The 288,358-nt window shown below is 40.7% G+C and overlaps 3 protein-coding genes and 1 long non-coding RNA gene across 4 annotated transcripts; 2 read left to right on the top strand and 2 right to left on the bottom strand.

The window, feature by feature from the left end:
• Positions 1 to 41,222: 41,222 nt before the first annotated feature.
• Positions 41,223 to 66,083, top strand: DLD (dihydrolipoamide dehydrogenase). Its single transcript, XM_058523180.1, has 14 exons — positions 41,223 to 41,331; positions 42,815 to 42,893; positions 51,000 to 51,079; positions 51,606 to 51,674; positions 52,270 to 52,339; positions 53,775 to 53,875; positions 54,189 to 54,332; positions 54,775 to 54,876; positions 62,317 to 62,507; positions 63,162 to 63,332; positions 63,645 to 63,834; positions 64,266 to 64,403; positions 65,329 to 65,418; positions 65,515 to 66,083. The coding sequence occupies exons 1-14, from the start codon at positions 41,293 to 41,295 to the stop codon at positions 65,578 to 65,580; spliced, it is 1,530 nt and encodes a 509-aa protein (XP_058379163.1). The 5' UTR covers positions 41,223 to 41,292; the 3' UTR covers positions 65,581 to 66,083.
• A 3,221-nt stretch (positions 66,084 to 69,304) lies between these two features.
• On the bottom strand, positions 69,305 to 139,552 carry LAMB1 (laminin subunit beta 1). Its single transcript, XM_058523166.1, has 34 exons — positions 139,317 to 139,552; positions 139,058 to 139,180; positions 137,801 to 137,976; positions 135,069 to 135,204; positions 132,012 to 132,085; positions 126,089 to 126,277; positions 125,939 to 126,002; positions 122,045 to 122,247; positions 119,922 to 120,042; positions 118,035 to 118,223; positions 117,607 to 117,786; positions 117,358 to 117,470; positions 115,507 to 115,586; positions 106,433 to 106,568; positions 105,024 to 105,182; positions 104,000 to 104,127; positions 103,672 to 103,795; positions 103,042 to 103,246; positions 102,274 to 102,417; positions 101,830 to 102,061; positions 98,600 to 98,763; positions 97,337 to 97,561; positions 96,120 to 96,334; positions 95,264 to 95,360; positions 84,730 to 85,099; positions 81,825 to 82,009; positions 80,659 to 80,900; positions 77,753 to 77,956; positions 76,647 to 76,791; positions 74,640 to 74,847; positions 74,286 to 74,427; positions 71,702 to 71,878; positions 69,807 to 69,966; positions 69,305 to 69,606 (listed from the first exon to the last, which is right to left on the bottom strand). The coding sequence occupies exons 2-34, from the start codon at positions 139,092 to 139,094 to the stop codon at positions 69,470 to 69,472; spliced, it is 5,361 nt and encodes a 1,786-aa protein (XP_058379149.1). The 5' UTR covers positions 139,095 to 139,180; positions 139,317 to 139,552; the 3' UTR covers positions 69,305 to 69,469.
• A 20,045-nt stretch (positions 139,553 to 159,597) lies between these two features.
• On the bottom strand, positions 159,598 to 267,037 carry LAMB4 (laminin subunit beta 4). Its single transcript, XM_058523144.1, is given in 36 exon segments — positions 159,598 to 159,868; positions 164,109 to 164,259; positions 165,568 to 165,741; positions 168,399 to 168,537; positions 170,916 to 171,123; positions 174,211 to 174,355; positions 177,551 to 177,712; positions 178,335 to 178,540; positions 184,775 to 184,935; positions 188,293 to 188,668; positions 191,443 to 191,539; positions 195,874 to 196,094; positions 196,905 to 197,129; positions 198,591 to 198,748; positions 199,413 to 199,644; positions 200,971 to 201,021; positions 201,024 to 201,113; positions 202,250 to 202,427; positions 216,137 to 216,257; positions 217,023 to 217,138; positions 218,535 to 218,720; positions 238,240 to 238,390; positions 238,968 to 238,998; positions 239,001 to 239,046; positions 241,207 to 241,316; positions 243,745 to 243,924; positions 248,792 to 248,938; positions 248,941 to 248,979; positions 250,175 to 250,295; positions 251,420 to 251,634; positions 251,813 to 251,876; positions 252,728 to 252,916; positions 254,008 to 254,081; positions 257,037 to 257,172; positions 260,632 to 260,789; positions 266,978 to 267,037. Coding segments are annotated over 36 exon segments (5,232 nt in total). The 5' UTR covers positions 267,012 to 267,037; the 3' UTR covers positions 159,598 to 159,728.
• On the top strand, positions 160,925 to 177,901 carry LOC131392899 (uncharacterized). The gene is made up of 3 exons (XR_009215806.1): positions 160,925 to 161,818; positions 176,574 to 176,725; positions 177,531 to 177,901. It is a non-coding gene; the product is annotated as an uncharacterized LOC131392899 (long non-coding RNA).
• Positions 267,038 to 288,358: the final 21,321 nt, after the last annotated feature.

Here is a 288,358-nt window from a genome sequence, read left to right as displayed (position 1 = left end):
GACTTGTGAATGTTGAACCATCCTTGCATCCCTGGAATAAATCCCACTTGATCATGGTGTATGATCTTTTTAATGTATTGTTGTATGCGATTTGCTAGTATTTTGTTGAGGATTTTTGCATCGATGTTCATCAGTGATATTGGCCTGTAATTTTCTTTTTTTGTGTTGTCCTTGCCTGGTTTTGGCATCAGGGTAATGTTGACTTCGTAGAATGAGTCAGGAAGCTTCCTCTCCTCTTCAATTTTTTGGAAGAGTTTGAGAAGGATAGGTATTAAGTCTTCTTTGAATGTTTGGTAGAATTCACCAGGGAAGCTGTCTGGTCCTGGACTTTTATTTTGGGGGAGGTTTTTGTTACTGTTTCAATCTCCTTACTGGTGGTTGGTCTATTCAAATTCTCTATTTCTTCTTGACCCAGTTTTGGAAGGTTATATGATTCTAAGAATTTATCCATTTCTTCTAGATTATCCCATTTGTTGGCATAGAGCGTTTCATAGTATTCTCTTATAATCTTTTGTATTTCTGAGGTGTCCATTGTAATTTCTCCTCTTTCATCTCTGATTTTACTTATTTGAGCCTTCTCTCTTTTTTTCTTGGTGAGTCTAGCCAAAGGTTTGTCAATTTTGTTTAACTTTTCAAAGAGCCAGCTCTTGGTTTCATGATTTTTTCCTATGTTTTTTCAGTCTCTATTTCATTTATTTCTGCTCTGATTTTTATTATTTCCTTCCTTCTACTCATTTTGGGCTTTGTTTATTCTTCTTTTTCCAGTTCCTTTAGGTGCACTGTTAGATTGTTTATTTGAAATTTTTCTTGTTTGTTGAGATAGGCCTGTATTACTATAAACTTCCCTCTTAGAACAACTTTTGCCGTATCCCATAAATTCTGGCATGTTGTATTTTCATTTTCATTTGTCTCCAGGTATTTTTTGATTTCTCCTTTGATTTCTTCATTGACCCAATCATTTTTCAGTAGCATTTTGTTTAGTATCCACATGTTTGTGGCTTTTCTGATTTTCTTCCCATAGTTGATTTCTAGCTTCATAGTGTTATGGTCAGAAAAGATGCTTGGTATTATTTCAATCTTCTTAAATTTATGACTTGTTTTGTGGCCTAATATGTGATTAATACTGGAGAATCAACTTAATATAGATTGCTATATATGTAGGTCACTATATTTGAACCTCAAACCAAAAACCTATAATAAATACACAAAAAAACTAAGAGAGAGGAACCCAAACATAATACTAAAGAAAGCCATTAAACCCCAAGGGGAGAGAACAAGAGAAGAAGAAAGGAACAGAGAAGAACTACTAAAACACTGAGAAAAACAAAGTAACAAAATGACAGTAAGTACATTCTTATCAATAGCTACTTTAAACGTCAATGGATTAAATCCTCCAATTAAGAGGCATAGAGTGGCTGATTGGCTAAGAAAACAAGACTCATATATATGCTGCATACCAGAGACACACTTCAGACCTAAAGACACTCACAAACTGAAAGTGAAGGGATGGAAAAAGATACTCCATGCAAATGGCAATGAAAAGAAAGCTGGGGTAGTAATACTCATATCAGACAAAATAGACTTTGAAATAAAAATTGTAACAAGAGACAAAGAAGGGCACTACACAATGATCAAGGGAACAATCCAACAAGAGGATATAACACTTGTAAATATCTGTGCACCCAACAAAGGAGCACCTAAATATATAAAGCAATTATTAACAGACATAAAAGGAGAAATAGACAGTAACACAATAACAGTAGGGGACTTTAACACTCCACTTACATCAATGGATAGATCTTCCAAACAGAAAATCAATAAGGAAACATTGGCCTTAAACGACACACTAGACCAGATGGACTTAGTAGATATATACAGAATATTCCATCCAAAAACCAAAGAGTACACATTGTTTTCAAATGTACACCGATGCTTTAAATGCCAGAGTCATTGGTTCAGTCTTTCAGTCAAACAAATATTTATGTAGTACTGATTTAGGGTCAGACTCTGTTCTAAGTACTAGGGAACAAAACAGATGGAATTTTCTTGGACGCTTACATTCTAGTGAGGGGAGACAGACAGATAATAAGTAAGTAAACAAACAACAGGGTAAAGTGATACAGATTGGAGAAGGAGAAACTTGAGTGACATCTCAATGTCAAGAAGGAAGCGGTTATGTGAAGTGCTGGTAAAGAGCATTCCAGGAAGAGAGAAGAGTGACTACAAAGACGCTGGACTAAGAAAAAGCCAGGTGGTCTTGAGCAACAGAAAAAGGGCCAGTGGGCTGGGAATCTCTTCTCCTGAGATTGGTTTTTTTCGATTAATTGTGGTAAAATATACATAACAAGATTTACCATTTTAACCATTTTTAAAGTGTACAATTCAATGGCACCAAGTACATTCACATCGTTGTGTGGCCATCACTATCCATCTCAAGAACTCTTTCATCATCCTGAACAGAAACTACCCATTAAACAATAACTCTCGGTTCCCCTATCTCCCCAGCCCTAGGCAACCACCATTCTACCCTCTATCTCTGTGGATTTGACTTCTCTAAGTACCTTGTATAATGGAATCCTACAAATTTTTCCTTTTGTGTCTGGCTTATTTCACTTAGCATAAAGTTTTCAAAGTTCATCCAACCGTGTTGCAGCATGTGTCAGAATTTCCTTTTTCAAGCTGAATAATATTCCATTGTATGGATATACGACATATTGTTTGTCCATTCATCTGTTGATAGACATTTGAGATGCTTCCACCTTTTGACTATTGTGAGTAATGCTGCTATGGACATTGGTGTTGAGACTCAGTTTTAAGTTGTTGGCATCGGTGGTCTAATTTAACTCTTGTAATGGATGTATATGTGATTGAAACGTGAATCATGTTAAAAAAAAAACAAAAAACACCATGGTGGCAAAGTGACTTAACTGATAGGGTATGTTTCCCATCCCTAAGATTTATAGTTTACATAGTTATTTTACTTATTTTTATTCATTAATTGACTTAGTATTTATATAAATTTCTAGATAGTGATTGGCTGTAATTATAAAGGATATCAATTGAGTCCAGGGATTGCTTTTGGAAATCACAATAATTATTTTCTTTCTTGAAGTGCTCAATGTAAAGTATATAATAAACAAGAAACATATTTTTAAAAAATTGCATAATGTGAAAAATCACTCAGAGAGGACTCGGTCTCTAAATTGCCCCAAGGCTCAGCCAGAATATCTGGAGGAGAGGATGCCTCTTACTGTGATGGAACAAAAAAAAGGAACAGTCCATGTGGCTGTGCCTGGGTCTACAAAACTGTGACTGAGTAAATATGCCATCCGCCCTGTTTCCCTCAAGGTCATTGTAATGTGTTTTGACAGTGGGACTGAAATTTCCATAAGTCCCACTCTCCTCACGATGATGAGGAGCTACCAATATGACCCCCATTTTCACCATACGTGTGTGGTCGTTTTCCAGGGGATCCTTAACAAACAAATGTAAGTGAACATCTGACATTTATCTAGTGAATTTGGTTTAATAAAGAACCAAGTGATTCATTCCCTACCTCCCCAAAAATACACTTGAAATCTTAGCTGGATTCGTTAGTTAAGCAGATAGTTCAGTCAGAGCTGAAGACATTCATCCAGGGAAGACTCTCCTTGCTATTCTAAAATCCTGATTTAAGTTTTAAAATTTCCTTTAAAACTCATAAACTCTAAATCACACAGAAAGATGGAGCCATGTAGCTATCCAAAATGTTTTCACTGTAAGCTTTGGTGAGACCACACAATTGAATCACAGGGTTTTCTAGGTTTAAAATCACTATACCCGTGGCATCCTTTGCTGTCAAGGACTGTGTAAGAGTCACTTATTGTGATCCTATTATCTACACTACCAAAGAATTCTAGACACTAACAAATGTGGTGTCATCAGGTGCTCATCAACCACATACCCCAGGACAGCACTTCCTCCTGAGCCAAGGGCTCGTGATGATTTTGCAGACTGCTGCCATGGTTCGTTCTGCAGGCAGGTGTGAGACCTGGAGAGAGGTGGTGAACTAGAAGGGCAAGTCGAACTGTGTCAATTACTGTTTCTTTCTTTTTTCCCCCTGTAAGGACAGAAATGAGTTTTCCCCTTTGCCTTTTCCCACTAGTGTCACAGACAGCAATATGTGTGGCTGCAGAAATTCCTGGTGTCTCAGCCAGAGCATCACCTCCCCTGGACATTATTCATTCTCATTGTTTCTCCTGGGCGGAGAGCCAGAGAGCTGTGACACTCCAGGTGCCTGGAAATTCCTTTCTTACTCCTAAATTTCACACCAGCCTACAAATTCCATCAGAGCATCAGCCTCAAATTAACCAGATTGTCACCACACCTCCATTTTTAACTCCAATTTACTCTGTGGAATCTGTAGACAACATCTCCTATGGGTTAGGAGACCAAAAGGATGTCTGTTTTTAGCAATTTATCTCTGTGGTCTAGCACAGTGTCTATACCATTGGGAAAATGAGCTGTAGTTGAGAGTTTGTGCTGGATCTAAACAAAAACAATTCTTGCAATTCTGGCCAGTTTCTAGTTGCCTGTGTCCACATTTCCCCCAAATGTAAGAAGAATTTACAGCCCAGGAATGACCTCTGTGATAGTTGCGATGTAGGAAAGGTGGATCTAACTTATGACACAGAAAGGCAGAATGGAAAGCTGTGGTTGGCAAGATAATACCCACAAAAGCTAAATAAACATCTCTGATCTAACACTATAAAGAAGATATCCTCTGATAAGACTCTTGAGTACAGAGTTCAAACTTCAAAAATCTGATCTTCCCTGCCAGTCCCTGTCCCACCTCTATCATCCTGTCCCCCACCCCCAAACTTAAAACCTGATCATACCTCCATTCTCAAAATAAAGACCAAACTCCTTAGCAGGCATAAAACATAGGCTCTCCCTTGATCTAGACTCTGTCTACCTTTCCAGCTCCGTCTTTAGATATCTCCCTCCCCACTCCATGCTCCAGTCAAACTGAGCTACCACAGTCCTCCAAGTGCACTGTGCTTTCCTCACCCTCAGGTCAGGCCTTTGCCTGTGCTGGCTGCTCTGCCTCAATGCCCTTTCTCCCCTCCTCTACTTGGTGTAGAAAACATTTAGCACATTTTGATTCACAGCCTCTGAACCCTCTTCTCACTTGTGAGGATATTCCTCACCTTATGAATCCTGTTGGGAAAGAGCACCTGTCTTCCTTGACAAAGGTTGAAAAGACCCAATACTCAACCTGCCAGCTACTGTAGCATCTAAGACGTCATGGGCAGGTAGCACAGTCTTGGCCCATCAGCTGCACCTGTCTGGAATGTGGAATCTGGAAGTAATGCTACCAAGAAGCAGGGCGCTGAAGACTCTCTCCTGGCCATGGCAGTGGTGGGGGCAGCAGCTTGCAGTTTCTTGGGACCATCTGCGATGCCACACCACCAACAGCATCCACATCACATTGGCACCACTTTTTCGGATTGTTCTGTAGCCCTTCCAGAAACTGTGTGGCCACCTCACGTCCTCTCCATAGATGCTGGCCAGAGTCTGTTTCTATTACTTGCAGTGAAGGCCCTGACTGTTCTACCTGACTAACCTCTATTTGTCCTTCACCACCGCTCTCAGTTACAACTTTCTCCAGAAGCAGCACCCACCCCTGCCCCACCCCTAGCCAGTGCTTCTCCCATGGACTCCCAGAGAAATCTGGTCCATGCTGGCTCAGCACTGGTGACACTGTGACATGGCCTGCCTCTGCCGCCTCTTCTAGACTGTACGTTCCCTGAGGATAGAGACTAGGTTTTGCTCCTCTCTGTCCCCAGAACCCAACACAGTGTCTAACATGGCAGGTAGTCATAGTGGCAGCAGTACCGATACTAGTAGTAATAGTAATAGTAACACTTATAACTGACATTTATTGAACACCTACTATGTGCCAAGGGCTACATTATCTAGTCAGGTGCTAAAAAGATGTCTATGTAATGAATGAGTGAATGAATGAATGAAAAGAATTGCTAACAAGATATTTTTTGAACAGTGTGGCTCAGGCAACTCTGATGAAACATTGATACTGTCTCACTTCATCCAGTGATACCCCTCTTCTCTCCTTTTTCCTCCTCTGGATATATCCCTTGTGTTCCACTCTTGTCTTCAACTAAATGTTATTTAATACCTAGAGTGGTGATTAGCAGTGGTTAACGGTGTTAGTTGCAAGTGCTTCTGCCTTTCAAAAGGAGCTTCTTAACGTGTGAAAAGGTTTCAGAAGGAATGAAGTCTTCACTGTGGAATGGCTCACCATAGACCATGCTTGTTTCTGTGCTATGGGCACAGGGGCTGGGAAAATGGAGAGAATATCTGTGTACAGGCATGTGAGGGAATGGGGAAAGCTGCTCCCATTCTCCCTCCGTTTGCTCTCTTCTCAGAGAATTCCTCTTCTTGGGTCTTCCTAAGCCCCACAGAGATTTTTCCAAGGCCTCGGCCAAGCCACCTCCCCTGGAGCAGGCTCCTGGTGAGGAGGAGAGGAACTTGTAGACAATCCTGTCTACTTTTCTCTTCCCATCTGCTACCTTCCTGCCTCCTGGCTGAGTGAACACAGAATTGACACACATCTCTGAAAGACTGCTGATATTGTTCAGGATCGCTTCTCCCTCCAACACTTGCAGTATATTTGACTCTAACCCAAAGTCTGAGGGTGAACAGAGGGCCCTCAGGTCGGGTATAAGCTTGTCTTAAAAACAAAACCAAACAAGCAAACAGAAAGCTGGGCAAGGATGGGGCAGGACAACAACAAAGAGTCATCCAGGTCACCCACTGTTCTCTAGGTTTGACTTCTCACAGGCTGTCCTGGGAGGTTAGGAATACATGGTTGGAAGAAGCTGGCTACTTGTTTCAAAACAAACAAGGCCCTCAGATCCTTTGAACAGCTAAAGGAACAGAACACTCCATTAAGATGTATTCCTTCATTTCCTCTGAAGATCTTTGTTTATAAGGAAGGCTGGTCTTGGCTGGAAAAATGGCAGTCAGATGTAGATCACAATAACCACAAAATGATAGTTTCAGAACACAGCACCAAGTATATCTTTTGCATGAGCCTTGATGTCCTGATAGAATGGAGGATATAGAGAAGAAAAAACTGAAGGCCATATGAAAACATGAATTGTTAAAATAGTTTACTGTAGTTAGAAGCTCATCATGTTTCTGATTCAACTTTATAATGTTTCCCATCTCTAAGCCAGAAGGCTCAGCAGCGTGGCTGTGGTGGGACTTTGACCAGCTGCAGCCTCAGCAATGAGTCTCTTCCTGCTCTTTTTACTTTGGAATCCAACCCACATACACAGCTCTTTGAATCTGAGGGTCATGTGAATGCTTACAGACTGTGGCACTTGTGAGTTCAATGCCTGCTGTTCTTGCAACACAAAACACAGTGGAGTGAGGTGAGCTACTGGCTTAAATGGGCAGTACATACAGGGAATATAAATGAATCTCCTCAAATTAGGATGTATTAACCTCTATTATCAAGATTGGCTTACCTGCACCGTGCAGATTAGTCACTAAACTATTTTTTGTTATATAGAGTGTTTTACAGATCTTTTATGAGGTATAATTACCATACAACATTATATTAGTTTCAAGTATATAACATAACAATTCACTGTTTGTAAATATTGTGAAATGTTCACCACCACAAGTCTAGTTAACATTCGTCACAATACATAGTTACAGAATTTTTTTTTCTTGTGATGAAAACTAAGATTTACTCTCTTAGCAGCTTTCAAATATGCAGTATTATTAACTATAGTCACCATGCTATACATTACATACCAATGATTTATTTATTCTATTACTGAAAGTTTGTTCCTTTTGATTTCTTTCACCCATTTTGCCCACCCTCCACCCCACCCTCCACCTCTGGCAACCACCAGTCTATTCCCTGTATCTATGAGCTCTGTTGTTGTATTTTTCATTTTTTGTTTTTAGATTCCACGTATAAGTGAGATCATATGGTATTTGTCTTTCTCTGCTTGACTTATTTCACTTAGTATAATGCCCTCAAGTTCATCGATGTTGTTGCAAATGGCAAGATTTCATTCTTTCTAATGACTGCATAATATTCCTTTGTGTATATACACCATATTTTCTTTATCCATTCATCCATTGATGGACACTTAGATTGTCTTGGCTATTATAAATAATGCTGCAATGAACATGAGGGTGCATATATCTTTCTGAGTTAGTGTTATCGTTTTCTTTGGATGAATACCCAGAAGCGTAATTGCTGGATCATATGATAGTTCTATTTTTAGTTTTTTGAGGAACCTCCATACTATTTTCCACAGTGGTTGCACCAATTTACATTCCCACCAACAGGGCACAAGGGTTCCCTTTTCTCCACATCCTCGCCAACACTTATTATTTCTTGTCTTTTTGATAACAGCCATTCTAACAGGTGTGAGGTGATATCTCATTGTGGTTTTGATTTGCATTCTCCTGATGATTAGTGATATTGAGCATCTTTTTCACGTACCTGTTGGCCATCTGTATGTCTTCCTTGGAAAAATGTCTATTCATATCCTCTGCCCATTTTTTAATTGGATTGTTTGTTTTTCTGCTATTGAGTTGTATGAGTTCTTTATATATTTTGGATATTAACCTCCTATCAGATACATAATGCAAATATTTTCTCCCATTCTGTAGGTTGACTTTTAATTTTGTTGATGGTTTCCTTTTCTGTGCAAAAGCTTTTTAGTTTGGTATAGTCCCACTTGTTTATTTTTGCTTCAGTTGCCTTTGCTTTTGGCGTCAAATCCAAAAAGTCATCACCAAGACCAGTGTTAAGGAGCTTACCACCTACGTTTTCTTCTAGGAGTTTTATGGTTTCAGGTCTTACATTCAAGTCTTTAATCCATTTTGAGCTAATTTTTGTGTATGGTGTAAGTTAGTGGTCCAGTTTCATTATTTTGCATGTGGCTGTCCAGTTTTCTGAACACTATTTATGAAAGATTCTGTCACTTCCCCATTGTATATTCTTGGCTCCTTTTCATGAATTAGTTGACCATATATGTGTGGGTTTATTTCTGGGCTCTCTATTCTGTTCCGTTGATCTGTGTGTCTGTTTTTATGCCAATATCATACTATTTTGATTACTATAGCTTTGTAATATAGTTTAAAATCAGGGAGCATGATGCCTCCAGCTTTGTTCTTCTTTCTCAAGGTTGCTTTGGCTATTTGGGGTCTTTTGTGGTTTCATACAAATTTTAGAATTTTTTGTTCTATTTCTGTGAAAAACTGCCATTGGAATTTTGATAGGGATTGCACTGAATCTGTAGATTGCTTTGGGTAGTACGGATATTTTAACAACATTAATTCTTCCAATCCCATGAGCATGGAATATCTTTCCATTTATTTAACATCTTCAATTTCTTTCATCAGTGTCTTATAGTTTTCAATGTACAGATGTTTCACCTCCTTGGTTAAGTTGATCCCTAGATATTTTATTCTTTTTTATGCAATTGTAAATGGGGTTATTTTCTTAATTTCTCTTTCTGATAGTTTGTTATTAGTGTGTAGATATGCAATAAATTTCTGAATATTGATTTTGTATCCTGCAACTTTACTGGATTCACTTATTATTTCTAATAGTTTTTGGTGGAGTCTTTAGGGTTTCCTATATGTAGTATCATGTCATCTGCAAATAGTGACAGTTTTACTTCTTCTTTTCCAATTTGGATGCCTTTTTTTTTTTTTCCTTGCCTAATTGCGCTGGCTAGGACTTCCAATACTGTGTTGAATAAAAGTGGTGAGAGTGGGCATCCATTTCTTGTTTCTGATCTTAGGGGAAAGACTTTCAGCTTTTCGCCATTGAGTATGATATTAGCTGTCGGTTTGTCATATATGGCCTTTATTATGTTGAGGTACGTTCCCTATATACCCACTTTGTTGAGAGTTTTTACCGTAAGTGGATGTTGAATTTTGTCGAATGCTTTTTCTGCATCTATTTATATAGAGTGTTTTAAACTTTTGTATATTTCTCCAGATTTGCACTAATGAGATTTTTAAAGCTAAAGCTTTTAAAATAAATATTAAAATTTAACAACTTTGAGGATTATTTTTCTTTCTTTCTTCCTGCCATCCACAAAAGTAGAAAACTCCAATACTTCTCACCATTTGCACTGTTCCAATCCTGGTTCAAGTCACTGCCACCTGTTTTTCAAACACTGAGAAAGTTTCCAGACACATCGCCCTGCCTCTACTCTTACCCTGTACTCCATCCAGCACAGTCCATCCACCACACAGCTGTGAGGGATATCTTTATAAAGTGTAAATCAAGTCACGTCACTCTCTGGTTTAAAACTCTCCCAAGGCTTCCCCTTACAACTAGAACAAAACCCATACTCCAGCCTGGGCCTTCCAAACCTACCTGATGGGGCTCCTGCCTGGCTCTCCCAACTAACCTATGCTCCACAATCCATACTCGTTCCCTGGTCCTCAACATGCCAGTTCATTCAGCCTTCTTTCTGCCCTTGAACCAACCAAGCTTGGTTCCTCTCTCGACCTTAGTACTTAATGTTCTCTCTGCTATTTGCCGTTTCCCCAAATCCTTGCATGGCTGCTCCCATCTCATCATGTGGGTTTCAATTCACATCTCTTAGAGAGATCTGAAAAGACCACCCTATATAAATCAGCACCCCCTGCCCACCTCTGCCACTCTATCCCATATCCTATAGTAGCACTTACAAGTACTTGAAATTAAATTATTTAAAAGTTCTATTTATGTGTTTATTGCTGGTCTGCCTCCCTACCCAATACTAGACTATCAGCTCATTAAAGGGAGGGACTCAGATTCTTTCAGTCTCTGCTGTACCCAGTATCCGGAACAGTGCCTAACCAAACAAACATTTATTGACTCTCTGGTAACTTAAATTTAACATTCAGTAAAATTTATCTGATAAACATAATCATGGAACAGCATGGATGATTCTCAAATGCATTATGCTGAGTGAAAGAAGCCAGACTCAAAAGGCTATATACTATAAAATTCCACTTACATGGCATTCTGGAAAAGGGAAAACTATAAGGACCACAAAAGAAAAAAATATCAGTTGTTACCAGGGGTTGGGGTGGTATATAAAGACGAGTTGACTAGAAAGAGGCACAAGGTTACACGACTGTATGTGTTTGTTAAAATCATAGACCTGTTTACCAAACAGGACGAATTTTTTGTATGTAAATTATACCTCAATAAACTTGATTTTATTTAATTGCCTGACAAAATTCTTCACTCATCCTGGAATAAGCATCTAATGGTTTGTAGAAAGGCTCTCATATTGAAACTTTGGTGAACACCCACCATGTATATGTATCCTGCTTTCAGCGACCTTGGGAACAGCAGGGTGTGGTGGAAAAGTATGGCCTGGGCATTAGATGGACCAGGGTTTGAATTTTGGCTTTACCTCTTACTGTGTGTTTCAGTTGGAATTTCTTAGTTGCAAGCAGCCAAAACTAGCTCTGGCCAGCCCTTGACTATACCAACAGCCAGTAAAAGGAATGACACAGCTCCTCAACTCTTGCTGAGAGACAAGTACCTGGAATTACGCTCCTACCAAGGTTACATGCAATGGGAGGGATGTGATTCCCCCCAAAAAACCCGCCATGCTCTTAGGATTCCAGAAAGCCCAAACCAACAAATGTCCAATACTTTGTGTGACCTTACTTGACCTCTCTGTACTTCAGTTTCCTCATATTTAATACCTACCTTGTAGAGTTATAAGAATTAAACTTGATAACTAGCCCAATGAATATTTAGAGTGCCTAGAACATAAATGTTGTTTTATAAATGTTATTTCCCTTTTCCTCTTCCTTTTGGCCTATATATCTGAAATTTGTACCCCTAGCATTCCTAAACTCAGTTAAAAGCTTAATAATTTACCTAGTGCTCCAAGATAGAAATGAGGGTGTGAGCTTCAGTGCTAAATCCAGAATATCCTCTTCCTCTCGACTATTACATCAGCCTTGTAACTGGTCCACCTGTCTTGCCTGCCCTCTCTGTCTCTGTCCCTGAGGCCGTGTAGCGTAATGGTAAAGTGTGTGGACTCTGGAGCCAAATCATCTGGGTCTTAAACTTGGTTTTGCTCCTTAATAGCCATACAACCTCAATCAAATTGCATAATCTCCGTTTCCTCATGTGTAAATTGGGGATAATAATAGCTCTTTCCTCAAAGAATTGTTATGGGGATTAAATGAGTTACTCTGTGTAAGCTAAATGAGTTATTCTACACAAGCACTTGAACAGTGCTTGAGTCATGGTGAGTGCTATACAATATTTCTTTGTTAAATAAATCTACCTCCTTGTGGCTTCCCGAATTATCTTTCTAAAATTTAAATGCAGTGAGAACCTGCTGCTTGGAGAAACTGTGCCCCCCCTGCCTAACTCCTTTCACTTCTTCAGGCTTCCTCCTCTGACTTCCCAGACAATCTGGGACTGGGTCTCCTCTGTGCACCTTGTACTAACTCCTTTTATTGCACCTGGCTCATCTCGTTGTAATTATTTGTTTATGTTTGTTTTCTACACCAGTGTGTGAATTCTTGGAAATGTAGACGCTTATCTAATTTACCTATGTGTGGCCAGTCCCTATCTGTCCAATGGAGGTGCTTAATAAATGTTTTCTGATTGAATAAAATGAGCAAAAGAGTTCCTATTTTGTCCACTGAGCAAAATAGAGGCTATTGTCTTCAAACGTAGTTTTGCTTAAAATAGGAGGGCTGGTATTCCCGTGGCTATTCCTTTTATTAACTCACCATGAAAATCCCAGGCCATAATATTAAATGTTACCATTGTAGCAACATTTGCGTAGAAATCTAAAGTAATGGAGAGCAGGAGTGACACTATCTGGTTAGCTCCATGCAGGGATGGAACATATAGAATCTAGATGAGAGGGCAATTTGCATGGACCTTGAAATTTAAGATTTCAGTCTGACTTTTACTGGGGCACTGGAGAGCAGACCGTTCCAGGCTGTATTCCGTAGCAGCTACTGAAGTGGAGAAATTCTGTTATTGATTGAAAATAGACACATCTGGCTTAAATTCCAGGCCTGCCAGTGGGTAAAGTTTACACCTTGTGAAAAATAAAAAGACCTGAATTCTTGCCTGGATCTGCAGCCTTCTCTCATCCTACAGAGGCACAACAGGAAGACACAGGCAGGGCTAGTGTTTCATTAAGAGGCTGTCTGAAATCTGCTCAAATACCTGAGCAAGTTCTCAGCTGGAGGCCCAGAGTTCAGCATCATTGAGTGTGGGAGAGATGGTGCTGGCCGGGACAACTGAGGGACATTAAAGGACCTTGATAAGGCTGGGGGGAGTGTTTGTTTCGGGGAAAAGCTGCATCTCAATAGACCCAGGAGAAGTCAGTTGCTAAATGCAGCCCCAGACAATTTGAACTTATTAATATTGCATCATCTGCAGAGATTTAAAAAATGTCAATGTCCGAGTACCAGCTCGGACTGATTGACTCATAAATCTCTGGGATTTGGACTCAGGCACCAGCATTTTTTCTTAAAGCTCTCCAGATGATTCCAATGTGCAAACAGGATTGAGAATCCCTGATGAAGAGAGAAGGGAGAGGCTCCTTTCCTGTTTATTTTTGCAGAGGGCTATCTAGCTGGTTCATCAAAAAGCTCTAAGTTACTTAGGATCCTGGGCGCCCCCTCTCCTATTTTATATCATTAGGATTGGAATTCTATCTGTCAAGTGTCCATTCTTACTACTGCTAACCTACAAAAACAGAAACCAGTTTAAGAAACAAAGCATTTATTTGGGATCAAAGAATTGCAATTTGGGGAGCACAGATTCAGGTAGAAACCCAAATAGTGTCCCATTTATAGGACAGGGGCTCACGGTTTTTATGGGAAAAAGGGAGGAAGATGAGGTAAGTTGTGTAAGAGTTCATTGGTGCTCGATGAGGCAAGGCTGGGATTGTACTTCATAGATTAGCTTGAGATCTGATCATCAGGCAGAAGGCTACACTTGTACTTTATTGATGGGTTAGAAATTTGGTCATCAGCAAAGTCCAATATTATCACTCCTTACAAACAGGATATTCTTGTCCTTACTGACTTCTTGGAATGTTGGTGGTTTGGTTTGGGTGGTTTGGAAGATAAAGAAAACCAGGCGTGCAAGGCAATTCCTCTGAGATGGCTGCTCTGGCTCTATTTTAATATGGCTCCACTCATGTCATCTTTCACACTGCTCTGATCCTGGCAGGGCTACGACAAAGGCTCATAAGAAGTAGCAATTGTCTGGGATCAACATCAGGAGCATGCACCGTAGCCCTTAGTTCCTGCCTGGGAAATAAAATGTTGATAATAGATCGATACGTAACAGAGGGGGCAAAAGTCTTAAATTACTCCTGTATTTTCTCCCGTAAGACAGAGAATAATATCAATCAACAATAGAATAATTCTTATTCAGGCTGTGCAATGGATAACAAGAAACCTGAAATTTATTAATAGAGTTTTAAAGAGATATCCAACATCCTGAAGTTAAGGTAGAAATGTCCTTTTGGAAATGATTTGGCGAATAGAGGAGGAGGTGGGTTTAGAGGAAAGATCACAGCATTGGATATTCAGAGATCTCACTCAAGCCCTGAATCCATAACCTATTGCTTATCTTGAATGTGTTTTTTCATTTATAAAATGTGGTTAATACAACTACTGCTAATGTATTCTTCAGTAGGTTGTTACGAGATAATGTATGTGAGTGCTTTGGAAACTGAAAGGTACTACACTAACATTATCATTGTTTTAATCCTGAGAGAATAATACCTGATGACTTAATTACTCTAGCTTCATAAGAATTAAAATCTACAATTCATAAGAGAATATTTATTAGTTTAAAAAATTAACTAGGGCCTGCCCCGTGGCATAGCGGTTAAGTGCACGGGCTCTGCTGCTGGCGGCCCGGGTTCGGATCCCAGGTGCGCACAGACGCACCGCTTGTCAGGCCATGCTGAGGCGGCATCCCACATAAAGTGGAGGAAGATGGGCACAGATGTTAGCTCATGGCCAGTCTTCCTCAGCAAAAAGAGGAGGATTGGCATGGATTTTAGCTCAGGGCTGATCTTCCTCACACACACACACAAAAAATTAACTAGTATTTTTTGTTGAAAAAAAGTAATACATGGCAGATGGCAGAAAACACTTTAAATAATATGAGAGTGTCTATTAAAATGTAGGTCTCTCTTCCACCCTCCAAACCCTGTCTTCTTCCCTAGAGGCAATCATTAACAGTGTCTGGAGTATCTTGAAATTTTCTATACATATATATATAAAGACATATATTTTAAATTATAGAAATAGGAATAAGCTCTATTTCTGTAGAAATACAAACAAATCCTGTTCTTCATCTTGTTTTTTTCACTTACTAGCATGTCTTGGCTGTCTTCAAATCAGCAGATGTCTTTTCAACGATGATTTACTACATCAGTTTAGCATTGCATGGTACGAATGCACCTGCCCCCACTGGACATTTAGAGGGTTGCTATTATGTGCAACACTACAGAGAAAATCTTTGAACATATATCTTTGTGTACTTGTGCAAATATATTGAACTGGATACTTAAACAGTTCAAGCAGCTAAGGATATCCAGGGACCTTTCCCAACCTAAAGTGATTAATTGCATGGGCGTGAGGAGGGTTGGGGGTGCGGAGGGTAGGAGCTGGAGGGAGTGGGAGGTTGTAAATTGTTCCTGCCTAGGCCGAGTTCCCAGGTCTACAAAATGTAAGGCAAATATCACAGGGCCATAAAAGTGAAAGAAATAATTGTCCCAGTTACTGAGAGAAATTTGTGCTTCCATCATTATTCTATTTGATATGGTGCTGTAGGCATCCATGTTCTAGAATCAGCACTAGTTTCAGCTCTACAGGATAATCCTTCCACTGAAATCTGTTGTAAAAGAATTATTCTAAAATAAGTTATCTGCAATAAATGACCATATAGCCTCCCCTGAGTTCTGTTACTCTGCTAGTTTTATGTGGATCTGCGAGTACTTGTAAGGTAGTACCTAATAGTGCCTAGGAAAGGCAAAACCCATACAAGGGGAGTCTTCCCAGTAATAAGCAATGGCCTGTGCCCTCCCCTTCCCACTCCGCCTTCCACCTTTCTAATTCATTCCCCATTGCCTCCAGTGCAGATTCTTCCCAAGTCTCCTAACTGATCTCCTAAGTTTTATTTTAATTCGGCAAATATCTATTGGGTATTCACTGTGTGCCAGACATTGTACTAGGCTCTGGGGATAGAAACGTTGATAACAAGATACAGTTGCCACCCTCATAGAGTAAACAATCTCCTGGGAAGGGAGGGGATGCAGAGAAGTAAATGGGCTTTCATTCTTTCATCCATTCTATAAATACTTAATGAGTGTTGGCTATGGGTCAGGCCCTGTGCTGGCAGTTAGAGATAAGAAGATGAGCAAGATGGTCAAGGTCTCAGACTTCTTGGAGTTTACAGTTTAGTGAGTAAGACAGAGAAAACAAGGAAACCCACAAATAGAATAATTACAAATTGTCACAAATTCTACAAAGAAAACAGGGTGCTGAGATAGAGTGTGATAGCTGATCATACTTTACAAAGGGTGGTCAGGGAAAGCTCCTTGAGAAAGTGTCATTCAAGCCAAGGCCTGAAGACGGGAATAGTGGAGGGAAAGACAGTTCCAGGCAGAGGCCACAGCCTGTGCAAAGGTCTTGAGCCCAAATGAGCTTGTCATGTTGAGGAAATAAAGGAAACCAAAGAGTTGGGGAATGGTGAGTGAATGGAAGAGAGGCTTGAATTAAGTTTGGGGAGTTAGTGGTAATGTCATTCAGGGCCACAGGAAATAGTTTGACATTGACTTTTTCTAAGTACAATGGGAAGCCAGGTAAAGATTTTTATATAGTGGAATAACCTAATCTAATTTGTATTTGAAGCAAGTCACTTGGTGCTAGTTTGTGAATGAATTGGAGAGGGGTCAAGAATGGAAGCAGAGAGAACATGTAGGAGGCTTTTATAGTAGTACTCCAGGTAAAGGGTGAGGTGGAATGCCTTAAGGTGGGGTTGGCTGATGGCTGAATTTCAATTAGAGTTGGAGCTAGATTTATCAAGCCTTTCTGAAGGACTGAAGGTTGAGGGGAAATACAGCATCAAGACTATCTCCTAGGTTTGGGGCTCAAGCAATTGGAGGGCTGGCGTTGCCATTCACTGAGACGGATGAGATTTGCAGGAGGAAATGCAGGGCCAAGGTGGAGGTGAGGGTGGGCAGGGATAGGAGTGTGAGTTCTGTATGACATGTTGTGGGGATGGTAGATGTCATTTGAGAACTGCCGAGCACTTTGGATTTTTAATATGATTGTGCAAGTAGAAATGTCCAGCAGGTGATAAAGGATCTGAGCCTAGAGCTTGGGAGAGAGGCCAGAGCAAGAACTCTAGATAACAGATGAAGCAAGACACATGAAGAATTCAAAGAGGGGAACGAGGGGTTCCATGTGTCAGCTGCCCCTCTGTATAGATCATGCTCACCACAGCCAACCACCAATCCTCTATTTTCCTCCTCGTATCGCACTATGTATATCAGACTATACATATGTTGAAATTTCTTCTAAATCTCTCCAAAGCTCTTGACTCTCAAAGTTAAAGCTGAGCACAGTATGAACGAGAATCCTATAATAAAAAAGTGTCTTCGAGTTACTTAGCAAGACAGTGACATATGAAATCTTAGAGCGAGATACAGAGCTTTTTTGAAATGTGGTATATTTACCATTGTAAAATTTCCTTGCACTGATTTCACAATTCAAGATAGCAGTGCTACCAATATGATCGTCAGAAATGATAGGGATAAGTTCTTAAACTGACTCTGTAATCCACTGGCTGTAAGACCTCTTAAGCAAGTCACTTCATGTTTCTGAGCCTCTGTTTCCTCAATCGTAAGCAGATTGAGGAGCAGATTAAATAAATTACAAAGGCTCCTTCTGTCTACAACCATCCATCAATGATTGCACCCATTTATAAATGCGCCCAAACTCCCACCCTGAATTGTTTACACCCTTTGACAAGACAAAACAGGAAAAGGAAAGTGATCAGATTTCTGTTGTGGACCAGAGAGTAAACAGGCAGAGGCCTAAGACACCAGTGGTCACTAAGACCATTTCCAGGGCCACTGGTCACCAGTTCCCCTGCTAAAAATGCAGACACCCAAAGACTTAGGGCAGTTGCGGCTCCCAAAGAAGTGGGATAAAATGGAAGGGAATCACTTGAAGTTCTCTTGCGTTGTTTTATTAAAATCTCTTGTACTGTGGTCCACTCTGAAACCTGCTCTGTGATTATGATGACTCCCAGTCACAGTGCTGAGAATATTTGTGTCTGTAAAATCAAATAATTCAGCAAAGACATGGGGCATAACTCATTCACCAACTCATTTAGCAAAGATGTGGGACAAAGGCACAAGTTTATGGATTATGAAGAGTTTTGTCACAATAATGAAACCCAACCAAGTAGGTAAATTATTGTGTATCATTGCAAATATTTTGAGATTATGAAATTTAATTTTAAGATTGAATTATCAGTTACACCCTAAACTAATATTTTTCTATCTTGATAAGTGTGAACAGGATTAATCTAGAGAATTATATAAGTTTATTATCAGATTTTTTTCCATTTAATAAGTGTTTTTTGCTCATCCACAGTTTGATTTTTTTTTAGGCCAAATCTAACAGTGTTTAAACTCTTTGCCTATAAGTCTAATTTCTTTGCCTCCATTATATAATAAAGTGTTTCATTTACTTAAATATCCATAATACCAACTCAAACAATGTCAACTTAAAAAATATGTGTTACCAGCTTGAGAATGTTTTTTCCAGGGGCCAGCCCTGTGGCATAGTAGTTAAGTTCGTGCACTCTGCTTCGGTGGCCAGGGGTTTGCAGGTTCAGATCCAGAGCGTGGACCTACACACTGCTTATCAAGCCATGCTGTGGCAGGTGTCCCACATATAAAGTAGAGGAAGATGGGCACAGATGTTAGCCCAGGGCCAATCTTCCTCAGCAAAAAGAGGAGGATTGGTAACAGATGTTAGCTCAGGGCTGATCTTCCTGACACACACACAAAAAAATGTTTTTTCCAGAAGAATTATAGGCAAGAATTATATTCAAAATATTTAACAACCACTATGGTGTGCACACTGACCAATCAGAATGATCATTGGGTGTAAACAATAGACACAACCACACCACTGTGTCCTGGCTGAATACTGGCTTGCCTTAATATGTTATTAAACTATGACGTTTTGATTTCTATTTTAAGACAGAGATTTCAAACTTGAAAACTCACAAGAACCAAGCAAATGATGGAAATAAGGGAATGGGGCTGAGGGTAAGACAAACACCAACTAGGGAGATCCGGTCAGAGTCTAAAGCTCAGCCATCACCCACCGACGATGGTAACTACTTAGTGTCAGCTGATTGTTGCCACTGGAAACGTAGATTGAAAAGAATCTCCAAAGTTGGATTTTTTTGAAAAACAACTGTATGGGCTGGGTGTGGCTCAAGGGCTGCCGGTTTGCTCGTCTGTATTCTAAGCCCATTAGTGAGATTTCACTGGGAAAAGTACAGTAATTCTCATATGTTTTGAATACTCTTTAGCCAAGATTGACTCAGAAGAAAAAAAGTTCAGGACTTCTGCTTATTTTAAAAACATCACTGTGTTTTATAGCCTTTGTATATGTAGGAAAATAATAGGAGAAGAGTCAGACTTTTGGATGAATGTGTATTGATCTTATTTTAAGAAAATATGAACTCTACGGTAAGCATAAAACTACATCGTGCTGTACTTTAGATAACTTCTAATCGTTGATTTCTTCCTGACACTTGACTTTTGTTCTCTTTCTGCAGAAGCGGAAAATTGTTTTCTAATTAAATCAAGTCCAGCATAGATGTAAAGGGGTACAAGGGAGCCTGAATGTCACTTCCATTTCCTCCTGCTTCCCAGTTGGAACCACTCCAAATTAATCCAATTTAAATTTTTTTCTTGAAAGCAGAAGAGGAAGGAATGGGAGAAAGGAGGAAAGTGAGTGGAAGCAGTGAGGATGGGGGGCGTCTACCACCTAAAGAAAGCTAAGAAGGTATTTCTGAAAAGCTAAAGGTGCAAGATATGCATCTTTACTTATTCAATAAATATTGATTGTCTATTATATGCCAGGCGCTGTTCTAGGCTCTGGGGAGAACAGACAAGGTCCTACCCTTCCACCCTAGTGGCGTGGATAACGAGAAAGTAAAAACAAATAAGCAAGATAATTACAGAGTGATAAGTGACTTGAAAAAACAGGAGTGATGTCACAAAGAGAAAGTGGGGAGTCCCTTGTCTTAGACATTTTGGGCTGCCATAACAAACTACCATAGACTGGGTGGCTTAAACAACAAAAATTTATTTCTTCACAGTTTTGGAAGCTGGAAGTCCAAAATCAGAGTGCCAGCACGGTCAGGTTCTGGTGAGAGCTCTCTTCCCTGCCACCTTCTCACTGTGCCCTCATATGATGGGGGAACAGAGAGAGAGAGAGAAAGAGAGAGAGAGCTCTGGTATCTTTTCTTATAAGAGTACTATTCCCATCCTGAGGGCCCCACCCTCATGACCTCATCTAAACTTAATTACCTCCCAAAGGCCCCATCTTTGAACACCATCATATTGGGGTTTAAGCTTTAACATATGATTTTGGGGGAACACAATTCAATACATAGTATTCTGCCCCTGGTCCCCTCAAATTCATGTCCTTCTAACATGTAAAATACATTCATTCCATATAAATAGCCCCCAAGGTCTTGTTCCAACATTAACTCTAAAGTCTAAAGTTCAAAGTCTCATCTTAATATCATCTAAATCAGATATGAGTGAGACTCCAGGTACAATTCATTCTGAGGCAAAATTCCTCTCCAGCTGTGAACGTATGAAGCCAAACAAGTTACGTGCTTCCAAAATACAATAGTGGGACAGATATAGGATAAACATTCCCATTCCAAAAGGAAGAAACAGGAAAGAAAAAAGGGATGACAGCTCCCAAGCAAGTCCATAACCTAGCTAGGCAAATTCCATTAGATCTTAAGTCTCAAGAGCCATGCTCTTTGGTTCAATACTCTGCCCTCTAGGCCCACTGGGGTGGCCCCATCACTCCTACGGCTCTGTAGAGCAGCCCCACCCCTTCAGCCCAGCAGGGCCCCTCCTACCTCCCACACTGGGCCCTCTGCCAGGCTCACCCTCTGGAAGGAGGAAGCAGCCTTGCCCCCTGGGCCTGTGGTGGGAGTGGCTGCTAGGATGATCTCTGAATCACCCTTGGTTTCATTCTTCCCTCTTCTTGAAGAATAACACAAGTTCACAGCCCTTCTTCACTCTGATCATTTTCTCTGTTTCCTTTAGTCTCAGCTGGCAGAGTTTCTGCTGGTACAATCCCATCTCTAGTCCTAGCTTCTGCTGAGATGGAGGATTATATCCATGGTTCTCATTTATGCTAATCTTGTTATCAAATTGTTGTTCAGCCATACCCTTTGCATTTTCTTAAAAACAATCTTTCTTATTTTTTGCAATACGGATAGGCTGAGAATTTTCCAAATCTTCAAGTTCTGGTTCCTTTTTGCTTAATAATTTCATTGTTTGGAGTTTAGCTAAACTACTCCATAATATCGCTGGCTCAGTATCCACTTTGTGTGGCCAAGTGGCCTGCAGGTGAACTGCTAGTGAACTGACACTAGCCTCTTCCTTGAGCACACACCCTAGCTAACAGCCTGCAGAGTCGCAAGTAAATGTAAGTTCCTGATACGACTCCTGCAAGCAATCTCCCTGGCCACCTAGGGCCTTCTCCTTGTGCACCCCTTAGATAAGACCCTCTCAAAGCTTACCAAAACCCCACTCTTGGTTTGAATTGGCCAACCCGGCCTTAGCCTAGGAACCTAAGCACTCCACCTGAGGACCCTAATAAAGGCATGCGCCCTAGGTCCTGCTGCAGGCTCTCTACCTGCACCCTGCCTTGACCTCCCTGCACGGCCCCTTGAGGGGTGCCAAGTACATCCTCCAGGACCTGTGAGTAATAAACTTCTCTATTTCATTTTCCCTTGTGGTCTTGTGTTGAACCATGGCTCGTCATCTGACATGCCGGGCTCCACTTAACAAATGTTAATTTAACAAAGTCACATCCTTCATCAATTCTTTTCTCTCCTTCACATTTTACTGTAAGCAGTCAGGAGGCACCAAGCTGCTCCTTCAACACTTTGCTTAGAAATCTCCTCAGCTAAATATCCAACTTTATCACTCACAAATTCCACCTTCCACAAAACACTGGAACACATTTCAGCTGAGTTCTTTGCCACTCTATAACAAGGATCACCTTTACTCCAATTTCCAATAACATGTTCCTCATTTGCCTCTGAGACCTCACCAGAATTGCCCTTGATGTCCATATTTCTAGCATGCATCTGAAAATTCTTTCAGCCTCTACTCATTGCCCAATTCCAAAGATGTTTCCATATATTTAGGTATTTGTTACAGTAGCATCCCACTCTTGGTACCAAAATCTGTCTTAGTAGGCTCAGGCTGCCATAATAAAATACCATAGACTGGGTGGCTTGAACAACAGAAATTTATTTTCTCATGATTCTAAAAGCTAGAAGTCCAAGATCAAGGTTCCAGCATGATTGGGTTCTGGTGAGAGCTCTCTTCCTGACTTGTAGATGACCACCTTCTCTCTGTGTCCTCACATGGTGCAGAGAGAGAGAAAGAGAAAGAGAGAGAGAGAGAGGGCAAGCTCTCTGATGTCTCTTCTTATAAGGGGGCTAATCCCATCATGAAGGCCCCATTTTGTGACCTCATCCATAGCACCTCTTTAGGGTCGTGATCAAGGAAGGCTCTCTAAAAGATAACATTTGGACTAAGAGCTAAAGGGTGAGAAGAAAATCCTGATTTATTTACTGTTGTATCCCTAGCCCCTAGGACAGTGCCAGTTACAAAGTTTAAATGTATTATAATGAATGCAAGAGTGAATGAATGAATGAAGCAAGCAACCTCAGGCAGAAGGACCAACAACGCAAGGATCCCTCCCACAGTAGGAAAGGTCTTAGCATGTTTGTGGATCAGAAAGGAAGCCAGAGTGTCTGGAGAACATGAAACTGGGGCATAGTGAAGTGAGATGAGCATGGAGAGGTAGGCAGTGTTATTAAATGCTGCTTGGTGATTTGTACTTAAATATAATGTGATGGTAAGAGATGAACTCTAGAACCAGACTATCTGTATTCAAATCCCTGCTCCATCACTTACTACCTGTGTGACCTCTAGCAAGTTAGTCAACCTCTCTCTGCCTCAACTTCCTTGTCTATAAAATGGGAAAAATAACAATTAATATGAATAATCATAAATATAATAAATATAAATAGTTATAAATGATAACAGGAAATGATAGGCTCGTTTTGAGGATTAAATCAGTTAACTTTAAAATGAGCTTAAAAAGTCCCAATCAATAACTTTGAGTAGGTGGTGTGTTTCATAGGGTTTATAGTTGGTAGGATGTTCATGTGTTTTCTGACCATTTGTATTCTGTCCTTTGTGAATTGCCTTTTTTGTTATTGCTGTTATTGAATTTTTCTATTGGAATGTCCTGTTTTTTAATTGTTTTCTTAGTGCCCTTTGAATATTATGAATATTAACACTTTGTCATGTGCATTGCAAATATCTTTCCTAGCTTTTCAATGGTGTTTATGGCATTTATCCCATATACAAATTTCAACAGTTTATGTATTCAATCTATTCTTTCATGATTTTAGTTTTATAATCATACAAGGCATAAGAATATTTTCACATATTGCACCCATATTTCCTCTAATACTTTTTACATTATTATATCCAAACCTTTGTTCTAATGGAATTTTTTTTAGAAGAGTGATGTACGGGTATTATCACTGTTAGCATTTTGGTAAATAACCTTTCAGGTATCTTTCAATGCATAAATATATACTTACAGATATATGTATGTAATTTTATATAAGCGTGATAAGAGGCAGTCTAAACAGTCCTATTGCCATCGACCACCACTCCTACCTACCCACCCTCTAAGTAAGGAAAGGCCTGGGGAACGGGTGATGATTTGGTGGGGAGTAGGAGTCAAGAGTTCTTAGTCTTGTGGTGGTGAGTTTGTCTTTCTCTCTATTGGGAAGCTTCTCCCCAACCAATGTGGCTGTGGGTCTCCAAGAGAATCACTCACAGAGAATGGAGGTCCCATGAGAAGGGGAGACCTGCTTCTTGACCCCTGGCTGGATACTAGCGGGGTAGCCAAACATGCAGTCCACTCTAGCGCTGCTGTGGGCAGAGTTAGCTGAGCATTCTTAGGAGAGCTTGATGAGTGTCCCCCAAGGGTGAGGGATTTCCTGTGTCATGGAGACTGGTGTCTAATACTTGTCTGGAGATCTCCAGAAGCAGAGGGCTTTTTGGTGTAGCCCTTTGGGCAGGGTAAAAAGGGACTGTGGTATAGTGTGACTAGGAGAAAAAGGTTAGGGATCATCTTCACCCATTTCCTGTGGTTCTTGGAAAGCACAGAAATGAACTAGCATGTCTAAAACCACCCACTCCCCCATTGTATCTGCTCCCTCCCCTATGCTTCCTTGTAGGTGAAAGGTGTCACCATAAACCACCACGTGTTTCAAATCAGGAGACCAAAGGTCATTGTCACCTTTCTCTTTTTTATCCCTTACCTCTAGTCAACCACTAGCGCTTTAGTTGTGCATTCTTACTATTTCCTCCATCTCTTTTCTTCTCTCTACCTCAAGCATTCATCACTCGTTGTTTGGGTTACTTCAAAAGATCTCTCTTTCAGGGTGAGGGAAGCCCAGACTTAAGGCTACACTCCTGGGAGAGTGATGGGAGAGGCCTCCCTGTTCTTCTTGACCCCAAACCAGGGAAATGAGGCAGTGAGGACATTCCGGTTCTCCCCAAAGCAAAACAAATAAAATACACTCAAATGAACAGAAAACCCACTCCCCTTCCCCCATTCCTCCTTTGAGTAGACCTCGACCTTTCTTTTTACCACAAAATGTCATGTTTACACTTTCTGCCTACATTTCCTTCCTACACAGTTTTTAATCTTTAAATTATGGTTTTCACCATTTTTTGACTGAAATTTGCTCTTAAAGATCATTAATGTCAAATAGAAAGGTGCAACAATTAGGAATCTTTCTGTTGCAAGTGATAAAAATTCCAACCCAAACTGGCTTAAGCCAAGAAGAGAAGGTAAACTGAGGAGTCCAGGGATAGAACTAAGTACAGGCGTGGCTTCATCCAGGACTCAGAAGATACCACTGAGAGGTCATTTCTCTCTCTTTATTGGCTCTAAGTCCTTGGTGTTTGCTCCACCTTAGGTTTACGAATGGAAGCAAGACAGTTGCGATATCTCCAGTTCCTACATCCACTTAGATGGACATTTAGAGGGAACAAGAGTGCATTTCACTTTCTAATTGTGCTAAGTCCCTGAACCAATCACTGTGGCCACGGGAATGTGCCACTCTGATTAGCCAGGCTTGAGTCACACACTCTATTTTTAGCCTTTGGGGCAGAGATGTCCAACAAAAATATAATGGGAGTCACAAACGTGAGACACAGATGTAAGCCATATATGTAATTTTAAACGTTCTAGTAGCCACATTTTAAAAAGTAAAAAGAGGGGCGGCCTGGTGGCACAAGCAGTTAAGTGTGCACGCTCCACTGCGGCGGCCTGGGGTTTGCCAGTTGGGATCCTGGGCGCCCACCTGCACACTGCTTGGCAAGCCACGCGGTGGCGGCGTCCCACGTAAAGTGGAGGAAGATGGGCACGGATGTTAGCCCAGGGCCGGTCATCCTCAGCAAAAAGAAAAAAGAGGAGGATTGGCAGGTGTTAGCACAGGGCTGATCTCCTCACAAAAAATAAATAAATAAAAAAAGAAAAAAGAAACAAGAGAAATTAAATTTAATGACATTTTATTTAACCCAGTATATCCAAACTATTATCATGTCAACATTAATCACTATAAAATATTACTAATGAAATATTTTACACACTTTTCTTGTACTAAGTGTTCAAATCAGCGTTTTAACAAGGCTTCCAAGTGATGATAATGTAAGGGGGTGGGAGGGTGTCTATGAAACATACTTTGAGCAGCCCTGTCCTACAGTCTCTTTTATTTCTTCTGTGTTCACCAACACATTTATAGCAGTGGGAGTACTGAGAGATCTGCTGAAATATACTTGAGCAATCAAGGTAGGGTTGTTACTGGTTAGATAAAGGATAGAATTAGTAACATTTAATATTGCTTGCATGTTGCTGCCACCTGTTGGTTGTAACACACATTGCAGCCACGTAAACAACGGAACAGGTTTTGATAGTTTGTGAGCCCTTGACATTTCTGGCAACACACCTCAACTGTATCTTGAGATGACTTTCCTTTGGAATTCCCATTCGTACCAGTGCACAGAAAGTCTTAATAATTTGTTTTATGGATTCTCAGACCTACGTTCACCAGGATGATGTTTTTTTCTGTCTGCTGCAGCACACACAGATTTCTCCCTCCTTTTAGCCCTCATCATGCATATAAGTCAGCAGTGGATTGTAATTGTTCCTGCTTTCTGTTTCTGCGGGTTGTTTCTCTCGCTATTCTTTTTTTTTTTTTTAAAGATTTTATTTATTTATTTTTTCCCCCCAAAGCCTCAGTAGATAGTTGTATGTCATAGCTGCACATCCTTCTAGTTGCTGTATGTGGGACGTGGCCTCAGCATGGCCGGAGAAGCGGTGCGTCGGTGCGCGCCTGGGATCCGAACCCCGGGCCACCAGCAGCAGAGCGCGCGCACTTAACTGCTAAGCCGCGGGGCCGGCCCTCTCTCGCTATTCTTACACAGCTTCTGAAGGCAGTGGCCAGGGAAAATTTCTTAACACCTTAAGCCTTAGTTCCTTCAGCTGGAAAATGTAGCAGAATAATGTCAGCTTCCTCCCAGTTGCACTGTGCAAGTTAAATTGCATACAATTTGTAAAATGTTTGGCACAGTGATTGACATATATGAAGAACTCTGTAAATATTATTGTTCATAATGACAAATCTTAAGTGGAAATGTGAACAGCAACTGGATATTAGATGATATTAAGGAGTTAATTTTTATGTTCTATTTTTAAAACTTTTATGTTTTAAAAATCCTTATCTTTTAGAGATACATACTGAAATAGTTATGGATAAAATGAGATGACTACTGGGGTTTTGCTTTAAAATAAAAGAGGAGGAGGGAAATGGGTGGTGATACAGGTGAAAAAATATTGGCCATGAGTTGATAATTGTTGAAGCTGGGTGATGGATATACGGATTTCATTATACTGTTTTGTCTATTTTGTGTGTTTGAAAATTTCCATAAAAATTAAATTAAAAAAGAATAGTAAGTTCTTCTATTTCTCACAGCATTGTATACAGTGCTAGACATACTGTGGGTACTACTTGATTTGTTGATTAATTGCTACCATGGGACAGAATTTTGGCACTTTTAGAGAGAGTTGTTATTGTCTTTTTTAAAGATGAACTTAAAAATTTGGCTGCATACACTTCCAAAAAAAATGTTAGATGGGATCATGTTTTAGCCGACAACTAAGGCTAATTTTGTCAGAAAAATAACGATAAGGTGTAACACTGTTGGCACAGGGAAAATTTGCAATTCTTTAAGAGATGCAAAAGGAATGAATTGCAGAGATTACCTCTTTGCCCATCTTTCTTCTTGATTCTAGTAAATAAATGAAGAAAATACCTACTTGGCCTGTGGACAGGGATCAAAGAAATGCCCAGTTGGTGCAGACGATGATCATGGTCTTTAGCGCAGCATGTCAGAGAACCTGCTTAACCATGGGGACAGCTATATGACTACAGTAGTAGCATCTCTCACATACACTCTTCTAATCCCATGACATCAAGTTCATTCATAAACCTGCCTCTGTGTTCTTCACACCCTGTCATGTTAAGAACAAGGTCCAGTTCCTCCCTGCTTGATGGATTTTCTAGTAGCCTACCGCAATTTTCTCTTACATTATCTCTTTCTCTATTAATCCTTGGATGTAGCAACACCCCCCTCACCTCACATATTCACGTATCCTAAGTGTTTTGGTCATTTCACTTCTTTTTCTTTCCATTTCTAGGACGAATTCCTTCTTAACTGGAAACATTAAATGAAATATGTTGAGTGAGATAAAGTAAAGGTATTTCCAACTCATTTCCCCTCAACGACCATTTCCACCTTAAGAGGTTTAAATTCTGTGAGAACAAAAACTATGAAGAGGAAATCTTTCATAAGCTGGTGGCAAGTGGCTTTGAGAGATACACTCCAATTCTCCAGTTCCTCTTATCTCAGTCTCAATGTGTGTGTAGGGGGGGAGAGAGAGAGAGAGAGAGAGAGAGAGAGAGCAAATGAAGTCTAGGCAGCTACGGATTTGAGAAACATCAGGAATTTTCCAACTGATTGAACAGATTAACCTTATAATTGCATGGTTCAAATCCATAAAAATGGTTAGAAGTAGAGAATAATTTCATGAAAAGAGTAATGGACCTGGAAGCAGAAGTCCTGGATAGGAGTCCTGCCTTTATCACTTAATAGATTTGTGAGCTTAGACAAGTCACTTCAGCTCACTGAAGCAGGAATTTCTTCTCTATGATCAGAAACGATGATACTAATACTATCGATATTAGAGTCACTATGTAGACCAGTGCTACAGCGTGTGGGTCAGAATTTTATAAGCTGTAAAATGCCAGGCATGTACTCATTGTGAGAGATCCTTAAAGATTCACACTTCATGACCACCACCCTAATGCATTTTATGAAGATTTACTAGAACAACTGCAGAGACTCAAGTCAAGTGACTCGAAATCTATTTTGAACATGAATTCAACTAACCTGCTTGATAAGTGTCAGAGCGTGTTACAGTGGTGTAATAATAATTTCCCTTTTTAAGGATCTACTATGTACCAGGTGCATTATTTAAGTTTTTAAAAATCCTTTTAACAATCTTCAATGTAAGTATTGTTTTCTCTATTTTACAGATGAGGAAACAATTTACAGAGATTAGCAAATTTGTCCAAGAGCATGAGCAAATGAATCACAAAAGGAGGATTCATGACCCTAAAGCCTCTGCCCTTTTCCCTCTACTGCACTGTAAATTATTACACTTTTGTGGCCCTTATTCCTATGTGTGCAGATGCCTCCATGCCTCAGAAACCACATTCTCCTTGGTCTTTCCTCTCCTCTCTATTAAAATCCTACCCACTTTTCTAAGACCAGTTTAAGTAATTGTATCTTGCCTGAAAACTTCCCTCAGGTTCCCAGTCCATTATGATCTCTCTACCTCCAAATTCCCGCAACACTTAATATCTTTTTTCTTACTTTCATGCGTTCAACAATATTTTTGAGTCTTTATTCTGTGCAAGGCACTTTATTCTGTTCTAGGCTTTGGGGAGCTAGCAATGAACAAAACAGACAGAAATCTTAGGTTTCGTGGAGCTTAGATCCTTGTGGCAGCAGAAAACTTTATAAAATGCACACAACAAAGTAATTATACAGTTTGTTAGAAGATGATAAGTTCTGTGAAAAAATAAAGTCGGGTCAGGGAGAACGAGAGTGAAGGGCAGAGATGGTGTTTATTAGGGTGGTCAGGACAGGCCTCCTTGAGAAAGTGGCTTTTGAGCAAGGAGGCAAGGGAGTGAGTCATTGGCTGACGGTGGTTGGGGGTGGAAACGTGTGAATAGAAGGTCCAGCCTGAGCTGGCCTGTTGTCTCATATTTCTTTCTTTCTTTTTTTCTTTTTTGAGGAAGATCAGCCCTGAGCTAACATCCATGCCAATCCTCCTCTTTTTGCTGAGGAAGACTGGCCCTGGGCTAACATCTGTGCCCATCTTCCTCCACTTTATATGGGACGCCGCCACAGCACGGCCTGACAAGCGGTGCATCGGTGCGTGCCCGGGATCTGAACCCGGGCCACCAGCAGCAGAGTGCGCACACTTAACTGCTACGCTACGGGGCCAGCCCCAGACATGGTGCTTGAAAATATGTTGCTAAGACCAATGTCGAAGAGCGTACTGCCTATGTTTTCTTCTAGAAGTTTCATGGTTTCAGGTCTTACATTCAAGTCTTTAATCCATTTTGAGTTAATCTTTGTGCATGGTGTAAGATAATGGTCTACTTTCATTTTTTTTGCATGTGGCTGTCCGGTTTTCCCAGCAGTTTTCTCAACACCATTTGTTGAAGAGACTTTCCTTTCTCCATTGTATGTTTTTGGCTCCTTTGTTGAAAATTAGCTGTCCAGAGATGTGTGGGTTTATTTCTGGGCTTTCAATTCTATTCCATTGACCCGTGTGTCTGTTTTTGTGCCAGTACCATGCTGTTTTGGTTACTATAGCTTTGTAGTATATTTTGAAATCAGGGAGTGTGATACCTCCAGCTTTGTTCTTTTTTCTCAGGATTCCTTTGGCTATTCGGGGGCTGTTGTTGTTCCATATAAATTTTAGGATTCTTTGTCCTATTTCTGTGAAAAATGTTGTTAGAACTTTGATAGGGATTGCACTGAATCTATAGATTGCCTTAGGAAGTATGGACATCTTAACTATGTTAATTCTTCCAATCCAAGTGCATGGAATGTCTTTCCATTTCTTTATGTCTTCTTCAATTTTTTTCAGCAATGCTTTATAGTTTTCAGTGTACAGATCTTTCACCTCTTTGGTTTAGTTTATTCCTAGGTATTTTATTCTTTTTGTTGCAATTGTAAATGGGATTGTATTCTTAATTTCTCTTTCTGCTGCTTTGTTGTTAGTGTATAGAAATGCAACTGATTTTTGTATGCTGATTTTGTATCCTGCAACTTTACCAAATTCAGTTATTATTTCTAAAAGGTTTTTGGTGGATTCTTCAGGGTTTTCTATATATAAAATCATGTCATCTGCAAACAGTGACAGTCTCACTTCTTCCTTTCGAATTTGGATCCCTTTTATTTCTTTTTCTTCCCTGATTGCTCTGGCTAGGACTTCCAATATTATGTTAAATAAGAGTGGTAAAAGTGGGCATCCTTGTCTGGTTCCTGTTTTTAGAGAGATAGCTTTCAGTTTTTCACCATTGAGGATGATATTAGGTGTGGGTTTGTCATATATGGCCTTTATTATGTTGAGGTACTTTCCTTCTATACCCATTTTCTTCAGAGTTTTTATCATAAATGGATGCTGTATCTTGTCAAATGCTTTCTCTGCACCTATTGAGATGATCATGTGATTTTTATTCTTTATTTTGTTAATGTGGTGTATCACGTTGATTGATTTGTGAATGTTGAACCATCCCTGCATCCCTGGAATAAATCCCACCTGATCATGGTGTATAATCTTTTGAATGTATTGTTGTATGCGAATTGCTAGTATTTTGTTGAGGATTTTTGCATCAATGTTCATCAGTGATATTGGCCGGTAATTTTCTTTTTTTGTGTTGTCCTTGTCTGGTTTTGGTATCAGGGTAATGTTGGCTTCGTGGAATGAGTTAGGAAACTTCCCCTCCTCTTCAATTTTTTGGAAGAGTTTCAGAAGGATAGATATTAAGGCTTCTTCGAATGTTTGGTAGAATTCACCAGGGAAGCCGTCTGGTCCTTGACTTTCAGTTTTGGGGAAGTTTCTGATTACTGTTTTGATCTCCTTACTGGTGATTGGTCTATTCAAATTCTCTATTTCTTCTTGATTCAGTTTTGGAAGATGGTATGACTCTAAGAATTTATCCATTCTTCTAGATTGTCTAATTTGTTGGCATATAGCTTTTCATAGTATTCTCTTATAATCTTTTGTATTTCTGAGGTGTCCGTTGTAATTTCTCCTCTTTCATCTCTGATTTTACTTATTTGAGCCTTCTCTCTTTTTTTCTTGGTGAGCCTAGCTAAAGGTTTGTCGATTTTGTTTATCTTTTCAAAGAACCAGCTCTTAGTTTTATTAATTTTTTCTATTGTTTTTTCAGTCTCTATTTCATTTATTTCTGCTCTGATTTTTATTATTTCCCTTCTTCTACTGATTTTGGGCTTTGTTTGTTCTTTTTCCAGTTCCTTTAGGTGCACTGTTAGACTGTTTATTTGAGCTTTTTCTTGTTTGTTGAGACAGGCCTGTATTGCTATAAACTTCCCTCTTAGAACAGCTTTTGCTGTATCCCATAAATTCTGGCATGTCGTATTTTCATTTTCATTTGTCTCCAGGTATTTTTTGATTTCTCCTTTGATATCTTTGTTGACCCAATCGTTATTCAGTCGCATTTTGTTTAATCTGCACATGTTTGTGGCTTTTCCGATTTTCTTCCTATAGTTGATTTCTAGTTTCATACCATTGTGGTCAGACAAGATGGTTGGTACTATTTCAATCTTCTTAATTTATGGAGACTTGTTTTGTGGCCTAATATGTGATCAATCCTGGAGAATGTTCCATGTGCATTTGAAAAGAATGTGTATTCTTTGGTTTTTGAATGGAATGTTCTGTATATATCTACTAGGTCCATCTGTTCTAGTGTGTCATTTAAGGCCAATGTTTCCTTATTGATCTTCTGTTTGGATGATCTATCCATTGGTGTAAATGGAGTGTTCAAGTCCCCTACTATTATTGTATTACTGTCTATTTCTCCTTTTATGTCTGTTAATAATTGCTTTATATATTTATGTGCTCCTACCTTGGGTACATAGAAATTTACAAGGGGTATATCCTCTTGTTGAATTGTTCCCTTGATCATTATGTAGTGCCCTTCTTTGTCTCTTGTTACAGTTTTTGTTTTAAAGTCTGTTTTGTCTGATATGAGTACTGCTACCCCAGCTTTCTTTTCATTGCCATTTGCGTGGAGTATCTTTTTCCATCCCTTCACTTTCAGTTTGTGAGTGTCTTTAGGTCTGAAGTGTGTCTCTGGTATGCAGCATATATATGGGTCATGTTTTTTAATCCAATCAGCCACCCTATGCCTTTTAACTGGAGCACTTAGTCCACTGACATTTAAAGTAGCTATTGATGAGTATGTACTTACTGCCATTTTTAAATTTTTTTTCCTCAGTGTTTTAGTAGTTCTTCTCTGTTCTTTTCTTCTTCTCTTGTTCTCTTCCCTTGTGGTTTGATGGCTTTCTTTAGTATTTTGTTTGGCTTCCTTTCTCTTAGTTTTTTGTTTATTTCTTATAGGCTTCTAGTTTGTGATTACCATGGGGTTCATATACAGTAACCTCCGTATATAACAATCTAAATTAAGTTGATGGTCTCTTTAGTTTGACTTCTATCTGAAAGCTCTACTCTTTAACTCCCCTCCTCCCACATTTTATGTTTTGATATCATATCTAACTGCTTTTTTGTGTGTTTGTATCCATTATCCTCTTATCATAGAAATAGATAATCTTCCCTATTTGTGGTCTTCTCTTCCCCCCTTAAATAAGTCCCTTTAGCATTTCTTGTAGTACTGGCTTCTTGGTGACAAACTCCTTTAATTTTTGCTTGTCTGGGAAACTTTTGATCTCTCCTTCCATTTTGAATGATAACCTTGCCGGGTAGAGTATTCTTTGCTGTAGGTTTTTTCCCTTTAGCACTTTAAATATATTGTGCCACTCTCTTCTAGCCTGTAAGATTTCTGCTGAGAAGTCAGCGGATACCCTTATGGAGTTTCCTTTGTATGTAACTTGTCTTTCTCTTGTAGTTTTTAGGGTTCTCTCTTGATCTTTAATTCTGGACATTTTAATTATGATGTGTCTTGGTGTGGGGCTCTTTGGATTTATCTTGTTTGGTGCTTTCTGTGCTTCCTGTACCCGGATGTCTGTTTTCCTCCTTAGGTTAGGGACGTTTTCAGCTATTATTTCTTCAAACAGATTCTCTGCCCCCTTTGTCTCTCTCTTCTCCTTCTGTGACACCTATAACACAGATGTTAGTGCGCTTGATGTTGTCCCAGAGGTCCCTTAGACTGTCTTTACTCTTTTTAATTCTTTTTTCTTTTATCTGTTCAGCTTGGATGATTTCTTCTCCTCTTGCATCTAGCTCACTGATCCGTTCTTCTGTATCCTCTACTCTGCTCTTGAGTCCCTCTAGTGAATTTTTCATTTCCAGTATTGTATTCTTCATTTCTGATTGGTTCTTTTTTATATCTTCCATTTCTTTGTTGACGTTCTCTCTGAGTTCATCCATTCTTCTCCCAAGATCAGTGAGCACCCTTAACACTCTTTGTTTGAACTCTCTGTCGGGTAGGTTGCTCATTTCTGTTTCATTTAGTTCCTTTTCTGGGGTTTTGTCCTGTGCCCTTACTTGGAACATATTCTTTTGCCTCCTCATTTTGCCTCTTTCCCTGTGCTTGTGTCTAAGTATTAGGTAGGTCAGCCACATCTCCTGCTCTTGGAGAGGTGACCTTATATAAGTGATGCCTAATGAGGCCTGGCAGTGTGCTTCCCTCTCATCACCAGTTCTGAATGTTCCACCCCTGTGTGGGCTACGTGTGTCCTTCTGTTGTGGTGGGGTTGCTCTTCCCCTAGGCGCCCAGGAAGGCTGAGCTGTTCCTACGGCTGGCTGGTTGTAATACTCAGCTGTGTGTAGTTGTTGTCGGTCCTTCAGTCTCTTTATCGGGTGTGGGGAGCCCCAGCACAGTTGGCTGCAAGGTCTAATAGCACATTCCTGTTGCAGTATTTCTATTAAGTGACTAGGCCCCCAGCATGGCTGGTTGTTAGGCTCAGGGGCTCATAATTGCTATAAGGCTCCAGCCTTTAAGTCTCTTGTCAGCTCTCTGAGGATTGCAGCTGGGTGGAGCTGGCCTCAGGCATGGGAGCACCCAATTGTTTCAGGCTTTGGAAGGTAGGGCCAATCCCCTATGTGGCTCTTTGAGAAGCAGAAGTCTTCTGCAGCTAACAAGCCCCACCACCCACAGGTTCACACACACAGTCAACACAGTCCTGCCCTGTGTGTGCACCCCAACCTCCTGAAGTGGACCCAGTCTCTCCAAGGCAGGAGCCCCATACTCTCTATCCACTCCTTGTGCATGCCCTGCCCCACAGAGGTGGATCCACTTGCCCAGCTGCAGAGAATCCAAGCAGTTCACTTGGCAGGTCCACAAGTTGCCCAAGGGTTTGTTGTTGGGTGAGGGCAGTCCCTAGGGTAGGCTGCCTGCCCTGGCTGAACTGAATTAAATTGGTGCTCTAATGGGTGGGGCAGACCCTGGGCTGGCAGACCCTGGGCTAGCAGGCCAGGGGAAGAACTCCAATGATGCCTGCCAGCGTCTGTGTCAGCACACCCACACCAGGTCACAATGATGGCCACCGCCAATGTCCCAGACCCTGGAGAGGTCTCACCTCTCACCGAGATGCACTCAGAGCCTATCAGGTGAGTCTCTTTTCACCAAAGGACTGTGCACCTTTCTTTCTGGTGATTTTAGGTTGTTTTCTGAAATGGGCGAATTTGTGTGAGGGCCCTTTAAGAGCCAGCTTTAATTTCTTTGAGAACCAGCTTTTCTGGGGGTATTCCCCAATGTTGTTAGTAGCAAGCAAAGTCAGATATTATGCCACCCATTTCGGTTGTGCTGGGTCCAAAAAATGCCTATAGTGGGAATGCTCCCCGGTTCAGGTCCCTTACTCCTTCAGGGAAGGCTGTGTACCTTTGGGTTGTTCCCGGGTGGCCATGAAGCATTGTGGTTTGTGAAGGTGGCATTTTTTCTCTCCAGAAGGGAATTTCTGCCTCTTCCACCTCAATTAGGATTGTTGTTTGTTGCAAGGGTTCCCCTTATCCATTTTTCAGCTCTCTCTCAGGGGTAATTTTTCCAAGAGTAGTTGTAAATTGGCTGTGTCCCTGGGAGGAGGTGACTTCAGAGTCTGCCTATGCTGCCATCTTGACTTCTCTCCAGCTCAGTTTACTTTTACACTCTTAACTACGCTGTAACTCATTATTACCTAGTCAATCCACCACAAATTCTTAGATGAGTTTTTTTTTGGCGAGGAAGATTAGCCCTCTGCTAACATCCATTGCCAATTCTCCTCCTTTTGCTGAGGAAGATTGGCCCTGGGTCAACATCCATGCCCATCTTCCTCTACTTTTATACGGAACGCCACCACAGCATGGCTTAACAAGTGGTGCGTTGGTCTGCGCCTGGGATCCAAACCTGTGAACCCCAGGCCACTGAAGCAGAGCGGGCAAAGTTAACTGCTACACCACGGGGCCAGTCCCTTAGATTAGCATTTTGATACAATTTTTTTTGTTGTTGTTTAAGCATCATTGAAGAAAACGAAATTTCTCAGGAACAAAGGAAACAATTAGGAAATGAAGTACAGTTATTCCCTCAATAAACAACAAACTATCCAAGGGAGAGGGCTGTACAGCAGTAACTCTGAAACCATTTGGGCTAGTTTGTCTCGTAATAGATGGAGAAGTTCAACCCCAGTAAACCTGGGTTAAACAATCATGGCAGGCCAATGCCAGAGAGGAAGTCTTCTACCACAAGAGTATGAGGTAGTAGAAGAAAAAACCAAGGAACTCTATTCCTTACCAGTTAGTGCTGTGTCTGGCGTGAACAGATGTAGCATGGAATTGTGGAAAGAGCAGGGGCACACTGGAGTTTGCCGCTTATTGACTGCATGATCTTAGGTGTGTTATTTAAACTCTCTGAGCTTCTATTACCTTCCCTAAAAAATGAGGATAATAATACCTGTCTTGCAGTGTTAAGAGATTTTAAAAAATAGTTCATTTAAAGAGTCTGATATGCAGAAGCTTTTCAATAAATAGTAGTGGACCAGTTATGATTCTGGATTGTAAGTAATCTCTGAGGAACAATCGCTAGTTCACCTTTGGAAAAAGAAATTTATTGGCAGGCTATCTGATAGCCACAGATCCAATGTGAAGTTTTGAGGAGCTAGATGGCCCCAGCTGAGATTTTCCACAGGAAGAGTCTGAACAGGATGCTATCATTGCCACCACTGGCCATTGACACTGGAGTCACTGCAGCTGCCAGTGGGGTGAATTCTTTTTTGTGTGTGTGAGGAAGATTAGCCATAGCTAACATCCATGCCAATCCTCCTCTTTTTGCTGAGGAAGACTGGCTCTGAGCTAACATCTATTGCCAATCCTCCTCCTTTTTTTTTTTCCCCCTTTTTCTTCCCAAAGCCCCAGTAGATAGTTGTATGTCATAGTTGCACATCCTTCTTAGTTGCTATATGTAGGATGCCGCCTCAGCATGGCCGGACAAGCGATGCGTCGGTGCGCGCCTGGGATCTGAGCCCGGGCCGCCAGTAGCCGAGTGCGTGCACTTAACCACTAAGCCATGGGGCCGGCCCTGTGAATTCTAAATTGTCAGTTTCTTTGTGCCACCCCTTTTGACTCACGTCCTGGTGGGAGCATCTGATTGGTTTAGGTTCTGTGCCTACTCTATGTGCTGGGGGCCAGAAGAGGCAGGGACGGCCACTTGGGCTTCCTAGTGGAGTCTGGTCTCATGCTGTAGTGGATCCTTCAAACATGGAAAGGGGGTTCCAATAGACAGCAGTCCCCAAAGTAACAACCATTTACTACAGATAGCTACTGTGACTATTATGTCGTTTTCTGGAAGCCAACTCTTTGCAACTCAGTAGAACAGCTTTACAGCTAGAAGGGACCTTGTAGCCCCTCATTTTAAAGTCATCCCAAGAGATGACTTATCCTCAAATAAACAGAAAGGGAAGAGCGGTCAGGTCTAGAACTTAGGTCTCCTAACTGTCAGTTCAGTTCTCCTCACAACCTTCTTTCCCATCTGTAAAATGAGGGTAATGATAACGCTTACCGCCTGGAACACTCCTCGTTGTTTGGGTCTTAGCTGAAGCATCACTTTCTTAGGGGAGCCTTCTGTCCCCAACTTATCCAACTGGTCCACATGCCCTCTTAGGTCACCATGGCCTCATCATAATTATACTTTCTACTTCATTATGGAAGTGTTTGGTTGATGCCTTGTTCCCATTAGGATGTAAACTCCATGAGGGCAGGTACTGCTTCTGGTTTTGCTCCCTGTTGCTTCACCAGCTTTTAACACAGTGCCCAGCACATAGTGGGCCCACAGTGATGATTGGACCAGTGAATAAGTGAATGGATAAAGACAGCTTACAGACTATAAAGGAAATTCAGGTTAGTATTAGAGTTGTTACTACTATTATTGCAGTGGTTACTATTCATACTCAAGGATAGCATCAGGCAGAAGTCTTTGACTTCTCATATATTTTGGATCCTCTTTTCTTTGTGCCTATGCCCTTCACCTGATGTCCATTTGTCATCCACTCTGCACCATTACCCTCATCCCAGGTCTGCCCAACAGGGGAAGGTTCTTACCCTCCAGAATAATCCCTCCAGCCACCTGACGATCCTATTTTTTTGGCCAACCATCCAGAAGAAGATCCACTGATAAACCATTTCACAGGGCTGGGGTGAGAATTAAATGGAAAAATGATGTAAACCCTTTAGCACAGGGTTTAGAACATCTGCTCAACAGATGTTAACACCCTTACCCTCTTTTCCCTCAGGGGAGAATTGCAGCCAGCAACTGATAGCTTATTATTATTATTATCTTTTTTTTTGGTGAGGAAGATTAGCCCTGAGCTAACATCCATTGCCAATCCTCCTCTTTTTGCTGAGGAAGACTGGCCCTGGGCTAACATTCGCACCTATCTTCCTCTACTTTTTATGTGGGATGCCGCCACTGCATGGCTTGGTAAGTGGTGTGTAGGTCCACGCCCGGCATCCAAACCTGCAAACCCCAGGCCACCGAAGCGGAATGCACAAACTTAACCACTATGCCATGGGGCCGGCCCCTGATAGCTTATTTTAATAGAGACTGTTTGGAAAAAGAATGATAGGAATGAATCTCTTAATGGGAAACTTTCACGCCAGGAGTTAGAGCAGTGGTTGGGTGGAGTAGAAATAATTTGGGGCACAGGGCCCTTTAAAGGGCCCCTAAAGCCCACTGTGTGGGTATTACCAATTCTGCCTTTGTTTGAGGCAGTTTGGAGGACAGTGGCAGTATATGGGGGATTCTACTTGTGCAACAGCCTCTCCCAGGGGGCCACATAGCTCAAGGGAAAAGTAATTTAACAAACAGTAATTGGGACCTGCTCTGTGCCAGACACTATGTTAAGTGTACAACGTCTCTGACAGCTCCTTCTCACTCTCCCTCATAAGCTCCTTTTAAAGTGTTATACTTAGTGAATTCATCTATTCCTAAAAGTGTCAACCACTATTCATCTCCCACAAACTTTCAGGTCCATGTCTAGAGTTTCTGAGCTCTAGATTTGTGTTTTCAGTAACTATTGAAATCTCAACTGGGTTGTCTAGCTGCATCTCAAATTCAAAGAACTTAACTAGTCACCTTCTCCCCAAAGCTGTTCTTCCTCCTATGTTGCCTATTTCTGTACTGGTTTCACTACCCACCCAGCCATCTAAGCTAGAAATCTTGGAGCCATCTTCAGTGTTTCCTGCACTCTCATTCAGAATTGATAGAACTTGGTGACTGTAGCAGGTCTTATTGGTGTCTCACCTGTATCCTTTTAGCACTCATTTTTCCTCTGCATGCTCACCCAAGGCCTTCTTACTGCAAGGACCAGGGACTCTTTGCCTGAGAGATTTCTCTGACCGCTGGTGCTCACTCAGCCCACTTATGGGGCAGGCTGGAAGTGCCAGGGAGTTAAAATCCCTGGGAGCAGTCCTCAACCAATGACTGATGGAAGTTGATGGATATATTTTGGGTAGGATAACTCAAAGCATGCTCTGTTCTGTCTCCCAGAGGTGTCCAGTGAGTCTGAGCCTTAACTGCCCACAGTGATAATCTATTCATTAATGTATCTGAAATAGTTTCCATCCCCTGTTGATGCTTCTTTGGATTGTCTCTCAGACAAACTTGTTGCACTCAAATGCTTGTCTCTGGTTCTGCTTCTAGGAGTAGTTGACTAAAACAGTGATCATGATAGATATTGAGGTAAAGGGAAGAGTTGCGAATGGCTACAAAATTTTTTACTGTGGATGATTGGCTATTTGGAGGTATCATTAATCATAAATATAAGGGAGAAAATATGTATTTTATGTAAGATATTAGGTAATTGAAACTGAGGTGCCAGCAGGACCACCCAGTTGGACGTGTTCAGTAGACAGTTGAAAACATGGAATTGAGGTCAAGAGAGAAGTAGAGACCAAAGATAAGGATCTAGGAGTTATCATTGTACGTAGGCAGGTACCAAAGCCATAAAAATGGCTGAGATGGCCAAAATGCTTATGTACTGAAGGAAGAACAGGGAGGATGGATATTGGATGACAACCAGCAATCTCTATAACCAACACTAAATATTAGTCATATCTTCTCCCCTAAAACTGAGCATATTTAGGTAAGAAGTAATTTCTAACTAGTGTTTAAATCCACAGAGCCCAGCACAGTGCCTGGGCAGTAAACTTTCAAGAAATGTAGAATTAAGTTTTATCCACACTATATACAGTTACTACAAAGCAAGAATCAGACCTTAAACCTCTGTGCTCAATCTTGAAGACAATGTTTTTCACTGTCTCTTATGAAAACCTAAAATCTCATCCACGCATTCTAATTTGCCCCGCCAGGGAGGTGTGTTTCCCAACTAAGGAGGTAGAAGATAGTGTGTTTTCTATATTGCCAGTTACTCAGAGCAGGACGATGCTGATGCCAAAGGCTGTGGTCCCATCCCTTATGATTTGAGGGAAGAGATTATAAAGCCCTAGTTAAGACAAAGGCTTTGACCTCAGGACTGCAGTCATCTTTCTCTCGTGAAGCTTCTGGGTTTTGTTCAACCTCGCAAGGCCTCATCCAAGAAGGAAATAGTACTCCTAGTCCTTCACCCGGTTGTCCTAAGGATGAAGAGAGATAATGCCTGGAAAGTGCTGGGATTCCTCAAACAAACACAATCAAGAACTTATCAAGCTTTACTTTCTGTAGCGTGCATTAAGCAAACGATAGTTCTGTTTATATTGCCTTCTGAGTATGATATCACATTACAATTCCAGACATTTTTACACCTCCCCTAAGATGGTCCCTCCATCCCTGGCTGCCACAAAGCACTACGCTTCTTACGGCAGTGTACGACGCCGAGCCTGACAGGACCGCTTCGTCGGGGGATCCCGGACTGCGCGAGCCAATCGCGATGCTCCCGACCAATGACGTCACTGCGCCTGTGCATGCGCAGGGCGGGGAGACCTTGGCGAGGCGGTGGAGGCGCTTGGCGGAGGTGGAGGCATTGGGGGAAAAGAAAGTACACCGGAGAAATGCAGAGCTGGAGTCGTGTGTACTGCTCCTTGGCCAAGGTGAAGGCCGGTTGGGTGGGGTCGCGCCGCGCCAGAGGCCGGCCAACGGGATCTGGGACTCTGCCTGACCGGTGAGGGTGGGAGAGGCCGGCGGCCTGGCCGGGAACCACCCGCGGCCCCGCCCTTGAGCCGGCTCTGCCTAGGCCGCGGCTCGGATGAAAGTGTCGGGTTGTGGAGAGGTCCTGCTGGGGTGTGACGGCCAGCGGTCACACGCACTCCACTCCCAAGCCTAGGCCTTGGGGCGTCCGGGTCGCAGAGAGGTCTGTCCACCTTGGCGGAGGGAGTATAGGTCGCCCTTGCCTCGTATGGTCTGGCTCTTCATATCTTCTGCCTTTTCCTAATTCCGGCCCTTGAGTAGTCTAACTTTCTGCAGTGGGCGTGTAACCTTGGGGCCACTGTTTGAATCCACAGAGGTAACCCCAACAGGTAGCCCTAGGAATTTCTCAAAGGTCGGTGTTTGCACCTTTAAGCTAGTGTCCATTGTCTTCCCTCCTGGAGGTTTGTATTTTTAATGGCAGCAAGTTGTCGTTAAGACAGCTTTCCCTTTTCATCTTCGTACCAAATACAGCCGGGTTGTATATAGGTGGGATCGTGACTGAGTATGGGAGACCTTCAAGATAATACTATAGCGATCAGTCTCCTTTGTTTCAAAGATGAGTAGCCTGCGTTCCCAAAAGTTAAGGTAACGTACTAGAAGTCAGACTATTAGTGAGAGGCAGAGCTGGGACAGAAACTCAGGACTCAGAAACTCAGCAGACATTTAGTCTGCTGCTCTTTGGTCTGCTGTCCTGACCTCAGGTGCAAGAATTGCCTTGGAATGGAGAACACTACTAGATCAGTGTAGGTTTTGTCACTGCCTCTCATTTGCCTGCGGTGATAGGAGCTGTTTGCTTTGTTTTTTTTGTGTCTCACTTGTGGAGATTATGATGTGGTTTGTAAAACTGTAGTAGCTCTTGAATATGAGTACATAGTGCGTTTTCCTAAGTTAACGTGTCTAACTTTCTGTTCCTAGTTGACGATTCAGGAACATAGATTATACATTTGAGTAGATTTGAGTTAGGAAACAATAATTACGAATAAAAGGATTGTCATAATGTAGATTGTTAAAGTACTTAAATTACAACTTTAAGAGCTTTAATTATGACGTTAAAATGATTTGTGGTGCTAAAAATTAGTCATGCTTTCTGCAAATTTAGTAAAATTTAACGCCATTGAAAAACTTGTTTGTTAGGTTAAGTATGAGATGGTTTGTTGAATAGTCATAATAAAAGAATAGTGTGGCAAACTGAGTTTGAAAAGTTTGAATAATTGTTGTTTCCAAAAAGGAGAAGTGGATATGTAATCTCTGTGTGGCAATGCAAGATACGTTAATAATCAGTGCTTGATACATTTGCCCCAAAACATTGTTTTCGTCAACCTTTAGTAGTGCTGTGTTTTGAGTTCGTATTTTACATAATAAGAACGTTTTCTTTCTTTCCTCCAGAGAGGCCATTTCAATCGAATATCTCATGGCTTACAGGGAGTTTCTGCAGTGCCTCTGAGAACTTATGCAGACCAACCAAGTAAGTACTTAGTAAAACAGTTTTTCGTCAAATTACCTTATAGTTCCTTTGTGTTTAAATGTAAAAACAAGTGAGTATTAGAGTAACTAATGATAATCTGTCGTAGAATTCATTTGTTCCTGTATTTATTCACTTAAAAGTTTATTGCACACCTACCGTGTTCCAGGCAGTGAACAAGGCAACGCCCTGCTCTTATGGTGCTTATAGTCTGATGGTAAAAGACAAACAATACACAAGTGACAGGTAAATATTTTGGGAAGTGATTGAAAATTAAAGCAGGTAATTGGGAGGAAAAGAGACTATTTTAGATAGGGTGTTAGGGCTTTTCTGAGGAGATGATGTCTGAGGTAGGGCCTGAGTGAAGTGAGGCAGTGAGGAGGTTATTTCAGGCAGAGGGAAACAGCAGTGAGAAGGGTCTGAGGTGAGAGTTAGCTTGTGAGGTTTAAGAAATTGCAAGAAGGCTGGTGTGGCTGGAGCAGAGACCCATAGAATGTAAAATCAGAAAGATGGGCAGGGATTCGATCTTGGAGGGTTTTGTGAGCCACACTGAGGAGTTTGGATTTTACTCCAAGTGTGCTGGAAAACCACTGAGGGATTTCGATCCGGGGAGCAGTTTTATATGCTGACATTTGGAAAGCTAATTCTGTCCACTGGATACGATTGAGTGTGTTGTTTGCTTAACACTGTTTAGAATGGTGAGATGACTTTTTTGATATCCTGCATGAAAATCTTGGTGAGCTTATCAAAAGCACATTTTAAAGACTAGAAGGATATACTCTGAAAGGAAGCTATGGATTATGGATATTTTCTTTATACTTTTTTATATTTTTGAAGTTTATGTAAAGGATACGTATTTTATTTTTTAAGTATTTAAAACAGGAAGTTAATTGACTTGTGGTAGGTATTTTGGCCTCCCAGTACCAAGGATATTGATTATTTGAAATTATCTGTTTTGACATTTACTGGAATCACCTATATGATTATAATTTGCATGTGATGTCTTAAAGCTTTATTGTGGAAACCTTTACCTGGGGGGAGCTGTGACCATCTGTCTCCCTGCATTCTGTGAAATAATTTTATCCTGTATCCTTAGCTGTTGTCAAACTATTATTTTGGATATTTTGTTCATAGAAGAAACAGTAGAGGGAGGATTCTAGTAGCCAGTGACCAACAGAGAGTGATTTATGCTAACTTTGAACAGGTCAAGAAATCCTTTAGATATACTAATTTGATGGTAGGGAGAAAAGTTGAACCCATTATATCCTTTGTCCTTCTTTTTTTCCTTTCAGTTGTATTGAGATGTAATTGGCATATACCCTTTGTTTTGTTAAATGGGAATATTACTTAGATCTTCTTATCTCACACAAGAGGAGAAATGTTAGATTTTCATTTCCAAAGCATGCAATTAAAGACCTCTCATGGCTAATTCTGCACCTTTGGAATCATTCAGCAAAGATCTGTTCAGTGCCTTCTATTTGACAGGCAGTCCCTGGGCAGGAACTTAGATTGTAGTGGAACAACGGTAACCGAGCACTCATGAATCAAACAGTTTAGTGATCCCTAGACGTTGAGTAAATTATAAATCCCTTAGTAGCCCCATAGATACAGTGTGTAAAATCTTGGTTGGATGAAGTAACAAGCATTTTATGAACGTGTTTATATTCATCTGAGGTATTTATTTAATGGCTATCTTTTCCTCAAGAATGCACACATCATTAGGGCAAGGTCTGTGACTGTTTAGTACATATTTATTGAATAAATGAACCCTGAGACTGTGTCTCTTTTAGTTACACTCTGTCACAACCCTCCAGTTTGGTGCTGGTACAAAGTAAGTACCCAGCAACAACAACAATAGTATTAACTGATGCGTTGAGGATTTACTCTGTCTCAGGCACAGTCTTTAATCCTTGTGACCATCCTACAAAATATGTGCTGTTTTCCTGATTTTATAAACTGAAGAACTGAATCAAGAGAGGTTCCCAGCTAGGAAATGACAGAGCTCAGAAAATTCTTCTGATTCTAGACCCTACATTCTTAATCACTGTTCTATTTGGTCTGGTGCTTTAGATGAGTATTCGTTGACCAGCTTGATGCGTTCAAAGCTTATTGTGATACAGTCCCTGTTACAACATCTGGGAGATGTTTGTATGAACCAAGTTCATCAAGATTTGAAAAGTATTGTGTGTTATGGTTGATATGACCTGCCATGTCATGACAGGAACAGACTTAAAGTACTTACATTTGCTACATCCATTCATTCATTTATTCTTTTATTTATTCAGTCATTATTTCAACAAATATGGAATACCTACTATGTGCTATTCTTGGGGTAGTTGCTGGGATGCAACAGTGAACAAGATAGATAAGACCTAGCTTTTATAGAGTTTAAAGTCCATTTGGGGAAGACAAACATCCAACAAATAATTAATTATAATTGTGCTAAAAACTCCACAGGCTAAGCATAGGGAGCTATGAAATCTGTATATAGATTGGGAATGGTCACAGAATCCTTGTCTAAGGAAATGATGTTGATATCTGAAAAGGGTTGGGGTGGGAGTGGGTATGGGAGGAGGTGTTCCAGGTAGAAGGAACAGCATGTGGAACATTTTGATGTGAGAAGGAGCATAATGCATTTAAGGAGCTTGAAAAGGGCCAGTGTGGCTGAAATATGTTGAAAATTGAGATTTGACTTCTCCAGATTATGAAGATCCTTTATTTTGTTTTATTTTATTTTGTTTTATTATTTATTTTTTTTTTTTGAGGAAGATCAGCCCTGAGCTAACATCCATGCTAATCCTCCTCTTTTTGCTGAGGAAGACCGGCTCTGAGCTAACATCTATTGCCAATCCTCCTCCTTTTTTTTCTACAAAGCCCCAGTAGATAGTTGTATGTCATAGTTGCACATCCTTCTAGTTACTGTATGTGGGACGTGGCTTCAGCATGGCCGGAGAGGCGGTGCGGCGGTGCGCGCCCAGGACCCGAACCCGGGCCGCCAGTAGCGGAGTGCGCCCACTTAACCGCTAAGCCACGAGACTGGCCCAGATCCTTTATTTTAAAGACAGTTGGAAGTCATTGAAATGTTTTAAGCAGGGGCTTGATACTATCAGATTTGTTTTTAAAGATCATTCTGGTTTCAGATTGGAGTTTTTATTGTAGTTCTTTTTCTTTCTCTCTTTTTAGACTATAAGACCCAGGGCTATGTCATTTATAGGTAGCCCCAGAGCTTAGAGTAGTGTCTGTAATGTGATATGCATGCTGTTAACATTTATTTCTAGGTAGATGGAACAGAATGTACATACCAGCATAATTCTGTGGGTGTAAGCTAAAAGTAATTCACTATTGCTGAAGCTTAAACTGCATGGTATTGATGGATAAGCAGAATGTGGTGGGAGGTGGATGAGTCTGGAGAGATAGTTATTGATGAGATTTGGATGCTGTATTTAGGAACTTGGATTTTATCCAACAAGAGACAGGGAAACCCATGAAGAGCAAGAGAATAAGGTCTGAGCTGGATTTTTAGCAGGGAGTAACACTGGGGTAGCAGTGTGCAGGGTGTTATGGAGGGTGGGAATGAGACTGGAGGCTGCAAGACTCAAGTTGGGAGGTGGATCTGAGAAGGGAAGAAACGTTTATTGAGTGCCTAGTATGCAACTGGCATCCTCCCAGGGTCTTGACATACATTATCTCTGACCTCACAACCCTGGGACGTAGGTATTACAGTCAGTGTTATCCCGAAGTTATGTCAAAGCCCAGAGAGATTAAATAATTTGCCCAAGAATTTAGAGGCGGTAGAGCTCATATTTGAACTCAGGTTTGTTTTACTTTAAATCCTTTCTTCTTTTACTATGTTTCTCCTTCCTTATGGACTAGGAGGTTGTAGGGTTAATATCAGAAAGTAAAGTAATAGAATTCAAGATTTTAGAGGCTGAGCGGTTTTGGGTGATGACAAGTATAGGGTGTGTCTATGGAGTAAGGTCATGGAAATATACTGGAGATTAAGGCCATAGATAATTTGAAAACAGCCCCCGCCCCAAGAAAACAACAATAGATAAACCTTACCAAGTAGCTCTTATACTCATTTGGTGGATTTGGTAATTAGTGATTACTGCCTTATAATACCTCTTTTCCAATTCCTTTTTTTCTTTTCAAAAATAATATTGATTTGGGGCCAGCCCGGTGGCTTAGTGGTCAAGTTTGGGCACTCTGCTTCGGCGGCCTGGGCTTTGCAGATTTGGATCCTGAGTGTGGACCTACGCACTGCTCATCAAGCCATACTGGGGCAGCATCCCACATGCAAAATAGAGGAAAATGGGCACAGACGTTAGCTCAGGGCCAGTCTTCCTCAGCAAAAAGAAGAGCATTGGCAATGTATGTTAGCTCAGAGCCAGTCTTCCTCTCACACACACACACACACACACACACACACAAAATAATAATAATAATGATAATAATAATAAAAAATAGTAATAATAATAATATTGATTTAACTACATTTTGCTATGTGCCTGTTTTCTCTAACTATAATGTAAAGTTATTGAAGGTAGTGATGATTTCCTCATAGGGTAGGCATTCATAAATATTTGTTGATTTCATTTTGATAATGAAGGAGCTTCTTGTCATTTTAGTTGGACTTCCTGATTGCCCTGGAGATTATGGGGTCATCCAAATGTTTTGGAAGGCATTAGAATATAATGATATAGGAACATAGGCTTCAGAATCTAAAACTGGTTTGAACCTGGCTAGATCACTTACTAGTTGTACAATGGAGGTAATAGTAATAGTAATAATATATGTCATAGAGATGTAACGAGGCTTAAATAAGACAACATGAAGCATTAGGTCACTGCCTGGCACATAGTAAATTACCCAAATGGAAGATATTATTGCAGACTGACTTCTTTTTGTTTTGTTGAGGAAGATTCACCCTGAGCTAACATCTGTGCCAGTCTTCCTCTATTTTGTATGTGGCTTGCTGCCAAAATATGGCCACCGATGAGTGGTGTAGGTCTGCGCCCAGGAACCAAACCTGGGCTGCTGAAGCGGAGCTTGCTGAACTTCACCACTAGGCCACGGGGCTGGCCCCCAGACTGACTTCTTAATATACATTTTGTGATTTGTTGATGATTTCAATTGGTTTGTAATCTGATACCTTTATTTCAGTGGTGGCCTTGATAATGTGGTGTCCTTATTTTCCTCATAATGATATAATTTATAAGTAACATTTGTAGAGTAACTTGTAGAGTACTTTTTCTTGCTTTTTCTGTTTCAGTTCATTTCATGGCATTAACTGCCATGTTTAAGTCAGTCACCTCTCGTTGTACCCCAATATTTTTTAAAGTATCAACCTGATAGCCTTCTCCTGGTATTTCACTGCCACCTGAAATGCAGATTGCTATCCAGCTGTGTTTTGCCGTTTTTGCTAACTTAGTCATCTTTCTCTCATGCTATCAATTTGTATATCCTTTTCACTTGTTCTTTTTCACTCTTAAAGGCTGATGCTAATTTTGTGAAATTTCCCATCAAGTATTCCTTAAATTAATGTATTTCATTTGATTACTTTTCTATATCCTGATTTTTTAAACTATATATGGGAACCAAACTGAGAAATGCTTCTTGACAAGGAGATGGTGAGTCAGAATCATGCGTTGTTAACTTTCACTTGGTTGCAGCCTTTGGTACAGGTGAGAGCTAGTTGGTTTGTTTTTAAAACATTTTATTATGAAAAATCGCAAACATTGAGAAAAGTTATAAGAATTTTACAGTGAACACCCATGGATTCTTTCATTAAGCTTTTACTATACTTACATTATCACATATCTGTCCATCCAATTATCCATCAATCCATCTTACTTTTTTGATACATTTCAAAGTAAATTGCAGACGTTGGTATATTTCCCCTAAATACTGGCTTATTTTTGAAGATTTGTCACTGGATCATACCCTCCTATATTCTTAGCTGACAAATCTTTAGATAAAGACTTTTCTTTTTTCCCTTCATTTTTGTGCTTCTGAGCACTATAGTGGTATTCTGATGGAATGGTACATCTAGTATCTTCAGTGAGAGGTGAACTGTTTTGAGTTTTTGATATTTTCTATAGTTTAAAAAAAAATCTAAAATCACATAGTAAATTGGGAAACAAAACCCAAATTTTTTGGCTTTTCTGTATTTAAATTTATTCAATAAACCCATATATTTTCTTCAGAAAAGATGTTAAAAATTTAACAAAGAAATCTGTTCTTGTAGCTTTTATTTATATCACTGTAAAATTAAAAATTAGAACCCAAATTAAGGGATATTGTTTAGCTCATCATTTAGTTCAAGATTTGAAAATAGAAATACATTTTATTATATACTTAATTTTGAATGCGAATCAGTGAACCAAGCAGTGTGGCCAGAAAGCACAAATGGATCGGTAAAAATTGAAACTGCTTTTTTCATGTATTGGACTAGGTATATTTTTTTCACATATTGAGTAATCCTAATTATATAACCAAGGAGAATTAGTGCTTTCGTTTATTCAGTAGGAAAGATTCTTAGATTTTGTGGATAATGGAGTTGGATAACTTCATAGTTATCTTCTAGCACAGAGGTTTTATGATTCTGTTCAGGCCAGCAAAAATTTTTTCAATGATACTAGCACTCCCATCCCCTAAGGGGTAGGTGTTTTGTGGGGGAGGGGATGATAAGAAATTAAAATTGCCGTCTTTGTAGGTCAGAATCTAGCTACCATATAGCAAGTACTTACCATGTATGTTCCAGGTACTATGCTAAACTATTACATACATTATTTTATTCTGTATTACAACCTTATGAGGTAGATTTTTTGTGGTCTTTATTTTGCAGATGAGGAAACTGAAGATGAAGCAGGTTAAATTACTCACCTAAGGTCAGATAGCTAGTAATTATAAAGCTTGATGATTGCTCTCGGGGATTTTAGTTTATGATAGTTGAAACTGAGGAATGGAATAGTATTGAATAATGGAAAGACCACTGGAAGTAGAGACAAAAAGCTTAATTTTGTCTCTGGCACTCACTTGCTAAATGACCTTAGCAAGTTAATTGACCTCTTGGAACCTAGTGTTTCTTATCTGTGAAATGTCAAATATATGCCATCCTTGCCTTCCTCATAGGAAATTCTGAGAATCAAACATGATGCTATATCTGAAAGTGTGTTATAAGTTACTAAATGCTGGAGTAATTGGGGTTCTAAGGACAGTGGATGGGGAGGAGAAGGGAGACTGTCTCCTAACTCTTGCAAGTCGTTGCTTTATTTGAAGTTGGGTTGAGGAGAATGGAAATAATTGGACTTACTTTTACATTTGTATTACAATTATTATTTTCCTAAGTGTGCTGATCAAAGATAATTTTCAATTTTTTATCTTTATATGATAAGTGTCCAGAATAGTGGTCATTGATATATTCAAAGATAGTGTCATTGAATATTCTGGTTAGCCTGTTATCTTAAACTATACAGATTTTATCAGTATTCAAATAAAGTTCAAAACATAGTTGCTGTGTATTACAGGAAGCTGATTTTTTCCCCTGATATCTCAGAAGTTAAGTACCTGAAAAGGGTATAATCAGTCTTAAATTTATTGACAGTACTAAGGTATTATACAAAATTATCTCATTTAATCCTAACATCAGTCATTTAAGGCAGTGTTATCATTCGTATATGACAGAAAAAGTCACTTGGTCACGCAGCTAGTAAGTGGAGAGCTGAGATTTGAAGCCAAGTATGTCCGATTCCAAAGCTCAGGCTCTTTCCTTCATACAGATGTGTCTTCCAGTGTCTCTAAATACCTATCTGTTATCATTAAGTAAAACTGTATGGAATGCAGCAAGGTCAGTGGATACAGAACTCAGTTGTATTTCCTTATGCCATAATGAACAAATAGAAAATGAAATTTAAAAATCTATGCCATTTTCAGTTACATCACAGAATATCAAATACCTAGAAATAAAATAATACTGTGTAGAAAATGGTTGTTATTTGCACTTTCTTTGAGGTTTAAAATATCAGATTTTTTGGTTGTTTTTTAATGTACTGTTTTTGGTCAGTATTAAGCAATTTATTGTTTTATATCAATTTGCTTTTATTATAGTTGATGCTGATGTAACAGTGATAGGTTCTGGTCCTGGAGGCTATGTTGCTGCTATTAAAGCTGCCCAGTTGGGCTTCAAGGTAAGGTTTAGACTCAAACTAGGTGTTGATTCATTTTTATTTGGGATGAATTGATCGTATTCACAAAATACTTTGCAGGTAAATAATAATGGTAAATAATTTCTTAATTCTGTAAATTATATTTAAGCCTGAGAGTAGTGAAGACAGGGTTTATTATAATGGTTGTATTATTCTCATGAAATGGAAAGTGAAGTCCATTATTTTTCCCTTCCCCCCAGCACTTTTCATTTTGTTTCTAATGACACTTTTTCCAAAGTGTTTCTTCCACATTTTGGAAGATACAGTAATGGAACTGAAAGCATGTATTCAGTGATGTCAAACAAAGATATCTTTTAAACAATTCACTTTTGGGTTAGACTGAGTTTAGTATTATTCAAATGATAAATTATAAAGGACTCTATATTTCATTCTCACAAACACAGCTTGAGTAGCTTGTTTTGTAGAAGAATTAAGACAGATACATTTGAAATTTTAGTGAACTGAAACATTGCAGGTTATGTGCAGTTAATGTTTTCTTTGGTTGTAGACAGTCTGCGTCGAGAAAAATGAAACACTTGGTGGAACATGCTTGAATGTTGGTTGTATTCCATCTAAGGTGAGCATATGTTTTATACAGTGCAGAGATTTTTCATTAGCCACCAAACTAGAAGGATGCATTGATACTAGACTATTAGACTAATACACTTAGTAAAAAATAAACAACCCATGGATGATAAAAAACATGTTTTTTCTTAGTAAAACTTAGAGTGCTGTCACCAGTCTGCCATACATTCCTGAAATAGCTTCCTTGTCTCACAATGCCTAGCCTTTTCATTCAAACAGACTCTGATGTTCCATTTTTCTCTTTAGCTTTCTTTTACCAATAGATAAGAAGTAGTAAACTCTTCTTTTAGCTCCTTTATGTATGTAAACATGACTGCCTTTTTCACCTGCCGCACTGAAGTGTGTACTTATTCTTTTGCTTTTAAAGAAAATAAAGATGTTTTGTTTTTCATTCTTGTTCGTTGAACATTTTTTATGTCATTTTTGTTTGTCTTAGATTAATTACATAAGAACAGAGACTGAATTGAGGTAGTCTTATGTAGACTTAGGTAGTCTTCCATGTAGAGAATGTCATTTCATAAGTGTTTTTTGATTGTATATAGTCTGTTTATGAACATTTGATAATTTCATCTGTTTATTTCCTTTAGGCTTTATTAAATAACTCTCATTATTACCATTTGGCCCAGGGAAAAGATTTTGCATCTAGGGGAATTGAAAGTAAGTATACCTTTCATATTTAGCAATATTAACAGCCTTACTTGACTTGACACTTCTGGCTAAAGACTTGTGTGTATTTAATGAGTGTGTAATATGTTTTGTGAGGAAGGAGTAAGAAAAAGATCCTAAAAGTATAGAGAGATTTACTTAAGAAAGAAGGTTTAAATCCAGACATTTACTATGACATCTTCTGTTCCTTTGCCAACTTTTGCGTGAAGTCTACTTTTTGTATGTAGAGTCAGTTTTTGTTTCCCTGAAACCTAGAGATCCCAGGGTGGGATCCCAGGGCTAGGGTCTGGATTCCTGAGTGCTATGGGCAGATAATGATAAAGGAAGGAAGGTTGGTCTGCCTAAGTTGTTGATAGTGGAAAGAGCAGAAGTGAGAGGGAGGGATGTGGCATAGTGGAAAAGAAAGACGTTTCATAACATTCTAATTTGGTGTGTCTTGTCTCCTGCCATTCTGTTTGGGCTGTTTTCATTTCATCCTTTCTCTCTAATTATTGTTGTTGACAGATACATCCAAAAGGATAGTCTGTTCTAGGAAGGGCCTAAACATATTTTGGGTGGGCGTGTTAATTTTCCTTCCTTTTTTTTTCTTTGTAGCAGTAGGTTTCTGAAAGAATGGGCTGTGGTGTAGGCAGTTCAGTGGGTATAGAGGTGATGTATATACACTAAAGTAAATACCATATTAAACTAGATGAAAAGTAGAATCAAACCCAGTTTCCTTACCCAGTAAGGAAAGAAGAGACAGGGTTAGTCAAGAGACCTGCATTGTAGGTAAAGCTTCATGTTCTAGCTTTATGACCTTCAGTTAATCAGATCTCTCAGGGTCTCTGTTTCCTCATCTCTAAGATAGGTGTTGGTTGCATGAGCCAATTTCTAAGATATCCTTACTTCTAAAGTTCTATTGAGTTGAACTTCTTTATCTTATATTGTTGCTTCTGAGTTCTCTTCTGAGTTAAATGAGTGATTAAAATCAGGTTGATTAAACTTTTATATTAAGCTTCTGTATTTGAAGTTTTTTTCAGATGTTTATTTTTATTAGTTTTTGTTTCATGAAATTTAGCATTCCCTTTTATTTAAAATTTCAGGTGATGTTTTACTTGGTCATTTCTACTTAAATCTCTTCCAGACTTATAATCGTTATAAGGTGTTTGGAGAATATGTTGTCACAGTGAGATATAATGTTTTACTTTGGACTGCATTTTTCCCATAGGTGGACAGTGTTTGGTAGGTTCTGTTATGATATGATGCTCTTGGCCTTTTGCCGGCTACAATTATTATCGCAGTTATTAAATTAAAAAATTTTAGTACTGCCTTTTATACAGTTCTGTAAGCATTAGGCTGAAATTTTCCAGACCTTGATTACTGAAAAATATCACACATTGCTTCAAGAATTTAGCTAAGGACTAAAGATTTATTTAACCAATTATAGTGTCTGAAGTTCGCTTGAATTTAGAGAAGATGATGGAGCAGAAGAGTACTGCAGTAAAAGCTTTGACTGGTGGAATTGCTCACTTATTCAAACAGAATAAGGTCAGTGTGTTTAATGTTCAGATTTTTGCTTATTGTATGTACACATTCAATATTGCTTTATGCTTATAGAGTGATGCTATTAGATTGTGGCTACTGGGGGATATTTATTTAATTAAAAACAGTATGCTAACCTGAAATAGATTTCCCTGACATTATTAACAAATTTTTTGCTGCGCTATGTGTAGCATCACTAAGTAAGGAAGCATTTTGTATTGGATAAATTATTTAATAGAGTATTTTTTCCTATTAATTATTTTTGTTCATCAGAAAATCATTTTAAACTTTGTGAATTTATAAACATTATTTTATAAAGGTTGTTCATGTAAATGGATATGGAAAGATAACTGGCAAAAATCAGGTCACCACTACAAAAGCTGATGGCAGCACTCAAGTTATCGATACAAAGAACATTCTTATAGCTACAGGTTCAGAAGTTACTCCTTTTCCTGGAATCACGGTATTTATGTTTTTTACAACTGTCACAGCCTTCCTTCAGAAATACATTTTATAAACTATTTTATTCGTGTTATTCATGCACTTTGAATGAGAGGTCTCTGACTGAAATACTATATGTTTACAGTCATTCAGCTTTGGGAAGTTGCCTGTCTTTATTCTGCAGTGATTTTGACCAGAAATAGAACATTTTATATTAAGATATATTTGAATTCAATATGAAGTTGAAATTGATGATTTTGTTTTGAAATGCTGAATGATAAAATTTTAAGTGAGCATTTTTAAGGAGATTTGCTAAAATTGACTATAAGGATAGAACTCATAGATACCTCAAAACAAATAAATGACTTTAGTATGTTTAGTGATTATACTTAGTAAGATCACAGTTTAGAAATCAGTAGGTTTTCCAAATAATTTTGATTCTCTCTTTTGGTTTTTTTTAATAGATTGATGAAGATACAATAGTGTCATCTACAGGTGCTTTATCTTTAAAAAAAGTTCCAGAAAAGATGGTTGTCATTGGTGCAGGAGTAATAGGTGTAGAATTGGTAAGTGATGTCTTTTCTGTCTCTTATTACCTCCATGGAGTTGAAAGTGACTTAACTGTTTGATTCTTTGTATAACATTGCAGACAGATCAGCATTGAGTTTTGCTTAAACACGTCTAGTAATAAAGAGTTTTCAAGACAACCTATTTATGTAATCATTAGTCATTAGAACACTCTCTTTTATTTTAAAATCTGCTTCCCAGCATCTTCCACCCTTCCTGTTCCCTAAAACTGGACTAATTTTTTAAAAAAATCTAACAGCCTTTCACATATTTGAATTTGATGGCTCTTCAGCCCTTCAGAAGATAGCTCTGGTTCTGAGCAAATTGCATTTCAGATAAAGGCCATGACTTACATGATCTGGCTCTTCCCTTCCTATCTGTCCTCATCTTGATTCTTCTTAAGTTTTAGAAATGTCAAACTACTTGCAATTCTCTGAATACCATGGTATTGCATACTTTCTGCCTGCCTTGTTCTCCCTTCTTGTCCATCTGGCAACTTGCCTGTATTTCCAGTGACCTCTTTCCTCCATTTTAGGTATCCTTTCCCAGGGCTCTTGTATTTTGTAATCACTAAGAATTGCTCTACTTGTGAAATCACAAATTCAGACTCTAACCATAACCTCCTTTCCTCTCTTTACTCAGTTATTCTAGTGTACAGGCTCTTTAACTTTATCAGGTTTTCTAGTCCATAGATCCCTCTATGTTTTTGCTGTCTTCCCTTTCCTGTCTTGACTGCTTTCCTGATCAGCTTAGATTCGATAGTCCATTGCTTTAACCACTCTCTTACAGGTGTTCTTGAGTCCTTTGCCTTGCTTTTCTGTCACACCTGCCTGGCAAAACTCTGGTCCTTGTTGAATTCAGCTGTTTGCCTTTTTTATGCTATACCCAGGCTATTGACTACATCAGGAGAAAAACACACACCCTACAGATTAGCCTGTATAAATTCTTGGTCACAAATCTCAACAGGAACCTCACCCTTGCTGACAGTCCCATTATTTCCCTAGCTGGCATCTGCAGTGGCTGTTTCATTTCCCACTTGTCTCAGACCTCTGTGGGTACACTGTCTTCTCCTGCCTGCCGATGACCTTGTCTCCTAAATATCCCATGAAAGACAAACCATCAGATGAGAACTCCTTCAACTTGATGCCCTAGATTTGAAAATGTTTTTACCTGTTGTTACACATGTCCTCTTGATCTTCTGTCCTGTAACTGTGGAAATGCTATTTTCCCTGAGACTCAGCCCTTCACCTGTGCTTGGTAGTGCATCATCTCCTGCCTTCTCAGGGACTTGGTTTTGTGAGTTTTATTTTTGTGTTTTTTTAGTCTTCAAACTCTTCCCTACTTTTGCTTTTTTCTCATTTACATTTAAACATGCCTCTCTGTGGGCACCTATATGCCATACACACATGCTCAGATGCATTTGCACTCATAGACATAGGCTGTGTACACATAAGTAAGCCTTCTCTTGATCCCATGTCCTCCTTCAGTTACTAATTTCCCTCTCGCTTCTTCACAACCAGACTTCTTTTTTTTTTTTTTTGAGGAAGATTGGCCCTGAGCTAACATCTGTTGCCAATCTTCCTCCTTTTTTCCTTTTTTCCTTTTTTTTTTTTGCCCCAGAGCCCCAGTAGATAGTTGTATGTCATAGTTATACATCCTTCTAGTTGCTCTGTGTGGGACGCTGCCTCAGCATGGCTTGATGAGCAGTGCGTAGGTCCACACCCAGGATCTGAACCGGCAAACCCTGGGCCGCTGAAGCGGAGTGCACGAACTTAACCACTATGCCACTGGGCCGACCCCAACAACCAGACTTCTTGAAAGAGTTGTCCACGCCCTATTTCATCAGCTCCCACTCCTCAGTCCATGGCTTCTTGTGCCATCAAGTTGCTCTTGACAGCACGTGAATGAATTTATTGCTCAGTCCAGGGGATTATTTTCTTCACCTCTTTAATTGGTAGCAGTCAGCATTGCTGAGTTTCTTGCCTTTGAAACTCTTTTCCTAGCTTCTCTGATTCCATATTCTGTGGTTTTCCATCTACCCTTTGAGCTGACTTCTCTATCTTCTATGCAGGTTCCCCTTTCTCAGCTTTCCCTTTAATTTTTAGTATTGTAAGTCTCGCAGACATTCAATTCACTAAACGTAATAACTTAAGCTTTTGCTCCCCCTCCTCCCTCTTCCACCCCCAAACAAACAAAGCAGAACCTGTTTCTTTTCTAACATTTCCCATCTCAGTGAGAGGTACTGCCATCCATCTAGAGGCCTAAGCAAGAGTTTGGGAATTATACATGATTTCTCCCATGCTTTCCTGCCCCATATTGAGCCAGTTACTGGGTCCTAATGTGATACCACCTGATAGACATCTCATGAATATATCCTCCTTTTTTCATGCATCTACTTAGATCCCAGTTCAAGCCAGCATCATGTCTTACCCTAGGCGTCTCTGGCTTCTTTCATCTTTTTTCTAGTTTGTTCTCCCCAGAGTGTCTGGAGTGATCTTTCTATAACACAAATGTAATCATGTCCCTTTCCTGCTAAAAACGCCTCAATGACTCACTATGGCTGTTAGGATAAATCCTAACTCTTTAATTTTGTTTAAAGGCCAGCATGATGTGGTGCTGGCTCAAATCTCCAGCCTCATTTCTAGCCCCTCTCCCTCTCAAACAAACTGTGTTCCAGGTATATTGAAATATCAGTTCTTGAACAAGCCGTGCTCTTTGTTTTATCTGAAGGCCTTCCTTCTGTTCGGAACATTCCTTCCCTCTGCCAGTTTCTGCACTCTTATGAGCCCTTCCCTGACTACCCCAGATGTCCTTGGGTACTCTTGCTGAGTGTTCCACTGCGCCCTGTACTTCTTGTTATAATATTTCTCTCACTTTCTTGATAATACTTGTTCATTTGTCTCTCTTTCATTAAATCATAAACTCCATGAGGGCAGAGATCATGGCTGTTTTCATTTACTGTGTGTCTTTAGCATCTAGCATAGTGGCTGGTATATAATAAGTACTCACATATTAGCTTTTATTATTATTATTGCTCAATAAACATTTGTTGATATAATAAATATCTTTCAAAAGTTAGCTTAGAAGTTACCTTTTTGGTGAAGATTTCTTTTTTCTAAGAAAGCTCGTCTTTCCTTCTTTGAGTCTTTAGTATAATGTGGCTACATCTTTGTACCATCTACTAATAAGAGTATCTTGCATTTATTTGTTTATGTCTGTCTTTCCTACAGAACCTTATGCTCCTTGAAGGCAGGGACTGAGTTTTATTCATATTTGAATCTCTATTGCTTTTCTTAATGCTTCTTACTTAGGTTTCCTATATCCACATCCATTATTTTGTTGTCATCCTTTTGATCCAGTCTAGTCTGTAGGATCACTTGTAAATGGTGTTCAAAACTAAAGTTTTGGAGAGAACTTCTTTTGATAGGCGTAATATACTTCTTTTAATGTAATCCTTTAAGATCAGTTTAGTGGTTTTTTTTTAAAGCAAATATCGAGCTTGTTGTTAGATGAAAACCTCACATCTTTTGCTTGAGGAATTCTTATTTTTTCAACCTAAATAAAGGACTCTGAACCTTTAACTTTGCTTTAATTTAATCTTGTTCACTTGCACCCATTATTCCAATCTATGTCTTTGTCTTGATTCTGTCATTCTTACACTTAACTGCTTTTTCTTGTTTTGTGTAATTTGTAAATTTGGGAAGCATGTTAGCTAAGGCATGTGCTCCATCATCTAATCTTATCTCAACTGGTTAATCAAACCTTCTCTGGTGTCATTCAAGTTGTCAGTACAAAATATTGAAAGCTATCCGACACTACAGTCTTTAAGCAGTTACAAACATATTTGATTCTCTGTTGATCCATCACATCTACAAGGATATCATGAAATTTTCTTTTTTTTGAACACCTTGCTGATAGCAAAATATACTATATTAACCAGTCTAGAAAAACTTTCAGAAAATAAAATAAGGGTGGTTTACATGACCTGTTTGGAACGCTTGTGGTGGTGTCTAATGACTATCAAACTTGCTGTTTACTAATCTCTTCTAGTATTTAGCAGGGATTGACCTCTGCTCCAGATTTTAGAATCTATTCTTTTCTAGAATCTATTTTTTTCCATTTTTGTAAATGTAGGCAATATTTGCCTGTCTGCCACCTTTTGACAGTTCTCTCATGCTAATTAAGTTCTCACTGTTCACTGGCTGACAGTGTCTGTTATCAACCTTAATGATCTAATTTATTTGATTGGGAAGTTAGTTAACTCATCAAAAATGACTGCTTGTTCTTATTTTGGGCTTCACTTCTTGCTTAATGATATTTCTTCTATTTACTCCACTTTGAAAATTATTCTCATAGGTGGATAAAACAAGCAAGAAAAAGGAATAACATAGATTTACTTTCTTTTGTTGGTCAATGTAACAATATCCCCAAGCAATAATTCCTTTTTTTCCATCTCAGCACTTTTGCTTTAGGTTTTTTTTTTCTGTGTGTGAGGAAGATCAGCCCTGAGCTAACATCTGTTGTCAATCCTCCTCTTTGCTGAGGAAGATTGGCCCTGGGCTAACATTTGTGCCCATCTTCCTCTACCTTTTACATGGGATACCACTACAGCATGGCTTGACAAGTGGTGCGTCGGTCCGCGCCTGGGATCCGAAAATGCAAACCCTGGGCTGCTGAAGCCGAGTGTGTGAACTTAACCGCTATGCCACTGGGCCGGCCCTGCTTTAGGTTTTTTTATAAGCCGTGGGTCATTTCAAATATCTTGACACAATGTGTTAGGTGTCTGTTACTGTATTGAATTAGTTTTTACATGTCTTTTTAAAAATTTAAACTGAGAGAACTTACTGTGTAGTCATACATATCTCTTTCCTTTCTCATAAAGATTATTCATATGACTATTTTTATTTTTTATAGTTTAACTTCCTTCTTCCTTTCCAGGTTAATGTAGTGCTTTAAAGAACATAGGTTTTGGAATCAGGTTAAATTTGAATTTCAGCTCTGCCTCTTAATGACTTCATGCCTGTGTTAAATTAATGAGCCTGTCTGAGCTAGTTGATTCAGGATAAAATGGGGATAAGAATAACTGCCTTATAGGGTTATTGTTGTGATTTCATAAGGTAATAGATTTAAAACACTTGACACAGTGCGTGGTGTCTAATAAGCTCTAGATAAATGGTAGATATTAAGGATTTTGAGATAAGTGTTCCTAAAGAGTAGGGCACTTGTCTAGCTGTGCTCATCATTCCCCACTTTGAATTATAGACTTCAAGATGATGCTTCTTATCATTTTCACACTCTTAAACTGTTTCTTACCATTCTGATTTAGGTTCAGGGGAGTGTTTGCTTTTTTTAATACCTTTTTTAAGATGTAATTCACATATCATATAGTTCACCCATTTAAAGTATACATTTTAGTGATTTTTAGTATATTCACAAAGCTGTGCAACTGTCACCACTATCTAATTCCAGAACATTTTTGTTATCTCAAAAAGAAAACTCTATGCCCACTGGCAGTCACTGTACATTCCTCCCTTTCCCCAGCCCCTGGAAACCACTAATCTACTTTCTGTGTCTATGGATTTGCCAGTTCTGGACATTTCATGTAAAGAATTCATACGATATGTGGCATTTTCTGTTTGGCTTCTTTCACTTAGCATAATGTTCTCAAGGTTCATGCATACTTCATTTCTCTTTATGGCCAAGTAGTATTCCATTCTATGGATATAGTATGTTTTGTTTATCCATTTGTTAGTTGATGGACACTTGGGTTGTTTCCACTTTGGACTATTATGACTAATGCTGCTATGAACATTTGTGTACAAGTTTTTGTGTGGACGTCTGTTATCATTTCTCTTGAGTATATACCTAGGAGTGTAATTGTTGGGTCAAATGGTAATTCTGTATTTAACCCTTCAAAGAACTAGGTTTTCCAAAGTGGCTGCACCATTTTACAGTGTCACTAGCAATGTAAGTTTCAGTTGCTCCACTTCCTCACCTTTAGTTGGTATTGTTGGATATTTTGATTTGAGCCATTCTAATGGTAGTATGTCATTGTGGTTTTAATTTGCATTTCTCTAGTGGCTTGTAATGTTGAATGTCTTTTTATGTATTTATTTGCCATCTCTACATCTTCTTTGGTGCAGTGCCTGCTTAAATATTTTGTCTGGTTTTTATTGGGTTTGTTTGTTAATGAGTTTTGAGAGTTCTTTATGAGAGTTCTTTATGTAATCTGGATATAAATCCTTTATCATATAGATGTTTTGCAAATAATTTTTCCTTGTCTGTGGCTTCTCTTTTTGTGTTCTTAATATATTTTGAAGAAGAGAATTCTCGTTTTTAATTCTGATGAAGTCTGATTTGTCTTTTTTTTTTTCTTTTATGGATTGTGCTTTTGGTGTTGTAGCTAAGAAATCTTTGCCTAACTCAGGGTCACAAAGATCCTCTCCTGTGTTTTCTTCTAGAAGTTTTATAGTTTTGGGTTTTACATTTAGGCCATGATCCATTTTGAGCTAATTTTATATGTGCTTGTTACTGGATTTTTAGTGTCATTGGTGTTGCCTTACTAGTTAACTCAGCTCTCACGACAAAAATTCATTTTTGTAAATGAATGCACAAACCTAATTTAATTGGAAAGGTAAAGTCTTATGGTATATTGTAAATTACTAGATGATCTTAATATAAATTCTTGCAAAGGATGTGTTCATAGTTTTTCATATTTTATTTAATGCTGTAAAATTATGTTCATCTTGCCTGTTTCACATGTAAGTATTCAGAAGTTACAATTGTTAAAATGTTGTTAAAATAAAAAACCAGCCTTCAGTAAGTTGAATGAAAAAGTAAACATTTCTCTGTTGAGAAAATAAAATATGTAGCCAGTTTAATACTTTGCAAACATCAGTAGTTAGTAGTAATAAATAAGAGGCTACTTCCTCCCCCTCAGGACCTTCCTTCCCACTTGTCTCTTCTTCCTGGCCCAGTTGCCTGTAGAGTTCATTCCCTCTCTTCTTCAAGGCTCTGTGCAAATGTCACTCCCAGTGAGGACTGTCCCCAACCACACTATTTAAAATTGCAGCTCTTCTCCTTTCGGTAGTCCTGGTTCTACTTCCTGCTTTTTTTTCTCATAGCACTTTACTGTCATCTGCATGAATTTTACTTATTTGTCTGTCTCCCTACCAGAATGTAAGGTCCCCGAAGGCAGTGTTTTGTTCACTGATGTATGCCTAACACCCAAAATGATGCCTAGCTTATAGTAGGTGCTCAGTAAATGAATGAATGAGTGAATAAAAACATGAAGTTATACATATTTGCCACTGTTAATTTTAAACCTCAGAGCTTCTAATCGGAACATATTAACAAAAAGTATCTTACAATAAATTATTTAAGATGATTCAGTAAACATTTGCTATAGAAACCTTTATTTTTATGGTTTTTATTTGCAGGGTTCAGTTTGGCAAAGACTTGGTGCAGATGTGACAGCAGTTGAGTTTTTGGGTCATGTTGGTGGAGTTGGAATTGATATGGAGATATCTAAAAACTTTCAACGCATCCTTCAAAAACAAGGATTTAAATTTAAATTGAATACGAAAGTTACTGGTGCTACCAAGAAGTCAGATGGAAAAATTGATGTCTCGTAAGTGTACTACATTTGTTTTTGATATGATATCCTTGTCTGTGTGTTTAAGAAAAACACTCAATTTTCAAAATTAGATTTTTTATAATTTAAGACCATTTTATTGCTTAGTATATCTCAATATTGATTCATGATTAAGTTGATGCTAGAAAAATTAATCCAGTGTTCTCATTGTAATGTACTTTTTTAGAGTATATATTCAGAAAAATTTAAACTCCCAACATTCAGTAAAATTAATTCAATATTTTTAGACAGATATATGGGGAAATCATAATAATACTGATTAGATTGCTTCCTATGTGCCTGGCACTCTATTTATTAAGTACTTATGTAACTAATGAAATAACGTGCCTAAAGTCACACAGCTAATGAGTGGCAGAGACACTACTTGAACTTGGATCTTTCTGACTATAAGACCTGTGTTCTTAACCCGTGTTACACTGCCTGTTTTTGTGAGGTTTTAATGATAGACCTCCAGAGGATATGTACATTTCTTCATTGCCTGACCCTTATGTTTATGTTATATTTATAATAAAATAAACTTACACTGTTAGAAGTGTCATCAATACTTGAGAAATGTCTGGTCTTAAATTCCCAAATCTGCCAGCTGTTTATGTAGATGTGTGTTTAACAGTTATACTGTTCATTTTCTAGTATTGAAGCTGCTTCTGGTGGTAAAGCTGAGGTTATCACTTGTGATTTACTCTTGGTTTGCATTGGCCGACGACCCTTCACTCAGAATTTGGGACTAGAAGAGCTTGGAATTGAACTAGATCCTAGAGGTAGAATTCCAATCAATACCAGATTCCAAACTAAAATTCCTAAGTAAGTCAGCTAATTATCTGCATTTTCAATATTTAAAAATTTCAAACACTATTTTGAAAATAAGACTTTTGTCATGCTTAAAAAATACTTTGGCTTTGGAGAAGAATAGTAGACTTACAGTATGTAAAAGCAAAAATAAAGTTTTCATTACCCAAAGATTAGAACCCGATTCACAGATACTTGAAGAACTATATTTGATATATTTTTTGGTGACTTAATAACTAGAAACTTATATTTTTGTTACCATAGCATAACTGAAAATGAGTATCTGATTTCAGAAGTTCACTATGTTTCTTTTGATCTCTATGGTAGTATCTATGCTATTGGTGACGTGGTTGCTGGTCCAATGCTGGCTCACAAAGCAGAGGATGAAGGCATTATCTGTGTTGAAGGAATGGCTGGTGGCGCCGTGCACATTGACTACAATTGTGTACCATCCGTGATTTACACACACCCTGAAGTTGCTTGGGTTGGCAAATCAGAAGAGCAGTTGAAAGAAGAGGTAATTCTGAATGAGAGTAGTTTTACTCCAATATGTGAATTGAGTTAATGACACTGGTGGCTGAGAATTATTTTATTATTGTATTAATGCGTTCTAATAACTATGTAGAACATTATAGTTTAGTTTATATATTTTTTCCTTTGTTACTATTATAAAGGAGATCATTCACTTGTCTGTATTCAAAAACTAGTAATTCTAGAGCTTTTATATTTGGCTTTGAAATATACCCACACGAACCAACATTTGCATTTATTTCCTTGTGTTTGTATCCAAAATATATTTCATTAACAAGCATTTTGGTCTTTCCTTCAATATGCTCTGTGAAGAATTACCTTCTTGGGATTTATTTTCTGAACAAATGTAGATCATTTCACCAATGGGAATGAACTTTTTCAGAGTTTATGTAGGTTCTCATTTTCTGTCTCTCACAGGGTATTGAGTACAAAGTTGGGAAATTCCCATTTGCTGCTAACAGCAGAGCTAAGACAAATGCTGACACAGATGGCATGGTGAAGATTCTTGGGCAGAAATCAACGGACAGAGTATTGGGAGCACATATTCTAGGACCAGTGAGTATTGTAAAACCAGAAATACCATTAGGATTTCTGGAAAGCATTGCTGTTTAGTAGATTAATTTAAAACCACCTGGTATTTACATTCTGAGGTTATTTTTTACCAGCTAAAGTTTGAATATGACCTTTTTGTGCATCGTTTCTAGCAAGGTACCAACAGCACTCTCACAGTCTTGCCCACCATATCATCTCCTTTCCATACTGCAACTATTATCCCTTTAAAAAATGCACAGGCCACTTGCCTGCTTAAAACTCTCCAGGGGTCCTTTTCAACTTCAAACTGTTACATACAAGGCCCCACTCAATCTGGTCCTTCCTGTCTTTCAGACCTCATCTTTTCCATTCTTCCCTTTTGCTCATTAATTTTCTGCCTCATGGGCCTTCTCTCAATTTCATAACAGGCCAGACTTGTTCCTTGTTTAGAACATTTGTGCTTGTAGTACCCTTTGCCCAGAATGCTCAGATCTTTGCATGACTGGCTTCTTATTATTCAGGTCTCAGCTCAAATGTTACTTTCTACAAGAAGCCTTTCCTACCACTGAATCTGACATTTGCCCACCCCCAGGTATCTTATGTATCTGGTGTAACATTTGAGTGCTTACTCTGTAATTTTTCATTAACTTTATTTTACATGCATTAACTTTAATTTTTACAACTCTGTGAGGTGGGTGTTGCTATTCCCATTTTTGAGGTGAATAAATGGAATGAAGCATACAGAGTCAGTGAGTGGTTGAGGTAAGTAGTGGTAGGATTTGAATCCAGGCCATCTGGCTCCAAATCCTAAGCTCTTCTGTGCCACCTTTTCTGTTAAGCTTTTCCTGACTGGAGGCAGTTATTTAACTGCTCTAACAACTAATCTATGCTGTTAGCATGTAGTTTTTGCTGTGGAAACAAAATTACTTTTTGGTTTATTATTTTAAAGGGTGCTGGTGAAATGGTCAATGAAGCTGCTCTTGCATTAGAATATGGAGCATCCTGTGAAGATATAGCTAGAGTCTGTCATGCGCATCCGGTAAGTATTAACAACCTACAGAATTAATGCCTACTTAAATTTTCTTCTGAGCCACAAATACTTGCTTTTTAATTTTAAAAATTTCTTCCCTTGCAGACCTTATCAGAAGCTTTTAGAGAAGCAAACCTGGCTGCATCATTTGGCAAATCAATCAACTTTTAAATTAGAAGATTATATATTTTTTTTCTGAAATTTCCTAGGAGCTTCTGTAGAGGTCATATTTCTGAACAGGAAGTGCTCCCAGCTCCAAGAATTTCTAGGACTGACTGAATTATGAAACTTTTGGAAAGTATTTAATAGGTTTGGACAAAATGGAATAATCTCATATCTGTATTTTAAATAAATTTAATATTTTGTTTCAGTGCATTAATATTGCAGAAAAAAGCTACTTATAGTAGCATCTCAGAAAATTTTCTTCAGCCCTTATTTTCATGTTCTTTATGAACAGTCAGCTTCACTGAATTTATGTTAAGTAGCCTTTATTTCTGATATAGTAAAGTTGGATTTATTTACATGGATGGAACTGGAGTATGGTATGTGAATAGCTGTGTATGAAGCAAAATGATCAAGTTATTTTAAACTTGGTGTTCATGTTGGAAACAGAGTCATTAGAGTAAGATTAAAATGCGTATAAACTGATGTAAATAAAAAGTGATGGTTTCTCACACTTGTTTTATTTAATCCCTAAATTCTTGCAGTTTAGAGGTAGAATTTACATGTTTAGGTTTTTAGGGTTCCATTGAGGTCTGCAGTCTGAAGTATAGTTATACAGTTAACTAAATTAAGGAAGTATATCTACAAAATTCAGATATTAAATGGAGACTCAAATGTATTACAGTGGGGAATGAAGATATGGAAATAAATGTCTTAAATATTCATTTACTGGTTATTCTGAGTGGATGTCAAGATGTTCCTAGTTCTTTTATGACTATCTCTAGTGTATATTCTTATTTATTACTCTTTATTATTATTCTTATAACCCTGCATGTATCTTTTTTCCACATGGTAGGACAGTATTAAGGTATTTAAAAGGTTATTACCCTTTCATCTGTTTTAGTGGTACTTAACTGATTGTTTAGCATATGCTTTTGGAGAAACAATGTAAGGGAGTCTTTAATCTGCTGTCTTGTCCTATGGGGATTTCTCGTGTATCCTTGGTTGGGTGTAAATGACTGTTTTTTTAAAGAGTGCTATAAAATTGTATTTATTGATAAATATTTAAAAGGGCAATTTTTTGAAACAAATAACCAAGTATTAAATGCTAAATAGACTTTTGCATACTGTAAATTTAAGAATCATTTCAGATTCATTCACTAGTTCTCAAATTTGGGATAGCATAAATTTCTAAAGAGGAAAGTAAACTATCTTAAAGTACTAGAAATATGCAGATTAGATATTCACTTGATTGCAATTTAAAGGTTGTAGTCTTAAGGAAAGTTTGGAGAATACAACCTATCATTCATAATGACCATAATACAATCCAAGACGACTAGACACATGAAGAAAAAGGAAAATGTGACCCGTGTGTAATGCAGTTAAAACCTGAAGACTATTAAACATTTTCCTTTTAGCTATAATGAACTGATGGTACCTTACTCCATACAGCTTTCTGCTGATAAATTATAAAGACTCTGGATTCTGTTACATACCTCTGAAAAATATTGAAGGTTTGTTTTAGTAGGCAGTTTACTTGGCTGAACTCCAGACTCTTAGCATCTTTGTAGGGAACAGCAGCTGAAATCTCTACTTGGTTGGTTTAGCTTTACCTGGGCTGCCTGAAGTCTGTCCCATGCATGTGTAGTTCATGGGTCAACCAGAGATTTGGCAAAGTATATGCAGAATTTGGGGGCCCTCTCCTCTGTGCCTTTCTCTTTTCAGGGGTTCCCCCCTCATATTTCAGTTGCTGTGGTTGCCCCAAACTGTCATCTGATTGCTTAACCAGTAAAACTTGGGTTCGGCCCAGGTTGCCACTTACTGGGATCTCCCCGCAAGTGAAAAGCTGTTAAAAAATGGGAATTTCACCAAGTGCTTTTCTTTCTTGAGTGTCAGCTCCCCTCTACCTTCTACCTGCTTTTTCTCCAGTACCTTTACTTTTTTAAAAAATATATATTTTGTTCAGAGTTTGCAATTGTTATCAGCAGGAGGGTTGGTCTGATACACGCTACTTTGCCGTTATTGGAAACGACCTCTGCATCTTTTTGAAAGCTGAAATCCCAATGTTTTGTGAAATGCTAGTTTAGTTAAACCTCAAACATGTGCCCGACTCCAGGCAAAAAGTTTCTAATTAGGGAATAGTGAAATATAATTTAAAATGAAGTCCTAGCTATAGAGAGATAAAATAATAGTTAAAATCTAACTTTAAGGGTTCCCATTCAATATGAGAATGCAGATATATCTGGGTGGGAATGAAGTCCTAGGTATAAAACAAATTTTATTTTTATTTTTATTTTATTTTTTTGAGGAAGATCAGCCCTGAGCTAACATCCATGCTAATCCTCCTCTTTTTGCTGAGGAAGACTGGCTCTGAGCTAACATCTATTGCCAATCTTCCTCCTTTTTTTTTTTCCCCCAAAGCCCCAGCAGATAGTTGTATCTCATAGTTGCACGTCCTTCTAGTTGCTGTATGTGGGACGCAGCCTCAGCATGGCTGGAGAAGCGGTGTGTTGGTGCGCGCCCGGATCCGAACCCGGGCCGCCAGTAGCAGAGCACGCGCACTTAACTGCTAAGCCACGGGGCCTGCCCTAAAACAAATTTTAAATGTTCACTTTCTTACTATTGTTTACTAAGTTCTCAGTATCTTCTTGGCTTGTGAAGGGTAGGGCTTAGTTGTCCAGTTCATTGAGCTAATTAAAATTAGTTTCAAAGTGAGATCTTGAGCTGATTAGCTGAAAAGGAATGGGGAGTAGTGAAGATTTTCTACTATTTTAAGTAAAATATTTATAATTAAGGAAAAAAGACTTAGTTGGTCTAGTAGATGATGAGGTATGACCACTTTGCTAGTTATTAGGATTCCTACCTAAATAAAAGTGACAAATAATTGCCTGGAACCAGAGGGAAGTTGCCTTATTGTTTAAATTACAGCTGCTGACATAACTTTTGTTCAGGCCCAGCTTCAAATGCAGCTGTGTTGGATGTGTGGGTGGTTGTTAAGTGGTACACAGAACCGTCTTGCCCTAAGAAGAATGTGTGAAAAACCCACTTAGGGCCTGGCCTGTTATGAGCTAGCTTAGCTATAGTTGACATAGGTTTGGCAGTTGTATTCCAGATATCCTCTTAATCCTGTGGAATAAGTGATTGTTATATGATTGTTTTGGCCTTACCTACAGATTGTATCCGAGAATCTTTACTTTGTGAAATCAAATAAAATACAATATAAAAGCTGAGAAATTTTAGCATCATTCTGTACTTTGAGAAGCACTGCTTAGTTGGCAGGAGCAATGTCTGTAAACTCAGGCCCAAATCTGCTCCCCTCAGCAACCCTGGCCCTATTCTAGGTGGTAACACTTAAAAGCCATAATTCACTCTCCTGATTTTTCTAAAAACGGCTGATTTTTGTTCTCTTTCCTAGAGCAAGGAATACTTACGGGAGTTTTGGAGATTGGAGCAACTAAGCAGCCACTGAAATGGTGAAGGGAGCTCAGGCTGTGTCCTTCCCCCTTAACCTCCACCTGGGAATCCCACTGGGAGGTGAATTTGTGGAAGATACTGACCTAGCAAACAGATGAGTAACCGCTTGTTTATAGACATAACAGAAATTAGGGTCTCCATGGAGGCAATCAACGTGTTTATAAAGCCATCTTCACAGTGAAAATCACCTTCTTCATTAAAGGGTTTCATGAACACTGAATCAGTAAAAGTAACACTGAATTAAGAATTATACTAAATATATATTTATACAAAAGCACTGTACTTTATTTAACTCCATACAAAATGTGGCGATTAAAAACATTAAATAGGTAATGAGTTTTACTTTGAAGATCATTACATCAGTTTTTAGAATGTAGCTGACTTTGGTCACTTCAGCCGTCTTACACTTGTAGCCTGTCCTCTGTTACAAGCAGGTGCTATAAACAGCAACTTTCTGGCTTATATCTTTTAGGAGTGAACGGACTTCTCCTTCCAGTCTTACTAATTCTTGAGCTTTATCTTCTAAATATTTTTGATTGTCCTCATATTTTCTTTCTAAATCTGTGCGAGATGAAAAGAAAAAGTCTGAGCAATTTATACTATGATCATCTCAAAATCTAATACTGATCCTCTTTGCCTGTAAGGCTTTCAGTGCCTAAGACAAAGTGAATAGATTTGCACCTTTTAAATAAAATAAAGTCTACGGATGTCTTCATTTGCAAATACGTCTTGAAATCATGAGCCTAAGTGAAAAGACCTACCTTTCAGCAGTTGCAGCTTGCTGTTTGCTTGAGCCAAAAGTGTTTTTGCTTCATTTTGTAGCATTTCAGCTTTCCTTCTGGCATCAGCTGACTCTTCGGTTTTTTTGGCAATTAAGTTTTCTACTTTCTTATACTTTTCATCAAGTTCACCATCCAGAGTCTGCAGTTCCACATTTAGACACAAAGAAGTGATAGTGTTAGTGTCAGTAATTACATTTAAAAGCAGAAGTATAATCAGGGCAGGCTGGGATCACAGATATTAACTTGCATGGCAAGTATTGTGGATTAAGGGCCACCATGAAGCATACTCAGGCTTCCAGCTATTCAGTGGTAAATAACTGAAAACATTATGTTGAAACAGTGGAATTAAATATAATATTGCCATGATTTTTAAAAACGAAAGATTTCTGAGACATTTTGGAGCTATAGCAGGTCTCGAGGGCTAAGCCCTCTCTCTCTTCTGCTGATTAGCACTTTTCTGTGGAGATGCTGTAAGAGAATTATATGGAGAGTCAGAGAAATAGATTTGCTCAAAAGTAGATGTGCTGAGATCCAAACATTTAGACATCAAAAATGGCTCGTTTTGAAGAAGTGGAAGGATGACCATCTGCATTTTGACTAATTTAGGGTTTGTAGAGACTTGATATAAGGAAATCAGAGGGAAAAGGCAGATTTAACCAAAGGCAGGGCGAGATTGTAGCATATGTGGGGTGGGTGAAGAAAGGAGAAATTGGTGTGGGTTTGGAAAGATGGTTGTAAGTGATTTTTTTGAGAAACACTGTTCAAACAATAGCCATTGATACAGAAATTTCATGTCGAGGGGTTTTGTCCGTCTTCATGTAATCAGATGTCATATTGATGCAAAATGCTCTGTAAGAAGACTACTTGGGAAATTTATGCTCTCAGAACCACAGGAAGCTATAACCCACAATGGAAAAGACAGATGTGGCAGTGAACTTTTCTTTCTGTTTTGTTCTCTCCCCTAACCCAGAGGTGTAGGGAAGTCACCCTTATGTAATGCTTAAAAGCCACAGTAACTTCAGAAAAATCTTGATTTAATTTCAGTTTATAACTCCTTACTATTCATTTAACAGGTTCAACACTCCCCTCAAAAGTTCAAAAAGGGGGGCTAGCCCGGTGGCATAGTGGTTAAGTTCACACACTCTGCTTTGGCAGCCTGGCGTTCACAGGTACGAATCCCGGGCACAGACCTACGCACCTCTCATCAAGCTATGCTGTGACGGCATCCCACATGCAAAATGGAGGAGGATGGGCATGGATCTTAGCTCATGGCCAATCTTCCTCACCAAAAAAAAAAAAAAAAAGTTCAAAAAGGTTTCTTTAGAGGTAAACATTTGCCCATACAAATTTAGAAACTGAACAGGTGTTTCAGTGATCACTTGGCTTCTGATGAAAAATTTGGGTTGTGTGAGATTTTCTCTGCAAAATATAGTACCCTCCAATGAGAAAAACGAGGTGGTTAATTCAAAATGAGTGTGGAAGAGGTGAGATTTGCTTCCCTACTAGCTGTCTCTGTTAAGAACTCTAAGCTTTTTCTACCCTGCTTTTAACGATTTCTCAAATAGCCAGGTAATTAATGTATTCCATAAAGATCTTCCTAATTGAAATACAGAATGCTTGCTTTAAGACTTCCACCCCTAAGTTAAATTAATTTCATTTTTCTAAACCCTTATCCAAGTTTGGATACTTTCATATCCACTCCCATTCTTTTCCAGCTGTGTCTCTGAAGACTGCTATTTCAAAATAGGTCACTTGGGATGTTTGTGATGAATAACGATGTTAGGTCCACGTCCCTTATTAATTCCAAGGAAGGCAACGAGGAGACTGGTTGCTCCTTTATCAACATAGCTGTGAAGTTACAAAGATTTACTTACCTTCTTAACATCATCTGCACTTTGTTTCACAGTATATACAACTTTTTCAATATACTCTGCCTCCCCAGAGTTCTGGGCAGCCTTGCGCTTAAGTTCTTCCACATTCCTCTCTAGCTCACTGATGCGCTGGGAGGCGTTGACCAAGGTTTCCTCAGAAGCTGCTGTTTCAGACTCAATCTAAAAGTATAATGTCAATCATCTAGCAAACCATTAATTTAAGAAGTGGTAGGAAGTTCTATGAATATAAGTTTAGAGGAAGATTTAAAAGGCTGCCATGCTATTTTGCTCTAGAACAAAAGTAGTCAACTAAAAATAAAATTTCAGGAAAGCCTATGTGATGTGCCCAACTTTAAATAGTCTTTGCTATATCTCCTATATTAACTTTATTCTTTTGGTACTTTTGATGATCTAGGCTGAAATTCATGTAAAATTTTTCCTTACTGAACCACCCCCAGGCAGCCTGATGTGTTGAGAAAGCATTTTAAGAACACCTGCAAACTTTGGCTAAACAATATTCACAAATAAGCAGATGTGAGAAAAGGGATTTCCACATAGATTTCCAAATTAATGTGGGTGGGAAAATTATAACTCCCAGCCACCTTTAGTTTTTCTATCAACTCTAAATGTTAAACTCTAGTAGTGGAGGTTATGGCATTTCAGAAACTACCTAGAAAGTTAATTTGAGTGTTTTTAGCTAATTACTGAAGACATGGGGACCAGGAATGTTCTTTAAAACTCTGAGAAGTTACTATAGGATTGTGAGATGGCATATGGTCTGGGAGAGTTACTGCTGGAAGCTATAAATACTCTGAGTTATTTAGGGAAAAAATCTGGGCAACTGGTGAGGATCCACATTTGACCTCTTTTCAAATTATAATCAATAAACATTGATTTTTAAAAGCTAGCCAAGGTAAGCGTTCTGACCCATGTCAGAAGAACCAGTTCACTGAGCATCTAATTTTTCTTAAAAATGATCTTCAAGGATTGGTCTATTCCATAGAATTAACTCTGAATAACAATAATTAAACTAATGGGTCAGTATAGACATGCTCAAATTTGTAACTATTTCAAACCAAATGATTCTTGACCTAAAAGTTCACCCATTAATTAACTTAAGAAAAAAATCCTTATCCTTAGAGAGTAGTTATAATTCTTAGAAGATAAGCTTTATAGTTTTATTCTTAAAAGAGTGGACAGTTTCTGACAAGTTTTCATTAGCATAGTTTAGTTAGAGGTTCTCTTGGTTTCCTATTTGTTATCCTAAAACACTTCCTCCCCCCAGGGTCCCTGAAAAACAAAACCACCATTATTAACTTCCATCATCAAGCCAAATAGCTCACTTCTATAACTTAATATTTTCCATTTCAAAACAGTAATTTTTAAAAAGTCACCTAAATAGATAAAGTTCATTAAAATGCTACCAGCACACTAAGAAAGTTGAAAAACTTAGAGATAGAAAAATCAGAATAATGAAAAGGTTAGAACACTGGTGGGAAAACAAAATTTTTTTAAACTTGAACAAGTAGCCTGAAGAAGGGGCCTTATATATATGCTCAAACTTTAAGAAGGAGCTGTAGCTGAGGAACTGGCAGGCTTCAGTTTACAGAGAACAGTAAAACAGGGGAAGACAGGTTTCTATCAACTAATCATAGGAAAAGCAGGTTGAGAAAAACCATCTCCCAGGTTTTAAACATTAGGGATTGTTGGCCTGAGGAGGGTGACAGTGCCGAGTAATGGGAGCATCTAATTTCAGAGTATATTCTAGAAGATGGGTAGAGATTGAATGACTCATCAATTTTCTTCACCCATCTTTATAAAACAAATGAACTTTCCTAAAATTGGGAGGAAAAATTTGCTTATAGAACTGGTTTTTGAAAAATGAACGACTAAAGTAGAATTATGTTTACATTACTTTTAAGAAATAAGAGGATTTTTAGAATAAAGCATTAAATCCATGTGAAAAGTTCTCTTTGAGACTACCAGATATTAAAGGCACCAACCACTAAGAGTATTTTGCTTATAAAAATCATTAAGTTTTCCATGCATTCTGAACAAAACAAATTGTTGAGCTATAACATCTCTACTAGGTTCCCCTAGAATTGGGCAGTGGAAGTAGATATTTTGACTTTGGTTGCTTTCCAGTGGTTTTCAAAACTGTAGTACAATTTTTGTGACCAACCACCTCATAAATCTTGAGACAGTAGTCTTAACCATGCTTGTAGGTTGCTTTGGGGCTGCTTTATAACGAGTTTTCTAAAACTGGATTTTGAAATTAACACTATTTTTCATACTCCTAAGTAGAGTCTATGCAGTTCCTTGAAAGAACAGGAGATAGAAACACACAGTCTTTCTTAGGCTTTTTGTGGGGGTTAAAATGAAAGGGGGGCTTAATGTTTTAGTGTCTTCAGAGTGCTTTTTCCCTTGAAAATGTGCTAAGGAGTAGTTCAGATTTATTTAAATTAGAGGAATCCTTTAATGTTCAGTTGTAAGAATATTCATAAATAACTATCAAATGCACTTAAACCTTCCTGATAAAAGTATATGTGAGTGTGTTCTCCCACATGTAGATTGTAATATATCTTACGGAAGTCAGCAGGTTCTGGGTCCCTTGGATGTCTTCATCTGCCTGTTTAATTGCCTTCTCTGCTGCAATCTGCGCCTTCTCCGCTTCTTCCAGAGCTTCCTTTACCATGTCTGCAGTGACTTTAACGTCTGTTGCACTTTTGCTGAGTAAAAGAGGTAATATACATGAACATGAGAAAAGTACTTTCCCTCAGAAAAGAAGAAAGAACAGCCTTCCTGGAATGACCAAGAGAGAGACGCCCAGGTCACTCTTAGAAATTTCACTGGTGCAAGAAATACTTTTTTACTCCATACTAGGTACAGAAAATAAGCTCCCACAAAAGAAGCTCCCAGATGCCACAATGTCTTCAGATACCTGGCTCTTTTAGCTTCTTCCAACAACAGCTCAGCTCTGGTGATGTCAGCAGCACTTTGCTGTAAAATAACCTCTACTTGAGAAAGGCTTTCAACTCGTTCACGAATATCTTCTGTCAGGTTCTGTAACTGCTGTGGGGTGCTAGGCATTTCCATTTTCAATACTTCATTAGCAACTGCTTCAATGCTGTCCAAGTCAGCACTATCCTCTGTTAAAAGCAAAGATGTCCCCGTAAAGAGGTGAAAATCATAGATGGTTCACTCAGCCACTTACTGGTGACCCAGTAGGTGAACAGCACGATGGGGTTACACCAAGACATAATGCATTTCCTGTTTACGAGTTTGTAGTCTGAGTGGGGAGATGAAACCTACACACATGAAAGAGGAGCTACAGACAATGAGTACTACAGGAATGAGCTGTAGGCTGGGACAGTCAGGGAAGACTTGGTGGAGGATGAGGAACTGATCAGGTTTTGAAGGATAATAGGATTTGAAAGAAAAAAGAAGGACATCTCTGGATGGAGAGATAGTATGGGCAGAGCATGTCATGTGAAAGTCAGGCAGAGTGAATGGTTCAGAGTGTAGAAAACAGTAGAGGCAGGGTATAAAGATGGCACTTGATTCTAAAAGGCAATGAAAATTGAGTTGGAAGAATAGCTAGGAAACTATTGTAAATGCAGATGTAAAGAGCTGATATTCCTCATAAATTATCTGGATTCAGGAAATTACAGAGGGAGAAAATCCAGTCAGAGAAGCAAGAGAATCAGGATAGTGTATTTTCAAAGAAGCCAAGGAATTTCAAATGTTAAATGTGAAAGGTGGTCAAAAAGATGCCAAAGAAGTTAAGCTTCAAATATGTCATTAATTTAAAGCTTTTTTTTTTTTTTAACTGTCTAAGAAAATAAAAATGGACCCCTAAGGATTTAAGCACAGGAAAATGTGATTGAGTGATGACTTCCTTACTTATTAGCCATTCCTCCCTTCTCCTTGCAAACAGAATTCTGATTTTGTTCAGGACCTCCCTCTAAGGTAAGGTAAACTTATCAACTCAGAGTTAAATCTTGATTAGTCTGCCAATTACAGTAATCCCATTCCACTTGCCAGTGACATGCATGGTTATGGGATTCATTTCTGGCCAATGAGATTTATGGAGATGACTGCCCAAAGGCTTCTGGGGAAGATTTCCTCCCTTAAGAAAAGATACAACAAAGGAACAGGTGGTCTCTTCTTCCGTTAGGTAGTATTGAATCATTATGTGAAGTCTAGAACTTTGGCAGCCACCTTCTAACCAGGAGGAGCTAGCCTGAGAACAAAGCTGATATGCTTAAAATGGGGCAGAGCAGAAAGATGAAAAGTATGTGGGTCCCAGAAACACGGAGCTGTCCCACTACTGAACTTTTTGGTATGTGATATAATACACATATTTTTTGATTAAGTTCATTTCAGTTGAAAGTCTTCTGTAACTTGAAGCCAAAACCATCCTTACTGATGACACTCAAACTGTGACTAGCAACACTTAGGAGCTGGACCACAAATTCTAGAGATTTTCTTTTTCTCTACAAAACATTAAGGTATAGAGCTGTCTAACCAAAGGTATAATATCATGTAAATAATAGGATTACAGAGCTTTGCGGGCAATGTCAAAATAAACTCTGAGTTAAGGTTCTAATGACATTATACGTCATCTCTACTATAGATTCCAAATTCAGTTCTCACAGTGTATGTTTGACTTCTTGATTTCCTACTTGGGTATCCCATCAGATGGGTCTGTATCTGCATAACATCAGAGAAGGTTATTTACATACACATACATAAGCTTCTTAAATGGAAACATTTCTTAACATGGACTTTTTTTTTTATTTGGAAATATTACTTTATTCTCTGTCAGACATTCATTTTATCTAAAATGCAGATTTGAATTATAGCCTAACAAAAAGACTCTTATAAAACGGTTTTATATTCCAAGATAGGAAGAAATGTCTAAAAGTAAAATGAAAAAATTCCTTACGAGTCAGAAAGTTTCTGATCTGCTTGATGAGATTTCTCAGGTCCTCATTGCTCTTATCCACTTTTTCTTTGGTAGCGTTGGTTTTCAACAGAACATCTTGAGCATTCTGTTTTGCCTCATCTGCCCTCAGTTTTGCTTCAGAGACCTACAGATGAGGAATAAATTACTCATGGAACAACTTCACTGTTTTTAAAGCAGACCAGAATATTATAAATGGCCCAGAAAATGATGTTGAAACATGAAGCATTTGGAATCACGGCTTTTAGAAACAAATGTCTCCCAGTCAATAATCTAGTATTATATTCCTATACAGTCTGAAAGTATTCAGTATACAGATTCCTATACAGTAGTCTTATATAGATAGGGCTAGCATATAAAATTTTTTCTAGTTGTTTTTAACTCCTCCAAAACATTTGGTGGCCTATAAAATGTTTCTGAGTCTTTTTCTCAGGTGCCAACAGAAGTACTTCAGTTAACCTAAAGTTAATAATCCATGTGTCGTGGCTGGCCCCGTGGCTTAGCGGTTAAGTGTGCACGCTCTGCTACTGGCGGCCCAGGTTCGGATCCTGGGTGCGCACCAATGCACCGCTTCTCCGGCCATGCTGAGGCGGCGTCCCACATACAGCAACTACAAGGATGTGCAACTATGACATACAACTATCTACTGGGGCTTTGGGGAGAAAAAGGGAAAAAAAAAAGGAGGAGGATTGGCAATGGATGTTAGCTCAGGGCCAGTCTTCCTCAGCAAAAAACAGAGGAGGATTGGCATGGATGTTAGCTCAGGGCTGATCTTCCTCACAAAAAAAAAACAAAAAACTTCATGTGTCACTTTAGAAGACTAAATGCTCAATTGTTTACTATAGAATCTTTGTAGTACAGCTGGATGCATTCACAACCCTGGACCCATGGTAAGTAACGGTGATCTCAAATTATCGTCATGAGAAGAAAGCAAATTCTTAAATTATCTATAAATAAAACCTCATCTCTTTCCCTGACCTCGTAAAAACTTGAACTTGCATACTTGATTGTAAAATGCCCTTTCAGATCCTCCAATCCACAACTGAAAGCAAACAAACAACAAAAACTAAGGCCGTCCACTGAATTACCATCTTGGAGAGCTGCTCCACCTCAGCCAGGGCACTCAGGACATCTCGGTCAAAGTCCATGGCTTTCTGCCAGGCACTGTGTGCAACAGTGACCAGACCGCCACAGCCAGGCCCCCCACACTTCTTCTCTCCTTCGTCAGTTCTGCAATTTGGGCCGCCACATTCAGTCTCAGAACAGGAGGCCCCTGGAGGCGTTCCACAGGTCTGCAACAAGCCAAGGAGCAGACACGAGAGTTCAGAGAGTGAGTCTGCTGCAGTGTAACAGCCGTGCAGGGCCTGGCTGGCCCCAGAGAGCATGTAGGTGGTCCTCAGCAAGGGTGCTTGAAAACAGTGTTCAAGATGGAGAGAGGAGCACAGAGCCCAGGAATAAGCTAACCTGCTTTTATTTCCAAGGAAACAATGAAATTCACACCCCTTCATTAATACCTTCTGCCCTAGTGAATTGGAATACCACATGGGCTCTGCTCAGGGTGCAAACATTATCTCCTGTATCAAGTTGAAGTCTGCCAATATGAGAGCCAAAGAATGCTTCCCTTTATTCTAACTAGTTGGATTAAAAAAAAAAAAAGTATTGAGAAACTTCTTTAGACCTAGCACCATGTTAACTGTTCTGGTGAATAGGGTGAGATAAAAGGGCCATTATCTAGCCTTTTAGTAACTTCCCATCCAGTTAGAAAGACAAGATCATTCTACATAGAACAGCCAAGAATAGGTCAGATGCAGTTAAGTATAAAGGAAAGCAGACAAAGGATAGACTACTGAGGATTGAGTTAGTTGTAGTGGGAGAAGAATGTGTTGGCTGGTGGGATTTGAGCAGGGGAAGTGGGGGGACATTCCAGATGTGAGAGGAAGAGAGAAAACAGCACAAAGGTTTGTATTTCCAAATGAGCAAACCCCCGCCCCCCGCAACTCCCCCACCGCCCCACTCCTCCTCTTTCTTATCCACTAGAAACTTCCAACGATCAGGGCTTGGTCCTGGCATACACATGCATACTGATAAATTATAAGTTCCCTCTATGATGGAGAAGGCTGAGTAGGGAGAAGATTGTTTTAGAGCTATCCTTTGTGGAAAATGCTCATATTGAAAAGAGGCAAAAGATTTACTGCACTGAAAAGTAGTTAACAGAATACTCCCAAACAAGCAAAGTATTCTTTTTAAGAAGTAAAAAAGTAGTTTTTGAATAAATACAATCAACTCTTTAGCCTAATAATTTTATGGTAATTATAATTCCATTATATCTCTAGTAAATAAAATAGTCTTTCGTCTATCGGGTTTACAGTACATAAAAAGCTTCAGAAAATAAAGTTTATCCTACGTGCTATAGAAGAATATGAGCCGTAATCAAGAAGAGACGCGTAAGACCTCAGGGATGCTTTCTAAAAACAATCTGACAATGCTAGAAGATCTGTTTTATTTCAACAGATGGGCAGGCATGATAAAAACAGCACGGGTCTAGCTAAATATACACAAAGACAGAGAACTGAAGGTACCTGAAAAACACAAAGGGACAAAAGTCTATTTCTATATAAGAAGCATAAGTATAGAACCTATGAAGGGAATTCTCATAGGATAATTAACAAAGACAAACACATACAATGAGAGAACAGAAGAAGCTGGCTAATCCCTAGGAGCTCACCAGATGTAAAAGGAAGCAAGGGAAGGGTATCCATTCACATGGCCAGGGGAACCCACCCATCACCACCCACTCCGAGATACCTTCTGTTGCAAAGCAAACATCCTTTAGCAAGCTTAGCTGCTTTCATTTTAGTTTGTAGAGATATTATTTGTGATTACTGGTTTTTATTAGACGTAAGGACGGAATCAACACTGAAAGAAGATTGAGACAATTGGCATTTCATGCCTATGTATAATGACGTTGTCTCCCAGTAGGTGCAGTTTACACACTGCTCTCAGCCTCCACTTTTCTGTTAAATGGTGACACCAGATCTACTTACTTACTACTTCATAAGATAATGAATATATAACCTTGTAGGCATCAATTAAATTTGTCACAATACAGTACAGACAGTGTGTTTTGTCTATTTCAGAAGAAGCGAGAGGGGGCAAGGGAAGGAGACAGAGAGGGAGGGGGGAAATGTCACTAAGACAAAATCGTGATGAAGTTCAAACTCTTCACAGTCTTCCATGCACCCACCTTCCCCCTTCTTTTACTAAATGTCCCTCTGTCTTTCTAAGCTAAGAGAACACAAACCTTATAAAATAAAAGTCTATAAGAAATACCCTCCAGATTCTCTCAGATATGTACTCTTCCATGAAAAACAATAAGGAATCAAGAGGAAACAGGCTGAGTTGTGCTTTTTGGACTTCTGCCTGATTTTCATTAAACTCACTACTCAATTTCATTTGGCTTCTGAGTTACTTTTTAAAAGCTTCTGGGAAATGAATCTACTTTCTAGACTCTCAGGGTTAATCTTCACCAGGTAAAGTTACTGGAACAAAGGAACATTTTAACTAGCACCCATGGAAAAAAGTCTTTAGCTCCCTTTAATTTTTTAGGAAGTCCCTCCCAGAATGATTTTGAATTGCTCCACTGAGATAGAGTTTGCACTTCAAACCGAAACAAAGTAAAAAAGAAAGGTCCACAGTATAAAAAGGATCAAGTTGAAATAAGTCACTGAGTCAATACAACAGTATAGGAAAGTAGTCATGTTTCTTTGGTTGTACCACAGAGAAACCACTGGAAGAGAGGGAAGGTTGGAATCACATATGCTGCTGTTTTTAATCTGTCTTGGTCATGGATACCCCATACCCTGTGGTCCAGAGATGGGAGCCTAGGAGTTTCACTCCTGCTGATTCCTTTGAAAAGTAAACACTATTAAAGACAAAGGAGGGTGTTTTTTCTAGTATAGCATGATGGCCTTGAGGCCCAACCCTCAAATCTTACCATTTCAGCAGCGGCTGAAAGGTCTAGACTTTGTAGTTTCCCTGCCAGTTCATCCAGAAGGCGGGCCTGTTCCTCTTGTTTTTCCCTGAACTGGGACTCGCGCTCCAACATCAAGTCTTCCACTTTGTCTCGAGTGAGGGCTGACTGCTCCACAGTGCTGTTGGAATCTGTGGTGGAGGCATTCACCCTCTCCTCTGCCTCGAGAGACATCTGGAAATACTTGGTAATGCTATCCAGGGCGCCTAGAGCACGAAATGAAATTGCCCACAGTTAATCCCCTTGTACCCAGTCTCTTCATCAAGCAATGTCTGTATCTGGTGTCTTTCAGCCCTAAATTTACTGTATGGTCTTGTTTTAAAATTCAAGGCACAAAATCTTTATGAAGAAATATAACTTTCCTCTCATGACCAATGAATATTCTTTGTCCTGTTAGCATCTACTCTGGCTCTGGAGGATGCCAAACATCTGGATTGTTTCTACACACAGGCAAACATCCAGTTATTTCCAAATCGCTGGTGTCAGGCAGCCTGTAGATTACATGTCCAGGTAATTTTTCCCTTTTCTCAGTCATTTAACTATTTAAATCCCCTCAAATGGCTAGTATTATATACATAAAATAGTATGAGATGTTTTTGCTTTAAGGACCTAGCCCAAAAAATAAGTGATCATGCATAAAACAGGATGGATATAGTGTGAACTGACATCTTTCTTTTGCTTTCTGGGGGGAGGGTCCTATATATGGCCTATGATATCAACAAATGAAGGATTTGCAAAAGTTATTTCCTGACCAAGCAACATTCTTGAATATAAAAGGACTTGCAGAAGTATCAACTTAATTTCTTAACTATTCAAAAGAGCCCCTTTCCAAGAAAAGCCAGGAGGTTAAACCACGAACTGAAAAAACTCGGGAAACAGATGCCATTCTAATCCAATGACTGCTGCTCGCTCCATGGGACCTCTGCTATGTCTCCTAGTCTCTCTGTGCCCCAGGAACCACATTTGTAAAATGGGGACTTTAATCCTCATTTGTGCCAGAAACTGAAGGAGAAAAAGCTTTAAAATTATCAGAAAGCACTTAATTTTTTCCTGAAAGTACTGTATTAAAAGGCTAGACAGATGGTTAAATCCATTGTCCAGGATTGAGTACTTGCACAAAAAATGCTCACCTCGAATATCTGAGTTTTTGATAAATTCCAATTGTTCAGCAAACTCTTGCACTGTGCTGTCTAGGCTTTCTGCTTCCGTCTGTAGAGAGTCTAGTTCTTTGGCTGTGCTGTTGCTCTGTGAAGCTGTGTCAGATAATGTCACTCCTACTTGAGCCATCTTTTCCGTAACATCTTTGGTTAGTTTCCTGTAAAGAGAAGGGGGTAAGTTTACCTAAATAAAAACAACCAAAGGGGAATTTTGAAGTCTCATTTTTACCTTTTCTACTAATACTGTACCCATTTCTCTGTAATTTCAAACGAATTCAGTAATTGGTAACAATTTATCTCTAAGTACTGGTTTTATTCTCCTCATTAAGAGACTATTAAATCTAACAATTTTTCTTTCTTCGAAGAGTTTGAAAAAGAACACAGAAGCACCATTTAGCTGTGGTGTGGCAGATGGGCCCATCTGAGGGATTCCAAATCTCTGCTGTATTATGAGCATATGTCCTGACTGCGGGGTTCCAACTCTGTCTAAGCAGCTTCAAGCCCATACAATCCCAATAACTCAAAAGACAGAAGTGACTCCAGTGTAGAATTATGCCTCCCAGCCATCGGCTCAAAATGCTCTTATCTGAACCTCAGGGATCTCCTTCAAGATGGGACATGCAGCAAGGAAGCCCCACGGCCACCCGGGAGACGAAGGGGCTTTCCATACACTCCCCTTTTAAGCAAGGTCCCATCGAAGGAGCCTCTTTTCTTCCACCAACAAGTAACCCTTTTATTTTTCATAAGACAGAAGGTAGTATCTCCTGAGAATGGAATATGATAAACATTTAGTTTTCACAATATTTCATTTGGAATCTAAACCCAACTGCATTTTGTTCTGCACTTTTCCTGTCTCCAAGGCTGTATTTTAGGCATCTATTTGTATATACAGCATGTGTGCATGTGTATATCACAAAGAAAGTAATATTTAAGAGGACCTTAGGTCTGGGTATTATTGGGTCACCTAATGGAATATAATCGTCTTCTCAGGGATAAAACAGTCAGTATAAAAAACTGAGAAAATGTAGAGATGCTGAAAGGTGGGGGACCACCTGAAAAATGATATTTAAGGCTGAGATAATACCATCACCCAACTCAAAGAAAAAGTACTTAAAAGGATTTGTAAACATTTTATAAACCCAATGACTTGTTTCCTGAGGCTATTAGAATATAGTTTCTTTCTTCAGTGCTTTGCTTTTATTAATCTGTTGATTCACAGAAAGCTTTCATTTCTTCTCAGATCTCAGACAATTAAAAAAAAAAAGTCAAATCTAACATTGTATACTTTTAAACAATGACGCTTTGGATCCTAAAACACACATCCTTGGATATTGTGTTGAAAAAATATTAATAAACTAGTTTTCCTGCAATTATTATGATCTATCTAGTTAAATGAACAGTGAGGATAGAAACAGAGCTGTTTCAGAAACATAACCTCTCTTCTGGCAGGCTCTCAAAGGACAGCAGATTTTTTTGTTTACCCTGAGGTACACGAGACCAAGGCCAAGAATCGTTTCCTAAATGGGCTTGCACTCAGACCACGGCCTTCCAAAACTTGTAATCGCTGCGCATTAGAAGGCTGAGCTGCACCACAGACTTTTTAATGAGGTAAAATTCCTCATTAAATGCATTATTGCCCCACATCAGACATTTCTTAACACCCTAGTCAACCACATGGTCTTGGGCACAAAACCCGAGGCTTGAAATCAAGGGACCAGTTACTTTAAATCTAGAAGGTCTAGGAAGGACCTTCTACAAAGAACTTGAGCTAATGTCAGCTGTTCCCTTCCAGCTTCTCATACATTGCCTTGAAATGAAAAGTCCATCTGGCTTCTTAGAGATGCTGATTAAAGTCCCGTCACACAAAACATGTTGCTGTAGTTCTGTCATAATGTAAAATCACCTCACTGTACAGGACTTGGCTGTTAAACAGTCCCCTGCTCATGCCCAGTGGTGAGTCTGTAATAAGAAAACCCTAGCATTTGGGGAAACAAATGCTTCCCACCCTTTCCTGTTTCGTCCTCCAGTTCAGATCTTACTGTGCTGTTTTTTGGGGTTCTTTTTGGCAAAGGTAGTTGGAATCTTTGAGAGCAGGAGAGAGAAGTCTAGGAGAAACGGTATAAAAATAATCCCTGAGAAGTTTGGCATCACTCAGGTCAATTCTCTCTGCTTTCACTGGCAGAACAACACTATCCAATCAGAGAGATGATTACCCAGAGAAGGGCTGGGAAGAGGATTTTTCATTGTGGAGTGTCTTGTTATAATTAGACGAATGAAGCACTGCTCTAGTGGATCAACTGCTGAGCAGCGGAAATAACTTGGAAATAGGAATTGTATTTGTGGTAATGGAATTTCCCTGGTAGCAGCAAAACATATGACAATTTATATTTATGATGGTTTTTGCAATTACATTATCATTTCAGACATCAATCCTTTTGTTACTCTGAAGGGAAAGGCAAATATTATCTGCCCCTCTTCCACAGGAGAGAAAAGAGAGGCTTAGGAATAAGTGAGGCATTCAAGTTCACAAGCCTAGCAAGTGACCAAGCTGTGGCTCAGTTATGGATCCTCTGTCTCCGAATCCAGCGTTCTTGCCATTCTACTGCCTTAGAGCCCCGCTGCAGAGAGGAGAGCTGAACACAACACGCACACATTCTATACTGCAGCCTCCACAATTCTGGTCCCCAGTGATGTGCCAACGTTCACTCACCCAATGCCCAGAGTAAAGATGGCCGGAAACAAATGGCCCAGCATCTGTTTTCACTCACAGGACTAACCACACCTTCTGACGGAAGCACCACACCAGGACATCTCTGCTGTTCATTCATAAAGTTGAAGCAATACTGTGAGTTGTTACTCTGGCTCATTAACTACTTACTCTGCTTCCTCAAAGAGATTCCCAATGTTTTTCAGTGGCTCCGCAGCTGGGCTCTGGGCCAGGATGTCTCTGATCTCATTGACTTTCTTCTCCACCGAATCCACAGTCTCCCGGTAAGGCCCGATCACACCACTGATCTTCAAGGCCTTGGCTTTCTCCAGGAACTTCTGAGTCCTGTTGGTCAACTCAGCGATGATCACGTCCCAAAGAGCAAAGCACTGGTGGCAAGGAGTGCAGTCAGGGAAGACTCCCGAGTACCCTCGAGTGCACTTGTCACAGCGTGGACCCTCGACACCCTCGATGCAGACACACTGGCCGGTGGACTGGTCACACTGCGGTGTCTCAATGCCCCTGGGGTCACAGTCACAGGCTAGAAGGGAAACAGCAATGCTAGCTGATCTACTAAGTCACAAACCTCAGTCACAAGATTTGGCATTTAGAATCCTCAGTCACTGTTACAATGGGCAGGTGTCAACCATCAATGACAATTTACTATCGCAGCGGCTTCCTCCGGCACGTGCATTACCTCAACCCTGGCTAACCACTTCTTAACAATGATCATAATAGTAATAATGTATTTTTTAAAAAGTTAACACTTACTGTGCCTGGCACTGTAGAAATGGTTTACATGCATCATCTCATTTAACCCTCACAATAACCCAACGGGATAGGTGACCTGCCACAAGTCTTACAGCAAGGAAATCGCCGAGCCAGGATTCTAATTCACCACTTTGCAATTCCAGAGTCTGTGCTCTTCAGCTCTGTCCTGCCTCTGCCTCCCTCTTACTGTGACTTCCCCATAGATCCTATCGGTACAGACAACTCAGGTGACATTCTGATGACATGGGGCATTGGGCCTAAGATACAACACTAACAAGCAGCTCCCAACATACCTCACCCTACCTGGTCACAAAACAGAATGGTGAGTACTTGGTGAAATACATTAAGTTAGATAAAAAGAAAACTAAATCAGAAAGAAGTCACAGGAATTCTAAGAATCTAGTTTAAAGGCTTTCAACTAGGTATAATCTAATTTGTGGGTATCTCCCATTATGATAACCACCCCTAGCAAGGCTCATAAAATGTCAGAAGTGATAGAAGGGACCTTGGGAGCCATTCAGTCCCAACCTCTCACTGGCCCAATAGGGTTGGCATCTTAGGCAGAACCAATGGCACAGGGTAAAATCGGCATTCTTGGCCATGGACTGTGGCTGAGACTACTTATCACGATGCCTGTGCCACTGAACCCTAGCTTAGAGCTCCAAATCTCGGCTGACTAACTCATTTTTATATCAACACTTGACATTTCACAGTATTTGTATAGTGTTTGAATAACAAAAAGTCTGTACATACATCTTATCTCTGGCCTTAAATCCTTTCTGGGAAAAGGTAGGGATAAAAAAATTTTAAATAAAAACAAAAACAAATATATTATCTTATTTCCCTAACTAGACTGAGGACTCCAGGGGCGGGGGTACATCTTAAACCACCTTTCCATTCTCAGCACCAACCACAGGGTTAACTTGCAAACTGGAGTTCAACCATCTTTGCTAAATGGGGTTCTACCCTCATTTTTGGTACAGGCACGCAAGGACATTTACATACTCCTATATGACAAAATAATCCTCCTAAAAATGCAGTTTCAACTGTGGCAAAGCACAACAGATTCATACTCTCTCAGATATCGTTATAAAATCTTCTTGGATCAATAGCTGCGATTTGCCTCTGAAAGACTTTCTAATGGAACATCTTCCAGAACCAGTTTCACAGATGGTCCTGAGAGCTGCTTACAACACCTCTACCGTCCAAACCCAGAGAGATGTGTTTGCGGCCTGTATCAGTCACCTGACACTCCCCACAGCCCGCCATGGATTGTGCTCTGATGGCCAACTGCACTCCAAGTTCTCGAGTAGCAAGTGTAAGGAGTATAGTGTTGTGGTTAGCACACAAGCTCTGGGCTCAGGGGGCCTGGATGTGCATCCTGCCTTCCCCACACCCCTGCTATGCGACCCTGAGCAGTGAGGAAACTGAGTCATGGGTTTCCGCATCTGTAAAAAGGAGTTATGATTATAGCCACCTCATAGAATTGCTTTCAGGATGAAATAAGTTAATTCTAATAAGTGCTTAGAGGAGTGTCTAGCCCACAGTAAGCACTCAGTAAGTGTTTTTATTATTATCACTTTCTGTGTCCATGCAAGTATCTGGTGGTCTCCTGCCCACCTTATGTTTATCTTTGTATATTTGCCAATAACTTCATGAGTATTCAAAAATTTGAAGTTTGGAATATTCTAGTCTTCAACCTTTAGGATTTAAAACATATAGCATTCCCTTGGTGCCCTGGGTTTTCAAAACTAAACTTTTTTTCTCTTAAGCCTATTCTTTCTTTCCAGGCACTTCAGGCGTGTTTCATTTTTCTATGTTCTTTTGGGGCATTCTCATGAAGCAGGAAGCAGCTTAGGCGAACTCTGGCTAACTTTAAGTGTGTTCCTTAGACCGTTAGTTCTAGATGTTCCTGGAAACAAGGGCTCTATGATCAAGTAAGTTCAGGAAATTCTACACCCTCCTCTTAAAAATGCAAAACAAGCATCAGCATATTAAAGAGCTCTGCAGGAAAAACCCTGTTTCACATTTTTTTTCACTCAGTCATATTCCAAACTCATTTGACCATGGAATCTTTTTCTAGTGGGAAACCTAGCAACACTGCAGAGAAATAACGGGAAAGGCTTGGGAAAACCAGTGCCTTCATCAGTTTCTGTGATTAGGAGAATGGGAGGAACTGAGATAATGCCTGTATCTGAACGTTTATGTCGTTTAGACTTTAGGAATGGGTTTCCATATCATCTGGTAAAATTTGTTCATTTTCCAGAAAGCTAACAGTTACCTGGGTCATCTAGGTCCTAGCCTCTCAAGAATCACCTGGAGGGGTCATGGAACACAGATTGCTTCCCCACTCCCCTACCCCCAGATTCAGAATGCGGAGGTCTGGGCTGGGGCCTGAGAATTTGTATTTCTAACAGTTGCCAGGTGATGCTGAGGGGTTGATGGTTGATGCTGATGTTGAGGGTCACTAGACCCCATTTTGAGGGGTACTGACTGTTTTATCTTCCCAGCTGTTCCAGCCTTCCTTTTGTATGTTGTTGCGTGTGTGGGGGTGAGAGTGTGTGTGTGTGGAGCTGGAGCAGAGTCATGACTCTGGAAGTTCACCAGTGTAGGCTGACGCACAGACCTAAGCACCTATGTGAGCAGAAGTCCTTACTGATGCCATTTGTATAAATGAGATCCTCAGTCTGCTCCTGCCCGCAGACCCCAGTGGGTAGCCCTCGTGGGGCCTTGGTGGCCCAGTAGACCTATGCCTACTTTACCATCTCCCTTAGGGTTGGGACAACTGAGGCAGATGCTACATATGCTGTTAGTTTGTTTAGAAAATTATTATTTCTTTCCTGTAGATAATGCAAAGGTACACTTTAGTTCAGTCCCAAAGAGGTTTTTACTGGATTCATGCTTGGGGCAAGGGATGTGTGCATATGTTGAACTTATTTTTAGTTTCTCTAGTGATTTTTCATTTATTTCATTGGTAAAGGCAGGTCTTGCTCTCATTCTGTCATGGGCATCTTTGAGGGGGAAAATACTGGCCCCAAACTGTAGGATTTAAAAAGGCAAGTGCACTCCATTAAGGCTTTCCTCATTTGTCTTTTACATAACTACATTTTTTCTCATAAGGAGAATACTTAGCTATGACCTAAATCTTTCTATAAGCATATTGTTAACGAGGTGGCACCAGAAGGTCTAAATCTGGGCCCTCCAACAAACCATTTCAACTGACAGATTTGCAATTGAACACATATTTGGCAATTAATTACATAATTTGAGAAAAAGTGATGACATTCTTCTCCCACAGTTCCATCTAGTTTGGATGACACCTCTTCTTGTCCCTGCTGATCTCTGGATCCTGTCCCTTCGAGACCAGCACTCCAAAGGGCCGGCAGAGGTTCGGCTCTCTCCAGACAAGGAGCTGACCAACAGTCCTTTCCTCCAATTGAAAAGTAAAGGGTCGAATTTCACGGATGGCTGGATTACAGTTTCATCATTGGAAAAAGTCGATCCTGAACTTTCTCTGGAAGGGTGCCAAATGACCCCTCTAGAATGCATCAGGTTTTAATTTCAAACTGAAGCTGGGAAACTGCTAAAATGCCTGTGGACATGAGCTTCCTTTTCTGCCTACTGAGTTTCCAGAACTGCTTCTCTAATGGGGTCCCTGGGAGGCAAGCACCAGAAGGCCCACATTGTGACCTTGTAAAAAGACCCTCAAGAGTATTTTGGGCTGAAGCAGAAAGGTTGGTTCTCACCTGACAATTTAAACCTTCACGGATACTAAAATCCTGAAGGAGACTCTCCAATCATCTCTCACATTCACTGGGATCTAAAAAGTTATAAACTAATAGGCTGTCTCTGACGAGGTTCAGTGGGTTTTCTCCTCTTTTAAGAGGAAGGAATAGGAGTCCAGGGGGACCTGCAGCTCAGCGTTGCTTTAAGAAATGAGATTATTTGGCAGAGCATCAAAAACTTTCTCTTAGAACAAAGAAGAGTGTATATAGAAAAAGTTGTTGCCAGATCTTGAAGATGAATAAATCACGAAGATGAAGGCTAGCATTTTAAAAACAAGACAGTAATCATTTTAATGAGCCACAAGAATTCCACCTTCATCTGTAAATACATCCTCGGTTATGCAGTCAGTAGGTTTTCTCTATTTTTACTAACTTTTCTCATCATTTAAAACACGATCTCTAAGAGGTGGGTAAATGAAGAATAGTGCACCCATTTCATAGATAGTGAGGCCTAGAGGAAAACACGAGTGGGTCAATGCCAGAATGGGAAACATGAGCCTATGTACCTCTTTATCAGTAGGGATAACTTTTCTGCTTTCTTTATATCCTTCCCTCTCTTCCTCCAGACCTCCTCTGCCCACTGAAGAAAGTCCATCCTCAATGGCTTGGCATTCAAGGCTTTTCAAAATCTGGTGAAACCACATCCCCCCATGACTCTCCACTAAGACAGTTTCCTGAGGCCCCCACTCCCCATAGCCTTGCTGCTACATGTGGTCCTTTGGCCAGGACAATAACTCCCTCTGTCTAAATATCAGGTGTCACTGAGGACCCACCAGGCCTGCAGACAGAGCAGAGACATGGAGCCATACAGGCCTGGCTTCAGATCCTAGCTCTGCCCTCCTTGTGGTTTGTCTTCAGGCAAGTCACTTACCCTCTCTGAGCCTGAAATTTCTCAACTGTGAAATGGAGATGATACTTACCCTCAGAGGTTGTTTGTTAAGGATAAAATCAAGAATATGCATATAATATCCCTACAAATGCTCAGCACACAGCAGGTTCTCTGTAAACAGCCACAAGAGCAAACCTTTTCCATGAAACTTTGTCTAACAATTCCCGTTCCTCCCAGTCTTGCCTCTTCTGACAGTTGAAGAGGTCCATACCCCTTCGTCCTGCCTCTTGCCATCATGTCACCCCATGCACCCCATCTGCCCACAGAGCCTGCCCATGCCTCCCACTCAGCTACCAGCTCTTTTCTGCTGTGTCCACTCCCCACTAGGCACCTCTGGGCATCACTCCGCATTGTGTTGATTATCCACCTTTCCTTGTGAAACTTAAACCTGCCTGGGGACAGAGGAAGTGCTAGATCCTAAAATCAGGTGACAGGGTTTATTTTCTTCTGCCAGGGACCTTGCCCCAAAGTAACGTGGGACTCTAGGGTTTGCTATAAAGCCAAAAGGTAGACTGATACTTTACCTAGGCATTTCTATTTTACCATAAGCAAGGGAAAAGTAAGTACTTTTTAATCTCTTAAATGTGATTTTGTTTTTCTTTAAATTCTGTACCTCCCTCGGCCCCACCTTTTTTTGGTCTCAGTCATACAACTTCGGTTTTGGAATGAAAGTTGGAGAAAGAATACGATTTCACCTGCAGAAATGAGCTGGCTGTCTGGCCCCGGGGTTAGCAAACTTTTTCTATAAAGGCCCAGATGGTAAATACTGAGGCTTTGCAGGCCATACGGCTCTGTCACAACACTGAGCCCTGGCACCGTGGCACGATGGCAGCCCCAGACGACACGCACACAAACTGGCACGCTGTGCTCCAGGGAAATTTCATTCACCAACACAGGCAGTGAGCTGGTTTGGTACATGGGCTGTCGGTTGCCTACCTCTAGTCTGGCCACCGCTCCTGGGGCCACACATTCTGTGACAGGATTCTATAAGACAAGCCTTCCCTCTACGAACAAGAGTATTTGTGGTTCTCTAAAGAATCAAATTAAATCTGATTTCCTGAGTCACACTGGAAATAAAGAGTAAGGTGGGTGATTGTAAATGAATCCCCGCCTGAGAAAAGAATATAAGCATTCTCAAAATTTATGTCTGAGCAAAGGAATGTACTTAATTTTTCTACTAAAAACAATTTGAAATGAGAAACAAGCATGATGGGAAAATGGCCACTACCCAGAGCCTCTCACCTATGCCCCACATTCCTAATTCGCCTGGGTCTAAGAGACACTGGCCTTTTCCAAGAGCCAGAGGCCCTCCCTTCACTATCTATGAATCAACAGAAAGATTCCTCATGTGACCCTTGACTCCTGAGGGGCACAACATAAAACTCCAAGCTGAGGTTTCCTCGGGCACGTTCAGCGGTGGGTGGATGCGATTCTCTCTCCATCCCAGCACAGTGATGGGCTTGTTCAGACTTGGCACGATCAGCCAAGGGCCCCAATCCATCTGGACAATAGGAACATTCAACAATTTATAAGTTTGAGGCGCGATTCATTTGTCTTTTACATAACTACATTTTTTTCCATAAGGAGAATACTTAGCTATGACTTAAGTCTTTCTATAAGCATATTGTTAACGAGGTGGCACCAGAAGGTCTAAATTTGTGCCCTCCAACAAACCATTTCAAAGGAAAGACTTGCAACTAAAGACATATTTGGCAACTAATCATGTAATTCCAGAAAAGCGGTCGCATTCTTTTCCCATAGTTCCATCCGATTTCAGATGACACCTGCTCTTGCCCCTGCTGATCTCTGGACCTCGTCCCTTCAAGTTTTTGTCCTCTCATTTCCATTTGTGACTACATTCCAGTACAACTAGAGCCCTGAACTCCGTCTCTTCTGCATTTTTGTTCCTGCCCTCAGCAGATCATCCTGGGCCTGCTCCCACTGCCATCCTGTATACACAAGGCCCTGTGGTTGGTGATGACTCCCCCATTGTTAGCCCAAGTCAATCCTCATTCTTTCTGGGCGCTTTGTAGGTTATGAGCTTCCTCCACAGGGTGTCAAAAGCATTTGGGATCCAACACATTCTTTGTTTGAGAGCCTGTCTTAAGCACTGCAAGACATTTAGCATCCTTGGCTCCTGTCACGAAGCAGCTATAGTGACTACCCATCATGGTGATGACCCAAAAATGCGCCCCCATCTCCCCCTTCTGCCCAAATTTCCAAATGCCCCCACCCCAGCTCAGCCAGTGTGGTCACCAAGGAGAGACAGTATGGACCTTAACATCCCCAAAGATACAACATTTTATCGCTTTGAATTGCCAAAGGTAGCAACTAGGTCAGATACCTCCATCCGAGATGAACACTTTGGGGAAAGGGGCATTCTGGTCCCCATTAAAAAAAGCCTAAAGATGAGGTTGGCGAGATGACATAATTTAGTAGGAAAGCAAGGAGAGAATGGAACCCCTGGATCTAGAACCTGACAAAATCTCTTGGGGTACTTTCACTTGAGCCCACATCCTGGGAGAAGCCTAAAATACCTCCAAAGGGCCTGAACCAACTTTTTACCTGCTGGGTGTGAGGAGAAGGGATGTGAAGACTCAGATCATAATATTAGGGGCATAAATATGGAAAGATCTGAAAGAGATTAAGATTTAAAAAAAGCAAACTCCTCATGTAAATATTTTTAAAAACTGTGTATGATGTATGTATGTAAGTGCACAGAGAGAGGACTGAAAAGATTCGTACCAAACCGAGAAAGGACGCGTATGCTAGGGAGGGGGAGATAAGCAGGGACTTGGTTTCATCCTAAGACATATGTTTGCTTGGACTGAAGCCAGACAGCCTGGCTCTAGAACCTATGCTCTCTGCTATGGGATCTCTTCATCTGCTTCCATCCCTGCTGCCCTCAAGCCACCGGAATCCAGTGAGCACGTGTGAAAAGCACAAAGCCAGATGGTCTCTATAGTTCCTTCATTAACTAAAATTCTATGACTATCTTAAAGACAGTAATGAAATACCAAAGGGAGGCGCAGAAAGGAAGAGGTATTATGCATGTCTGATTTCTATGCATTCTCCTCATACAAACCACGTTTCTTTGCAGAATACTTAGCTTTTGTTTTGCTCGTGTGTTTTTCCTGATAGTCAGTTTCTTATGTAATAGGTTGACCTTTCTTCCAGATAAAACGAACAAAGAAGTTGGTGAACATCGACACCATGGATTTCACTCTTTGCAAAGTTTCTAAAACATGATCTAACTTTTGACCTAAACAAGTTGACACCGTTCCGATAAGCCACAGTTTCTGCGGCAGATTTAAAGCCGAATGTTTAAAGAAAAGATAAAAGGGTGGGGGTAAACTTCTGAGTACTAAATGAACAATCCTCTGATTGACTCTGACTCCGGGTAACAGGCTTTTCATGCTAACAAAGCTTAGATGGAGCAAAGGTCAGAAAACTTTGGCAGCCAAAGCTATTCTGCCAATGACACATGCTGATAGAATCAGGCTATAAGCAATGATAGAACCATTATCTGGAGAAAATCAAGCCTTTGGGGCATTACAAGATTGAGGAATTTAACAGAACAGTGGTCAGAGCCCTGGAGAAACCAGACTGCAAGCAGGGTTTTACTTGCAGGAGACATCTTGGAGCAAGTGGTCCACTGAATGTCATGGACCTTCTAAAGGAAGTGAGAAAATCAGATCCCATTAAGAACCAACACCTGGACTGAAGAAGGATGAATAAAAAAGCACTTGTTTATCAACATGGCAAACCACACCTCCTCTGTGGAACAAACCTTAATCTAATCTAGATGTTGGTCCAAACTCTTCTGGCTAAGCCTCAACTGAAAAAACAAATCATACCCCATTTGTTCTGGTCTTGTCACTGTCTGAAGTTTTCCTGCTGTTAAAGAACAGACGGGTTGATGAAGGACCACATGGTATCTAGGTTTCTGACCTTTCATAGGAGATACTGATGAACTGCTAACTTGAAGATCTATTATTTCTCGCTACAGTTGTATCCAAAGAAGACAAATGTCATTTTTTAATTTAAAGTCCAATAGAGACCTAGAATTTCAGATGTGCAACAAAGAAAATATAAGAAAGAGCAAATTTAAGAAACTACAGAAGATAGATATCTTCTAACTATATCCATAGTTATAAACTTAAAACATAGGGAAGAAAATCCAAGTAGGAAAGAAAGAATAGGAAAACAGAATAGAAACAGTCTATTAAAAAAATTTCCATAAATGCTTTCACTTTAAGATCTGAAAAATAATCTGGCAGGTCAAAAAAAAAAATTGTGGGGCTGGTCTGGTGGCTCAGCAGTTAAGTTCGCGCGTTCCACTTTGGTGGCCCAGGGTTCGCTGGTTCAGATCCTGGGCGTGGACCTACTCACCGCTCATCAAGCCATGCTGAGGCAGTGTCCCATATAGAAGAGCTACAACTCTACAACTATGATACACAACTATGTACTGGGGCTTTGGGGAGAAAAAGGAAAAAAGAGGAAGATTGGCAACAGATGTTAGCTCAGGGCCAATCTTCAAAAAAAAAAAAACTGCAACAGCATAAAAATTAAGCAATCCTTATGATTCACATGATTTTAACAAGTTTTGTTCTTAAGAAAAAGTCAAGTTTTCCCTCACAGTCCTATTTTATCATAAGCCTAAGGGGAAACCTGGGTTTTACTCACATTCAACAGACTTGGGGCTCCTGTCACCTGTTCCTTTCTGTGCATGAAGGCTCTACGACATCGCCCTCCAATTCCCGCCGGTGGGCCCATCACACTAATGCACGGACCCCGAGGGCTTTAACTGTCAGCAGAGTCTACTTGATACACTGGACTCAAACGCTCTTACCAGAGCATCTCTGCATGTGCTGACAAGGAGGCTGGCTACAAAGTACTGTTCAGAGGGGGAAAAAAATCAATCGCAGAAATATACGGTTAATATAAGCCCATTTTGGTTAAAAGCATTTTCAAAAGCAATTCTGCATGTATTTGTGGTGCATATGAGCATTTGTGCAGAGACACACGTTTCCCCTGGGAAAGGCGCTGGAGAAGTAGGCGGGTCCACTTTTTACTACCTGCACTTCCACAGGGCCAGCTTTGTTAGATTTTTTTTAAACAATGAGCATGAATTTCTTCTGTAACTAAACACAGAGTTCTTATAAACAAATAAATTTATGCTGCGTTTTAGGGTTTACAAAGAGCTCTTGCAGACATCTGCTCCCTCCACTCCAATCACTGCCCCCCGAGAATGCCTCACCTCGGCACTCCACGTTGGGGTCTCCCCAGAAGAGCTCCTGGCACTCACTGCAGGTGCGGCCTCCGAACCCAGGCATGCACTGGCACTGCCCCGTGAACTGCGGCCAGAAAACAGAGCTCAGTCAGGCGGCTACGCACAGAAGCCAGTCTGTATTTTCTCTTTCAGCTGCCCCTTAGGGGAAGTGGGCCTGGATTGTGTGCCTGAGAAGGCCTCCACATCCTGACCAGGAAAAGGAATCTTGCTTCCGTCCTGGGTGCCGAGGGCCCCATGCCAGCATCCCCTAACTGCTCCTCTGCACCAGGGGTTGGAAAGGCCTGGAGCATGTTACACTTTCTTTACATGTTTCCTCCCTCTTATCCTCACAAATCACTAACAAGTCTGGGCCACCGGTGACTCACCTGCCCTCGGGAGCACTTCATTTTTGTGTGTGTGTCAGGAAACAGCACTGTTTACAATGCTGCTTACGGCTATTTGGTTCCTTTCAGGCTGTGTAGTTAAGAAAGAAGTCTGATCCAGCAGCCAGGTATTGAAGAGGAACAGCACAGCCTTGTCCATTCCAACGTGAGTCTGCACCTGCGGCTGGGGCACCACCCTGAAACGCTTTGGGTGCAGCAGATGGGGCCTCTGTGCACGGTTATGCACAGAGGTTAGTCCCAGCCAAGGGGGCCGAGGGAGGGCTTACATCCAGTCTGTGCTGTGTTTACCAAGCTGTGTGCCCTGGTGCAAGGCTGCGACCACGAGGCGGGTGCCTCTCTCTTATTGGGGCCTAGCCACCAAATGGGCTAGCCATCACCTGGACTCAGAAAGGCACCCTTCCTCACGCCTTGATGGCCTCGCCCCCGCCACAGCATCTCACCTCATTACAAGACGGCCCAAAGGAGTGAGCAGCGTCGCAGTTGCATGGGTCACACCCAGTCCCGCTGGCCAGCTGCCAGGTGTTGGGCGCGCAGCGGTCACAGTTCTGCCCGATCACATTAGGAAGACACAAGCACTGACCGGTGGCTTTGTCACACTGGCAGTCAGAGCCATTACAGTGCTCCTGCACAGTGCCCAGGTAATTGCAGACGCACTCTGAAAAAGAGCAATGCGACCGGATTTACTTAGTCACGTTCACAAACATACAGACAATGCAAAGGCGAGCTACATCCCAACAGCTAAGATTTTCCCGCTCCAGCTTTTGACCTGGAAATGCGAACAAGTAAGGAAAGAAATGGAGGTGATAAAAAAAAAAAAATCTAAAACTTGTTCTTCAGAAGTTCTTAAAATGTTCTACATAGTTCCGACATGTCCCAGACACGCATGACACATTTTGCCTAGCAGTATTTTCAAAATACTCAGTTTTAATAAGCTTTGGTGAATCATTTTAAAACTGAGGATTTAATTGGAAATAAAAAATATGCCATGGGAGTTGAGATATCTCATGATTTCCAACTCCAACTCGTGGCAGGGAACAGCAGTAATGGCTGTGTCAGACAAAGCAGGTAGAAGCCCTTTAAGCCCGGAAGGCTTTAAGGAATCCAGTTCTGCTGGTCCTCAACATTCCACTCATGTTTGTATAAACAAAGACAGGGGCCGGGGGGCTGTGCGCAGCAGCAGGAAACACTGGCTGATCTCTTGATAAAAGAGAAATAACGAGTTCTGAAAGAGAGACTTTAGAGATGTTACTTCTTTCTTTTCCTTAAGCTGGAAGGCTCTATCCATCCATGACATAAGGAACATCCAGAGTGGGTATTTAGGATCGATAAGTCCCAGCCAACCAGCAAGTTCATGAGCAGAACATAAAATCAATATACTTTATTGGATGGCATTTATCATGGTGACAGCTACATAGTTTTTCCTTTTGGTTATCTCTCTCAGGCACTGAGCCACATCTTGAGACTTCAGTCCTGCCAGAAAACGAGGATGTAAAGAAAAAAAAGGATTGGTCTCATCTTTCTGTAGTCAAAAGTGAAATTTTATCTCTCTGAACAAGTGTTTTCCCAAAGGAAATAAAGACGGGAAGAATAAAACCCCCCGAATATGAAGACGGTGGAAATCACTGTAATGAGCGGTCACAATGACTCCGCATCTTACTTCGACATTCCTGCCGGAGGGCGTCTCCGTAGTACCCGAATCGGCAGAGCTGGCAGTGCTCCCCTTCCGTGTGGTACAGGCACTTGAGGCACCTCCCGGTCTCCTTGTCACAGGCTTCTGGGTCTGTCGTGTCAATGTTGTGGTGACACTGACAAGGCTGACATGTCCCCCCTACGTCCGAGGGATTGCCAAAGAAGCCTGCGGCACAGTCGTCGCATCTGGAGCCTATCATCCAACAGAACCAAGCACAATACCTTCAGCTTGCTGACCGAAAGGTCTCGTCCACCCACACTCCTGCCTGGAGAGCCAACCCAGGCAGCACTGCCCTTCTCACCGCTCTAGTTACCCCCTGGGATGACCATATCTTTGGGGCAAAAATGGGCTTTTAGTTGTGAGGAGAAAGAAGTATTTTGTCGTCTGGAGCGCAGCACTGCTGCAGCCTGGCTCTGAGTGGGGCATGGACAGTTAGAAGAGCTCTAGCACGTGAGTCTGCAGCTTCTCATTATCCAAGGATGGGGCAGATTAGGAACTAAATAATGTTCTAACAGCGTCAAGCTCGGCTTGCTGTTAAATCCTAATCCAAGGATGACATGAACTGAAAAATCACCGCTCCTGCATGAGCAACATGAAAAGTGGGCTCCTTAATGATGACCAATTTCCTTTTCTAAAAAATCCTGAAACTGCATGCAAATATTTACTGAGCTATGGATAAGCATAACTAGTATGTGAAACGGTGGCATCAAGGATAAAATAAAAGGGAGTTTATTTTTACAACTAGCTACATTCCCTAAGTGTTGACAGATAATGTATGATAAACAATAAGGAAGAGATCTAGCTTTGACTGATTCAATTATCTGGGGACTCCCTAGATTGTACTCTTTTCTTCCCTCTGTCCACCATTCAGCCACTTCACTGCCTTGAGACTCTTCTGCTAGGAGCTGGATAAGGGAAGAGAGAAGTAAAATGTAAATTAATCTTTCTACTGCTTAATAACAGAGAAGTGTTCACCAGGTTTCATTTATGGATTTAAATGAGCTTGCTATCCTGCTCTGTATTACAACATTAGCATCACAGAGACTCAAGAATTGACTCCACCACCTGCCAAACAGGAAAAGAGCATCTTTTAGATTTCACATTCCTTTCACTTTTAATTAAGGATTATAAAAATGAAACTAAATTGGCTCACTCTTCATCTTTTTTCTTCATTAACAACTAAACTCGTAAAGACACATCTTTTCCTCCAAGAGTCTGCACATTACTTACCAATGTATCCAGGATTACAGACACACTCAAGCTGTAAAGTAACAGGATCTTGGTAACAGCTACTGGCAAACTGGCGTCCGCTGTCGGGGCCATCTGGGCAAGGACAAGGGCGGCAGTGATCTCCTGACCCAATGATGGGATCACCATAGTAACCAGCCAAGCACCTACACCAGTCACAGAAAAGAGAGGGTCGTGAACCAGTTGTGAGAAACCTGTCACAGGAAGTCTTAAAAACTGTGTTTTCTGTTTGGGAACATTCGTTCCCCACTCCTCATGTTTCCACAGCGAGGACTTTCCATTAGAGCAGTTGTTTGTAAACATTAGCTCCAATCAGAATGCCCCCGAGGGAATGCTGGGCTCCTCCCCTCCTTTCTGATTTAGTAGGTCTCAGGTGATGCTGCGGCTGCTGGTCTGAGGATCACACTTGCAGGGCCACTGCAGTAGGGGGACACCCCTGGCCTCACTTGGACCCTCACTGCCTCCTCTCTCCATGTGCACCCTATTGTCCTATCAGCTGCCTGCCTGCCCTGAGCATTCTCGTCGGTTCCCTCCTTGTATTAAGGAATCTGGGGGGTGGGGGTTTGGGGGTGGGGGGCGGGGGATGAGGGCTTGTGGTTGTCTGTCTCTGCCTATGCCTGGGAGGGGTGATGTGTTAGCAAGCCCACGGTGGCATGTTCTGCACTCCAGCCTTTACCAGTAATAAAGCTGATAAGGATGCTCTCCAGCTGCAGGACTTTTGCGTGTCTCTCTGGTGGTTTCAAAGGACTGAAGGATATTATTTACCAACTCGAAAACCCAACAGGTCCCAACTCCTCTCCTCACAGATAAGGAATCCTTGGAGGTTAAATGATTTGCAAGGCTTGCACAACTAGTTAGTCACGAAGCAGGGTTTGAATTCAGCCTCCTGACTTTTAGCAAAGAATTCTTTTACTATGTCATGCTGCTTTTCCACATGAATGGTAATTAAGTTAGTTTTTTACTTCCTACAACATAAAAGCTTGAAGGAACTTTGGAGATCATCTAATCCAACCTAGTTACTCTACTAACAGGAAGTTGGATACTCGGAGAGATGAGCTAACTCCCCAAGGTTACAAAGCAGGTTAGAAGCAGAATTGGGGGCGGGGGAGCAGCCCAGCGGCATAGTGGTTAAGTTCATGCACTCTACTTCAGCAGCTCAGGGTTCGCCAGTTCGGATCCTGGGCGCGGACCTACACACCACTCATCAAGCCGTGCTGAGGCAGCGTCCCACGTAGAGCAACTAGAAAGATGTACAACATATGACATACAACTATCTACTAGGGCTTTAGGGGGAGAAAAGGAAAAAAGGAGGAAGACTGACAACAGATGTTAGCTCAGGGCCAATCTTCCTCAAAAAAATAAATAAATAAATAAAAGAAGCAGAATTGGGCCTAGAACTCAGTCTAAGGATTTCCAATTCAGTTTGTTTTTCATGGCTTTTTTTTTTGAGGCAGAGGTAATTTCTTTTTTAATGGGGAGGCGGTAGGATGAAGCAATAGAAGGGGAAAGTTGTTCCGAGGAAATTAACCTTCTACTTAATTAGACACAGACATAATATAACAACATGTTCCCCAATTACATTCCAGGGAAATCGGTAGTGATGAAGTAATTTTGAATAATGGTTTCTGAGCAAGTTTTCTATGAGGCTTTTCTAGGTGAAATAAATACAAATACATCATGATAGAAATTGAGCGTTCATTTCCTGCCTCCCCCTTTGCTTCCACCCTTGGGAATCTGAGCCTACAGCTTCTTTTTAAATTTACAGGATTGAAACTCTGATCGTCTTGGAATGAGAGAAAGAATGATGAGAAATTGGCTCAAACTAGAGAGCAGATTCTCAAATATTTAATAAAGTTTTGCCATCCAAACTAAGGCTGAAAATCTTTCCTCCTCCCACACCCTCTCTCACACTCCTGCAAGAAATCAAAACGCTTTACAAATAAAATCCCACACCAGTCTCAGATATCAACCAAGCCATTCTCACAGGATGTTCTTGCAAACACATTGCACGGTATGCTTGATTTCAAATTGGCACTGTGGACAACCACACGTTCACGTGTCCCCACCCAACTCTCTTCTTTTTAACTTGATTTTCTCATCAGTCTCTTTCTCTCGGACTTATTCTCCATCTCCCATTGAAAGAACAATAACGAAAAAATTAATGCAGAAAACAAAAGATGACACCAATATGTTAATTTCTTCCTTTCAATCTTGTATAACTGTTTCCTTGTTATCTTTTTACAACACAATTCTGTGGTTGGAAGGAATAACTTTTACTCAAAGGAGGAGTCACTGGAGCCTTCAAATTGTAGAATACCACTCTAGCATAGAGCCAAGAGCCACATATTTGCTCCTATGTACATCTTCATGCCATAAGTTAATCACATATTCAGTTTTCACTAACAATTTCTCTTTCATCTGATGAGCAACTTTTGTACTGACTGAAGCACTTGCTGAAATTTTTAAAACAAAAAATCCTATGTAGAGTGGATGGATACTAGAAGAGAAAAAATTTATTAACCTGAAAGGTAGAGACTAGTACTTCAAAGAAAAGCAGGTTCTAATAGCATGTTGTCTTTCTTAGTTAGTAATGAACACTATAAGTCAGCATGTAATTTTCTCATATGGAATATTTCTTATATAACTGAGCTAGGCTGTAACGTTATTAGCAGCACATTCTATTCTGACTATATCTGGTGCAGATCTTTGCATCCATAATAATTATTCAATTAACATTTGCTAGCTGGAGACCAGATCTACTTTTGCACATGGTCTCCTGGAAACTGTTGCTGCATAAAATGTTTAGAAAAACAAAGCTATTTAAAATGACTAATCCCATTTGGATTCGGTTTCTACTTTGATCCAAATTAGGAATTAACATTTCACAATTCTCATCCTAGGCCAGAATCTGCTGAGACAGAGAGATGATTTCTGTACAGATCTACGGTCACCTCTAGGATGATTCTCCAAGAGGGCAGGTTCATGTAGGCTTTGTTCTCTGCCCTATCCCCAGCACCAGAACATGCCTGGCACACAGAAGGTGTGAACTAAATATAGACCAGATAAATGAAGGATTTCCTAGAAAATACCCAGGTGGTCAGAAACGAATGAGCCATCTGGACCCTGGTAGAGATTCATTCAGTGGTCTAAGATGCTGTTTGCTCAGCTAAAAATGATCTTGTTGTTATTTTCAAGAGGCGGCATCCACGTACCTTTCACAGTTATGACCCGTGGTGTAGTCCTGGCAGCTCAAGCATTCTCCCGTTACTGAGTCACAGTCATCGGCATGGCCATTGCACTGGCAGGGCTGGCAACTTGGAAAGCCCCAGTGCCCAGGTAAGCACCGGTCACACTGCCGAGTGTACACCCCCTGGAAACAGTGGCACTGGCCAGTGATGGGATCACAGAAAGCGTTGACAGATCCTTGCAGATGGCACTCACAAGCTGCAGAAATAGGCAACCGAGGAACCACCTTGAGAAACTCACTAAATGCAAATACACCCCTTCTACAAGCACCCCCATGCCCAGTTCAGAATGCTCAGGGGCTCCCGTGATCAATTTCCAGAGTGAAGCATTGCCTTCTATAGCTGTGGAACCCACACCAGTATTTCTCAGATGATCTGAATGAATACGTGACAACTCTTCTATTGACCTACGTTTGCATCCACTGGGACCAAAGCCAAAGGTTCCAGGAGCACATCTGTCGCAGGTTCTTCCAACCACGTTCGGCCGGCACTGGCACTGGCCTCCATTGGGGTCACAGACGGAACTCAACGAGCCCTGAGGGTCGCATTCACAAGCTGCAGGGGAAAGAGAGGCCAGAACCTGTGACACGGAGCTGCCGCTGCCCCCAAAGAAACAAGCGCAGCACGTCACACTGGCTCTGTCCTTTTCCTTGGCCCCCCCCCAGATCCTTCCTCTTTACTACCTTGGCTTATTCATAATTCCCACTTTAAACAATATTGTCCCCATGAGGAGTGGGAGGAAGCAACAGGAAACAGAGTTGGCAGATAAAAGCAGTTTTTCTAGGAAGGAGGTCATTAAGGTTTTCTCCCCTCGCCTTCACAGCTCAAATATTGCAAGACCTTAGACAAAAGCTTAGTAACCTCCGGGGGTTGGTCTGACCTTTCAAAGAGAAAAACAAATTTCAGTTATGGGATGCTCCTCTGATTCCATCCCAATCCCCACCCTGCCTATGGAAATGCTGTATCCTCACGACTTTTCCCCTAGTCACCTGTGGTGTATTTCTTGAATATCGATTGACTGCATTTTCAGTGGTGCTCTATCACTAAAATAGTCTTAAAAAAAAAATAAAGACAAACTGTAGTTGAGACACCATTTCCTTTGTGCTGACTGCCTAACACAGAGCTGTGGGGCGTGCCTCCCAATGCGCCCCCAGAGATGCCAGGTGCACTAACACCTACCCAGGCCCGTCTGGTGTAACAGGGCAGAAATGCTAAAGATGATGTTTCTGCAAACGTCGGTCATTGGCGTTTTCACGACACTTCTGCTATTCTCCAGACATCGGTATCTCTGAAAGGTCTCCCAGGCACTGTTGGTGACCAGCCCATCTCCGGAACCTCCCACAGTGAAGATGTCCAGTGACTTACAGAACGGCATGAGAACAAGCTATAAAGAAACAAGAGCAGCAAACTGTCCTCACAGTGGTGTCCGTGTCATCAATTACAGCAAGTAGACATAAAAACCCCAAATGCTTCTTTGACTCTTGAAAAGAAAAAAATCAGACTCATTCAATAAAGTGAAAACCTTCCATTCTTAAAATATTTTTGCCAGAAAAAGTTTAGATATATCTTACATAGTTTGATGGTTTTTGAGATGTCATTTTTAAGGCACTTCAGAAAGAATCAGCTTCAGTAAATCTTTTCCAGAAGGTGAAGTTTTATTAAAATAAATAAGCAAAGTGGCCTTGGAGGCAAGAAAGAATGATTCTGTCTAACCTCTCAGCATTACCCCTCCACAAACCCTCTGGGGAAGCACACGGACACTTTCTGCCCAGCCTTCTCTGCTCGTGTCAGAAACGGCCTTCCACTTACTGAATCGATGAGCGTGTAGGGACTCTCCACGTCGCTATGGGAGGAGGTGTACTGAGGCAGCTCTAACCTCACCGTGTAGTTCACACCCTTCTCAAAGCAGACGGGGCGTGGAAGGACCACATACCTGCCCCCAAACAAAAGAAAAACAGCGACAAAAAGTCAACCTTTAAGTATCCAATCAATCAACCAATCAATCAATCACAGCTCTATGTAGATCATTCCAAAGGAAGAAAGTCAACACTCAGTGTTTGGCTCACAAGGCAAGATCCAGGAAAAACTTTAATTTGCATATTTGTTCTGTGGAGCCACAAACCACTGTCACACTGACCTGGAGCCTGGCGATAAGGACACCACCTGGTTGTCATCGTCGGGAACGGTATTACCACATCGGCTGCTGGCTAGAATCTTTCCGGGTCGCTGCACTGTGATGACAGCTTTCTCCCAGTGGTCAGGTAGCTAGAATAAGAAACAAACAATCCAAAGGACCGTGCACCCTGGCCCAGCGCCGCCCATCTGCTTATAAAGACCCCTCCCGATCATCATTTGCCAAGTTTAAATGGAAAACACTTGCTTGCTTTTCCCTTCGTTCTTCACCATTTCCTCTGCTACTGCCCCAGTGCCAGCCCTAATCCCTTCTCACCTGGACACCGAAACAGCCTCCCAGCTTCTCTCCCTGCCTCTCCCTACGTCCCTTTCCATCCATCGTAGAACACAGCTCAGATAATGACAATCCCCTGCTCAAAACCCTTCAGTAGCTGCCTGTTAATATAGAGTACAAGTTCCTTTCCTGATCCTAGCATTTCTCCTAACAGCATCTCCAACTATATCCTTTACCTAGCTATGTGGGATGACTCTCAAAACATGCTCCTCCTCTCTGCTCATGCTATTTCTTCACTTCCTTTGGTGGCAAAATTCCATCTCCATGTTAAGGCCTAGATCTGATTTTTATGAAACATTTTGGTAGCCTCTAGCCCAGCCTGGCTGGTAGGAACCTTTCCATCTTCCAGCATTGTTTGTATCTCTGCTCTTACACTTTCTACCTCTGGCCTTTTACTACAGCGAGGGACACGCGCCTGTCCCCGGGCAGTGCAGGCCGCGAGGGCAAGGAGAGGATCTGATACATTCTCATCACCACCTCAGTTCTCAGCAAGGCTAAGTGCCTAATGAGAGATTACTAAATGTTTATGAAATAATTCACGAAAAATGTTCATTTCCACTTCCATGGAGGATAGAAAGTCAGAGAGAGGCTCCTCTATTCCAACACGACTTCTAAATTCACAAGAACATAGCGTCCATTAGAAGATTTTTTTACCAATACCTTCCCCACCCCCAAGAGTTCACCGAGTGTTTACCTGCGGCTCATAGCGAATTAGGATGTCGTACTCCATGGAGTATGGTATGTTGTCAATGAAAAACTCCAAATAAGCCCCTTCGGGCACTCGGACGAAGCCCGATCCAGTCCAGGAAGGAATCCGGTCCTGGACATACTGCCGCTCCACTATGCTGACTCCCTGAGGACATGGGGCACAGGAGTTATGCTTTACTTGAAATGGAATTCAATCAAACGTTACAGTCAAAGAAATCCAAAGCCACTCAAAGCTCCAGAACTGTGGCTATCTTATATGTATTTTTTACAGCCACATTTTCTCAGTAGACTGTAAAAAGTTTTTGATATATAAACAGGAAATTGGTTCCTGTTTAATTTTGTGGTTGAAGTAGTCTTGGGACATTGGAGATGAGACTCAAAGGCTTAGGATACACCTTCTATGATATAACCAGGGGAATGAGCATAAAGGAAAGAGAACATCCCACATGCTATGATAAGCACCTAGGAGGGACGAAAATGTCCCAGATTTTCTACAAGCCTAGGCCTATATCTAGTGGACGTACTTCTGTCTCATTGGCATTGACTTCAAGGTCCAAGTACAAGGGAAGAACTTGATACAATCATGAATGTTCACTACGGGATGAGTTAATTCTGACTGTCACTGCGACTGGAGAATTGACCCATTTGAGGTGCTTAACTCAAGCATGCATTTGAGTTTGTTCACAGGATTATATATAATACCTGTGATTAGTTGTCTCCAAAGATGAAGTCCTTCATTCCCTGTATGCATGTGTGTGCGGCTTTCCCCAATAAGAGGCGGAAACTATGCCACTCTGCCCTCGAATCTGGTCTGGCCTTGTGACTTGTGACCAAGAAAATGTGAGAAAATGACATTCTGGGACTTCTGAGCCCAGGCTTTAAGAGACCTGGCCATTTCTGTTTCCTCCTTCTTGGAAGCCACATGCCATGTAAGAAGTCCCACTACCCTGACTCCGCCATGCTGTGAGGAAGCTCAAGACAGCTGCCTGGAGAGGTCATGTGGAGAAAAATGATAGCGAGCCTCCAGCTGTTTCAGCCATCCCAGCTGAAGTACCAGACATACATTTTAAGCCTCTAAATTTTGGGATGGCTTGTTACACAGCAATAGAAAACTGAAACAGTATCCTCTCTGAGTATTTACTATACTAGATCAACAATAACTTGAGAGCATAAGTAGACAGAAGAATAGAAGAAAAAAACCAAAACACCAAAAGTCTTATTAGTGAACGTTCCAAACTCTCTCTGTGAGTTATAGATTTATTTAGCTTTAAATATGACTGTTCCCAAGAAGTCATGGTCCTGATCCTTACTTTGTGTTCACTGACAAAATGTGTATATGCCATTATTGCCCCCCAACACTGCTGTACCAACCTGCCTAGCAGCCCCCCTACTTACAGGCCCAAAGTTGGCTTCTTCTGCTTCATAGATGTAGTGGTCCAAGGTGGTAAAGTAATAACCAGATTCCACTTCGTTGCACTGACGTCCGATCATGTGGGGTCGACACGCGCACTGGCCTGACTCTGCAGAGCAGCTGGAAGGAGAGTGGTGTCAGGTTGGCTGTGCTCATCACATTTATAAATGAACCCACTGGACGCAGTTCTACATTTGCCATTAAACATTAAATGGGGTGAAATATTCAGGTAGGGTTTCCTTATTTCCTTCAGAAAGTACGTACATGGAAAAAATATTGTTTATGAATTAATGCCAAACTCGGGAGCTCTTCCTGACCTGGTCTTTCAGTTTATCTCCCTTGCTTTCTCTTCACTATGCTCCATCTACACCATGCTGAGGTTTTCTGCAGATACCATAAACGTTCTTGCTTTGATATCTTATATCTCTTGCCTTACTTCCAACCTCAACCCTGTTCCTGGGCCTCAGATCCAAATATCCAACTCCTAGAAGGACAGCTCCAAATTAGCGCCAAGATCCAAATGGGCAGGAGTCAATCCCTCTCCTGTTCTCTACTGGGGAGACACCACCATCCACTGAGTCAATCAACCAAGTCAGAAACCTAGAAGTTATTTTCTAGACTCCTTCTTCATATCCAATCAGGAACCGAATTCTTGTTGCCAGTCTTCCACATCCCCAACCTAAACCGCCACCCCCACACACAGCTGCCCAAACGGCCTTTCCAAGATGCATTAACTGCACCACTTCCTGGCACAATGGCCTTGGGGAGGCGCACCAGGCCTTCCACAATCTGGACCTTCCCTATCTTTCCAGCCTCCTCTCTCCCCGCAACTCTCCAATCGTACTGAATTACTTACAATTTCTCCAATGTACTGGGTGACTCATGACCCCTTCCCTTTGCTGATGTTGTTCCTACATCCTGGAATACCCTTCTTCCTTATTCACTCAGCAAATAGCCACCTATTCTTTCAAGATTCAGCTCACAAATGACTACTGCTGTGGCATCTCCTACATTTGAGTGACGCCCCCCATTCCACAGAATGAACCACGTTCTCCTTCATGCCACCACTGTTCTACAAGAAAAACAATGTATTCACAACATCTATAACAAAGCTTGTCATGTAGCAGGTGTTCATTAAAGTTGAGGCACTGTGTCTGCAAATCCTACTTATTTTTCAAAGCCCAGCTCAACTTTCATCCCTTTTATCAAGTCTTGTTTGGTTCCCTCCCTCTACCATTCTCAAGTGGTGCCTTCTGGGGCCTCAACTATTCCTTATCTGTATTGTTAAGACATTTATCACTTTCTCTCTGGTAGTGTAAGTATTGACAGACCTACCTAACCCCCTACTAGACTGTGAACTCCTTGAGGGCCTGGACTGGGCCCCATTCACCTTGGTTGACATCCCCACCCACTGCCTGGCCCAGCGCTCTACACACAGAGTACACTCAAACACTGGTTGAGCAAATAAATGTGTGAAGGACACACATTCTAAATAAAAAATAGAAAAAAAGAAAAACAGGAGATTTAATGTAAATAACAAAACTTTTTTATTACTTGTTGCTGTTTTAGGTAATATAGGCCTCTGGATAAATTATAATGTATTCTTTTTGGCCTCAGCCTATGTCTCTCTTTTTCCTTTGTATCATGATTTTGTGTAGAAGGTAAAACTGAATTACATGCATCCATTTTTACTTCAGTATGTCAAGACAGTTTGGAATTGTTACTTTACACCCATCCCCAGAGTTCTTTTTTTATCTCATCCCAAAGTTTATTTTAAACCAAGTACCTAAGGCAAGTTACAACTCGCAGGAAGACCAAACACTCAGAGGTTTATTAAAAATGTCCCGGGCAGCTCCCGTGGCTTAGCGGTTAAGTGCACGTGCTCCGCTACTGGCGGCCCGGGTTCGGATCCCGGGCATGCACCGACGCACCGCTTCTCTGGCCATGCTGAGGCCGCATCCCACGTACAGCAACTAGAAGGATGTGCAACTATGACATACAACTATCTACTGGGGCTTTGGGGGAAAAAAAAAAAAAGGAGGAGGAGGATTGGCAATAGATGTTATCAGAGCCGGTCTTCCTCAGCAAAAAGAGGAGGATTAGCATGGATGTTAGCTCAGGGCTGATCTTCCTCACAAAAAAAAAAAAAAAAAATGTCCCAAACAGCCCTGTCACGGCCCAGCTGAAGTCTTCTTCCTGTATATCATGTAAATAGTTTTTGTCCTAAAGGAGTACGAATTCTTAACATCTCGGAGCCAATTCCCAGAGAAGAAAAGCTTGTTCCAATTAGGACCTAGTTCTCTTTTGGCACAATCCCTCAACAAAAGCCATTTTCAGAAATTCAGCATCAGACATTACATCATATGGACAAGAGAAAATCCTTCTTTCCTCCCCACCAGATGTTTACTGAGGGAACAAAGGCCTAAAACACGAACCACCGAAGAAGAGAACAACTAGATTCTTCATATGCCACACTAGAGAATAAGCAAATGAAGGTGAGGACGAAGAGCGTGGGCAGACTGCCGACGGTGCCTTTTACCTGCAGCACGATTCTAAAGAAGAAACTCATGGGAACCTGATCATGTGAAAGGCATTCCCTTACCAGGAGCCCTGGCAATCACACGCCTCTTTGTGTCCACAGACTTGAACTGTTGTCATCGATAGGCATGGCTCCGATTCAACACTCACTCCTTTAGGGAACTCCTTGTGGCTCTACCTGCCCCTGCAGACAGCCCGCACACCTACAGCTCTCCGCGCTCACTCCGCTGCACTCGGGTTGTACATTTCCAGCCATGAACAGGACATTTCCATGGTTTGTTATCTCTAATTCATCTTGTCCCAAACTGCTTGTCACCTCTCACACTGACTTCTTATCTTCAGCTCTGCTATGTCCGTCAGCAGACGTAAAATTCTTCTCATGTTGTAGGTGAGACATAACTTTCCCTTTCCTTTATCCTCGATTTCCAAGTCTTATTTCAAGATGTTCCTCAACGTAGCAGTTTCCTCTCAGTATCACTGCCACTATCCTAGTCCAGCTTGGCATCATTCCACACCTGTGCCTCTAGCAACCTCCCAAACTGACCTCTCAAGCTCTTCTCTCCCCTGCCCAGTCCACCACCACCAAACCAACCTTCCCACAGCACTGCTGTCATCATCTCACAAAATCCACAATTGTTTCTTCTTACTTATATCAAGTCATGATGCCTCTGCCTGATTTCCAGCAGCCTCTGTTACCCATCCTCGGAAAACAACTCCTTCTTCGTCTGGTGCCCGCCCTCTGCTTTCAGATGAGCCACACTCCTCACACTCTTCCACAAATATTTACTGAGCAAACAATATTTGCTCAGTAAACCTGGAAGTTGTCCTTCCTGGTGTCAGTATTGTCACATTTTAGTCCACTGTCAACTTTCTTCTGAATCAATCCTTACTTCTTGCTAAGTCCATTATTTCTGGCTAAATAGTATGGAAAAAGAAAAATGAGGGAAAAAAATAGTCCCTATCCTAAATAATGTACAATCTAATTGGAGAAATAAACAATAAAGCAATTGACCAACAAAACAAATCAAAACGCAGTAAGTACCTACATAGAGCCACGAGCAAAGTACGATGGATGCAGAGGAAGACACTGTTCACCTGACTGAGGAGACTGAGGGAGGTGTCATGAAGGAAGTGGCTCTGAAGGTGCAGAGGATTTGACAGGCAGAGAGAGAACAGGAAGAACAGGAACAAAGAGGGTAAGGGAGAAATGTGAGCAGAGATGGTCAAGATCAGACCAGATTTTGACCTTGCCACACTCATTCCCATCTCTGTGCCTTCATCTCTCTTTTTCCTCTCAGCTAGAAGGCTCTCCTGCCCACCTATCACACCTCTCAAATCTCACCCCGCTTTCAAAACTCAAGCCCAAATCCAACCTCCTCCATAGTGAGACGAAAGATTTATTACAAGTAATTATTCTTTCCTATGTTCAAGTAAAAATCATATTGGATAGAAATGCTATGCCTGGGCCAGCCCCGTGGCTTAGTGGTTAAGTGCACGTGCTCCGCTGTTGGCAGCCCGGGTTCAGATCCCGGGCGCGCACTGATGCACCGCTTCTCCGGCCATGCTGAGGCCGCGTCTCACATACAGCAACTAGAAGGATGTGCAGCTATGACATACAACCATCTACCGGGGCTTTTGGGGGAAAAAAAAAAAAAAGAAATGGTATGCTTTACAAGTTTATATGTTCCCTCCATAAATTTCTCTATAACTAGACACAGGTTCAAGTCATTGGATCAGTAAGGTAGAATAAGGACATAAGACAAAATAAGCCAGGCCCTGTGGTAGGCAGACTAATGGCCCCCAAAGATGTCCACGTCCTAATCTCTGGAATCTGTGGATATGTTACCTCACATGGCACAAAGGACTTTGCTGATGTGATTAAGGTTAAGGACCTTGAGATGGGGAGATAATCCTGAATTATCCAGGTGTGTTCATCTAATCACATGAGTTCTTAAAAGTGGAAGAGGAAGGCAGAAAAGTGGATCAGAGAGATGTGACTTAAAAAGGATTTGACCCACTGTTGTTGGCTTTGAAGATGGAGGTAGGAGGCCATGAGTCAAGGGATGTGGGCTGCTGCAAAAGCTGGGAATGGCCTTTAGCTGACAGCCAGCAGGAAAATGGGAACCTCATCCTACAACCGAAAGGAACTAAATTCTGCCAACAACTCAAATAAGCAGGAAATAGATTCTCCCGTAGAGACTTCACATAGAAATGCAGCCCTACCAACATCTTAATTTCACTCCAGTGAGACTGTGTTTAACATACAGAACTGTAAGATAATAAATTTATGTTGTTTTAGGCCACTAAGTTATGGTAATTTACTATGGCAACAATAGAAAACTAATACAAACCCTATTTTTTCTCAATGGGTGAAGGGCAAGATAATTTCTTAAAAACAGATTTCTCATGAATACAGAAATTAGCAACTTATTTAAAAATTCTATTGTGAGAGAAATTCTATTTCATTTAAATAGTGATGAATAGAGAAAATACAGTACAGTTCCAACTTTTCTCTATTACTAAGAAATTAGACAAAAAAAATTAAAGGATAAAAAGCATCATTTGTAAGAACCACCACTCTGTTCAACACTGATGTCTCCTCCATAATTCTGATTACAATAAGAGTTGGTTCCACACTGATTAGCAGTCAGCATCATCCATTTTATCCAAGGGAGCCCCCCCTGCCCCTCAACTAGGAGACTTTCTTAAGGGGTAGGAGCCGTGTTCTATAATCCCTTCATGTCCAGCTACCATAGTAACTAACGCAGGCTTAGATACCATAACCATTCACTACACTGATGAAAATATCTATTAACTTCTGCTCTGGTTTCAGAGTACAATATATTTCAGTTCCTCATTTATGGAGTGCCTAAAAGGTTCACTGTGCTGGGTACAAAGGGAGATGCGAGAACAAATAAGACACAATCTCCATCCAAAGAGACCTTTTAAATACAAACAGCTATAATACAAAGTAGGATAAAATAAGTGCTAAAAGAGAAGCAGAAGTAATGTGCTGTTGAAATATCAAGGGAGGTTGGGGACTTCAGTTTAGGAAGCAGATGTCTTCAAAAAAGTGGTGGGCTTCAAGCCAGACACCAAAGTCCTAAATTTAATGGATGAAATGATTTTGCAGGATGCTGTAAAGATGTTTATATCTTTCAATGTTTTAAAATTTTTATTTATTTATTTATTTTTTTGTGAGGAAGATCAGCCCTATGCTAACATCCGTGCTAATCCTCCTCTTTTTGCTGAGCAAGACCGGCTCTGAGCTAACATCTATTGCCAATCCTCCTCCTTTTTTTTTCCCCCCAAAGCCCCAGTAGATAGTTGTACGTCATAGTTGCACATCCTTCTAGTTGCTGTATGTGGGATGCCGCCTCAGCATGGCCAGAGAAGTGGTGCGTTGGTGCGCATCAGGGATCTGAACCCGGGCCGCCAGTAGCGGAGCGCGCGCACTTAACAGCTAAGCCACGGGGCCGGACCTCAATGTTTTAAACATTTAAAAGTAGCATTTACCTAGCAACCATTCTTACTTACTCAATAAAGCAGGTTATCTACTAGGCAAAACTTCATTAACCTGGCTTGAGTTACATTATTTAAATTAATTAGGTCTTCTTTAAAATATTCAAAAATTCAGATTAGCTGTCAACATAATAGACATGGATTAAGCTTTTATTGTTCTATATTGTTCTAAGCTTTTACTGTTCTATAAAAATTCATTCAGTTCATTATGCAAAATATTTTAAAATTCTTCCACTTCACATGATTTTTATACTTAATTCTGTTCCTGGCAGAAGTAACTCAGGAACATTTGGGGTCACACTCAGAAATTGTCCCTTCTAAGGAGTGTATATTAAGTTTTTACATCTTAAAAATCTTTGTTTATCAGATTCTTTTACTCAATCAACATTTATTCAATACCTACTATGTGTTCAAGGCAAAGCCAAGGAATATTATCAGATATTTATGAGCGGTTGCAACAGCCAATCATTCAGCAAGTATTTCCTGAGTGTCTGCCATGCACCAAGCATTCTCCTAGCAGAATCAGTGCTTCAGAAGACTAGGCTTCTCTCAGCCCCACGGGACTCCTAGAGAAAGTCTTTGTGAGGGAAAACTCCAAAAAGGATCACTACAAAAAACTGTACAGTCACAGGACCAGAGGCATCTTTAAAGGTTCTTTTTTTCCCCATCAATAACGCCAAAAGATAGGGCGTCTAATCAATTGTGCTGGAGATATCAAGTTACCTCCTTTAAAATCTTTACCAAAAAATTTTGCTTTACAAACTCTCTTGATTATCATATTCTGGATTTGTTTTGTTTTGTTTTGTTTTATTTTGTTTTGGTGAGGAAGATTGGTCCTGAGCTAACATCTGTTGCCAATCTTCCTCTTTTTGCTTGAGGAAGATTGTCCTTGACCTAAAATCTGTGCCAATCTTCCTCTATTTTGTATGTGGGATGCCACCACAGAATGGCTTGATGAGTGGTGTGTAGGTCCGTGCCTGGGATCTGAACCTGCGAACCCCAGGCCGCCGAAGTGGAACATGAAAACTTTATCACTAGGCCACCGGGCCGGCCCCCTACATTCTGGTTTTTATAAATTTTTGCAGGAGAGACTGGGGCAGGCCAAGGGTTGTGCGTGGGTGGATTTAGAGACAGGAAGCATGTGTGGAATAGAGAAAAAGAGGAAGGGAGAGTAAGAAACAAACCATTTAGGGAAAAAGAACATAGGACATTCCTGAGTTTATGACATAATTTGGAGAATTATGTATGCCACTTTCATCTAATCAAGAAGGATTTCAGGGGTGATGACAGCTTAGAATTGGACAATCAGTTACTAAGGGAATCAGCATGTGTTCTGGGAGTCACAAAGGAAAGTCAGAGAAGGGATTCCATAAACAGACTAGCAGTCTGTCTTCCTTCCCCACTTTTATGGAATAATCCTTGCTTCCTCCCCTCTGGAGGTTTTCTAAGAACAGAAAGTCACACTGGAGCTTCAGAGGCTACATGCTGTACTGAGTTTACTGCACGACCTGGAACAGAACAAACCCAAATACAGAGGCCAAACAGAACATGTTCTTGCTGCCTAAAGTCTCATTCCTTCCCAGCGGACTACTATGGTGTTGGGAAATAATCTTGCAAGACAGTCAATTTTTGAGTACATGAAGCTGCTCAATGAATTCAGCCTGTTCTCTCAGGGAAGATCCAGGGCCACAAGGAAACATCTGGCTATTCTCTTGGCTGTCACTTACGCTATCTTTACCAGATGTTCTGAATCGGATCCAGGAACAGAGACCAAAATTCTCTTTGACTCAAAGGTAGTTAATTAAACTCCCACAAATTTAACATCTTGCCAAACGTACGATAATTTTTGGTAGAGCTTCAGGTCTCATCATTGCAAGGAATACCAACATATTTAAAGAAACAAAAATTATTATATGTAATTTTCATTAATAGACTTAGCAGTTGGAAAAATAAAAGAAGAAAACGAAAAAATTTCTTTACACAAGTCAAAAATGGGACTTCATTTTCCATTTTTTAGATTGGTGAAAAAGAAAATGTTTGATGATACCAACTTCTGGTGGGGATGGGAAAAAGGTACTTTTGTAACTGACTGGGAGGAAAATAAACTAGCACATTCTGTCTGGAGAACAATCTGACATTTTCTACAACAATAAAAAATGCACACGTTCTTTGACTTAGCAGTTCCATCACTGGGAACATCATCTACAGATATATCTACAAGCATTCACCAAGATATACCTACAGGAATATTCATGGCAACATTCTTAAAAAGCAAAAAAACCTGGAAATAAATTAGGGCACTTTCACACGCTAGAATACCAAAATGTTACTAACAAGAAAGAAGTAGGTGAATACACGCTGATGTGAAATAAGATCTTGAGACATAAAAGCAAGTTGCAGAATAGTGTACATACACACATACTTTGATTTTCAAAAAACATCAGTAAAGCTAAGTGGGAAATCATGGGCTATTTTTTTTCTTTGTACTTGTCTGTTTAAAAAAATAAAACCTAACGTGTTATTTAAAAAGAAATGAGAGGAAGGAAACTGTAATTTTTCACAGGTATTCTGAGCACTATTATTAATTTCTAGAGAGATATAAGAAACTGTGAACAGCAAGGGGCACTTCTAGGCAGTGGAACTCAAGAGGACAAAGGGCAGGATACCTATCTGAACTGTTTGAATTTTCTTAAAACCACAGTATATTGTTTCCATGATTAAAAAAAAAATGAAAAGTAATAGTACAAAAACAAGTAACAACAACACTCTTAAAAACCACGAAACATAAGCATACTAGAAGGCTTCAAAGCTAACTCTTGGAGTGAATAACTCTTTGCAAACATTGAGACCACAGTAAAAATGATTATCAGGCATTCAAACCAAAGGCGAATGTACTTTGCATATCTTCTTAAGAGACACTGAATGTCACACTTCTCCTAGAGGTCATGAGGGTTTTCCCAGGTGACTGACTACAAGAGTGAAGTGAAGCTCCACTCACCTATTGTTTAAGGCTCCCCCAAGGTCACAGTCACAAGGTCGACATCCATCCAAATCATTGCTTAAGCCCCAGTGCTCTGGCTGTAGAACAAAAGTTTAAACATCTAAAGGTGGGTTCCTGTAATTACACAGTAGACTCAGCAAGAAACAAGTTACAGCGTGTTTTGGTTCTTCCACCAAACGTTCATTTGCACCGTGAAAGCAGAAAGCCAACAAAAGGAATGAGTATGAGTATTCTGAAATAAAGGGACCCAAGCTGCAGTGACGTCGCTGGGGTCAGAGAGGGTTACACATAATCCCACAATAATGCCAGATCACAGAGTAGTTTCTCTGCCCGGCAAAAGGCCTTTATCCAATAATGAACACGAGCAAGCAGTTAAGATGCCAATTTTCTTCATGAGACTTACTCTGGCAGTAAGAAAGTTTGGGCAAATATTTGGCAGGCCTTTAAACTTTCCCTAAGTTCAGTCTGTCATAAACTCCATAGGAAAAGCTCCTCAAGGATTTATCTATGTGGAAACACAGCATAAAGCAAGGACTATTTTCACAACTGAAAGGTGAGGAGATCACCGAGTCTTGAGAACACTGGAGACAGAAATAAGAAATGGGAGAGAACTGATATGGGGAGAACTCTTTGCACCTCAACAAATTCATATTTCCTAATGAACAGATAAAACCAAGTTCACCAGTTTAAATCAGATTCCAGAAATTTAAGAATCTATCAGGATACATGCAAAAATACATATTTAGGGCTGGCCCCGTGGCTTGGTGGTTAAGTGCGTGCGCTCTGCTGCTGGCGGCCCAGGTTCGGAACCCGGGCGTGCACTGACGCACCGCTTCTCCGCCCATGCTGAGGCCACGTCCCACATACAGCAACTAGAGGGATGTCCAACTATGACATGCAACTATCTACTGGGGCTTTGGGGAAAAAAAGAAAAAAAAGGAGGATTAGCATGAATGTTAGCTCAGGGCTGATCTTCCTCTCACACACACAAAAAAACATATTTAGTGGTCATAAACATAATTTGGGGTCAGCAGACCCCCTCTCCCAAATTATAAAAGCAATCACAAGTACGTTATAAAAGATACAGAATAATTTTTAAAAATTACTCTCATAATTATTCCACCCAGAATCACTACGGTAAATTTTTTGGTGTATTTCCTTCCAGATTTTGTTTCTCTTGATGAATTTTTTTCCTACATAATCAAGATAGTAGTCACATCCTGTATTTTTTTTATACCAGCATAAGTATTTCCTCATGTTATTGTCATTTTCAATGGCAACCAACTATCACACTGTATAGAAGGCCGCAAATTTACTTAACTATTTTCCCCACTTCTGCTTCCAAGTTTTGTGCTATGACTAATAAAAGACACAGTGAGTCTTCTGGTGAATATATCTTTGTCCAATTTTCTGATTATTTCATTAGGACAGATTCCCAGCAGTGGGATTACTGGGTCAAAGGGCATGCACATTTCTACAGGCTGCTGATACATATCTCTAAACGCTTTTCACAAAGTATGAACCAATTTGCATTTCCATCAGCAGCATACAAGTACCAGCCCTCATTATGTCCTCACTAATAGTCAGCATTACCATTTTTTAAAACTTTCATTAATTTTGTCTGTAAAAATGGTATTTCACTGTGGTTTTACTTTACAATTCTAACAGCAATGGTGAATATCTTGTCAAAATTATTCACTAGTAATTCCACTTTTGTGAATTGTCTATTTGTGTCTTTTAACATTTATAAGTAAGGGAGATGGTAGAACCTACAATGGCGAAAGCATTCTCTACTAAAACATGTCATATTCACAAACTCCCCATCCCATGTAATTAAGATTTACTTACCAGACACTGGTCACAATGCTGTCCTGTCACCAGACGCTTACAGTAGCAGTAACCAGTCTCAGAATCACAAGGATTCCCGCCAGGAATCGTTCCCAGAGGATTGCAGGCACAAGCTTTATTCAAGATAAAATGAAGTAAAGAAACACAAGTCAAGTGAGTCCAAAGTAGTAGTCTGGATTTAGAACTGCAAAGTAAAATGGGAATTATGTATAGAGAAGAACTCCCAAACCTTCTAACAAACGTACTTACATTTACAGCCAAATGGCTCTTCAGCACTTAAACCATAGAAGCCTTCTTTGCAAATATCACAATGTTCTCCTTCCACATATAATTTACACCGACACTGACCAGCAATGAGACCAGCAGAAAAATCAGTGTAACTGTCACAGACTCCCCCATTCTGAGAGCCAGCTGGGTTACAGGCACATTCTAAGGAGAAAGAAAAGCACCAGGTAATACAGCGTGTGTGTTTGCATAAATACATATGTTCCCTTCATCCCTCCAAATGTCACACAAACAGACAAAAAGAAGGCTCAACTACCAAGTACATTCCACTCCCAGTAACCTGTATAACAAAGTGATAAGGCTGAGGTCCTGAGAGGATGGTACCTTCCAGACTACCCAACTTAAAAGGTGACCTGAAACAGGCCCCACATCATGACCCTTTCCCCACGTACGTTCACAGAGATTAGGATCTCGGAGGTCCCTCTCCGGGTGCTGGTAGTAGAACGGTTTGCACTGCTCACAGTTGCGCCCCATCGTGTTGTGCTGACAGTCATCACACACGCCTCCACTGACGTTCCCAGTGGCCAAGTAAACCGCCATGTCAAAGTGGCATGAGCTGGAATGTTCGTTGCAGTTACACTCTGTGAGACAAGACCAGTGTCAAGAAAAGCCTTTTACAGAGCCGGTCTTCCTCAGCAAAAAGAGGAGGATTAGCATGGATGTTAGCTCAGGGCTGATATTCCTCAAAAAAAAAAAAAACAAAAAAAGAAAAGCCTTTTAAATCTACTTACCAATGGAGGATGGGGTTGGCAGGAAGGAAGCTAATTTTGGAAACTAGGGACAAAGTTCAGGCAAAGCAGCAGTTAACAAGAAGGTGCTCATGGTGAAAAAGGACAAATCTACTTATGACACTTTAAACCCTAAATCACGCTAGAAACCTTCAAAGTGTGAACTTTACGAAATAAATGCAATCATCTGCCCTCTTTGGAAGAGCACGGGCTATAAAAAGTTGAAAACCCCTGGGGAACGTCCCATTGGATAAGCTTCCTTCCTTCCTGTGAAGGAAGGCTGCCATCCATGGAGGACGCCCTAGGGTCCCGCTCAGGGTGGGACTGGATGGAAGTACATCACTCCTGAGGATTTTCTAGGTGATACGTTCCTGGGAAAGCCTGTTTGGGTTCCCTGCTTTGAGGAACATGGTATGAAGGCCTGATTCCCCTCCTCCTCATTCCCACCACCACAGGAGGCCAGGCTCCTTAGTGAAATCATCTCTATGATTTAGTAAGGTCTGTTGAACAGCCATCTAAGCCAGCCTTCTTGAGTGCAGTCTGTCCCTCCTCTAGCGTATGCAGCAGAGTTATCTCGGTCAAACCCAGCTTTAATTATCCCACTCTCATGCTCAACAATCCACATCGATTCCTCTTGTCTTCTCACAACGAAGCTTCACTCACCCTGGCCCTCATGGGGCTCCATGCTCTAGCCTTGTGTGTCTACTCCCTGCAACAGACCATCCTGCAGAGAAGGACTGTGTCTTATCCACTGATGTATCCTTGGTGCCTAGCAGAGTATTGCCCTAGCTACACCGGTTAAATTAAACCTCGGAATCATTTCCCAGCATAGACTCCGTGGTGGTCACGTGAATGCCCTTGGGGCCTTGTCCTCTGAGTTGTTCTCCTTATCTGAACTCCCTCCCACCTTCCCCCCCCATCTCTTTACCTAAACAATCTTAACTATTCAAGCAAAGGCCAGCTAGGTTGTACTTACTAACAAAACCTTGACTACTCTAGCCTTCACTGGTTTCTGAACTTCTAGAACAGTCCTTCTCAGTGGGGGCAGAGGCAGGCATGCTCGTCTGGAGGACAGTATATCAGAATCCCTGTGTGTGGGGTGGGGAGGGGTGGTGGTGTTTCAAATTACACCTCTGCCCAGAGAATACCTCTGGGATGCATGGATGGATGAAGTATGCCACAGGCTGCAGCTGGGCTGGCACAGAAACAAGGCCGAAAACTCTACTCCATATCTCTTAGCCCTTAATGATCTACCATGCCATATTTTTCTTTCAATTTTCTCTCCTGGTCATCTTGCCTTAAAAACAATGTCAGGGACAACATCTCAGTCTTCTACTAAATCTGCCAAACACATAGTGCTGCTCAGTAAATACTAATTTATTAGTTTAATTGAATAGATACTCTAAGTTTCATAGGGGTATCGGGAAAGCTGGGAAAAAGGTAGTAACTTTTCTTCTTTCTGCAAAATAGTGTACTATTATAGCACCTCTGATCAGAAAGTGGGGACTAGAGTCCAAATTGATAGAAAATGTCTCTCTGACTGAGACTTACTTTTACAGGCATTGCTGTTTCGACCTTCAGCGGGTCTCCAAGGTAAATCATGGTAGAAATCCATGCACAGTTCACAATTTAAGCCCTTGGTATTATGCCTGCACATACAGTGTCCATGAACCTTGAAAGTTATCAAAACAGGAAAGAACAAAGTAAGAAAGAGACTAATGGCCAGCTTTTCTCCACAATCAATGGAAAATATAACCCCCTTTTCACACTGATCTCTAGCTCACTACATGTGAGTTTCTTTGTTTTTACTTTGTCCCTCCCCACAGTGACTTCTATCTCCTTGTTGATGGTTACAACTCCCATCTCTAGTAGTTCCTACTACATAATGGATGCTCACTAAATATTTTATGGAAGTATCTATGAAAAGAACCCAGATGAACAAAATCAGTCACTTATGAATTTTTTAAAAAACAAACTAGTTAAGAGTTAAAAAAAAAATCTATTATAATAGAAATTAACAAATGTTATAATGCAGAATTAAAAGTATACACACCATCCGGGAACTAACTTACATTACCGTAAGTTTTACCACTAGGCCCTGTAAAAGAAAGGCTTTTGCTGCTTGTTTTATTTTATTTTGTTTTTGACTGCAGGCACAGCACTTAAGTTTTCAACCAAAATGAGATGTTAAAAATTAACCATTTACCATATTTACATTTATTTTTTTCCTTTAAGTAAGGAAATACAAAATCTCAGAAAAAGATAGAAGTTAATTGCTTTATGAAGGACCTATGATGAGCTACATTGCATTGTCTCACTGCAAGGCATGCTTAAGACCTCTGAGGCATAAAAACAATAAATTCTTTAGGTCCACCAAATGCACAGGAACATGGGCACCTCACACTGAACACGCAACACCAGTTTCTATAGAATGGAATTCAGGAACAGGACAGACAGGTCCACCCTGGACCCACTTTGACAGGAGTGCAGTCAGCAGACTAAAATCCTCTCATTAACAAGGGGGTTTTACATAGAATGAAAAACAGTTCCAAAGCACATAGCACAGGACTCTACAGTGTCTGAATAAACAGTACAATGTACTGTGAGACGCCTGATAATGACATGACTACACAACATTAGCTACATACCAGATTTGTTACACTGCAAAGGAAATACAATCTACCGAGCATTCTCTGAAAGATGTAGCAACAGGATTAGAAAGACACATCCTCCCTTTAGGCTCTGTTAAAAATGCAACTTTATGTAATAAATGTTCTAACTGGAGCCAAGGGAAGGCAGAAGTTTTAGAGAGTTGAATACACTCAATCCTGCACCTTCTTAGGTAAGGACCAGCGATCTTTGAAAAGGCAAACAGCAAAGAAGCAAGACACCCTCCATCAAGAAGGGAAGCCCAGTCTAGTGCAAGGAACCCTGGGGCCAAGTTGGGAGCACTAGATTTGAATTTCCATCCGCCAAGTACTTACTTAGGGCCCTCTGGCAAATGACTTAACCCCTGGTCTCTTCTAATAAGGCTAGTTGGTTTAGTAAGTCCTGTCCGGCTTTAAAAATCCTATGGGTCTCTAAGAATTACCAGTTCACTTAGAAACCGGTAAAATGCCCTAACGTTTTCCATTTGGCAAATCACCCAAATTCCAAATTTTTAGAAGTACATAATTTGAAAACACAGCATAAAAGTGGGAAAAGAATGAAACTAGAAGACATAAAGAAACAAAGTCCATTTGATTCCTAAATGATATCCTGTGGTTCTAGGTTCAAATTTCCAGTTTCTTTGGGTTAGGATCAGTTTATGCCTTCTAGTGTAAGGACTGGAATGCTTGTGGTTTTTGATCTTCCCTAAAGTAAAGGAAGATGTGATTGTTATTTAGACAATTTTTTAATCCTTGTTGATTAAAATATCTAATGTAGCAGTAGCCTGCAGCAACAATTTCCAAAAATTAATTCAGTGTCTATGAAACGAGCAGTACTTACATTCTCATAGTCCGAGAAAGTCATCAAAGAAAAAATCAACAATCAACCCCCAGAATGGCGCAAAGTGCTAACTGTAAGTCTGGAAAAATAAGACCCCTAGAAAATGTGAAAGCAGTAAGACCAGCTTCAATTTGCCTTTTAGAATCACTGTCTAAAGGAGAAAGCCACACAGAGCACTTGCTTACCATTCCTTCTACTTCTTCATCGAATCCATCCACAGGAGCGCATTCACTGGCATGGCCATAGCAGAAGCAATTTCCTCGAACCACCATGTCATAAACTGCATAATAGTACTTTTCTCTGATTTCCATTCTGGAATCCAAAAGGTTATCTCCCAAAGTATGTAGTTTCACAAACTTGATTCTCAAGTTGGTGATTTTTAAGAGATCTACGAAGGTCACCAAGAAGATGAAAAGTCTGATCAAATAAGCAAGACTTCTTTCACAATTATACAACATCATTCCTCTTTATAGAAAGGCACAACGAAGAAAATGGCTTATGTAAAGTTTACCCCCCTTGTATGACCTAGATGACCATAATAGTTAAAGTTTAACAAAACAAGACAGTCTCTGGAAGAAAGAAAGAAAGGATACCACCTTCTCTTCAGTTTAATAAGAATGTCTATTCTGTGATGGATTTGTTTGCAGACTGATGTTCCAGGAAGAAGTGTGAAAGTGGAGAAATTTAAGAATGCAGCTGTGCGGTTGCCAGAACCCACTGGCACATACTAATCTAAACTATTGCAATACCATCTGCTTCCCACAGCCATTGGTGCCAGTCTCAAAATCAGAATATTCCATTCAGGTGGGAAAGGGTTCATCAAAGCACTCCAATTTCATTATTATGATAAGCTAGTTAGAAAGAAACATTTCTGTGTTTATTTTGCGGGAGGAAAATACAATCTGAAATTTCCCACCATTTAGACGAAATCCAGCTACTAAAATAGATTTAACACTATAGAATAACCGCAATCCAGAGACAGAATTCTTAATCAAGTTTTTACGCAACATTACAATCTACAACTTTTGTTCTAGTTTTACAATATAATTTACCATACAATTACCAATGTAATATAGCGGCATAAGGATAAAGGAGCTTAGTATTAGGATGTTGAGGTGAATTATTTTTTCCTAAATACAAGTTACTTGTAAATCAATTCCTCTCATTTTATCTTTTCTTCTTTTTTCTGGGTCTACAGACCTATGCTTATTGCAGAAGTTGGGCTATCAATTACACTCTATAGTAACTTGATGAACCAAGAGCCATTCAACTGTCTCCACCAGTGTTTTCATTAATTACAAAGTTGCTCTTGCTGAGTGGACCCCAAAAGATTGATTAATCCATCTGCCCTCCCATTTAGCTCTGTAGCTTGAAATTGCTCCTAAGCTTTACTTTCTTTTCTGCTGATGCATTCTAAAAATTTACAACACAGGACAAGAGGGTATTGGCCCAGCACATCAGATACTTTCAAAGCCCAAATCCAATTTTAAATACTTATAATATATGCATAGCTTACAATGGAGACTATAGAAATAGCTGTGGGTTGAAAGAGAAAGTCCATGAGTCCATGCATTAAACTTAGGCTCTTTGTAAATCAAAAACTAAACAGAGAAACCGTGGTACTCTTCAGCTGAATGGAATTTATGAATGCCAACATTTCCTCCTGCACAAATGCTCCTGCACAGAATGAGCACAAGCGCCTATTGACGAGACCAAACAACAAACTTGAAGAGCAGCTGGAGTATTTAGAAACCCTTGAACTGATCTTTGTGGAAGCCCTCAGAAGAGCAAATATGCTCCCTCCACTCTCTCCTGCCATATTTAACAACCACTAAGCCTGTATTGACTGCTGCCCTAAGAGGCAAAATCACTTTTGAAGTGAGTCTTAGAGGTCTCAACAATAGGGACAACCAAAGAGATAGTGTTCCCTTGATTACAAAGTAAATCGAAAGCATGAGCACTTAAAATGGATGCTTCTTTAATATAGAAATAGATTTTCTAATGCCATTTAACAACAAAAGATAAGAGAATTATAATGGCAACACATTCCCCAAGTCCCACGAATTTCACCTAAAAAGGAGCAGACCGTGAGTCCTTTTAGGGACCAGGAGGTGTTTGCCACGGAGCCCAGGCGGTCATTTCTCACAGCTTGCTTTTGAGAGCAGGGAGGGCAGGCCTCACAGAGCTCACTCAGAAATGGCACAGGGCTGGACGTGCCCTTAAATATTTGTTTTACAATAGAATGAATGAGTCAATTACAGACCAGAGACAGTCTGGGCCACATGTAAAATTGACTCAAGTGGGGAAACAGCACTCTTCTGGCAATATTCCCTGGACTTCTTCCATTCTACTCTTGCATGCTTCAGGCGGGAAAATTCTGTGGGGCCTTGATTAAAAATAGGGCCACGCTCAGCTGGGAAAGATCAGCAAGAATCAGCCCCACCTCGGCTCAAGTGACTGTAGCTCAGCAGCAGGAGGGGGCATCTCGTCCCTGCACTCTGACTTATGGGACCAGGTCCACAAAAGAGCTAAGAGGCTGCTGATGGCAACACTGACAACAACAGTAGCAGCAGCAGCTTCAATGTACTGAACACTTCCTATGCGTCAGGCACTTGGGTAGGTCGTTTATATACATGAACTCATCGTCCTTCCATAACAACCCTAAGGTCAATATTACTGTCTCCATTTACAGATGAAAAAACAGAGGCTAAAAACAGTTTCACATAAATTACTTGCCCAAGGTAACATAGCTATAATATGCCAGAACTGGGATTTAACCCCAGGTCTGACTCCAAAGCCCATTCTTTTAATTTGTGCACATTCTGCCTCCCAAGAAGATCAAGACGGAATTCTGTAAAAACACAGGCATAGCTGTTGAATGCTGGAAAGAGCTCTGAACTGAGAATCATAACACATGGGTTCAGGATCTGACTGACATTAAATAGCCATGTTACCTTATGCAATGTTATTCCAACCCTCTGAACTTCAGTTTACTCCTCTGTTAAATGGAAATACAGCCTTCACCTTATTGAGCCTATAGAACATGTCTGAGGTTTCTGATTTCCCCCCAATATTCTTTCTTCTCTTCCTCTTTTGACAATAAGAGCTCTAGCCAAGAGTTTGAGAGAGTACATGGCCACCTGGCTAGAGATGTTTCCCCGTGTCTCCTGTGGTTTGGCCACGTGACTAATTTTGGCCAATGGGACGTGAGCAGAAGTAATGTACAGCTTCCACATCGCTTGCCCTTCACTTCCTCCCCTCCTACAGGTTGGGACAAGGACATGGTGGTGTGGGGCCTGCTCCAACCATGTGGATAAAGACTACAAGACAGAAGGAACCTGGGAACCTGGGTGACCTAATTTAGCCAGATTTAGCAATAAAAACACAAAACATTCAGTTAAATTTGAATTTCAGATAAATAGCTAATCATTTTTTAGTATAAGTATGGCCCAAATCACATGGAACACAGTTACACCAACCACAAATACTGTACAGGATACTTGTACTAGTCACAAATATTACATGAGATATAGTTATACTAAAAAAATAATTTGTTGTTTAACTGCAATTCAAATTTAACTGGGTATCATCCTGTATTTTATTTGATAAGCCTACTTATGGCAACTGAGCTACATTTCTCCTCTGGAAATCCCTCTGGGTGATTTCATAAGAGAGAAATATACTTCTATTTTATTTGAGCCACTATATTTTTGGGGACATTTTGTTATAACAGTTTAATCTATACCGTAATTTATATATATATATATATATAATATGTATATGATATATGTCATATATATATATATTATACTTAGCAGTAAAATAAATAAGGTATTATGACCAGCATAATTGCTTGAGCACATAAGACATAAATCTTTTACTCTTATCAAAACGTGTTCCCTGTCAGTAAGGACTTTGTGCCGATTGCAGGAGCTCCTGGTAGGTACTGCAGAGAAAGAAGGAAAGGAAGTGGGTGGAGTTAGCACTGAATATTTATATTCTGGGTAGCATTGCTCTGGGTACGAGTTCTTCCATGATTGCTGTTTTCCATCAAAGCTTCTATTTGAAAACAAGCTTACTCTGTATCCTTGGACTATAAGGATCTTCTATTCTGAAAGCTGGATCTAAAGCACGAAATATCACCTAAAAATAGATATAAGAGTAATTGGTATTTTTGCAACGATCAAAAACTAGATTTGCAATTCAAATGTAAAACCAAAAAAGCAAACCTCTCCTTCCGTTGAGGGTTCAATGTCAGAATATCGGGAATCACAAATTATGTCATCGACTTTTTTCATGGGGCCTGTTGAAATGCCCGGAAATGAGCTCTCACAGTCGTAGGCAAAGTATCTGTACACACCCCAGGTTCTCCCAAAATCAGATGACCGTTCTATCAGCATGGCGGCTGGGCGGAATGTCTAAGGGAGAGACAGAGAAGGCTCACTTGATGCTTTTTATTGGTAATCTGTATTTTTTTAAAATCTCAGAGGAAAATATCACTCAACTGTGTGCCACAAACTCTGACGGCATGTGGTTGGTATTTCAGACTGTGGCTGGATTTCAAATAGTTCGAGCTGTTCCATGAGCTTCTTCTTGTAAGGAAAGTGCCTATCCTCAAATATTGCACTTCCCCCCACTCTACCAGAGATTAGTAAGCTGTTTCTCTTTAGAAGCTGATTACAAACAGGCCTTAATAGCAGACAACTTTTGGTATATTTAGTCACCATGCCCATACTATAATCGGTTAGTTTGAGAGAAAGGGAATGAAATTGTGATATTTCCTACAATATGGATGAACCTTGAAAATATTATACTAAGAAATAAGCCAGACACAAAAGGCCACATATTATATGATGCCACTTATATGAAATGTCTTGAATAGGCAAGTACATAGAGACAGGAAGTAGATTAGAGGTTACCAGGGGCTTCGGGGAGGGGGTAATGAGGAGTTATGCTTAAGGGGTACAGAGTGTCTATCTGAGGTGATGAAAAAGTTCTGGAAATAGACAGTGATGATGGTTGCACAATATTGTGAATATACCAAATGCCACTGAACTGCATACTTAAAAATAGTTAAAAATGCGTATTTTGTGTTATGTATATTTTACCACACACATACACACACACAAAACTAGGGAATGCTTCAAAGAGAAGATGGCATCAAACTAGATCTTAAAAGGGTGACTAGGTGTTTTCCAGGCAGGGGGCAGAGATGGCTACAGGTGGCAGAAGAGGATGGTTGGGGCAGGGTAGGAAGGAATTTGCCTGCCATGCTAAGGGATTTATCTTTATGCAATGAAAGGGGAACTCTGAAAGATTTAAGTGGACAGAAAGAAATGATCAGATTGCACTTTGGAAAAATAACTCTGTGGCAGAATCACTGGACATGGAAAAAACAAGAGACAAGAAACCAAGTGCTAGAAAAACGATGAAGGTCTTAACTCAAGCATTACAGTACAGATAGACAGAAAGGGATGGAAATGACTGCTCTGAAAATTTAATGAAAGTAAAAGACATTGAATTGCACTTGGTGATCAATTAGATTTCAGTGGAGAGGGAGGGAGAGGAAAGAAACATGGGCACCTGAGCTTAGGTAGCTGGGAGGACTATTCGGCTAATATAACAAAGACACAGAAGAGAAGTGAAGGCATTTGGTTTTGGAATAGTCCTATGAGAGGTATCCATGTGGGGACGCCCACCGGACAACTGGAAACAGTGGTCTGGCACACAGCTGCAAGAATGGAGCCTGAAACATGGATCTAGGAGTCACTGTATACATACAATATTTGAAACCTCCAAAGACGTAATTTCTGCCCTCAAAAGCAAAGGGGAAGATAAAAAAGAGCCAAAGTCGGTGCTCCAGGAAAATGCATCAACAAAGGACTAGACACAGAAGGAAAGAGAGTGGCGCCAGGAACTTTAATTACATTTAACCTTCTGTTGTGGGCTGAACTGTGTCCTCCCAAAACTCTTATGTTGAAGACTTAACCCCCAGTACCTCAGAATGTGACTGTATTTGGAGACAGGGTTTTTAAGAGATAAATAAAGTAAAATGAGGTCATTAGAGTGGGCCCTAATCTGATCTGACTGGTGTCCTTATACGAAGAAGAAATTAGGATGCAGACACATATGGAGGGAAGACCGTGTGAAGACACAGGGAGAAGGCAGCCATCTACAAGCCAAGGAGAGAAAGAGGCCACAGAAGAAACCAACTCTGCTGACACTTTGATCTCAGACTTTCAGCCTCCAGAATTGTGAGAAAATAAATTTCTGTGGTTTAAGCCGCCCAGTCTGTGGTACTTTGTGATGGCAGCCCTAGGAAACCAACACACCCTCACCACACATCTGTCTCACAGACAAGGAAATTGGGGCTCACAGACATCAACTGACTTGCTGGCTATCGGCAGAGCTTAGATTCAGATCCAGGCAGAATTAAGACTAAACCTACCTTGCTGCCTTACTGGCTAATGGCATCATAGAAGACTGAAAAATGGATGTCAGAGAGGAAGGAGTGAAAAGACAAGAATCCTGGAAACAGGCAGGATGCAGGTTTAGGAGGGTGTGGCGAACAGGGTCAACTGGAAATAAGAGATGAAGCAGAATGAGAGCTAAAAATAGGCAAACGCTGCAACACCGAACAGGGTAAGTGCATTTTAGGAAGTGTAAGTCAGATTACAACGAAGGAAGAGCACGAAAGAGAAGCCAACCTAGCAAACAGAACCCGAACACTCACTTCTGAATTAAAACCATGGCTTGACAGAAATTTGGGTGATGACTAATGGGGAAAACTAGTACCTTCCCAGACCTCCTTGTACCTTCCTTAATAATCCTGATGGTCTTTCTCACTGATACAGGAGACAAGAGTAATAAACTGGAAGGTCACATTTTGACAGATTCTTTGACATTCACTTACTAGTTGCTCAGGTTTTTATTGTTTTACTTATTCAGAAATATAAGAAAATGATCCTTTATTGAACTCGAGAGTATTAGACTAAGAGTTTTAAAGTAAGTGAGGAAAAAACCCAATAACTAACTGACCCAGGGCAAACTCCCCAGAAGACTGGTCTCCTGGGTGGCGACACTTGGGGACAGACGGGGCTGATGTCTCTGTGTCACAAGGGAGCAGAGAGGAAAAGCCTTACAGCCAGCCCTGGCTGTGCTTCCTTCTTTCTCCCTTCTGGAAAATTCTGAGTCCCAAAGCGCCATTGACGAGTTATCCAATTTCCTGTAGAGTTAAGAAGCTGTGGAAACTGGAACAATACATTTTACCTACATAAGAGAAGCCTTTCCATGCCCTTTGCTTAGTCATCAACCTTCTCAGGCCTCACATTGCTGCGCAATTGCCTCTGAATTCATACTAAATAAAAGAGCTATGAGAATGGGAACATCTGGCTACATACAAAAACACACTGTGTTTTCCTAGCCTAAGAAAACCTAACCCCCTTAGCAATCAGCCATCTCCATGGCAAACACGGGTGAGAATAAACAAGTATGCTTCATCCTCATCCCCTTCCTGTCCTCACTGCTGTTAATGATATCACCGCCCTCCTAGTTACTCAGCTTGGATGCCTAAGTAATCTTTGATTCATCCCTTCCCCTTTCCCTTCCACTGCTCTGCTTCTAACGTTTCTCCACTTCATGGCTGAACTTTTCATTCTAAAGGGTCCAACTGACTCCCTTAGAAAACAGCCTCCTCCTCTAGGCAACGATTCTCCAAGGCTGCAGTAGCAGAGGGTAACAAGGTATGGCAGCAAGGGGATGTGTGTGACTTGAAAAAGCTTTCCAAGTAATACTTCCATGCCTCCTGGGTTGCAGGAGGAGGCTCCCTTCTAGTCAAGAGTCACACTAGCCTTTGCATTAACACCGGCACTCTCCTAAGTCAGCCCTCCATTCATGCTGACTCAACAACAACCTCCCACGGTGCATTCTCTTCTTACTGTCCGCTGGCCCTTTCTGCATGTCCTCTTGGCTTCCTTGCTGAACCACCGGTCTCATTTCCTTGTCAATGGCTCTCTTTTTCCTATAAACTTCACACTCCTCAGCCAGGAGTCAAGGTCCTTATGAGTGTAATCTTACTTCCTTTTCCTCCCCTCACCACCCCAAGCTGGCGGCGAATCTACAGAGTACAGGCCGAACAAACCCTGCCCGAACTGACCTACCACCAGAGCTTTGCTCTCAGTGTCCTCCGCCAAGAACGGCTTTTCTTCCACCTCCTCCCACCGAAACCCTGCTCACTCTTCCTGGCCCAGTCAAGTGCCGTCCCAGTCCTCTCCTTATGAAGCTTTCTTCTTTATTCCAGGCTAAAATTAATCTCACCCTCCTCCATGCTAATGTCCATTGTCTGAACTTCTGCTAAGCAGTTAGCACATTCTGTCATGTAATGTAAGTTGTTTGCAAGTATATCTTTCTCCGCTGGACGATTGGAAGCTCCCGGAGAGCTGTAACTCTGCTATCTTTTAAATCTCCCATAGGGCCTAGGGCAGTTTCTTACAAACAGAAGATGGCTGAATGCTTTCATCCACTCACTCACTCATTCAGTAAATATCTGTAGAGCAATTATTACCTGCCAAGCCTCAGCATATATAAAAACGATCACGTTCCCACTATTGCCAGGGTAGCAAGATGATCGCCATTCCCAGAGCAGAGGGGTATGTCACACTACCCTATAATGTAGGTAGTGTTATTCTTCCCATTTTACCAATGAGGAAGCCAAAGCTCTGGCCATACATGCCAGTAAGGGGCAGAGTGGGGATTCATACCAAAGTCTGTCCAACCCCATAGACGTTGCTTTTCACACACAAGAATGAGTTCCCACTCACAAACTAAAGTCTGACAACTTGTACCCACTCTTCACATCTCAGCTCACTCACTGCCTCCTCTGCTTGACCTTGTGCATGTCTGTGCAGAATTTCATCTTTGGCCCTTGTATTCACTTGAATGAGTATTCAACTACAGAACAGTGCCCGAAGGACTTTTGGATAGAAAAGAACTCAGAACTACCCATGTACGCAAACAGATGCCCTTTGCAAAGTTAAAGATAGGACTATAAACACTAATAAAGATGATTTTGACTATTTTTAGGTGTCAAGTAACATGAAGGCAACATCCTCACGTGTGGCTGAGTTTCAATTCTAGCCACCAGGCTGAGTGCATGGTCAATGAAGTGACAAGGAGTAAGCCATGAGTTGTTGAGTGAAAGCCCTCCCGTCCCTCTCAGTATCCGGTGTTACAGTGTAAACCTTCCTCCCCAGCAGTAACAGGAGGTTCCTGGGGAGCAGGGAAGAGGATGAAGAGCTTAGGCCTGGGAACCGGCAGCCCAACATCGCTCCTGGTCACGTTCTGACTTCCACGCCCACCCATGCTCCCTGGCCTCCCAGCTTTCGGTAGAGGACACAAGTGAGACTTTCATGGCTATCTGCCCACAGGTAAATTTACCCTGGCACCTTTTCCTAACCTGAGAGGGTACAGATAAGGCCCCCAACTCCAACCGAAAACTATTCAAAAGTGATTTTAATCTGAGAAGCAATAAGTAAATTATGGGTTTTATGTGCACCAACATGTACTTTAAGCCATGGGAAGTCTGTCATTTCCAGGCAGCTGCTTAAGAAGAAACAAAGGGACTTTGTACAGAGACATTCCCTAGTCCTGGAGTCATTTTACATCTCTAAAAGAAAAAGGATGAGAAAATCTGCATTTAAGAAGGCATACACACTTCTTAAGGAACTGTAAAACTGCTCCCACAAATTTTGCAAACTAAAGATAATATACTTCCTTTTCAGTTACTAAACTCAGCATTAAAACATCAACACAAGGGATCAGGCATTTACTCTCCAGATGTTTTATTGTGGTTTGAGAGAGAGTCAAAGATGCCTCTCTCCATGGGGAAATAAAAAGATATCTAATTAAAAGTTTACAGTTGAATTACCTTAGAATAGCGGCTCTCCCTAGTTACTGCCATGAAGATAGGGTATTTGTTAAACGTAGTTATTCATGCCCACGTTTAAGACACTGCTGCTGCTCAATTATCCCAATTTATGGCAATAATAATGTTTAAGTTCCCATTTAGGCCAACTCACAACTGACATCCATTTTGAAAGGAGAATTACACAGTGCTCTTACATGTCATTTGTGAGAAAGTTATGGATTCCTTACCTTGAAAGTCATTATGAGATGAGTAAAATGGAATTCTGCTTCCAAATCCAGTTGGATAGTTACATTTTCCACGCCTATGAGATTTTTAAAAAATAAAAAAGGAAACAGTAAGGTAAACAGCAACATCTGACAACAGTTGAGACTATTTTCTTAAATTATCTTTATGCTCTTCATGGAAATCCTCTTTGCAGTCTATCTGAAGGTGAAGCTGAAGATAATAACAATAAACCTCTGTCTCGGTTTAGGTGGTAAGGCACAAATCAGAATGATTCTTCAATTGTCCACAAATCATTCTAGAGTTCAACATATTGAATCTGCTCACTGAAATAAGACATCTGGCAGAATGCCTCCAGCTGCTTTCAAGAAAGACATCTTTCACTTAAGAAAAAGTGAAACATCTTCCCCATCCCCTAAGCCAAGAGGCTCTCAAAGGGGAAGGGGGGGGGAGGCACTTCCTGCGCACAGTAGGGGATCAGCTTGCAGTCTGAAGCACAGGGACACAATCCTCCTCTAGTAGAAATACAAATACTCCTTTTTTCCTTTGCAGCAGCAAAGAAAATAAATAAAAGTCTACCACATATATTAGTTATACTCCAATTTAGGAAAATCTATCCCTGATGGGGAAGCCTTCAGATGCATTTCCACAACTGAAAAACAGCGCCAAAGAGACAAAGAATAGGTCAAATAAATAAACTGGCCCAGAACAAATACTAACATCTTCCTTTTTAGGGGAAAGCCTGAACAAACAAATCAGCCTTTGTACATGCCCTGAGGGGGCGATCAGTCCCACGTTAATAGGCTAAAAAGGCCACTGGAATTCCAGAGATGGAAGCACCTCCTCCCCCATCCCTTGGGCCCTCAAGCCTGCCTGTTTGCTAATGAGACTTTTCCACGTATCCTGTGCTTGAGAGCTTTTGGGGTCCATCTTCCACAGCAACAGAAGTTAAATGCAGAAAGACACGAATGTGTCAGAATGAATCATGTCACTAGCTGGTGTATTTTCAGGAAATCAGTGGGACTTTTGAAATAAACTCTCCCACTGGAAAACAGCCAAGTCAATTGTGGAGGGAAAGTGGTCATTGGAACGGATATGAGTTAGTTGGAATGTTAAAGAAAAACATTATAATCATACTAACGTTATCTAACTTATGAAAAAGAACCATATAATAAACCTACTCTGGACATTTCTTTTTGAGTGAAATGTTAGCCAAGCAACTATACGCCTCTCCTCTCCCAGGCTTTTAAAAACCTGCAATATTTGTTCAAAATCAAGAGATAACAAAATAACGTAAAGTACAAACAAGACTAGTACCATTTTTGTAACATAAGAACATATGCTGCAATGTGTGCCCTAAAAGCACATTCCATTTTAGACTTAGAACCTGATAAAGCACTACAGTGTTTTTAATATGGGAAGAAAAACCCACGGAGAAAAGAAACAAGATCATTCTTCCACAGTGCATTTGATTTCTGTCAGACCTGGGAACAGATCATCATGAAGGCTGAGCTAAAGGTAGCTCTACACTCCAAGCCCCTTTTGGTGCCTGAGCACTGAAAATTTAATGCCACCATGTAAAGCTCAACTTGCACAAAATACACAGAAAATAGATAAAATCGCATTCATCAAGAAAGTCTTGAACTGTGAACTGTCAGACAACAGAGAGATGATAGGGGCTAGTAACAGTTGGTCTGACTTTAAGCTCATCTGATCCCCTGTGACAGAGTGACAGAGAGCTCAAGCGCCTCTATTTGAAAATCCCTTCTTTCTGGCATTTGCCCTCTCTTGCCCCACAAATTCAAAGCTGTAGAAATTGATTAACTCCTGATGTAACCAAGAAAAACCTTCCCCTAGAACTACAGCACATGATGAACAATTTTACTGTGTGTTGACTTGATACTCAAGTCAAGGCATCCTTCTAATTGTCTTTCCGTCTCACTAGAAGAACATGGGCAGTCAGGAAGCGCTCCTAGTTTGTAACAAGCTCTATGCTACTGCAGAAGTCCCTCTGTGATTCTGCAGATTTACAGAAACTTCTCTTTCACACAACTATCAACCAAGATCTCCTCCTATAAGAATTAAGAAGGCTCTAATCGATACACGCTTTCCGAGGACCAATCTATCTCAATCAAGTTGGTAACCAATGGAGTCCAAAGGCCAATGGGTAATCAACCCTCCCTGGAAACCAAGAGTCTTCTAGAGAGCATGTGTAATTTCATAATCAATGACAAGAAAGTCTATTAAGGGAGTTCCTCTTTACAGAATGATAAATAACTACAAGCATCCAAAAACTTCCCAGGTGTAGGGCATACAATCAAGAGATCTAGTAATGTCCGTGTACTTCTTTGAGAGCCCTTTCTCATAAAATTTTTTTCAAAAAGATCTAACAGTACATTGTTAATTAACAAATATAATAACTCTACCTTTATTCTGCAAATTTCAGCATTCGAGTTTGAAACAAATGCAAAACTAATTTGGGCTTAGTTTCACAGCAATAGTAACATTGTATTTGATGAGTATATTAAACCAAAATGCACAGAAAGGAAAAGGGGTTGGATTTGCACACTCACTGGGGAATTGACTTGGGGTCATATCCATGTAGAGAGAGCCTTTGAAAAATTACGCCTACTGCTTAGTACTATTACTAAATTTTCTCTAGTTGGAAGGAAGATGGTATGGTGGTAGTGATGGGGCTGATTCTGCCCTTTCCTTTGGGGTTGATCAAAATGAAAGATGCTTATGTTTTATGGAAGAATAAGGGCCTTCCCATGCCCTCCCCAGCACATATACACACTCCCCAAAGGGCCCCTCAGGATGAGGACTACGAAATAATTCTTTGGTCTAACGTGAACGACTGCTTTCTTACAGGAAGTGCGTGCTTCAGGCAGAAGGATCAGATTTTAACCTGGAGAAGTTGGTACTTCAGGCAGTAAATCTATCAAAGGCCATAATTACAGGGCAGAGAAACCAATCGCAATTACAAACGCCCAGGAGCAGGTAAACCCCTTCCAGGTGACCAACCACACTCCACGGAACTTGTTCCCACACCAGCCACATACCATTTTCAGATTGCCACCAAATCTTAAGGCGGTTTGGAGCAAACGTAGTGACCACATTTTCAATGAGATGACTGTCAGGATTGAGGGTCTCATGATAGGGATCTTGTGAATCGCATATGAAGCATTTTTTGTCCTCCTAAAAGCAAAGAGTTTCATGAGTCTGTGAAGCAATCTCTCACACACACAAAACAAAAGAAAAATCAAGCCCACAATACAAAAACCAAACCTACTTGCTTTAAGAAAAATGAATGTGCCAAAATTACTTAAATGACATACCACATGCCTTTCACTCTTTAACTTATTGAGTATGAAATACTCCTGAAAATTTCCTCCTCTCTTGCAAATTCAAGGTCAAAAGTAAAAGAAAGCATTGTTTCCACAAGCTATTAATTTAATCAAAATGAAATTTCTAGGCTTAAGCCTTAATCTCAATAAATAGCTGGAGAAGCTTACTCTTAAAGTAAAATGCAGAAGAGGTATTAGAAAATTTTTGCTGACACGAAGCAAACTGAAAATAAAAGAAAAAAAGAACAATTCATTTGGCCTGATTTTCTAAAACCTACAGACGGCAGAAACCAAGTATTAGGCAGAAGTATTTAAGATTTGGGAACTACAGAATAAGATTTCTTAGCTTCGACTCTGCCGAAGCAGTGAATCTGCTGGGGTGGCGGCATGCATGCTAACCTACGAACAGCTTAGAATATCTGGGAAGGGGGTACCAGGCTATCCTGCTGTGTCACGAACATTCTAAGCTGGGACCAACTCAAAGAACACCCAAATGGACCTGAACTGAAATTAAGGCATACTTTAGGTTTCAGAGTAGCTTTGAACTTCTCTCTTCTCATTTTCCTTCTCTCTAAATTGTGGGCCACAGCCACTTTGATAGTTGGGTCAGGAGAGTTCAAAAAACCTTCTTTGTGCTCCATCACGGCGGGTCATAAACAGCATAACTTAATAGTTCCCTTTTCCATGTGGAGCTTCGCTCCCTGCCTAAATTTTCTGAAATGCAGATTATTCTTAAGTCTGAAAAATGATGCTAAGAGTGAAATCCAGAGAGACCCACATATATCTTACAAACAACATTTAAGCAAGGGTGATTTTCTTGTAAGGACAACATCAATTGACTGTACTTTTACATTTGTATTTATTTAGTTAGCTCTTAGTTATCACCTTCCTCCCAAAAGATTTAAGACACTGGCAAGATGTACTAACTAAAAAATAGAGACAAGAAGTTGAGGATGCAATGGGACCCTGGCCAAAATACTTAAGCTTCCTGACTCAATTTTTTCTGCCACTAAATGTCTGAGAAAAGTGCATGTCCAGACCCTTTCTCTAGGCTCTGATATCTGTGAAGAGCACTCCACAATTTCATGGCTAATCATGCAAACCAGAGAGTTTGGCTCCACTTGCTTTTAAGGCAAATAGTTCAATTCTCATTCTAGTCAAAGCTGGTTTCAGAATCTGGTGATTCATTTACAGGATGTCCTGGCCTCTGAGGTAAATGTTAGCATAATATTTTAGGTAAAATTTACATGCTAATATTAGAAAAAGGTAACATCAACTGCCTTCATTAACTTGTAGTCAAGGAAACTAATACTGGAGAACAATTACCAGAACTTAAAAAAAAAAAGTTTAATTATAGCCTCCCTTCTACACAGGAGGAAGCAGTCTAGACATCTCTGTATAAGCCTCGAAGCAAATGAGTGAAATCCACTTTACCACATTCCTTCGGTTTAATGTATCAAGTCTACGCAATGGTCTCTTTCTGCTTTGTAAAAGTGACTCCATTTTAAGGCATCTGCCGTGCAAAGCATACAACACTCTGTCCTACTCCTAAAGGGCAGGTATATAGGCGAGTCAAGTGACCAAAATTAGAGCAATTGGGTTGGAACTCACCCTACAGGTGAGACCTTCTGGTCTCACAGGTGTTACCTTCTGCTTGCCTTAGAGGCCAGAGACATCAGTCTCCTTTCCAAAAATCAAGGAAAGGGATTCTGATTCTGGATAGTTTACACTTCGTGTCTTCTTTTAAAATTAGTGTTGACTTTGTAAAAACGTGACTTCTGAAATCCAAAATCTGGTTCTACTTTTAGAAACACATAACACCCTGAAATTTCATTTTGGTCCTCCTCTATCAGGGTACCATGGCAACCACCGCATTTTGAAAAAGAAAGCATCTGATCCCGATATCTAATGGAAGTGGAGGGGAACAGCACCAAATGAGGAGAAGAAAATAGGTTCAGTGATTGGAGTGACCTTGCAAGGCGTCGGTCAGTGCTGGAATACCCTTTATCCAAGTGAAAGATTCGGGAAAAACCCCAAGATCACTACTCAGTACAAAAGAAGAGGATAAAGCACCTTTTAGACACATTTCCAAAGAGGAAAGATTTAGAAACACATACACACACACACACGCACACACACACCACAACACGGGACTTTTGTGGCCCCTGGGTCTGGGCATGAGGCAGGGATCAGGTCTGTCTGCAGCCCTGCCTTTCCATACTGACTGTGCCGGCGGCGGTGGCGGCAGGAAACCTTCGGCGGATGCAACTGTGCAAACTGAGATGGGGCAAAAGGGTGAGCTACCAGCCTAATCCCGGGACTCTCTGGCTGTCCGCGCTTCCTATCTGGATAGCTGGCAGGATGCTGAGTCCCCTGGATCCGCCCCTTAGGTCTGGACTGGAGGAGGCGCGCGGAGCCTCGAGCCGAGCCGGGCTCTCCGTCCTCACCTGGAGGTGACTGACGATACAGTACGGCTCGGGCTTGTGCAGCCCGCACGTCGAGGTCACCGAGAGCTTCTGTGCTCGGCCGATGAGCAGGTCGCCCGTGGCCGGGTAGCAGCTGCCCTCGGCGCAGCCGTAGCTGAACTCCGGTTCTTGGGCGAGCACTTGGGCTCCGCACAGGGCTGCGGAAGGGGCAGGCGACAGGGTGGTGGGGCAGGCACAAGTAGGGAGCGAGCCCGAGCAAAAGGAACAAGCAGGGGCGGGGACAGAGTATTCAGAAGCAGAAAGCACAGAAAAGAGACAATGGAGAGATGAGCGAGTGAGAGGCCGGGACGTGGAGAGAAGGATTCGGGGAAAAACACAGACACATCAGGTTTGTCCAGCAGCCCAGAGCATCGCTTCCCGTAAACCACCGACATTCGCGCCCACCCTGATCTGCCCAGGAAGCAGCTCTGGCCACAAAAGGTAGATGGGCAGACGAGCCACTTCCATGTGCCTGGACCTGGACGCAGGGAGGCGGGCGGCCAAACACCGCACACCCGCGCGCACGCGCGTGTGTGTGTGTATGTGAACCCGCGGGCACGCGGCAGCCTATGCATGCTCAGTGTGAGAGTGCGAGTATGTACGCGTGGAAATTTGTGAGCGTGTGGGAGCGCGAGTGTGCGTGCTCGGAGGTCGTGGGCGCTTCCCGGGGTGGGGAGGGGGCGAGGTGGCAGGTTTCGCGGGGGACACTGCTTTCCCGGGCAAGGGGCGAGTGGGCAGTCCCTGCGGCTTTGGAGTGGCTTCAACGCTTCGTCATTCCAGGGAAGCACCCGGTCCAGCTGTTTCTGGCGCCATCCGGGGGCAAACAGCGATGGTTAATTAAAGCCACATGGCCCCAATCGGTTTCCAGGACTAAGCCTGCGTTCAGCTCGGGCACTTTCCTGGGAAATGGGCTCCAGGGGAGCCCTCCGCGGCAAGCCCCTCCAGCCCAGAGAGGCTGTTCCCCCACCCCAGCGGGGAAGAGACCGCCGTGAACAGGCCGAAAGTGCAAAGCCCCGACTGGCGGCCGCGGAATCCCCCGGGATGCGGGTCCGCGGCGATCCTCGCGCGCCGTCTTCAGCCGCCACCAAGGGCGCTGGGGTTTAATCCCAGGGCAGAATTACCACCCCAGTCCCCCTCCCGATTCCCCAGGCTCCTTGGAAGCTGGGTCAAATGGCTTTTGGGTTTTCTTCCCCCCTGTCCAAGCTCACCCTCTTCCCCCCACTGTTTCCTCGGAATTACCTACGAAACTGAAAGCGAACACCTGGAGCAGCCCCATGTCCAATCCCTGCAGCCGAGGGGACACGGCACAGGAGGGGAGAAAACGCCTGCCGAGCCGCCTGCTCCTTTTTCCCGTCTTTCTTTCTGGAGAGGTGGGAAAAAAAAAAAGCAAATGTTCAGAGAGAGGAGAGGGGCCCTTCCATTTCCTGCCGCTCCCACGGAAGCAGAGGGTGGGAGGGTGGGGAGGGGAAAAATCGCGCAGCCACTTTGTTCTCCTCACCCGGCGGTGCGAGCGCTCTCCCGCTGCTGGCAGCCGCGGAGCCCAAAGAAGGGAATTAGAAAGTTTAGCCTTGGGAGGAACCGCGGGAGGCGTCTCTGCTCATGCGCATACGGAGACTAGGGGCCGAGGGGGCGGGCGGCCGCAACTTGGCGAGGAGCGGGTGAGGTCCCGGTCCCACCCTGCGGGGAGCCTCTTTTGTTTTAAGGCCGCGTCTGCGGGCGCCACGGGGTTTTGGCTCTTCCAGTTCCCGGGCAGCGGCCGCGGGTCCGCCGCCGGGTGCGCGTCCAGAGCGGGGCGCCGAGGGCCGGGCGGTCCGGCGCGGGGGGCGGGCTGCGTCAGGGCTGGTCGCGGAGGTGGGTGCTCCGATCGCCCCGGCGAGAGGGCCTGGTCCGGACCTCCCGCGCACTCGTGCATTTACATTTGTAAGGAGTGAGTCACGAAAAGGTGCCCAAGGCTACAAGTCTGGTACCGTGCGCTCGGGGAAGGCGGGTTAATCCTTAAGAAAGAGGGGTCGACCTGTCAGGTTTGTTCCTGAGAAGGAACTGAACCCACGGTGGCACTGAGCTCGGCGCGACAGCTGTAATGTCTTCATATGAAGAAAGGGAACTGCTCTTCTCTACGCTTCCTTTGCGCCCGCGTTTGTCCTGTCTAAAGTCACTGCCACCCAGGCGGCCTCGGCATTGAATTAGCCATTCTAATTCTGCTTTTAAAAATCTACTTCTTACCTAAATCCAGACCATGGCTGTAATTCAGGGAATGTGTCGAACGACACTATTGTTAGTGACGCCTTTTTCCATCTCACTGTGACAAGGTTGCCTCAGCCACAAAGCCGGAGGTCGCACATGGACGCACTTCTCCACAGTCTCCGCAAAACACCACCTCAGCAATTCTAGAGAGGAACTCCCTGGTATACAACTGGGGAGATGGGCGAGAGGGCCTCTAATGAAGGGTCTCAAACAGCACTGTGTGGACCTGTCTGGTTAAAGAAGGGGTAAATATGAGCTCAGCCATCTCCTGGGGGTTGAAGAGGGAAAAGAGGCTGGTGGTGGAACTCTGCCACCCTTTTGTGAATTAGCCCAATTCTGCCGCCTTAGCAATGGGTGGGGTCAAAGTTTGAGCTTTCTTTAGTCCTGCTCTGGGCAAAAGTGCTCTGAATAAGGGGGGTATAGTTAGTTGTTAGTTCAGTCAGGAGATTTTGCTTGTTTTCTAATGAATCACCTCAGGGAGAAGGGTATAAGTGGCCAGGTCAGTTTTTAACTTAGCTGCAATGAAATTGGGCCCAGGGAAGTTTAATCATTAGACCATAGAGTAAGCTGTGTTATGAGTTTATAAACTTCTTTTCTGCTGAGGGAGGCAGGAGCCTCAGGTCTTGATGATGCATTAATTATTCACCAAATCAGCACTTGCCCTGCTGCAGCCTCTGCAATTTTGCCTCTAACTGATGCTGGGGATCCTTGGTGCTGGCTGGGCAGCCCTGAGAAAGCAGGTGCTGTTGTGAGGGTCTAATATTGCAATGGAGGGTCTTCAGAGCTTAATTAAAAGAAAATTATTCAGAGGCAAATGTCTTTTCCCCTGGTTGAGCTTTGAATACCCTGGGCCAAAGTTGCTTATCACAGTTTTTCATCCATACAAATTGCAAGCGTCATTGGGTTCTGCTTCTCTCCTGAGACTGGCCCCTGCTCTCTCAGCAGCTGTGTGCTCCCTGCTCCTTGGTAGTTATACCTGTCCCCCATCGGTATCCTTGCCTAGCGTGTGAAGAGTTACTCACCTTCAACACCCTGTAAAGCCCCGCTGCTCTCTGACCACCTCACTCTCAGTGGTCAACTTAACACTGCTGAGAAAATGAGAGATTTGTTGGTTTTGTTTTGGGTTTTTTGCATGTATAGGTGCAGGGGGAGTGTGTATAACACTCACTCACCTTCTGACCACTCTGTCTGAGTTTGTTTTCTCCATTCCCACCTTTGTCTTTTGTACTTCTGTCCTGGAAGCATGTGCCCTCCTCTCCCATCCTAAGAGCAGTGCTCTCACACACAAGCCTGCTCCATTCCCCCATCTGAAGGAAAAAAACCAAAAACCTGCCTTTATTCTACACCCTCTCTACTCTCCTCTTTTCCTCCTTTTGACTTCATAGACCAGCTTCTTGAAAGGATAGTCTGCACTTACTTTGTTTCCTCCTGGTTTTTCCTTCATCTCATTATAATACGGCCTGCATCTCCACCATTGTTCTCAGCAGTTACCACAACCCTCTACTTGCCAAATGCAAGGGACATTTTCCCTATTTGATCTCTTTGTGGCATGTGTTTCACACGATCACTCCCTCCTCCTTGGGACTCCTTTTTCCTTGGCTCCCAGGACACAATTCCCTCCAAAATTTTCCCACAGGACTCTGAGTCTCTATCTTACATTTCTCTTTCCCTTCTCTGATCTCTTAAACATTGGTGCTCCAGACGGTTCTGTCTCTAGCTTCTTTTCCCTCCACACACTTGCATCCACATCCAGGGTCTCCACCACCTTGGCCTTGGTACTCCCCACATCTATAACTCTAGCTTGTACCTTGCTTGGAATTTACATCCAATTTCTACAGCGTATTTAATCTCTCTACTTTGATGACCTATGTGTTGCAAAACTGAACTCATCTCTCCACTCACCCCTTGTAGAACAAAATATGTTCTTCTGTTTCCAATTTCAGTTATTGGCACCATGAGCCACCCCTTAGCTCAAGACAGAAACCTGGGAACAGGACTGGCTCTAGGATTCTCAGGGCCCAGTGCAAAATGAAAATGAGCATGTGGGGCCTCTTGTTCAAAAAGTCATGATTTCAAGATGGTGGCAGTAGAGTGTTAAACCAAACCTGGGACCCTTCTAGCTGGGGGGCCCTGTGAGATTGCGCAGAGCACATGCCCATGAAGCCAGCCCAGCCTGGGAATCATGCTGGACATTTCCTTCTCCTTCACCTCTTCCCACCCCAGCACCAGGGCCTGTCATTTCTAGTTTACTAGCAACTAGTCATCATGTCCGCATTGCTCCAACTTTATTGCCCTGCCTTAGTTCAGTCTCTCAGGTCGGTTCTGGATGCCCACAGGAGCCCCCTGGCTGGTGTTCCTACTTCCAAACTCTTCCCTTCTCCCGTCTAATTCTCTATAACACTGCCAGAAGGATTTTTCAGAGGCACAACTTTGATCATGTCCCTCCCTTGTTCAGAAGTCTTCAATGGCTTCCTTATGCCCATGTGAGCTTCCTGAAATGATTGTACTTTTTTGTGTGTGTGTGAGGAAGATCAGCCTTGAGCTAACATCCATACCAATCTTCCTTTTTTTTTTGCTGAGGAAGATTGGCCCTGAGCTAACATCCGTGCTGATCTTCCTCCACTTTATGTGGGACACTGCCACAGCATGGCCTGACAAGCAGTGCGTTGGTGCGCGTCCAGGATCTGAACCCCCGGCCGCCAGCAGCAGAGCGCACGCACTTAACCGCTACGCCACAGGGCTGGCCCCACAATGATGTACTTTTTATACGTTCATTTCTTTCTCTGCTACACAGGCCCTCCTTGGCTTCATCAACTTAGTGAACTACCACACGTCTTTGAAGCCTCCACTTAAACATGACTTCCTCTTCTCCCTTTCTCCACCCGACTGTCTACCAGCACCTTGTAAAAGCTTGTTACAGCATAAATGACGTAATGCTGTGACTATCTGTTTATGCCCTTACCTCCCCCAATAGACAGCAGGACAAGGACAAGTACTGTGTAACGTTACTTGCACAAACGTCATTTGTGCATAAACATTGCCTAATGTGACATGGGGTGCATTGTGGTGCTCAATACATGTTCTTGAATGAAAGTAAATAAAGACTAGTCTTCATGTTTTAAAAACTTTCTTAAATCTTAAATGTCCACTTTCTGCCTAACAAATTTCTAGTCAACGAGAAAAAGAAATATCACCAGACTTGAGTTCGTTTTGGGAATACTTCCAGATTTCACTCACGAACAAATTCTTCCTCTCTGTAATATTTTACAAAACTTCCTCTGATTTCTAAAGATGTTACAAGTTTAGAAGGAATGAACCACTTTTGTCAGTAAAGCCCATCGAGGCTTCACTCCTGCTGCCGCGACCCTCTCACCCTCTCGTCCCGCACCTGTGCTTACCTGGCACTACCTGCTTCAGCATAAGGCAGTCTTGACTGGAGAGTTCTGCAGCGTTTTGAATGGCAGATGGGATTGCAAATTGTCGGCTGTTCCGTCTCAAAGAACGTGTGTCAGTGATCTCCCTGAGGCATTTATTGTTTTTGTTTGAAAAACAACAAGAACTGCTTTCAAGGTCACCTTCACACAGTCTTAGAATGCACTTATGTGTCTCATTTTAAATCCTGGATTAACAGGGGAACAACAAGGACGTTACATTCTAGGCTTTGATCTTTAGGTCCTAAAACCGGGCTATTTGCTTAACATTGTTCTCATGTACAATACTAGATTTTTTGCTCTTTTGAAAATTAGATTTTAGTGTACTTTGTGAGACTCAGAATTGATCTAGAAAAGTAAGTTCAATGACCAGTAAAGTTCAGGACAAATGTCACACAGCACTTTCTACGTACCTCTTTTATAATAGGTAGGACAGTAATTTGTAATTTTGTGTTAATTATCCTTGCCTCCAGGAGCATTTTGAGGGCAGGACTGTATTTTATTGGAACTTGTATTCCAATCAGATGGCCAAGTTTCTGGTGTATTGTACATACTCAATATCTACTTACTGGATGAATAACTAAAATTGAATAATCCTTTCTTATGACCATTAAGGGAGCACATAGGGGTCATTACTGTCACCCTCTATAATCAGGAATCCATCAGGGCCTGAATCAGGCAGGGAGTCAAGGCATTTTCAGTCTCAGACCACGTAATAGAAACTGGGAGGGCTTGCATTAACATCTCTTCACCTGGTAACAGCACCTAGATTTTTTTTGAGAGGATGGTCCTTTCACATTTTCAGCCCACATAATTTGGATGCAGCTAATCCCTCCGTGGGATCCAGGCTCATCAGTGCCTTTCCATCTCCTTCTTCCCAGCAATCGATTGAGGGATAGGTATGCAAATCAAATTTTCCAATTAGAGTGACTTCTGGGATTTTTGTGGGAATTATTGGGATTTATCATGGGAGAGGTAGAAAAACCTCTCTTCTCCCTGAACTTGGAGTTATACAGATGTCAGCCTGGAGCTGGTGGAGGCTGCTTGAGACTGGAGCCAACACAGTGGAAAGCAGAACTGAGGGAAACAATAGGGCAGATCCTTAAGGACCACCTTGGAGTATCTTGATCCAGCTATGCCTGAAGCCAGAATACATTACCTTAGCTAATAAATTTTTCTGGATATGTATTGTAGCATGAGAGAGTTATAAACCTTTGTTGTTTTTAGCCTGAGATTTGGGAGTTTTTGTTTTTTTTAACTGCAGCATAACCTAATTTATCCTGATTCAGGCAAGTCTTTATCAACACGTAATGTCTTAAAAATGGCCATCTGTCTATTCTTAAATATCTTAAAAAAAGAAATATCACAAATGAGTACCCGTCTATATTTGAATGTTTTAGAATAGTCACTAACATAGGTGAGCAAAGGCCTCACCCGCTCTTCACAGGCTGTCTGCAAGGCCGCACACCCATTGGCTCCACCTCCCAGAAAGGTGGCAGGATGACGCTTTAGACTCAAAGGGAGATAGCAGCGCACTTTCTCTCTACCCATCTACGCCCTTGAATTCCAAACCTTTTCAAGTTCTAATCTATATTTAACAGGAACGCCGTAGAAACGCTCTAAATGGGGCAAGTTCACTATTTATTCTTTGTTTATGTATTTAGCATCTGATTGCTAACCTGGCCTTTTAAATATGAGTAGGAGAGAGACTAATGTCTGAGGTAGAGCTAGAGAGCCGTAGGAAAGCTCTTTAAACATACGTTTTTATTAGATTCATAGCAGGATTAACTTAAATGTAGTCAGCTAAAGGCCTTAAGACCTGAATACTACTCATGAACCCAAGTTTCATTTTTCTGGCGTGTTATATCTCTACCTTCATTCATGAGTGATTCATCGTGTGTACTGCAAATCACCAACGTCAAATTCAGTAGGCAGCTAACACTCAGAGGTTGGTAGTTAAGTTTTAGAAAAACTTTTCTTAATTAAAATCAGTTCATCTCTTATAGCAATCCACCTAAAATTATATTTTAAAGATTATTTTGAAAATTTTATTTCAGCTGATGGTATTACTTTCCCCAGCTTTATGAGGATGCTGAAATTCAGTAATAGCCAGAAAAGAAAAAAAGACTTCCTTTATTCCAATAATTTTTTGAATCTTCCTTTACTCTGCTTTTTGATCCAAATTCTATCTTCTCCGTTTGAGAGGTCAAGTTCAGCTCCCAGTGAGGCCCTGATGTCCTTGCTCCGTCTCCCCATGAGTTCCAAGTCTCGTGCCTGGCACACAGTGTGACCTTAGGAAATGCTGAGTGAATGAAAAAGGGCTTGTTTAACCTATATATATATTTTTTAATAATTTTATTTATTTATTTTTCCCCCAAAGCCCCAGTAGATAGTTGTATGTCACAGCTGCACATCCTTTTAGTTGCTGTATGTGGGACGCGGCCTCAGCATGGCCGGAGAAGCGGTGCCTCGGTGCGCGCCTGGGATCCGAACCCGGGCCGCCAGCAGCGGAGCGTGGACACTTAACCGCCAAGCCACGGGCCGGCCCTAACCTATATTTTGAATCTAGTAAGATTCAGGCAATATCTTTGTACCAGAGGCTTGAAGTGATAGTCTAATCTACTCTCTTGCTACAAACCTATGTCATAGTTCTGGGTTAATTATTACCTAGGGTGATCCAGGAAATGATTTAATTAGCAAGTTAAATGCTCCACTACAATTCATGGCTTGTACTGGGAGTGGATCCTAATTCTCAATCCAGTATTTTGACCCTGGGAAGATGAGATCTTGGATATGAGCACGTTTCAGAGATGATAGAAATGCTCGTAAAAGCCGTCCCTCTCTCAAAGAGCAGCAGACTTGCCTCATCCCCTCCAAACGTAATGCCCTTGGCCTCCTAGAAGAATTAACTCTACAACTGCAATTCCTCTAAAAGAATAAGCTTGCTCTTCTGGAAAGAGCATTTATTTCATCACAGCTGCCGCCAAGGCTGCTAATCAGATTTGCGTAGGCCAGCCCGCCCAGAGCGGAGTGGCTGCCTTTTTATCACATCAGAAACAAGCCAGCACTAGGTCTCTCTCCAGGATTAGGTGCCGTTTTACCTATTGGGCTGTTTGCCAGACAAAGAAGTTGTAGGATGTGTTTGCTCTTTTCAAGATGGCTAATGACATGCTGCTATTAACCTCTAAGACTAAATGGTTTCCACGGAAGTCATGGAATATGGCGCTGACAATTCAGTCATCTGCTCAGAGGACTTTCTAGTCCAGGTGGCGACAATCACCACCATTTGGCTGACCCTCGGCAACTCCTCCTATCTACCCAATTAGGACCTTAAGCCTTCACAGCAACATACATCTTATTCTGTAACATTTCTTGAGCATTTACCACGTACCAAGCTCTGCTATGTACCAACGGTATATATTCTACATTTAGAGAAGGCCAGGTTATCTTAAATGTATACACTATTGGTAATGATCAACAAAGTTTAAAGTCTAAGATGAAGGAGGTATGTTGCAGTTGTCTATTTCTATAAACATGTATATACATACACAAATACACACACACCCATGAATAGACAATGATAAAGTCCTAGAAGGAGGTATAGCAAACAGGTAGTGGTGGGTAATTTGAGGGAAGTTACAGGGATTGTGTTTGGAATGGGGGTTAAAGGGGACTCTTGCCTTACCTGTAATGTTTTAACTTTCTTTTAATAAGCAGAATGTATTTGTCTACAACCGGCATAATTAAAAACAAAAAAATTCTAGCCAAAAGTCTTTTTTGAAGGATAAATGTTTGTTATGCTTTGAATAAAGTGTGCTATAAATGTTGACTAAGTCTGAGTTCTTACCTTGAAATACAAATTCGAAGACCTGTGGAATTAAAATTCATTATTTCTAGTCACTAATGGATTTACTGAATGACATGACAAGGCTCTTACTCTGCAACCATGTAAGTCACATTTCTGTGTGCCTCGGTTTCCTTATCTGTGAAACAAGTACAAAGTTCAGGCTCTTTGAAATCTGGCCCCTGTATAATCTCTCTCATCTCTGCATTCTCAGTCTATCAGCCTCCCACCCCACCAGGCTCTAGCTCGATATCCTCACCATTCTCAGAGCTCAAACCCTGTTTTTTTGGCTCATCCAGTTCCTCCTGCCTGGAATGCCTTCTCCCTCTTCTCCGCCAAGCGAGCTTTTCCTTATGTTCAAAGACCACCTCTGATGATACTACACGTGTGTAACCTTCTCAATTCCACTGCCCAGGTACAATACTTAGACATACATCTATTGGAGGTCTTCTAGATAGTTCTAGAACAGAAGTGCCATGCATGAGGCCAGGCACCCTGCCTCTTGCACTCACTGCTGTATTCCCAACACCAGCATGACGCAGAGCACATTGTAGGTATGCAATGAGTATTCACCAAATAGTTGGTTAATGTATGAATATATTTTTTGTGCTAAATCGCAAGCGCCTTGAGAGCATCCTAATTTCCCCAGCACGGAGCACACAGCTTGTCAGGTAATTGTTGAATGCATGCATTCAGTAAGTTCCTGGAACTATGCCCATTGTGCTTTCTGGGGAAAAATCATTCAGAGGTAATTCTTTAGCCAGAGTGAGTCATACTCAAACACATTAGTACTTTTAAAAAAGGCATATAGCATGTTCCATTTTATTCTGTGGGAAAAATAAAAATGTGAGCAGTTTGCTGTGATTCAGATACATGAAGTACTAATGAATACGTACAGCATTACCATTAACTTGCTCAGCGACTGCTCTGTACTGTGACAAGGAAAGTGTAATCTATATGAGGATTACCAAGAGGCAACCGCACTTGCACAATCCTGTGAGAAGCTGCAAGGTGGTGATGATATAATGGTAAGTCAAGTCCCCAAGTCTTATCACCTCATCTGTAATGAAGTTCATGAGGGCACTAGCATAAGTGATGACTGGGAAGGTAAAATTGTGCCTTTTTGGAGGGCAATCTGAAATATATTAAAAATTAAAATATATGTAACTTTGCGAAAACATGCCAAATTATGCATATAAAGATGTTTACACTATTGTTTATAACAAGATGATTTATAACCTAAGTCATCAATAGGGGATTTAGCTAAGTAATTATGCTAGACCCCTGTAATGGAATACTAAACAGTTGGCTAAAAAGCTGGGGCCTATTTCTGTTATTTAACTGGGGGAAAAGTAGGCTCTAATTATGAAAAAATTGTACATTATATGTATTTTATATTTCTTGAGGGACTAAAAAGGGAAGCTTCCAGGAATTGTCTATATATACAGCCCAAAATATTAAGTGATAGCTTTTTTCCCTTTATGATTTTTTTTTCTATAATGACATGTATAGCCCTTGTTCTAAAAATTATTTCAAAATTAAGATAGTTTCCTATGGTTGCATTCTCAAAAGTGGCCTTTTATATTTAGAAGTGAAATTCACTTTAATATATTCTAGCTGGAGATATTGGGCAATGTTCACATCCCTAAGAACAGGGTCTGTCTTTTGGCCAGCCAAAACTAGGGCAAAACAAATCAAGCTTGCTAATATCCCTTAAAATATGCAGGTACTTGACAGAAACTTGAGTTTGAGTTGAGTAGACGTGTTATGGTCTATTTGGGTTTGAATGTACTGTTATAGTAGCCATGATTAGTTTTGTTAACTGCTTCCTTTGCTCCTATGTTCTCATCAAAATATGGTAAGTTGTGTTCACAGTTGAATTTTTTTCTTTTTTTTTAATAAATTTTTATTTTTTTATTTTTTTCCCCCAAAGCCCCAGTAGATAGTTGTATGTCATAGCTGCACGTCCTTCTAGTTGCTGTATGTGGGACGCGGCCTCAGCATGGCCGGAGAAGAGGTGAGTCGGTACGCGCCCAGGATCCGAACCTGGGCCGCCAGCAGTGGAGCACACGCACTTAACCGCTAAGCCATGGGGCCAGCCTTGAGTTTTTTTCTTCCAGAGAAATGTGTTCAAGTAAATGTTTAAGTCTTTCAAATTGTCTGTATATTAGAGTTACCCCCCCTACTCCCAAAGTGGGTCGAAAGAAAATTGAATTTGTTAAGGAGAAAATTTAGTATATGCATTTCTATATATCTGCTGTATAGAATGTATGATGGTGATCTAAAGAGTTGAAGAACAGAACTGGGATTTTAAAAAGGAAAAATTATAACAAACTTTATTAATCATATCTAAATAGATTGACTTTTTTACATTGTAAGAAATGTTAGACTTCCTCTTTCCAGATGAAAGCAATTGTTCTCTTAGTCCTGAATATTTAATCTTTTCCATTCATATTTTGCCTTTTCTAGATGAGTCATAAGGCAGTATGGCCAACACAAAGCTAAACCTGAATGCCATAAAGATCCCCAAGTGTTTATCTTTAGATATGGGATGTTTATACAGCTTTTCCAAGCTTTGAGCTTCTTCCCATGGTATGAATCTCTGGAATCCTCAAACACTCATTTGGTTGTTAGATTTTCAGGCTCCATTTAACTCCCATTTCTACTCCTTTCTAGAAAGTTCACAGTTGGGGATAACTTTAATAGACTCAATTAACTGAAAATAAAGAAAAAAACTTGGATTAATTTAGATATTCACTTTAACAGATGTGATAATCTAGATAGCTGTTTGGTTATTAGAGAGTCCTAGAAATTGGCTGAATAGCATATAAAACTAATGCTTCCAACGAAGTAGTTCCTTTAGTAGTTAGGTTTATTTTGTTTTCCTACATAATCAAATGATTTTTGTTTAATAAATATATATTGTAATAAATTTGAGATATAATAAAGCTAAGTATCTAAAATTTGGCCTACCTTATTTATAAGTTACATTGTGAGTCTTATTTTTAAAAGCTACTTGGAAAGTTTTGAGGACTGAAAATAATGCTACTGAATGTGTTTAGTAACTACAACTATATGCTCACTTAGTTGGCCAGTCTCAAAAGACATACTAGTCCCCCCAAGTTATATATTTTTGCTCACTAACGTTAAGGATAAAGTATTTCTATTTGGTTAGCTACTTTGACCTTTGTTTTAAGTAGAATTACTTTCTGTGAAATATTTATTAACACGTTAAAAATATGTAACTCCTAAGACGGGCCATTTATGTAAAGAAATAGGTCAGTCAATTTTAAGGAAATGTTCTACCGTGTTTGATGGTCCATTTAACAGAGACTAAGACTAGTTAAAACAGCAAATTGTCTTGAAAGAGAGGGTGCAATCAGCATTATCACGGGACATATTTCCCATCACACCTGCCTCGGCATTTCTGCCAACCAGCTGTGTGACCCCGGGTAAATTAATTTTAGTACTTTTCAGAAAATGAGGGGATGGGACTAGTGCGTTCTTTAAATCTCTTGCAGTTTGGGTTTCTTAAACCTCTTAGCTGAAAGAGAGGCCGTATCAGGGACCATCACGTGAGGGCTCCTGACATGCTTGCAGCTAGTATCTCTAAGGGTTTGCCCAGCTGTATCTAGAACTTTCCTAACACAGTCATTTTATATCTTTTCCCATCAGAGGTAATATCTCCAACTGGTAACTTTAAATGTTTTCCACTGTGTATGTTTTGTGGGCTAAATATTTCCAAGTCTTCACTGAGAGGAAGTTCCGGTACTCAAGATTAGATTTTAATTCTTGGTGCCATGTTGGGATGACTAGAGAGAGCTCTGAAATGCAGTATACTTAATCTATTACCCTCTAGTGAATATAAGATAAAATGCAGCCAGCCGCTGTTCCCTAGCCTTTGGGTATTCATCATCACAGAGAACTATGGTTGTCTGTGGGACTATGTTGGTTATCGCTATGAATCCAACACTTGACTGTTAAAAATCACACAATTTATATAAACATGAAGAAAACACTTTACATCTCGGTTCAAAAACCCTGTACATTCTGATTAATATGTTTAATATAGATTGTGGCAAGCTTGCTTTGTGTAACAAAGTTTGTTCGGTTGGCAGGCTGAATCAGAGGCAGATTGGTAGGGCAATAGAAGCCTTCTAGAATGGTCACGCATAGCATTTAGTAAGTAAAGCTCAAGATTTTATGTAGGTTCAAGCTATTCCCCAGAAGAGAAAGGCTAGGTGCTGATGGATGAGCAGGTGAGCAGAACTTAAGAGAAGTTCTGCTTCGGCTACTTTATGTTGGAGGGAGAGGAAAAAATTTCTCCTTCTTTTGCTTTCTCAAGAGGAGAGAAGAAATGGGGCTGAGGGCAGGAAACATGAAAGAATGAACAAGGAGACTATCTTCTGGTGAATCATAAGCAGGCAGCTTTGTTGCTAAAAGCCTCAAAGCTCATAATCGAAAAAGCCTGTGAGAAGTTTGGTCACCAAAGTTCTTAACTTCTTCACTTTTCTGAGGCACCAGAATTGGGACTGGGAAAGAACTTTTAGTTATAAGCATAAAGTGAATGAAAAAAATTCTATTCAAGCTTGTAGTGGGGTGGGGTTGAGCAAGGGAGGAAGAAGAATGGGCATGTATGTGCTGGGGTTTGCACGCAGGAAGGTTTGATTAATTTGTTCAATGGCTAAGGATTACTGAGAAACCAACAAATTATAGTTGCATTTATATAGACTTTGCATAAATCTTAAGCATATATAAATACATAAACCGTTATATTTGTATATAAAAATGTTTTCAAATGTGTCCTTTAATGTTTTGTGCTTAGCTACTTAATGCAATCACTTTTTCTAGATAAAGCCTAATTGAAGGAAAAGGAAAGACTCAGTGAGCTCTGCCTGGGAAGTGTAGCTGTTGCCTGTCTGTGAGGCCATGACCTTCACTCAGGAGTGGCTCACCCTGATTTATGGCTGCGTGACTAGGAATATATCAACAGTCTGGTAAACAAACATATGCGGCAGAGGAACAGCGAGAGTGACCAAGAGCAGAGGGAAGAGACTAGATTTGAGAGGAAAGAGGAGGGAGCACAAGAGAAGGAAGAGTTGTGTGAGTTTGGTCTGGGGGAGTTTTTAGCGGGGGAGGAATTTCCCGAGAGAGGAGAGGACTTTCAATAGCTGCTATAGAGTGTGTTTGTTATTGAGAGTGGGAGAAATGGGGGAAAGGATTTCTGTCTTATGCATGTATTCTATTCCCACTTGACATTTTTTCCTCTAAATATTGAGGTAAAGATTTGAATTGTTCCCAAGTACATTGTTAGAGGGGCTGAACCACATGGTGAGCTGGTTTCATATTACAGTTGAAAAAATTTCAGTTCAGCGGTGGTCTGAGGACTGCCTGACTTGCAACAATTTGGAGTCAATTTATGGAACTAATATGTAAGTGAACAAATATTTCTAGTGTTCCACACTGTGCTAAGTTCTATAAAGGACATAAAAGTGGCTGAACACATCACATGCTTTGTGTCCTCATAGAACTTACTATCTGGTTAGACAGGTGAGGGATAACAGCCAACTGGCAACATAAGAGAAATTCAGAGAAATGTCTTTGAGCTAGGCTGTAGAGAGAAGCCTTTCAAGTGAGGTTTTTTTTAAGGAGGAGCCATAGAAATCGGGATTCAAGGAGGCCAATGCTACGGGAGCGGTGGTGCAGAGGGGAAATGCAGACGTAACACACACGATGTGATAATCAGTATGTCGTGAAGGATTTCAGTAGTACCTGGCTCTTCTCAAAGCCCTGCCACATGAATTGGCTCAGTAACCCTGGGAGGTAGACAGGGTATATTTATTAGCATTCTGCAGCTGAAGGAAATGAGGACATGAGATTCAGAGGTTGTGAATTGCCTAAGTTCATGTAGGGGACAAGCCAGGCTTTGCACTTGTCACCTGACCCTTGGTCCACTGTCTTCCTGCTGCAGGGCAGAAGGGGGACTGTGATAGCAGTCTGGAGAGGGCTTGGAGTCCCCTTAGCGCCCCAGAGATACTAATGGGGATGTTAGTTCAGCTGCTTTAACAGAGACCAAAATCATAGTGACGTAAGTGGGAGAGGTCTGCTTTTCTATCATATACAAGTTCAAGCTGGCAGGGAGTCCACGGTAGTCAGGCACAGACAGCTTTAACCCACAGGGTCGTGTGCCTCCCCTGATCCACTTGCCCCCCCTCTATGCCCCAGGAGGCTGATCTACATGGGAACATCAACCGGGTCCCTTGGTTTAGCTAATGGGAAGCACTAACAAGAGACTGGACAGGAGGAGGGGAGTGACATCAGGGTGTTGATGCTCCGAGACCCTCTGCAGGATTATCACGGCTAGCTACATCCCTTGACCAAAGATCAGAGTTCCTGTTAAGTGGACCTCCCACACATTCTGTCTTCAATTTGCAATTGTCATCCTCTCTCCTCACCCTTGGCCAAACGTGGTAAAGACCCCTTGTCTGGTGCTGGCTCTGGGATGCTGCACTATCCTTTATGGCTTTCCTCTGCCCTGTCCGCATCTTTGTACATAGGCCCCTTATTAAACTGTCCCAGCTCATGCCCTTATACCCTGGGACCCTGACTGGTACACTCAGCCAGGGAGCTAGGTTTTTCTACCTTGTTTCACCAGTATTATCCACATCTAGATGGTCATAGTTGGCTCACCATATCCAACCCAATCGAAGGGGGAAAAACAAGTGGAGGGTGTATTAGTTTCCTATTCCTGCTGTAGCCAATTACCACAAACTTAGTGGCTTAAAACAACACAAATTTATGTTACAGTTCTGTAGGTTAGAAGTCCGACACAGGTCTCACTGGGCCAAAATCAAGGTGTTGCACAGTTATGTTCTCTTCTGGAAGCAGTGGAGGAGAATCCCTCCCCTTGTTTTCCCGACTTCCAGGACCACTTATTTTCTTTGCTTCGTGGTCCTCTTCCTCCATCTTTAAAGCCAGCAACATTGGGCCAAGTCCTGCTCATGCTGACGTCTCTCTAACTCTCTCTTCTGCCTCCTTCTTCCACTTTTAAGGACCCTTATGATTACATTGGGCCCACCTGGATAATCCAGGCTACTTGCCGCAGCTTGAGGTCAGCTGGTTAGTGCCTTATTTCCATCTGTAACCTTAATTTCCCTTTGCCATATAACGTATTCACAGGTTATGAAGATTAGGACGTGGACATCTTTTGGGGGCCATTATTCTGCCTACCACAGAGGTCGAACAGCTTCCTTTTAAGGTTGTGCCCTTAAAGTTGCACAAACAGGCTCACTAACCTCCTGTTGGCCAGAATTTAGTCACAGGGTAGCATTGAACTGCAAGAGAGGTTGAGAAATACAGTCTCTCTAAGTAGGCAGCCATGTGCCTGGTTAAAGCATGGAGGAGTTCTATGACCAAGAGAAAGAAGGGGGAGAATGGATACTGGACAGCGATTTCTAGCCTGTGCCTCATCAGGCTCATTTGTTCTTGCCAGGACCTACTGTCCATTTCCCTTCATTTTGCCCTCTTGGTGCTTTTGGCAAATTGCACTCACCTACTGGCCCTCAGTTGCCCTTCACGTGGGATTGGTTTCTAATTTATCAGAAGATATAGAATCGTTTCCTTAATGGACCATACTAGCTACCTTATAGTCACTTGTTTCCTGATCTTCATAAGAATTTTCTGATGTGAATAGCTGGGTTGCAAATGTTTCTACCTGGCCTCTGGTAACAGAGTTTCCTCACGCTTACTGGCTGACCCACATCGTGTGTGACCTACTCAGCCCACTGTCCATCATCTTGCTCTCTCTTCCCCACTCAGTGTCTTAGATCCTGCCCCTGTTATTGAATCTTGCCAGTTTTGGTCTCCACTGGCTTGGTCACCACTCTCAGTCCAAATCTTAGCTCTCCAACTCCTGCCCTTCACTCAACCCCTGCTCCGAGATGCTCAGAATTCAGTCCAGACTTCTCTATGTTGGTCCCTCACACACCTCAACAGATCTCCAAGTGCTTAGGTAGATGTGGTGTTCACTCAATTCAAATTTAGGAAACTATTAGAATAATTATAACAGAGGTAAAGAAAATGTATGCATGTGGATGCATGTAAGTTTTTTATAAGAATTAAAATGTATCTTCTAATCATATTATCAATTGACTATTTATCATGTATAGGTGCTTTACATACTTTATTTTTTTTTTGGCTACTCACATCAAATTATCTTTCTTAGATGAGAGGCAGAGCCATGCCTTTACCATGAAAGCTGACAGAGCATCCTATGGGCAGAATACATGGATCTAAAACCAAGAGTGGAAATATATGTAGCCCTGCTCAAAATTATATCCAAATGATTCACAGGCAAAACTTTGCTTCCTATACCTATGACTATGGGCTCTGGTCTCTAAGGAAGTATGTTTTTACTGGATGACACGAGTTGTTCCAGTGAATTGGAATAAATACCAATACCCAGCTATTTCAGGCTCCTCATGCTAAAGGATAAACAAGCCAAAAAAGTGTGTTGGGGGGCGGAGTATAATTTTGCCTGGGGTAATTGCCCTTGATCCTTAAAGGGCATTAGAGCTGATGGTACACAGTGGCCGCAGGGTGGGAGGTAAGACCGGGATCTGGAGAATCCAGTCCTGCCATGTCCCAGGGAAAGATGGAATGTGGGAGCACTATACCCCTGCACATGCAGGACCTCCAAAGGCTCAGAACCTTCAGGAAAGAAGGTTTGGGTCATTCCACCTGGGAAAGAGATGCTTGCTGAAGAGAGAGGGAACATGGGATGAGGAGTCAAGAAAGAAGATCGTAAATCCCAACTATAGCCTCTTGAGTAGTTGCAGAAATGACGTATGCAACCTGAATCTGTGTTTCTTAATATGTGATGTTTTGTATGTATTTATATTTTTTTTAAACTTTATTTATTTATTTTTCCCCGCAAAGCCCCAGTAGATATGTATGTCATAGTTCCACATCCTTCTAGTTGCTGTATATGGGCCTCGGCCTCAGCATGGCCGGAGAAGCGGTGCATCAGTGCGTGCCCGGGATCTGAACCCGGGCCGCCAGCAGTGGAGCGTGGGCATTCAACCGCTAAGCCACGGGGCTGGTCTGTACTTATATTTTTTATTATAAAATATAAAATATATTTGATTTCCTTTTTATCTCTCTTCTTTCCTCCACTATTCTATACTTGGTATATGTTGGTGGCAGACTTGATCATTTTGATTACAAGTTGTAGTACATCAGGGCAGAATTGTAACAGACATGGAAAAGGAACAGAGCGTAGCTGGAGACCAGAGCCTTAGAGCTGGATGCTCTCAGGGAGTGATGGGACTTTGGGTTGGATCCCTTGAAGACAGGGTGGATGTGCTTTCAGATGGCTGAATGAATGTACCCTTATCTTGGTGGAAACATTTGCCTTGTTTTTAGAAGAAAAAATGGGATAAAAATGTATTTTGATATTAAGAAGTCAAAGAGGTGAACTATAATGGAAATCTGTAATTTTCTGATGCTTGGCATCAAAATCCTTCCTATTTTGGAAGATTCAAAAGATATATGGAGGCAAAACTCCCCTCCCACGACCAAAGCTGGAGGGGCAGACATTCTCTCTTCTCATTCCCTGGCAGCCAGGGCACATGAAGAGGCTCAGCCAATTGGATATTTCTACCCGAGATTCTGAGTCATGAGAGAGTGACACAAGATCCAGAGACAGTCGGAAGTTAATGGGATGATGGAGAGTGTCCAGCAGGGCCAGCATCCTAACCTGAGTTTACTGAAGTGTGATCTTGGATATGTTCCCAGATGCATAATTGTCCTTGGTTACATTTTCTCCACCGATTTCTTCAATTTTATTTGCTATCAAATATTCTTTCAGTAAATTCCTTTCCTGCTTAATAAACTATCATTGGTTTTTCAGTGTTTGCAACCAAGAACTCAGAATGGTAAGATCCTAATATTTAATTGGCTTTTTATCGTTAGTTATTTGGATTCTTTGCAATTTTAAAATAAGTAGTGCTGCAATGAATTACCCACAAAGCTTTTTCCCCCTGAATTTAAGATTTTCCTAATACACAGTTTCAACTGGTCTTAAGACAGATTTTGCTACACATTGTCAAATTACTTTGCAATGTATGAGAGACTGTTTCACTTTACATCTTGAACAACTGATGGAGCAAGTAATAGAAGCTAGGATGATTTATTTGACATTACTGAGGAATGAGATTTTTCACATATGTACATTTTTTTTTAAGAATAACCAAAGCTTATTATTTTCAACACCAAAGTTGAGAAAGCATAACCAGTTTTAATTGCAATCTTTCCAAAGTACATCACAAACTTCCTCACCTCATCCAGCTGCAACCCCCAGAGGCCCACAGACACGATGGGTTTATCTTGCCCTTGCACTTGATTCCCCGGATGACTGTGCTTTCCTCATGGCTGGGGAATTTTCTGTCTCCAGAACTCAACAGCCTCCCAGTAAGAGCACAGAAACTCTTTCCTCTTTAACCCTTTCCTTGCTCTCTGGCGGGTTACTTGTATAATCTCTGAGCACTGAAAAAGTGGAACATTTGAATGTTGCTATTGCAAACAGATAACCGTGCTTGTAAAACTTAGTCTATCATTTGTACAAAATGAAAGTCAGTATCCTGGTGGGAAAGCTGGAGTGCATTCCACCCTCTACATTGGAATAAACAACCTAGATTTTGTGATAGCAAATTTTTTGACTCTCTGGTTCATTCTGTGTGCCATTCCTTGGTGGAGGTTCCCAAAAGCCTTAAGTGCTGGATCTGTGGAGCGTTACAATCATATTTCAAGAGAGATTTCTGGGTGGTCCTTCCTGTAGAAAAGTTTCATTCCATTCTTCAGGATCTCCAGGGAAACTGCAATTTTCCTTAATAAAGTACATTTTAAGAAATTTCAGGGCTGGCCCCGTGGCTTAGCGGTTAAGTGCGCGTGCTCCACTACTGGTGGCCCGGGTTCAGATCCCAGGCGTGCACGGATGCACCGCTTCTCCGGCCGTGCTGAGGCCGCGTCCAACACACAGCAACTAGAGGGATATGCATCTATGACATACAACTATGTATTGGGGCTTTGGGGGAAAAAAAGGAGGAGAATTTGCAATAGATGTTAGCTCAGAGCCGGTCTTCCTCAGCAAAAAGAGGAGGATTAGCACGGATATTAGCTCAGGGCTGATCTTCCTCACACACACACAAAAAAAGAAATTTCATATTTATGTGTAACCCTCAAGCCTCTTTGTTGAATTTTTAAATCCATTTTTTATGAGTCAGTCCTTAAGAGAAGTGGCTCCGGCTGCTTTTCCTCTTTCATACATCAGTTTCATGCATATTTTTTCTTATTCAAAAATGTGGGGCCAAATTCCTTTAAAATCCCTCTGATGGATAGCTTTCACAAACAGAAGCAATGAGCTCTATTACATAGCATAGATGGAAAAAAATTACTGTGAAATCATAGACCATTTTGAAATGACACATTTTGTACTAAACAACACAATTGCTAGTCTTGTAAAAATAAGTAGCAGATTTTACAGCAAAAATGCTTGTAGACAAATTATGAAAAGTAGTTCAATATTTATCCTTTTGAATATTGTTCCAGTGCCATTTGGGGAAGACGGAATCCTTTGGTTGGGAGAATGAATACGCAGGAAAGCGGGTATAAGAACAAGTTACATTTTGAATTGTATGCATTTTGTTTGGAAGAGAATAGTTTTACAGATAAAGTAATAAAAATAAAATACAGGACCTTCTAGTACATTCCATCCATACTTATTCCATCCTAGTATGAGATATTGATTTATTTATTGTAATTTAATTTGTTTAAATTAATTTATTTTCCCGTGGTAAGAACATTTAATATGACATCTACCCTCTTAACACATTTTTCGGTATACAGTACAGTACTGTTGGCTGTAGGAACAATGTTGGACAGATCTCTAGAACTTATTCATCTTGCTTAACTGAAACTTTATGCCCACTGATTAATAACTCCCCATTCCCCCAGCCCCCAGCTGCTGGCAATGTATTTAAAGTTTAGGTTCATTTGACTGAAATGAGTATCAGTAAATAGAATACTTAATTAGATTTGCACTTGTCATAGGTAACTAATTATTTTTAAGTCATGAAAGGAAAGGAAGGCAAAGGAAAGTTTTCTGAGACTAGAGACACCTCTTGACTCCTCCTTCTATTCCATAGCAAGTGGCGTTTCTGTGGCCCAGTTCCACTCCCCAGCCACACTGGGCAGATCCGCAGCAAGCAGAGACCTCAGGGAAGGAGGCAGAAGAGGCTGACCAGTTGTGTTTCCCAAGTTCAGCATAGCTCCTCAGCTTTGCGTATCAGAAGCCAGAAAAGGAGGCACAGGTGATTTTGCACTTGAGCTCTACCTAACTATAGCAGGTAGCATATTTATTTTCCTGCTCAACGATTTCATTTCTAAGGGCAATGACTTGATCTTCCAACTGTTTCAGTTGATTAGCTTTTTCTTGTCTACTTAGATTCAAATCTTCGATCTTCTTTTCTAAATCTGAAAGAAGAAAATGAAGTAAATGATATATTTCCATTTGATAGATTCCTCCTGGATACCCACACTATACTAAACACAGGGATTTATATGTCTCTTAAAGATATATTTAGTTTTGTGTTTTGATTCAATAGATAAAATATTTATTTTCACTAGACTTCTCAATGTTTTTACATGAATCAGAGTAGACAAACTGATATTTTTGTCTAAAATATATTTTATATCTCAAGTCATTTATCAATGTGAGTCTATAGCTAGTCAGAATTCATTAGAAATGAAAAGACAGATGACAAGCCTTGATTGGATTTGGTAAAGTGCTAAAAAATACTGACATTTTCATTTCTTCATTCTCCTTTGCTGATATTGAAGTCCCTGAACAGTAAAAGCAAAGTCATGCCTTTCACTCTTACCCATCCATCCATCCATCCATCCATCCATCCATCCATCCATCCATTTACCCATTCTTCATTCAACAAATACCTGAGAATTATATTAAACCCTAACAAGGAGCCCATAAAGTAGTGGACCGAAGAGGTATAGAGAGCTACAGTCAACAGTGTGAGGTGGCCTTTAGAAAAAAAATTGACCTTAGGTAGGAGTGGAACTTCTAAAAGGAAGGTAAATATTCCACTTCACTTGGTCATATCACACCCGGATACTCAGTTGGCTTGGGGTAATCGTCAAACTAGCATGTAGCACGTGTTTAGAGGAAGGAACCAGATTGCTGAGGAAATCTGAAATTGTCCTGTGAACAAAAGTTGAATTAACTGGTGATGTTTCATATAGAGAAAGAAGATTCAGGGCATGTGCTATAGCTATTTTCAAGTATTTGAGGGCCAGAAAAGCAGAGTAAATGTGTTTTTTGTTATCCTGAGGAAATAGAATGAAACCAGCAGGTGAAAGCTCCACAAAGGAAGATTTTGTCTGAATGTAAAGAACTTTCTAGAAGTCACAGCTGTTCAAAGACTAAAGAGCTTCTATGGAAGGTGGTGAGCATTCTATCACTAGACACTTTCAATTTTAGCTTATTTGGGATTGAAAAGGGAATTCAGTATTGGAAGTGTATTTGTACTAAAAGAAAAAAAAGATCCATGTTTCTACTAGGTAAGTTAACAGGATTGTGCTGGTTACTTTTCGTTTGCTCCACCAGACCCATTCTCCATCCTGCTCTGTGTCCTGGAAAGCTAGCCTTTGTGGATGACATCACCTGGCTCCCTTGACCTCTGGCTTTCATTCACGCTTGGCCACTGGACAGTTCTGAGAAGTGATCAGAGGGTGGGAAGAGCGAGCAGACTCTGTTGAGCAGCAGGGTTCTGGCAGTTCTTACATCTCTCAACTCCAGCTCCTGCAAGGTGACCTCTTCCCTTCCGCTCCAGCATTCACAGAGCTACTTCACAGCATTCACACTCCTGCTTCCCCCTGCTCCTTTAGGCCCAGGATGCTAATGGCTTCTCACTGCTGCTAGTCATCTACCCAGTACCTCCACACCCTTAGCTGATTCTCTTAATTCCTGTGCATTTTTTGTAGTTCCTCCCATCAAGAAGTCGAGTCTATTTGCAACCAGGTCTGGCTTTGCAAGTTGTTTTAACCAACAGGAAGTAGAAGAAATGATGTTGCAGGACCTCAAGAGCCTCGCAGCTTCTCTGCTCATTCTCATGGAACCCTGAAACAACCGTGCTGTGAAGTAGCCTGGGATGAAAGACCCTGTAGAGAGAGGTCCAGCATCTTGGCCAAGCCTGGCCCCTGGCAGACCTGCCAGCTGATTCATCAGCCAAATGCAGCTGCTTGAATAGACAATGGAGACAACTCTGCTTATAAATACAGGATCCAGAATTACATCCAAGTGTGCTTTCTGTTTCCTGCTGGGAAGGTGACGGACACAAAGTTCTGTGGAGGGACCCTGGCTGCGGACTGGGACCCAATCTCTACTCTCTGCGTTTTGCCCCTGCTAAGGTAAGTAAGGGCTCCTTTCTGAGATCCCATGGGCTTCTCTTCCTAACAGATGGAATAGAGCACAGCCCCTGTGGTTCAGCCCCTTCTCGAGTGGCAGAGTGGGGAAGATGGCCAAACCAATGTCTTATTTTCCTATCTCGTTGAGTTGTGAAAACAGCTTTAACATGAAAAGAGAAAAAGTGGAACACATTATTATAGACTTCTTTGAAGAGACGTCCCCTAACTGCAACTTCTCTTCCAAACTAATTTCAAGAACTGTGAAAGTTTTAGTCTATGGGGATAAGTGGAAAGACTTTGGACCCTGACATACAATATAAGACAGAAAATGTTCTCCCCATGTTTTTGCTCCTATAGTAAGGACTGAGGTCTGGGAATAACAGAAACCGATTTTCATGATATTGCCCATGGAGTGTAAGGTAAAAAAAATTCTGTCTGTCTTTTTTATGCTTTCCTAGTATTTCTCTTTTAAAATTATTAGGTAAATACTGAAAATGAAAGAAATATTACCCACAAGCTCACTACTTTTAGAACAATTTATAAATGTAAAAAGTGTTTCCCTCTTCACTCTCCCTCTCCCTGGAGATAACTAATGTTAACAGTTTGGTATGTATTTTTCCCGATTTTGGCCCACACTAATGTTGCATTTTCATTTTTTTCATGTCACAGTGATGATTGTAAGGCCAAAGACTCATTTTATAACAAAGAAGCATTTATAAGTGAGGAGTTTTGGTTATTTTAATATTTTGAGAGTTATTGATATTCCAAACTAATATGATTAATTTTACAGTTTTGGGAGACTATAAATACAACCAAAAGTAAAACTAGACCACTCATCATTTAATATTTCTTGATGATTTGGAGGTAGTTAAGGATACGAGGATTGTCCAGAAAAATCATGTGTATCCATTGTGAAAAAAAGATTCTGAGTAACTTTCTGATTGTACATATTCTACGTTCACTACACTTTGTGTACATCAAAATTTCCGTTTTGATCAAAATCCTTGTCCAGAATATGATTCCTTCCAGATTACTACCTACAGATCTATGCTAGATGACCCAGTGCCCTAGAGTCTAGATCATCCTGACTCCAGAAGAGTTATTTGCATGAGAGGACAGAGGAAGAACCATGGATTAGGACAGGGTTTTGCAACCGCATCACTATTGATACTTTGGCCAGAATAACTGTGTGTCGTGGGGGGATGTCTTGTGCATTACAGGATGTTTAGCAACATCCCTGGCCTCCATGCACTAGATGCCAGTTGTACCCTCTAGTTTTGACAAGCAGAAATGTCTTCAGATATTTTTGTCCCCAGGGGAGTGGATATAATCACCCCTGGTTGAGAACCACTGGGTTAGGAAAAGGGGATTTCAAGGTGACCAAAGGCAATCTTAGTTTGTTCTGGTTAATGAAGAATGGATGCTCATTAACGCCCTTGGAAGTGAAACCACACAAGAGGCTTGTTACATGGCAGTCCCCAAAGCACAAACCCAATTCCTACTTCTCTCCTCAGTGATCTCATATGTGGTTAAATTGTGTCAACGATAAATTGAAATTGGTATCAATTCTACCAGGAGGGTGGAGAATGACGTTGTTATTGTCAGATTGGTGGAGTGGATAAAAGAGTAGTTAGAACTACCATATGATCGAGCAATCTCTCTTCTGGGTATATATCCAAAGGAAATGAAATCCGTATCTCAAAGAGTTATCTGGACTCCCATGTTCATTGCAGCATTATTCACAATAGACAAGACATGAAAACAAACTGAGTGTCTGTCAACAGATGAATGGATAAAAAAAATGTGATCAATCTATCTATCTATCCCCCATCATCAGAAAATATTTGTAAAGCATGTACACATGCGTGATGTTTGTCTGATCCTGTTCATCTATCTATCATCCTATCTATCTATCTATCTATCTATCTATCTACCTACCTACCTGCCTACCTACCTACCTATCCCCAGGGGCTGGAGGTGGGGGAAATGGAGAGATCTGGGTCAAAGGGTACACACTTTCAGTTGTAAGATGAATGAGTTTTGGGGATCTAATGTACAGCATGGTGCTGACTATAGTTAAAAATATTGTGTTATGTATATGAGTAGATCTTAAGTATATTCACCACAAAAAGAAAAAAGGTAACTATGTGAAGTGATGGATGTGTTAATTAACCGAATTGTGGTAATCATTTCACAATGTATACGTCTATCAAATCATTACTTTGTACACTTTAAATATCTACTTCTATTTGTCAATTATAACTCAATGAAGCTGGAAAAAAAGAACAGATACCTGTTATTCTTCTTATCTTGTCCTCTGTATCTCCAGCCAATTTTTCTGCTGCATCTTTTAGCTGTTTCACTTTTCCCAATGTTTCCTTTGTCAGTCCTGTAGTGCTTGTCTTATGCTGAAGAATAGCATATTGATTTTTTAGCTCAACAAACTCTTGTAACAGAGTAACACTCCCATCATCAAAAGTATTTATAAAGCAAATACACATGCATGATGTTTGCCTAATACTGTTCATAAAAGGTATAAGAGGAAACCATAATCCAGTCAATATGCTTGAGTCACTCTGATATTTCTAACAGGGCTTTTGTTTGCACGGTTTGTTTTTTTTCAGGTTGAAAAAATCTCAGCTTTAGTTAATTAAAACTTTGTTATAAAATATCAGTCATTTTTCCATGTTAAGGCGACTCTTTCTGAGGCACTAATTGTCCTGAACTATGTTGAGGTGAGAGGTACAGAGGACAGAGCTGATCCAATCCTGTCCTTGACAAATCTTTGGTTCAGTTGGGTCAAACAGTTGCACGTGCAAGATGAGGGACGAAGTGAGTGGTGAAGATTTAGAGGCAGCAAGGATACATTATTTGGTTGGCACAAAGGTAAGAGAGAAACGAGGTAGGAAGGGAAGTAGAAGTGTTAGTATGAAGATCTCCCTTAGAATTAGAATGGAAATCTTTGGGGTGAGCCTGTGTGGTTGACAACCTAGAATGTTAAACAGATGAATAAAGGCAGACCCAGGAATGGAATATGGAAGTAGGCAGAGGGTGGGCAGAAATCACCTTTCTCAACCTCTGTTCCGTAGAAAATGTTCTCAACTCCCAAGTCAGTGGGAAATTCACCCACATTAGGAATAAAAAGCAAGAGAATAGACCAATTGTAAAAAACACTTGAACACTTTTCTTTTGTTTAAGCTACTATATTAATGTGACCAACCAAAGATATCCTGCTAAGAAAATGGGTTGATAGGTTCTTTCAGCAACCTAAATTAATGGGCCATTTTCCACAACTGTTTAATTAACTCTCTCTGATTTTTGTAACTTGATCTATTCTCTTTGGCAGGTGACTTTCACTTCTTGTTTTCTTTACATGTTATGTGACTTAATTAGAGTAAAGGGCAAATACCTACAATATAGACTAACGACATAAATTGTGAAAGTTTGGAAGTTCAGGAAAAATTTAACCAGGACACCGCTAAGAATCCTAGGGTGAGGAGATAGGGGAGTAGACTCTCCAATATGATTTGGCCAAAGGGCTTCTATCTTCTCTGGAGACAGCTCTCCACTCCAGAGAACCTTCGTGCCCATAGGGATCCCTACATACACCACTGAGCATGGGCCAGCACTAAAGGAAACATTGATAAATGGTACAAAAATCTGGGGATTATCCAGATTTTTGTGGATTTGAGGATTATCCTTCAAAGGAGCACTGTTCGTCTACTCTTGGTGGCAGTGGTAGGACTAATGACCTCCTCAAGGCCACCAGCCTGGCGTTGGCCCGATTCAGCCTGAGCTTTCACACGGGTGGCTTGGTCTCGATTGCTTTGTAACTTGGTCCACAGCCGGGAAAGTCCATCCTTCAGGGCTGACTGTTGCTTTGCTAAGTCCAGCTCATTCTTAGTCTCCTTGGCTTGATTTTCAGCCTGTTGTTGATTTAAAGACCAGAAAACAGAAAATCTCTTTATGTAACAAGAAACAAACAAGAAAATAAATAATATAATTGCCCCTCAGAAAATAAGCTAGGTATAAAGGGAAAGAAAATGATTCCATCGCTTTTTCTGTTCCATTCATAAGAAGTTATAATAAACTATTTCAGACATACAAAAGGGTCTAGAAGAAAACAGACACATATCCATGTGCCCACCAGCCAGTGTAAGAAGAAAGCATTGCCAGTGACCCAAGGCCCTCAGGGTTCCACTCCCCATCATATCTTCTCTCTCTCCCCCTAAAGGTCACCACTATTCTAAATCTAATATTTGTCATTCCATGTACTTTGACATGCTGTTTATGATATCCTATGCAGTATTTCTAACAATATACTGTGTTTTCTATTTTTTAACTTTATAGAAATATATCATACTGTATATTTCTGCAACTTGAATTTTTTAATTCAAAATATGCTTGTACAGGTCATCTAACTTAATTTGCACAGCTCTTGTTTATTCATTTTTACCAATTTAAAGCATTCCATTGTTGGAATATACAACAGTTTATTTTTCTATTCTCTGGCTCATGCAAGTGGCTTCTAATTTTTTTTCCTTTACAAACAATAATGAACGTCTCATACCTTTTTCTTACTTCAATGACTATACTTGTCATATCTAGGAGTCCTATTCAAATACTTTCTACATCTGACTGGCCGTTTGTTACCTCTTGTCTCTTGTTCTTTGGTCAAGCTTTCACACCTTCTTTTATTTCCTTAAACACAATAAATATTCCTATTTTGTATTCTACATCCAGTAACGGTAATATCTGCTGTCTTGCATTCTGATTCTGTTGTTTATTCTTTCCTATGATTCTTGCTTAAGGCAATTTGTTTCTTCATGTGTTTTGGGGGAATACTTTGAGGCTTAGTTTTAAGGTACATTCCTCCGGAGGGGATTTCTGTTTGCCTCTGTTGGCATCTGAAGGCATTGCCAACCCAGGACCACTTTAAATGACATTTTTAGCTTGGATTGTTGGTGCTACCCAGGTAGTGTGAACTCTAGCCCCAAACTCATGTGAGAGCCAGCTTGTGGGGTTAGCAATTAGTGAAGACTTTCCTCCTCCACCCAGAGGCAAGTGTCTTTACTGGCTCTGGCTCTCTCTCTCTCCCTCTCTGTCACTCTCTGTATGTGTATGTATAATAGTATAACATTTCACTGGGGTTTTTGCCTTTTGAGGTCCCAGCTCTATGCAGGGATCTTATTCCCTCCTTGCGTGGGCTTTGTATTCTGTCTGTAATGCATGGTGGCCACTTAAACCAACAGCTCGACCACATCAGGGATTGGCAGATGCCCACTGCCTGCTGTCAGGCTCATGCTTGAGTACCTTTCTAGTTTATGCTTTCCTGTCATTTTTGGCCTCTGAGGATTTCCTAAATTTCTTACTAATTCACCTATGCATTTAAAAAATTTTAAATATCTTATCTAACATTTTCAGCTTTTTTTCTACTAGGAGGGTTTCTTAGGGTACTGGGTCCACCATATTTTGAGAAATGGAAGTCCCTTCTAGTGCTCTCAGGCACAGGAGTTTTCCTAGAGCAGTAATCTGCAAACTTTTTCTGTAAAGGGTCAGATAGTAAATATTTTACACTTATGGCCCATACAGTCTCTATTGCAACTATTCAAATCTATGCCATTGTAGCACAAAAGCAGCCATAGACAATATGTGGCTATATTCAATTAAACTTTGTGACTTTGGATACAAAAAGAGTTAGTGGGCCCATTTAGCCCATGGGCTGTATTTTGCCAAGCCCTGTTCTAGAGTACATGCCTAGAAAGGGAATACCTGGAGGCCTTCTTTATTCTTCTGCTACCCTATATATGCATCCTCTTTGTATCTAATCTTTTTATTTCTTAGTGAGCTACTTCCTGTTCTGTTGCTTTCTGCTTCTCTTCTCAAGATGCATGTATTTAGATATACACAACACAGCTGAAGAAGAGAGACTGAGTAACTCACAATCTTCTGGGAAGAGGATGTGCTGGAGGATGGAGCCTTGGAGGAAGAGACTCACACACCCTGGGACTAGGTCCTGTCCTGTCCTCCAACTGCCAGGCTTCCTCTCCCGGATCCATCACGTGGGTTAAATCATGGCCTTGCTTCTGCCCCACTCTGGATGGAACCCTTTCTTTTGAGTAAGATATTCTTTCAGTCTTAGGATACTCTGATGAGATTTTATGCAAATTTAGTTACAATAACCTGGCAACAATTAACTTTATTTCTTTGGTTTGTGAGCTTTAAAAAGTCTATTACTTTCCTTGGTATCAGAAAGGATAAACTCTGGCCTCAAATCTACCATTAACTAGCTGTGTGACCTTAGGCAAGTCACTTTACCTCCTTGAGTCTTAGTTTCCTCATTTACAAGCTGGTGGCAGTGCCTGCTTCTTCCCCCAGGATTGATCAACAATGAAATGAAATGATGCTGGGAGACCTCTGTAGAACATTAATTAAATGCACAATATTACCACAATCTTATTTTATCCTCCTAGTAATCTCATCAGACAGGTAAGGCAAGCGTGACATTGGCATACATAAAAACTGTGCTGCTTTCACACTCAAAATCTATTTCAGGTTAGTTTCAAAGAAGATAGACAAATACCTGCAGTACATTCTTTTTTATTTTTGTTATCTTGGCAGTCAGCTGTGTGATGGTAGAATTTGCCCATCCTTGAGCAATTTGAACTTGTTGCAACTTATTCAACATTTTGTCAAGATTTAATAGAACATTTGCTGCTTTCCTACAGTAAGATATTAACATATCAGATTAGACAAATATACAATTATTCATTTATTTCACCTTGAGAGTTCATTCGACTCAACCAAAAACTTTATTGAATTATTTATAAAGTAAATTTAAATTACTCTTAAGCAAGGCAAAGTGCTGAGGTCTTCATTTTGAGAAATAGGTATACTTAAATGCCAAGAAAAACACAGATAAATGCATACCCAATAGATACAGATTTTGCCAGATATGGAAATGGAGGATACAGTCTTGTTTCTTCTTAATTTGTCATAAGCAGAGAGGTTTGGGGGATATAACTACCAAGCTTTGAACAAAAAAACTATCCTCAGCCAATTCCAGTGCCCTAATTTCTCAAACTTAAGCAACACTCTCTAAATCCTTATCAGAGTGGGGGTGGGCGAGTCAAGAGGCTCCACAGAGGGCAAAGAGAACTAAAAGGCCCTGCGTGTTCAGGCTGTGTTTATTCAGGTTTATTTAAGCTTCACTGACATTCCAGCCGCCCAGGGGCCCAGTCAGAGGTTAAAATCACAAGCATTCCAAGTGATAGTCTATTTTACAGAAACAAGCTCACCTCAAGTCAACATTCACCAGATACTTAGATCTATGGGCTCAAAGCCACCTTTGGAAGAAGGTACTAAGTGAGTGAAATGTCAGACAGACCTTTGCAGAGGCGTAACTGCAAATGCCTGTGCCCAGAGCAAAAATAGAGATACTGCAAAACATCCTCTCCCCATCCAACCCATCCTCTCCTCCCAGTGATAATCTCTCTTTCTTTTTTCAAAAGACTATTTTTTAGAGCAGTTTTAGGTTCACAGCAAAATTGAGAGGAAGGTACAGAGATTTCCCATATACCTCCTGCCCCCATACATGCATATCCTACTCCATTATCTACACACCTCGCCAGAGGGTACATTTGTTACAGTTGATGAACCTACATTGACACATCATAATCACCCAAAGTCCACAGTTTACATTAGGGTTCACTCTTGGTATCATCCATTCTATGGGTTCAGACAAATGTATAATGACATGTATCCATCATTATAGTATCATATACAGTATTTTCACTGTCGTAAAATTTCTCTGTGTTTCGCCTATTCATCTGTCCTCATAACCCCTGGCAACCACTGATCTTTTTACTGTCTCCATAATTTTGCCTTTTCCAGAATGTCCTTTAGTTGGAATCATATAGTATGTAATCTTCTCTTTCTATACTTCTTTCCCTCCGGTTACAGTGGGGGTTCAGGAGCCTTCCCTCCTCATAACACGCTCCCCCAATATCTGTACTTTTTGTTTTTCCTTTAGATTTTCAATGTACATAATATAAATTTAGAAAGTATCGAAAGAAAAAATATAAGGAATGGAAAAATTTATCAGTAATCCTACTACCCTTTGAAATATTGGCATATTGTAACATTTTTGTCCCACGAAGTTTTTTCTTTTCATGATTGAGATCCTTTCCATGTACAATCTGTTACCTTCTTTTTAAAAGCATTAACATTACACTGTAAGAATCTCTGCATGTTATTAAACATCCTTCATCAACATCATTTCTAATAGCTGTGTGATTGTAATGCACTTACTTAACCTTCCTAGCTTTAAATATTAAAACTGGAAGGAGTTGGACATTCAGTTGAGTCTGGTACAATTCATTTATATAAGTGGATGATGAGACAGTGAAGGCAATTCAGGTCTCAACTCTGCGGGGCATCCAAAAATGGGGGTGGATGTTGACGACGCTACCATCATCCAACCTACCCTACGACCCTGCCCCACAGCACCCCATGTTCATAAAAACATCAAAATGGCTTTCCTTTTTGCTTGGCTAAGTCAACAAGAGCAAAAGGAAGCAAGAATTAGTTAACTTTGTGTACCATGTGTATCATTTACTCCTGTATTATTCCTGCGGCACTAGTGTTCATTTCCTCTATTTCTCACCACCATATGTTTTTAGTGTAATCTTTTTCTTTTTTAATTTAGATTTCCAAAATACTGCTCACTATAGTAAATTTAGAAAGTACCCAAAATAGGTAAACAAGAAGGGAAGGATATGCAGATATTCCCACCACCTGTTAAGATATTGGCATCTAATTAGTACGTGGCATTTATTGGTATATGTTGATATCAAGAGGGAACAGATCACTGGGAAGGCATTCAGAGTCTAAGGAAAACAGGAAACAAGCATCCTAGCACGCTGCCTTCCAATTTCCCAGCTTCCTGGGGCACCTCCACACACAGCTTAGCCCTCAATTTGGGCAATGAAGTATTGGAGAGTAATTTCATTTGACCGAGCTCCTCAGGCAAATATTTTTCAGACGGCCTTTTAGCAAATGGCCTGTTAAAGCAAGATGAGAACATTAAAACTGTACTTACTCAGCTACTTTTGCCTTCACCAAAACCCTTTGGGCTCTATCTGCTGCTTTATTTAGCCTGTTCTCTTCTGTCCTATAGTCCTCACAGAGTTGCATAAGTTTACGTATTTTGTTGAGTACATGGGTTAGATTTTGTGATGTTATTGGTAGGTGGATGTCAAGTACACGGTTTGCAACCTTCTCTATGTCCTCTGGAGGCACATTTTCCTCTTAAAAAAAGAAGGTGGGTCTTAGGTAATTGTGTCTCCTTATCAAACACTGTATCTTGTAAATATAACCACACTGAGTTCTAAACCAAATGCACCTGCATTGGATTATGTGTCTCTAGAATACAGGGATTAGATTGTATATGTCCCATAGAGTCTTCTTCGTCCTCCATTTTCCCTTCTTTCTGAAAGAAACACTGCTGATGTAGTGCTGAGTATGTGCGGAATGAATGCTTGTTAGAAAAATAAAAACTACGGTCTTGGGATATTGTGTATGTTCTACAAAATGTCTTTGCAAGAATCATTTATTTAAGTGCAGATTCAAAAGCAATTAAAATGTTTAGATGCCTGTCATTAAGATTTAAACACAATGAAGGAGACAATGGGGCAGCACTGAGTTTGGACTCTACAAACTCCATTCTAATCCTCCATGACATTAAAAAGGCTTACAATATTCGCTCATCTGTGTAATCGGGTAACTATACCCAATGCTACTTCTTGGAGGCCTGTTCTGAGAAGGAAATGTGACAATACAGAGTAAAGGGCCATATGACTAACATATCCTAAGGAAACTTTTAAATACATCTATGCTCTGCTTTTCAGAAAAATAAAGTTGGCTCCCTTTGAGAACTAAAGTGGAAGATGGACTGTTAGATTTGGGGTGATAACTCTTTGTCACTCTCTGGCTCCTTATTGAGGCACAAATGCTAAGTCCCATGGGGGAAGTTAGAGAAGAATTAGACACAGATCTGATCCTCAAGTGGGGAGATAAAAGTCATTCCATATGAATGCTGATCGCATGAAAACAGAAGTGATAAATATAAGACAAAATGATGTGTGGTCCGGAGGGAGGAGAACATAGTTCGGGAAGAAATTTGAAAAGATATTTAAACTGGGCTTTGGAAGACAGCAGAGATGAAACTGTGGAGATGTGGGGTGAAGGGAGGGGTAAAGGTATTCGAAGCTGAGGGAACAGCCCAAAGCAAAAGCTCAAGGTGGAAGAAGCAACAGTGCCCGGCTCACTCTAGGCGGGAGAGTGGGGTGTCTAAAGGGGAAGAGCGGAAGTTTGGAAAGGCTGGGAGCAGATCACACAAGCCCCTAGATGTGAGGCCGAGGAAACTGGACTTTGTCTAGGAGGCAGTAGGAGCCATGGATGGTTTTTAGCATTTGAGTGACATGACATGAATATATATCCTTTTTGCAATCATCTTTACTTTAGCTATTTTGTTTAATATAAAAGGAATATTTTACTTCCTGTAATGTTTTTGAAAAAAAGTGACAAGAATTTTTTTTGTGAATAAATTAAAACCATATTTTAAACAGAATCAAGGAGTCGGCTCTTTAAAGAAATAGTAACTCTTTTTATTAAAAAAAACTTCTAATAAAAAGTGAATTTAATTTAACCACATATTCAGTCATCAAACATTCATTGCCATGTATTATGAGATTACAAATGCAACTTTTCTTATATGGGAATTTCAGAGGAAGTGGCACATGACTTTCTTAATAAGGAATTCAGACCACAAGGAAAATATCAAGATGGTTAAAGAAGACCTGAATAGTGTGGCCACCATACAAGGTGATCATAATTTTATTTGGACTTTATAACAAAGAAAAGAGGAGAAGCAATGGCTGGGTGAAGGGCACTGACTCCTGCTGACCAAGGGTCTTGGGACTCCGACCAGAGAAGTTTCTTTTATGGAATAGAATTGTTCTCTATGCCTGGTCTAATTTTTGTTGTAATAATCTGGACATAGTTTTTTTTTTTTTTTTCCCTTAGGTTAAAGTGAAATTTCTATTAGAGATGTATTCAATAGCAATGAAAAGTAGGACTAATAAGGAGCAGACTCTATGACCCAGTGAACTAGGTGGAAAGCTGGTAGAACCAGCTTTCGGAACCATGGCTAGAGCTCAAGGACGGTACTCAACCATTTTCACACAACGGGTCCGGCAGCTTTGATTTTGTTTTTGTTTTGGTGCCTAAATTGCCTTGTATCTGCAGAAATAGCTAACATGTTCCTAATCCAGCAGGTCCCGGATCCCTGTCTAGTGAGTACCAATCCATGTAGCTAACTCAGTGAAAATTTGCTTTTGAACAAACAATGTCCAGTAGACTGATTCCACCCCCACTCATTTTTACTGACTATTTTGGTCATTTTTACTGATTATTTTTACTGCTTAATTTTTTTCTTATCTCAAAAATCAGGACTAGAAGCTGCTAATACAGTTTCTGAAAACATTAAGATGGAAAAAATACTTGACCACAGGGGTCTCTCATAAACATTAAACAGATTAATGAAGTAATTGGGAAGATTGCAATAGATACCCCAATTGTCAATTAATTCATGTGGAGAGTGTTAAATTACTGAATTTGGAAGATGGCTACAGAAAAGAAAGCCTCTTAAGATTAATTCCATATAGTGTTGTATCCAAACTGCAGTATGAGCAGAAAGTGAGGTTTCAGGTCAATTTCTAGCGGTACTATTGGATTTTTATCTTTAATAATTCTCTGAAGTTTCAAACCTCTCCCAACACAAGGCACAATGAGGGATAACAAGTTCATAATTATAATAATAATTCATATTATTATAGTTCCTTTTGGTGAGTCACAGAGAGCAGACAGGAGACGGAAAATAGCTAATAATAGTAGCCAATATTTTAGATGCCACCTCACTATAGTTTTTGATATACTAACCAAAAATTGGCATACTTTGATCTCATAAATTCTGTCAGCAGAGAAAATCGTGGAATCCTAACATTAGAGAATCTGATAGAGTCATCATGCTGGAACTTTAAAAAAAAAATAATAATAACTTTAAACACCAAGTTTACTTGTTTGGAATTTCAACCAAACTCTAGAATTTATTACTAAATTAATCTTATACAGAGAGCCATAATTATTTTGGTATAGAGTTAATATTTGGGGATTATTTACATTAAGAAATTTTAAATCAAGGAGAACATCTTGATTCTGATTTGGGCATGTCATTTCCAATTAACGTAATTTGGAATTGGTTGTGATGTTTGAGTATCTATTGTTTTTAAAAAAAGAAGAAACAAAAATTAGTCCTAATATTTTTTAAAAATTACCGAACAAAAACTTTTTCAGTTTTTTGATTAAAAGATTCATTTTTTCTTCTTCAGATTCACTTTGGTTTTTCATATTTCTCACTTTCTCACTTAGCTGTAAGGCACTGTTTTTGGAGACTTCTGCCAGTTTCCTTATATTTTTGATCTGGAATAAGGAAAAACGACAATGAGGAAAACATAAAATTATGCACATTCTGTGATGTTTAATTACTTAGCCGTACCAAAGAAAACTGTCACTAAAAATGAAATAGAAGTCTAGATAATTAAACACTAGATTCATTTTAAAGGACTCTTTTAAAAGGTGATATTATTTGTTTTCATTATGTTTTCTTAGTAATGTGAATTTATCTCTTAAAGCATTATTAGGGATCGAAATTATTATTTGAAAACAATATTGATCTAGTACAAATGACTTGTCCCATACAAATCTAAAACACAAATTTTGTTTTAATGAGACTGTAGCATTCTATAATATCAACAAATTTCACGCAAATTACTTAGGACTACTTACTGTGGTCATTATGTTTAATAAGTTAAGAGCATTTTCTTTTATGTAAGTTAAAAGTTACTTTTCTAAACATTCTTCAAATTCAAATAATGTACTTTCTTTGAAAGCTAAAAAGAAAGCATTCTTCCTTTTAATAAATGAGCTTGAACTCAGAGCAGCCTACAAAGATAGATTCCAAACACACTGTACACTTGGTGGGGGAATGATCAGACTAAAAGGCTTGCAACCTAGAAGTGCAAATTCCTAATTGTGTGACTTGAGAAAGGTCATGGACTTTTTCTTGCATTTCTGACAAATTAGAGAAAGAGAAAAAACAGAAAGCAATAGGACAATATCACCAACAAGTTGAGCTGTATTGAATAAATTAATTGTGACAGAAGTAGGGCTAATTAGGATCAAACATAATCAGGAAAAAAAAAATCCCCTTTATTTCTGCACAAAAGGAGCCTGCTTAATTTGAGTCATACAGATTGCATGAAAAAGGATTTAAGTGTCCACATTGGCAAATGACAAAACAAAAAAGAAACATTTATGTGATTAAAAATATGTAACAATTTTTTGAGTTGTTCCTTAATTCTCTGGAACTTTTTAAATTTTAAAATGGATAGCAGTTGCTAAGAGAGTCGGTCTTAAAAGTTCTCATGGCAAGAAAAAAAAATGTATCTATATGTGGTGATGGATGTTAACTAAACTTATTGTGCTAATCATTTTGCAGTAGATACATATATCAAATCATTATGTTGTACACCTAAAACTTATATGTCAATTATATCTCAATAAAAAATATAAAATGGATAGCAGTAAGTAAGAATGCATGGCAGTAAAACGAGGATTCCAGAAATAAATACTCTGGACAGGAAAGCACCAAATTATACAGATGAAATCTCAGTGTAGACTAGTTGATGCCATATTCAGAAAGAAAGAAAGAGATTGCTAAAGTATGTCACTCCGAAAACATCTCTCTGCAATCCATCCGCTGTCACAATTGACTCTTGAGAATTCTCTCACAATCTTTTCTGGCGCCCTTCCCCCTCTATCAAGAGGAAAATAGCGCACCATTTCATCAACATGCCAACCCCTGCCCCCGTCCTTTTCCAGTTCTCCAGTTATGTGCTGATGAAGCCAGATTCTGCTAATATGTATTTCAGGGGTTATCTTTTTTATATGGCACTGATATTTTCTTTTTTTTTTTTTTAATTTTTTGTTTATTGCAGTAACATTGGTTTATAACATTGTAAAAATTTCAGATGTACATCATTGTACTTCTATTTCTGCATAGATTACATCATGCGCAATAGCTTCACACAGGATTTACTTAAATGGTGTGAGATTTGTTATGCTCACTGCCGTATTCCCAACATCTAGATAAACGCCTGGCACAGAGTAGGGACTCAATGAATATCTGTTAAAGCAATGAAGAATGACATAGAACTGAAAAACCACGTAGCGATACAGAATTATGACTATATAAAGAAAAATTTTCACATTTACTACGTGTAGGGATATTTTCCTGCTTGGCTAATCAGAGGCTTGCCCCAGAACTTGGATTCTGGATTCTGGAGCATGTAGAGCAAGGGCACAGGACTAGCTGGGGTTCAGGCCCACAGAGGCGAGGCTCATGGAGCAAACTGTTGCTCTGTGTGTGTGTGCACATGCGTGTGTGCGCACGTGCGTTTGCACGTTTGTGTGTGCACGTGCGTGTGTGTGCAAGTGCATGTTTGCACGTTTGTGTGTGTGTGCGTGCACGTGCATGTATATTAGCTGTGGTTCTCATTCCATTCCCGAGCTTGGCCCTCTATTCTCTTCTCGATTCTGAGACCCAGATGTCTTCACATAACATTTCTTTTTTGTTCAGGAGTTGGTTTCTGTTGCTTGCAAACAAGAATGCTGACTGATAAAATATTCAACTTATGTTGGTTAAAAATTCAGCCCTTTAAGAGCTTTTTCTTCATCAAAGGCTCTATGTATACTGTCAAAAAAGGAGCAAACCATCATCTTGTTTTCAAGGTGAATACAGTGCATTCACAGAATATCTAAAATTGTCTTCACCTTTTCAAGATGAATACAGCGTATTCACAGAATACCTTAAATTGTATTCACCCTTTCAAGATGAATATAATGTATTCACAAAAAAACCTAAAGAAAACTAAGTAATTAAAAATTATACTCATTTATCAATATGACTAGAAAAGTAAATGAAATCATTTAAAATTGTTAAAGATTCAATTATCAGGTACTTAACTGTATTATGTCTATCAATGTAGGAAGGAGTTCAAGGCATAAGGGTATGTTCCTATTAAAATATTTTCTAATATTAAAGTTTGTATATTTAGTAGAATTTCAAATATGTCTTTAAATTTATGAAAAATTATTCTTTACTTTGAGAGATCTATAGTTTTCAAACCTTCAAGGCTAGGAGTCTTCACATTTCTATGTAGTGTTTGCTATAAAAGAAACATGTCCACACAGTCTATATCCTACAACCATACACTTTGAGTTCTTTCTCGTCTCTCTTTCTCTCCATACACGCACACACACATTCTCTCTCTCTCTATATATATACACACACACATAGTACATATGTATGTGTATATATGTACACACATATATGTAATACATACAATAGAAAATATGTCAATATTCACATCTACTTCTAAATCTACATTTATATCCATATCTGTATTTATTCTATGTTTCCAGGCATAAGAACACCTAATATCTAGAATCTATTCTTTCACTTAGAAGCTAAACGGCGGTTTTTAAAATTTCAAACGGTTTGCTTTTTTTTATTACTATGCCTTTACAAATACAGCAAGAGAAGACGTTATTTACCTGATTCTTCAACCCTTGAACCTGATTGCTCGAATTATGAATCACGGACCCTGCTTCCTGAGCTTTCTGGAGGGCGTTCCTCGAGAGGGTGAGGGAGCCGCGACAGCTCGGGTCACCACAGGACGAGACCACACAGGGCACGTCCCCGAGTTCTCCACACACCTCACAGGAGAAACAACTTATGTGAAAAAGCAAATTGTTGGCAGAGTTTTTTCTAATGCCGTCCAGGCCCACTGAGGCAAGGCACCACTCTATTCATATGCATTTTTTCAATAGCTGTTCACGCATACTATGTGCATGCGACCCATTAAATGTTTCCTAGATAACTGAATAAATATCAAAATTATTTGTTATCAACATTTGTGGCAATCAACGTCATTTTTACACTTACAGTTTTTGGGGAAAGTAGTCAAACATCTAGCATTTCCATTTTTTTAAAAATAAAAATTATCTTTTACTTATAATGAGGCAGGAGGAGTAAATGTCCATAATCTGTTCCATTTTGGAAATAGTAAATAATATAAAATAATAAAATCAAGCCACTATCTTTACTCTTTGATTTTTCTCAAACTTGACTTAAGAAATAAAAAATAAAATATAAATAAATACATTTGTATTATTTATATATTATATAACAGAGTATTTATATATTATATACATTTATATATTTATAAAATATAAATAAAAAAAGAAATAAAATGTAAGACAGGGAAATACAATTGAAGAAGTCTGTATACCAAGTAGAAACCACAAACATTTTCACTATACCATCATGAATATTTACCTTTTCATTCAACATTTGGATATCTGGTATCTTAATCTGCTTTAATTTTTCCAGTGACAAGTTTTCTTTTGAGGCTAGTGTATCTAAGACGGTAAGTCATTCATTCCTGGTTTTTTCTGAGTTACTTATGATGGAAGTAGTTTCATTAATTTCCTTTTCAGCAGATGATGATCTCTGATAATACTTCTTGATGTTCTCTGAGGAATCTACATCAACACAAATTGAGGTAAGATAAATTTTGTGAAGACAGATGAAATTATACATTGGCTATTAAGATAATCATTCCACAATTTGACTACTGTCTTGGTCTCAATGATCAATATAAAAATTCAACATCCTCTTCCTTGAATTTGCACTTACCAGGGGAGGATTAGATGTTGTGTAATAGATACATATATATAATAGATACAGAGCACTGAGATTGAAGTCTGCAGACATGGGTTTGAGTGCTGGGTTCCCCCTTTACTGTCTGGGTATGTCCTTGACCAAATCAATTAATCTCTTAGATTGTGTTTCCTTATCTGTAAATTGGCGATAATAATTTGTGAGGATTAAGTGAGATAATATATAAATACTCTGAAAAGTGTTCCACAAGTATAAGGTATTAATTATGACTACCTATATGAACCCTAATATGATACACCAACTTTAAGTTTACCTGATTATATAGAGCAGGAGTTGACAAACTTGTCCTGTAAAGGGTCAGAGGATAAATGTTTTAGGCCTGCCGGCCACGGTACTTCTATCACAGATACTCAAATCTGCCATTGTTGAGTGAAAGCAACCACAGACAATATGTAAATAACTCGGCGAGGTTGTCTTCTAATGACACTATTTACAGAAACAGGCTGTAGGTAGGATTTGCTGGTGGGCTATAGTTTGCTGACCTCTGATGTTGAGGCTGATAACAATAGCTCACATTTGTTGAGTGCTTTCTGTATGCCTGTACTTCTTACCAATTCTCTTCCTTAATATTCACAAAACACTGAGGTGTGCATGAGTGTGATCACCCTCATTTTACAAGTGAGGAAACGAGGCTCTGATGAGGTAAGTTATTTGCCTGAGGTCTCACTGATAGTAAGAGATGAAGCCAGGATGTGAAGCCAGGTAGTTTGACTCTAGAGCCTGTGTTCTTAAGCATTTCTCTATATTTTCCATATTTTTATTAAAATACAAATTCATGACAGTAGTATGGTTTGTTTTAATGTAAACGATAGTATATTAGGGCTTTAAATGATAACTCCATATTTTAGGAACCAGAGACCCAGGGTCCAGATCCAGGCCTGAGACAGCTACGCCTTATCTTTTAAACCTTCTGGGTCTTACACCAACATACTCTTAATATCATGATTTTCATTTATCACAAAACAACAACAAAAAACCATGTTCCTATTGCTTAGAATGATTTTCAGCCTTTATTTTTCTGGCAGATCTATCACATTGATTTGCAGATGTTGAATTGTCCTTGCAACCCTGAGATTGATCCCACTTGATCATGGCGTATGATCCTTTTAATGTGTTGTTGCATTTGATTTGTTAATATTTTGTTGAGGATTTTTGCATCTGTGTTCATCAGCGATATTGGCCTGTAGTTTTCTTTTTTGTGTTGTACTTGTCTGGTTTTGGTATCAGAGTAATGTCTGCCTCATAAAACGAGTTAGAAAGCATCCCCTCCTCTTCAATTTTTTGGAAGAGTTTGAGAAGGATACGTATATTGTATATTAAATCTTCTTTGAATGTTTAGTAGAATTCACCAGGGAAGCTATCTGGTCCTGGAATTTTGTTTTTGGGGAGGTTTTTGATTACTGTTTCAATCTCCTTTCTAGTGATCAGTCTATTCAGATTCTCTATTTCTTCTTGATTCAGTTTTGGAAGGTTGTATAATTCTAAGAATTTATCCATTTCTTCTAGGTTATCCAATTTGTTGGTGTACAGCTTTTCACAGTATTCTCTTATAATCCTTTGTATTTCTGCGGTGTCTCCTCCTTTCATTTCTGATTTTATTTATTTGAGCCTTCTCTCTTTTTTTCTTAGTGAGTCTAGCTAAAGGTTTGTCAATTTTGTTTATCTTTTCAAAGAACCAGCTCCTAGTTTCATTAATCTTTTCTATTGTCTTTTTAGTGTCTATTTTATTTATTTCCACTCATTTTTATTATTTCCTTCCTTCTACTGATTTTGGGCTTCATTTGTTCTTCTTTTTCTAGTTCGTTTAGGTGTAATGTTAGATTATTTTAGATTTTTCTTGTTTCTTGAAGTTGGCCTGTATTGCTATAAACTTCTTAGTAGCACTTTTGCTGTATCCCATAGATTTGGGTATGTTGTATTTTCAGTTTCATTTGTCTCCAGGTATTTTTTGATTTCCTCCTTGATTTCTTCATTGACCCAGTAGTTGTTCAGTTTGTTTAATCTCCATATATTTGTGATTTTTCCAGTTTTCTTCTTGTAGTTGATTTCTAGTTTCATACCATTGTGGTTAGAAAAGATGCTTGATATATTTTCATTCTTTTTAAATTTAATGAGACTTGTTTTGTAGTCTAATCTGTGATCTGTCCTGGAGAATGTTCCTTGTGCATTCAAAAAGAATGTGTATTCCTCAGTTTGGGGATGGAATGTCCTGTATATATCTATTAAGTCCATCTAGTCTAATGTGTCATGTAAGACCAATATCGATCTTCTGTCTGGATGATCTATCCACTGATGTAAGTGGGGTGTTAAAGTTCCCTACTATTATTGTGTTACTGTCAATTTCTCCTTTTATGTCTGTTAATATTTAATATTTGCTTTACGTATTTAGGTGCTCCCATGTTGGGCATAAAAATATTTACAAGTGTTATATTCTCTTGTTGGATTGTTCCCTTTATCATTATGTAGTGCCTTTCTTTTTCTCTTGTTATAGTTTTTGTTTTAAAGTCTATTTTGTCTGATATAAGTATTGCTACCCCAGCTTTCTTTTCATTTCCATTTGCATGGAATATTTTTTCCATCCCTTCATCTTCAGTCTGTGTGTCTGTAGATCTGAAGTGAGTCTCCTGTATGCAGCATATATAGGGGTCTTGTTTTTTTATCCATGCAGCCATTTTCTATCTTTTGTTTGGAGCATTTAGTCCATTTACATTTAGAGTAATTATTGATAGGTATATACTTATTGTCATTTTGTTACTTTTTTTTTCTGGATAATCTTCTCCGTCCCTTTCTTCTTCTCTTGCTCTCTTGCCTTGTGATTTGATGACTTTCTTTAGTGTTATGTTTAGGTCCCTTGCTCTTTATTTTTTGTGTATTTATTATAGGTTTTTGTTTTGTGGTTACCATGAGGTTCATATATAATAACTTATGTAAACAGCAATCTATATTAAGTTGATAGTCTCTTAAGTTTGACCTCATACTAAAAACCCTATACTTTTACTCCCGTCCCCATTTTTTGTTTTTGATATCAGATTTAACCCCCTTTTGTGTGTGTGTGTATACCTTATCATAAAACAGATATTTTTAGTACTTTTGTCTTTTGACCTTCATATTAGCTTTATAGGTGGTTGATCTGCTACCTGTGCTGTATATTTGCCTTTACCAGTGATCTTTTTTTCTTTGATAATTTTCTTATTCCTATTTGTGTTCTTTTCTTTTCCACTTAAGTAAGTCCCTTTAACATTTCTTGTAAGGCTGGTTTAGTAGTGATAAACTCCTATAGTTTTTGCTTGTCTGGAAAACTCTTTCTCCTTCCATTCTGAATGATAATCTTGCTGGGTGGAGTATTCTTGGCTGTAGGTTTTTTCCTTTCAGCACACTGAGTATATCGTACCACTCCCTTCTAGCCTGTAAGGTTTCTGCTGAGAAGTCAGCTGATAGCCTTATGGCATTTCCTTTATATGTAACTTGTTGTGTTTCTATTGCAGTTTTTAGATTCTCTCTTTTTCTTTAATTCTTGACATTTTAATTATAATATGTCTTGGTGTGGGCCTCTTTGGGTTCATCTTGTTTGGTGCTATCTGTGCTTCCTGTACCTGGATGTCTGTTTCCTCCCTCAGGTTAGGGAAGTTTTCAGCTATTATTTCTTCAAACAGGTTCTCTGCCCCTCTGTCTCTCTCTTCTTCTTCTGGGACACCTATGACACAGATGTTAGAATGCGTGGTGTTGTCCCAGAGGTCCCTTAGACTGTCCTCATTCTTTTTAATTCTCTTTTCTGTTCAGCTTGGATGATTTCCTCTACTCTTTTGTCCAGCTCGCTGATCCATTCTTCTGTGTCATCTACTCTGCTGTTGATTCCCTCTAGTGAATTTTTCATTTCCATTATTATAACCTTCAGTTCTGTTTGGTTCTTTTTTATATTTTCCAATTCTTTGTTGAAGTTCTCACTGTGTTCATCTAATCTTCTCCCAAGATCAGTGAGCCTCCTTATGACTATTAGTTTGTACTCTTTATCAGGTAGATTGTTTATCTCTGTTTCATTTAGTTCTTTTTCTGGAGATTTGTCATGTTCCCTTATTTGGAACACATTCCTTTGCCTCCTCACTTTGCCTACTTCTTTGTGCTTATTTCTATGTATTAGGTAGATTGGCTATGTCTCCTGACCTTGGAAATGCGGTCTTATGTGGGAGGTGTCTTATGGGGCCCAGCAGTGTGCTCCCCTCCCCCCCCCATGACAAATGCTCCAGGGGTGTCCCCTGCATGTGCCCTTCTGTTGTAGTGGAGCTGCTATTGTTGTGGGCATGTGGGTAGGCTAGGCTGGTCCCCAGGCCAGCTGGTTGCAAGTTCAAGCCATGTGCAGCTGCTACAGGTGCATTATTGAGTGCAGTAAGCCCGCAGCATGGCTGGCTGTGAGGCCTGGTAGCGCACAACTACCGCAGGTTCACTGGTGAGTGAGTCACACCCCCTTACATGCTGGTTTTGGAGTCCAGCAGTGCACCACTGCTGTGAGCTCACTGGTGAACAGGGCAGGCCCCTGGTGTGGCTGGTTTCTAGGCCTGGTTGCACGGCTGTTGCTAGCTTGCTCTTGGGTGGGGCAGGCTCTGGTGCAGGCAGGCTGTGTGGCCCAGGGGCGTGCAACTGCCTCAGGTGTGCTGGTTGGTGGGGCAGGCCTCCACCACATCACTGTGCAACCGTTTTACGTGCGTTGGTGGTTGGGGTAGATCCCCTGTGTGGCTGGCTGCTGGTCCCAGTAGTGCAAATCGGCTGTGAGCTCGCTGGTAGGCGGGGCAGGTCCCTGGAGCAGGCCGCTGCCTGGTTGCACTCAATTGCCTCGGGTGCCTCTGGCAGGCCCCTCCACTAACAGGCTAGAGGGAGGAGTCCAAATGGCGCCTGCCAGCATGTGTGGCAGCATGGCTGAACTAGATCACAAAAATGGCTGCCACCAATGTCTCAATCCCTGGGGGGTCCCAAGCCATCTCCTACTTCTCTGGGATGAGCTCAGAGCTTAGTAATTGAGTCTCTTTTAACAATGGACTATGCACTTTTCTATTTGGCGTTTTTGTGTTGGTTTCCAAGTTGAGTGAGTCTGTGCGTGGGCCCTTTAAGAGTAGGTTTTCCTTTCCCTGAAGTTCTATGGTTTTCCTGGTTGTAACCAGGAAACACTTTTGGTTTTCAAAGCCAGGTGTTTTGGGGTCTCACTTCTCTTGTGCTGGATCTAAGGGCTGAGGTACCTAATACTGAGCTTGGACTCCCCTACTCCTCTGGGAAAAGCTCTGTCCCTTTGAGGTCACTCCTGACAGTGAAGTGCCTCAGCTAGGGTGTGGTTTTTTTCCCCTCAGTGGGGCTTTATCTCTGCCTCTTCCACCCTTCTCTGTGTTGCCCCTTGTTGTGGAGGTTCTTTTCATTCAGTTTCTAGATCTTTCTCAGAGGAAATTGTTCCACAGGTAGTTGTAGGTTTGTTGTGTCCACGGAAGAAGGCAAGCTCAGGATCCTCCAATGCCACCCTCTTCCAAACCTCGACTCCCCGTCGTCTTTAAGAACTGTGCAACACAAATTAAAGGCTTCTAGGACATGACTCCAACCCCCTACAAAGTTCTTACGAGAAATGTTTCTTTAAGTCCTTTTCATCTCATCTTCCTTTGCATTTATGGTTGCTGGAAATGGAGTGGCTTATACTCAGGAAGGCATAGAAATATATCTCACATTTCCTTATGGCCATATTAGAATTTCCAAGTTGCTGATTACACAAGACCTTGCATGGGTTGGCATTAGAAGATTACTTTGAGTTTTAGTATTTGTTTAGTATCAGACATTGTTAGCTTTATTCATTATTTTGAGCAAATGTTATCCAGACTCTGCAATGTTTAAAAAGTTGAAATATTCATGTACAAATAATACCTTTAACGGGTGTGTTTTCATGTTCTAAAGTGCTCAGGCGCTATGGCAGTAAGCACAGGGTGACTCACTAATGGCATGCACTATGGATTTCATCAATCTTTGTCCAGAAACAGACCGCTGAAGTACATTTTCTCTCTTACCCATGATGCTTGCATTACGGGCACAGGAGCACAAATCAATTTCTCCCTGAAGATCTTCAAGTAAGAGGTCTGCTTCGTTCTTCATTCTTACTGTTTTTTCTTTCAGATCTTGAAATTCATACACTGTTTTCAGCTGCTCACTTAGCTGCAGGATTTGTTTCCTATAGGGGAAAATGAGAGTAAATGTAGTGAAGCTTGTAATACACTTGATAGATTGGTGGGAAAAAAACACATGTAAAAAATCGCTCTCATTATTAGGTGTCCTCATAATTAGAATGGATTTTCCCCCCCAATTTTTCATTTGACAGTTCATAATTCTGTTTATAGCTCATCTCGTTTTTGTTAATTCAGCTTCCTGGAATATTTCAAGATTCACCTCAAATATGATCAGCATAAAAGGTCTAGTAGAATAAATGTTTTTCAATCTTTCAATTTCAACTGTTTATACTCTCTCTGTCTCCCTTTGCTTTGAGTTTTCAAAAACTTGTATTCAGATGTGGTTCATTTAAATCAGCCTAAGGGAGCCAATATACATTCGATTTCAACACAGAACATCTCACCCAGCCCAGGGTAAAATCAGTTCTTCATTTAGAATAAATCTGCTTCCAGTAAGGTTCCTTTTAGTGCTACTTCTGTACTAAGAGTCTTAACTTTTTTTTTTTTTTTTGGTGAGGAAGATTAGCCCTGAGCTAACATCTGTTGCTAATCCTCCTCTTTTTGCTGAGAAAGATTGGCCCTGGGCTAACATCCGTGCCCGTCCTCCTTTACTTTATATGGGACACCTGCCACAGCATGGCTTGATGAGTGGTGCGTTGGTCCACGCCTGGGATCCCAATCTGAGAACCCCGGGCCGCTGAAGAGGAGCGCGCGAACTTGCCAAAGCGGATGCACGAACTTGACCGCTACGCCACTGGGCCGGCCTCCTAAGGGTCTTAACTTTTAAATCACACAAGTGACAAGGAGGTTTCTTGTTGGTGAGTGTACCGCTGGGTGTGTTCATTCTCCATCATCTTCTTCTCTGATGGTGCACACCTTTGTCCCGCTTCATTTTGCTGGGTTTGGCACACACAGTTGGTTCAAGTGAATGATTAGTATATCCCCTATGATGGGGAAATTGGGTGCAAATCTTGAAGAGTATGGTTGAGGAAAATTACAATACAAATTTATGGGAGCAATTTATCTTGGCCCAAGTGCAAAGCTTTAACTAATGCTTACTAGAATTTTCTGCTCTAGCTTTCCCTTCTAATCTACAGACTTTTCCTTTAGGCTCCAACTGTCAGGACTATGATTCTTTAGGCTATTAATAATAATAATAATAGTAATTACTATTATTATAATTGGTACTCTTTAAGCACTTACAATGTGCCAGACATGGTGCTAAGTGGCTTGTCTTGAGTAATCCTCACAAGAATCTTACGAAATAGAGACTTTGTCTCCCTTCTTTATGAAGAAACTGAAGCTTGGAGAAGTTAAATAACTTGCCTAGGGCCACACAGCAGTAAGTGGATTTGAACCACGGTGGTTTGACTTCTGAATCTATGCTCATGACGGCCTGGGTTCCCTGTCCTTCCCCTCGCCTTTGACTTGTAATTTACCAGCAAACATTAATTATATAACTAAACCAGGCCTGGGCAGCCTCTGCCCTCCAGAGTCCCTCAGTGAGGCAATGGGTGAGCCACAAAGAGGTGGGAAGATGGAGAAGGAAACACATGCCTTTCTCTCAGGAGGTCAGGGAAGGCTTCATTCAGAGAGGAGGTGGTGTTTGGGTGGCTGTTAAAGAGGACTAGGAGTTCAGCAGGTGGACCAGGGGGGAGGCATTTGGCTCTGGCTGAAGAGGCCCAGTCATCACTCCTTTCCTCACCGCTTCAGGCATGGCCCCGCGACTCCTGCTCTCTTGCTCTCTTCTCTCTGTCTCTGCTTGGGCTCCTGCCATCTCTTTGTCTAGAACGTCCACTGTGGATCGGCTCATTCTGCTTTCTCAGCTCCACTTTGTCTGCCATTTTCTAGAACCACAAACCAGTGGGGGGGCCGAAGCTCATCCTCAGACATGTTTCTTTGGCTTATACAGTGCTGTTTAAAAGCACTGTGGGGGGGGCCAGCCCTGTGGCTCAGCAGTTAAGTGCGCGCGCTCCGCTACTGGCGGCCAGGGTTTGGATCCTGGGCGTGCACTGATGCACCGCTTGTCCAGCCATGCTGAGGTGGCATCCCACATACAGCAACTAGAAGGATGTGCAACTATGACATACAACTATCTACTGGGGCTTTGGGGAGAAAAAGGGAAAAAAAGGAGGAGGATTGGTAATAGATGTTAGCTCAGGGCCGGTCTTCCTCAGCAAAAAGAGGAGGATTAGCTTGGATGTTAGCTCAGGGCTGATCTTCCTCACACACAAGAAAGAAAAGCACTGTGGGATTAGCTGCCTATATTTTAAAGTGAGGATATTTCCATAAAAATCTTTCTGAAAAGTGGGGAGATCTGGGAACATGGGGCCCAAATCCTGCAGGGCAACAATCTTTTCAAGGGTATAGCTGTACCTGTTCTCACTGGACCGCTTGGCTTGGCCACGTGGCCTCCCTGGGCACTGTAGCTGCCTTCGTGGTGCAGCTGACCCATCCTCAGAACTGTCCAGGTGGGTTGTATCTTCTTCTTTGTGTGACTTTTAAGCAATTACCATACACTTCTAGGATTTTTGCCTATTGATAATGAATGGCCTTATATTTACACTTGTGTTTTGTGTGACATAAAACTCTGCAGCTTCCACTATTCCTTAATCCAGTACTTTTTATGAGGAGGGATGTTAATATCTGTAAAGGGCCAGAGAGTAAATATTTTAGGCCTTGAGGGGCATAGGGTCTCTGCCACAACAACTCAACTCTGCCACTGTAGAGGGAAAGCAGCCACAGAAGATGTGTAAATAAATGGGCATGGTTGTGTTTCAATGAAACTTTATTTACAAAAACAGGTGATGTGTTTGATTTCACCCGTGGGCTGTGGTTTGCTGAGTCCTGGCCCAGAACAACCAACATAATCTCTGGAAATATTTGATGAATGCAAAAAAGGATTCAGTAATATATAATAAAAATTATATAGCATTTTGAACGAATTATCATACTTGTTATAAGACTTCACATTAATGTATGGGCTTCTAAACAACTGAAGAATTTGGGAAGATTGAGCAAATTTCCCTAAGTGCGTGGTTGAAAAAAATATATTTGTGTTAGAAACTACCCTACTTGCAATTTTGTATCTTTCAGCTCTGCTGGGTTTGGGCTTTCCAAAATGCTCCTAATAATTGTCCTTTTGTTATAATCAATGGCATTTGGAAAAATCACATGTTATCCTAACTGGTAAGAAAGAGACAGACAAACATGATCACCAGCCTGGTTATTAACTGAACAATTACCCTTTCCCTAACGTCGACATAGGTACGTTTCTACGAAGGCCTATGAAGGCTGGTAAATCAGCAGGAGTTAAGGTAAATCAGGAACTTGGCTATCTATTGCTTGAGCACAGATCTTACCGAACAGAGTCATGATAATCCTTGACTTTTAAGAATTCCCCAGATGCAAAAACAGGATGTTTCAAAATCCTTTCTATTTCAGACATGTTCTTGCTGAGGTCTTTGAAGTCAGCCTCACAGACAGGCAGGGTCTCTCTTTTATCTTTCATGGTAGCAGCCAGCCTCATTAACCCTTGCACCTCTTTGGAGAGGGAAGAAATGGTGTGGTCCCATTGATCAAAGCACAAGTGACACTGAAGACAAGCAGGGAATTCCCGGCTGTGACCCCGGGCGCAGCGATCACATTGCTGGCCGCTAACGCCCTCCCGGAAGAGGCACACGCTCGTGTCCTGGTCACAGGCGGGCTTCAGGGTACCTTCCCAGTTGCAGTCACACGCTAAAAAGAAAGAGAGGGGGCAGAGAATGTCAGACACCTGGTCTTTTGCTTATGACTAGCTCAAGAATAGAGTCCTCTCCTCTCTCCTGAGAATCTCCCCAACTCTCATGTCTAAGGTGAACATTTAAAACCAGTATAATTTCAGAGATCTGTGCAATGGCCATTAAAATACAGCATTCCTCTTTTCATCCCACTAATAAATCAGTTCATGGTTTCTACATGGAAAACATTAGGTGTGGTTTTTACTGTGTGAGTGTCAGTGTTCATGCGTGGGTTCTTCACCTATTTGAGTGAGGAACACAGATCTAATGGTGGATGACACATTAGTGACTGCTGCTACTGCCCCCAAGAGGGATTCAGGCATGTCACAGACTCTCTAAGAATTCCAATGACCACACTTTTTCTTAGTAAAACCCAGCCTGGGTGTGTTGACCCATGCTGTCTTCCATTATATAAGGAGAACTAGTCCAGTCTCAAAAAAAGGGGGGTAATCACTCCTTGATATTTACCCAAAGGAGTTGAAAACTTATGTCCACACAAAAACCTGCACATGGATATTTATAGCAATTCCTAGTTGCCAAAACTTGGAAAGCAACCAAGAGGTCCTTCAGTAGGTGAATAGATACATAAATCGTGGTACAATTAGACAATGGACTATTATTCAGCGCTAAAAAGAAATGAGCTTTAAGCGATGAAGAGATGTGGAGTAACCTTAAATGCTTATTACTAAGTGAAAGAAGCCAATTTGAAAAGGCTGCATACTATATGATTCCAACTGTAGGACATTCTGGAAAGGCAAAACTATGGAATCAATAAAAAGATCAGTGGTTGCCAGGGGTTAGAGGGAGAGAGGGATGAATAAGTGAGGATTTTTAGGGCAGTGGAAATACTGCATATGATACTATAATGATGGATACATGTCGTTATAGATTTGTCCAAATTCATAGAATGAACAACAACAAGAGTGAACCCTAAGGTAAACCACAGACTTTGGTGATTATGATGTGTCAGTGTAGGTTCATCAGTTGTAACAGTTGTACCACTCTGGTGGGGATGTTGACAGTGGGGGAGGCTATGCATGTGTAGGGGCAGGAGGTATACGGGAAATCTCTGTACCTTCCTCTCAATTTTTCTGTGAACATAAAACCACTCCAAAATATAAAGTCTTTTGAAAAAGGAAGAAAATTAAATTCACTTTGTCTTAATAAAAAAAAAAAAACTGATGCTACATGCACTCTAATTGAGTAGGCTTTGACTGAGCCCGAGGATGGAGGATGGGAGAACTACTAAAGTTTCTGCATTTCCAGCAGTTCAGAGGATGACTAGCCTCTGTCTTTGGACTAACTGTAAGGAACAAAATTTAAAAATGCATCTGAGAGCCTGAGTAAAAATAATGCCAATTACAAATAAAAACTGATTAGCTAACATTCTAGGCTCTTCAACGAGATACTCTCTGTCCGGCACATTTGCTTTGGTCCGGAGGCCTCACCCCTGGGCAGCACTATGTCACCTCACCAGCTAGAGGCCAAGGTTGGTTCCCTCTTATGAACTGCTCTTTCTCAGGAGTTTTAGTGGGGTCTGTGGCCTGAGTTGACCATTTGCAAAATTTTCTCTACAAAAGATGAATGTATCTTTATAAAACAAGATTACTGAAATAGTAGAGGGAGATAGGGAAAGAGGCTCTCTAAGACAGATTTTCCAAGAGCCAAAATCCCTCTCTGGTTTCTAAAGTAGCAATTCCTCCTAGAAAACTGAGGAAGTATGACCTGAGGAGACCATTGAGAATATGTATTTGAATGGGGCAAGGATGTGAAGGCAATTTATTTTAGCCCCAAAAGCATATTTAAAAGGAATGGAGAGGAGGACAGAGTTACCATGTGTGGCTATGTAGAGGTGACCATGATGATAAGCCTATCACATCTCATATTTCTTTGGATTGACTTCTTTTGGAAGCTGACTTGAAATAGAGATTCACAATCCCTCCTCCTAGAACCAACCCAGATTCTACATCTGCACTGTCCAATATGGTAGCCACTAACCACATGCGGCTATTCAAATTTAAATGAATTAAATAACACAATTCTTTTCCTCATTTGCACTAGCCACACTGCAAGAGGTCAACAGCTAGATGTAACTAGTGGCTCTGTTGGACAGTGCAGATATAGAACATTTCCATCTCTGCAGAAAGTTCTATTGGATAGTCTGCTCTAAATCCTACAACTAGTGCTAAGATGTGGGTTGAAAGACACTAGAACACAAATTCCGTGAGGTTAGGGGCCTGGCCTCATTTGTTCACTACCTAGAGTACCCAGGAGACACTCTACAAATAGTTTTACATGAATCGATAAGTGAATATGTGACAGACCCAAAGTGATGAGAGCCATGTTGAGGAAACATTCCCTCTGCTGTATCCTATGATCCATCTCCCAGCCTGTTCCTCAATCCAGAGTAGCTGTTTTGTTAACATGCTCCCAAATAGCAGAAAATTGGCTACAGTTCATGACCTCAGAGGTCTGTTCCATTTTAATGACTTTGAGGAATTTTAATATAGGCTACACATTTTAATATAGGCTAACATTTAATATAGCCTAAAATTTTAATATAGGAGAAAAAAATCTTTCTTATAGGGTGACAAAAAATATTATTTTCAAGATGAGGATTAAATTTTATGAATTTTCTGCCAAATAAAGAATTTAAAATTCAGTTGGTTCATAGCATGCCTGTAGGAGGATCAGATTGACTGTACTAATGTTTTTAGAATTACCAATACTTACAAACGCATCGCCCCAGTGGGTCACCATAATAATTTTCCTTGCACTCACTGCAGCGTTTCCCATCATAGCCTAATTTACACGGACACTGGCCTGTAACCTGTGAGAACAGTCATGGATGAGGAATTGACAAGCTTTATGATCTAAAGAAAATAATGCATTTTAATACAAAACCGTTTTCCCTCCAGTGATTTAGAGCATACAGCTGTGCAAAGGCAGGGGAAGGATGATTCCCACGGCCAGCAACCACCCCCCGACACTACCCAGGATTAGGAGTTAATGTGTTTTGGCTTAGGGCTCTTGAATATACCGCCTGCTTCCAGCTGTTCAGGGACAGGTGGCCCCAAACTGGGAAACATACACAGATGTAAATGAAAACAAAACACACAGTGGGAAACAGTCCACATTCTTTTCCTCTACAGTTATGAGAGCTCTCCCATTACAGAGAGAGGCCAAAGACCTGGGCTAACATTCATCAATTAATTTGGCAAATAATGTTTCCATTATGGAATGTACAATGGAGTTTCTCCCAACTGGGCTGGTGTTTTGCTCAACAAAACAACACTTTTTGTACTTGAGGCTTAATCACTCAGTGACAGTTATTTAACTGTGTTTTGGGGAGTGGGCTGAACTTTCCTGCACCCTCCCAACTGGATTCTTGATCAGCTTTTCTGAAAACTGAGAAGGTTGCAAAATTAATGGGAGAAAAATACGGCAGCAAATCACTATTGTCATGGTCCCAGGTTATAGTCGACCGAATCTGCTTAAACAACAACAACTCCATAAGTAGCTGGATTCATAAAATGTCTGGATCTATCAACTTTTACCTATCTTTGGAATTCCCACCAGCTTCTGCTCCAGTATAGGGAGTATAGGGAATTATGAGGAGCTTGTCGCCCCTGAGACCTGTCATATTGCCAGTTGTCCTTGATTGCTGGGTAATGCTTTCTTACACTGATGCAGAATCTGCTCCTTATAACTTGTGCCCGTTGTTCTGAGTCCTGTTTTACAGAACTGCACAAAACAGGTAGCTTCCTTCTTTTCTCTTACAGTCCTTCTCCCAACTACGGATGGCCGTTCTCATCTTGCATTTGCTTCTCTTCTTTAGGCTGACCACCCCTAATTCCTTTAAGCCTTCATCACAGAATAGCATGGTTTTACTAACTATCCCGGTTGTCTTCCTTTGGAAACATACTAGTTTTCAATATGATGTTTAAAATGTAGTACTCAGAAATGACAACAAAGCTCCTGCAGCCATCCGTCTAGTACAGAGTTCAATGGGACAACAACCGCCCTGAACCTGGGCATGGCACTCCCACTACTCCGGCCTGAATGGGCATCACCTCTTTGGCAGCCCAGCCACGCTGCTGGCTCACTTGAAGCATGCAATGAAAATCCTCAGATGTTTTTCACACAAGTTGGTACCAAGTTATTACGCCCACCCTGTATTTATGCAATGGACTTTTAAAACCCAATTGAAAAATTTTACTTTTATCCTGTTAATATTTCATCTTCTTTTTTCCAGCCAACAAGACAGCCTGTTAGGGTGTCTTGTCTCTTGTTCTGTCTTTATCACATTAGTTTACAACTTTGAATATCTGCAAATTTGAAGTATGTTTCTTCAACTCCCTCTAAACTGTTGATGCAAATATTGGACGGCACGTTTGGATCTCTCTGTAAGAATGCGCTAGGGACCACCTACTGGCTGACATAGAGACATTTATCAGTAATTGTTTAAACAGCTGGGAATCTAAATGTCCACATGTCTCCTCTATACTCCAATGAAAGTGTTTCCTGATTGTAAAAAGCAACCTTCCCCACAGAATTCCCTATGGACCATACAACTCCAAATACCCTGGCCATAAGAGCCTCTTTGGTTAAAAAAATGCCATTTGATTTTCAGCTTCATAGGCTTCCCTTAGCTTCCATGACTGAACTGTGGTCTTTGTTGAGTACTGCTACAAATACGCTTCCCAAAAAGTCTAAGAAGCATGTCAGATAGTGATGTCACAACCTTTAGGAGTTCCTCATGAATTAGGAAGCCAAGCCCTCATGTGGAGATGTACCAATTTGTTCCATAGTTGGTGGCTGTGGGTGTGAGGAGTGGAGGGGAGCATATAAAACATGCATAGTCATCTAGTGCCTAGATCTTTGTTTCTAACACCATTCTTCAATAAAAGGAACCAGTGGGCCGGCCCCGTGGCTTAGCGGTTAAGTGAGCACGCTCTGCTGCTGGTGGCCTGGGTTCGGATCCCGGGCGCGCACCGACGCACCGCTTCTCCGGCCATGCTGAGGCCACGTCCCACGTACAGCAACCAGAAGAATGTGCAACTATGACATACAACTATCTACTGGGGCTTTGGGGGGAAAAAATTAAAAATAAAATAAAAATTTAAAAATAAATAAATAAAAAATAAATAAAAGGAACCAGCGCTCCTTGAAGAAATGGCTGATTCTAGGACAGGGGCAGGAAATATCCAAGATGAGCTTAGAGTATTTTGTAGTGCAGAAAGCAAGGAAGTATTTAAGAAAAAAACCCAACCCAACACTATGGGGTATGGCAAAGGGAAGAAGCCAACTGAAAGAGCTCTCAATAACCAAAGCTGGAATAACTTGAACAAAATAAAATAGTATTGGATATAACTCAAAGTATAGTATAAACATCTATGAGGCCATACGGATATTTAAAAAGTGATTGAATAGATGAATAAATGGGGGACAACAGACCAATCTCCAGTACAGAAGAATTCCAAATTTATGGAGATACTTCTTAAGTGTGGATTGTGCACAGTGCCATCCTTCTAAAGAGTACAGTATGTAAAGGAAGAAAAAGAGTATCTTTACATATAGAAATCTGACAAACACTACTTCAGCCAGGTGATAAGATTCACATCAACAGCGATAAGTCATATAGATAGTATGTAAGCTTGATACAACGTGATGGGAACAGCACTTTACCTCTATGGTCTTCTCAAAACCCATAATCCAAGTGTAATCATGAGAAAAACATCAGATAAATTTGAATTGAGGGACGTTTTACAAAATACTCCTCAAAACTGTTAAAAATAAATTTAACTGTTAAAACTCATCAAAAATAAGGAAAGTCTGAGAAACTGCCACAGCCAAGAGGAGCCTAAGGAGACATGATGACTAAATGTAATGTGGTGTTCTGGATGGGGTCTTGGAACAGAAAAAGGACATTAGGTACACAACTAAGGAAATCGGAATAAATTATGGACATTAGTTAACAATAACGTGTCAATACTGGTTCATTAATTGTGACAAATATACATACTAATGTAAGATGTTAATAATAGAGGGAACTGGCTGTGGGATACATCCTCTCCGTACTATCCTCACAACTTTTCTGTAAATCTAAGTCTATTCTAAAATAAAAATTTATTAAGGAAAGAAAGGTCATGGTGCGTTGTGTGGGTGTGAGTTAGAGGGGAGATGAATAGAGAGAAAGAAAAAGAGACAGGAAAACACAGTCTATTATATAAGAACTACCTTCAAAAGTTTACTTGCTTAAGATTTGACCTTTGAAAACGTTGAACAGTGGAGCTGAAATTGGAGGTGAGCCATGCTTATCCATTGGAAAGGCTCCAGCTTCTTAAATTAGCATTTTGATTCCAATTAAACCCTCATCCCTATAGTGTGGATTTAACCCTAAAATTTCTTGTCATTGTTTTACCCCTTTCCCCTCATCTCTATTGATGTGAAAAATATTTCAAAGAATATATTCATTAGGCCAAAAAACCTAACCCTGACATTAACAAATAATTTTTTTCTATAAACAGACAATGTTATATTCTTTTTAAAAATTCTGTGCCCCTTGTTTTATTGACTGAAAATCACATGTGCAGTTAAGTAGCACTAATAGTATGTTAAACAATGAAGATTTGCTCCTAGTACACTAGCCTGCATTCTTTAGAAACTATTGACGCTAGTCTGGTAGTAAAGAAGACTTCTTATTTTACTCATATGGGAAGCAATTGGTGAGCCATAGGGAATGACAGCTCGACTTCTAAGAAGGGAATTGTGGGTTTTGAAGGCACTTGTTAATTTCCATTCTGATTAATAATCAATTCTGATTAATGATCGATTTCTTGGGTCTTCACTATGATCATATGTGTGAAATAGCAAAAGAGAAGGTTGTGTGTGTTTTGCTGTGTGTGAATTCTGATGTCCCCAGTCACAGAGAGGCCTGGAGGAAACTGAGGTAGGCAAAGCTTAACTCTGATACCCCCATTCTCTTTTTTTGGTGCTTTTCATTCCTTGATACATGCAGATTCTATCGCCATATAAGGCCAATTCTATCTAAAAACACTAATTAACAACAGTACATGAAGAAAATATTCTTCACGTATTTGGAAACCATGTCTCCCCGTGACTTTTCACCCTGAGCACACTAGTAAGTTGTAAGTATCTTGCCTGGTCACAGTGGCTGCTGTGAGAGGTCTGGGGGTCACAATTGAAAGGCTGACATCCTCTCCTGGGGACCAGATTCCAGTATCCATCAGCACAACGGTCACAGGCCTGGCCCGTGATGTTTGGCAGACAAGGGCATGTGCCAGTGTAAGGGTCACAGACGCAAGCTCCCTGGTCAGGGGGACACTCAGCAGGATTCACGCCGGAAGGATGGCAGGAGCATCCTGGGATAACAGAGCCGTTGTTGGAGGTAAATTCAGTGATAACACTGGCCTTCAACAACCTTACAAACAGCTTTTGTGACCTGGATGTACCATTTCTCCAAAGGGCTCAAGGAAGAAACATCTTAAAACAGTACAGAATTTATCAAAGAATCTAAGTAGGTTTAGCCCATTCAACTGTTTTTGATCTCCCAAAAGAGCAGTTTCACATGGTTCTGCCTACTATGTTCCAAGAGCTCACAATTAGGATGACTGAAAATCTCCCTTTTTCCTCATGCCATTCACCAAAGTTTCATTTATTTAAATGATCTGAAAAAAAAATGATTTACTAAATTGACTTGGATGAACTGAAATAGTTAAATATCTCCTAAAAATGAGCAGTTTACTCCTCCTTTAAAATCCTTGTCTTCTTCTACATCAGTGATTCCATATTTATACATTCAAGTCACTTGATGAGCTGGTTACAGTGCAGATTCGTGGGCCTCACTCCCAGAGGTTCACTTCAGTGGGCCTGTTAATAACCCACCCCATCCCCAGGTGATTCTGGCATAGAGCGCTATGGAACACACTTTGAGAAACAACACTCCGAATCTACTAGGGCAGTTGTTGAAGGCAATAGTCACAAAAGGCAAACCAACACCAGTGAGTACAATGTAGCTGCGTCCGAAATACCGATGGTGGCACTGCACCCATTTCTGCTGATGAGTTCAGCGCACTACTGGCCTAACTGAAACGAGCAAGGGAGAGCGGCCACTACATTTATGAGCTGCCATTCTGCTGCCACATTTCCCCCCAGGAGCCTTGCAGACTTACTTCTGCAGGTCTGATTGACGGCAGATCCAAAGTGACCTGGCTTGCAGAGCTGGCAGTTGGGTCCATGAGTGTTGTGCAGACATCTGAGGCACTCCCCTGTTACCCGGCTGCAGGACTCGGGATCACTTACATCAATGTTGTTGTTGCAGGCACATGGCCTGCAAGGTGCTCCGGAAATTCTTGGATTTCCATAGAAACCAGCAGAGCATTCTCCACACTGCTTACCTGAAAGAAGAGGAGAGGAAAAAGGAATGAAATGAGTGGGGTGTGTATATGTGTGTGTGTGTGTGTGTGTGTGTGTGTGTTGGGAGAGGAGGGTGGAGATTGATATAAATGGAAAATAATTGGGCTTCTCTAGGGATAATGAGAGGTCACACATTGGGATGAATAAGGAAAGGTGTTCTAAATTAAAACAGAACATTCATTTTAATTTATTATCCATTCAGAGAACAAAATGATTATTCAGAGCTAAAAAGTCCTTGGTGAAGAATGGATTCTAGTTTTATTTTAAAAACTATGGAATTGTAGGCACAGGATTCCTGTATCCTTATAAAACCAGGGTCACTCTTGTGTGCCTGAGGACCCAAAGCTAATCTCAGCCCCTCTTTTCCCTGGGACAACCCAACTCTCACCTGGTCCTAGAGGTGAAACAGCAGCAGCCTGAGATACGTGTCTAAAAGTGAAGACTGATAAGAGTAGTTTTCTTGATATAGGAGCCCCCGAGGGTGTTTTTACTAAGGGCTGTACGGAGAAACCATCGCTTCTTTCCTACATTCTCTACCCTTCCAACCACAAGGGAACCACAGTCTTTTAGGGGCCCAAAATGTGGGTCTACTCTCCATATTTTGGGTCATCCCATTTAGAAATGCTCTCTTAGTCCAATCATGGTCTCATTTCTTAAAAACTGACCAGCCAAGCCAAAGTGTACATGGAGAAGAGACTATAAGGGAAGAGGTAAGAATTAACTAGAGGCATATGTAACCTTATAGGTAACAAATAAGAAAAAAATTAGCCAGGTAATTTATTATCATGATGGTAATTATCACTGAAGAAAATAATAGCATGATATTTTCTGATTATATAAAGTAGACTTTATAAGTTTTTTCCTTGTTTGTATTATATATTTACACTCATGCTTAAACTCTTCAAAATAAATCTTTTGATTGAGCCAGAGACACAAATATTGAACTGACTTATGCAATGTCTGTACAATGCCCAAATTAGTGCATTAGTTTTATCTGTGAAATATCAGTCAAATCGATTGCTTGGAGTTATACAAAGGAAGCATTTGACTGATTAAAAGTTTTTACTTTTTAATTGTTTATGTTATATGTAATGTATATATAACATATATATGTTACTTAATCACATATATATCTTACTTAACATATGTTGATTTTATTTTAAATAAATTAATTTGACTCAAACTCATTTGGTCAGTTAGTTTTCCAGAACATTATTTAAGAACAGTTATAGCTCAGTGGAGTTTTTAATTGTCATTGGTTTTTGAATTATTCAAAGTCTTTTTTTGATAGAGCAGCAATTTACCAAATTGTGTCTTCTTACCATTAACTTATATTATGCACCACTCTTTAGTCCAAGGCAGATAAGTTATGAATGAGTGATCACTTTTCAGATAGTAGTGTGGGACAGAAGAAAAAACCCATCATGAACTACACTGCATACCTGTATAACCTTGAAGACAACTGCAGATTACATCTGAGCCCCACAGATTCTGATAACAGGAATGGGCGAAATACTGATTGCTCGAGGGAACATCTGGACACGGGCAAGGACGGCAGGGCTGTCCTGAAGAATGATTTCCATAGTAACCATCGATGCATCTGTCAAGGCAGTTTCTTTTTACCAAAATGTTCCCAGGAAAAGCCCACATTAGCCAAGGTGGATTTGCTATGCTTTAGGACAGAGAAACTCTCAAAACTCAGTATTTTAGAAGATGCTCATTTGCTCTGTAAATGGATTTTTTGCTTTATATTCAAAGTCTCAAGGTATAGTCATTAAACTCAGTGTAATAGCACTTAATTTACATGTCATATTTCAGGAACATAAAAAGCAAGGTGCCAGGCAAATGCCAGTTATTAATTTAATCAGATATTGTGTGGCTCATAATAAGATGTTTTGTTTTGGTTTTTTTTTGTGAGGAAGGTTAGCCCTGAGCTAACATCTGTGCCCATCTTCCTCTATTTTGTATGTGGGACACCACCACAGCATGACTTGATGAGCGGTGTATAGGTCTGTGCCCGGGATCTGAACCCACAAACCCTGGGCTGCCGAAGTGGAGTGTGAAAACTTAACCACTGCACCACCAGGCTAGCCCCCATAACAAAGATTTTGAAGGACAATGGAATGACATTCTATCTTCCTCACCCATAATCATCATTCTACACTCATATACTGTTGAGTCTCTACTCAATGGTCCTACAGAGAGTGTTGTGAGATCAGAATACAAGAAAAAATTAAAAATACAAGTGCATATGAATTCCATACCTCTCACAGTTTCTTCCAGTTGTAAAACCCCCACAGTTGAAGCTCGACCCTGTCTCTGGATCACAAAGTTCAGCGAGCCCATTACAAAGGCAAGGACGGCAGTTGGGAAATCCAAAATAGCCTGCCAGGCACCCATCACAACGGCGGCCCACCACCTCTCCATAGCAGGGGCACTGTCCTGTTATTTGGTCACATACACTGCTCTTTGAGCCTTGAGGGTGGCAGTGACATGCTAGATAAAGCAAAGAGAACATGTTGGGGTAGGGGCCAGTGGTGTGCTGGCAAAAGAGGTACAGCTCCGATTTGCAGTCCCTAATTTTCCATATCATCCCGATCAGGGTGAAAAAAGCGAGTCTGTAAAGTGCTTAGAACAGAGCCTGGCATGTACTGAGTGCCAGGTGTTTACTAAACAACAATTCACTGATTCATCCAATAAACAGTACATTGTGAACAACTGGGTCTTATAAACATTGTTTACACAGAGGAACTGAACAAGAAACGTGTTTTTAATGACTTGAACTTCCATATATTTTGGAAGTCAAACTTTAAGATTATAAAAAATGTGAGAACACTTTTCAGGATAGTCAGATTTTTCTTTTTCCTAGACGAGATACCAGGAGAGGCTCAATCCTTCTCTGGCAAATTGTTGAATCCTTTGAGCCAGTCTTGCCTATACAAAAATGTGATGCCTGTTTACAGGGTGGTACACAGAAGAACTGTTTGCTCCTTTGTGTATATCCCTTTGTGTATCTCAAGCACTTCATAATTTTTTTTCAAGAAAAGGAAAGAAGAGCAATAATGGACCTAAGCGCCGTTTTCTGGGTAGGCAATGCCCAGGAAGGTATGCCATCTCTCTGAATCATGGCTGAAAAGATGTGTTCGCCTACCTGAAAGGAGAATTCATCTACCTGGAGGTTTTCATGGTTCCTAAGGCAGGTTTCTATGGGGAACAGAACTTTCACTAATGGTTTACATCGTGAACAGAGAACTATACACCCCGAACATGACAGCCCTGAGAACTGAATTACCAACTACAGATGAAGCCCTGCCTAAGCCCTTATTAACAGGTGGCTTATGAAATGAGTTCCAAGGCTATTTGCAAGCCCAGCATCAGAAAGGGTAATATCCTGGTGACAGTGTCATCCCCTTTCTTGCCTTCCCAATCTCATCGTTGTTTTAGCCTTTCCAGCCACTGGGCGTCCATGCCAGATCATAAAGCTGGGTTTGCACAGCCAACTCCCTTCCCGGTGTTCCCGTATTCCACCTGGACTACCATCTATTTGATACAGACTGCAAACTCCCAGGAGCATGGACCACGTTTTTATCATCACTCATGGTTCCTAACAGAGGTCTGTACACAATCGGTGCCCTTTGAACGGGTGAATGAAGTACGGTAGAAAAATCCTCAGTACATTTTATCTACATAGACAGACAGTCTGAATAATGTAGTCAAATTCCCAATCCCTTCCCTTTTTAAACTCCCCACGTTGATTTTCCTGCCATCAAAACTTCAAGGCTGTGACCAAGTGTGTTTCCCAATCTGCTTTTTGCTACGTACAGTGACAGCCATGATGCCCCAAACCGTAGCTTCCTGCTGAGCACCTGTCACGCAGCGCCCGGCCACACGAGGCTTACACTGGCATTGGCCTCCCAGTCGGCTGCAGCTGGGCCCCACTGAGCCCTGGGGGTGACACTTGCAGGCTGCAGGGAACAAAAGGAAGTCAGAGGTGAAGGAAGTGACAGAAGAGCCCCTCGTCCTGTTAGCAGCTTTCGGTCACCTCTCCTTCATTTAGTACCTCTCTAGTCCTTAACTCCCTCATCTGTTACAGCAGGATACTATAGGATCTACCTCACGGGATTAGAAGGATTAGAGACAATAATGCCTGCGAAGTACTTAGAACAGTGTTTGGCACCTAGTAGGTGCTCAATAAACATTACATAATAAACCTAACAATAAACGTTACTTAACACGTTAATGAAAGGCTTAAAAATTGTTTTAATAATTAATTGTTCCAATGTAATCATTATTATTGATATTGTTATTACTTCATTCCTGATGATCTATGTTGGTGCTGGACTATTCCTTTGATTTTCCGTTTTCCATATCTTGCAGGAGATTGTGGGCGTCCTGCAGCCATAGCCCAGCAGCATAATGGAGAAAGCATTTGCCTGGAACTCAGGGAGCCCAAGCTCTCAGGGAAGCTGTCACTCTGTAGCAGTGGTTCCCAACTAGAGGGAGATTTTGCCCCCAGGGCACATACGACAAAGTTCGGAGACATTTTTGGATGTCACAAGTAGGGGGAGGGTGTTACTGGTATCGGGTGGGCAGAGGGTAGGGATGCTGCTGACCATCCTGTAATGCACAGGACAGCCCCACCCCCCAACAAAGTAATATCTAGCCCCAAATTCAAAAGATCTGAACTAAGAAACCCTGCTCTCTATAGCTTAGTGAAATGGACAAGTTAGCTAATGTTTCTGGAGCCTAGTAGTCTCATTTATTACATGAAAGTGTGGGGATGAAAGAAGTTGTTTAGACTTCATTCCAGCCCTAAAATTCCAGGATTCCAAATGAATATTTTAGGACCATTGTTCCAGCAATCTAGCATCCCAATGCTAGATTGGGAGCTGCAAAGCTCCTCTTTTATACACTCACAGTACTGCATTATGATTCCAACACGTCAGCAGACTGCTCTGTGTATGTAATCATTGGGCAATTGGTATTTACACTGGTTGTATTGGAGCAGATGTTAAAATAAATTAAATCGATTCACTCACGTTCCAAAAAGCATTTGTAGAGATAGCAGTGCTTCAGTAGAGCCCATTAGCTAGACACTCACCCACGGCCCCATTGTGCAGCCTGGCAGACGCGCTGACTATAAGCCTTTCACACGCACCAGGGAGCACCTGAGGTCTCGCTTCTGAGGCAATTTCAACGCAGTTGTGCAGCTGATATTCATCTAAATCCTGCTTGCTGCAGAAATTCTCCAGTGAATTGATTTGGGGAATAAGACCAAGCTTTTGAAATAATGAGAAAAGAAGACTTATGTTCATAACTGTCTATTATTCAAGATTCTAGTTATGAAAATAAATAGATCTATGAGAATAATGGTTGCAAAGAGACTCAATTTAATCTTTTAAATTGCTTACGACTCAAGATTTTAAGATTTTCAATTTGTTTAAGAAATGTTTAAATATTTACACTTACTGACTTATGGCAAAGAAAATAAAATAGGCCTTTATCTTTTTACTGTCATTATTATATTTTTAACTTGCTAATACATTTATCTTAGATTTGAAAGAGTTCTAAGTAGGCTACTTATGAGAAATTAAGAAATTATGGCTTATTGCACTCTAATTCCACAAAATTCTCCTTTAAAAAGTTTCGTCTTTTTCAATTACATATAACAGTGGTGTTCTACATCAAACTATATATGCCTCTTGGATATTCACAGAATAGATTAACATATCAAAGGCTCTGAGAAGTCCTGCAAGAAAGATATTTTTTTAAACTCAGTGTTTCCACACTTATTTAATCGTTTGGTTCTGTGTTCAAATACTACTTCCTAACATCCCATAAAATCGATATTTCACAGATGCATTTTGGGAATTGCTGGCTTAGACCACACAGCTTTATGGGGACAAATGCATCGTTATAAATTTATTCTCAAAGAGGAATCATCTATAGTTTAATATCTATGTAAAGAAAGGCTATACAGTTATATTTCTTGAGAAGATTTTTTCTAAGTTATATCCTAATACTATTTAAAATGTTTATTAATGGCTTAGATGACATAGTAGAGGACATTGTCAGTACAGCAGATTATTCACACCAAGTGGGTCATTTTGAACAACCGGTGGAAAAAACAGCATTGAAAACAAGTTTAATTCAGCAGGTCAAGTTAGGAAAGTGAGCCGATGGCACAGACAAGTCTCCCCTGGTCTTTTCTCTTTGTCCATTCTGAAACTAGTTTCCGTGGTCCTTTACTTCAGCCCTCTCCAGTTCTTCTGTGTGTCCTTTGACCCACTAGCGGGCAGAATGGCAACCCTGGCTGACTATTTCAGTGTCTCCGCTCCTCCCCCCATAACCTCATTCTCCCCACACTGCCGGCACGTGTCACTGCTTCCTGTTCCTCTCACTTCACAGAGAACACAGATCCCAGTGAGGGCACTGGAGCCTTCTGCTTCCTGCCCCCCTAACTCCTGTCTCACAGGCGCCACCCCATCCCTGACTCCCTGGCCTCATGAAGAAGAGGCAGACAGTGGAAGAGGTCTCCCCTGTCCTCCCCTCTGCCCTCAGGACACTTTTCCGTGGATTGTGCTTTCTTTCTTTAATCTATTCTTTTCAACTGGCATTTAAATGTGCTTAAATCTCTCTCATCTGTAAAATCACCTCCTTGATCTCATATATTCCTCCTGCCACTGCCCCGTCTCTGCTCCTTGACTCCTTGACAGCCAATTTCTTTTCTTTTTTCTTTTTTTTTTGACAGGAAGATGAGCCCTGAGCTAACATCCATGCCAATCCTCCTCTTTTTGCTGAGGAAGACTGGCCCTGGGCTAACATCCATGCCCATCTTCCTCCACTTTATATGGGATGCGGCCACAGCATGGCCTGACAAGTGGTGGGTCGGTGCACGCCCGGGATCTGAACCAGCAGAGTGCGCGCACTTAACCGCTATGCCATGGGGCTGGCCCCAACAACAAAATTTCTTGAAAAATTGTTTCCTTGCCAATCTCACTGCCTCCTCTCCCATTTACTCTTCACACCAGTGTGATATCTCTTCCCACACCCATCCCTAAATGTTGGGGTTCCTCAGGGTTCTCTCATCAGCCCCCTTCTTATTCCACACCCACTCCCTAGGTGACCTTGACAACGCTGTGTCTTTGGTTACCATCCATAGATTTGTGACGTCTGAATTGACGTCTCCTGCCCCCATCTCAGTTGTGGCCTTCAGATCTGCACAGATAAGCCTATTGGCTGTCCCACACGCACTGCAAACCAAACACACCTGAAACCTGCTTTCCTTCCTGCACTCAGGAAATAATGCCACCATCTGCCAAGCTGCTCGGTGTAGAAGCAGACGGTCATCTGTGAACCCTGCTTCTTCATCATCAACACTCCCCACCCCACATCCCACACATCAAATCAATCACAAACCTGGTCAATCGGACCTCTTGAATGTGTCTAGGATGCGTTTACTGCTCTTCATTCCCCTGTTCACTTCCCTAATTTAGGCCACCTAGCTGACCGTAGTGACAGCCCAACAGAAGTCCCATCTTCCACTCTTGGAACCCATCTCCCTCCCCTATCAATTTTCTACCTTATAAAAATAGTGATTCTTTAAAAGGCAGTTTGTTCACGTAATCTCCTCCTTACAAAAGTTCAGTGGCTTCCCATTGCCTTAGGATAAAATCCAAACTCAATCTCTTTTCATTCCGCTACCCCCTCAACCTCTCAGCCCAGTGGTTCTCAGTATGAGAGGTATCGCCCCCCGGGGGATGTTTTGGAAATTCCAAGGGGTGGTTTTGGTTGTCCTGGCACTTGGGGGAGATGTGTTACTGCCATTTCATGGGTGGGGATCAGAAATGCTAGACATTCTCACAAAAAGGAAAATCATCCCATGTCTCCTACAGTTTTTGAATGTTCCATTGAACATCCACGAAGGAGAAATTCCTGTTTCTAATCATGAGTTGAAAGCCTTACTCCACGTTTTTAAAACATGTTAAACATGTTTACAACACATCTGCTTTCATGGCTGTCTCATGTATAGTGATTCTACATGTATAAGCATCTCCCTACCTCATTATGTCTTCTGGTGTGTTCATGCCTGTGCATATACATATCGAAGTACAAATTATTTCTTTATAAATTACTTTCCTTTTATTTCTCTTTCATATTTGCACGTTCCATTAGTATCATTTGAGAGTTACATGTGCAGATAGGCTATAAAGCCTATGAATTTCATTTCAGGAGAGTAAAGAGTGTAATAAAATATTTGTAATAAAAAGGGGAGGTTGGGTCAGCTAAGGTTGAGAACCACTGCTTGAGCCACATTGTCATTTTCAGTTCAGTGACCTGTCACATCTCCCAGCACCTCTCACACTGTGCCGTCATTTCCTGTGTAATTGTCTGCCTCTCCCCTTTAGAGAGTAAGCCCCGCATGTCAGGGAAGGTACTTGTCTGGTTTACACCTGCACCTACCACAGTGTCTAATTTATAACAAGTGCTTCATAAAAATTTGTTTCATAAGGAAGTATATATACATTTCTAGTCTTGTATCTCTAAGTTGATACTAAAACGACTCTGCATTCTCCAAACATAAGTTAAGTAGGGAGAGATGTGGAAGAAAGCCAGATGGGCTAGGGTTGGGATGCGGGCAGCCAACTAGGGATTAATTACAGTTATTGGTCTGAGCCAGTTTAGAGTTGGCCATTCCTACACCAAGCAGACAGAACAGATGACAAGAGTCCCTGTCAGCTATAGGATTTTGTAATGCCATGACCTATTTCTTCTCCTAGAAACTTATAAGAACTTTATGTTTACCAAGTATAGTCCACTCTTTAAAAGAAGAATGTCAGTTTGATAGTCTAGAATGCCTAATATACTTTTGACTCTAAACACATTTTATGGAAGCATGTATCATGTAACCAGGGTGACTGAAAAATTTTTAACTATCTCACTATGCTTGCCAAACAAACAAAGGGTATTTGAGCAGAAGGAGCATCCAGGTTGAGCAAAGCTTTCATCTGCTCTTCTTGGGAATGCATCATAGTCCTGCTTGCAAATGTTAATCTGTCTGCAGAGAAGAATGAACTTTGAAAGGGCCAAGTCCCAAGCAGTCAAGTATCTTCCCAGAGCAGCAAAATCGGTGGTGTGGAAATTATTGCATTAGTCTGTAATTATAAAATGCAGAACGACTTTCTCCTACTGGGCATCCTGGGTCAAGGACTACAGGGGGCAATACAGGTACCCTGCTCGGATCTTCCCATCTGCCAGCTGCTATGGCGTTGGCTGCTAAAGGCTCACTGCTGTCCCCTTCTCCTGACAATTAGACTCAGCCACCTTGTCCAGGAGTTAATGCACTCACTGGGGACAGGGGTGGGGTGGTGAGACTGTAGCCAATGACTCAGGCACAGATAGGCCACCACTTTGCCTCCAGGTGGAACCAACTCTGTGGTGCATTCATGCTCCAGAGCTCCCTGCGGGGTTAGGCGGAAGCCATACCTTGGTGGATACCACACCCTTGCTTGGTTCCTTCTCCTGTCCTCTCCTATTCCCCTCCCTCCTCTTCTCCTGCAAGCACAACCTCCGTAAATCAGGTGCACCTGAGCCCCTGTATCAGCTTCAGCTTCTAGGAAGTCTGACCTACAACAGGGAGCTAGGGCCTCTTCTGAGGTTTCTGACAGTTTGCCAAGAACAGGTTGCTCTTTTAATTTTTATTCAAGTTGCAAGGTTTTCATAGCTACATATAAGAGAACAATTGTGTGAAAACTGATCAAATGGATATATTTTTAAGTTAATTTCAAATTATCCGTTTATATTATGCATCTATAAAACATCATTGCAATGACTTAGTTTACACGCCTGTCTTCTGTATCAGTGTGAGAATTCTTTGTGGGCAAGAAGCATACTTTACACCCCAGGCCCCAACACAGTGTCTGGCCCACATACACTCTGTGAGTGGGTGATGAGTGGATAATTTGGAGGGATGCATTTAAAACACGTCAAGTGATAATCTTTGGAATTTACAAAGTTTAGAAATATTTAGGATATGGATTTAAAATGAGGAGTACCTTGGCTCTTATACATTTGAGTGTCATGACTGTTATTATTATTATAATAACATCCCTTTGTCATTTAAGACTTACTTATTTTCTTCTTTTCCCTTTCTTTGCCAAACTTTTAGCTTTTTTCCCTGAATTAAACCTGTTGGATTTGATTTTCTTTCATTGTAACTCATATGCTGGTTCACGAGCACAGTTGTGCTGAAAGCTCCTCAGCAGAGAGTATGAATTATGTGGATAGAAAAATCACGAGAGTTTAAATTTCCTATTCAAGAGTTTGTTTATACTTTTCACTTCACTTCTACCATAATATGGTAGAACATCTCCACAATGTTACACGGCCCTCAGGGTGCAAGATTTAGACCATCTTTGTTTAAGGCTGCCAGTAAAATACAAATCACCCAATTAAAACTGAATTTCAGAGAAACAATAAATAATTTTTTAGTATGTCTCATGCAATATTGAGGGCAATATTTGGGACATATTTATATGATATTCAAATATAAGTGGGTGCCTTGTTTCTTTCTTATCTCCCTCCTTCCGTCCCTCTCCCCCACCCTCCTTTCCTTCTTTCTTTCATTTTTGCTAAATCTTGCAATCCTACCTTTGGTAAAATAATCTTAAAACAATGGCTTTTTTTTGATGTTATACCAGCTGAACTTGAATAAAATCTAAGATACACCATCCTCATATTGAAGTCTATAATGGATGAAATAACAGAGTTCCAGGGTATAAATTTAAAATGTTTGATGGTTAAAAATTGAACTTTGAAGACACAATTCACAAAATACAGATATACAACTAATTAAATCAGGGGTTGAAAAATTTCTTGTAAAAGGCCAGATAGCAAATATTTTTGGCTTTGCCGCCATAAGGTCTCTTGCAATTACTCAACTCTGCTTTTGTAGCATGAAAGCAGCCGTAGATGATACGTAAACAAATGGGCACGGCTGTGTCCCAATAAAACTTTGTAGGCTGTAGTTTGCTAATTAAGTCATGATATTAGAAGATTCTCACAAATACTTAACATACAATTTTAACAAAGCAATTCGGTTTTTATCTACAAAATTACTTTAAAAAATCCAACACACCAATGGCTAGAGAAGTCAAGATGGTGGTGTAGGCAGACTCTGAACTCACCTCCTCCCGCAGACACAGCCGATTTACAACTACCCTTGGAAAAATTACCTGAGAGAGAACTGAAAACCAGAGAAGAGGAACTCCTGCAACAAACGACAATCCTAATTGAGGGGGAAGAGGCAGAAATTCCCTTCTGGAGAGAAAAAACACCACCTTCACAAGCCACAGTGCCTCATGGCCGCCTGGGAGCAGCCCACAGGTCCGCAGCCCTCCCCAGAGGAGCCAGGCCCTGAGCCGGGGAGCGCCCCCGCTATAGGCATTTTTTGGACCCAGTACAATGGAGCTGAGTGGCATAATATCTGACTTTGCTTGCTACTGCCAACATTGGGGAGTACCCCCAGAAAAGCTGGTTCACAAAGAAATTAAAGCTGGCTCTTAAAGGGCCCACGCACAAATTCACCCACCTCGGAAAGCAACCTAAAATCACCAAAGAAAGGTGCACAGTCCTTTGGTGAAAAGAGACTACCTGATAGGCTCTGAGCGCATCTCAGTGAGAGGTGAGACCTCTCCAGGGACTGGGACATTGGCAGCGGCCAGTGTTGTGGCCTGGTGTGGGCGTGCTGACACAGACTTTGGCAGACGCCATTGGAGCTCTCCCTGGAGCCTGCTACCCCAGGGTCTGCCCCACCTAATAGAGCACCAATTTAATCCAGCTCAGCCAGGGAAGGCAGCCCACCCTAGGGACAGGCCCCACCTAACAACAAGCCCACAGGCAACTTATGGGCCTGCATAGATTGGTGACTGGATTCTCCAAAGCCTGGCAACTGGGTCCATCTCTGTGGGGCAGGGCGTGCACAAGGAGCAGGTGAAGAGTGTGGGGCATTGGTGGAGTGTGTGGGGCTCCCACCTTGGAGAGACTGGGTCCACTTCAGGGGGTTGGGGTGTGCATGTGGGGCAGGACTGTGTTGACTGTGTGTGTGGACTTGTGGGTGGTGGGGCTTGTCAGCAGCAAAAGACTTCTGCTTCTCAAAAACCCACACAGGGGATTGGCCCTACCTTCCAAAGCCTGAAACAATTGGGTCCCCCAGCTCCACCCAGCTGCAATCCTCAGAGAGCTGACAAGAGCCTTATAGGCCAGAGGCTCACAGCAATTGTAAGCCCCTGAGCCTAACAACAAGCCACGCTGGGGGCCTACTCACTTAAAAGAAAAACTGCAACAGGAATGTGCTATTAGACCTTGCAGCCAACTGTGCTGGGGCTCCCCACACCCAATAAAGAGACTGAAGGGCCCACAACAACTAGACACAGCTGAGCGATACAACCAGCTGGACAGGAGGACAGCTCAGCCTCCCTGGGTACCTATGGGAAGAGCAACTCCACCACAACAGAAGGACACATGTAATTCACACAGGGGTCACTCCTGGAACATTTGGAACTGGTGATGAGAGGGAAGCACACTGCCGGGCCTCATAAGGCATCACTTATATAAGGTCACCTCTCCAAGATCAAGAGACATAGCTGACCTACCTAATACTTAGAAACAAGCACAGGGAAAGAGGCAAAATGAGGAGGCAAAAGAACAAGTTCCAAGTAAGGGAACGGGACAAATCCCCAGAACTAAATGAAACAGAAATGAGCAACCTACCCGACAACAAAGAGTTCAAACAAAGAGTGTCAGGATGCTCACTGGTCTTGGGAGAAGAATGGATGAACTCAATGAGAAAGTCAACAAAGAAATGGAAGATATAAAAAAGAACCAATCAGAAACGAAGAATACAATACTGGAAATGAAAAATTCATTAGAGGGACTCAAGGGCAGAGTAGAGGATACAGAAGAACGGATCAGTGAGCCAGATGAAAGACTAGAAGAAATCACCTAAGCTGAACAGATAAAAGAAAAAAGAATTAAAAAGAGTGAGGACAGTCTAAGGGACCTCTGGGACAACATCAAGCACACTAACATCCATGTTATAGGTGTCCCAAAAGGAAAAGAATGAGACAAAGGGGCAGAGAATCTATTTGAAGAAATAATAGCTGAAACCTTCCCTAAGCTAAGGAAGGAAACAGACATCCAGGTACAGGAAGCACAGAGAGCACCAAACAAGATAAACCGAAAGAGGTTCACACCAAGACACATCATAATTAAAATGTCCAGAATTAAAGATAAAGAGAGAATCCTAAAAGCCGCAAGAGAAAGACAAGTTACATGCAAAGGAAACCCCATGAGGCTATCAGCTGACTTCTCAGCAGAAACCTTACAGGCTAGAAAAGAGTGGCATGATATATATAAAGTGCTAAAAGGAAAAAACCTACAGCCAAGAATACTCTACCTGGCAAGGTTATCATTCAAAATGGAAGGAGAGATGAAAAGTTTCCCAGATAAGCAAAAGTTAAAGGAGTTTGTCAGCAGAAACCGGTTCTACAAGAAACGCTAAAGGGATTTATCTAAGAGGGAAAGAGAAGACCACAAATAGGAAAAATTATCTATTTCCATGATAAGAGGGTAACAGACACAAATGCACAAAAAAGAGGTTAGATATGATATCCAAAATATGAAATGTGGGAGGAGAGGAGTTAAAGAGTAGAGCTTTCAGACAGAGGTCAACCGAAAGAGACTATCAACTTAATATAGATTGCTATATATGTAGGTTACTGTATATGAATCCCATGGTGATCACAAACCAGAAACCTATAATAAATACACAAAAACTAAGAGAAAGGAATGCAAACATAATATACTAAAGAAAGCCATCAAAGCACAAGGGAAGAGAGCAAGCAAAGAAGAAAGAAACAGAGAAGAACTACTAAAACACTAAGAAAAAAAAAAGTTAAAAAATGGCAGTAAGGACATACTTATCAATAACTACTTTAAACGTCAATGGACTAAATGCTCCAGTTAAAAGGCATAGGGTGGCTGACTGGATAAAAAAACAAGACCCGTATATATGCTGCATAGAAGAGATACACTTCAGACCTAAAGACACAAACTGAAAGTGAAGGAATGGAAAAAGATACTCCATGCAAATGGCAATGAAAAGAAAGGTGGGGTAACAATAGTCATATCACACAAAGTAGACTTTAAAACAAAAACTGTAACAAGAGTCAAAGAAGGGCACTACATAATGATCAAGGGGACAATCCAACAAGAGGATATAACACTTGTAAATATCTATGCACACAACGTAGGAGCACATAAATATATAAAGCAATTATTAACAGACATAAAAGGAGAAATAGACAGTAACACAATAATAGTAGGGGACTTGAACACTCCACTTACACCAATGGATATCATCCAAACAGAAGATCAATAAGGAAACATTGGCCTTAAATGACATACTAGAACAGATGAACCTAGTAGATATATACAGAACATTCCTCCAAAAACCAAAGAACACACATTCTTTTCAAATGCACATGGAACATTCTCCAAGACTGATCACACATTAGGCCACAAAACAAGTCTCCATAAATTTAAGAAGATTGAAATAATACCAAGCATCTTTTCTGACCACAACGGTGTGAAACTAGAAATCAACTATAGGAATAAAAACAGAAAGGCCACTACTATTTGGAGATTAAACAAAATGCTACTGAACAATGATTGGGTCAATGAAGAAATCAAAGGAGAAATCAAAAAATACCTGGAGACAAATGAAAAAGAAAACACGACATGCCAGAATTTATGGGATATAGCAAAAACAGTTCTAAGAGGGAAGTGTATAGCAATGCAGGCCTATCTCCACAAACAAGAAAAATCTCAAATAAACAATCTAACAGCACACCTAAAGGAACTGGAAAAACCCAAAGAAACAAAGCCCAAAATCAGTAGAAGAAGGGAAATAATAAAAATCAGAGCAGAAATAAATGAAATAGAAACTAAAAAAAAATAGAAAAAATTAATAAAACCAAGAGCTGGTGTGTTGAAAAGATAAACAAAATGGACAAACCCTTAGCTAGACTCACTAAGAAAAAAAGAGAGAAGGCTCAAGTAAGTAAAATCAGAAATGAAAGAGGAGAAATTACAACAGACACCTCAGAAATACAAAAGATTATAAGAGAATACTATGAAAAGCTATATGCCAACAAATTGGATAATCTAGAAGAAATGGATAAATTCTTAGAATCATATAACCTTCCAAAACTGAATCAAGAAGAAATAGAGAATTTGAATAGACCAATCACCAGTAAGGAGATCGAAACAGTAATCAAAAACCTCCCCCAAAATAAAAGTCCAGGATCAGATGGCTTCCCTGGTGATTTCTACCAAACATTCAAAGAAGACTTAATACCTATCCTTCTCAAACTCTTCCAAAAAATTGAAGAGGAGGGGAAGTTCCCTAGCTCATTCTATGAAGCCAACATTACCCTGATACCAAAACCAGAAAGGACAACACAATAAAAAGAAAATTACAGGACAATATCACTGATGAACATCGAGGCAAAAATCCTCAACAAAATACTAGCAAATCGCATACAACAGTATATTCAAAAGATTATACACCATGATCAGGTGGGATTTATTCCAGGGATGCAGGGATGGTTCAACATTCACAAATAAATCAACATGATACACCACATTAATAAAATGAAGAATACAAATCACATGATCATCTCAATAGGTGCAGAGAAAGCATTTGACAAGATACAGCATCCATTTATGATAAAAACTCTCAATAAAATGGGTATAGAAGGAAAGTACCTCAACATAATAAAGGCCATATATGACAAACCCACACCTAATATCATCCTCAATGGTGAAAAACTGAAAGCTATCCCTCTAAGAACAGGAACCAGACAAGGATGCCCACTCTCACCACTCCTATTTAACATAGTATTGCAAGGCCTAGCCAGAGCAATCAGGCAAGAAAAAGAAATAAAAGGGATCCAAATCAGAAAGGAAGAAGTGAAACTGTCACTATTTGCAGATGACATGATTTTATATATAGAAAACCCTAAAGAATCTACCAGAAAACTTTTAGAATTAATAAATATGGTAAAGTTGCAGGATACAAAATCAACATACAAAAATCAGTTGCATTTCTATACACTAACAACAAAGCAGCAGAAAGAGAAATTAAGAATACAATCCCATTTACAATTACAAGAAAAAGAATAAAATACCTAAGAATAAACCAAAGAGGTGAAAGATCTGTACACTGAAAACTATAAAACATTGTTGAAAGAAATTGAAGAAGACACAAAGAAATGGAAAGATATTCCATGCTCTTGGATTGGAAGAATTAACATAGTTAAGATGTCCATGTTTCCTAAAGCAATCTATAGATTCAGTGCAATCCCTATCAAAGTTCCAACAACATTTTTCAAAGAAATAGGACAAAGAATCCTAAAATTTATATTGAACAACAAAAGAACCCGAGTAGCCAAAGGAATCCTGAGAAAAAAGAACAAAGCTGGAGGTATCACACTCCCTGATTTCAAAATATACTACAAAGCTATAGTACGCAAAACAGCATGGTACTGGCACAACAACAGACACATAGATCAATGGAACAGAATTGAGAGCCCGGAAATAAACCCACACATCTAAGGAGAGCTAATTTTCAACAAAGGAGCCAAGAACATACAATGGAGAAAGGAAAGTCTCTTCAACAAATGATGTTGGGAAAACTGGACAGCCCCATGCAAAAAAAATGAAAGTAGACCATTATCTTACACCATACACAAAAATTAACTCAAAATAGATTAAAGACTTGAATGTAAGACCCGAAACCATGAAACTTCTAGAAGAAAACATAGGTACTACGCTCTTTGACATTGGCGTCAGCAACATATTTTCAAGCACCATGTCTGACTGGCCAAGAGAAACAATAGAAAAAATAAACAAATGGGACTACATCAAACTGAAAACCTTCTGCACAGTGAAGGAAACCATCAACAAAACGAAAAGACAATCTAACAATTGGGAGAAGATATTTGCAAACCATGTATCTGATAAGGGGTTAATCTCCAAAATATATAAAGAACTCATACATCTCAACAACAAAATAACTAACAACCCAATTAAAAAATGGGCAAAAGACCTGAACAGGCATTTCTCCAAAGAAGATATATGGATGGCCAACAGGCACATGAAAAGATGTTCAACATCATTAACTATCAGGGAAACGCAAATCCAAACTACAATGTGATATCACCTCATGCCAGTCAGAATGGCTATATTTAACAAGACAGGAAACATCAAGTGTCGGAGAGGATGTGGAGATAAGGGAACTCTCACACACTGCTGGTGGGCATGCAAACTGGTGCAGCCACTATGGAAAACAGTATGGAGAGTCCTCAATAAGGATAGAACTACCATACAATCCAGCTACTCCACTGCTGGGTGTTTATCTAAAGAACATGAAAACACGAATGCGTAAAGATACATGCACCCCTGTGTTCATTGCAGCATTATTCACAATAGCCAAGACTTGGAAGCAACCTAAGTGCCCATCAAGGAACGAATGGATAAAGAAGATGTGGTATATATACACAATGGAATACTACTCAGCCATAAGAAACGATGAAATCCAGCCATTTGTGACAACATGGATGGACATTGAGGGTATTATGCTAAGCGAAATAAGTCAGAGGGAGAAGGTCAAATATCATATGATCTCACTCATAAGTAGAAGGTAAAAACAGCAACACACAAACACATAGAGACAGAGATTGGATTAGTGGTTACCAGAGGGGAGGAGGGGAGGAGAGGAGGCAGAATGGCAAAAGGGATGATTAGGCACATGTGTGTGGTAATGGATTGTAATTAGTATTTGGGTGGTGATCATGATGTAATCAACGCAGAAATAGAAGAATAATGATGTACACCTGAAATTTATACAATGTTACAAACCAGTGTTACTCCAATAAAAAAATAAATTAAAAAATTTTTAAAAATGCAACACAATTCTATACAGTTGTGCTGAAAGTGGGATGAAACTGGTACTTTCATACATTACCAATGATCCTGAAAATTAACTGGAAAACATCTTCCAGAAAATAATTTAACAGGTTATTTCAAGAGCCACAAAACCCTGGATAAAATAGGACTATATTTCAAAACATTTAAAAAATCCATACCAGTTATACATAGTAGTGAAAAATAGAAGAAACTTAAAATGACCACGAGTAGGGGAATATATAAGTAAATTAAATCTTAAATTTACTCAGTGACCCAACACTTCCCACTGACAAGCCTGGGCCAGAAGTAAGCACAGAACGAGATGTTTGGAAAGAACATCTGTGGCCCAACTCTATGGGGGAAAGATGCTGGAAGAAGTCACTCAAGGAAATATCATATGCTTCCTAAAAATGATAAAACTACTTAAGCACCATAAGAAAATGCTTATAATATAATGTGAAGTGAAAAAAATCCATATACATACTTGTATGAGCACTCTGAAAGCATAGCATGTGTAAAATGGGAACTTACGAGATGATAATTAAAGTCGTAGAATTTCTTCCCAAACTTTCTGTAATGCCAGTATGCTGTAGAGGCTCAGAGGAGGGACTCTGGAATCAGGCAGTCTGGCTCTGATTCCTGACTCCTCACTCACTAGCTCTGTGATCCTTGTGACTCAGTCCTGTGTTCTGTAAAATGGGGACAATGACAGTACCTACTTCACGGAGTTGTTGTGAAGACTAAATAATAGAATATGTAAAAGACTTCAAATCATTACCGGCACATACAGTTTTGTAAGATCTACATTTTTTATTAGGTTTATAGAGAATGGATGATTTTTATAATGAAATAAATACATTTATACCTCTCAAGAAACACTTCACCAGAGAGTCTAAAATCAGAATTATAATGGAGCCCAGTTTCGAAGGAGGCCCCCACAAAGCTCTGTGATACTTACAGAATCAACCAGGATGTGTGAATGAGCGTGGGACCCTCCCTCCAAAGGCTGGGAAAAATAGACATCTATGGAATATTGCACATCTGGTTCCAAACAGATGGATGTGGGAAGCAGCACGATTCTGTATTAAGAGAAATAAAGCAAAAATTCAGTGACAAAAATACAGTTATATAACCTCAGTGGCCATAATATTTGGTAGTGTTCCACCTGTGCTGTGAAGTGGGTTCCACCGCGGGGCGGAGGTCAGATCTAGGTCTAGACCAGCTCTAGTGGGTCAAGTGGATGGTAGATTCATGCTTGGATTCTCCATGGCTCTTCCACAGGATTGTGCCAAATGGCAAAGCCTTGGAAACCATTAGCTGTGGGTTGTCATAACTACTCTGGGAAAAGGATGGAACAAATTTTCTTCATCCTATCTACGACATTAAAATTAGTGGCCTCAAAATTAGTAGCTTTTTACTTCATAGATTCTCAGCTGTTGAGATAACTCAAGCTGAATATTTTACTCTTTTTCTTGTAGTATTTCACCTTCTCACATCTCAAGGCCACCCGGGGAATGGGAAAGGAACATTCAAGATTTAGAATCAGGAGATCTGGGCTGGAATCCTGGTTCTGCTACACATTAGTGGTGAGACTAGGGCAAGTCATCTAAGTATTCTCATTCTCAATTTCCTCCGCATCTGATGAAGACAGAATCTACCTCATTGATTTGTTGGGAAGATGAAATGTGATATTAAATGTAAAGCATAGTGTAGCACACAGTAAGCACTTAAGAAATGTTACAGTCTGCTTTAATACACCTCTTCTAGTTCCTGGATAAAAATAATTGATAGATGAAGGAGATTCTAAGAAATCTTCAATGTTTGGGGACGGGTCCCAAGCATACCTGGAAGCCGCTGGTAAGGCAAAAGACTGAGGCTTTGGCTGTGGGGTCTTGCGTGTACAGTGCTCACTCCCTCCAGGAGGGTTAACCACGATCTGAACAGCCCAGTCAGCTGTGGACTAGACAGACACGACATAAAAGCATGTCCCGTGAGGTTGTATGCACGAACATACCTAATGGATAGTGCATGGAATCGAATTTGCAACCCATAGCCCACTCGGAAAATAGAATTTTGGAGTTGAAAGAAGTCTTAGAGGTTCCCTGTCAGGCCCAACTCTCTGCTGCCTGAGCTGTGATCCAGGTAGAAAGAATATTATTTCTGGCCATAGCTATAGTCCATGGGCCTGGGAAAACCCTGGCACTCCTGACAGGTCTAGTTTTTAACCTCTGTCTCCCAAAAAGTCGATTAATTCATCATGTTCTTGGATTACAGAACAAAAATAGAAATTTGAAATCCTTCACAAAAGGACATGTACTTTTTTCACATTATTACATAAATATTATTCTATAAATATATTCTATAAATTACATTTAATAATTATTATGTTACTAGATATATTTATATATGTATAAACATATATATATTTATAGCATAGGCTAATTAGCTATACTCTGGAAGCCTTACAATTTGTAAAAGCTTTTTAAAGCTGTCAGAGGTGTCCTCTCTATGGAAAAATTAATAAATATATATTTAATGACTTTCTTGTCATACTCACCAGGTCAAAGTTCACTGGAGTCCCTTGGCTTTCACTTGTAAGTGGGAAATAGAGAATTATGCCACATCAAGAGCTTCAAAGCAGATCAGCAGCTCCGGTCACACGACACAGTGAGCGCTTCCAGAGTATGGTCCCTAGAGGGACTTTGGGGGCTTTGAGACTACCCCCCAGCCATATAAAATATTTTTCAGGGGAGATGGTCTGTGGGGTTTCAGATTATCAAAGAAAATTTCCTGCATAGAAAAGGTTAGGATCTGTTGCTCTAGATCGAGTGTTTCTCTAATTTGGCTTCTATCCTGTCTCAGATATTTCTCAAAAGGCAGGCGGAAGGGGTAGGGAGGCTGTAGGAGGCAGCAGCAGCCTGCTTTTAGTTTTTGTCTTGTTTCAGGGTAAAATCCAAGTGCAAACAAATACTCTTCTGCATCCTTGAGTCTGAATCTCTGCACATATGTTAGTTTATTAAATTTTCAGGAAAAAAGTCCCAGGAGGGCAAGATTTGTGTTATTTTCATTATTTATTGTTCTTACACAAACATTCCATCAGCACTTCCTCAGACTTAAATATATAACTCTAACTTTAGCTTCTCTCCGTGGAATAAAGCACGTGTACACATGGCTCACTGCGTCGCTTTCATATCTTTAGGAAACCTTTGGTTTATAATGCTCTCCAGATGTTCCACTTTTGGCAGATTATTTTATGACGTACCTATCTAGCAAGACTGGAATGGAAACACTTAGCTTGAGAATGTATTTCATTCATTCAGTTTTTTACCACCAAAGAAGTTGGAGTTGAAGGGTACCTGCATTTCATAGCGAATGGCAACGGCGAAGTCCATGGGAAAGGGAATGTTGTTGACAGTAAATCTCAAGCCAGCTCCAGGGAGAACCCTGGCAAATCCAGGTCCAGTCCACGTAACCGGGGTCCCAGGAACTCGCTCTCGGAAAACACCGTGATCAGCAGGCACCTGGCCAAAAGTCACTGAGCCCTAAAATTGGAGAGGAATGTACACAGCTTTGCCTACAATCAAGGCCTGGAAGAGTTCAGAAAAGAAGAAAAACATGTATTTCCTGATGTGTATATGATCCATCTGAGCCACAGGTAAATTATTCCAACCAGGATACAGTCCAGAATACAGCCGAGAATAATGTGCTGAGTCTGCAGCTCTGGAACATACGTTACTGTACGGAATGACTGATTTGAAAGCACTTTACTCTAAGTACTCCACGTGCTAATGGACTGAGCAAATTCCACATGGACGACCTTGGGTTTTCTCAGATACAACTGTGGAGCTCTGGCCAAAATATGAAAAGGAAAATATTCCCATGCCTACTCACAGATTTTCCCTAATTGTGCATGACAGTGAGAAAACCCACATGGATTTATTAGATATTTCTTCCACATAAACATGAGATATGCTCTTCTTCTATCTGCTTGGGGGCATATAAGTACAAAACTCCTAACACACTTGATTGATTAGCATCCCTGCTAGTCTCTGTTCTGGATGTCAGCCTGGGGTCATCTGGACCTTGTAGATAGTGCTTCTTTAATGACTTTTACATCTGCCTCTCCACACTCACAGCCTCCACTGGAATTCCACCTCTTGTTCCTTTCTGCCTGTATTGCTGCAACAATACTCTCTTGGCTGTTCTCTCCATCCTCTCCCTAGTCAAATACGTATTACACACTGCTGCCAACAAGCATTTCAAACGCTTTCTAACTGCCAACAGAATCACGCCCAAATTACTTAGCCTGGAGTTCAAGTTGCTCTGTGATCTACCCCCAAACTACCCTTCATTTGATAAATGTCTATTTAGTAACAATTCAATGCCAGCCTCTGAATTAGGAATGCAAAGATGAAAAGGACAGAGTCCCTGCCACAAAGGAGTTTAGAATCTTGCATTGGAGACAGAAATATAAATAAGAAACTATACTGCCAGGTTAGGTTTCAATAGACAGAGGTATTTGTAAACTCATCTATATGCAACGTTTTTCAAACATTTAAAAAATACTCTCACAATGGCAGTAGACAATGTAGGTGCCCCCTCGGGATCCCCTTTACCTGGTTGGTGCACCCGTGCCCCCGTTGTGGTGTGTGCAGCTTGTAACAGCTCACGTTGCCCCCCTTCTCAGCAGAATTGCCCTCTCACATCCCACCCATCCCCACCCCCCCAGGTAGCTGGTGGCCAACGACTGTCTAATACGAGGGTATATAAGGCTGGTCTGTTGTCTCAAGAGGCAGGACAGCTCTGTCTGCAGCTTATGCTTCTGAGCTCCTCTGGATTCAGAGGATCAGTGGATCAATCCAAGGTTTTTTTCCTTGTGACCACATCTTTCTCTTTCCTCTTCTCTATCTTGTTTCCTTCACTCTCTTGAAGAGTTTTCCTGAAGAACACTTCCTTAATAAATCACATGCACCTGGATCTCGTCTTAGGCTCTGTTTCTAGGGCACCTGACCTGAGACAGTGGGTACCAGACAGTTTACCTAGAAGTAGACTCTGAGATACAGTTCTGGAGGTGGATCATTCTCTGTTCAGCTGGCTATGAGGACCCCAGGGTGAACAGTATGGATGATCCCTGGCATGAAGTAGCAAAACAATTGCTAAAACTGTCACCTGTGGAGAACTGGGACAGGATAAGGGGGAAGGGAAGGCACTGACTTGAGCGATATTTCTGGCATTGAGAGATACGGGGGAAATAGAAATTAGAGGAACTGTGGAAATAGGGGGCTGTGGCTGAATGCCGCTGATGCTTTGATGAGAGAAGATGACAAGCTCAGGGCAATCAATCACCAATTTAAAGCAAAGTATGAGAATCAGAGGGCCTCCTTGGAGGCATTTAAAGAGACTCTCATCTCCTTTAGCTAGAGGCAGGAAGAGCTGAAGACCAGGCACTAGACTCAGATGTGAGATTTGCAGAACTTCAGAGAAAGCTGAATTCTCAGCCTGGTAAGTCACCACTGCCAACATCAGGCCCTTCACAGGGAAGCAGTGGGATCTTGAGATATGGGTCTTGAACCCCAAGGTTCTCCTGAGCACTCTCAGACTACAGAAGTCATCTACTCACCTTTATTGGAAAATAGAGCCCCTCCACTCCATCCCTGCTGCATTTGAAGACAATGCAGAAACCTCAAGTGATGGCAAGTGCCTTAAAAGAAGATGTGTACCTTCCTCAGGATCTGCCTGTACTACCCCTCCTGACCACTTGCCTAATAATTAGGGTCAAGTTTCAGCATGATCTGACTGGGAAAGTGCTGGATATCTGAGAGGGACCTGGCTAACACATACCAGTAGCAACTGGGAGAGAATGGCTGGGTATGGATCCTGAGGGTGCTAGACCAAGGGAGCAGAAAATGAAACAGAATAAGGAGAGTTTGTTGATTTGAGGTCACCAGTGACATAGGATGTAACAGCCTGGCAAGGGCCCTGGAGCTTTGGGAGATGGATCTAATATGTTGCTGGAGTAGCTCTTGGAAGCTTAGCAAAAGTTGTGCCCAGAGTCAATGAAGCAGAGGTGCCAGAACTGCTGCAGCAGGCTGTGGAGGAAGGAATACAAGGCTCAAAGAAGCAGACATGCTAGCATAGATCTAAGATACAAGACTAGAAAATCCACCAACTGTGTTTTCCTTAGGGGGCCTGGAGGACACTCCATTTATCAACAGTAAAGAATGAGCTGGTGAGGGGGCGCCAACATCACTGAGAAGCTGAGTATTGGGTATCCTCTGGAGGCTGGTAGGATACACCACTGCAAACTGAGCTCCTTAATATCAGTGTGGAGGATGAGATCCCAGACTATCAAAGGCTGGGTAGCACTTAACTCTTAAAAGCAAGGTGGGTATAATTATTATAATGGGCAGCAAGGTTGGAATAGGAGCCAAGGGGCCTGACCCCCAGGAATCTTCCATGGAGATGGTTAATAGAATATGGCATTCCTAGGAGCAAGATAGATGAGCAGTCAACAAAAGCATTGCTTAATCTATATAATCAAAAGTGATCTATTGTAAATTAGCAGAAGGCTGAGGTCAGCTGTCCCAGTGGAAAGACATGATCCTTTGCCAAGTTTCTAGATCTGAGCCACTTCTTAGATCCAGAACCTGGTGACTGAATGAAAGGCCAGGTCCCCATGAGGAAAGACTCTTCAATACCATGGCAAGTGTGATTCTCTCACTTGTTTCTTTTTTTTTTTTTTTAAAGTGATCTTTATTTTTCCCCCCCCCAAAGCCCCAGTAGATAGTTGTTATGAGAGGTTCGGGGATTCGATCAGAGATGTAAAAGACACTTTCCACTCCAAACAAATGGACTGAAGGTATATTTTATTATATAGAGGATAGTAAAGGTGACAGTCTGCAAACAGATCTAGATAGGTCAAGTATTAGAAGGGAAAAAACATCAGCCCGACTGGAAAGGGAAAACACCCACATCGGCTGAAGAGAAAATGACACAAATCAACCAGAAAGAGAAACACCAGGTTGACCGAAAAGAGAACACATCAAATCAATTACTTCATATCAAATCAATTACTTCACATCAGATCAGTTACTCACAACATCCACGCCCCACTGCCGGGAGAGCTCTGTCAATCGACGCGGCTGGGCAAGGATCACACGTCCTGGGCAAGGTGTCCCTTCCACAGGTGGAACTCTCTCTGGGTCTCAGTTTCCAGCAGTTTTTATACCATCAGTAATTTTCAGAGTAAGCAATTACAGAGTTTGCAGAGCAAGCATTTAGTGTTCCCATGCACAAAATGGTTATCAGTGGCGTACGTGCACTGAGCCCCCTGGCTAACGTCCCAGCCCAGTAGTTGTGTACGTGCATTGTTCTCTTTGGTTATCGTCCCAGCCCGGCATAGATGGCCAGTCCATCCCGTGCTACGACGCTCCAAGAGCCTTGAAATGTTACAACCTGCAACTCCCTCCGTGAGAGAAGGGCCAGTTCCCACCACGCAGAAAGCAGCTTTTATATTTCTTTTTGTGCTGGTGGCTGTAGGTCAATGGAGCGGCCAAACATGGCTGCACTCATGTCAAGACATATTCGGCCGTGGCCGTCTCCATTAACCATAAGACACCATACGCACAGACAATGAACTTCGTACACAAGTACATAAGGCACATCCAATAATCCAAAATCCAATGACTACAATAATTATAAAACTATCTTGCAATAAAGGACCCAAACCCCAAGGTAACCAATCAAATAACCCCTTAGAATATGAAATGTTATTAACTTGATCTTGCAAATCATGCACAGCATCAAAGATAACATTAGATAAGGTAACACTTAGGCATAACAAATTAGCTTGCAGAAGTCCAGATCAGCCCCCATCACAGAGGGTAGCAGAAGGCAGGGTAATAGAGAAATTATCTTATATTGCGAAGTTGCTTGTTGTTTCTGAGACCAAATTTCTTGGCCATTCATAGTCCAGGTTATAGGTCCCACTGGTGTAGAGCAGTTGGTCTAACTGTAGAGGGTCAAAGGTTGTCCTACAGAGGCATTAGTTGGTGCGTAGGTTTGCAGCAGACATGGAAATGCAGCACAGCATAGTAAACACAGCAGGAATATCTATTCACGCAAAGAAACAGAATTTTTAGGAACATGATATAATTGTTCATTTCCTGGATACATTACTATGAGTGTTGCAGTGGGCCCTTGGGCCACTACTTCTGCGGCACGGGGAGCCGCATTGGGTGGATGTGTCACCCACACTTTTGCTCTAGGTTTCCATCCATCTGTAGATCCAAATCCTTGCATTTTTCTTTTAGTTAATTTATTTGGAGGTTGTCCTTGTGACACATTTGGAGTCAAGAGGGGAAGCACCAATAATTGTCCCACTCGTTTTCCAGACTCTACAGTTAGTACTGTGTCACTACCATTATATAATATAAATTTTATTTTTCTTTGGTAATCTGGATCGATGACTCCTCCCAGTACATCAATACCTTTTGTTGCCAGTCCAGAGCGTCCTTTTAACAAACCAAAGGTATTTTTGGGAAATTGTACCCCTATCCCGGTAGGGACTATAGACTGCTTCTTAGGGGGCAGTTGAATAGAATGAACAGTAGATAAATCCAATCCAGGCGCTTTGGCCGTGGCACGAAAAGGTGGTTTAGCAGACTGAGTCAGGGGCCAATAGGTTAAGGTCATAAGCTCATGGGTGGCGGCTGCCACTTCTGTAATCTTTGTTGGTAACAACCTTGACAGAGGAGTCTCATTAGGGCCTAGTGGCCTGTTATTTAACATATTTAGAGCAGTACTTAGATGGTTGTGCCACCCCTTTAATGAGCCATGACCAAGTTTCCTCAATTGTTGTTTAAGCAATCCGTTCATTCGTTCTATGAGGCCTGCAGCTTGGGGGTAATAAGGTATATGATAAATCCATTCTATATAATTTTCCTTGGTATAAGTTTGAATCAACTTACCTGTAAAGTGGGAACCGTTGTCACTCTGAATTTGCCTTGGTGTTCCATAATATAACTTGATTATATCTAATAATTTTATGGCACTCTGTTGAGTGGCCACTTTAGTTGGTATAGCCAATACATAACCAGAATATGTATCAACAGCAGTGCAGGCATAAGTATATCCACAAGAATTTGGCAATGGTCCAATAGAATCTATTTGCCATGTATGGGCGGGAAATAATCCCTTTTGGATATGACCTTGGTAGGGGTGTGGAACTCCCCGTTTATTTAACTGTTGGCATAACTGACATTGTTTTACTGAAGTGGCAATATCATCATGGGTGACAAGGATTCCCCTTTGTTTTGCCCACCTGTATGAAGTTTGCTCTCCCAAGTGTCCACTCTTTTCGTGGATTCATTGTGCTAAGCCTGGGTTGTGCGTTGCACGAATCTGCACCAGCTGATTAGCATGAGAGTTATACTTTTGTTCTGTAGAAATTAAAGAACTGTGAGCATCAACATGAAATACAGTAACAATTGTATTTTGGCACCATAATCATATGTCTTTTTGTAATTTCTTTTTTAAGTTAAAAAAACTTTAATTTTGGCAGAAGTTTATCAAAAATATCAAAAGATTTTAAAACACTTGGTCAAATAGGAAACAATGCCTAGTTATTTATTTAATCAAGTTGACAACAGAAACAGTTAAAGGCAAACAGAGAGTTAAAACAGTCAAAAAACAAAAACAAAAACCTTAAGGGAGAGACTTCAGTCCTTTTGAACATAGGAAATTATTTTAACAAAACATAGGTGTTTTGTCTTTTACATAGACTTACGCAAAAGAACACCTTTTAATTTCTATATAAAGAGCAGACTAAAAGTTTAAGAAAATTACCTTTATAAGAGAGAAAGCCAAATTTTAATCTTTTATCAGCTTACTTTAGCCAACTTGATCATGTGCAAAACTCCTCAGGGCTTTACTTTTACAAACCTTCTGTCACTTATTTTTTACATTTAGAATTTGTCCTACGCCTTTTTTCTTTTCTTAGTACTTTAGGACAAATTTATTTTTCTTAACAAAACAAACATAAATATCTCTATTCTTTATACCTTCTTTATGGACAACATACCTTTTGCTTTTTTTGTATACAGACTTTCCAGAAATGTGTACTTTCTCATAGAAAATTCCTCAACATGCACATAACATGTTTATCATTAAACGTAAGCATTTTTCAGTTTTTTTTTTTGAGATAAGAGACCATAGGCAGACAAATTTATGCTTAGTAACCAATTTTTAATGTTTTATCTTATGTGGAAACGACCCAGAGACTCAATAAATTTTTATCAACTTAATTTAGCAAAACTCTAAAGCTTCAAGTTACCGAAAAGATTTTGGAAGCTGTTTTTGAAATAACTTTGTCTTTTAGAAGTCTCTGTGTATTAATTAAAGATTGCAGTTCATCGTGAGAGGTTTCGAATCCTCTCTTTTAAGGGTGACCCTTAAGGTGAACTCATCTGAAACAGATTCTCCAGAATAGCCATCCCAATTTCAAATTACTTCAAAAGTTTACTTATTTTCACTTGCTTAATTTCAGATCAGGAATTCAGGGGGAGTTGAAGCGGGGAAGCTCAGCAAGAGAGGGGAGGGGAGCAGCAGATTCAGCTTAGGCTGCTGGCATGTTTAGTTGCTTCATTATTTTCTCTTAAAGAGGCAATGCAGTATTCCTGATTTTGTTTAAAAACCTCAAAAGATTAAAATAGGCTTCCCACTAGTGGTTTAACTTTTTAGCTGGCTTTTTTCAATTGCATAAGCAAATACATCAGTTTTGGTAAATTGAAATTGCCCCATTTTGGCCACTTTTCCTCTCTGGAGTCTATGGAATATTGTGGCAATGTGGTGTTACAATAAAAAACCTATCTTCTTGGATATGGGCTCCTAGCTGAATGTAGCCCATTTAGCCAAGAGGTGGCCCAGAGGGCTCTCCTTGGGGACAGATGGAACATCCCCCCTTCAAAATTACAAACATACAGAACAGACAGTTAAATGGGATCCCAAACAGAACAGATAGATGCATCTAACAGATTCCGGGTAAAAGTCCTACAATTATTCCCATTCCAGTAGGGATAGCCCTGCCTCTTAAAGAGACAGGACTCCAGATGGAGGGGAAGGGAGTTCTTGGTGTAAGCAAAAACAAACAAATAGGCAAACAAACAAATAATTCTAGAGCCTGTTTCCCTGTCATAAGAAAAATGTGCCCAGGGTCAGCGGTGCCAGGTCAGATGGAAAGCACTGGGAGCAGTCCCTAGGGCAAATCACCTAGGCAGCTGCTGGACTGTTTCCCAGGACATCCCACCCGGCCCGGGCCCACCGAGCCACGGACAAAGAGCCTCCCGGCTGGCTCGCCAAATTATTATTGGATACACATTTAGGCTCACTATTTGTCACTTAAGAGGGGCCAAATAAAACTAGAATGCCAGGCTCACGGCAAGGAAAGAGTTTCTATTTTGGGTGACATCAGCCGGGACTGTAAATTTGAAACTTCTTTTTTCAAGAGTACATTCTCCCTTGTATTTTATCCCTATCTTCTATAGCCCGACGATAAGCAGTCAATAAACATTAACCTCGCCGTGCCAGAAAAGAAACATTATCTCTTTTTTCCTACTGTCTGCAAAGCTTTGGTCACATCCAATGGTTCATATCTCGCAGACGAACATCCCAAGTTTCACATAATCCTGACCTGTGAGTCCACTCCCCAGCCAGCGTGCAAGAGGGAGGGTCCTCCCATCCTGGAATTTCTTCCACCTTGGCTTCAGTTACCTTTCGTTTGAATAGGAAAGGCATCTCCTTAATCGAATCCTGCTCACAGCGCCAATTATGTTATGAGAGGTTCGGGGATTCGATCGGAGACGTAAAAGACACTTTCCACTCCAAACAAATGGACCGAAGGTATATTTTATTATATAGAGGATAGTAAAGGTGACAGTCTGCAAACAGATCTAAATAGGTCAAATATTAAGAGGGAAAAAACATCAGCCCGACTGGAAAGGGAAAACACCCACATCAGCTGAAGAGAAATGACACAAATCAACCAGAAAGAGAAACACCAGGTTGACCGAAAAGAGAACACATCAAATCAATTACTTCACATCAAATCAATTACTTCACATCAGATCAGTTACTCACAACATCCACGCCCCACTGCCGGGAGAGCCCTGTCAATCGACGCGGCTGGGCAAGGATCACACGTCCTGGGCAAGGTGTCCCTTCCACAGGTGGAACTCTCACTAGGGCTCAGTTTCCAGCAGTTTTTATACCATCAGTAATTTTCAGAGTAAGCAATTACAGAGTTTGCAGAGCAAGCATTTAGTGTTTCCATGCACAAAATGGTTATCAGTGGCGTACGTGCACTGAGCCCCCTGGCTAACGTCCCAGCCCAGTAGTTGTGTACGTGCATTGTTCTCTTTGGTTATCGTCCCAGCCCGGCATAGATGGCCAGTCCATCCCGTGCTACGACGCTCCAAGAGCCTTGAAATGTTACAACCTGCAACTCCCTCCGTGAGAGAATGGCCGGTTCCCACCACGCAGAAAGCAGCTTTGTATTTCTTTTTGTGCTGGTGGCTGTAGGTCAATGGAGCGGCCAAACATGGCTGTACTCATGTCAAGACAATAGTTGTATGTCATAGCTGCACATCTTTCTAGTTGCTGTATGTGGGACGCAGCCTCAGCATGACCGGACAAGCGGTGCGTCGGTGCGCGCCCAGGATCCGAACCCGGGCCGCCAGTAGCGGAGCGCGCGCACTTAACCGCTAAGCCATGGGGCCGGCCCTCTCACTTGTTTCTCAAACAGATCTACGGTTACTTACTGTTGGGGGAGGGGAAATATCTAGATCTTTCAAGGGCTAGTGGATACAGGATCTGAGTTGATGCTGATAACCAGGTACCCAAAGTGCTGTTAAGGTCCTGCTGTTAGAATAGGGGCATATGAGGGTCAGGTAATAAATGGAGTCCTGGCCCAGGTCCTTTTCACGGTGGGTTCCCTGAGTTTACTGAGTCACTCATTGATAATTTCCTCCAATTCCTGACTTTGCAATTGGAATGGACCTGCTTAGCAGTGTGCATTGATTCTTTGACCTGTAAGGTAAGAGCTCTTATGGTAGGAAATGCCAAGTAAAAGCTTGTGAAATGCCCATCCTCTGCCACCACCTGCACTTCCAGCCCTGCCACCAAGCCAAGATAGAAAATAAAAAACAATATCCCAAATTAGAGGCATCCTCAAAGTGCCACTCTCAAGACTTGGTGGTGGTTCCCATCATATCCCCATTACGAACTTGACCAAGTTGTAGCCCCACTTACAGCTCTTGTGCTGGATGGAGTATCTTTACCAGAGCAGATTAACACCACCCTACATGATATGCAGATTAACAACTTATGCTACAGGATACGCAGCTATTGAAATGCAAAATGTGTTCTTTTCCATGCCCATGATGGAGAAGAAAGAGAAGTAATCTGTGTTCACTTGGGATGGGCAGTAGTGTATATTCAGCCTTGCCCCAAGGCTGTTAATTCTCCTGCTCTCTGTAACAGTGTAGACCAAAAGGATCTGAACCATGCAGATAGTCCACAAAATATCACACTGATCCTCTATATTCAAGGATAGTGAAGTGGGTCCCTAGGTCCAAGGCGATGTTATATGGTCTCCCACAGTGAGAATCAGACACTTTGAGGTCTTGGTCAATACCACTCTCTGAGGGCTCACAGAGTATCTGATTCACCAGTGTGGGAAAACATAACAACTCCTCAGCCCAAGGGACCCACTTTACAGCAAAAGAAGTGCAGTAGTGGTCATGTGACTTTGGGATCCACTGCTTCTACACAAACCATGCCATCTACAAGGGGCTGTCCTGAGATGGCAGTGGAACAGGGCCCCTGTAAGATGCATCAGCTTCACTAGCTTGGAAACGACACCCTGTGAGATGGGGCAGTATTTTTCAGGATGTTATTTACTCCTTAAACCAATGGCCTTTATGTGATGCTGCATCCCCAGTAGGGAGAAAACATGGGTTTGGGAACCAAGTAGGAGTAGCCGAGGTCACTGTCACTCCCAGTGACCAGAGGAAGTTGGGCTTGCTGTCCTTGCAACTTTAGGCTCTGTGGGTCTAGATGTCTTGATTCTTGGGCAAGGACAAAGAATTCCACTAACCTTAAAGCTATGGCTGCTGCATGGTCACTTGCGTGCCTCATGCCAGTAGACTAGCAGGCACGGGAAGGAATTACCCTAACTGGTAGGGCTGTTGCTATATTATGTGGACGTGAGAAATATGTACAGCACTGAGGTCACCCACTGAGGCACCTCTGGTGCTCTCATATATGTGGCCTGATAAGGACCTGGTAACTAAGGCCTCAGGCCCCGGAGGGATGAGAGTCTAGGTCGTCCCACCCAGCAGAAGTGCTAGTTGAGGATGAGGTGAGTCTAGAATGGGTGGCGAGGAGGGAGGGAGACAGTGAGCATCAGTTAAAACCTTGGGACCAACTAACTTCCAAATGGCTGGAGGCTGCAGTTTGTCCCACTAATCTTTGTAAATTTTCCCAGGAATTGTGGCCAGTGAGAATCCTGGAGAAGCTGTGCCTACATGGAGTGAGCTTAATGGAAGAAGCAAATGGGCAGGGACAGCTTCATGGGCATGCAACCTGCGTAGTTGCCTACGGCCCCATGCTCTGAAGGACCTCATGCTTGGTTTAATGCTCTCCTGTCACCATCTTGAAATAATTAATAATTTTATCTTCGAAGTTGTTTTGTAAGTGAAGTCTCTTGGCACAATGGAGCATGCACATGGGCAGAAGAGATACCCACAATATGTGCCTGCTTCCTTGCTGCCCCATTTGCATATAGTGCATGTGATGCCCATGAGCATAGGACTCAAGTGGACCTACTATGCATAGGCGTGCAGTGAGACTCCAAGTGAGTGCAGAGCAAGCATGTTCCATCTATGAGTAAGTAAGCAGGGGTGCCGACAGCTCCAAGAAGCCAAGCTTTCAGTTCCAACTAGAACTTGCTTTGAAAGCAGAAAGAAGGCAAAAGCATTCTAAGAAACACATGTTTCATGTTACTTCCCTACAGGGGCCAATACTTACACTGAAAATGATGACTAGAAGGAAAGAGAAAGATAGGGCAACTCATAGTGTCTCTCCCTTTCAGTCCTTTCTTGCTCATTAGTAAACTGAAGGTAGAGAGTGTTGGTAGAACACGTATCAAGAAGAGACATAAAAACAGTTAAGTTAGTTTTGTGCAGCATTCTCATTGTTCCGGGAAGATCAAAACACGCATGCATATATGACTACAAAATACAAACTGTATAATTTCAGTGATTCCACGTACGAGTTAAATGCTCTTATGATTGCAGTTAAAACTGGCATTACACGATACAAAGACGTATAACTCATTGATAATTTAAATTTTTCATATTTCTTTGCTTAGAATGACATTAAATAACAGATAAAAACACTCTGACAAGTCGAGAGAGAGACTATGGAAGAAAGTAAAAAGGTTTATATTTTACTACTTTCAGTGGCCCTTTTCCCTAACTTTTGAGCAAGGGGCCTTGCATTTTTATTTTGCCCTGGGCCCTGCACGTGGGTCTGAGCATGCAGAGGTGGACTCTAGTTGACACTGTTAGTGTACTGTCAGGTCCCCTTTACTGGGCCACTCTACTCAGCCACCACCTCTGTGATCGTCGGCTGCAATTGCTCTCCACTGCTCCCTGTCTTGAGAATTGCCCTTGGCTGATGGGGGCCACCTCACCTGGGAGGTTCCCTGCATTCGCCCTGGCAGCTCACAGCCATGACTGACTGATTCAGAATTACAATAGGCCAGCCCTTGGGCCTCAATGGAGGACAACGCTGTGGTGCGGTTCATGCTTCAGAGCTTCCCCAGGGAATCAGGCCAAGGTGAGACTCTATCCCAGACCCCATCCTCACCTCACTTTCCCCTCCTCAGCCTACTGCCTTCGATTCCTTACAGGTTTCTCCTGATGAGCGCTCCCTCAATAAAGCACATGCACAGGAATCTTTGTTGTAATCTCTGCTTCTAGGGAATCCAACCCAAGACAGTGACTCAGCGCACACGCACGTGCTCACACACACGTTTATACAAAAGTGAAACAAGGTTCACAAAAAAAGATGCCTTTGCTTTATATTCTTTTGTTGCACTAAGCTGACCCAGTCCATTGATTTCATGACCTACTTACTAATAGGCATGACCTGCAGTTTGAAAATTTCTGATCTATGGGACCCCAGAGATGGAAATAATTAATTACATCCAGATGTCAGGGAAATGTCAGAGAAAGATAAATTCGGTCTTAATGGATGAGTACAAGTTTGCAAATCAATAATACAGAGGTGGTCATTTCAGGCAAGAGTCAGGAGAGCAGGTCGTGGATGCTTAGAGCAGTGTTCTTCAAGTACTGTCATGGAGCACCCGTATCAGAATCACCTTGGGGTGCTTGGCAACTATGCAGACTTCCTGATCAGTCTCAGATTCCCTGATTCAGCATCTCGAGGGTAAGGCCCTGGAATAAGCATTCTAAATGCACTCCCTGGGCAATACTTATGCACAGTAAAATCTGAGGCTCACTGATCTGTGCCACTGATCAGGGAGCAAGGGGCGGAGGAGTAGTGGCTCATTCCACACTCTTCTCTTTCAGGTGGACTTCGGGTTGAGAAGCCTGGAGAGTCAGAGAGGGCTTCCTGGGCATGTGACGTGGGAACAGAAACAAGTAGGACAAAGAGTGAAGCCACCATGACTGGTGCGCAGAGACCCGAAAGGAGGAAGAACACCCTCACGCCTTCTCTGACTCTCTCGGCTGGAGGTGGTTCTCCCTAATCTGAAGTCCATATCATGTTATGTGCACCTCTTTTACGATACTTGCCCCACCCTGCCACGCATTTGTTGTATACATGGCTTATTTCCCCAACAACAATCTTAAGGGCAGGCTCTGTGTCTAAAGCATTTCTGTTGTCATTTATTCAACCATTTCAATCACTCAAGCTCTTGTATGTGTAAGGAACTGTTTCAGGTGCTGGGTTTGTGAACAAGACAGCTGACGTCTGCTTTCATTTGCTTTTCCAACATGCCCATTCATGCATATGCACACAGGAACGCTCAATCAAGACCTCAGTGTGACAAATGAAGGAACAAACAGACCAAAAGTGGCCCTGACTTCACGTGAATAATAGTTGGATGGCTACAAGGTCTTCAGGTCTCCTCTGCCTTCTGAAGCCATTGGAGGCAGGGCCCCGAGGAGGCAGCATCGTCCTGGCACTCACACCAGCGCTGACCAACTACATCCGCCTTGGAATCTAGGGCATTGCCATGTGCCATCCCCAGAGACGAGCCTTGCACCATCCTCAGAGATATCAGTCCTTTTCTCTTCAACTAGGGGGAGTGCCATTCCTCAGCACCGTACTTTCCTTACTAAAGTTACAAGGAACCATGAATTCACAGTACGTGACTCTCCAACTCTCCAGAATCCAGCTTTCCAGAAATTTTCGTTTGGAAAAGAAATAAAGCTATTGAAGTTTTCCCCAGAGGCTCTAATTACTGTGAGCTTGCTTCTTCTTTTCCTCCATTCTATTCCTGAGGATAAGAGCTTACACTGACTGAGCACTTACACGGTCAGGCACAGTTCTAAGTGCATTACCTGGGTTATTCGTTTATGGACGGCAGACAATGCCCATGGAGAAATGGTTTACCTCACTTGGCTTGTCAGCATGTACGCTTTGCTTTCTCTTCAGTATTATATTTCCTTTGTCAATTATGAAATCCTGTCCTTGTTGCTGGAAATACACATCACATGTAGGCAAAGCTGTTGCTAATATCTTAAAAAGAAAAGAAATGTAAGTAACCTGCAAAAGTTCCAATTATACCATAGTTCAAGGGTTTCAGATTATACCATAATTTAAGAGGTAATCTCATTTAATAGCCTCAGGAAGACATCATGGAGGCAGTTTACTTTTTTTTTTCCCTCTGTGAAAACAGGAAATTTTTGGTGGTCCTAAGACCACATGTTGGGTATTCTTTTTAAAGGATGCTATGCTTGTGAGATTCTAAACTGGGAAAAGTTTTATTCTTATTTGCTGGTTTTATGGTGTTTAAAAAAGTACAAATGCTATGTTTTAACATGTAATCTCAAGAAGAAAGTCAACAATAGGCATGTATAGAGATTCAAAGATTTCTTATATTGCAACTTTTGACATTTTCCAGACCAATTTCTCTTAGTTCTCACAGTTTACAGGATTTGGCCTTACAAATTCCCAGGAGAGGTTATACCAGGATAGCCAAATTCCACCGCCAAATTAAAGCAGAAGAATTGCATTCATACAACTCCAGTTTCCTTAAAAGCCTGATTTTTGTGGGCTTCTCTTTTATATCATCTCCTTAGTCATTCAGCTGCTGACCCAGTTAGAATTGCCAGCTGCTCGTTGCCAAAGTTTTACTATACTCTGGACACTGGTGTTTGCTTGGTTGGTGTTTCACTGCTGGTTTTACCAACAAGATTTTTAATTTCACAGGTGCCCTGGTTGTTCATCATGGGCATGCTGCCCTCAGGTCAGCTGTGGTCCGCTTCAGGAACCCCCTTATTCTAGTGCTCCTTATTCAGATTCTCAGCCACACTCTCTGACCGGCTCCTTGACCATCTTGACCCTTTGGACAGGCCACAATGGATTATTGTTTATTTGTCCTCTTCTTTCTTTTCTCACCAATTGTATTCATCTTGTAACACAAAATTATAAACTATATTACTAATTTTATACAGAAAACATATTATGGAATTAACTTTATATAGTAACAGTGTATAACAATATACTATGTTATATTATTAACTATATCACATTATATATTATTATATAATGTTATATGTATATACAATATAGTCTGTTATAACTATATATATTATTAACTATACTACATATTAACTATACTATGTTAAATACTATACTATGTTAAATTTAATTAATGGTAACTGTTGTGACCACAAGTAGTTTCTATAAGAAAACAAACCAGTGCTTCCCAAACCGCATATGAATTGCCTGGGGATCTTGTTAATACGCAGACTTGATTCAATAGGTCCGGGATGGGGCCTGAGATTCTCTGAGTCTAATGAACTCGCAGGTGATGCCAGTATTGTTGGGCTATAGATCACACTTTGAGTAGTGAGGATGTTGCCACAGACTGAATGTTTGTGTCCCCTCAAAATTCATATGTTGAAACCTAATCCACAATGTGATGGTATTTGGAGGTGGGGTTTTGGGGAGGTGATTAGGTCATGAGCGCAGAACCCTCATGAATGGGATTAGTGGCCTATTAGTGCCCTAAAAGAGACCCCAGAGAGCTCCTCTGCCCCCTCTGCCATGTGAGAACTTGGTGAAAAGACCGCTGTCTATTAACCAGGAAACAGACTCTCATCAGATGCTGAATCTGCCAGCACCTTGATCTTTGATTTCCCACCTTCCAGAACTGTGAAAAATAAATTTATGTTGCTTATAAGCCACCCAGTCTATAGGATTTTTCTTATAGCAGCCTGAAGGGACCAAGACAGATAGTCCCACCAAGAAAGTTAATGGTCATTCTTCTTAGTTCTCCAATTTAAGAATTAAAACAATTACTCATAAGAGGCCATCTTGGATTCACATCCTTTCATATCTCTACCCCTATCCTTTCATATCTCTATCTCCATCCTTTCTCTTCTCTCTGCTACCTCTTAACTGAGACTCTTCTTTATTCCTGTCTGGACTGTTGCAGACTGCCCTCCCTCCATCCCAGGCTTCACTTCTGCTAGATTGCGTTTACAGGAACACTGAGGACAGTCTTCATCAAGTCATTCCCTTCCTCAGAAAGCTCAATGAGTTCTCATTGCCCAGAGCATAAAATTTAGCCTCTTTAATAGGAGAATCTAGTGTTCTTTTCCAATACTTCTTCCCTATATAAATTCCCTGTTCTACCTGTGAATACATCTGCAGTGTTTCTCCTCTGAGCCATTACTTATAACTTTGCCTGGCTGGACTGTCTTCTCACCTAGTCCACCAACAGAAACTCTTACTGTTTTCAAGTCTCAGGCCAGATTATTCAACCTGTGTGTTAAGCCCGTTCTTAAAGAATCACTCAGGGCTCTGAAATCCTAACGCACCTATCATATGGTCATATGGCACTGCCCCTATCCTGAGCTATCTCTGTAAATGTGTCAGCTATACTTAAAAACTCCTGGAGGGCAAGGACCCTAATGAATCCCTTTCTATGCCACTTTTAGCCTGGAGCTCAGTTATGCACGTGGGTGGACAACATATTGATGGGTTAAGGGCAAAAGTTCTGAAACCAGATGGACATGGGTTTCCATCTAGGGCCCACTGCCCCTCAGCTATGTGACTTTGGGCAAGTTACTTAACCTCTCTAACGCTTTCCTTCATCTGGAAATGAAAGATGATAACCCTTAGGTTGTTTGGAAAGTTAAACGAGATAATGTATATAAAGTGCAAAGCACAGAGCATTAAATAAATGGAAGTTTTACTAATAGCAGCAGCAACAGCATAGTAAGCACACAATAAATATTTGTTAAATGAACGCACAAATAATTAACTGATGTCTAACTTAAATCCTTTCTACTATAATCAAAGATCATGTTCTTAGTGGAGAGGAAAATTATTCATGTTATTACCCTTTAAACATTTAACATCAGTCCCACCTTGAATTTCCTTTCCTTTATCATAGGTATTTTGATTGCCCTTTAAACCCATTCTATATCCTCAATTTTTTCCTTTAAGCCATGGAGAGAGGAATAAGGATTCATGTCAGACGCTCTACTCACAACCCCTGGTTTGGAGACGGATCAGCATATGTGATACATCCTACTTAATCGCTGTCAGCACCCACCACACAGTGCATACTGAATAAATGGTAAGTAACAGTCCATCTATTCTAGATAATCATGTTTGTTTTATGTCTTATCTGAAAAATGTAAACTATTGTATTTTTAGTTGTATAGGAAAAACATTCTTGTGTTTCTCCTCTACTCTCACACTATTACCACACTTACAACACTTCTGACACCAGACGTGTGGGTTTATTCCTACACCAAACAAGTCTCTGACACCAGTTGGGTGTCCTACAACTTAATTCAGTTCTGACGCTATCTATCTGGAGTTAGTGTCAGATCCCATAGGTTAAGGGCTCAGTCCCACAAGACTGCTCCCCCTTCAGATGCCAATAGAAAATCCAGGTTATTACCTGTATTTCTGACCAAACAGCTCCCATGACCCCTTCCTTGGGTTTGATAATTTGGGATAATGGCTCACAGAACCCAGGGAAATATTTATTTATGTTTACTAGTTTATCAAATAATAAAGGATATAATGAAGGATAAACAGTCAGATGAAGAGATACAAAGAGTGAGGACTGGAAGGATCCCAGACACAGGAGCTTCTGGCCTATGGAGTTGAGGTGCACCACTCTCCCAGGACATGGATGTGTTCACCAACTTGGAAGCTATCTGAATCCAGTACTTTTGGGATTTTTATGGAGGCTTCATCACATAGGCATGATGGATCATTATCTCAACCTCCAGCCCTCTCTCCTTCCTGGAGGACTCAGGGGTGGAGGGTAGGGGTGGGGCTGAAAGTTTCAAGCTTCTAGGCATGGCTTGGTCTTTCTGGTGACCAGCCCCCATCCTGAAGCTATTCAGAAGCCCACCCAGAGTCACCTCATTAGAACAAATGACACTCCTATCACCCAGGAAATTCCAAAGGATTTAGGAGCTCTGTGTCAAGAACCCGGGGTCCAAGACCAAATATTAGAACAAAAGATGTTTCTAGTGCTATTATCACTTAGGAAATTACAAGGGTTTAGGAGCTCTGTGTCAGGAACCAGGGGCAGAGACCAATATATATATTTTCTATTATTTCACAATAGTTACAGCCTAAACACAAACACCAATATTCCTTTCTGAAAGTTTTTTCAGTCACTATCATAAAGATGCAATATTAAAAACCATGAAGAATCCAGACATAGGATTGTTTCATTTTAATTCCACTCACCATAGTAGGAACCACAGCAGAGACAGTGAAAGCCTCCTGCTCTTGTCCCAATTCCAGTCAGCAAAGGAGCAAATTCCAAGCCTCCTAAGAGGCATTTTCATCCCTTCCCACCAACAGTGTCCAGATAAGGAAGAGACCTCAGGAAACAACTTAGTCACTGGAACCTGGAAGAGTTCCCCTGCTTCTATCCAAATCCTGTCTTGAGTATCAGCTTTCACATGCTTTCTCTCCTTGAAGACTTTCACCTCACATTACCTTTTCCTTTGTATATCCCTGTCTTTGGCAGGAGTCACATGCTTGAGACTGTTATGGGAGTCTAACTTGCACTTTCTCTAATCGTTTCACATGTATGTGTCTGCTTCTCTAACAAGAGTTTTAGAAAAATATTTTTAGGGAAAATATCCCACAGGACTGTGACTTGTAGGAAATGAAGTAGAGAGCCAAGTGACCTTTGCAATCACACACTCCTGTGAACATCACTGAGTTCCATGAGAACTGCTAATTCGAAATCAACTTCAGGACAGAGAGCACATCTTATACTTCTTTTATGTACCTTATTCATTCATCCATTAGCAGAGATCTATGAAGTTCCCACTCTGTGTCAGGCACTGTGCCAGGCACTAGAGCAACAATGGTGAATGGGATGCACATCCTCCCTTCGTCTCATGGTTTATAGTATCATGGGGGACACAGACAAGTAGGTGCTCAATAAGCACATTCTATCTGACGGGTGCATTGAAAGAACAAAAGTAAAGTCTGTTTCATCATAACTTAATCCAATTCCCACTTATGTGCTAGGCTGTGTGCTAGAACCAGGATACAAAGACACATAAAATGCCCACTCTGCCCTCAAGAATTTATATAATCTACAGTTCCATGATATAATAAACTCTACTCTCATCTGCGTTTGTGGGCAAAACCCCATTCTTTCCCAGGTACTTTACGCATGATCTCAAGGGTGTGCCGTATGTATTTACTGACACTCCATCAAATTAAGTCTGCCAGGGGAGTAAATGAAATACGAACCAAAGGCGCAAGTCCTTGGAGTGGCATGGCTTCCTCTGCCTCATAGAGATAGAAATTCAAAGGAGCAAAGAAGTAGCCAGGGGCTGGCTCCGTGCAGCTGCGGCCAGTGATGTGCGGGCGGCATTCACACTGCCCATCCTTGGGTGAGCACCTGAGGAAAGCAAATCCATCATGAAAAATTGTAGAGGAGGCTAGTGTAAAATGAAGGCGTGGGGGTGCTGGGCTAAATGCCCTGACTTTAGACCCATTTGAATCGATCAATCAATCATCCTGGGGAGGATGTTGAGAGGCTATGACCTCTACATGACTAGTCTTGAAAAGCAAGTCTAGATCCAGGAAACCCAGGGCGCCACTTCTTTCCTCAGAGGCTCTCTGATTCTGCTCCAAAAACTGGGAAAAGGAGAGTACAGGACCTCTCTTTCCAGGGTGGCAAAAAGTTGCTGTTGTGGGCAGGTCCAGTCACAGGTTTCCAGGCATCTATCCCACCACCTCATGGGATACCCAAGCGTAGAGCTGTTTGTCTCACCCTTGGAAATATTTGAAGTAAAATAAATCAGTGAGGCTGCTTTGAATGTCTCAAGATTGTCGTTTTTCAATGCCCTTTGCCTGTCACGGAATAAAATCCTTCACCTGTGACTATAGGCATATCAGAATAAAATGTACTTTTGTGTGGAAATGTGAGTGAAGAATATTGCCACAGCACTTTGTTGTGCGTTTGAGTGACTTACACGTTAGAATAAGCACCTCCAATATCACATCACAGGGAGAACACCCATGGAGATGATTTTCCAGTCCCCAGTATCCAACCTACAAAGAGAAAGCCCTCAGCTGATTCCAGGTATGAAGATATTTGCTGCTCTCAAGTGTAGTATTAAAATCACTACAATTACTTGACGCACATCATGTCACCACAGAGCCTGAACAATCACACAGTAGCCTTTCTTGCCTGTGTACTTGGTAACAATCTTTGAGGACACACATTCCCAGGACTTGAAATGAAGGGGACAAGACTGCTGTCTGTGTATTGCTTTGAGTGTAAACTCGGTGGAAACCACACAGTTCCTCTGACAGCACCAATTTACAACCCTCAAGCTGGGTTGTTTAAGGCCAGTCTGAGCAGAAGATCTTCAGCTTGCCTATTTGCAACTGCCTTTGTAAAACCGGTAGATTTCCTCACCACAAAATCCCGAGGGATTTTTATTTGCACAACACAATGTTTTGTGGTAAAAAAAAAAAATCAATCAAGCTGATTTTTCGATCTTCTCTGAATATCACAGTTTAGTAGAATTGTTTATTTATAAATAAGTTGTTTTGGCATAACAAACTCTCTCTGCATGAGAGTTAACTCTGTTCTCCAAGACTTTTTTCATCATTGCAACATCTTGATCTTGAGTCAATATAAACAGCTGGTGAGACGCAAACAGCTATTTCTTAAATCTGATAACATTTACTATAAAATGCTCAGAAAAATACTTCCCCCTCAAATCGCAACTTAACATGCTCAGATAAAATTAAGATCTCAAGAGGCATGGAACTCTTATTTGAAACAGGTTTGTTAAGTATCCGTATTTTTTATTGTTGTTATCTTGTAAAATTTTATGCCTGACGTTACTCCAAAAGATTTTTTTAAACATTTAAAAGTTGACATAGTTTGTTACAAAATGCAGCAAAGGACTTTTGATATTTTTCCCAACACCAAACTTCAGTTTATGTGAAAACAATGTGAAATGAACTGCTTCACTCAGGATGTGGTTGTGAGTGAGGGTAGGGTATGCTGTCATATCAGCCACCTCAGCACAGGTCCAGGGCACCATCAGATAGCTGTGGATGTGGGGCACCTGTCAGATGCATGGGCTCAGCCATGGTGGACAAGTCCCCCATGGGGTGGCCCCTGCCCAGTTATTTTCCCCCTGCAAACAATGGACTGAACTGCACAGTGGCAGTTAATCTGCCAACGAAGAAAGTCAGCCCAAATCTGAGGTTTGTCTGGAATTATCTGACGTGGTGTCTTCGCTGATCCTCTTAAGCAGCTCTGCACCCTTCTTTGTGTTGCCCACACATGGTCATTGAGCTTGGCGTGCCTCACCTTCCTACGTAAAACTTCTAGATTACCTGCCTGGCTCACACACAGTACCTTCTTCATATTTACTCCTTTGCTTTCTCTCCCCACCTCCTCTGCCCCATCCTCATATGTTTTCAGTAAAATGACTTAAAATATTAGCACAAAACTATGTCCTAATAGGCATATGTTTCTTATTTATCAGTGACATTTCTTCAGACACATCAAGGTCACTGTTCTTTTATTAGGTTAAGCTTTTGTTTTTTCTTTCTAAAATGTTGTGGTGGGCTGCCAAGATTGGAGGACAAAGAAACGAGTTGGATTTGAACTCCCTAACTGCCTGACACATTTTTTATGGAGTAAAAATGTTTCATTTTACTAATTTTCAGCACACATGCTCATATGTTTAGTGGAGTCTGTGAAAAATCTGAGAGTTTATTTCCCACAGGAATCTACAACACATTTAAACCTAAGTTGTTTTTTTTTTTAATGAGCTTGTTCAAAATATTTTTAGGCAATGAGTAGTAGGATGGTAACAGGACTGTGTGCAAGAGACAGAGGAAAAGGCCCCACGTTCTGGTGGGCAAAAAAAGGGGGCAAATAAATGTTTGCATATTCTAGTGCATGGCATGTCCAGGAGTACAGATAAAACTGTTGACATGGGTGCCTGGGTCAGTTCAGTCCAATCCAGCGGTGTGCCGGTAAATGGTTTAACAACCAGCTCTCTGCAGGAGGGTGGGGGCTGATTTACAGTGTTTGCTGATTTCTGTAGTGTAAATACTTTTACCACAGGAGTATGGAAATACAATAGCATGAGGAAAGAAATTAACAAGCCCAAGTCTCTTCTCCGCAATGGCAGGAGAAATCTGCATCGTTACATAAAAGAGAAATCACAGGCAAATACGTACAGCACACTCTTCACAGTGTGGTCCGGTGGCAAACAGCTGGCACAAGCATTGGCCTGTATCCACATCGCAGGTAGAGAGTGGCAGACTCCTGAGTGGGTGACAGTCACAGGCTGAAACAGAGCATACGCAACCGCGCTCATCTTTATTTCTCCACTCTTGTAAATGTCCTTAAGAGCTCACACTGAGCAAAACGTGTGGCCACAAGAACACAGAGCAGCCGCCCTGCCAAGTTTGCTGTCTGCCTGGCTGCATGATTATTGTACTACGTACAACCCCACATAGGAAATCCAACACCAGACACTCCCAGAGCCCTCAAGTAGCTCTACTGGATGGCAGTTAGGAGGAGACGAGGAAGTGGAGGAAGTCATGAAAGCTGGAATGCCCGGAGAAGTTATCCTGAGTGATGCTGGCCGGGTCGGGCAGCTAGGGGCAAGGCTACTATTGATGCTTCTTCTCTGGCAGATGCACCTATCATTTCTCTCTCCCTTCTCTCTCTTTCTTACTGCCTTGTTACTTTTTCTTTTCATTCTCTCCCTCCTCTTTTTCTTCCACCCGTAGACATATCTGAGTTCTGCTTATGTTGTGAAGGCTGAGAAATTATGCAATCAGAGCAAGATATACATTTTCTCTGCAGGAAAAACCAATGTTCATGGAAACAACCCAGATGTTCACCAACTGATGAATGGATAAATAAAATGTGGTATGTCCATACAAAGGAATATTATTTAGCCATAAAAAGAAGTGAAGTACTAATACCTGCTACACTATGGATGAAACTTGAAAATATTATGCTAAGTGAAAGAAGCCATCACAAAAGACCACATATTATATGATGCCATTTGTATGAGACATCTACAATAGGCAAATCTACAGAAACAGAAAGTAGATTAGTGCTTGCCTAGGGCTGGAGGAATGCAAGGATAGGGAGATGGAAGCTAAAGGGTGTGGGGCTTCTTTTTCTTTTTTTCTTTTTTATGGTAAAATACACATATAAAATTTTTAAGTATACAGTTCAACAGTAGTAAGTACACTCATGTTGTTGTACAACCAATCTCCAGAACTCTTCTTATCCTGCGAAACTGAAACTCTATACCCATTAAACAACGCCTCTCCCCATTCCTCCCTCCCCCAGCCCTTGACAACTGCCATTCTACTTTCTGTTGCTATGGATTTGACTACTCTAGGTACTTCATGTAAGTGGAATCAGACAGTATTTGTCCTTTTGTGTCTGGCTTATCTCACTTACCATAATGTTTTCAAAGTTCACTCATGTTGTAGCACGTGTCAGAATTTCCTTCTTTTTTAAGGTTGAATAATACTCCATTGTATGTACATACCACATTTTGTTTATTCATTCATCCATGGATGGACACTTGAGTTGCTTCTACTTTTTGACTGTTGTGAATAATGCTGCAATGAACATGGGCGTACAAATATCTCTTCAAGACCCTACTTTCAATCTTATGGGTATACAGCCAGAAGTAGGGTATGAGGTTTCTTTTCTGGTTGACAAAAATTGTTCTAAAATTGAGTGTAGTGATGGTTACACAGCTCTGAATATACTAAAAATCATTTAATTGTACACTTTAAAGGGTGAACTGTATGGTATGTGAACTGTATCTCACTACAGCTGTTACAAAAGAAAAACAAAACAAAAACAATATTTGGCTTATTCTCAGAGGGTATCAGGTTAGTCAGTGAACTGGGAGAAATGCCTGAAGTGTTGAAAGGTGTGATGGAAATTAGCTTGACTATATCATTCATTATCCTGAAATTTAATTTTGCCGTCAAACTCAAGCAGAGCATTTTATTACAGAAGGATTCAGCATGCTGTCCTCTAAACATGCAGATACTCAGTTCCTTATATGGGCAAAAATATACAGCATGACGCTGCGACCAAAGGGAAATTATTTACCCAGATTTCCTGAAGAATCTGTAGCTCTATGAGACCCCAGGCAGCTCTAAACTTCTATGATGCCAGAGCCAAAGGTCTCCTCATTTAGCCCCAGAAAACTCTGAGGTTCTTTCTGTTTCCCCACAACTCCTCCCTTGGTTCTTTAATATTTTTCTTCTCTTTGTCAGAGAACATAGGACCAGTACTAGGAGGAGTGTGAGAAGAAAGGGGTGAAAGTAATTTAAGAAATAAAAAGAAAGAAACCACTACTTAGAAATTGCCTAAGAAGTCATAAATCTATGCAAAAATGAAGAATGTAACTTAACGAACTTGTATAGGGGAGTCCTATCCGAGGCCATTTTTCTAGAGGTTTCGCAACTTGGCATTAATTTTTTTTGGCATTCTTTCCGTTTGCGCCTGCGGCGAAAAATGTGAGCGCCCCCTGCTGGTACTTTATGATAAACTCGGCAAACCACTGAGAAAAATTCTCCACTGACTAAAATTTGCCAGAGGTTTACATCACTTTTAAAAACCCAGAAGCTGGCAGGACTCAGTATTTACAATGACTGAATTCTAGGGCTGATAGAGACAGCCCCAAGCTTTAAAACGCGTCCAGGTTGGAGACCCAGCTGCCGTTGACTTACGCTGACAGCCCAGGGGGTCGTTGGCGCTCAGTCCGTAGTGACCAGGCTTGCACTGGTTGCACTTGGCTCCTTCCACGTTCTCCTTACACAGGCACTGGCCGGCCACAGACGCCATGGCAGGATCAGAGTGGCTCACACAAATGCCACCCGATGTGGTCCCGTCAGGGTCACATTCACAAGCTGGGGACACAGACATGCACTATCTTAGTTAATTGCAAATTGTGGGAAACCTGAAATTAAAGTATAGCATTTTACCCACACTGTTAACTATTTTACTTTGTTTAAATTATTAAATATGTTTAAATAATTAAACCAGTGAGCAAGGGCTGCTCAGAAATGTCCCCCATTGTCTGGCCTTGGAAAATGTTGAATAATTCTATACATTTTTTTTAAAAAAGACTTTTAAGTGATTCTAAAGTAAGGGGACCAGAGGAAGACTGCTATCATGAAAACTGGATGTTAAGAATAGATTATTTTGGGATGATGAAAATGTTTTGGAGCTAGGGCGAGGTGGTGGTTGCACAACATTGTGCCAGTAAATTGTCGTTCATTTTAAAATGGTCAATTTTATGTTATGTGAATTTCACTTCAACAAAAAAAAATATTAGAAAAAGAAAAGAAGACTCTAAAGGTGAAAATAAGGTCAAGAGACCAGTAAGAGTGGGATGCTGTAATGAAATATATGTTTAAATACAAACACATATATATATAAAAGGCATCAAGGGACACAAGAAAGAAAGAGGAAAAAAAATCACATAAAGTATCTACCAAATCTCTGAAATATCGTTAAGAAAGTAAGTCTGTCCTTCCCCATCACAGAAAAATATGTGCAAAGATAAGTCCTATCATTCTTTTTGGCTCTTCCCGGAAGGAGCACCTACAAGAAAGAAAAAGAGAGAACAGCAAGAAATGTTCATATCCTTGTTTTCTTTTTGGACATCTGCTGGTGGGACAAAAGCTTGGATGAAGAGATTCTGGAAAATGAGATAAACAGTCACCTGTAGCAAAGGAGCAACAAAAGTACCACCCCCTCTTTTTTTTTTTTTCAGTAGAAACTTAAAAAACTCCAGGTGGGAGTGTCCTATGAAAAAGGATGCTGACAGTGTGAATAATTCCAGAGGGTAGGAGTTACAACAGGTAGAGCTTGACTGAGCCTAAGGAAGAACTCTAACAGTTAGGGCTGCCCAACAGAGCAGTGACCCGTTGTCATGGGAGGTGTCCAGGCAGAAGCTGGAACAGCACTTGTTGTGGCTTTGGTAGAGAGGACAAGAGCATTGGTAGACATTAGATGACCACCAAGGTCTCTCGCATCTTTGTGGTGCTGTGTTTCCAAGGGATTCCACTTTAAGGAATGTAATAAAGATAAAAAATGAATATCCTGATTCTAAGGAACAATTATGTTCATATTTATACATGTTTGCTTCAGATTAATAAAAACAAATTCCTAAAGTCTAAAGCTATGTCTACATAACAGCCATTTAGGTTAGTGAGTTTAGTGGGAAAAATCCACTCAAACCAGTTGTTTGGTGTCATTGCAGCAAATGCTTTGTTGTCTGACAGAATCTTTCGATTTTCAATTGTTTGTTATTGGATTGTGACTGGTGATAAAACAGCATTGGGTTCTGTTTAGTTTGGAAAAACCACAATTTTCTTCTAATTAAAGCCAGTTGCTTCTAGAAAGGAAGGAAGAAACTGGATTCATTTTAGAAGTAGCCAAAAGGAAAAAGCTCAGCTTTATTTGGGAGACACTCCAAAGGGTCAGCACCGAGTTTCAGAGTAGAATTTAATTACACACAGAAGCATCTTTGGGGAAAGAAATGTGGGTGAGTAGGTGGTAACTTGATTTTGAAATAACCCTATGTCATGGCCTTAGGATCGAGGTCCAATAAAAATCTCTTGGTGTCACACAATTTAATTCCAGAAAACTTTTATCATCAGTGGTTGAGTCTACCAAATCTTTGTTTTTTCTGTATCACATTTGACTGTATTTTACTCAAAGATGGCTTAAAATTAGTCAACTCTTATATGTGGAATCTGATTATGTAAATATTTAAGCTCAAGCAAAGACCACTTAGAGAAAATTTATATGAGACTGCTAGTCGGTCTTAATACACATCATTTGTATATACGCGCTTACACACACATAAACATGGGTTTAGGTAAACTAGGAGAAACTGGGGAGGCTCAGGATGGTAGTTTTTACAAGCTCCTCATCTGCCTTTCCTCAAAAATCTCCTTGTTTACAAAGAATGACTTCTTTTTTAAATTTTTTTTTGGTGAAGACGACTAGCCCTGAGCTAACATCTATTATTGATACTCCTCTTTTTTTGCTGAGGAAGATTGGCCCTGGGCTAATATCTGTGCCCATCTTCCTCTATTTTCTGTGGGACGCCGCCACAGCATGGCTTGATGAGTGGTGTGTAGATCCGCGCCTGGGATCCGAACCTGCAAACCCTGGGCCACCGAAGTGGAGTGTGCCAACTTAACCACTACACCACCAGGCCAGCCCCAAGAATGACTTCTTAATTTTATATCGGGGTACTAATTTTCTTTCCTTGGTTTCCTTCAAAAGCACCATCAAGTTAATATTGTTTCCTAAGGAACAAGACTCTGGTTGATGTATTTGAAACATTTGGTTTCATTATTTCCATTCTCTTTCCAGATTCCTAGATTATCTGTTTCCAAATGCTGTATTTTCCTGATTCCACCTAAGAGAGCAATTTCATCTTATTTTATACATATATAGCTTTTAAAACATTAATAAAAGTTGTGTGTGGGTATGTGTGTGATTACAGATTCTGGTAAAAAAAAAAAAAAAAAGTAGGGCACTTAGGAAACTGATTTAAGAAATATATTTTCTGAGAATCCAGTTCTTTGAATGAATTTTAAACAGGTCGTGTAAGGTAAAATTTTATGCTATTAGGTACCTACTGAGTCTTCTGAGGAAAAAACTTCCTTTATGTTTGTTCTACATTGTGATGATTTCAAGTTTGAAATCTAGGACATTGTGTGTATTCAGGTGGCTGCTGAATTACTTTTCATTTTATATATTATGATTACATAAAGTTTGAAGTTGTAGTTTTATAGCAAGTCCCTCCCTCTCCCCCATATGATATAACATTATATCCATGATCTAGCCTAAGAAGCAGGGTTTCTGGGTATGGGGAGAGGCAATCTTCCATGGGTCCTGGGCACCTGAACGTTTTTGCTGAGTGTGCCCACAATGCAAGGCCCTGATTGCTCTTTACCAAGGCCATTTCTCAAGGTTGTGTCTGTAGCAAGCTACCCTGAGGGATGAGGTAACATCTTCCCCTGGACAAAGAATGGGCTCACTTCCACTTGCTGTAAAAGCAATGACTCCTTCAAGCCCAGTGTTCCTTGGCTGTGACATAAACTCAGTAGGTGTGCAGGATCCACCCGGTATCCTTTGAGTTGCCCTATGGGACTTGGAGCTTGGGACAGGGGAACTCACATCAATACAAACATCCTGTTTCTTGCTGTGCCAAGAGTAATAAAGTCTTTTGTCTTTGACCCAGGAGTTTCATGTCTTCCGCCAGCACCCATGGAACAATAACAAGCTAACTTGTTAGTTTGCAAGTACAATAAGATCTCAGATCCAGTAACCAGCACTGGGTATTTCAAATCAGGTTGGAGTGTTTATCTGTGCAACAGTCTACAGCAGTGCTGGGACTAGAGCAAGGTGCCTAGCATACAAAATTTAAGGAGGCACTCACTGTCAGGTTAGTGCAAGTGGCAAGTGTCAACCCTGCACTTCCATGACTCCAAGCGTGAATGCTTCCGTAAATTTTGGGACCTCAGTGCTTTGGTTGCCTCACTCTAATCTCATTCCTGCAGGGCAATGCAAATTAAAATAATAATGAGATACTATTTCATCAGAAAAGTTAAAATGTGACAAAACCAAATGTTGGCCAGGATAGAGAGCAATAGGAATTCTTATACATTGTTGGTGTGAGTGTCAATTGGTCCACCCACTTAGGGGACAATTCAGTATTATCTAATCAATTTGAAGAAGTTCATACTCTATGGCCCAGTAATTCCACTCCTAGGTAGGACTCTTAGTGACAATCTTTGTGCATATGCACAAGGACACATATACAAGAATGTTTATCGAAGCATCAAAAGAAAACTGGACAACTAGATTTTGCCATATTTATAGGAAGGAAGAATTCTATACAGAAATTAAAATTGGAGAACTAGGGCTACCTGATTTGGACAAATATCAAAAATATAACGTTGAACTAAATGCTCAAGGATACACGCAGCATATCATTTATCTAAAGCTTGAAAACATGCCAACATACATTGTTTGTAGATAAAAACGGGTGAACGTGTAAAAACAAATACATAAGAGTTTATCCCTAGGAAGAGGGTGGACGAACCGGACAGAGGTGCACCTGGGCCATCAACAGCCTGTAGGGTTTTCTTCAAGTCCTGCAGGTGATGGGGTAAGATGTTACGTTTTGACAAAGCTGCTGGTGGGCATGAGGGTGTTTATTATATTATTCTCTATTATTTTGTAAATGTGTGAAATATTCCATTAAAAAAAGTTGAGAATAAGGATAAAATGAAAGCTTTTAAAAGATTTACTACCTTAAACAATAGTAATAGGTAATAGCTCATGGTCTTCACAGCAAAATTGAAGCGTCTACAGCCAGTCCAATGTTGTAGCCAGTTTCACCGTTAGCCACTTCCCTGAGCTGATCTCCAGGACGCTCAAGGTGTCTGCCGCCTCAGCATCTTCTGAAACCCTCCGCCCCCTCCTGTTTGAATCCAGAGCAGTTTCCTGATTCACCTGTCTCATTCACTGCCGCAAGACTACCGGGATGGATCTGGATTATCTGGCCAACTTGTTTGGAGAAAGAAAAGCTCTTAGAGCTGAAGTGTTTTTGCAATTGCCCACTCCCCAAAATAGGGCAGTGTGGAGATGCTGCTAAGCCGAGCGGGGACTGGCAGCCCAGGTGAGACCCGCTCCATCAGCATTTGCTCAAAGAAGTGGAAAGGATCGAGTCAGGGGCTGGGGACTCATGAACGCACGCGTAAGGATCCGAGATGGCCTTCAGGGGGTCCCTGTAGAAAAGAGGTTTGCAGCGATGGCAATGTTGCCCCTCGGTGTTGTGCTGGCAATCTTCACACACTCCCCCGCTGAGGCCGCCACTCGCCAGGTAAACGGTCCGTCGAAGTGACAGCGGCCAGAGTGGCTGTTACAGCTGCAAGCTGAGAAGGGAGAGGAGTTACGCCAGGTTCGCCATGGTCTCCGGCATGACGGCCCGGTGTTCCACCAGCTAATCACTGCCTTCCCCCTTCCTGCACTTTCTTCAGCCGCCCTGACTTCTTTTTATAGATACACCAAGTACACAAAGGGTTAAAACAGGTGCTTTCAAAGGATCTTTCTAGTATTCTGATTCTGCTCATATACTCTCTATAAAATGTGCTCCTGCCGAAACGTTTAACATTTAGGTTTTTTTTTTTTTTAAATAAAGTAAACAAAAGTAAATCATTTGGGTGATCTGGAAACCCTAGAACGTAATATTTTTGTTGTCGTTCAGTGAAGAGTACTTTCACTGACTTATTCTTTGTAAATATGAATTTTTTGCTCGCATGTTCTGTAGGTATGGGGATTCTCAGAGAAGATGTGAGAGCCGGGCCCCACCAGCCTCCTTTCTCAGAGCACGAGAGGGAAGGGCAGTCTGTCTGGAGGAATTTGTTTGTCGTGGTGGTAATGTCTCTGCTGTTCGTCTTGTGGGTTTTTCCCTGTAAACATCATAAGCTCAGGCTGCATTTTGCTGGGTCTTGTAAAACGATGGGGCTTCTTCATAAGAGCCCTTCTAGTGACCTCTCATTCCCCCAGATCCTATTTTTCCGGAGTCTGAGAAAAGAAACTGAGTAACAAGTTTGTTTGGAAGTTCATCAAAATTCAGAGGCAGCAAACATTACACATTACAACCCGCTCCCCCCACCTTATTAGGCAAACTATTTTATAAAATTACAACAGCCTGTCTGACTCTATTCTAGACCCCATTTCTCCTGTTATCTGACATATGGGTTTAAGGTCACGTTCATGGAATGTATGATTACTCAGGGAAATAGTAGGGATCTGTGTACCAAATCGAGTGTTCAAATTCCTGGAGTGATTTTACCATCACGGGGCCCCGACCTCCTCTGGAAAGGGGCCACACAAGATATACATTGTCTCATTTTTTAAATTAATGTTAATTTCCAGTGTGAGGGTTTGAGAAGTTGGTGATTCTATGTGAGATAATGGGGATAGTAGGATATCACACAACCAAAGCTGGAAGCCACGGATTCACTACCCTGTTGCCTGTAGCCCCTCAGAAGTGAACTAAATGTTCTTCAAAATGAGGAAATGCAGAGCATGTTCAGTCTATGCTGAGGACGTATGGCCACCCACCCCTGCAAGGGCTGTCCTGGTGGCCTGCAGCTGGCCTCCATGGAGCGTCTTGGAAGAAGTCCTTGCACCTCTCGCAGTTGGGGCCATCTGTATCGTGCTGACAGACACACCGACCGTGAACCTGCATTGTGTGATAAATGAACAGTGGTATAAGAGGGCTTATCTTTGAGGACGTTGGGCTTCTTTAAATGGAAAATGAAATCTCAGGCTAGGAGGCCTCTCTGGGTCTTAGTTACTCACGTTAGTTACAATACCAGCCTTAATTCTCTTTCATTATTTGCTTAACAAGCTTTTAAGTTTTTTAAAATTTAAGATGTTCAGTGAACATTTGCAATAAGTTTTTTGGCATTTCTGACTTCTGGTTTCAGGGCAACACATTGCAGCCCTCAGCAAAATGAGGGACAGGATGGGGAGTGCACGCGCGTGCGTGTGAGTGTGTGTGTGTGTGTGTGTATAGGGTGGTTTAGGATCATAAGGGAAAAGAGGGAATTAGAAAACAGAAAGAAACTGGGAAAAGGTGTATGATTCTCTTGGTTTTTCACAAAATGCCTTAAATATCCAACTTCAAAAGGAGAAGGTCTATTTCCAGTGAAACATAGGGGTGGCTGAGTGGGAAGGTAAAAGAGCCTCAACATGAAGCGTTGTCTGATTATGACCAATGGTTTAAAATTACTTAGTAGACGCACCCCCGGGACTCTGCATAAAAAAACAATTCTTCTACTACATCACTCTTTTAAGACTAGTGCCAAGAATGGAAGAGATCTGCAGTACGAAGACATGGTCATTCACAGTGTAAGAATGTTCCTTGGAATGAACGTTTTTCCGTTATCAGATATGACCCAAGCACCTTGGCACTGAATACAGGCTCTCACACACAATAGCCCTTCAAAAAATTTTTGTGAGAGAATGCGTATGAAATTATGGTTCTTCCCCACTAAAACAAATAAACAAAAAGAGAGAAAGATGGGCTATCTTGAAATCATAAATTATAAATTATATATCTTGAAATCATAAATTATAAATCCTGCTCATTAGTTCATTATGTGGCAGAATTCGCAAGAACCTCTGGCCAGGGAATCAAAGGCCCCCCAGGTGGCCTATTGGGCCAGGTTGAATGATACCTGTGCCAACACAAAGCTGCCACTCCAATTGTTGATCCCACATAGAGAATCTGGGCTACATTCAGCACCAGGACAGTGAAGGAAAGGAAGGAGAGCCAACTGCCCATCTGGATTAGTAACTCACCATTCCCGGAGGGCTGAAAACACCTCCCTGCACCATCTGCATTGGGCCACATTCACTAGCATGGCCATTGCAAAAAGAGCTTCCCGGAACCACCATCTCATACAGAGCATAGTAGTATTTATCAAGGGAATCATTTTGCCTCCTTCCAAGCAAAGTATCTCCAAGGGTATGGAGTTTGGTAAAGTTTATCCTCAGGTTTGTTAATGTCACAAGGTCTAGAGAAAGGAAAATAATGAAAATAAGAAATCAAAGTGCATTTAGGTTGCATGGGTGCAAGGAGCCCTCCTTGACTGACATCCCCTTAGTGTACTGTAGAAATGCAATGACAAGGATTACTCCTAACATGAAATTTTAGAAAAGGAATTGGTGTAAAAAATATAAAGCCATTCATACCCTGGATATAGGGGCTGTAAGGGTCTTCTATTTCAAAGCTGGGATCCAAAACTTTTAAAACAACCTGTAAAACAAATGTGGGTAAATTTATAGTATTTTACCCAAAAACATCATTGTTAAATATATTTCTAAAGAAGAGACCCGGACCTCACAAGAAGGCTGAGCCATTGCCTTCTTGGGTTCATTTGGGTTCTCACTGGGTTATGATTTGGGTTCTCATGAATAAGAGTACCAAGAATGAAAATGAGTGAAAGTTATTAACCAGTCATTCTGGGTCTTTATGCACTATTGGTCCATATGGGCAGAAGTGGTGATACCATTGGTGAAAAGGGTTCCTGCTCTGGGTTGGGGTGGAGTGATGAGGTCACAGTTCAGCAAGTCGTCATCAATTTAGATCTGGCAGGGAATTCTGGAGCTGCCTGCTACCACCAATTCTTTTTATTCTACCTGATAAGATAATACTTCCCAACCTCACTCCTACAGTGACTCTCTGCCAGTCACCAGCTCTGCTCAGAGGGATGTTCCTGGCAGATTCCACCTGGCTGGTGGTTTACAGAGCGTGGAGGTGAGACAACTAATCCAGGGCTGCTGCTAGCCTAGATGGCTCCTTTGCAAGGGTTAGAAACAGATATTCCTTCCTCTGGTGCCCATGCCCAATGCCCATCCTCGATTCTAGCCCCCATTCACCTTCAGCTGAGCACTCTTGTACAGGATTATTTCTTATAAGGTATTTATTATTTATCTGAATTTGAGATGAATTCAGGACTCATTTCAATTTAGATACTTTCATTCTTAAAAAACCAACAGCTTAAATTATATTTCTGTAAACACTACCTAATTATTTTCATCTAAATTAACCACACTAACAGAAAAGGTTTAATTTAAAGCAATGAAATCCAAGAAAGGACATGCTACCTCACCACCAGTTGAGGGTTCGATGTCCGAATATTTGGAGTCACAAACGAGGTCTCCCACTCCCTGGGCCTGGCCAGGTGTGATGCTGGGGAAGGAAGTAGCACAATCCTTTGCAAAATATCTGAACACTTTCCAGGTGTGTCCATGGTCTGTGGAGCATTCAACTAACATTGCAGCAGGCCGAAAAGTCTATGAAAAAAGGAGTTAAACTTGTGATGTTTCACAAAGGTGGATTTTATTACCCACTTCAGGTTGAATATTTATATTTTCTAGTTGCATTTTTTCAAACTTTATTTGTAGCTTTTAAAATCTATTATACAATGAACACACTGAAATCTCTTCCCAATAAGTGACAAGTATTTATGAGCACATACTTTGCCCTAGAATCTAATTCCATTTTTAAAATGTTTATAGCTGTGTGAATTATTAATTGAAGAAAAATGGCATATAAATTTTTAAAAAGCCAATGTAATTGATAATGTACAGCAATTTGCTTGTGGTTTTCTTTGCCTAGAATGCTTTTCCTCTGGCAAACTCTTATACATCCTTCAAAATCCACCATGAAGTTTACCCTAATTCTGCAGAGCAGATTTAGTTTCACCAATAAACTCCCCTAACTATATGCCCATTTCTACAACTTATCTAATTATATGTCTAATTCTAATTATACTTCTATTTCTACACTTACCACTTTGTATTATAATTTTAAATTTCTATATATGTTTGTATCCCTAACTAGACTGAGCTCTTTGAAGGCCAAGACTGGTGGGTTTTTTCTCATTTTTACGACTTTCTATTTTATATTCATTTTTATTACCAAAACTTAGCGCCAGGCCTGCGATCAAAATCAGAATTCTGATAAATGATTAAAGAATGACTATAGCACAGGATTTTCTCTGGCGTATAACTAACCTTAGTAAAGACTTTTTAATTTTTCTTCCTCTCTTGCTTGAAACTTTCCATATTTTTCAAAATAATTTCCAGTTCCTGCTCTTTTCTCCTGAAAGTTATCTTTCTAGTTCTTGTGTCTCTTACCACCCTGGTGCTTAGAGTTTTCCGTTTTGCTGTATCTTCCAGGATTTTTTTTTTTTTTGGTTAACCATATAAGTTATTAATTAATGAGAAGTGGTATTTTTTTTTTCATTTAAGAATGAAAACCCAGATGACAAAGCTTGAATCCACGTTTACACAGTTTTTGTTCTCTGCAAGGAAGCGAAATTCCAGGTAGGCTCAGCATTTGGTAAGTAGGTAAAGCAGACAGCAAGCCTACACATCTGTACCTTAAAGGTCAGAATAAGGTGGCTGAACTGAAATAATGCCTCTAGGTCCAATCTGATGCTGACATGATCCAGACCTAAAGAAAAATCCAGAAAGAAGAAAATCAGTGATTTTGAGAGACACTTGTTTATTGTGTTAATCCGTCGCTGTGGCGTGTCTATAATAAAACCCTTTGAAATCACATGGCTGGTGATCAACACTTTTTCCTAGTCTATTGGAGTGGTGTCCCATTCCATTCCACGCCCAGGAGGAGGTCTATGTGAGAGCAATATAAGTTTTACCCTGACTATGCCCACATCCATGTTTTGGTGGCAATGCACATGGCCACTGTGTGGCAGTATTACATACCACCAAGGGAGTTGCAAGACATTCCCATAGGTGGCAAGAGAAGGCGTACTTCCTTAAACTCAAATCCTGACTACACATGAATGTAAGCTAGCAAGCCAGACTATGATAACGATTGACAGGCTCTTTTCTTTGCATAGCTGCTAACAATCATTTGAACTAGAGTTTTATTGTCACTTAGCATAAAACACAGCTTGAAATATTCCCCTTGGAATGAGGGTCTGTGGGCTCCACTGGGGTTGAAGAGAAGACAGAAAGTATCCTGGCCAGGCCTTGGCACTGAGATGGTTAGCTGCCATCCGTCTCTAGGATGGACATGGAGCATCAGCCCCAATGTGGACACAATGGAAGCCTTGACCTCTCTAGAGTGGCACTGCCCAATAGAAATACACAGTAGTCCCCTCTTTCCCACAGGGGATATGTTCCAAGACACCTAGTGGCTGCCTGAGACCATGGATAGTACCAAACTCTACATGTACTATGTTTTTCCCTATACATACATACCTATGATAAAGTTTAATTTATAAATTAGGCACAGTAAGAGATTAACAATAACTAATAATAAAATAGAACAATTATAAGAATATACTGTAATAAAAGTTACTGTAGATCTTAGCAACCTCAGCATACAATTTTTCTTCTTTCCTAATTAAGCCGAGAACTTGCATCTTTTCACTTAAAGGAAGCACTTCACGGCTTTTCTTTGGCATATCTGAATTGCCAGCATCACTACTCTTGCACTTTGGGGCCAATATTAAGTAAAATATGGGTTACTTGAACACAAGCACTGTGATAAAACAACAGTCATCTGATAACCGAGATGGCTACCTAGTGACCCACAGGCAGGTAGCATACACCGCATGGATACGTTGGACAAAGGCATGATTCATGTCCTAGGCGAGAGGGAGAGGGACAGCGCGAGATCTCATCATGCTACTCAGAAAGGCGTGTAATTTAAAACTTACAAATTATTTTTATTGGAATTTTCCACTTAATATATTTGGACCACAGTTGACCCCGGGTAAGCCGAACTGCGGTGAAAGGGGGACTACTGTAATATGAGTCACACGTGTAATTTAAGTTTTTCTAGCAGTCACATTTCAAAAAGTAAAAAGAATCAGGTGAAATTATTTTTAATATATTTAACTCAATATACGAAAAATATTATTTCAGCATGTAATTAATATTTTAAAACTTAGTAATATTTTATTATACATTTTTTTCCCCAAACTAAGTCTTAGAAATCTGGGATGTTCTTACACTTATAGTATATCTCAATTTGGATTGGCCATGTTTTTAGTTCTCAGTAGCCACATGTGGCTGGGGGCTACAATACTGGACAGCACAGCTCCAGAGAAGAGCGGCTGGACTGCAGTCAATTGGGGTTCAGCTTAGAGTTCTAGGGTTAATGGTTTGGGGAAGGGTTTGCTGCTGAGAGGGCAGCCACATTCCAGGCTCTGTGTCAAGGGCTCCAAACCTTTTCTAGAAAGGAGATCTCCTTTCCCCTCTCTAAAGTTCTTGGTTGAGAACCCTTGTTCTATGTAACCAGCTTTGAGAGAGGGGCATTCCTCCTGTGAGGAGATGTGGAGCAAATGTTGGACATGCGGGTCAAAACAGCTGGTAAGCAAAAACGGCACCATTCATCAATGAAGACAGGTGACTGCAGTAAAAACCGCCTCACCTTCATTAGGGAGAGTCCAACTAGAGATCAATAATTAGGATCCAAAATGAATGGGCGTTTAGTAGACACCGATCATATACTTGTCCAATGGATGTTATAGAAAAACAGCCTCATGTTATGCTTGCCCTAAATGAGCTTATATATTATGATTACCCCTGCACTCCTCTCTAATGGTCTAGGGTCCCCTAAGGGAAATTGTTTTGGTGTCTGAAGAGAATAGAGGGATTTTAACCCAAAGTGCAACATATAGAGATGAGAAAAATGGAATCATTTTGTGGAGGTTAAGGATTCCAGTCCAGTGTTGAAGAGGTGCTGTCGTGAGTGAGCCAGCTAACACTGATTTAAGCACATAAGGCCCAAGGCTAGGGTGGGACTTGAAGAATCACGGATCAGGTACAACTTCCAGTGGGCATCCAGAGAATACGCATGGTCAGGGCCAGTGTGAGGCTCAATATCACAATTGCTCATGAACAGAGAAGGGCATAAATCCAGGAAGGAAAGCACTGCAGTCCGTAGCCAACTATCCTTTCAATTCAATTCTTACGTTAAAATCTTTGGCTTCCAGCAAGAGATGAAATGTCCTTTTTCTCTCTCCCTTCATGTGTTGAAGAAGGAGAAAGCACATGCTGTTATCTCTCAGACTTCCCCTGGCGTATTGATTCGTTTATATCAGTGTGTTTTATATTAGGCTTAATTTACCAACACCTCATAAACTTCCTCATTTTTTTTACAAAGAACAAAAGGATGCAGAGATATTTTCTTTCTCCACGTGGAAAGAGTGAAACATTCTGAGTTAGGTGCTTAAAATACACTTTGATTTCTCTAGAGGAAAATAATCTTTCTTAAAATGAAAATAAATTTTGTTCCTAGACAGGGCTCTACATTCTTGGTGGATACAGTTCCATTCCAATATAATTTATTGCTGTGACATTATTAAAATCATACAGAAAGATGTCTTATTAAAAATATGAAGAAATAAAAAATTGGAAAGGAACTTAAGCATACCGTTCTCAGATTGCCACCATTTCTTTTCTCTATCTGGTTCAAAACTTGTAATTACATTCTCAATGGTATGGCTGTTGGGTTGGGTGTACAGATCATATGGAAATCTGGAGTCGCAGATGAAGCATTTTTGTTCCCCCTGGAAAACACCATCATTAAAATTAAAAATAAAGAATTGTAATTACTTATTGTTGATCTGAATTTAAAAACAAGCTGTACTTACTATACTTGTCTTTCAATCTGGCTAAAAATAAAAAGCAGAGGAAATAACAAGACATCAAATTTTCCATCAATAGGTGCTTAAACACAATAACAAATGAAATTAAAATATGGCCTAGAAATTTTATAAATTTATACATTTGGGGCAAAAATGCAAATTTATATGGAACTATTTTTTTTCTGATACAAGAAGCAGATGATCTAGAGGTTATTTTAAACTGTAGAGAAATAATTAGGATACACTCTTTGAGTTGTAATTACTTCCTTCAGTCAAAAAAAGAATATTTGGGGGCCGGCCCGGTGGCGCAAGCGGTTGGGTGCGCGCGCTTCGCTGCGGCGGCCAGGGGTTCGCTGGTTCGGATCCCGGGCGCGCACCGATGCACTGCTTGGTAAGCCATGCTGTGGCGGCGTCCCATATAAAGTGGAGGAAGATGGGCACAGATGTTAGCCCAGGGCTATCTTCCTCAGCAAAAAAAAAAAAAGAGGAGGATTGGCGGATGTTAGCTCAGGGCTGATCTCCTCACAAAACAAAACAACAACAACAAAAAAGAATATTTGGCAAGAAATTAATGAAACAATCGGCCACTAGGTTATCTGCAACCATCATCCTTTCTCTCTCAGACAGTTTTTGGCAGAGAAGCTTCAATGACCAAAATCTTTACATCACACATGTGGATTTTGTAAAAGATTTTTGTTAATTTCACAACAGAGAGGCCTACCCTCTTATCTTGCAGACTAGAAGGTCTTATTAGTGAATTGGAACAAGTTTTGCTTGAGATGGATTTTCAAAGGTTACAACAGCCTAGATCAGCCTCTGAGTTTGCTTAATTTAATGCATCCACTTGTAGCTGTACTTACTTAAAACTCCTAAGGATAATCTCCAAAAATTTCCAGAGGACTGCCAATGGCCTGCACAGTCGTTCCTGGTTAATACTTGCAGGACTCTGGAGAAGACTTGTTTGCAAACTTTCCAGGAGGCAGGGGCTGTTTATTATAATCCTCCATGCCGGAAATTGCGTACGATAGCAAATGTGCTGGCAGATATTCAGTGAATATTGTTTGATTTTACGTCCTGACCACGGCTTACAAGGGCCTACACGATCTGACCAGGGCCACCTGTTTGCCTTTTCCTCTACTTGTCTTCACTTGATTCACTCATTCCTAGCTATACTCACTTCTTCCTCTTCCTTAAGCTCACCAAGAGCTCTCCTGCTTCCAAGTCTTGACACAAGCTGTTCTCTGTTACCCCCACCTTCCCACCAAATATTCTTATCTCTTGCTCCTTCCCTTCTTTCAGGTGTCTGTTGAAATGCCATCACCTCAGAGAGACTTCCCTTGACTCCTGTGTGAAATATCATCACCTCCCCACGCTTAGAGCCTTCTGCCCTGCTTTATCCTGACCCCGCTTTATAACCGTTTCTAAGCCCTTATCATGACTTGAAACTATATTACGTAGTTGTTGGATTATTGTCTGTTTCCATCATTAGACTTTAAGCTGAATGAGGGAGAGGACTTTATTTTGTTTATTGATGTATCCTCCTTACCTAGAACAGTGTCTGGCACGTGGTAGATGTTCAATAAAATTTGTTGAATGAATGCGTGATGATTTTGATGACTATTTCAGCTAGAGTCTGTAAAGTAAACCAGCCTTCCAAGAGATCCATGTAATATTTTTACACTCACTGGCCACCATTAGCCTTATACTTGAAGAAAACAAAATACCCTTTGGAAATTAAGGAACAATGGAAGCTAGGTCAATTCTGCATATGGGGAGGCTTGCACCAGACATGTCCTAAAATTAGCAGCAGAAGTCCTACGAGTCAGCCAAAAGATATCAAGACTTAACAAAGTATTTCCAGTAATACTATGGAAATTATTAGGGAAAATGTTTAATTTCAAGGCTTGTGGGCCATTTTTTCTGTAAACATTTTAGAAGCAAAGTCTTTGATGAGACTGGCTACAGAGGATGTTGAGTTATGGCGACTAAACGTGGGAGTCCCAGCTTAGGTAATACTGTGGGTCAGTGTTGACTTGAAGCTTCTGAAGACCATGTTTTGCTTGGTAGCAATTTGTTAGATATGGATGGAAAAAAGCCATCCTCCGTGCTGCATGGATGTTTATGTGGATGAGTACTTGTAGCCCCACCTGTAATACTTTGACAGCCTGAAGATATTTTGAGATTTTTTTTTCCAGCTCTAAGATCTTTAAGATTTCTGTGATTCTCTAGACAAAAGAATCCTCTCAAGTTTGATTTACTTCTATTTTTGTTGGTGTGACTTTGAGATACAGGAACACCAGTTTCTAATTATTGTCAGAGTATGTTGGTTCCTGAAAACAGTAAGCAAATGCCAGTGATTGAAGAACAAGATGGGTGGTGCCCATGTTGGAAAGTTTCTAATATTAGAGTTGAGAACCACTTCTTTGTCTGGAGGACCTGGACTTATCAAGTCACTTGAAGGGCCATCCATCCCACCTGACCTCGAGTTGAACAAAACTTTCACAGTGTCATTTCCTTGCACATGCAGAGAATTTGCTTTCTTATACAAGTACTTCCCAAACTTAGAACAGTGCTAAGCACTCAGGTATTGTCTCCACTTATTTATAATCATCCTCTTTTACTAGAAACCAATTAGAATACAAAGCATTTCCCAGAGAGCTCCAGGAGTTGCCTTAAATGAACAATACGTGGAAAAACCTGGGCCACTAACATTAGGCTAATGTCCAGCTTCCTTCCTGCACATCCTCTCATTTAAGGTGTTGACGTGATTGTCTCGGGCTTTCAGCAGGTATGATACTCAGATGACCTCGGATGCTCCTTCTGCAACCAGAGCACAGGGAAGAAAAAAACTGTAAAGCAACTGGTCCTTTTATAAAACTGGTCTTTGAGGGAAAAAAGGCACAAAAATATGTTCACATTGAGATTTTATAGTTTTTAGAAAGACAGTTTCTAAGAGGCATTGTCAGGCTGGTGTACAATCAATTCAAAGATCTCCAACCCTTCTATCTCTGTGTAAGGCAGGACAATGAGTACTCGTGTTCACGTAATGGCCTTGAGGCTCCGGGGGATCTTCGATCTTCACTGAACCAGTCAATTACATCTGCTCTATGGGCGTCACTAAGGCCGCCAAGTAGAACAATACATTTTGTAGTAATTCCTTTCAAAGACTGAACCCAGAAGGCTTTCTGTCTAATTCTAAAGGTAACAAGAAATAGATGAAGAAATATCAGAAATATTTTCTGATCAGTCAAGGTTTCCTGGTGTTCAGGAAGGAGTATTGTCTCCTTCTTTAGTGTTGTCTGGATGGCCCCTGAGGTACTTGGAAAAATCTACATCATTGATCGAATAATGTCCCAACAAGTAAACAAAGAACCAACTCACCTCGAGGTAGCTGAGGATGCAATACTTCTGGGCTCTGTCTAGCCCGCAGGTAGAACAAGCCGTGAGCTGCGAGCTACGGCCCACCAGGAGATCGCCGGTGGTGGGATGACAGGCATCCCTGCGGCATTCATCTTGAGCCTTCGTGCAACTGAGCAACCCTTGAACACAACAGAAACAGCTACATAGAAGGCAGTCTAAGGGTAGCAGGAAGCTTAAAGAAGCAACTGGTTAAGTTGGAAAGTTAACAGTCTGTTTATTTTTAATATCAGTTCTATTATTGATCATTAAGACCCTGGCCATGGATGCTATTGGTGCCCTCAACCTGATGGAAATCTCTTAGCTTGGGGGGTTATACCATGTTCATGTCCTTACCTGCACCAGCCTGTAGCCAGTGAGTGATGGATACATAGTTCAAAAGGCTGGCACCATTGCCCCAGGCTGGTATCAACTCTGTGGTGCAATTTATGCTCAGAACCTCTCCGTAGGAGGAGGCTGAAGGCTGACTGCAGCTGGGACAACACCCTGGCTCCACTTCCCTCACTCTCTACTCCTCAGAACACTCCCTCAATAAATCACTTGCACACGAATCCCTGTCTCAGGCTGTGCTTCTAGGAAACCTGATCTGAGACAGCCTCTATTTACTGGGAATTCTCTATGTGTCATTTTAGGGCAAATAAGGAAGACTAATGCATAGACACAAGGAAGGAGAATCCTAATCCTGCCTTTTATACCTGTAGTTCCAACTTGTACAAAATCAATTGGAGAATTTCAGAAATCTTTACGAAATAACTTTCTCTTAAAATATGTAAATTCAATTGACTCCCTTTATAACCTAGATTGTTGGGTTCAGATACGCCACGGAACAAATCATGCCACTTTGGGATAAAGGGAGAGATGGAGTTCCAGTCTACACAGCACACTTAGCCCTTGATACCTGTAATCTGACAGATCTGTCATGAAGGGATTTGGTCAAAAGTGAGACCATTGCGAGGGCACCCCTATCTCAATTGTCACCTCAATTCTCCACTTTACTTTTCTGAAATAATATCCTTAACTCTAGGTTTAAAAACTATTTTTAAAATTCTATTTGTTTTAAAATGTTAAATTCTGAATTAAGATAACTGTTAAATCTCTATATGGGAATTTGGGGTGGGTAGGGTAATCTGGACTATTTCTTGCCTGCATGGTTTGCCTGCAGGGTTTGCTCTGTTATGTTAAAGTTATACTTTTGTAATGCATATCATATTAATAGATTTGTTTATTGTTGGGAAGATTGAATAAAACAAAGTAGAATTTTACTGAATCCTAATCTAAAGTTAACACACATATAAAGTGAAATGCATGTGTAATGTGTGTCCACTGTGATATTTCATTGATAGCCATTCATAGAATTTATAGAAAGTTATATTTCTTTTTTTAAAAAGTATATTTGAACAAGACAGTATAGTATCTTTTAAAATTCAATTAAAGTGTGAGAATTCTGTTTGATTCTCAAGGCCAAAATCTAGGCACTATTTTTCTCTTGATTGCAATTCAAATTACAGACACGACAGTTTTGCAGAAATACAATAGCCTCTGGATGGAAAGGCACAGGACCTAGAATAGCTAAAACACTTTTGAAAATCACCCTACCTGATATTAAGGCTTACTATATAGTTATAGTAAACAAAAGAGTGTAATATTGGTGGAGGGATAGACCCATAGATCAATGGAACAGAATAGAGAATCCACAAATCGACCCACACAAATATGCCCAACTGATTTTTGAGCTGCAAAGGCAATTCAATGGAGGAAGGATAGCCTTTTCAAGAAACGGTGCTGGAGCAATTGGACATCCATAAGCAAAAAAATAAACTGTAACCGGAACCTTACACCTTACACAAATATTAACACAAAATGGATCATGGACTTAAATGTAAAATATAAAACTATACAGCTATAAAACTATAACACATAGGAGAAAATCTTTGGAACTTAGGGCTAGGTGAGGAATTTTTAGAATTGGCAACAAGAGCATGATCCATAATAGAAAAAATTGGTAAATTGGACCTCATCAAAATTAAAAACTTGTTCTGAGAAAACCTTGTGAAGAGGTGAAAAGGCAAGCTACAGACTGGGGGAATATAATTGCAAATCACATATGTGACAAAGCTCTTGATCTAGAATATGTAAAGAGCTCTCAAACTGAATATTAAAAAAACAATCCAATTAGAAAATGGCAAGTGACAAGAAAGACATTTCACTGAAGAAGATATACAGATGGCAAATAAGCACCTGAGAAGATGTTCAACAACATTTGCCCTCAGGGAAATGCAAATCAAACCCACAATGAGATATCACTCCATGCCTATCAGGATGGCAAAAATGAAAAATAGTGATAACACCAGATGCAGATGCGGGAGGGGATGTGGAGAACCTGGATCACTCATACACTGCTGGTGGGAATATAAAATGGTGCAGCCACTCTGGGGAAAAGTATGGTGGTTTCTTATAAAACTAAGCATGTGCTTATCATTCAATCCAGCAGTTGCACTCTTAGGTATTTATCCCAGAGAAATTACAATTTATGTTCACACAAAAACCTGTATATAAGTGTGCATAGCATCTTTATTTATAATAGCCAAAAACTAGAAACAACTCAGATGTCCTTCAATGGGTGAATGGTGGTTAAGCAAAGTATGGTACCTCCATACCATGGAATAGTACTTAGCAATAAAAAGGAGCTACACACAACAACCTGGATGAATCTCAAAGGAATTACACTGAGTGAAAAAAGCCTATCTCAAAGGGTTATATACTGCGTAATTCTATTTCTTGAATGACAAAATTATAGACATGGAGAACAGCCTTGTGATTGTCAGGGGTTAGGGAGGCAGGGAGGGAGGGAGTGGGTGCAGGTATGAGGGGGTAGTACTAGGAATCCTTGAGTTAACAGAACTATTGTGTGTGTTAGCTATGGTGATGGCCACACAAATCTATACATGTGATAAAAATTTCATAGAATTAAATACACACACACATACAGACACACACATACACAAAAGAGTTCATGTAACACTGGTGAAATCTGAATGAGGTCAGTGGACTATTTCAGTGTCAATTTCCTGGTTGTGATACTGTTACCATTGGGGGAAATTGGGTGAAGAGTATATGGGATTCTTTCTGTATTATTTCTTACAACTGCATGAAAACCTGCAATTATCACAAAATAGAAAGTGAAAAAAACCCAAACAATTCTCTCTCCCCTCAAAATCACCCCATCAGCTTCTAAATGGTGAATCAAGTAAATCCCACACTCTAAAATAATACACACATGACCTGTTCAGCTGCTCTTATATACTTTTCCCTTGAGACATGAAAATTTATGCCAAGCCCTGATTGCCCCAGATGGGAGTGTGAGGGATGGGCCTAAAATGAAAAATAATCACCATATTGTGGAATAAGCTTGGTTTCTCCTCAGTTTTCTCAATTGTAAAAATACAAAGAAAGAATTTTTTATGGACTTGTTTTGCATTTAATGGATTTCTTTCCTTCAACTTGCCCTCCAAAAATATACACGATTGAAAAATTATGTTTTTTCCCTTATGTACACATTCCCCACATGAACTGTTCTAGTAACATGGTCATTCTGTGATTATTGTCAGGCATTAAACATACACAGATCATAGTTCTACAGCCAAGAATATGAAACACAATGCCTCCTTCCGCACAGGTTACCAAGCGGCAGTTTGAACAGGGAATTTTCTATTCTCAATCTCATTGCAAAGATTATTATTCTAAAGCAAAGGCACAACATTTCTTTCTCTTTCTTTGAGGTAGATATGTGAAGAAAGTTAGCTCCAGCATCTCGTTTTTATTTCATTGTATAATAAATGATCCTAGATTAGTTAACATGGATTTTTCCTTTTATTTACCCAACAAATCCAGATTTCCTTTTATTTCCTAGAATTGGCATCTACGATAAATAACTAATCAGAAGTTTGGACTCCAGTAGACAGAGGCTTTTTAAAAGAAGGTCAGGTATAAGATCTCTGATAACGCCACGTGTCGGTTAACTAAGTCTTCCCTTCCAGGGATTTATTCCTTTAGACAAGTTCCATCCTGAATTCTTTTATTGGAATTGTTGCCTAAAGATTAAACATGTTTTTATAACCTGACTTCGCCAAACTTGTTTTGATCAGATGGTACTTTTCAGAAATAAAAGTATTCCGCAACTTAGGGAAATCGAACTAGTATTTGTGTAATATTACAACTGTAAATAGGAACTTCTGGTCGAAAATACTTGGCAAAAAGTGGCTAGAAACATAAGTAATTAAAGCCTCATGCCCAAACATGGACTCAGCAACATTTTTCCTGGATTGAAGCCTTCAACTGCAGGATTATCACATTAGTAAGAGGTTGGAATTGATTCAGAAAATAAAGATGTTTATGCCTTTAGAAAATCAATGTATTCCTTAGAAATGACATACAACTTGAAATAGAATCTTATTAAAAATGAATTTAGGAGATCTTGTCATTTAAGGAAAATGCACAGGAAATTTTCTATAAAGTGAAGGATCATTTTGTAGAAATAACTATTACTATATAATCTCTCTACTTAGTAATTTTGTATATTGTTATAATTTTCTTAAACAAGTGAAATGTTTTCATATACTTTAGAGTTCACTCAGAGTTTTAGAGGCTGTAAACACAGACACATTTATGTGCTCACACACATTATTTATTATGGGTAAGAAAATGCACAGAGAATGTACATTAGATAAGTTTGTACTTTGCATCCAGTTCCCAAAACCTGGGGCCAATGCATGTTTTATGATTTTTTTTCTCCTTATGGTCTTTTGTGTATGTGTGTGTGAGGAAGATCAGCCCTGAGCTAACATCCATGCCAATCCTCCTCTTTTTGCTGAGGAAGACCGGCCCGAGGCTAACATCCGTGCCGATCTTCCTCCACTTTTATATGGGACGCCGCCACAGCATGGCCTGACAAGCAGTGCATCGGTGTGTGCCCGGGATCTGAACCCAGGCCGCCAGCAGCAGAGCGCACGCACTTAACCACTATGCCACGGAACGGGCCCCTCTCCTTATGTTCTTTAGTGAGAATGCAAGACAAAGTGTTTGAGTAGGCTCCAGTATTTATATAAATGCTTATGGACCAACTACAAACTAGGACATGCACAAGCTGATGACGTGGGATTCAGCTGGTTGGTAGCTCCACCACAAGCAACCCTAAAGATTTGGTCTGGGGTTCTCTGATCTACTGCAGCTAATTTAGTTTCAAAGATCTTCTGTCCTGAGAGAGGGGTCTCCCGATTGAGGAGGACTCTCTGCCAACTGTGGAGTGGGTTAGAACCTTAGCAAGGTGTAACGTTATCCCGTATAGCGGCTGGGGAGAAGGCTCTCACGGGTTGCTTTTGATTTTGAATACTGGTTTAGTCCCGAAGAGAACACCTAAGGCAGATGTAGATTAAAACAACTCTTCTCTGACTATCTGAGGCCAGATCTCAGCTTCTGAGTCCTGGGGGGCAGCATAACAATTCTCCTCGCCCACTGGCTTGTGGCTCACCTCTCTGAGGCAGAGAATTTTCAATGAACAAATGAGCATTTACTGTCTAGAGCTGTTCTTTCCTCCATTACCGGCAAATATAACCGGGAAACTGCCTCAGGTTTGGGAATTGCAAAATTAAAAGATGAGATTCTTAAAGTTTGCTGCTGTGAAGAAATTCAGCATGAATCTCTGAACAGAAAATTCTAGGCAATTTAGTTAGCGCTCAGTAACCAAAAGCAGGGCTGTTACAGATATAGCAAAGTCAGGATCAAAGAGAGTAATTGTTGGAAATATCTTCTCTATGACTAACGTAAATTATTCTCAGCTTATTAAAGACAGCAGAGGCATGGAAAATTCAGCCTTTTAGCTCAGAGCTGCTGCTTACTGTGACAAGGGAATGTTGCCTATAATTCTCCACGAGCCCTCATCACTGGGACAAATGCTACATTCAAAGCAGAGTGATCTTTTAAAAATTAAAAAAAAAATTTTTTTAATTAAAATGCATTATATATGTAAATTTAAGAATCTGAAAGTATTTTACTTTTTTAAGTATGTTACTTTACTTATGTATCTGCTAATGATAATATTCCATTAAAGAGTGATAGAAGTAGCTATGTGTGGATATTAAACATGCTTGAGTGGAATTTTCCAGTGGCTTGACACAATTTTACAACAGATGAGCTTTACAAATATACATTAGTATAGAAAAAAGGAGGCGGATATGTTTAAAAACTATTTCTACTAAATACTTGAGAACAATTCAATTTAAGCAGAAAATGGATTTTGACAACTAATACTCACCAAGGTGCAAAAAGAAGGTCAGTTGAAATTGCATTCTTTTATCAGGAAATGATTAAATTCAATTCTGCTAGGTTAAAAAAAAAGATTAAAATCAGTCACTGATGGAATCAATAATTGCCATCGATTTTCAATGATTTGAAAATTTGTCAGATGGCTGTTCCCTTTAGGGACACAAAATACCTACAGTACCCAGTTCCTTAAAAAATAAGAGTGTATTCAATTTTTGCAAATATTTGTTTTCTATTTTTTGAAATCACAGAATGTGATCATTTGTGGGAAAAATATGAAACAAATATAATTTCCTTTGCATATTTTCATTTTAACCTATTTTTGCTCATTCTTATTACTTAGAAAAAATTTTTAAATTGTACAATTGATATGTACTCATTATTGAAAAAAATAGAAAAATCAGACAGGCAAAATGAAGGAATTATTATCCATAGTACCACCACCCAGAGAAAAGTGGTTAATATCTTGCTATATGTTCTTCCATACTTTTTTCCTTGCATACAAAATATTTTCCAAAAATGATATCATACTGTATGCTTGTTCAATCAATAGATCCCAGACACCTTTCTGTAGGAGCAAATACATTTTTACATCAGTGATTTTCAACCTAGTGAGAGACATCAGGGTCACCTGGGGCTTCCAAAAACCAAGCCTACATCCCTCATGTAGATTTGGTTGTGCCCCTCTAGATAGAGGGCCCCCAAGTCACGCTGTGGCGAAGCCTGGTACAGATGGGAGTGGACATGCACCTCACTGGGCTGGGAGGAGAGGAGGAAAATGCTCTCCAGCAGCAGTGTTTTAAATTACTGGGTAATATTCCTCTGAACGCAGGAACCAGAACTTAAGGAATCCCCTATTGGTTGATGGGTGTTTTGTTTCTAATAATTTCCTGTTATAAATATTTTTACTAAATCTTTGTTCATATCCTTAATTATTCCCCAGGATATATTAAACGGAGTGAAAATAATGGATCAAAAAGCATATGTGTGTGAGTGTGTGTGTATACAGACACATATATGTGTATATAAAGAATACATATACATGTACATATATGCATACACACTACATGTGTGTGTATATACAGACACACATGTATATAAAGAGTACATATGCACCCACACTGCATGCATGTGTATTTATACAGCCACATATGCACATATGTTACACGCATATATGTACATATACAGATGTATACGTATATAAAAAGTAAAGACATGCACATATACATACTACATGTATGCATGTGTATACACATAGGTGTGTATATAAAAGTACACATATATGTCTACATATTATATGTATGTGTGTATACAGACATATATGTGTATATAAAGAGCACACATATATGTATGTATAATACCACATATGTCTATGTGCATACAGATATATATGTTATACAAACAGCACACGTATGTATACATATCACATGTGTGTGTATACAGACACATATGTGTATACAAGGAGCACATATGTATATACATACTACGTGTATGCATGTATGCAGGCATGTACGCATATATAAAGAGTACATATATATGCATATATGTATACATACTACATGTATTTGTGTGCATGTATATAAAGTTTTTGATGTTACTGTCAAACTGCCATGTGGAAAGTTTGTCCCAATTTACACTCTCACCAACAGCTTATGGGAACAACTGTTGACCTGAGCCCTTGACAACATTGAATATTATGAATTTTTAAAATTTTGTCAATTTAAAAAGCAAAAAATTATACCTCATATTATTTTAATATTTTTATTTGAACAGTAGTGGATACAAAAATATTTTTCATGTATTTACAGGTTTATTCTCCTGAGCCCACAGTCTTAATCCTTCTGCTCTTACACGCCTGTACTCTAGCCTTAGTACACCATTTCCTGCTTCTGTATCCTCTTCTCACGCTGTTTGCTTTGCCTTGAATGCCACCCTCCTGAACTCTAATTCCAGCCTCATTTTGAAGTCTTTTTATAGTGTTTTGAAATGCCCGATTTTAGGCAAATTTCCCATTGTGTGATCCAAGCTCTTTACACAGCCTGGGGTTCATTTCAGACATCCAATGTCATAGGAAAATGACTCCCTGAGATGCAGTCACCCCATAGCATCTCCATCTGAAAATGAGCTCTATCTGTTATAAAAGTCTGCAATTTTAAACTAATGAGCTTATATAAAACCTTGTGAAGACCTACGGAAGAATCTAGAATGCAGCCTTAGAAAGGTCCATTCTGTATGGGCACCTGAACCTGAGTACCTTTTCTAGATGGTGTTTCCTGTTGCCTTTTCCTCAGTCAGGGATGTAGTTTTGGTCCACTATCCAGCTATACTTTTGATAACATGACATCCCCAATCCTGATGTCCTGGACTCAGAACTCCCACCTGCATGCTTCATTCCATCCAGAAATGTAGAAAGATTGACAACGTGGTTTTCCTTTTCATAAGGATGGGCAATATAAGCAAAGTTCAAAAATATGATTCTCTATAACTAAAGAAACTCAATTCAGTGAGATTATGATCTATGCGAATAGCCTATGATCTGTGGAATTCAGGGCTTAAAATACTCTAGGCTCTGGGTTGATGAAGGTAACTAAAGAGCTATGTGGGAAATATCTGTTTGTCCCCAATGGGGAACTCATTCACAGGGCAGACTCCAAACTGAAAGACTGCAACCACCTCCATGGGCTAACATGCCCCTCCTTTGGAAAGGGGGGAGAGACACAGACTGCAGAATTCTAAGGACTCAGATTTAGGGAGAAAGGAGGCAGAACTGCAGTGCTGATTGAGGGAGTAAGAGATCACGTGGAATGCCTTTTGCAGAGCATTTGCAGGGAACCAAGTTTCCTTAGTGTCACAGTTCATCACATTTCTGTGAGGAAAATGAACTTCTGGGGATTTTCTCAGTCCATCTAAGTATTATCTTCAAGCAATAATAAAGGTCGTGATACAAAGAAGTGAACTTCCCAGCGTAAATCAGCCGGATTCAAGAACGACCTGCCCCAAAGGAGAGGAAAGGAGAAGGAGAAGAAGATCCCAAACTGGACTAGAATAGAACCATTCTCTTATTAATAATTGCTAGAGGATTATCACCAGTTTCTCAGTGAGGAAATGAAGGATGGAATCACATGGCTTCTCAATAATTCCACTGCCTGCGGAGCACCTCCACTTAGATCAGCAGGTCACAGCCCTGGCTGCACCTTAGAAATGCCTGGGAAGATTATTTTTTATGACTTCTCTTAAAAATATTTATTTATTTTATGATAAAATACACATACCAAAATTTACCATCTTAACCATTTTAAAGTGTACAGTTTAGTAGTGTTAAGTACATTCACATTGATGTGCAACTAATCTCCAGAACTCTTTTCATCTTGTAAAACTGAAACTCTATACCCATTAAACACTAACTCCCCATTCCTCCTCCTGCCCCTGGCAACCCCCATTCTACTTCCTGTCTCTATGAACTTGATGACTCTAGGTACTTCGTATAAGTAGAATCTTATGCTATTTGTCTTTCTGTGACTAGCTTATTTCACATAGCACACTTTCTAGGTTCATCCATGTTGTAGCATGTGTCAGAAATGTGTCATTTCGCTGAGCTCTGTCATAACTAAATCCAATCCTGTCTGAATGTGCACACTCTTCTTAGAGACTGCTCAGTAAAGGGCTTCATTTTCTAGCCCTTCAATGTCCAAAAATGATTTTCCCATTATAATAGAGGCTTTTTATATTGTTAATAAGCTTCTAGGAAGAAAACAGAAAAAGGAGAGTTTTCTGTCTTTGATCTATGAAGTCTCTCCTGTGAAACTTCTCATCTCTCTTATCCCCACAGTTCTAATTACCTTAAGGCATAAAGTATATTCTGCTTTTAATTTTTTTTGGTAACAACTTTACTGAGATAATTCACATACCAAAAAATTCACCCTTAAAGTGGCTTTTAATATATTCACAGAGTTCTGCAACCATCACCACTATCTAACTTTCTTTAACATTTCATTACCCCCATAAGAAATCCCACACCCTTTGGCAGACACTCTGCCTCTTCCCAGAGCCCCTGGGAACTACTAATCTACCTCATCTCTCTGTAGATTTGCCTATTCTGGATACTTCATATAAATAAAATCATACAATATGTGGTCCTTTGTGACTGGCTTCATTCAATTCGCATCATATTTTCAAGGTTCATCTATGTTGTAGTGGGTATCAATACTGCATTCTTTTTTCTTGCTAAACAATATTCCATTATATGGATACACCACACTCTGTTTATCCATACATCAGTTCCTGGAATTTGGGTTTTTTCCACTTTTGGGCTATGATGAATAATGCTGCTCTGAACACTTACATACAATGTTTTGTATGGATGTATATTTTCATTTCTCTTGGGTAGATACCTAGGAGTGGAAACATTCTGCTGTTTTTAAAAAAATTATGACCTCGTCTAAATCTTCCTAACAGAATGGAAGCATTTGAAGGCAAAGATTCATCTTTTTGTCCCTGGAAGTACTTAGAAAAATGCTAAAAACATTTGTTGACTTGAGTGCACTTAGTTTGCATTTCTTGTGTCAAAATACAACCCTGTCTAACCTCGGCACTAAGTGCATGCACAGCATTCTAGATTTTTACTCACTGGCGATTCTACTAACTTCATCTCATCTGCCCTCACTTGAAGGCCTCGGCCGGGCCCTGGAGATGCCCCTCCCTGCTGGGCCTGCACTGACCTTGGTTTTTTGATCCCCGTATCAATTGCCAATCAGTTCCTGGCCTTTTTCCCGCCTCTTCCCTACAGCCTTATCCTGTGGCTTCTAGTTCTCGACTTTCTCCCTATTTCCATCTTTTTTTGCTTTCCAGAGCCCCAGTGTGAAACTAGGGCTGTCTTTAAATCTGATTTAAATATTATAATAGGAAGCACTTGGGAGGTAAAGAGAGCTATGGATGTAATCACTCGTCAATAGTCCTCAACTTCTTTATATCATAGCCGGAAGAAACTCGAAAGGAGGTCATTTACTGGAGGCGGTCCGCACAAAGGAAGTCAGTTCCTGTCTCCACGCAGAACTGATCTCACACCTGTGTTTTGTGAAACCATCCTGAACCACATCCCATGAAGGATTGCCAGCCTTCAGGTCAGAGGAGCTGGCCTGTGGCCAGAAGCATTCACACTGGGGGCTTCTGCAGGACCCCGCAGAGCGAAGGGCAGAAAATGGGCTGGGGACCTCGGCTTCCTTTCCTCCACCCAAGTAATGGGAATGGCCCCAAAGGAACACCAACACTGAGGTTTAAAATCCTTTAACCCAGCTATCTGTGTGATCCCTAAGGCACAGGGAATGAAGAGGTGAGTTAATTCTGGTTAATTCAGAGTACTAAAAATATTCTCCCTGAAATGATCCAGTAAAATGTGGAAAAGGGACTTAAATCATCCCTGATTTCCTTACTTCTCTATGTCACCTTGCAAGCAGACTCTTGACTTCCTGTTACCAATTAATTCCTTACATCTGCCCTCACGCAGTTCTGCCTCCTGAAATATAATCTCCTTCCTTCTCCGTGAAGACGGATTACGGCTGATCCCGTAATGACACTGGAAATGCTCAGGCCCATATCAGCTTTCCTGATTCTCACCTGTGTGGTGGGCCTCACAGGGCTGGGTTTGTCCACAACGTGTGGCAGCATCTGCAGACATTTCCGGCATTCCCTCCTCCCATGGGGGAGGGGATGCTGCTGACATCTAGGGAGTGGAGGCCAGGGATGCTGCTAAATGAATATCTTACAATGCACAGGACTCTCTCCATCCCCCCAACAAAGAATTTTCCGGCCCCAAATAACAATAGTGCTGAGCTTGAGAAACTCTGCAGGGGGCTTCAGGGCCCTGAGCCAGGGCCTGGACATCCACCCTTCTCTCTGGTCTTACTCCCAGTTTTCTGTTTCCCATTTCAGGTGATCTAAGCCCCAAACTGGATGAGTGTTATAGTAAGTCTGGCAACGTTAGCAGTTCTGTTATCTGAAATCGCCTGCCCAGGCTGTCAGCCCCACAGCTGCACATGCAGCACCATTGCAGGCCTGTGGTAGTCTCCTCCATGCCTTCCTTCATCAAGCTATCCAGTTAATCGGTGCTGTTTTTCTGGTGGGTTTACCAGAGCTGACATGTGGGAAGCCTCGCAGGGGCTGCACGAAATGTTTGTCTCGCGAAATTCATTGGTGGGTTGAAGTGATAGATGTAAATGTAATTGGGACGAATAAACTTATATATTATATAAATACAATATCACCTCTTCTTTGGATGAAAAGCCTGTAAATGTCTTTACAAAGGAACTGGATGCATTTTGGCAAATATTTAATGAATGCTGCTAGATGACGCTGGTCTTAAATGTATGAAATGTTGCCATAAACAGTAACATATGTGAAACTGGCAATAACTAACTTTCTGGCATTGCTAATTGATTTTAACCTACTGACCTGACCGTTCACTAACACTGCCCCATCTGCCTTCACTTGAAGGCTATGCTCAGGCCCACTTCTTGTCCAAGAATTTCCTCTTTTTTGCCAAAACAATTTGGGTGAAACAGATGAAGACATAAGGGGCATATAATGTCCAACTACCCAGGAACTAGACCCACAGGTGCAAATAGTGTTTGCCAAACAGCCTCTCCCCAGGAAAGCTGTGCCTTCCACTCCTATTTCTGCTACTGTTCCTTTCTTTCACAAATTGTACAGTTATATCCAACACAGGAGATAATTATAATAAATATATATTAGTCCTCAATTCTTTTTCTGGCACACTTCAAATAGGTTTCATACATCTAAAAAGACAGTTCTCATAGAAATCTTATGTTTCTTTCCCTTATTTATATAACACATTTTTTTCACATTACATCAGGAATCATTAGATATTTCAACTGTTGCCTAAATTGCATCAGAGTGAGGAAGGCAGAATGCAAAGCTGTAAAGTTTACTTTTCTTTCAATTGTAGCAGACATCATGTTTTCCTTAAAACTTAATATTTACACACATTCTTAGTGTATTAACAAAAATATTTTGAAGATTTGCATAGTTCCATAGAATCTGAACTTTTTCTAAATTGTCACAAGTCATATCACCATGATAAGATAAATATACACCTAATACACAATTTAAAATTGTGCGATTCAATGCTACATCATCTGGGGCTTCCTTCAAGGAACAGAAAAGCTCCAGTCATCGGCTGCACCCCACTCTGCACTAAGCACCCATTTGCCCCAGTGGATACTGTATATATGTCTTGTGTACAAATGCTATCTGATTATTTATTCTGTAAATGTAATGATTATACTCTATGCTATAATATGTCACACTGTATGCTGGTTCCTCACGTACCCCCAAAATTCTGAACTTGCTGACACTTTCACTTAATCCAAAAAATGCCAACCTGCAAGTGAGAAAGAAGGTGAGACTTACCGAGATTCGAGAGTCTGTGTGGAGAGGTGCAGGCAGCAGACAAGGCGTGTAAGGGCACACCTGAAAGTGAGAGTCAATTTAAGGAGAAAACATTTTCCCCGAGGCACCTGAGGGCAGGAAAAAAACACGAGAGGCATTCCAAAACCTGCCGAAAGAGGTGACTTGTGAAGTTACTTGCCTTTAGATTGACTTACACACACACACACCCTGTATACAGAGGGAAAGAGAGCTCGAGTTTACAGCAAATGTTCCTCAGTTCTGTGCCAAACTGAAAGCAGTGACTACGAGGAGTTGAGATCAGGGCTACAGCAACAAACTGCAACATTCCTCGCAAATCTGTAACTAATTCTAGGTTACTTGTAGCTGCTCCCCCAGTGTGAAAGGAAGGAGGAAGACTCGAAAATCATCCAAAGCTTACATTGTGCTCACAAAAGCAACTGTGGTGCGTCGCTCTCTCAAGGAGCGAATTGTTTGTTTGGGGGAGATGCTCTAAGTTCACGTGGATGAAAGGAATGGGCATATCCAAATAAATTTTACTTACTACTTGCAATGATAACGCTTTACAAAGTAAACTCTCAACCTGGAAAAGAGTGGTTGATAAACGCAGATGTTTTCATTATTCACTAACCTGTATAATCTTTTGCTTGACTATCCAACTTCGCCTTCAGAAACCAGGATTCTGGTGGTACGGAGGAAAGAATCTGTGTCTGATGAAAGTTACAGAGAAAGAGTGAGACAGTCCATGGAATGTTTTGGCTCCTAGCATTTGAGTAGTAAACTTAACCTATACAAACAGACCATTAAGACAAAATGAACTAACCCATTTCACTGATTCATGTTGGCACCTGTCAACGAGAAGACACGGCTGGTTCTGAGCAAAAAAAATAAAAGTTCGGGAGGCTCGCTCATGGCTGGCTATGGACTCTGCGGTCCTGGCCTATAACTGCTGCCCACAACACCACGTGTGTTCATCCTCAGGGTGGAAAAGGTCAGTCGTTCAGGATTCGCTCAGCCTTGAAAAACTTCTCTCCGTTTTTACCCTTACCCAGATACTTTGGTAGTGCATGCTCTAATATAGAAATTCTGGAAATTACACTATTAAGTGCTACCTAGATTGGGGTGATAGGCTTTAATTCTCCATTATTTAATTGGATTTGAATAGGTCTCCAAGCAATGTTGTTTATATCTTCATATACCAAAGAGGTGAAGCAGAAAATATTCTCTTCTTCTACCTTCCCCTTAAGCGTTAGTGTTTCCCCTGGGCTTTGTTACCTGAGCATCTCCTTTGTCTTCCTATGCATATCCATCAGGCAAACTCATCTGGATAGTTTGATGGCTTAAACCACTTACTCCTTCTCTTTCTCTAACCCTACCTACTTCCTGAGCTTTTCCTCTATGTTTCCAACGGCCTATTGACATCTCCATCTGGATGACTCACCCGCATCTCCAACATCCAATGTTCACAGCTGACCCCTTCCTTTGTTCGAACTCTTCATTTCCATACCATCTCAGTTAATGGCATCTTTATCCACTCATTTGTTCAAGCCAGGAAACTCAATTGTGCGTAATTTCTTCCTCTCTCTTCCATACCCCTGAGATATACTATCAAAATCTCTGAGCCTGGCCTCCCTAAACGATTGATGGGGTCCAGTCACAAAGAGGGAAGTGGCCTCAGCTATTCTTTCTGCTGCTTCCCCCAAGGTTCCTGTGTTTTTCCGCCCAGCACAGACGTGGCTGGTGATCGTGCAGTATTAGGGACTTCCCTGGGCCTTGGCTTGCTGGCACTGGGACACCGCTCATGTCCTTTCAGAGGGAAGATGCAGGGTTCAGACTGGGTCTCAGAGCCTCGCCCAATGGGACTTAAAGGCTCAGGCCTCTTAGCGCTGTCTTCCTTGTTACTGACTGAAAAAGCACCTCATTCTCACTATTTCTACTCCTCCAAGATTGATAGTCAGAAGGTCTTACCTTCCACTGGCTTGTTTACTCCTAAGATCCTTTCAAGAACAGTGTGAGAGGAGGGGTGGTTTGGGAGGAAAATGCAAAATATTATTCATTGAACTGTTTTATTTCGCCTAGGAAGACTAAGTTTAGTATTTTGTCTCCAGGTCTTAAAGACCAAAATAAAGTTATGTCTACCCCAATTACCCAAAGCAGAACATCTCGAAACATTATATTTTCAGTATGACTCAGCTTAGCTTTTCTCAAGATGAGATCATCAAATAATATTATGAAGGAAATCCCCTAGTTTCCAAATGCTGTCGTCAGCTTTTTTATTCCACTTATTCCTTCTGCTATAGCCTTACATCAATCTACGAGTTGGGGCTGTCATGATTTCTAACACAGACTCTAGCTATCTCCTAAATCTTATCCTTGCTTCTTCTGAGCTATCATCCTTGGTACACTCTGAGCCATTACACTTGTCACTTCTTTGCTTACGAACCTTCATTGGCTCCTTTTCATGTACAGGATCCAAGGTTCTTGGTGTGGCATAATGAAACGTGTTTTGTCTGGCCCCGATATCTCTTCCCACACTCCCTGCATGAGAGCTATGCTCATTCTGTTCCTGGATATGTTGTGCACTTTTTATGACTTAGGTCTTTACACAGGCCATTCCTTTTTATGAGACACCATTCTCCCTTCTCCATTTTTCCTTTAGCTTTCACCTTTTGTAAAGCTTTTCTTGTCTCCTCCATGCAGAGTCAGTTATTCTCCTTCTTTAGAAGCACTACGATAGAGTGACAGGCTTTCTGTTGCAGGGAAGTGTTGGTGTCAGCCTCCCCCTAATTACTCTGAGCAACGTGATGGCAAGGACCAGAGAGAAGACCCATCCTTATCGCTCTTCCTGACTCCAGTAACTGGGCTGCTCATGTTTCCTGTGCCCAGAAGCCAACGGCTCAGCTCTGGCAGGTAAACTCCTGTGTACCCTCTGATCTTCATTATCACCAAACTCAAGGGCCAATGCTCAAGGGCCTAGCTCTGGGTGTCCTAGTGCCCACAAGGGGGCAGCACTTCTCACCCATCATGCAGAGTTTCTCACTTGTGTTGGCCCATTCTGCAGGATTGGGTTTCTGTCTAGGGTCCCTTTCTTTCTAGGAGGAAACCTGGCCCAGTATCAGGAGGCTGCCTTTACCGTACTTGCCTTGAGCTCTCTCCTTTGACTGGGAACCTGACACTTTGTCTTCTCCTTTGGGGTGGGTCCCCCTTTATGTCAGCCTCTCCCTGTGGCTCTGCCACAGTGGACAGATCCTCCATATTGGAAGTCTCATGGATTCTCCACTGCTGGCTCTTGCCTAATCTCCACAGAGCTGACCATTACTAGAATTTACATCATTCTGGCCTATTCCTCCGCCCCCTACTCTAGTCTTGGAGTATGGACTAATCTTAAGAAGCTGCTGTCTTGGACAGTTATAGCTAAGATAGCTTGTTATCTACCCTAGTGTGATGAATTCACTTGGGCATGATCTTCTACCCCACCAGGTTTTTGGCCAAGGATTTAAAATATATCACTCTGTATTCCCAAATACCAAGCTTAGTGCAGTGCACATAGTGGGCACTTTCTTTTTAAATGAACTCACATTAAATTGCAGAAACTGTTAATAAAATTATATGGAGAAATCTTTATATCAGAAAAATATAAATCCCTGAATTTAGATTTAGAACTTATGTTCTAAAATTTGGGGGCATGTGACTTGGACTGCTTTAGGTCAGCTTTCATCAGGCATGATAAGTTACCAAACAGAGCGGATGGCACAGGACAGTAATTCAAGGGAATTTCCAGGGAGTAAAAGGTTCAAGACAAAAGAGTAACAATTTTCTTTGGTGTCTAGTAACTTAGAACGCTAGAAAGTTCTTCTCCATGCCCTAATAAGGCCCTGCGGTAATTTAAGTCAACTGTTATTTCTCTTATCAATCACCATCTGCCTTTCTTCACAAAATGTAATTTTCTTTTGTTTCATTTTTTCCCCCATTTCTTAGACTTTCTCATTTTCTCCTCTCATTTTCTCTAAAGCTGATTTTAATTGCCAGGAATAATTCAGGGATATTTTGTTTCCTGTTTTATTTATTCATTTTTTCTGGTTCATGCTTCAGTAGTCATTTTCAGGCAGCTTGATCCTTATCAGCTATAAAATGTGCTGAACTAAAGGGGCTTGTTTCTTAGAAACATGAGACCCCCAACCCCATCCCCATCTACTTCCAGGGGGCCCAGGTGGAATACTCTCTTTTTGGTTCTCAGTGCTCTGTCAAGTCCCAACTGACTCAAGATCCTCTTAAAAGTCTCATGCACGTTCCATTGGCCTTGTGATTCAGCAGGTATAACCACTGCACGAATTGCAGATTTAAGTGGTTCAGGAATCCATATGGTTTGGAATTCCATTCTCCTACAAACGAATAGAAACCAAGGCAGAGTCTTAAATTTCACCTACCTGTCAGCATATTAAAGTGTCCATTTCAAATCTCCTCTGCAGTTTCAGTGTGTAAGTGGGTTGGTTGCTTGAAAAGACATATTTAGTATTCCTACAAGCTCACGGAGAATACCCTCAGGCAAGAATAATGGTTGTGAAGTAAGCCAAAATGAGGTACTCATCTTTACACAACATTGAGAAATTAGGGAGTCCAACAAACATTCCCCCAACACTAATTTTATAGATCTTTAAGCTCTTTAGGGAAAGTGTTTTTCAAAGGTTCTTACTCGTTATCTAATTGTGTGTTTTTATTTATTGCTGTATTTTAAATTGATACCACTGTTGTTTTTAATGTTTTTCCCTATAGGTCAGATTAATCTTTTGACTTCCAACGTCCTGGAAAGCAAACTCCTAGAAGACTGGAATCACGTTTTTTCCATTTCAGGACAAAGCACAAAGAAGCCTGCAGTCAGTATCTGCAGAACTCGCTTGTCTCATCTCTTCATACAAACCAACAACGCCCACAGAGCACCAGGTGGTAGGAGACCAAGGAGTAGTGCTGGGTTTTAGATGGAAACTTTGCCAGGAGTTTCAGTGAAATGGAGGGACTTTCCACTTTGTTCATTTGATTGGTTTGTGATCTGTTTTATCTAGTATTTTATCTAGTATTTAATATAATACTATTTTTCCCTGTAGTCTTTTAAATTATTGTGCAAAACATAAGACTCTAAATGCTAAATATTTATGTATATTTTAAACTTATTTCAAACATTGGAATTCCGTAAAAGTGTTTTTTTCCCCTTTGAAATATGTAAATTTAAAAGGCTTGCTGCATTGTTGGGTGATTTTATTATATCTTGAGGGTTTTTCCCCTCATATATGTATCTCTGGTTTTATAATGAAAATTGAAGTGACAACATAGTTCAAATTTCAGAAATTTGCCTTACAATAACCACGTGTAGGTAACCGTTGGCTATTTCCTTGTAAATTGATGCCACGTTCTTAAGATATCTGCTTTCATCTCAGAATGGCTTAACTATTTACCTCTTAGGATTAAGGTTAGGGTTAGAGTGTAGTCAGACAGGAGGTATTTTCAAGAAAAATAATTTGCCCATTAAACTAAAAGTTCAGTGTATTGGTTATTCAGAAGCAGTCTCTCCATACAGCTCTTCTTACACAAAGGTCTTGGTTTCTCTTGTTTTCCTTTCTGAAAAGAAAATAGCTTTATTGCTTTTCCTGAAAAATAATAAGTGCTCATTTACCCAAAATCTGACAATATAAAGACGTATGAAGAAGAAAATAAAAATCACCTGACAGCCTACAATCTTTCAGTGAACATCCTTCCCAGTCTCTCACCTCTCTTACTCGCTCCTTCATCTCTTGGAAATAGAGGTAGGGCAGGAGCAAGTACCCAACTCAACAGGGTGGAATCCAGGCTCTATTTCTGTAGTCACAAAACCTTCAAAACTGGCAAATTCCGTTAGGTAAAATTTACATACCATAAAATCTACTTTTTTTGTGTGTGAGGAAGATTAGCCCTGAGCTAACATCTGTTGCCAACCCTCCTCTTTTTGCTAAGGAAGATTGGCCATGGGCTAACATCCATGCCCATTGTCCTCTACTTTAAATGGGACGCCGCCATAGCACGGCTTGACAAGCAGTGCATCAGTCTGCGCCCGGGATCTGAACTTGTGAACCCTGGGCTGCCAAGCGGAGCATGTGAACTTAACTGCTACGCCATATGGGCTGGCCCAACATCCACTTGTTTGAAGTGTACAATTCAATGCATTCAGCTGAACTCTAGTTAAATGTGGGAGAAGTGAACATCACATACCCCTTGGACACGGTATTTCCTTGGAAGGCAGCCTGGGAAGAAATTCCTTCGTGCAGCCTTATCTCAACCAGAATTGCTTGGTGAGCCTTGTCTGGCTGTGGCCTTGCCTGCCCTCCTCCTTGGTGGCCCACCTAACGGCAGGACTGAGGAGGCAGCACCTACAGAGACTTGCCCAGAGTCAAGGAGATTTCACGAGGGCTAAGGAGTCTTCATTGGGCACAAGGAGGCTTGCAAGTCCTGACTCAATGTGTGGAGGATGACTAAGTCTCAGGAGACACTGAGACAGCTAATCAACCTTTAACAGATTTGGTGAACCTGAATGAAGCTAAGATCACACTGCATAATGGAGCTGACACATGCTGATGGGTGTGGGGCTGCCTACAAAGTTCTCAGGCAGTGTGGAAGCCCCAAAACCCTCCCTGACAGGACTGATGTCAACCGTCCTGTATTATCTTAGAGTGATCCCAGGCAGAGAGCCCATTGACACCTGGAGAGAACCCCTGTAGATTTACCCTTTGGTTTCTTTTATAACCAACTGTAGGGCCTGGGCTTTACTTGCTCAGCAAGAGCCCCCAGGTCCATTGCAACCATGTGTCCTTCTGGCTCCCTTCTGGGCAGGATGCCCAGCTGCTGGGATTTGTAACAATCCAGGGCCTGGCCTGGATCTTACCTTATCTCACTCAAAGATCATCACATCTTAAAGGGACACAGAGCTCCTCCATGTGAGCTACAGTTCCTGGGAACACTGGTGGTACCAGGGACAGCCCCTCCTGGCAAGCATATAGCCTTTATGTCCCCTGCCTATACAAGCAACCCTGTCCTCACTCGTGGTAGCGGGTGCATATTGACGTCCAGCTGGCTGCCATTGGACCTCCCTGTAAATAACTCCCAATAAACCTATATGTCTCGTTCTCCATCTCTGGGTCTTTTCTTGGGTCTCCCCACAGCCTATCCCACACTGCTCACCCAACTGGGAGTGCAGCCAGACACCAACTCTCCTAGTTCCCCTCCTGACAGAGGAAGATGGGAAGATCACACAGCCTACAATGATCTGGGCCTGAAATAATCCTGGCATCTCCCATCACAGAATCTGCCTTGGAGTGCTCTAGTTACCAGACTGAGGTAAATGATGCTCACAAGGCATTTAAGAAAGAGCCAGGGGACTCAAGTTCATCGATGAGTTTTTATAACTCCTAACAAAATTTTAAAATGCATTTAAATACTTATAGGAAAGTGTTAAAATGTACCAAATTTTAAGTTGTTGATAAATGTGTAAAAGTTGTGTCATTTCCTTGTAAAAATTGTTAACACAGAGTCATGGATAATTATAGTTCTCACTCTTTGCCCTCAAGATGAGGAAGCTAAAGTCTAGAGAGTTAAATGACTCAGCTAAAGCCACGCACTGGTCCACAGCCATCCTCCATCTTTCCCACTCTAACAGACCCTGGCGGATGGTCATGTTTCTTTTATTTTGTTGTTTGGTGTGGTGGCATTGTGGCACAATGTCACACTAGCACCCTTTAAGTTCAGTGAGGCCAGAAAAATGGGAGTGTTTTGTAGGAGAATGAGGCATACTATATCACTTAATTCCCACACCAACTCTGAGAGGTAGGTGCTAAGTTATTCTCATTTTACAGATGAGGAAATTGAAGCACAAAGAAGTTAAGTAACTTGCCCATGGTTACACAGATATCAACATTTCCTTTAATTCCCCTGAAATGAACTGCTATAAGAAGGAAGCAGAGGAAGAAGAAGTAATAAAGACCAAGTGGTTGGCGGGCAGGGCCATCATGGGTAATGAGTGACAGAACCAATCCTCCAATCAGGAGCCCTTCCCTCCAATCACCCTGAACTGTGCCCGGAAAAATTGTGAAAATCTTTGAAATGAGGAAAAAAATTACTGGTGTCTGGTGTAGTGCATCCTTCTTGGTTATCTCTGTCTTTCATAGTCTTTGAGCTATTTTACAACTCTGTAAGTCTTAGAATACTGATAGTAATGCAAATGATTCTTGTCCATAGAGATGCAAAGTATGTCCTGTGGAGATGCTATTGATTACCGCCTTATAGATATTGATCAATTGATTTCAGCATTTCTGAAATGGCTTATATATGTGTGTTTTTAAAAATATTTCCTTTGAACTGTTGTAACATTTTACTGGTTCCCTCATTAATTAATGAGTTAAGGAAAATCTTTGGCACATGGTTGTTTTATATTTTTATGACAGTCATCACTTTACCTTTTTAAAGAATTAATCTTTAACAACTGCTTATAGTTCCTGATTGTGCCTGTGTGCCTTCTCATGAGCTGTTTCCTCTTCATGTGATGCTTTGCTCACTTCTTCATCTAAGTCACGTGTCAGCAATCTCCAAGCCACAGGCCCTGTCTGTTCCACCGCCTGCTTCTGTAATGGCCTACAGGTTAAGACTAGCTTTTACATTTTTAAGCTTAAAAAAAATCAAAATAATATTTTGTGACACATGACAATGATGTGAAATATACATTTTAGTGTTTATAAATAAAGTTTAATTGAAACAGCCATTATTTGTTTACATATTGTCTACAGCTACCATGTCTACACTACAGTGACAGAGTTGAGTAGTTGTGAAAGAGAACTATTGAAAAAACAAAATTCAACTAAGTAAATTTGAAGATCAAATTGGCTTTATTCAACCATTCATGAATTCAGGAGCATCCCTTCTAGCAAGTAGAAAGGAGCTCCAAAGAGCTACAGAAAAGGAAAGGTTTTTAAATGCAGAGAGGGGGTGGGACAAGGAAGTCAAACAAAAGAAAAGGATTATTTTGGGCAAGGTCACCTTCCTTTGGGGGACAAAAGGCCTCTATTAGGCAGACTATCTCACTAGTGCTGACCAGGAAATTCCAGGCTGACCAGTTAAACTACATTCCTGGGGAAGGTTGAAACTGCAATTAGGTTAGGCACTGAGTTTGGTGACATGGGCTTAGCACAAGTGACTCCATTTGGTGCCTGTTGTTTCTTTTCTGTTTGTCTTTGTGAGGAAGATCAGCCCTGAGCTAACATCCATGCCAATCCTCCTCTTTTTGCTGAGGAAGATGGGCCCTGGGCTAATATCCGTGTTCATCTTCCTCTACTTTATATGGGATGCCACCACAGCATGGCTTGACAAGAGGTGCGTCACTCTGCACCCGGGATCTGAACCTGTGAACCCCAGGCCGCCAAAGCGGAGTGCGCGAACTTAACCACTATGCCACGGGGCCAGCCCCCTGTTGTTTCTTTTTAGCAGTTCCCTCCCTTTTGATCACATCTCTCAGCTTAACTGAGAGATGTGATCACAATATAAGGCATTAGCACCGATCTCAGCTACTGCTCTGAAGTTCCCGCAGTTTTTGCTCATCCTCTGTGTGGTATTCACAAGTCATGACTTTTTTTAGTGAATCTCTGTATTTGCAGTGCATTTTGGAGCCATGGTCCCCAAGACCTAAGCCAATCAAAATAAGATAAGTTACAGAAAGACCCCTTGAAGGAGCCCACCTTTTTAAGCCAAGTGGCTGAAGTGATTTTATGTAACTGAGCTTCAACTTCCCCAGAAGTGTTAGTCCAGATGCAGCAGGTGGTGTTAGGCGGTGTTGGCCACAGCACAGACACTTCCTCGCTCAGCTAAAAGATAATCAAGGGCTATCCAATTATCAAGAAGCACTTTGGCCAGAGAGTCTAAGAATTTTTGATGGGCAGCTTATTGCTTTAGCAGCAGATTCTGCAATACTTTTTTTTTTTTTTTCCATTCTGCTTTATTTCTTTTTTAAAAAAATTGAGTTTAATTTCATACAGTGAAATGCACAGATCTTAAGTGTACAGTTCAATGAGTTCTGACAAATATGTATACCCACCCCCCATCAAGGTAAACAACATTTCCATCACCCCATAAAGTTCCCTCATTCCTCTTTCCAGTAAGTCCCCATTCCCCTGAACCTTCGAGAAATACTATTCTGATGTTTTTTCCATCATAGATTAGTTTTGCCTGTTCTAAAACTTCATAGGAGTAGTATCATACAGTATACACTCTTGTGTCACAGTCTCTTTTCCTTAGAATCATGTTTTGGAGATTCTTCTGGTCGTAGCAATGTTTCATTCCCATTTATTGTAATATTTCATTGTATGAATATCCATAATTTGTTTATCCATTCTCCTTTAGATGGACATTTGGGTTGTTTCCAGCTATTATGAGTAAAGTGGCTATGAACGTTGTTATGGAACTCTCTTTGTGAACATGTTTACATTTAATTTTGGTCAATACTCAGGAGTGGAAATACTGGATCATGTGGTGGATGAAAGTTTATAAGAAACTGCCGAACAGTTTTCTGAAGTGGTTGTACTTTTCCATTATATTCTACTCTGCTTCTTGATGTCTGAAGTTGAATAAAATAGATTATTAAACTATAAATAGTTTAGCTTAACAGAAAATGCTTTTATTTACTTACATAAGGATGAGGATAGTAACACCATGTTCGTAGTAAAGGCAGTTCTCTTAACTTCTATCAGCCCTGGTATTTTCATCTTCGGAGGTAATTTTAATTGTCTACCAAGAGTCATGGTTTCTGATATAATTTTGTGAAAGCACGTTGAAAAGCAGAAAGCACTATACAAGGGTAAGATGGCAATATTGTTTTCCTAATTACTAATCTATATTATAATTCCATATAATTTTTGCTGTCTAATAAGTTTATAATGCAGGGCCAAATCAGATACCTCTTATTTTTTGCACTACTTTCAAGAGTTAAGGAGAGGTTCCTCATCATAGCCTCATTTACATTTACTTTTAACCAGGGAAGAAGGGTTCTGCCAAAGGAAGTGAATCCTGAATCATGATTGCCTCCTGGTAATTCCCATTTGAATCTGTGGCTCAGGACTGGGAAAGTGACAACCATGAAGGCCAGTAAAATTAAAGGGTCTGTAGACCACACAGTTTTATTCTGGTTACCCTTGCCTCCTGTCCCTTTCTTCCTATAGACCCTGGATGCTAAGTTCCCCAAGTTTGAGGTTGTTAACCAGAGATGTAAACAGACCAGGAGGTAGCATACAGATCAGAGTTTTTGATGACAAATCCAGTAGTCTGCAAAGTTACCCCCACAGACACACAATTTGCAATAGCCTGGGAAATATGGATGATGGTGTTATATTTCTAGGCCAATGTCACAGTAAAGGAAAGAAAGAGAAGAGGAAAAGTTTTCATGTTTAGTTAAAGTATGAAGTCTTGATCCAGTGTCTTGGGAGGAAGCAGTCTACCTCGATGTTGGCTATATCTCATCCTAATCAACTTGATAAGAGGTCTTCGGCATTTGTGCAGGTGGAGTCTTTTTCACCTGTGAAATGTATACTCAAGGCTCAACCCCCTGGACTTTGGCTGCGATTTAAGTAGTGAGGAGGACCTGGTATAGTCCCTTCCAAGGAGATTCAAGGGCAGTCTTTGTTTTTAGTAATTCCGAATTAGAAGGGTGGGAGAAAATTGGAAACATTAGTTTGGAGAATCCAGATATTTGAGGAAACTAGAAGAATTCAGGATCCAGTCCAGTTTACAGGTACATAACAAAACCTCAAAGTCAATTAACAGGATTAGAATCTAATATCTACAAAGGTGTAAACATAATTTTTCTCTCTACAATTACCCCTGTTTTTTTAATTAAAGATAATCACAGTAAAACTAATTTATTTGCATTAAACTTGGCCTGATTATTTACACAAGTGCAGCAAGAATAGCGATTGACCATATAAGCTCTTTTTAAGACTGCTTTGCTAGAACCTTGTAAGCAAGGTACCAGGCCAATTTTTCCAAGGGGTTTTATTGGTTCCATAAAGTCAACATTAGTTACTGTCTGCTCATATCTGAATCTATGCACATCTCTCTCAAATATGACATTCTAGTCAAAGCTTTGGTAATATAACTAATGTTTCCAATTGTGTCTGTTACAAGGAGAACGGATTCTTATTGAAAATAAATAAATAAGTATTTTTCCATGAAAAGAATACTCGAGAGTTTCCAAATCCTGGAGGGATCTGGTAGGGAGAAAAAGAAAATATTTCATCTTTGTTTACAAAGCTATATTTTACAAAATTGCTGTAAGTCATAGATAGCTTAAGAGAAAAAGTTTCCTCAAATCTGAAAAAAAAATTCAAGAACCAGTACTGTTTCAAACAAGAAGTCATAAAAAATTATAATCATCCTTTCAATTCATTCAATCCAATGTTACTAATTTTCCTTCTGTTTGAATCCAGTTTTCCATTAGTTCTCAAAATTCTTACCCAGTTTAGTTTTATGACCTTAAAGTTATCAAAAACCTATACCTGTCAAAAGTCCTTTCTGTAAATTTCCTTGAAGATGAAGTACTTTTGCAAAGTATCAGAGTAAGACAATAACTGTCTATAGGAAGACTTAAAGATGTTCATTGTTAAAGATCTAATGTGAGTTAATCATACTGGAATTGACAAGAAACTTTGGTTATTTCTGTAACACGCAACATTTTAAGATAATAATCGGAATTATGACTGATAATGTTATACCAGGATATATTAGACTTTAGGAATTTCATATAATTTCTGGAACACTTTTAACATATATCTATACAAATACACCATAAAAAAGGCTTAGTATTACTTCTTATTTGACAATGCTTCCCATATGATTTAACATATCAAATAAGCCTAGTTTAACATTTCCCTTTTATAAGGAGAGAGAACCAATCTTTTGAGATGTTCCAAGGGCCCTCTGGAAAATCTCGACATTAGTTTGAAGTCAAAAAGACTTCATTTAGAATTTGACTTTGGGAAATTTGTCAAAAATATCAAAAGGTTTTAAAACACTTGGTGGCACAAAACATGTTTACTGATAGACCCAAATATCTTTAATTCCTCTGTAAAAGAGAGCAAAAAGTAGATAAACCTATGCTCAGTAATTAATGTTTTAGTATTTTATCTTATTTGGAAATGATATGGATATTTGATGAATTTAACTTAATTCACCATTTAACTTAACTTAGCAAAACTTTACATTTAGACTACCCACAAAAACTTCATGGAACATTAGACAAAATCAGCCATCATCTCGAGCTATTTTTCTTGCTGACAAATTTTGTAAGAGATAGTATGAACTCATTTGACCTTTAGTGAGCCTAGGTAGAATAAAAGTACTATATTTAATGCTGATAATTCTAAAGACATGCCAGTTTTAATTAAAACAACAAACTTAAACTAGCTGTAATTTTTCCCAGATCATGTGAACTTGAAATTCCTTTGGGTTAGTTTCTATTATATTTCTGAGAATTTAATTTACATAAGCACTTAATTTCCTTAAGCCAATTAAATAGAGCTCTTTTACAAATTAATTTGGCAATACCATCTGGAGGTAGAAACTATAACACACATAGATAGACATAAACATACAAACTTAAATAGAGACCTTATATGATCTCTTTCATTTTAAAATTACTGCTATGAATTAGGTACATCTCAAAGGCACAGGGTAACAATGCAAGTTACAAGCCTTTTAGGATAAACAGAGGAGGTTTTGGAATTGGTAAAAAGGAATAGGTGAATTTTGAACTGCCTCTAGAGATGCATTTCTAGGTTAGCAAAGATTTGTAAAATAAGGACAGTTGCTCTCAATTCCTCAAAGAATTGGGTTGCAACTTAAATGACATCTTAGGTTGATCTACCCATAAATTCTTTTACAGGGGCTTTAG

The sequence above is a fragment of the Diceros bicornis genome, chromosome 3, assembly GCF_020826845.1.
Source record: "Diceros bicornis minor isolate mBicDic1 chromosome 3, mDicBic1.mat.cur, whole genome shotgun sequence".
Lineage (NCBI taxonomy): Eukaryota > Metazoa > Chordata > Mammalia > Perissodactyla > Rhinocerotidae > Diceros > Diceros bicornis.
This window is presented reverse-complemented; position numbering and strand designations above follow the sequence as displayed.

Coding starts and splice junctions, on each gene's coding strand:
- LAMB1 (XM_058523166.1), bottom strand. CDS start 139,094: ATGGGGCTGCTCCAGGTGTTCGCTTTCAGTTTCGTAG. Junction 122,248..125,938: donor TTATAGTCCAAGGATACAGA/GTAAGCTTGTTT, acceptor TGACCTTCGTAG/ATCTCTTAAAAATCACCAAC. Junction 102,062..102,273: donor TGGTCCCAGTGGATGCAAAC/GTAGGTCAATAG, acceptor CTATTTCTGCAG/CTTGTGAGTGCCATCTGCAA.
- DLD (XM_058523180.1), top strand. CDS start 41,293: ATGCAGAGCTGGAGTCGTGTGTACTGCTCCTTGGCCAAG. Junction 51,675..52,269: donor TTGGTTGTATTCCATCTAAG/GTGAGCATATGT, acceptor TATTTCCTTTAG/GCTTTATTAAATAACTCTCA. Junction 54,877..62,316: donor GAGTAATAGGTGTAGAATTG/GTAAGTGATGTC, acceptor TTTTATTTGCAG/GGTTCAGTTTGGCAAAGACT.